Source organism: Vigna umbellata, chromosome 4, assembly GCF_029865625.1.
Source record: "Vigna umbellata cultivar VRB3 chromosome 4, Vumbellata_1.0, whole genome shotgun sequence".
In the NCBI taxonomy this organism is placed as follows: Eukaryota; Viridiplantae; Streptophyta; class Magnoliopsida; order Fabales; family Fabaceae; genus Vigna; species Vigna umbellata.
The window spans coordinates 73,604,229-73,892,586 of NC_142168.1; the positions used below are offsets into that span (position 1 = coordinate 73,604,229).

Consider the following 288,358-nt stretch of genomic DNA (forward strand, 5'->3'; position numbering starts at 1 on the left):
AGTTACTGGGTTATGATTGTGGTATAGTTAGCGTAACATTGTTTGAATTAGTAGTTTATGTGCATGTTTGAATTTCGTTGATCTGGAATGCGAGCATTTAAAATTCGCGAGGCCTTCATCGGTATTCGAAATCTAGTTAATGTTTCGCCACCTTTCGAAAGTCATTGAAGGCTTAAACGGATTTCGAATGCCGATTAAACCTATATCAGATTTTAAAATTCGCTTAAACCTGGAAGGTTTTCGAATTCTAGTTATATATTTTTTTGTTATTTTGTTTTTTTTTTCTATATGTATGTGTTTCAAATTTCTTTTAGGTTTATTAATTTTTTTTGTTATATTTTGTTTTTTTAAAATTCTTTTTTATTATATTTAATTGTTTATATATTTCTTAAAATATTTAAATTTTGTATTACTTTTTGTTGTTTGTATATTTGATTTTTTAATATATATTTTTTGTTTGTATATTTTGGTTGTCACAAACATAGCAGGAACATGAGGTGCATTTACTTATTATGGTGAGAGTTCAACATAGGGTGAAAGATAACATCAACTCGTAGATGACGGACTCAAGAAACTGATGTTGATGTTCACAAAGAGCATGATGTTACTCAAGAATAGGAGCATGCTGTTAAGCAGAAGGATGTTACTTAATAACAAGAGGAAGTAGGTGGATTTCCAGGAGGTGCCATGCCTTATGGCAGGACTGAGTTAGTACAAAACATGAATTTTAATTGGTAATGAGTAGTTTCAATTATTTTCTATATATTTTGTTGTTGTGTAGGATGAAGGGCAAATCAACTTGATCTTTCATGAGAAAAATTAAATAAATTTAGACCATGTCATAAGACAATTTAATCTTTTGTGTTGAATTCTGGTCTAATGCCCTTAGTTGGTATTTTGTACGACTACGCTGACAAAGGATTGATATTGGTGTTTGCTGACAAATAACATTTTGAGACAAATAATTTCCATATCCTGATGGGTGAGACGACTATCACATTAGATGATGTGTCGTCACTACTTCACCTACCTATTATGGGGCAATTTTGTGAGATTGAGTCGTTGGTTTTAGAGAAGCTCGGAATGTTATTATAGACTTTTAAGTTGTAGACTGCGTTAGGGTTGGAGCTAAGATGACATAAGCACATAGTCATAGAGTTAGGTTGAGTTGGTTAAAGGATGTCTATAATGAGTGTTGTGAGCTACAACACTAGGAGTGTGTGACATTAGCATACTTATTGCATCTAATTGGATGCACTATTTTCACAAATAAGAATGACACCCTCATATGTGTATCATACTTGATGATGTTCAAAGACTTGCACGCATGTGACGGATATGCTTGGGTCGTTGTTGCAATTGTCCATATGTGCAAGTAGCTTAGGATGGCAACTTTACAGAGATGAAGCAAAATGGTTGGATACTCAACTCTTTTACAGGTACATATTTCTCTTGCATTTTGATTTCATATATTTTTCCAATTTATACAAAACTTTAAGTAATTTTTCGTAGAGTTGTATTTATGAGCATTTCCCTAGGATGGGAAGGTGGCATGTGCTGCTCACTTACGATGAAAACAATCCTCGTGTAGCACGCTGGATGACAAGGAGGTAGGCTTGGAGTCTACTTGAGAACATATCATATTTGGATGAACTGACGTATGATGGGATCATCTAGTTCCCATACTAATCACATAAGAAGACTCGTCCATTTACAGTGATTTGTATAACTTTTGAGCGAGCCCATTCAAGTATTTGTTTTCTTCAAGTAGCTTATGACTTAATCAATTATTATTTTCACAAATCATATTTAGCTTAATTAGGCTTAGTTAAGTATTATTTGAATAATAATCACTTTGAATTAATAATGATAATGAGTATTCTTTATCAAAGAGCTCCTTTATTAGTGATAAAAAATCACATAGTTGCTTACTTGAGAAAAACATTTTCTATTGACGAATATAATATTTGTATATTGTATTTTAGTTTATTACATGAACATAAACCATGTTCTCTATTAAGCTTTTGAGAATGAAAAAAAAAACTAAATAGAGTTTTGCACTATACAACATAGTCTCTCTCTCCTTGAATTGTTTTATATACTTCTGTTTTGGGTTGTTGAGGACCTTCGACTCTTTTAAATGTCGTTGCATCTATTAAATATATTTTATGCAGCATTAAATGTTATTTTCATTTTTACTTAACATCCAAATAGTTGAATTTAGACAATATGTCTTTCTTAAAATTTGTATATTGTCATACTAAGTAAATAATCTTTCCAAAATTAACAATGAAACAAGTATTACCATAATTAACTATTCTTCTACTAAGGTTCAAATAATAGAATTTGTATTTTTTAGACTTCTTAGGACAGTCAGTGAAGAAAATCTTCTTATCATGTACATTATAGACTTTTACTTCTATACATGGAACAAAAAAGGACTAAGATTGACATTTTTTAATTCAACAACTTTAACATATGAAACTTCTCAATTATGTATGTTAGTGCAGATACATAAGTGTATTAATCAGATTAACTTGTTTAGTTCCCATCAATATCAAATTGAGAATGTTAGGTAGGCCAACATGTGCTTCTGATGAATGTTTCACTATAGAGCTTTTCACACACACATTGACTCTTACACTTCTTAAACATATGTTGAACATGAGGAAGGAAAGTGACCTGACACCTATTCTTGACCAAATACTTTCTATATACTATCATCCTAAAGTAGCATTCTCTTCGGTTCTCAGGCTCAGAGATGACAACTTGGAATCAGAATACAACCAACAACACACATGATTCAAATAATCAAATAAAGTTGTCTCCATCCCCAGTTTCACCAATTAAATGAACCTGAACCTGATAAAGAGTTGAAGATTAGGAAATGAATCAGGAAGCTGGAGTTTGAGTTCCCTCCTGTGGATTGAAGAGACTCCCACCAGCTTGAAGTCTCGTACAAATTAGATTCAAAAGACACCCTTCAAAATACATGCTTTAATATCAGTGTTGCATCCACATGTCCATGGCAACATTTGGCACTGGCAAGTGGCAAACTCAATTCAGTAAACAAAATACACAATGCAATACAAAACAATATTACACCATTCCTCACTACCACAATGCACCCGGGTTTACCAAATCATGCCAACCAATTTGATCCTTGATGGAACTAGCAAGATCGGAGTAGGATCCGTACTTTCAACTCAACATACAAGTAATGGGATAAGTATATTAATCAAACAAAAAAGTAGCAAAACATATTCACTCAACAAATAAATACATCATTAATATCTATTCCTGTGCTATCTGATACTTCACATTTTAGACACATCAAATGTACAAGACTAAAGCTGAAACTAGAAAGGAGCAAATAATATTCACCAGACCGAGAAATAACCATAAAGCAGAACAATAACAAGATAGGCTACACGCATCTTATCTCTTGATACATAGGCTAGAATGAATTTGCGCTTTCTTCCCTCTCTAACCTGCAGAAGTGGTTTAAAACTATCATAAAACATAGATATGCTTGACTGCTGAAAGCTTCTGAATTGTGAAGGATACTGAAATAAAGTTTTCAGGGAAATTGGAACACTACACCACAAAAGCTTAATAAAACTTACATGTTTCACAAAAATTATGCATTGTTTGCTATTTGATCACCTCACTCCTTTAATACTTGTGAACCATGGAAATATAATTTTGTCAATGAACTTAATTAATACTCATTGTCTGAATAGTCTTCATAAAGCAATCAACTATGACAGTATAGTTTTGACATTTGATACTTTTGAACCATGGCAATTTAGAAAGAAATCACCGCAAGAAAAAATAATAATAATGACGAAAAGGTGGAGATGAAAAGAATGTTAAGTGGTCAATTTGTGCCTTCAAAGGCTTAGGAATTGATTGTCAGATGAGTGAAACAGATGCATGGTAAATGAATATAACACCACAGCCAGTATATTGCTACCGATCTGAAGTCAAATTCCATTTTCCAAAACATAAGAAAAGCCAAATCATACATACATTGAAATGGAACATTATATTTTACTCAAAATATAAAATCATCATGAATTTGATTGTATTCTATGTAACAAAATTTTGGTGAAGCTACAAATAAATAAACTCACAATGAAAAATTGTTCCTAACGGTACAGTACATGAAGTATGAGTTACACATATTCCACAACTAGATATTCTCGTAACAGCTAAGGAGACAACTGTAATGAGATGCCTCAGACTTTTCGAGCCAGTGTCCTCTGCTTGGTTCCATGCTGCACAACCTTTTCCTCCACAGGAAGGCCCTTGCGACGCCTGACGGCATCAATTAACTTTCTTGCGGTGTTTGGAAGAACACTAGAACCATCTCCAAACTCTTCAATTTCCTCTTCTGTTTTAGGTACAAAGAAAGGATCCTCAGAAAGTGCTTCCCAGTGGCTAAGGACAAGAAGTGCACTTGCAGCACCAGAAGTCCACCTTCTAAGCTCATCCGCAAAACCAAAGCTCTCAGAAACAGGAACATATGCATGGACAGTGAAGAAAGGGGAACCTTCTTGCATCTCTTCCTTCAAAATTCGGGCCCTTCTCCGGGAAAGTACAGCATACATAGGACCCAAATATTCAGTAGGTGTATTCAATTCACAGAAGTACATTGCTTCTACAAGCCGTGGCTTATTCTGAAGCACAGCTGCTCTACATGCATCTTTGACAGTTGCTATTACCTGCCCTGCAAAGATGCCATACTGCTCAGATTGCTGGGGCGTTTCAGATTCATCACCATGCCCTGAAAATGGAGATATGCGAGCCTCAACAACAAATGCCAAACCCCACATAGGTTCCTCGCACAAGGGTCCGGCTGAAGTGGCCAGCTGGAACCCAGATATCACACTACTCTCAAGATGTTCAGCGTCCATGTATAGAGCTTGGTTTGCAGTTGAAGGCCTCTCGGCAACAGAGTCACTGGTACTAGAATCGGCCACAAAACCCAACCTCTCTGATACATGAGAACAACCACGTATTAAGACAGAGTTATCGGTACTCTCTGCTTTGCTATCAGGAGTGAATAGTAGGTTAGGACCAATCTGCCTTGGTCCAAGTGCCCATATCCTCCTCAAAACCTTTAGCCACTTCAGTTTACATTTCTCTGCATGGTCCTTGTCATCTTCATTCCTGCTCAAAATATCACCCTCCACTGCATCCAATATGCGTTTTCTTAGCACTTCAACTGGGTTTTCATTTTCAAGAATACTTGGTCTCTGGGTTTCCAAACTTTTTAATGTATGCCCAGAGTTTACTCCAATGATATCTGCAAGTAAATCAGAGCTTTCATCGAGCACCTTTGTCAGAGAAGGTAGAAGTTTCATCACCTGCACCCGAACAACACATCTTCCATTGGGTGTTGTTTTTTCAACATAATCTGATCTCCTGCTAAGAACTTTCAAATTTTCCATCACGTTCAATACCTCTCCCTCGATGGTTTCTTTGTAGGACACAAGAGGTGGAGAAACCTCCAAGCTTACCTTGGCAAACCTATCCTTCAAATCCTTTACACACCTCTCAAGATGAACTTCTCCAGCAGCAGCAAGAACATGCTCTCCCCTAGAAGACACTGTGACCTCAACAAACGGATCTGCTCGATTGAGAAGCCTCAAGCCCCTGAGCAACGCACCCACATCAGCAGGGTCGGACGGCTCAATCGCTACTCTCAAAGTCGGGGCAACTTGGAATGCCATACTCGAAAAAGGCCAACAATTCCTAGTGGAAGAAAGAGTAGCACTCTTCAATATATGCTGCCCAAGACCTCCAATGGCAACAATATTTCCTGCCTTGGCAGATGTCACAACTTTCAACCCTTGACCCATCATCAAATACAACGATTTCAACTCAGCCTCCTGTATATGCTTCTGCATCGATTCTCCTTTCAACGGATCATACAATGGAGAAAGCACAAAAACTCTCTGCCCCGCATACAAAACCCCACTAAAAATCCTAGCAAAAGCCAGAAAACACTCATCGGAATCACCCTCCCCTTCGTCACCATAGCCATTGCCAACCTCCCCCCTCTGTCCGGGCACCATCTTAACCGGCAAAGCAAACATCTTCGACACGAAAGCCACACAAGGAACCTCATCCCCACAGTCACACCCTTCCACTGCCTTCCTCACCATCTCCGCCTCCTCCACCACGCGCTCCTCCACCACATCCCCAACAACCTCCCTTTTCGGAATCAACCTCGATATCCGAAACGCCTGTGCCGCAACCGGGTCCGGCAGACACCTAACCACCATCGACAAAACCGCGTCCGACAGCGGAAGCCACCGGCTCATAACAGCCTGCAGCACGACCTTCACATCCTTATTCTGCAGCTCGCGCGGTGGCACCGACAAACTAAACGATCTAATAACCTTCTCCACCAGCCCCTTGTCCCCTTCCAACGCCCCCTGATAAACCTGCCACAAGGGTTCCAACACAAACTGAACAAACATAGGTTTCTTATTAGCACCAGCACCTTTCTTCCCCACAATCATCTTCGTCTTAGGGTTAAAATACCTAGGTCCCCACAACGCTCTCAACAACGCATTCACACTTGCACCAAGCTTGGACGCGTATATCTCCGCAAACTCACGAATCCCAAATCCCCAACCGTCTAAGGCGCAAGCGAATATAACATTCCCCTTCTGCGGCTGAAAAACGTCCTCGTTATCGTCGTAATCCTCTAGAGTCTCACCAGTGCTGCCGGTGGTTCCGGTGCCGGCGAGTAGAGAATCGACGTCCGAGAGGTATTTTTCTGATTTGTAAGCGCTGACTATTCCGTTGACCTCGTGCACGATTCGCAATAGGCGCGTGTAAGCTTCGGAGGGAGTGAGTTTGAGTTCGGTGATCAAGCGATCGAGCTTGTTGAGAACAAGGCATGGGGTGAGGCGCTCGATCCAGCACTGGCGGAGGACGGCGTGTGTCTGGATGTGGACGCCCTCCACGGCGTCGACCAGGAGGAGCGCACCGTCGCTGAGGCGAGCCGCCGTGGAGACCTCGCTGCAGAAGTCGATGTGACCAGGGGAGTCGATGAGGTTCACCGCGTTGCCGCGGTAGCGTAGGAGGATGGAGGAGCTCTTCATGGTGATGGCGCGCCGCTGCTCCTCGTCAAGGTAGTCCATGAAGCGGACGCGCCCGGCGAGCTTCGGGTGAACGACGCCGCCGCCCGCAGCCGCAATTAGGTGGTCGGCGAGGGTGGTCTTGCCATGGTCGACGTGGGCGAGGATGCAGATGTTGCGGATTCGATCGCGGTCGCAATTGCCATCGGAACTTCCCTCCTCCATTTTCGAATCTGAGAAGCACTTCAAGAAAAAAAAAAAAAAACTGGTAAAAGGACGCAGAAGTTAGAAACAGCGGCTTCGGTATAACGCGCGTTTGCCGTAAAACGACGTCAATCCAAACATGCCGCCAATATCTGATAAACCCTAAAAAGCAATTTCAAGACAAAGAAGAAGGACTACATATCTTTATTCAAACATAAACTATTATATCTTCATACAACAGATTATCAAACTGGATTTTGTGCTTATTTTTTCGGTTATATAAATTAGATTTAATTATGGTTTTAATAATTTAAATTCGAAAATATTTTTATCTAATTTTGGGGACTTAAAATAGTTTTAAGTTAGGATAGGGAATCTCTTATATTTATAATTATACAAAATTAATAATTAATAATAATATTTGATTGTTGATTTTAATAGCACATTAAAGACAAGACTATGGCATAAATGTTCTATAATCAAAAAGTTGATTTTGAGAGAAAATATCTCATTTATTATGATTACAAATTATAATAAAAAACACAAAAAGATTTTTATTCTAATTTTTTTACTCTAATATGGCATGCATGTCTTTCCTATATTGTTCAATGCCTTGTCCAAGGATAAAGATAACACTACAGGGACAACCAGAGTCCTTTTTATACTTATTTTTAATTATAAATCAAAACTTATTATAAATTATGAAATAGAATATAATTAAAATTATAATAGTTTTAAGTAAAAGTAAGTAGCATAAAAATATCTGAAGTACTTTTATATAAAAAAACTAATTAAATAAATGATATAAAAATAATATTATATTAATTCAAATACTAAATTATTTTTCAAGAAATTAAATAAAAAATAAATAAAAAAATACTTCTAATTCAAAAAATAGTAATATTTTTTGTCAAATAAATAAAATTAATAAAAAATATATAAGAACAATAATATAGTAATTTAAATGTTTAGCAAATCAACCATAATCTATTCTATAATATTAAAGAAAAAAAATTATCAAATATATACATATAAATATATATATATATATAATTTTTAGTCTTTTTTTTCTTTCTGTATCTATATATAATGTATAATGTATTGATTATGAGCAAAATTAGTAGATAGTTTTTCTGAACATAGTTTTCTCTGTACCAAAAAATTACAATCAATTTTAATATACTTGAGCTTTTAATCAAATATTGAAGTAGACGTAATATGAGATAGCAATATAATTATTATTAATACATTAAAATATATATATATATATATTTTGTAGAGATTATAAAAACTATACAAATACATTATTTAAGATGATTAGGGTGAATTGTCTAAAAACTAACAGTACTGAGAGTTTTAATTTCTTAAAAAAATTTATGAATTTCACAAATTATAATACATTTTAGATGATTGTGAGGTTAAACTTTTCACTTTCCTGCTTTCATTTCATTTTCAACTTTCTTTCTTGTTGGTTTCTTTTAACATTTTCAGTTTTCCTTCTCATCTCTTCCTTTTAATGTTTTCAAATTTCCTTCTTGTTTAATGGCTTCATCAAACCTAAACGTAAGGAGCTTAGTAGATCTCATAACGTAGCTCAGCCCCATTTATCACGAAGGTGGTGAGGTGTTTAGGATCAACGTTGGACTAGATGAGGAAGTTGTAGACCTACAAGGCGACTATGAGATGGTTCTGCTCTATGCTGAAGATGTCGATGTTTCCTCAAGAGGAGAGAAGGTTTTATGGATGATAGAGGTTATGAGGGGCATGTACTAGTACCAAAGGTCAAGGCACTTGGTGAAGATGCATACTCAGGTACAATCAAATTTGAATGTACCTGCTTGACGAAGAGGAAACAACCTTTATAACGAAAGGGGCCAACTTTTACTACAAGGTCATGCCTTTCAGTTTGAAGAATGCTAGGACAACGTACCAACGCTTTATGGGCAAGATGTTTACTGACCTCATGGGAAATATAATGGAGGTCTACATGAGTGATATGGTCGTCAAATTTGCCACCGCAATCAACCATTTGACACACCACAAGCTGTCTTAGACAAGGTATGCCACCATAGCATGAGGCTAAACTCGGAAAAATGTTTCTTTGGTGTAGGAGACGATAAGTTTCTAAGTTTCACGAGGGATTGGGGCTAGCCTAGACAAATGCAAAGTTATTCTTAGCATGAGAAGCCTAGCTAATCTGAAAGAGGTCTAGAGTTTAAAAGACAGACTTGTCTCTCTAGCTTGCTTCTTACCATGCCTAACACAAAAAACGAAACCCTTTTTAGGATCTTAAAAGGAGTTTAGACCTACAGTTGTCCTAATTATGATCTTTTCAACCTGACGACTACGCTACTACTTTTATAACTTCAACATTTGTGTTCGCATAAACTATCACATCAAGCATATTCTACAGAAACCCAAGCTAGCAGTGCGCATGACAACATGGTCATAGAGCTTTCCTAGTTTTGGCTAACCTACCAAAATAGGGACCAATGAAATCATAATTCCTCCAGATTTTCTAACTTAGCTCCAAACTAAAGGGAAACAACTCGTGTGGTGGTCCCTCAACATCGACGGTCTCTTTAACAATAAAGGTAGTGACATAAACATCATCTTGGAGGACCCGATGACCCTATCCTAAAATAGGTCATCTATTCTAACTTTAACGACTTCAACAATCAGGTTAAGTATGAAAACACAAGAAAACACTAGAAAAGGGGGGAAGGGTGGTGAGAGTGTTGAATAATGTTTTAAAAACTTTTCGCAAAATAATGTTTAATGACTTTTGTAAAGGTTAGACAGTCTGCAATAGATGTTAGACTCTTGTATGTTTAAAAGAGCGTTTAGAAAAATGTTTAAGGCAAAGCAATAACACACATATTTTTATACTGATTTGCTCCAACCTGAGCTACGTCTAGTTCTCCCTTAAAACCTCCTAAGGGGTTCCACTAATCTTTAACAAAGATTACACGAGTTTCACTACTCTTGGTTTACAATGAGTATCAACTACTCCTGATTACAACACTATTCAACTCACTACATATAAAAGTAAAATCTCATCTTGGCTCCCCAGATAATCCAATATGCATGCCCTAAGTAGGTCTTTTAATGACTAAGTTGTTATCTTATATTGACCATTTGTCTAAAAAAGATAAGCATAATTGAGTCTTTTGTGTGCTTATTGCAGAGCATTCTTACCTTTTCACTTGTCCACATGTGTCTATTCGGTCCTTATAGGGTTGATTACCTGCAAAAGCACTCTGATGCTCAAGTTATGTGGAATTTAAGAAGATAATAAATGTTGCTCTAATTTAACTCTATAAACTACCTAGGTTGCCTTATTTATAGTGTTTCTTGTGGGCTTTTACCTTATCATGAGCCTGTATTTGGCCTAATTGTTGTTGGCCTAACTTACCCTTTTCCTAACCTTGGATTAATACCTTAATCTTGTTTAATTATCTTAGTAATTGCTTTATCTTTTATGCATGAGAATTTATGATGGTGCTAAGAGTTTGAGGCTTCGAATCCAAATATTGTCATGTGTACCATAATGAAAACATTCCTAATCTCGCACTTTTCTTGACCAAATAATCAAAGACTACTCAACTTAGTCGATCATTTTCAGTGTGCGTAAAGAATTGACCAATTTGAACGTGTACATAAAATTTGTTAGAATTTAGAAGTTAACATAAGATATCTGTACCACATAATAATAAAAAAGTATATCATGCAATCTCATTTTTGATATATAATTAGGTCATACTTTTAAAAAAAATGACACTTTTCATCAACTGATCCACTATAACTAAAACAAAATTATGTTCTTCACAAAATGGAGACCGTAACAAAGTTCATAACCACATTATTATATCATTTTCATTTCCATTATGACACTTCCAACGATAGCAACAAATCACTTTTTCTCCAATATTCCACCTTAGTTTTCTTATAAATGAAATATAGTTCTACATTATATCTCTCTTCAAATTAGCCTACAAAACACGATTCTTTAAATTTTGATACACCTTTTGTGTTTGGATGCAAAAAACAGGTTCAAACAGTTTATTCTAAAAATAAAGAGATTGGAAGAAATTGTAAACACTTCTAGAAAAAAGAGAAACAGTTTTACAAACTAAATTAACTTATATAAACAAATTAAAATAAAAGTTTTAAAAACCATGTGAAAATTTCTTTCAAGTCAAATTGTACGTACAAAAAGTTTAGTTCACGTTAAAAAGTAAGAACATTTTCCTTTATTTTATTCTTTCTCTCCAATATTTGAAGAACATGGTTGACATAAAAAGGAAGTAACACCTTTACTCTTTCTTTTCAACTCATTTGAAAAAGAAAAATGTGAACAGAGAGAGAAAAGGAGCATTTTGAGTACTAATGGGTGATGTATTTTGGATTCTTCTTCAAATGAAACTAAACTCACCTCTCGTCTGCACAAAATGAATAACGTTATATGTCTACATCCAGACCAGCTAGATGACTGTTCAATAATTATTTTATTTATTAAATTAGAGTATATTAAATATCTGAATATTGCTAAAAGTTTAAATTAAGTTAAACATGATCTGTTTTCCTCGATACAATACTAGTTAATTCGAGTTTCTAATTTGAAAGATTTACGATATAATACTTTTCTTGTTTATTACATTGGTTCTAGTTGATATAAGATTTCTAATCTATTTTTTGAGGAATATATATCTCAAATGTGAAACTAGACTATAATAGATGGTTAGACAATAATTTAATAATAGGTGAAATAATATATTCAATAAACAACGTTAGAATACATTTTAACATGGTTCTTATACATGAAATTAAACCAAGAAAAGCGGAGAAGGGTAATTATTGGATAAATATATACAGTTGTGCTGTAATAATAATGCTTTTCTAACATCTAAACAGTTGCATATACATAACAATAATTTGATAAACAAGGCACAACATATATATTAACCATTGAAAGAGTGATGCAGAAAAAAAAACATTTATATATATACAGATATAGATGCACATATTCTGAAAATTATTTTGATTTTCAAAGGTGGTTGGTGTCTTGTGGGCACAGAGTAAGAGGCTCTTAATACTGGCACATGTGGCAATGAAGGTTGTGCACAGAAATTGTGATTCTTTGTCTTTTCTAATTTAGTCTTCAACCATTTATAGAAACCTTAATATTCTCACTTTTTTCCTATTGTGGCAAACTTCAGACTTCACTTTAGACCCAGGAATGATAGTGGTTTAGTTTGCAACAACTCCTTCTGTCCACACTCATGAAATGACACCACAAACCCTAATCTTTTGAGAGTATTACCACAAGACCCTTCAAAAGAACACTCCATTATTCATCTTCTGCTTGGACCTGCTTCATGCAATTTAAGAAATAAATTTAGATGAATGAGGTATGCCTCTAAAATCTCATGTGCACCAGCAAAATTTTCATACACACCACAGAAATTCAAACTTATGTTCTTAGCAAGAAGATTGATGAACACTTGTTAGTAAAAGTTGCATGTGAGTATATGTACGCACATATGTGTGCCTTATAGCTACTACACATTCATTATATCACCAACACAAAATGACAATACTACCCTTGCCTCTCCTCTGCATTATCCTGTCATATGCAAAATTGCATTGTGGCAGTTTGGACATCCATGGTTGGCTCTCAGAAATTTCCTTCACATTTGGTAGTATATATTAATAGCAAGCTAGTGTCATATTTCTCAAGCTCTAATTCCACAAGTAAAGAAAGCTTTCAGAGGTACGAAGTTGTTGATTTCAACACTTCTTCTACTTCATCTCTTTCTCACCTTATCAGCTTTTTCTTTAATGCCCCCTATCTTTTACTTTACAAGTAGCCCTTATAAAGAATTTTCTGCATTTTTCAATCATACAGCTGCTCACAGTATATTTATGCAGTCTAAATTACTAACTTGTTATTATAAGTAATACAGTCATCGCTTTTTTTTCTGTCAAAATCCATGCTTGTTTGCTGTTGAAATTAGAAGGTAGAAGAACTCAAAGGGTTGGTTTACATAGACATATATATAAATTTTCTTTAACTTGTTTCTTTATGTGGTAATGTGTGTAGGGATTCAAGGAGAAACTAAGGGTAGAAGGAAATTGAGGTAGGGTTTCTGAGACATGGGACGTGGAAAGATTGAGATAAAGAGGATCGAGAACACCACCACAAGGCAAGTTACCTTTTCCAAAAGAAGAGGTGGCCTCATCAAGAAGACAAAGGAGCTTTCTGTGCTCTGTGATGCACAGATCGGGATCATCATCTTCTCCAGCACTGGGAAGATGTGGCAATGGTGCACTGAACCCTTCAGGTGCATGCCTACTACACCTTCATTTCCTTTTCTCTCAGATCCCTTGCTTTTGAACTTTGTTCAACTTCTGAAGTAGGACAAGGGTTTGTATAATTTTGTACAAGTATGCATTTTTTATGAATGGCTTCCATTTGTGTTGGTTTTTAGCATTTTTCTGACTAAGTGATTCTTTTTCGCTACTAAACTCTTGATTCCATTTCTGAAGTATAATAAGGGTAAATTTGTGACTTGTTTCTACACACAGCTTTCAGTTGTTATATTCTTCCAAAATGACTTCCATTTCTGCTCTAGTTTTTAGCATTAATTCTGTTGATTTGTTTTCTTCTTAATTGCTTCTAAAACTTTCATTCTGTCCCTAAAGTAAAATAAGGATTTCTAGATATTTGTATCTATATATATGTAACAGTTTTCTTGTGTTAGTTCTTCCAAAATGGCTTCCGTATCTGTGGTAGTTTTCATCATCTTGTTGATTAATTTCTCTCTTCAAATGTATACTAATTCTGTGGTGTGTTAAGTGGCTCCTTGTGTTGTGTCTGTGTGTCATGTGAAAGGAGGTTTTAGGTCGATATCATCTTAATTTCATTCTCGAAAGTAAGGTTGACCCACTTGAGTGCCTTGGACTTGGAGTGCAGTTTCATGTCTGACATAGTGATTATAGATCTGATCAGTTCATGCAATGATGTGTTTTCTCAGTGTGGCATGTGCTGGGTTATAGATTTCGTTTTCAACCACAATATACTTGTGATCTTCTACATTAAACTCTCTCATCAAACCCTAACTTTTCATGTCTGAACTATGCATTCATTTTTCTGGCTAAAAACCTACCATATTAATCAAACTCGTCTCTTTTTCCTGCATCCATGTTCAATGTTACTCATCTTCAACTTACCAGCTAGTAGTTTACATTATTCTAGATATTAATAATTAAAACTGTCATATCAAACTCAGAGTTAACTAAAACTGTTTGATAATTTATAGTTTCTCACCTAAGTAGTCGAAAGTACCATATTGACATTTTGCTGATTTTATTTTCTGTAAAATATGAAGCTTGATTCATCATGGATTTATTTTATGACTGTATTAAACATGAAAACTCCGTGATCAGGATGGAGCAGATCATAGAAAAGTACCAGAGAGCAACAGGAGCTCGCATTGCAGAATGTGACCATCCCCGTGTATGAGGCTCAAGTGTTAAATTTTCGTTCATATTCTGATAAAATCAAAGAAAAAAAAAAGTGATTTTGTTCTTTGTATTATGAATCAAAGAAAAGTTTCTATACATTTGCAAATAGGGTAAATTTTGGTACATAAAGCTAAACTCACATGTGTTTATTTAAAGTTTGAAAAGTAAATTTTTTGAATATACAAGAATAAAGGTGAATAATTGCTTAAAATATTATACTTTGCAGGAAGAATTTATCCATGACATGGCAATGCTGAGGCAAGAAACTCTCCGTCTTGAACTGGGAATTCAAAGGTATCTTGGAGAAGACATTGGTTGTTTGCAATTCGAAGATTTGACTAAACTTGAAGAAGAATTGGAGAATTCTGTGACAAAGGTTCGAAATCGTCAGGTATGTATGACTGTTCTGATACTTATTTAACTTAATTTCTTGTCTATTACATTTTCAACAGGTGTTAAAAATTTGAGGTAATAAGATTTTTGTGACTAAAAAGATGCATTTAATGGAATATGTTTAGTGCTTGTTACTATTTTAATATCAGTTGAGTATATGTTTTCTGCTGTTAAACCGTGTTACTTTTAATTGAGGTCTATAACAGTTCTTCAAAGATGAGATCTTACCCTTAATTCGTTACAGTGAAAATGTTTGATGAAAATTATGAAAAGTATGCGATGTGTGTCAAATTAGACAAAATTACCTGATTCATTAAAAAATCAAACTAGTTGTTTAGTTTTCTTGGTCATCAAAATTATTTCAAATGTCAGAACATGTTATTTCTGCGGAGTGTGTCAATAATTAAAGTGGCTAAGGTGTTCAAGGTCATGTAGATTAATTAGAGTCATGTTTTCTATGTGTAACTTCTTACACATTATTATACTCTCTTTTTTTTTATGTTACTCATTGATTTTAATAAAATTACACAGGTTTTATAAATTCCATGTTTCAAAATGAAGTTTTTTCACATATATATAGACAAATCCGAAAAATATATTACTACAATGGACAAATTTAAAAAAATTTACTGAGAATAGAAAAGTGCTCCATACAATTTCATATAAAAAAAAGTCGTGCAACCCAAAACTTTGAAAAGTGAAAATATGCTACGTACCAACTACTTTTAATCATTGTAGTGTATTATAAAATACTTGTAATTGATTATTAATGCAATTGTAATAGATTAAAATCAATTACAGAGAACTTGTGAATAACACTATTAAAATCTACTGATAAATAGTAATCGATTACATGATTAAAAGTCGTTGGACTTTCACTTTTCAAATTAAGTATAGCAAATATCATATTCAAATACATTACTTTTTAGATTAATTGTGTGAGAATTACATGACTTATTTATTTTTATAATTTTTTTTAAATTTAACAATTCTAGTAATATATGTTTCGAATTTGTCCTCAAAATGCACTTTAAGCAAAAAAGTTAAAACAATTGAAACATGAAGAAGAGTTCTTTGTAATATAGCCATTCACTTTTTCATGGTTCCATCTTTGTCACCAATTGCCTGACATTACTATATATCCATGCAGAATGAACTCTTACAACAACAAATGGAGAATCTGAGAAGGAAGGTAATCAATGGCCCTCTTTCACATCCATCATCTATACATTATACAAACCCTACCCATTAATTTTCTGTAGACACAAAACAACATTATCATTCATATTTATTAACTCTACCTTCTTAATTATAATTCAGGAAAGGATCTTGGAAGAGGAAAACAATAATTTGTCCAATTGGGTAAGAACATATGCTTACAAATCGAATATATATTATAAATGTTTGCAAAGAGAAAAATAAAAAAAATAATACATTTTTTCATAAAATAAATACATAAAGATAAAACTAAAAATTTTAAAAAGTTGCACAAAAAAAGTTTCTATAAATTAACATAAACATAATTAATTTTAACTTTGAGAAATCTCATCCCTATTTTTCTCTTGTTGACATGTTTACTGAAAAAGCTGTCCAAACTTACTTTTATCTGACATGATTAAGAAACTAGTAATATTACTGTAATGTTTGTGTGTTGTTAACAAAAAAGTTGGGAAGATTCAGGAACACAGAGCAGTGTTGGAGTTTGAGAAGGCTACATTGGAAGCAAGCAAACCAATGCATATGATGGATCAGTTTCCATTCTTTGAAGAACAATCTGCTGGTAGCATCCTTCAACTTGCTTCTCCTGTGCTTCCACACTTTCACCCTTATCTTCAGCTTGCACAACCCAATATCAAGCCTCAGTGAAGGTCAAAAAGCGTAGCAATATATGGTATATATATATCTCTCTCTTTATGTTCTTATTTTATCAGTTACAAAGAATAGATATATATATATCAGAAAATATTTGAAGTGTTTCTTGCTAGGATACTCCTTAAGGCTTCTTCCTGATAATCTACATTCTGAAAAGACTTTCTTTTCCTTCTTTTGTGTGTTAAAGAGTCTACTGTTTATGACAACAAATGTCTAATCTCAACCTGCGTAAACATGTTTATGTATTTTGTCTACAGAACACTAAAAAGATATGCTTGCTTGCATATGTATTTTGTTGTTATAACAGCTTCAAAACATGAGAGTTAGGTTTTTCTAGCTGAGTAAGTTTATAGAAAGTATATGAACTTTTGGAGTGTTTGTTTATAGTTTTTACATAACTATTTTGGAAAATGTGAGTTTCAGAGTGTAACATTCTCATGGTTAGTATAAGACATAAGAAAAATATTCTCATGAATACAATTTATTTTTATGAATCTACATCACTCGTGTTTTCTTATCTTTACCGATTGAAAGAGTAAGAATCTTGTAGTTGTATTGTAACTGTGTTAATGGAAGCTTTTTCTTCTCATCTTTACCTTATTCTATCTATTTTTTTTTTATCTTTTAAAGATATTTTAGTTTTGAATTGAAATAAATTGAAGAATATTCTTAAGAAATGATAATGTTATACCAAAATTAATCTGAATCAATTCTCAATCACAGTGTTTTCAGAAATATCATTCCTCCATGCATATATATGGTTTAATCCACACAAATGAAGTTCAATTAATATGAATAATTTTTTTAATTTCTGCTTTTTCTTCTTCTTTTCTTTCTTAGTATAGATTACATTAGTTATAGATGCCGAAGAATATGATATGTGTGGCTTGTGATGAATTGCAGAGTAATGAAAGATGGAGTAATTTCTTGAGGGAAGGAAGAAGCTAATTAATGGTATCCTTGTAATAATAGATAGATTTCAAGCCTCTTTCATCAGGAATTATCATGGCTTGGAAATAACTTGTTACCTTTTTTTTTTTAATTAATTAAGTGTGTAGATCAAATTTAATTTTAGTTGTTCTGAGGGTATGTGTTTATGGTACAACAGAGATACTAGATAGAAATGTATGGAAGAAAGTGCTTTTTTTAGAGCTCCTAATATAATATAAGAAATGTTAAAAAACATAGAAACTATTCAAACAATAAAAAAAAAACTAAAACAAACTTAATGTTATGATTCATATATATTACTTTATTATTTAATATTTCATAAAGAGTAGGAAAATCAGCAAGAAAGAATTTTTAATTAATTAATATTTTTATAGTTTTATTGAATTTATATTTTGAAATACCTTTATGTTGGTTATTGATACTATGATTTAAAATATATTATTTTATCATTTAATACTTAACATATAGAAAATCATTAAAAAAAATTAATGAATGTCAAGTACTTTTTATTGATGTTTTGATACGTTAATTAAAGTGTTTCTTTTCAATGTACATTCAGATATTTAACTTAATATTTGTACACTACATAAGGTATTTAAGTGGTATGATACAAATTTGAAATATGATTATTAATTAATTTTAATTGAAATATATATATATATATATATATATATATAATAATAAAATATATATTAAAATAGTTAATTTATTTATATTAAAAATAATTAATATTAAAATAATTAAGTCTCATATTTATTATATACGTCTTCCTATATATATTATACATATTATACGTCAAATCGATTAGTAAGTTTGTGAATGTCTTCATTTTATTAAATAATAATTATATTAAAAAAATAAAAATAAGATTATTTTTCTAAATTATGTAGATTAATATTATAATTTATATAAATTAATATTTTAAATCATTATATTTAAAAGTAAAATTAATTTCATTAATGTGATTTAAATTTTAAATATACACTTGTATTAATTTAATTTTTTTAAAGAGTAAAAAAAACTTATTATGTTAATTATAACGATCATTATATAAATTTTCAATTATTTTATATTGTTTGAATTACTTTTAACATTTTCTTATAAGATTTACAATAATTAAAAGGTTTTATAAGATTCATATTTTAATTAACGTTTTTGCATTGGCACAAAAATATACTTATAGAAGGAAATATATTATTTTATTTTGGCTTCCTAACCTAACTCATGCATCCTTCTTACCCTATACATGATGTTGTACTAATAACCTATACCTTTTCCAATTAAAAGTAGAACATAATTAATTTGAATATTACAATATGTAAAAGAAAAAAAAAACTTTTTAAGGTAAAAACAAGTTGTTGCAAGTCATTTTCCTTCTTTACTTTCTATGTCTATAAAAGTTAGAAAATTATCATGGTTAAAAGTCATGTCTTGATGCAAAGACAGCATTTACTATAAGTTATTTACTAATCATCCATCAATAAGATTCTCATATCCAAAATAGAATTTTACCTCTTTTGTTATGTAGATATTAATATGACCCTTATCAATTGAGCTATACCTTAGTATATAATACGCATTCATTAAACTGAATTTGAAGAAATCCGAGATAATTTTAAATTTGGTTGGATTATTTGAATCAATAAAATTAAATAATTATGATTAAATGTAATGGATATCTAATTTATCTCAAATTTATGTTTTAATATTGATAATTTATTTTTGGTATTATATTTTTTATTAAAATTTAATAATAAATTATATAAAATCATAACTCATTATAATGATCATTACTAAAATTATACATGTTATTTTTTAGTTTAAGATTCATCATAGTTATTTCATTGCAATTTGAATAACCTGATTGAGTTAACTTATAACTTGAAAAATTTATATTTAATTAACTCGATAAATTAGATGATCCAATATAGATTTTGGAATATTAAATTCATGTTATACTAAATTAGTGAAATTGGATTCGAATTCAATCTAATTTTACCGCGTCTAATTGGACCAACTTTTATTGGATTAGAGCAAGTGAAGGAATCTATTTATTTATTTTTATTTCAATCATACTATAAATTAAACTTTGAATTAAAAATTGGACCAACTTTTATTGGATTAGAGCTAGTGAAGTAATTTATTTATTTATTTTCATTTCAATCATACTATAAATTAAACTTTGAAATAAGAAAAAAATAAGGATTGAATTTTAAGATCTAACTTGAGGGTGTGAAATGTACAAGAAAAAAGAACTAAATGAAGAAAAAGAAAGGACTCGATTTGCACATGATTGCAAGAGCATCTTATGCAACATCATGTAATTTACAACAAAGCTAAACTATTGATTGGCTTCCCAAAATCCATTTGGTTTTTCACAATTGCTTTTGTCTTCATATTGTTTCCAATGATGATGACATCAATCTAAATTTTTCTGCTAAACAAGCCATTGAGTAAATTTGATTGCATGCCTCTTTGACGACATGAAGGAAAATCAAAAGAAATATGCCTCCAAAAGCAGCAACTCTCAACACTACTCTTTCTGGTGGTGAGTTCAGTGTTAGGTAAACACAATCCACAGTGATCAAGATCCAGCAAAACCTTTCCATCAACTCTTTGATGAACAGCAATTTTGCTGCATAATTTTCTGCTGAGATTTTGCATACAATCCTCAAACACAACACCCCCACAACAAAAAAAGTGGTCATTGACCAACCCCTGTACCTCACCAGTTTCCCTCCCACAACCAAGGTCTCTTTCCTGCACACACAAGATGCACACTCACCTGAAAATGTTGAGGACACAAGTGCATCAAAACCTGTGTAATAAGGCAGCACAACAGAATCAAGATACAAGCTTGCATGCAAAATTCCAGACACTGTTGATGCCACAAAGAAAGTGTACTTGAAGTCCTTATCAGCTGCACTGTCAAAGGACAATGCAGAAATGAGAACCATCAGAAGAATTGCAGGACCAAGGCAAGAGAGTGGGAATACTGTGTTGATTTGAGGACCCTTTGCAAAGGCCAGGATTATAATCGGAAGGGACACTGGCCCAGATGGCAAAAGGAATCTTTTTGACTGACTCAAAAAGATTCTCCCTCTTCCAGAACTCATGTCCATTATCACTGTGACAAGAGTCACAATGTAAGAGGCTGCTGTGAAGAGAAGCACCAAGATATCAACAAGAAGAGGGTAGTTTGAAGGGTGTGTTTTGTCACAGAAATAGTGGTAAGGGCAGTTGACAGTGTCCAAGGTTTCCTCCACTTGCCAACTGATGCACTTGAAGAATGTGGCATGAAGTTGTTCTTGGTCCCATCCAGGCTGGAATGTTGGGTATGCTGGGAGCCAGAGCAACATGTTCATTATATGGTTCTGTTGGTAAATTAAAATCTGATCTTATAAATAAGAACCTTGTGGATAATTCTTTTGGTTGGTTGGGATACTCAACTTCAAGGTGAAGTGGATGAAGAAAGACCAACTAATCAAAATTCCATCTTGCAGTGAATAATGAATTTGGTAGAGCATTAAAACAACCCTGTGGCCTCATTTATTCACTTTCATTTTGCAATTTCCTCTGTCAATTGCCTTTCAGAGAGGAATTCAGTTCCTATCTGATGCATACCAAGTGTTTTTGTGAGGGTGTTGTTGAATTTTTAAGTGAAGAAATTGGTGTTAAGATTAAAGCAACGTGACTCCAAAGGGAAAGTGATTTTGTTTGGTGAGTGATGAACATTTTGTTGATTGCATGATGTGCTGCCAAACTGATGGTATCTGCTATGTACAAACAAAAACTGGTATACCAACAGCATTATGCAGAAGTTGTACCTGGTGATTATGTTCATGTTTCTTTGTTAGTTGTGTGAAACGCATTAAAGTTAATGATGAAATTTAGTATTTTTACTTATCTTAGAATAATGCACTTTGGTACCTAATCGGTTCCGAAGATCATTGCCAGAAGAATCCCATGTCAATTAATGCTTTCACCTTCTCTTTAAGACAAGGTTAACTTGTCCTTTTCATTGCAAAAGTTAAATTAGAAAGATCTTCACCAATAGAAGAAAGAGTTTAATAATGCACTTATGCAACTTTTGTACACTCAAGTAAATCATTTTTCATCACCTTAAGGGCTTGTTTGGTTTTGAGAAGGGAATGTAGATTAGTAGACTAGCTCATACTACTTTTATTGTACTCCAATGTGATGTTTTAAAAAGAGTATTTTTACTCTAAATTTGTCTTTATCTCTTTTTTATTGACATACATCTTTAATATACTTTCTTCTCTTATCTAAACATACTAAATATTAATAAGTAATTTAATAATATATAACACGATAAGTGTAACAAACTTTAAATTTTATTATAATAAATTTTAAATAAATATGAAAATATGTTAAAAAATAAAATTAATTTAATTTTACAAAATTAGTTTATGAAATAAAATTATATGTCTAATTATGTTATGTAATTTTTTATTTTATTTTTAGTTAACATGAAATATCTTAAGTAAAGTAGTGTAAAATATGATATTATTTTTGTTCACAGGAAAATTGAGATATTTGAATATTTTTATTTGCATGAATTATACCTCACAGTGATACTTGAGCAATTCTTTAGGTGACGGGCTTAAACTCAATATTATCTTATAATTTATACTGATTGAGCAATAGACTTCAAAGGTTGCACCACAAGTTGAACCTCAAGCTAAACTTGTTGGAACTGGACTTTAAGCCTAACTCAACCCCACAAAATCAGCTTGTAGGGTGAGGTTTGCACCCACTTATAAATTATGAATTGGTCTTATCTTTAGTCGACGGAAGACTTCCAACAAAGCTAGTGGTTGCATTATAAGCTCCACCACAGGCTTCACCATTCGCTCTGCCAAACACTTCAGCATAAGTTGAACCTCAGGTTGGATCAATGGCTACACCACAAACTCCGCCATAGACTCTAACAAACTTTACCATAGGGTGCACTATAGGCTCTATCACACGTTACACCATTTAAATAGATTTTGTCACAAGAACCGAATCTTGAGAAGTAATAGTGTCACTCTTAGATTGATAATGTTGTTTTATTTTTGTACCAAATGTTTTCTTGCACCAAAATTAGCTTTGACATCTTGTTGTAATATTCTACAATTAGATAAATCATTACCAATCATTTTACAATTTGAACAAAATAGAGACAATTTCTCACACTTCACACCAACAACAAACGTAGAGATATTTCCACCAAAATTTTGTTAGGTAATTCAAATAACAAATCAACATCAACTAAAAAAAAATCCACGAGACTTATTCATGGTGTAATCATCCAAAAATAAAAATATGACAATTTCAATGTGTAATACAAAAAATTGCTTTGGATTACAAATATTATAAAAAAGAAATATATTATACGAACTCAACATTAAGTTTGACAAACTCTTCTTTAAAAATATAGATGTTATTACAAGGCATATATTTATTCTTCTTATGACCGTAATTAGGATATCTAGTTTTCCAACATGGAATATTTCTATAAAACTTAGGTCTTTTTCTCAACTAACTTTATGCCTAAGACTTCGTCACATTGTAAATTTAGTCACACTCATCAATATAATTTATTTATTATATCTCCTATAATTTTAACATAAAGTTTATACATACAAATAAATATGCACATTTCTTATTTATATTATAAATTTTACATTTTTCAATCAGTTTTCAGCAAAAGATTCATTTTCGGCTACCTTTTCGTCAACGACGATCAAGAAAAGAACATTTTGTTATTTATTCCTTTCACATATGCAAAGAGAAGAGAAAGAATAGATGTGCTAATATTTTTAGTATATCACTTCAGAATTTTACTTTGTAGAAGCATATATTGTAAGTCATGAATTATATATTTTGTTTGGCTATTTTTTTATATAGTTTTTATGATGTGATGCAAATAAAGAATAAATATTAATAACTTCATTACAATTGTTTATTAGCCTCTTTTCCTTTAAGGGGTCAAAATATTAATATTAATTTTAACTGTACAACTCTACACATTTTCCTAAAGAATAAAATTCACTTATGGTATTTTTTTAACGGATAGAATGGTGCACTTTTAATCTTTTGATAAAATTAAAACTAATGTTATTGAGGAAAGATTCTGATAGCTAATCATTTATGCTACATGTCTAAAGTTATAAATTTTGACATGTAGGGAATAATTTAGTTAATATTATAAATGGAAAATGGAAAAGCGATATCTAATAAAACATTCCATTCGACGATTTTTACAACATTTTATATTTATTTCTCTCTACCATCATCATACCATATAATAATCTTGAGTGACATAATAATTTGTACAAATTATTATATGAATGTTTATTTACAAATAACATTTCTCTACAAAAATAATATTCTCACTTTCACTTAATTTTTGAGAAAAATATGTTTTAAAATCTCTTATCAAGCATAAAAGGACGATTTTTTCCATTCATACTAATTAAATTGACGAGTTGAATTGTATTCATTATGTAAAAACGTATATTTACGTTTACGTTTATTCTTATTTCAATATTTGTAAATACTTTTGTTTCAAAAATTAAAAATAAAAATAAACAACACATGATATTATAAATACTTTTTTTTTCTCTTTTGTAATTCAAGAAATTTTTAAGTGTGTAAGTATTTGATATGTTTAAGTTGATGTATAATGAGCCATAGTACATTATATCTCTTTCTTTTAAATTATGAATAAAGTTGTCTTTGTTGTTAGATTTATGTTTAATTCATTTTCATAAAATTGGTCAACAGAAAATATGAAGTCTATACTCTTATAATTTTATTTTATTTAGAATGGATAATGTTTTAACATAATGAGAATTTATTAGTTTAATATTAAAACATTTTAGTAGAGAAAGTTTTATAAATGATTTTTATTATTTTAAAATATATTATTTTTTAGAATGTTTTTAGTGTTTCCTCTTTTCTTTTTTTTATTTATTTAACTCTTTGTTTATCTTTTTTAAGATTTGAGATTGTATGAGTGATCTTCATGACAAGTTCTTTAGATTCAATCTATCAATCAGGATTCTTATGACTGTGTGAGAGACTAATCTTATATGTGATGGTTCAGTAAAACAATGTATTAGCACCACAAGTGTATGGATTCGCAAATGCACATATTTAGATGAATTCAGTCTAGATGAATTTTTTGATGCATGTTATCTATTGTGATATTCTTTGTGAATAAGTTATATATTTATAAAATTATTGTACATTATGTTTATTTTGTAAATTGGTTATTCTCTTATTTTTGTTGCATTTTGTTGTGTGTTTGGACTTTTCTTTTTCAATGATCACCCATATCGATGTGTGTAAAGAAAAATACAGGTGTTAAGACACCTATAGAGGATGAGGAGGTAGTTGTATAAACTATTAAGATATATAAATCTTCTTCTGTATAGTTTTGAAATTGAACCATAACTGAGTAGTTTGAGATGTATACATGATATAGTATTGTAGTCTTATCATTTGGATGACTATATTAATATACAATACATTATAAATTGTCTATTGTTTTATTAAAATAGATTTTAGATGTTTTTAATACTTTATTAAAAAAATAATATTTTTCTTATTTTTCTTTAATAATTAAACAAAATACTAAAGAAGTAAGTGTATGAAAATAGAAAATTAGATTCTAAAGGGATACAGAGAGAGTCATGTCTATCTCTTTTTTCTAATAATGTTTGGACAATTTGTAAAGTTATTGGGTAACAGGCATTCCAAAAGAGTGGTTTTGTGATTGAGAGTGGAAGAAATAAACGAAAGTGAGTTAAGCATGAGAAGCTAATTCTGATTGATAGTAATAAAAATAATAAAAGTAAAATGAGATGCTGAGCACTTTATTCCAGTGATTCAGAAGCAGCATAAAATCACATCACAGTTATATAAAAGGGAAAAAGAATCAATAGCATTCAAACATTTACCCTAAAAGTATGAATGGCAAAACCTTCTTTTCAATGAATTCTGTGGTTGAAACAATATATGTTGTAGGTTCTTGACCATTTTTTTTCTCTTTTTTTTCAATTTTTCCATTTTCATGAAACAATTGTTCATCTTTCTTTTCAATAGATTCCAGATTTAGAAGGTGAAAAAGTATAAATTATATCTGATTAATCATAAATTTGAATTAATGAGTTTTTTAGAAAAAAATCTCATAAATTTAAATTTTATGAAAAGTAATTTGATTACTTAAAATTAAAGAATTTTAAATTTCACATAGGTATATCTTAATAATATACTCTAAATATATTTTTAAGTTGAAAAAGAAACAACCGGGTGAAATAGAAATGTCCAAGAAACAAGAAATATAGTTAATAAAGTCTGATATATTCTTTAAAAAAATATTAATCCATTGAAATTACACACTAAATGGCATGACAAGAATGAGAAGACATGAGTGGCCATGCTTTTGAAATTTGATTAATGTATTTACAAATCAATGTTTGTTCCCACTAATGAAAAGTTTGAGAAGGTGATGTCATTAAACATGGCTGATTATGACATGAAAATTCCCACCAAACAAATTAAAATGGAAAAGAATATTGGAATGGAATATATGATATCTTTTGATTTGTTCTTCTCTTCTTAGGGTTAATTCATCTCTCTCTATATATGGAATAAGATATCATTGTTCAAAAGCTAAACATACAATTAAGTGTAATTAAGAGAGTAAAAGAAGCAAAAATGATGAAGGCTGTTTTGGTGATGATTATTGTTAACCTAGCTTTGGCTTTTGTGAATATATTTCTTAAGAAAGTGCTTAATGAAGGAATGGATTACTTCACCATCTTAACATACCGACAAGCTATTTCAGCCATTTTCTTAGCACCTATTGCTTGCTTCTATGAAAGGTACCATTTACTTCAATCAATTCTTACTTTTTCTGCTCTTGCTTGGTATATGCTTGTTAAGAATTTTTCAATTTATTTCATCATAAATAATCTAAAAAAAAAAAGAAATGTGAAATTTCTTCTATTATAAGTTCTTAATACGGAGTTGTTTAAAGAATTTTAAATATGGACATTTTCTTCCTATAGTATGTTTTTTTCTATCTCTAAAAATATCTTTTTTACTTAGTTCTTTCAGATTATATAATTTAAAAATTAAAAATAACCTTCAAATTATTATTTTCTTGAAAACTATTTTCAGATTGTCCAATGTGGAAGTCAAAAACGACTTCTTGTTTGAACAATACGAAAACTAAAAAAACTTTAAGAAATTGAAGAGGCTTGAGAAAAAAAATGGTTTCTAGATGGCATAATCCGAAAGTCATTTGATTTTCAGATTAGACATTCTAAAAGTTAATTTTGATTTCTAAATTACATAATCTAATTTTTTTTTTGTTCAATTTAGATTGATTACTAATTTATTGTCATTAATTTTGTTTGTTAATTTAATTTTACAGGGAAAGGAAGCTGGAGGGTCACATAATATGTCTGCTTTTCATAAGTGCTCTTGTGGGGTAAGAATTCTATAAAAATTGCTAGTTTTGGAAAGAAATTTGATAATATTATTTTTTTTAATACATCCTTTTACTAAAAATGTGAGTTTTAAGTTATTTTTAATAAATATACGTGAGCTTTATTCCTTATTTGAGAGAATTTATTTTAAATCAATGAACCCCATTTAAATTTTTATACAAGACAGTGAGTTTGGAAAATACAGATTTGAGATTATATATAGTATATATATTTGAAAACATTTCTCTATAAAAACTTGTAAGAATGAGAAGTTTATTTATTTAATTTTTCCACTAAAAGTGATAATGGAAGAAGCTAAACCATTACAGTGTTTGACTTATTTGCAGGGTTACCTTTACACAATACCTGTTTCTTATGGGACTGGAATATACATCTGCAACTTTCTCATGTGCATTTCTAAATATGGTGCCTGTATTTACCTTTATCATGGCACTGCCACTCGGGTAAGTCAAACAAAATCATGGATACAGATGAATATATATATATATATATATATATATATATATAAGTACATTTTTAGTTTTCAAATTATACAATCTGAAAAACGTTTTTTAAAAAACAATAACTTCTAAAGATTGAAATCACAGGAAATGTCTTGTGAAAGTTTTATGCAGCAAATTTTGTGACATTATAGATCAGTGGATGCTACAGTGATTGTGACCCTTTTATCTTGAAATTGTAAGGATAGAGAAGGTAAACATGAGAAAAGTGAGTGCTAAGGCTAAGGTTTTGGGAACTTTTGTGTGTATTGGTGGAGCTTTGATGTTGATCCTTTACAAAGGAATGCCCTTGATCAAGCAAGAACAAGATCACATTGCAGAAAAAGGCACAACAACAGCATCAGCTTCCAATATAAAGAAATGGATAATAGGTTCACTGCTTCTGACTGCAGGATGTGGCTTGTGGTCTTCATGGTTTCTCATACAAGCAAGGATTAGCAGAAAGTATCCATTTCAATACTCTAGCACAGCCCTTTTGTCCTTTTTTGCTGCCATTCAATCAGCAATTTTAACTTTGCTCATAGACAGAAGTAAGACCAAATGGATTCTCAGAGGAAAGTTAGAGATTCTCACTGTTGTATATTCTGTAAGTATCCATATCCTTTATCCAAAAACTCAACATTTAGAAATGGTTGTGGAAGTTTCTTGTCATGTCACCATGATTTAAATACAATAGTGAGCCATTGTTTCAATCCTTGAAAGTCCCGTTAGTGTCTAAAATTGAAGAATTCATAAAATAAGTTTTTAGAAGTATAACTGTCAATTATATTAGTTTTAGAGTTTAGTTTGATGCATTTTGAGGGAATAAACTAGTAGTTTAGTCCCAAATTTGAATTTCAATTCACTCACTTTAAGCAACAAATTTATAGTATTAAAATGGATACAAACTTTTGCTTACAAATAGACTTTTTTAAGATTAAATTAGACTTAAAGTTAAGTTTAAGACATTTTGTACAAGATCCAAACAAGCCAAGCCAGCATCATTTATACAAAATTTTGCATTAAAAGTTAGCTGTGTGTGGAGACAGGGACTGGTTGGATCAGGGTTGTGCTATGTGGCAATGTCATGGTGTGTGAAACAAAGGGGTCCAGTTTTCACTTCAGCATTCACCCCTCTTCTGCAGATGTTTGTGGCAGTGCTTGATTTCTCTATATTACAAGAGGAGATTTATTTGGGAAGGTTGGATTTGGTTATGATCATTCTGTTTTCTTTTTCTTTTCATTTTTTCACCTTTTTTTACAGTGCATTGCCTCTGATGCATCCCTGCATACAATGAGCAGTGTTGCAGGATCAGTGTTGGTTATTTCTGGCACTTATATTTTACTTTGGGGTAAAAGTAAAGAGGAAGAACAAAATGCCATGAAGGATAGTCAAGAAGATGAACAATGTATGAACAATTTTGAGGACAATCCAAAATATAGCCTCTAAGCTAAGGCTTAAAGGGGAACAAGGATTATCTGAATTACAAGTGAAGCAGTTGTCCATTGAAGTAACTAGAAGCTGATAAAATTCTCAAGACTTTCATGCAGGAGAGAATATTAAGAAATTTAGCTTCAGTACCAATTTTTCAATTACTCGTGTGCATAATGGCAAAGCTTTCATATGCATTCATGTAATGTACTGGTTGATTTGCACATGTAAAACCTAACTTGTAATTTCACAGTGATAGATATTTTATGAATATCCATTGAGTCTTATTTCCATTGTAGTTTTCATTGCAACTTTCATTTTTATGGAGTCATCACGTCCTTAAATGTGCTCTCATCTTTAGTAATGTAATGGTCATTACATTTTCTTGGTGTTAATTTTTGTTGGAACAATTTTCTTTTCACATGACCAAATTTCTTATAATTTTTAACATGGTAGTTTTTCACAATTCTAATTGTCTTTCTTCCAGTAATTTGTTTCCTTGCATACATACACCACATAGATAATGTCTCAGAAAAAATTGTAGAGTTCTCTTTATAAAAAAATTCACCATTTTTCTTTTCTCTACGTTCTTTATTTGTAGTTCGCAATTTGAACTTGAAAGAAATTTTCGATGGAATCTTGATTGTGTATCTTTACTCATGATTAAAGTAAATTCATTCATTTTGACACCAATAAAGTAGAATCATTTTATTTTCTTTATATCTCAGAAAAATAGTCTTTTATGATTGCAAACTCTTACATTTTTATTAACTTAAACTCGCTTATTAAATTTGAATTATAACGACACAAACAAAAGTACTTTCTTGAAATTCCTATGGAAGGATAGTGTTAGCTACTGACTATTTTAAAATAAATAAAACTTTTGTATTTTTTTTTCTTATTTTCCTTCAGTTATTTTTTCTGAGCTGCATAAGAGTTGAAATATAAACAAAAACAAAGTGTTTTTTAATAGGGTCCCGTATACTTCAGAAGAAAAAGAGAAGTCTTCTTTATTATCTTTAAACCTCAATTTTCATGGGTGAAAGTGGAACAGGAATAGATAACGGTACTACTATTAGTCATAAATTAAGAAGAAGAAAAACATAAATGGCACAGTATATAGTAGGGTTTCTTTTTGAAATAATTGGGTAAATATCTACATTTAGCTTATAGTAAGGGTAGTATTTAGTCCATTAGTTGAGATGATATGAGCAAATGTTGATATAGAGAAATAGCTAAAAAACAGCTTCAGTGACAATAATGGAGTAGATAAGGAGAATCATTTCCTAAGAAGTGATTTTGGGCAAGTTCCATTTTATTGATTACAATAGATTCAACAGTACTTTTTTTTTTTCAAGTTATAGGACTCGTAATTGTAGAGACTCCCTGTATATTAGAAATAAATAATCCCTTTATTCTACAAATTTTTAGCATCCATACACTAAGCTTTTTTACTCAGTTCTAGAATATTCAACAAATTTGATGAAGCAGCAGGGATCAGGAAAGCTCATGATCCCAATCTCCCTCTGGAAAGTGTTGTCTTTCTTATTTGCAACTTATGGCATTGGTCGCATCCCAATTTATAGGGATGACCAAGTTATGCACACCATCTTGCAACTTGGGTTAAGAGAAACTCAGAAATAACAAACATTGCCAGATTCTAGTCCTTGTTAACAGAGGAAGAACAATATCTGGTGAAGGGATACAAGAAAACAAAAACGAATAATGTATGAATAATTCTGAGAACACTCCGAAACTTGCCCTTTAAACTGGGGTCTAATGGGGAACAAGGACTCTCTTAAATGCTATGGTAACTACAGTAGACAAACTTTTCAATACTTAGGTGCATAACAAATGATCAACAAATTTGGGTTGAGAAGTAATTCATCAATTACTCAGGCAAGCGGAGCATGCCAATTCTTTAATCACAGTTTTTTATCTACATATATATGTAATGTACTTGCTAATTTTCACATGTAAAGCACAACAATTCCAATTTCTTAGGGAGAGATGATACAGCATACACTAATAAATATCTACACTACCAGAATAAAAGAAGTATTTGATTCCATCCTTTTCAAATCAAGTAAGAAAAGAAAGGAAAGAATATTGCTTGAGCCAACGCTCCTTACTAGGTTTCGACCACAGGTTCGCAGGCATAGGAAGTTAAATCAATCTGGACAAGAAAAACACTTGTATAAACAAAAGATAGCACATTGCTCATTTGGATAAGAAAGCATATAGAAAATAATAATAATAATAATAACAATAATAATAAAACAAGTAGAGAGTGAAACTGAGGATAGTACTTGGATTGCTATGAAATTTGCAAGGCTCTGACCCGAGCAGTCAGTTCCCTGACTTGGCTTCTTAATCGGTCAGGATTGCAGAAGAAATCAACAAAGACTCGTCTTTGAAGTCCAATTTCTTGTGAATGATGTTTTACAATCTGGATGCCAGTACAAAGTTTCAGTCATCACAATAATTTCAGAATCTTTGAAATGCATGTGGAATATATACACATTCATGTAAAACTTAACAATAGAGGCGTGGTACAATATGATGGTGACGAGATGGAAATGAAAGATTGAAAGAAGCTAAGTTTTATCAAGAAAAAACATCAGAATATGTCAAGAGTGACTACATCGATTTGAACTTAAAAACTATTATTACTAATTTATTTTACTTTTTCAGTGTTAAATATATTATTTTTATCTTTTATTTTTAGTTTGTTTGTTTTTATTCTTTATTTGTATTTTGCACTTAGCCCATATTTCTTTTATTATAAATATAATACCCTATATATATATTTAACACAAATAGAAATTAATCTCATACATATTTTTTATTATATTCATCATTCAGTAAGGCCAAGGTCAAGGCTCAATTTTCAGGATTAATGAACTATTGTCCTCACATTTTAAGTTTTCAGATTCAATTGTATGAAAAAAACTATACCAAAGAAGTATTTTCATGAAAGTTATTAGTGAAAGGAAATACTAAGAGAAGTGTTAGGTAAGAACAGTAGAAAACTCAGGTCAAGAGTATCAAAAAGATTATTAGGTCTTTTTCTTGAGGGTAGAAGCGGGTGGAAATTAAAGAATTCCAGCATTTTTATCATGCTTATGCTGTCGTTTGCGTTTCACTGCACTGAGTAAATACTTCAGAAAACATTAACTCTCCTCAACGACAAGCAGGGAATGGAACGACTTAAGTAATCAAATAGCAGTAGACTTAATAATAGGGAGAAAAAACAATCTAGTTAATTGGATTATGTTAATATGAAAAAAATTTAGCATAAACATGCATATTGAAACTCTTAACAATTGAATTTACTTTAATGCAATATTGAAATTCTTAACAATTGAAACTCTTAATAATTGAATTTACTTTAATGCAATACAGTTGGCCTAGATAAAATTCAACAAACTATTCCCCAGATTCCAACCAACCAATTAGAAGATGCCCAATAAAAGGGTTTCTTCAAAGAAATCAATGACTTGGGGAAATTACTAACCAGATGACATGATAAAAGGTTCAGATCCATGTACCTCATTCTTCTTGACATGCTCGTGTGTCACCTCTTCAACCGCAGCAGACAGCTTTGCGTTAATCTTTTCCATTTCATCAAGCTCTTTCATTAATGGCTAAATAATATTGGATGGAACAAGGCAAAATGTCAAAACAAAATATAAACAAAAAGGTAAAAAACTGAAATGCCCATTTGGATAAAACTTAGATTCAGATATGTAATCAAAATTTTTTTCACAAAGGTCCACATCACAACTACATCAGAAACTAATCCATTCCCTTAAAACCCAGACAATGGAACAACGGTTTTGATTTTATTCTTTACAGAGGACATGACAAATACTCTACCTTTTAGGAAAAGGCTTTGGTTGTAATTAATGGACATGAAAAGTATAGTTAATATTTGTTAATAAAAAAATACAAAAAGCACTGCTACAATTATGTCTTACAAATTAAAACCAAGCCACAGTATAGATCTAGAAGTCATACCCGAGGGGTCAGTATTGGTTGTGCTGTGGTTGAAGATGCAAAGAGCAGTTGCTGCAGGCTTTGAATAAGGTTGCACCTATAGATTAAAAAATTGACATGAACAATTGCAGTAAATGAGGAACAAAACAACACTCCAAACTAGAGAATAAGTAAAAGAAAACCCATTGCTATCTGATGCTTTAAGAAAACTAGAAACTATCAGACACGAAACTCACACTCTAACACAAAAGATTAATTGCCTCTTTATTTCTGGTAACACAACAATGTGCGTAAGCATACAAGGAAGCCTGTCTCCGTCCACAGGATGCAATGTTCCTGTCCCAACTACTCAACAAAACAATGTGTCCCTTCAAGACACTTATTCCCCCCTATATAGCTATTTCCTAAAATAAACTCCCAAACATAACTGCCTAACCAACTTCCCCCTCCATCCCACCTTATGTCCTGTTTTTGTCCCCTTTTTTTCCTGACATAAACCCTTAAGACCCTATCACTATCTCACTAAACAATTGCAGAAACTTTATACCGCTGCAAATGTAAAACTGTATGGACATGGACCCTAAATATTGACAATGCAAATAGAATGTCACAAACAAAAATATTTTACAGTCAAGCCTACAGCACAGATGATGTATTTATATATTAAGAAAATGGAATCAATAAAATAAATAGAAGAGATTTGATATTCTCTAATAATAAGGCTATGACACAGAATAAATAAAAACAACCTTATATATATATATATATATATATATTTGTATTCTTGATTATATAGGATCTACTCTTTATTTCTATAATTATAACAGGATGCATAAGCATGTCTGTCTAAAAATTTCATATTCGCTAAATTCACAAAAAATAGCAGCCTCCAATGATTTTATAGATTAAGGGTATTTTTCAACAAATTTTAGCATTTCTAAGAGAAAATAAAAAGTTTAATGTTCTTCTTGAGCTAAAATCACCTTATGCATTCCTAAACTAATTTTAGCTTAAGGAGAAACTTAATTTTGTTTTCCTTAATTTTCTCTCTTGTAAGTGTTTATGGAGAATCCAAACGAACTCTAAATCAAATGACACCAATCCAAAACTTGACACACTCATCAATCAATGCCCCTATATAGAAAATTATTTTGATTAAACCACCATTGATATGTTATTATGCAGAACCATGTCATATTTAGAAAACAAAAATTAATGACAAATGATCTGATGAAGTTCAAGCATTGTACTTTTGTTTTAAGATAATTCAATGTTGTAGAAAACAAAAAACTTAACAAGAAATTTTATGAGCTTGATGTTTATGATGCAAACTATTAGAAATATTAAACGATATTATCTCATAATACTTTACAGTATCTTTAGATGATCTCTGAGGATTTATTTTTCTTTAATATTTTATGATTTCTTTCCTTATTTAATTATGGTCTTTATAATTATGAACACATTTTATCATAATCAAATTTATTAGGATATGATTTATAAGCATATCAGATCATATATATAGGAATAAAATCTCTAATAGCTTTGTATTTTTCGTAATCAGCTCATATAACATGGACTGTGTTGTGTAGTCCATACACACATTTTTCAGCATATATTGCATCTATTTTCCTCTTTCAACACAGACTTTCCATTCAATAGAGAGTTTTGTGAGAAATTCATTAAGTAAAACAGTTAAGGATTGGCGTTAAATTAACTTTGATTTACTCCACGGTATATATCCTAACCTAACCCTATGATTGCCATAGAAGGAATATATTGGTGACATCCAAAAGAGCGTTAATTAAATAAGGTCAGTGAAGCATAAGCGTTCATAATTTTACAGCATTTCATAAATTATAGTACATTGATTTAATCACAATACTTACAGTTCATTAATACACCTATTTCTGTCTTCGGGAAGAGAATTCTCAAGGTCGGACTGAAGGCTCGTCAAATCCGAATGAAGAGCTGATATCTGCTTGACAATGCCAGGAGCTGATACATATGTCGACAGTGAAGCTTGTGTATCTGGGAAGAAAATGTAGAGCACCGTACAGGATAGCATATCAGAAGGATAACAGCAACACTCTAACTTGAATAGATCATAATATTCTGATGAATAAATACTCACTTGAATATATTTTTAGCAGGTCTCTGATAGCATGCAAAAAATGATCACTGTCATGTACTCCTCCTTGTTCTTGAACATCAGAGGCAGCTTGGATCAGGGCCAAGCAATGACCCTGCAAACCATAAAGGGAAGTTCAAAAGATAAAAGTAGAGGTGTGATGCAAAACTGGACTTTGGCCCTAAAGTTTAGAAGGAAAATATAAAGAAGGTATTCAATGGTCTTCTAGAGGGGGATTTGACTCCTCAAAGGTGAGAGGAGAACACTTGATAGGATTGTGATAAAATCAATGATGCTTAATTGAAGGAGCCAAATACATTCAACAATTGTGAATTCACTTTGTTCTCTAAAGTGCACCTACTAACTTTAAAGGAGCGAAATCCCTTAGTGGCAGAGGACAAAAGGGAGAATTTATATAAGAAACTCTACTTAGCGTGACTCTAATAAAAGCACAATTTCATGTTAATCACCAATACTTCTTAAGTGCAACCAACAAGTCATGAATGATAAGACCTAACGTTGTATCGTATGTCTTCACTCTCAGATTGGATTAAACAAATGAAAAATACTTGGGTGTATAATTTCATAAACATTTTAATAGAGTAATTCTATCTGTTTGTATGATTTCATTATACTACTATGAAAGAAGAAACGAGAACAGGAGCAGAAGCTCCTCATGATCAAAGATCACTCAATGACCCCGTTTCCATATGACAACACTTGTTTTCTCTCCACAACTAACTATTCCCCATCCCATCTCACTACTCACCTAAAAGAAAGTTAAGGGGGTCTAAGATAACCAACCACACCATGTGTAAGAAAAGAAAATCAGACACTTTAAATTGGAAGTGGTAAATGGGAATTTTGAAATAAGAAATATACCACTACAAGTCAAAGCAATGAAAATAAATAATCACACAATTAAAGAAGAAGTGCAATGCCAAAATTCTAAGGATACATACCACCCGTCCCTCAGTTGCAGACAAGTATGCTTGAAGCTCAGACTCAATAACCTTAAGCAACGAAAATGCTCCAAGCATGTGCTTCTTTTCCAATTGGCAGGCTATCTTTAAGAACTGATGCCTGGCAAGGAGATTGATGAGATGGTTTATGAACTGCCAAAAGAATGGAGAGGTTTGTTATCAGTAGAAGTACTTGATCAATTTAAGACAAATCCAAACAGCCTGATAGAATATGTAAAATTCATTGACTTTAAAGAAAGAGATAAGTAGTGTGAACTGTTTCATTATTTGGATTGGAGAAGTAATTTATAGAATAAGTAATTTATAGGAATACAGATATAGAGTCCTAGGTCTGACTAACTGAAAGCTGTCACTACTAACTCAACAGCTGTCATCACTGACAGAGGCAGCTCTAAGCTATTCACTGGTCTATATTACTTGCAGTGTAACCTATACAATATCAGAAGAGAAGATAAGAAACTGCAACTCAATTTAAAAGTTAGCTATGACCGAGAACAGAAACTTGGAGAACCAATCTAAAATTCGAGGATGCGCACAAAAATCTAACCAGCATAGCCCAACACATAGGAAATATTTATAAATAACAATCATAGTACAAAAAGATGGCTAAACTTACTGCTTTCTGCCTATTAATGTAGTACTCTTGTCGCATGACCTTCAAATCATAATCACCTATAGGATAAAGAATGCAAAATTAATGAAATAAAATTGAATTTCTTCTCAATAGTTGTGTTAAGAAAATACCTTGTAAAATGTACGTATCTTGGAGTTGAGCTAGCTCCCAGCACAAATCTGAAATAGTCTGAAAAGGGAAGAAAATGATAAGGCATTGGACCACACACAGACCAATTATTTAGAAATTGTATTATAGGACTTAGTTTTAATAATAATAACTGTCCTTTAAAAGCTTCTATAGAGAATAATTAAGTACTTCCGTTCATATTGGAGTAGGAGTTAAGGGAAAATTAAGTCATGTGTTTTCTGGACAGAGATAACATTTCTAGGAGCTTCTGAAGTCTGGGAGAGCAAGACTGATGTAATATCCGCAATCTGGTGATTTAATAATATTATTATCTTTTTGAAATTGGTGATCTATTATTTTGGACCGACCTACCAGATCAAGATGGACTTCCTGTAACAAGCAAAGCATATTATCATGATTCATGACACCTGTCAGAGAAGGCTGGATGATTTGTCATGGAAATTAGAAGGGATGGAAGCCAGAATTGAGACACAGGAGGATGCTGGCATATTCTGATAAGATTTTATTTACTCAATAATGAAGTGTTGTTTTCTCTAATTCCCTCATTGCCAATTTTTTTTTCATTTTTTTCCAAAGTTTATGAAAACTTGGGATCTCAATGTGAAACACCATGATGAAAATGAATTGCATAATTGAACTAAGTCAAAGTTAGAAGAACATTCTTTTATCCTTGTTCCACAGCTGAAGCGTTATGGTCAAATAGCTCAGTGTCCAAGTGAAACAATCATTTCTCTGTATGCAAGGTGTTATTTGGCCCCAGATAAAATGAACATATAAAAGGAGAAATCAGGACCAAGTAGCGGAGGGGGTTTCAGAGGGAAAGAAAGTTGGGGTATCAGTGGGGAAATCAATTTGTTGGGGATTAGTGGGGACAATCAGTTGTTGGGGATGGATTAACTGTTAGAGGAGAAGATAGCAGAGTGGGTTTTGGAGAAACATCAAAATCTAAAGTCTAGACTTATTTTCCTTTTCTTTGCATACAAATCACAATATTCTCGAGCTTATTTCCAATCAGAATTACTGTCTTTCTTAGAAAAGTACTTCTAGGTCCACCTTACAAAACCCCACTTGAAAGTTGAAATTTACAGCTACTTGTAGAATAGCCTGACTCACTTCATATTGGAAATATCAATTGTACCACGCATGTTTTCCTTCTCTTCATTATTTGATGAACTGAATGAAGGTCATTGAATTTTTGAAATACATACAACTGAAAGTCACTAACACTCCATCTACAGGAGTAATAGGCATAAGTAATGCCCCCTTTCTGAAAGTGTAATTACTTTGGATCTGAATAGAAGAGTGGGCAGTAGAATAAGATTTCATAATGGACTAGGCTACAAAACGTACCAACTTACCAAAATATCAGACAAAAGATAGAGTGAACTATGAAAATATTGAAGAATGTAAATTGCAATGCCTTGAAGATTCACATAGCATAAAAATCAAATCCATAAATGCTACATTGGTAATTAGATGATCCTTTAGACAGGGAAGTCCAGGCATTTTCAATGGAAAAATAAATTGATACAACAATTCTAGAATAAAAACAATCTAGTAACAAACCTCTGATAGCAGCTTCTCTTCATGGTTATAAAGATTTGAAAGTTCTCCTTTCAATTCAGAATGCTTTCTCCTGTACTCACAGGCAGCAATATCACGTACGAAAAAGTGTAATTTAATAAAAAGCATTTATGGTCAAAAGAAATTGAAGTTAACATTGCCTTCAGAATGCAACAGATAACCACCCCAGCCCCCAAAAATGCATAACCTTTGTACAACTCTGCAATGGTGTGTTTTCTCACAATTATTCAAAAATAAGGTGTGGCATAAATTTAGAAAAGGTGTTTTGAGTAGGGTAAAATAGAAGGGAGGTTTATAATAAAGCATGCTGGTGTCAATTGATTTTGTGTGCACTGTCTGTACTTTTATAATAAGGGATCGCAAATAGAGCTATCAAGGCTACCGATAATCAATGCAAAAGCCCATGGTTTAGACTTGAGAAAATTGATGTCTGGAGGTCAAAATTTTGAAGTACAACACCAGGAAACATAAAGGCACAATATAGATTGTATCAACATTATTAGTACCTAAGAGAATGAAGATCAAGATGAATATGAGCCTCATCTGATGATACTTGTGATTTAAGCGTCATTAAAATGGCCTGCTGCTTGGCATTCTTGACCTGTGCTTCAACCCATTGTTTTTCACTTACTCCAAATCTGACAAAGTTTACACAGACCATTAACACTAAAAGATTGGTGAAATTCTAGAAACATGACTCTCGCAGCCATTCTAATTAGATCAAGATGAGGAACTACTAAAAAGTATTCTGTATGCTTTCTGTAGGACCACATGAATCACAGATGGTCAGACATAGGATGACACGCAGGATAAACATGATTTTATGTCAGTTAACCTATAAACTACCTCAAATAAAAAAATTACAAACTGATTATGATTAACATTGTACTACTATAGGCATGATTATCAAGCACACTGCCCGGGCTGGGTAGCATTCAAGGTTGAGTTTGCTATGCAAAACAATTGACAATTTATAAGACATGAGCTCATCATAATTGCTAATATAGATAACCACACTATACCATAATAGACTAATAGCAGATAAATATCCATATCTAGAACTCTTTAAGTACAACTTGGTGCACATTAAACCAATCAACAATGTACCAAAATAAGTAATCTGCAATGTTATCAAAAGAAGCACATACATTGAGCGAAGCCGGCGTAACTCAGATACACGTTGATGATGTGATTTTTCCAAATCTGCTGAACCACCAAAAATAAACAAATAGGCTCAACAGGTCCAGTTAACAATATTCAAGGTCATACAGGATATATATTCTGTGTGTAAGAGACAGTATAGTAGTATTTAATATGTAGAGTGAACTCCGTACAGATTTTTTTTTAGCCTTCCTTTTGTCCAGACTTTAGATACTCTAGATGCATCTTAGTTTGTTAAGTACAGGGATTTTATGTGAATTAAGGTGTGTATAATTTTAACAGACTTTTAAAAACAGTTTTAAACTTACAGGGTTGGTACAGGATGCCAGAATTTTTAAGCAGTTCATGCCTATACCACTTCAATAAAGATCCAATATCAGTAGGAAAATAATTATTATATAAAAAACAGAAATATATTTACATAGATAAGAACAAAGTAAAAACTAAAAAAGCTCACATTTACTGCCAATAAGGAAATAATCAAATCCAATTAAAATTTGGGACTCGTGATGGCTAAAGAAAAAAATAAGATAATTGTAAGGACCAGCATGTACACCTCTAACATAGCTATTTGAGATCTCATCAAGATTCACCCAAGAGCATTTAGATTTCCCCTCCTCAGCAACAAGTCGAAATGGACCCTGCCATTGAATTAAAAAAAAAGAAGTCATAAAAGGGTATGAAGAACTTGAGAGAACATAAATCAATAAAAATATTTACATCATTATCAGAAGTAAACAACAGAAAGGTAACTTGAAGACAATAATACATAACTGAGAAAGAGAAGAGAAGAGAATTTGTAAAAACTGAAAAATGGTTTCTTGCATTACTTGTTTGAAGTACATATTTTAATTATTATACAGATCTAGTAGCTTGCTCTGCGAGGTTTGTTCACTAGACTATAGATCGAGCTAGCTGGCAGCTCAGCATAACTGACTTCACTAAGTTACTTACAACAAATGCTGACAAAGAACCTACATTACTAAGCGTTTACAACAGTTAGCTTAGCTAGTATCACACCTGTATAGTGAAGTGCACAGCAACACCCATATCATGCATAGCAGGTGTTAGAAAAACACTATTCAACCTCCCTTCTAGTATTTTCCAAACTCCAATTGGTATCAGAGTCTACCTCGATGAGCTAGTTCCTAACAAAACTAGAGGAAACGGTCCAAAGGCTTCAATAGCTTACCTGATGATCATCAAAGAAGGAAAACCAGCAAGAGACAGACAAGTTGAAACAGTGGTCCAGACTCATCAAGAAGCAAACATCTTATCTCCAGAGGATTTCTCAAGGACATCAAGAAGAAGGCTCGACATCTCTAACAAAACAATACACATCCTTCATCTCAGCACAAAAGAGGGCACTCCAAATGAAGTTCAAGTGATCCTCAAGGAACTCAAGGTCTTGGGAAAACTCTACCACAATACCAAGCCATCCTAGACAATGAAGAACTCGGGGTGTCACTCTCAGAATACCCAGGAATTCTGATGACACTAGACGACAAAACTCTTCACTAAGTATAAGAGCTTGATCACTCAACGAATGAGCTCAAAAGTCATGAAGGGATCGTCTAGAAGAATATTGGCACAAATCTTCAGGACATAAGTTGTAAAATAAAGCAGATGAAAGAAAAGCTCACATAAGAGACAATGCTCATAAGCACAGGAAAGGACTTGGGTAAGTCTATGGAAGGCATAAAAGGATCAACATCAGTCTCACGACAAAAGTGTCTAACACTCCTTAAGGGAGCTAAACGAAAATAGGATTGAAGAGGTTAAAAGAAGTATTTGTCATAAGGATCAACAACAAGACTCTCCCCACGGCACAATCAAATATATAACTAAAGGAATCAGAAGGAGGAAGCTATCTCAACGAAAATGGACAAAGAATAAGATCACAAGCTTTGGAGAAATAGGTATGAACTACATTCTCTCTTACAACATAAATCTGTTTTAGAGTAAGAATTGCCTAGGGATAAATTATCTATGAGGAAATTGACATGTGGGATGTCAATATTTGTATGGACCTCTAAGTACAAGATGTTGTATCTAGGAAAATGTCTTGTTCTCTGATGCATGGAAGAGTATCACTCCAACGTACAATCAGTAACAATAAGGCGTCTAGAAACAAACTACTCAAAGTTATCATCTATCCTAGATGATAGAGAAGAATTGGGTCGTATAGAACCTAGTAGCGTTTAGACAAAAAACCATCCATAACGACACTAGAGTATATCGTTTACTAACTACCAAACACTCTGAATAAAAGAAAGATAGTTGAGTATGATTGTTAGGAAGCATGAGTGTTAAGTCATTCAGTACCTATCAATGTCTAAGGTTATAGTCTAGGATAGATCATCTATAGACACGATGCTTAAAGTAACAAAGCGCGTTTAGAACTAAGCCACATTAGCATCCAAAACCGTCGTCTAGGTAAAAAACTTAGAACGCAGCTTTCCACGTCATCCACAATCATTCGGGGCACATTTAATGCACAATGATGCCTCCACTAAAACCCCAGATGGTTAACTTCCCAAGAAACTATCGAATTCAAATCAAAGGTCTTTTTTGGCTGGTATTAAAACCTAGAAATCCCATCATTCTCTTGAATATCTTAAAAACTTCCAATTTCCTCTCACTCACTCTCTCATCTAGAACACAAATCTATCATTCTAAATCCCTCAAAAACTCATTCCTTTCCCATACCCGAAATTATGACAGCAAATCAAGCACCAATCTCTCTCTCAAGGAAGTTCTGAAAGTGGCAAAACGGACTTGCAGCATTAGCATATCTGGTTAATCAAACAAGACTCTTCATCTGGAAGAGGTAACAACCTTAGAGGAACTTCAAGTACTAGGAAAATGTATCTCATCAATGTTCAGAAGGTGTGGAACTAAGAACTACTTCTCATGGGATGAGCCAATTCTTCCAAAGCTAGTAAGAGAGTTATGGAAAAATGCTCAAGCTGAAGCAGACTGCATAAGATCAGTCATTGGAAAAGAAATTGCTGTCGATGTAGACACCATATCTAAAGCAATTAACTGCTTCCGGTTTAATGACTGCTTCCAGGAAGAGTGGGATGAAATCTACGCCTTTGGTGAAAAGGTGGAAAGGACTCTCTATGGAGAAAATTTTGAAAATAAATATATCTGCAATGATATCATTGTTGAAAAGCTAAGCGAGCCAACAAAGACTTTTCTCTACATCTGTCGAAGAACCTTTCTGCACAACAAGCTGAAAAGCTGAGCGAGCCAACAAAGACTTTTCTCTACATCTGCCGAAGAACCTTTCTGCACAACAACTCCAACAACAAAGTTACTAACCTAGAAAAGTTTGTCATCTATCATCTTATGGATAAAACTCCCTTCAATCTACCCCATCTTATTTTCATCCATCTTTCTCAAACTTTAACCAACCAGAAAATTAATGTGCTAGGGCGCCATTACTCTCTTCTCATCTATAGAATTCTTGTCAAGAAAGGAATCCTTGACATTATGATGACTTCAAGCTTTCCAGCTCCAACCTTAAACAACATCCTCACAAAGGGTACAGTAAGAGGACAAAAGCTCAGTTATAGAGAACTAGGAACCTCCCACTATGAATCTATTGATTACAACACCAGGATGAGTGTTGAAGCCTCCAGAAAACGCTCCAGGGCGCAGTAAGAGGAGAAAAGCTTAGTTTTAGAGAACTTGTTCTTTGTTTGAATTTTTCTGCTTATACCATTTTACAATCTAAGACTATACTCAAGGCTACTTCATTTAATGTTATTTGTTTAAACTTCATTTAGACGAACTTGTCTTGTCTCAACAGCAAGATCAGAAACAATCGCAAGAAAAGTATAAAACAACAACTCACAAGTTATCAACCTTTATTAGTGCACTAAGTTTTACCCTATAAAGGGAATCTACTAATCCTTCTAAGCTACGTATATTATCAATTTGTTATAATTAATAGAAAAATAGTATTTCAAAGTATATTTATCCCAGAAAAAAATATAGACCAAGAAGACAGTAAGGAAAAAACACAGCCCACTTACTGTGTCCAGTTGCTTAGCAAACCACTGATTTAGCTCTTTTAGACATGATGAGTCTCCAAGCAAGAATTGGTTGAAGTCTGAGTATGCCAAATATATGCCATCTTCTGCATGTCAAAATAGCTAAATTCATCAAAAGAAATATCAAAACTCATCATGAGTTTTCAACATACTATACCACAACAACAACCATGCATTATATTAGATGGGGTTAGACACATATCAAACAACACCATCATGCTCTATCGAAAACCTTTCAAGAAGATGAGACTTCAACAAAATTCATATCTCCTTTAAAACTGTCCATTTTGAATCTCTTCCATTTAACAAATTCATGACCCATGGAACATGGAAATTAAAATTTTATCTCAGTGCCTGACATGGTTGAACTAACAAAACTTATAATTATACAGCAATAAATTTCATACTGACACTTAGGGATAACAAAAAATAACTTTATAAAAATGAGTAGAACAAGAAATTATTATCTAAGAGAAACAATGAAAAGAAATATTACCATCTCCTGAATGATAATGTGCCAACTCATGCGCTGTGGAAGCAATTCTTTCGAGAACCGCATTCATCTAAACAATGAAGAAATTTAATGAAAACAAACCACCATGAGATGATAACTGAGGCGAAAAGAAATACAAATTTCTCACAATAACAGTGAACAAAAACTCAAATTATCAATGGGGTTCATATATTTTTCAAGCTTACAAATGTTCATTATTGGACTTACAGTTTCCTAAGAGGTACACCACTTGTACAAGAGAACTTTATCACATTTCAGACAACATTATCAATCATCAAACTTACATGGGGAACAAAATAATCCATAACAGAGAGCATGGAAATAATACATTACACGTGGAAGCAGTGACTTGCCTGTAAGTTTCGGACAGAAAGGCTATCGTCAATATTAGAAAGGTGTCCTTTAACAATAGAAGTTGCAGCAAGGCGTGGTCGTCTTCCTTGTGTCAAGGCTGAGCCCTGCCCCGAAAGCATGTCAAACTGAGATTGTAGATGCCTCAGCTGCCTCTGCAAGGCCAAAGCCTCCTCTCTATACACCAGAGTTGCCTCTCTAAAGCCAAAAACACAAACAATAAGGCAATGCTCCATATTCATTTCATTGAACATACACCCTACCACCACCTACAGGAGAAGAAAACAGAAAGGTATAATGAACTGTACTTCCCCCATAAGTTAAAATCAACTTATGCACGTAACTTTGACATAAAGTTCTCTTCAAGTTCTCTTGTCTAACTTCTCCAATAGTTGAGATGCATATACTTGATTTTAACTCACAAGTGGAGCTCAATTCATTTTACCTTCTTATTTTCTCCTCCTGTCGAATGAATTTTATCCACAGAAGAGCCTAATAGAGATCAATTGAAGTTATCAGTAGAAGTACTTGATATCTTTCAACCCCTCCTCAGCACCGAAAACTGCCTCCTGATTGTCTCTCCTTTCAGAGAAGGCCGAAATGCTGTGGTAAGCAAAGTCCAAATCCTCACCCTGCTCGATTCAACTTATTTCAGATTCACTATGTAATAAAGTACTAACTTGCTAGTTCATTTCCAATTCCAAAACTAAGAACTCAATACAGTGAAATTCATCACCTCTAACAGCTTCCCTTCTTGCTTGAACTGCTCGTACCTGAAACAAGGAGAGAAACCATTCACATTCTATGATTATCAACAATTCATAACCAAATAAGTAATGGATAATTGGGAGAGAGAGAGAGAGAGAGAGAGGTAACTGGGAAAGCTCAGATAGGGAAAGGACATTGGAAGTACGGAGATTGGAGCAGATCCAGTTGAGAAGGGGGCGAGTGTCTTCATACTGAAACGGCCATTCGAAGCTATCAGGGTCCAATGCTTCCCATCCTTCGTACCCCAATTCTCCCAACAATGTGCAAAGTCGACCGCCGCTCATTCTTCCTCAGATTTGATGCAGAACCTTTCCTCCTTTCTATTTGGTTTTGGCCTACTCTGCTTCACACTGAAGCAAAGAAAGGGATCCACCAAAATTTGAAATTTGAACAGGACAAAACATGAAAAGCAAGAAATAAAATTTAAAATTGTTCCTGAGTTCGCTCATTTTTTTACCTTCACTCTCAGTAAATTCCGATGAAATCAATATCAACGCTTTCAAACCGAATCGGTAATTTACCAAAAGACTTACCCAAAAGCGTAAAGAAAATTTCCACGACAACAATAATTAATGTGTATGTTTCCCCGAAAAGCATTACATACTCATGTGCAGTGGACGGATTGAGGTGCTCGACGGCGGACGGAGGTGGTTGGGTGGTTCCACGGCGGGAGCTTTAGAGGCTAGGGATTGACTGCCGTAAATTGCAGCGGTGTAGACTTTTTTTCCACTGTATATACTAAGCCGTTTTAACAAGTCCTACTGGAAGTTACTCATTTATGTTTTGTTTGCTAGAAATTATCTATGAAATTAAATGAGATTTGATTAGGAAAGATATTTGAATATTATGGTATTTTGATTTGGGAGATTTGTTCACTTTATAATGATTTTTAAGAAAAGTTTTGAAAGAGAATTTGAATTATTTGTAGGGATTATTTGTTAAATTACTAATATATTATTGTATTTAATGTTTGATTTTTTAACTTTTCTATAATAATTATTAGAAGTTAATATTCTAAAATAATTAATATTTTTAAGAAATTATTTACTTTTATTTTTTCAACCAAATTTTTTAACTTAAAAATATTTTTACTCAATATAATGATTAATTATTTTGTCTCTAAATTAATTATTATTTAATAATTTTCTTGTATAAATAAAAAATAAAGTATGGTACATCTTATTACATATGCTCACAATATAAAATTGAAGGTTGAACAAGGCATAAATACATTCATATCGAAACCACATAAGTTAAACAAATTGTGGTTCATGCAATGCGATGAATGTTTAGCTTCGATTATCATAGTCACGTTATATATTTAACTTTTTTTTTAGCTAATTGAGATAAGAATACATGCAAATTGATTAGTTATCACATCTTAAAATTACCACTATTTATTAGAATGATAGATTGGCTGATTCACTGGTTTTAATAAGCTTTGTAAGTGCACTCTAACTTATGAAACCAACATAAACCTACAAAGTTTCTACACTAACTATAGTTGTTCTCGAGATCAAGGATTAATAATAACTCTTTTTAATCTTATCTCGAGTTCGGAATAATTTCAATATTTATCTTGAATTTCCACCATAATTAAAACCAACAAATAATAAAAATATATTATATTTAATTTCAAATTATTATAGAAAAATATATTATTAAATACATAAAGTATTTTATTTTTTCAATTGTTTTAATAATTATTTCAGTATATAGGGTTGATTGTCTCTTCTTTTAATTTTCGGTTGTTCACTTCTTATCGTTAAGTTTAATTTCTATTTTCAATGTTGATCGATAAGGATGTTTCAAAGGTCTTTCAATGCTAATGTTAGTTCAATTTCAAGAATAAGGATAATAAATGTATAATTAATGAGTAACCTATAACTTTAACTTGGATTTATATTTATAGTTTTGGACTTTTAATTAAAATCGACCTAATTAAGTAAAAAATGTGATATATTTTCATTTTAACTATTTAATTCATTTGATCTATATGGGTTCAATAAATGAACTCATCCTTATTGGATAGATTACGGTTTTGTTGGGATTCATTTTCTTGAACTCTTCCATAATCGACTGTTGTGAAAATAATGTTTGGTAGATGTTCTATTTAAACCCGTCTTTAATAGGTTATTTAACTTAAATCTTAAAATGTTTTGATATGTGGGGGTAATCGTCTCCTTTTCAACGAGCGATTGTTTACTTCTTATCTTCAATTTTAATTCCTATTCTTCAATGTCGATTAGTAGGTACCTATCAAAGGTCTTTTGTTGCCAAAGTTAGTTTGATTATGAAAGCAAGGGTAATAAATGCATTGTAACCTACCATCTTTAACTTGGATCTATACTTATAGTTTTGTCCATGGACTTTTGATTAGGATTGACCTAACTACAACTCAAACATGACAAATCGCGAAGTATTTAACTGAAATGATTTTTAGAGTAAATCCGCTTCACATTGACCATTAATTGTTATGACATTAATGCATTTTGATTGTCCAATCCAGCCTAAGGAATTTCCACCTTATGTTGATTGAAGAACTTACCGTTTGACTATCAATTGATAGAGATATAGAGTAACTTTATAAAATTCAAAAACTTAAATTACCCCAAATATTATAAATTATATAGGATTAAGGTCTATTAAATTATTATAATATATATGTATAAAACAACTTATAAAAACTTATTATAAGTATAAACTACAATTAAACAACTTAATTTATTAAAAAAATATACGTATAAAAATTATACTTTTACCTTTTATTTATTTATTTTGTGATAAATTCATTCCGTGTAAACACTTAATTAATTCAAAATTTTGAAATAAAATAAACATCAGGTAATAACTAAGATAGGAAAAAGGTGATGTTCTATTTTTAGATTTAATTAAAATAAAGGTAAGATGTAAATATAAATGTATGTTTACCCATATTTACACTTCATATATATATATATATAACAGAAAAAAATATAATATAAAACTTTTGTGGAGTCTCATATAACACTGTGTTTATGAATTAAAATAAATAAATACATTAGGAGAAAAGATCAAAAATAAGAACGAGTCAAATAACAAAGTCCAAATCTTAATTTTAATTAGTAATGTTTTTGAGGTAAATAGTAACTTGATCTCCAACTTTCTAGCAAATATTAATAAATTTAATCAATTTATTCAGATACGTGGTCATTCAAACCTATTTTAGTTATGAAATTTTTTCAACCATAAAAAACATGTTGTTTCTCTACTTATTAATAATTACATACTTTTGAGGGGAATCAAGGAGAGCGAAATTGAGTTAGGATATTTGTGACATCTATCATTTGAAAGATGGCAACTAGCTTAGATGGAGTGCGTCACTATGAGGGCAATATCACAACATTTGTACTGATTACATGTTTTGTGGCTGCAATGGGAGGTCTTCTCTTTGGATATGATCTTGGTATTACAGGAGGAGTGACTTCCATGGAACCATTTTTGATGAAGTTCTTTCCTAGTGTCTACAAAAAGATGAAAGATGAGTCAGAAAGTAAAAATCAATACTGCAAATTTAACAACCAACTTCTTACATTATTCACCTCTTCCTTATACCTTGCAGCACTACTAGCTTCGTTTTTTGCTTCTACCACAACTAGAATGCTAGGGCGTAAAGCCTCTATGCTCAGTGGTAGCTTATTTTTTCTTATTGGTTCACTATTGAATGGGTTTGCCATGAACATTGAAATGTTAATCATTGGTCGTATACTTTTAGGATTTGGAGTGGGATTTTGTAATCAGGTAAGAATTAACATTAGTTATATATCCTAATCATTTAAAGTGGTTTATCTTTTTCATTTTCTAAGAAAAATTATGTTTAACTTTTTCACCTTTATTTTTATTACATCTGTAGTCTGTACCAGTGTATTTGTCTGAAGTGGCTCCACCAAAAATTAGAGGAGCACTCAATATTGGCTTTCAAATGATGATCACACTTGGTATCCTAGTTGCAAACCTAATCAACTATGGTACATCCAATCATACAAATGGATGGAGAATTTCTCTAGGCGTTGCAGCTGTGCCAGCAATTGTATTATGCATAGGATCTCTCTGTGTTGTTGAAACACCTAATTCTTTGATTGAAAGAGGAAAATATGAAAAAGCTAAGAAAATGCTGGAGAAGATTCGTGGAACTGAGAAAATTGATGAGGAATATCAAGATCTTGTTGATGCTAGTGAAATGGCAAAAAAGGTAGAACATCCATGGAAGAACATTGCAAGAGCAAAGTACAGGCCTCAACTAACTTTCTGCACTTTTATTCCAGCCTTTCAACAACTCACTGGCATCAATGTCATCATGTTTTATGCCCCAGTTCTCTTTCAAATTTTAGGCTTCGGTGGTGATGCTTCACTCATGTCTGCAGTTATTTCTGGAGCTGTTAACGTTGTTGCCACACTAGTTTCTATCTTCACAGTAGACAAGTTTGGAAGAAGAGTGTTATTTCTTGAAGGTGGTGTCCAAATGTTTATTTGTCAGGTAAAAGTTGATAAGTCCAATATTTTTATACTTTTGCAACCCATAACTTCAATAAAACTTTAAACCTAGCTAATTTCTCTTAAAAAATGGATTTAAACCTAACTCAACTTTACAACATCAATTTGTAAAGTGAGATTCATATACATCTCAAGCATGAGACTAGATATTTAAGGATAGTTTGATAATAACCAAATAATGTGTGACACAATAAACTTAACAAATAACAAACCTTGTTAGAATAAACATTAAATGACTCTGATGCTAACTCGATTCTACAAAATCAGTTTGTAAGATGAGGTTTACACTCACTTATATACTATAAGTTGACCTTATTTTTAGTTGATTAGGGATTTCCAACAATTTATTGTATGTGAACATGCATGATTAATTTAAAAATATTACTTGAACCACCATCAATGCATTTATATAACAAACAATATTTTTGTGTATCACATCTATAAATCTTGAAACTTAAGCTTAACATAATTTGTTATATATCGTGTTTCTTATTGCTAATACTTTTGGTTGAAGGTTATTGTTGGAATCATCATTGCTTTAAAGTTTGGACTAAATGGTCAAGGAGCATTTAGTAAAGCTGAAGCAAATATTTTGTTGTTCTTTATATGTGCATATGTTGCAGCATTTGCATGGTCATGGGGACCATTGGGATGGTTGGTGCCAAGTGAAATATGTTCTCTAGAAATTCGACCAGCAGGCCAAGCTATTAATGTTGCCACCAACATGTTTTTTACGTTTGTAATTGCTCAAGTCTTTCTTAGCATGCTTTGTCACATGAAGTTTGGTCTCTTCTTCTTATTCGGAGGATTTGTGGTTATCATGACTATTTTCATTGCATTTCTTTTACCCGAAACCAAGAACATTCCAGTTGAAGAAATGAGTATACTTTGGACTTCACATTGGTTTTGGAAGAAAATTGTTTCCAAGGATATTGAGTTCAACACTAGGAACAATAACAGTGCTATGTAAAGACAATTGTAGTTAAGTATTAGTCATGATAGAAATAAATGAGTTATTTTTATTGTTCTTGTTCCATCTTAGTTTAAATTTCTTAATTCATCAAGTAAAAAAAATTATTGTAAGTTGTTTTTTAGATTTTTGAAATCTTACGTTTAATTCAATATGATATCTTTTTTATAAAGGTATGTCATCTCGTGATTTCAATTCAAGTTAGGTAAATGCATCATAATATTTTTTGAATTACAATAAGGTGTACTTTCAATTTTTAAAATTATTTTTTGTCTTTAAATGCTCAATAATAATTTAGCTTACTATAATAAATCCTCAATCATAAATTCAATAATAATAATTCAACTAGTTTAATTTTCTCTTAACCCTTTTACAACATTAACAGTAATTCATTTTTACTTTGTCACCATTTAATTGTTTAATGATTAACCAAAATATAAACTTTATCTTTTACAACTCCATGTTCTTTTTTGAATGCATCCTCGTGCTACTTAATAAAATCCTGATGATCTCAATAACATCCTCCTACTACTCATGAACATTAGAATGAGATACTCGTGAACATTATAATGAGATAATGTTATAACTTCTTCACCACGATTACTTGCACGAATATCTGAGCCTTTTTTTAGTTTCATCTTGTGAAGAACTCTCAGTCTAGTATGTCGATACACCTTGTACTATTTTCATTTTTATAACAAACAAAATCATAAAAAAAATTAAAACCAATATACATACAAAATAACTAATTTAAAAGAAAATAAAATAAGAACCAATTAAAAGTAAATTTTAAAAAATTACAATTAAAAAATATTGAAAAATTACAATAATATATATAAAATTCTTAACCAATAAATCCTACTACATGAACATTAGAATGAGATATTGTTACAACTTCTTCACCACGATTACTTGCACGAATGTCTAGGCCTTTTTTTAGTTTCATCTTGTGAAAAACTCTTAGTCTAGTATGTCGATGCACCTTGTACTATTTTCATTTTTATAACAAACAAAAAAATTAAAACCAATATGCATACAAAATAACTAATTTAAAAGAAAATAAAATAAGAACCAATTAAAAGTAAATTTTAAAAAATTACAATTAAAAATATTGAAAAATTATAATAATATATATATAATTCTTAACCAATAAATCCTAAATTCCCAAAACCCAAACCCAAAACTATAAAGGAAAACACAAAAAATACATAAAATAAAAAAAATAACAAAACCTAAAAATAAATTAAAAAATATAAACAATAATAAAAATAAAAAATTAAATAAATTTAAAAAAAATGAAAATCTTCAAACCTTAAACAATAAATAAAAGAGATCAAAATTAAATTAAATAAAATTAAAAACTAATATATATATATATATATATATATATATATATATATATATATATATATATATATATATATAACACCAAATTTCGGAATACAATAAAGAGATTCATTGAATTTCAAAATCATGTTAAGAAATGTACTAAATTTTAAGTTCGATAAACTTTAATTGGATTTCAAAATTAAACCTATTAATCGAAATTTGAAATCTTTGACATGAATTCAAAATATGATAATAAGTCCAAGTCTAATAATCCTTCAACTGGATTTTGTAATGCAATACAATTTTTAACAGAATTTTAAATCAGTGAATCCCATTTTCCCAAATATAACACTATACACTAAATCTCCAATATCTATATTCATCTACATTATACTAAACATTTATAATCAAGAAGTCAAATGCATAATATGAAAGTCTTTATTTGTTTTTTTAAGATAAAAATACTTTCAAATTATATAATTCAAAAGTCATTTTCAATTTCTGAATCTCAATTATTCTTAACTATTGCACAATCTAAAAAGAACAAAATAAAAATTCTAATGTTCATGGGTACACGAAGAATTTGCCCAAACATGAACCAAACCTGTGTATGCATCTTTTATTGTGCACATGATTCAAGATTTGCACATGTTAGTTATACTGTTTTTCCTCTCTTTATTCACTCTTTTCTTTTACTACCAAAAATGGTGAAAAAACGAATTTTTTTCGTCAAAATCATTTTGCTCAATTGCTTCAAATTTTATTAAATAAAAGAATCTTGAATCTTAAAAAGCATCTATGTAGTTAAAAATCTTGAAGTCATTGACGGCAAAGTCACTACAAACACGCACGTGTTAGGTACTATTAGATAATAAATTTAAAAAAGAAATCGGACCTTTTTGTGTGAAAATCAAAGACGGTATACCTTTATATTATCACCCTTACTTTATGCATTTCCCAATAACTCCCTGAGCTTTTTGGATAGACTTCTCCAGAAATTCTAGTAGAGAGAATTGTAAAACAAATAAAATTAACTTTTTTATTAGTTAAAATTTATTACTGCAGAAGCAAAAATTAAAGAAATTATAGAAAAGAGTTTCTAAATTTAGAGGGATGCAGGTTGAAATATGCCGGTGTAGAAAGAAATGTCCTTAAACAAAACTTTTTAAAACATCAGTGGTCCAAACCAACTAGCCCACGTTTTACGCCCCCACAAGAATAGGACTTTGTACAGGTTGAAGTTCTAGTTCAGGAAAACCACTCATTCCAAAGTAGTAGGTAGAGGTGTGCACACAAAGACTCATTTATGCTTCAATTTTACTATTAATTAAAACAGACGTTTTCAAATGCAGTTTCATCTCATCTGAAATTGAAATATCATTTTAATAACCTGCACAATGAAAAATTCATGATTTATTATTAAGTATTATTTAGTTTATTCATTTGTAAATTATTATCCTAAAACTGGTATGAAGAATTCCAGACAAAATACATTTTTTTTATATAAAATTAAGATATCCGAGATAAACAAGCCCTTCATAATTCAACAAACATTTATTATTAAAAGAAAAAATAAAACAAAAAAATAGAGCCAAATCAAACCCATAATCGAGAAATGAAAAACAAGCTCACTTAAATAATTCAAGATAAAAATAACATTGATAACACTAACTATTATACTTTCTGATGCAAGAAAATTGCCTTTAAATTCCTACCATTAATTATCATTCTAAACGAGCTTGATCTTTGAAATCTAAATATCCCTAAATCATAACACATTTCGTACCTTACTTGTTTCACCTCGTCGTGTAATGTGAGGGACCCATCAATTATTGGAACCTGACCCTTCTGTATTGTGCTTAGCAATAATTTAAAACCAGTCAGCATCGCAAATTTAAATACCCCACCAATAATCCATCTGCATAAAAGTACAAAATTAATAAAAAAAGATGGGCTGGTTTTAGTACACTCTTCATCCTTCCGGTTTCCCCTTCGCACACACCACCATGGGGGTAACAATCAAATATTCACAGCTCAGTTGGGCCCAAAAAAAAAATATGATCTCCAAAAGGGTGTGAGAATCAAATTCTTTCACGGACACAATCAAAACATCATCATGAAAGGAATCATAAACTGAAATGGAATACATCAACTATTTATGTTAGTAAGAAGATCAGTAATTGGGCTATTTTTTTCATCTCTTACAAGGGTTTCCACAAAACTGTAGCTAACCTATCAAACTTTACCCAGTGAGTTTTCTTATATGGTGAAAGTAAACTAGGGTTCTCCCTAAATTGATAAGTGATTCAGTTGATCCTTGTTTCAAGAGATATTCTGCATAGTGCGTGTTTGTGTGTGTTTTCATTGGGAGGATAAGATGGAGAGAGAAAGGGAAAGGAGGGGCCAGGGCATCACATGGTTGTTTCAAAGGGAGAGGCAACAAAAGCCAATGACATAGCGACCAGTTTAACTTAGTCATTAATAAGATACAATAATACATCACATGTCAGCCAATGTTGAGTTTTAAAACCACACCTCGAAGACCCAGATTGACCATGCCATGTTGATTTAAGATGCACCACAAAAGATTTTATTTTAATTTAACCAAGTGTGAAATTAAACGTCGAAAATGGTAACCACACACACGTAGGTTAGATTTCAACACAGGCTGCACCAAACCTTATCTCTCTTAGCATACTGAAAAGCCAGAATGCCTAGGTCATGACGGCAGAACAGAAACGGTTTCAAAACACATTCAGTTCAAGCAAATCTTCAAATTACCAATCAATACAGTTTGAAGAGCAAAAAGCATAACAAGTAAACCATTCAATTTGAAGCTTTAAAATGCGTAGTAATCATAATAATGTATAGAAAGGAAAAAAGAACTTAAAATGGCAATAATAGACGTTATAGAGAAGTAAACAGATTGGTTTTAGTTACTTCACTAACACCCCAAGGAAACCAGTTACATGCTAGAAAACACATTATCATTGTTGGCACAAAGATGAATCTAAGAAATGGCTAAGAATTTGAGATAAAAATCTTGAAACAGAGGTCTTACATTGCAGAACCAGGCTGTTTCGTTACGATATTAGTGATCCCTGAAACAACCAAGACTGCGTGAAAGTGAAGAGCAATGCAGCATAGTTCACCAATGGCCACTACGGAAGGACCACGGTCCCTCAATCATGCCCAATGACATGAATTCTCAATCAATATTGGAAAGAAAGGATGTCACTCCAAGAAAACGGGAGAAGCACTTGATTGCCAAATACACAATCAAACACTCAACCCAAATCTATTATCTACTAATGCTAAACACTTTAGTGGACTCAATTAAGAAATAAGAATGAGAAACATAAGTCAGTCAAGTTCAAAATCCATTGAGAAACATAAGTCAGTCAAGTTCAAAATCCATTGTGAAAGTGGAAAGCAGAAGCAACAAGAATTTAACATTCATGCATTCATTCATTCACCTTATTGGAGCAAGTAAGAACAAGAACTGTGTATGTGACATTTTCCACAATAGTAACATGATTAAATTAATTTTCACTTCATTACACTTGCATCTGCATCAGCATTTGCATCTGCATCTGCATACCGAATTGATCAAGGTTCTGAAAACCACTTCCAGCCTCAATCCCTAGTTATTCATCATCTCATCATAAACATCATAATCTCTTTCTCTCCTTCCAGAGCAATGGTCTAAACAAATTCATCATCTCCTAACGGGTAACCTAAATCAGTTTTCCACACTAGGAAAACCCTAATCCAATTGAATTCCTCAATTCATGGACTTTCTCCCCTCAAAAACTACCAAAAATTAGAAAATCCTAACCCTAAAATTGCACTAAGAAGTAAAATCTCCTCTTCTCCACAACATTCCACACAACAGCAACAGCACCATCAACACGAACAAAGTCACAGAGCCACAGACAAACTCAAACACACGCACGCATGCGTAATACATATATTATTCTATATACGAATTACGAAGAACATAACTGAATCAATCACAAATTTCACAATTCAACGAGGCTCCTCGTCTCGCCGGCCGGAATTTCCATGACCGCCAGACAACGAGGCCAGCAAATTGAGGTGGCCGGGGAGGTAAGTTCCGAGCCTCGCTGCTGAGGCTTCTCCCATGGCTGCCTGTTGTTGCTGGTGATGGTGCTGGTGTTGGTGCTGGTGTTGGTGGTGGTGGAACAAGGAGTTCTGCGACGAGACCGAAACGAGTTCCGGCGGCGCCGCGGCTGCGGCCGCGGCCGCGAAGCTCCAGACCTGGCTGAAGTCAGGACGCGGCGGGAGCGCCCAGAGCGCGGGCGGCGTGGGCGGCGCGACGAGCGAAACGGCCTCGTCCTTAGACACGGCGTCAGTGTCGTCGGGGCGAATGCGCTTGCCGAGGATGAAAGGCGTGGGGGGAGGGAGGAGCGGCTTGTGATCGGAGACGGTGGAGAAAGTGGCCGGTGTGGTGCCGGTGCCGGTGGCAGCGATGATGGAGGGCTCGGCCTGGCGGAGGAGCCACTCGATGGTCTGGCCGTCGGACTTGTGGCCTAACTCACGCGTGAGCTGGAACACGCGAGCCGCGCATATGATCGGCATGCGAATGCGCCGTCCACGGCCGTCGACTTTGCTGTGACGGTCCTTGGACGGAGGTTTCTTAACGGCCAGCGCCGTTCCCTGTGTGGTGGTGGTGGCGGCGGCGGTGGTGGCGCTTCTCTGGTGCGAGTCGACGACTGCGTTTGCGTCGTTAGTGGTGACGCCGTTGGTGGGTCCGTCAGAGTTGGACATGATGGTCGGAATTGGATTAGGGCGTGTTTGGTTGCGGCGCGAGAGAAGAAGAATAAGAATAAGGGGTTTTGGTTTGGGTTTGACGTTGAGAACTGAAGCGAAGTGAATTGAAGGAGAGAGTAATGATTGAGCCAGAAACAGGAGGTGGTGGAGACTGAAGAGAGGCACATGGGTACTGGGCCCCACACCCCAAACTCTTCTTTCTCCTCTCTAACACACTGGGACCCATTCACTTTCCGTACTTCTTCGTTATACACTTCAACTTTCTCTCCGTTTCTTCTTTTGTTATCTCCACGCACCTACGTTTAATCATCCACTCTTCTTTTGCCACCTCTCCTTCTTCCAACATCTAACTAACGCCTCATTATTCTCTTCAAAATTCATGTCACACAATTCCGGACATCTTTTTGCTTTCTTCACCCCCCTTCTTTCTCACTTTACCCTCCCCTCGCTTACTTTCTACAACGCAGTCACTTCAACTTTAATCAAAATCATGTAAGCATCGATTTACACAGCTTCATTGCACCCTCTTAGAGCCATTTACAATACCAAATTCAATCAACAAGAAACAACCTATTTTCCGCCAAAAACATGTAAAAAAAGAATTCAATGAGAAGTGATTGACCGAGTTTTGCTTGAGTGTAGCAGGTGTGAGTGAGTTAGTTAATTAACAAAGCTGCAATGCTTCCTGATCTCGCCACTGGAGCCAGTGAGCACTTCTATGGAACCCATTTGCACCATTGCCTTGGCAAACTTCTCAGACCAGCTTGCACCGTTGTTTGCATTGTTCACGACCGTGTCTCTTGTGGACTGGGTGGTGAACAGCGTCTGATCCGACGTCAACAGGCCACGGTGGTTGATCAATCCCTCGTAGTATTTGATGTCCAAACGAACCGGAGTGGAAGGGTCAAGAGAGAGTGTTGGGTCTGAGGTGGCAGGTGGCGCAGGGCACTTGGTCTTCAACGTTTCGGCGTAGGAAGAGTCCATGGAGGGATCTTGCGTGAACGTGTCATTGAAAGAGTACAAGCGCTTCGAGAAGGCGGAACAGTGCGACACACCGATCGAATGAGCTCCTGAAAGTGTCACCATTTCGTCTGCACTCAAACCCTTCTGTGCAAATCTACTCACGAGTTCAGCGGCACTCGAGGTTGGTGCAGGTAGATTCTGTGCCACTTCGTCGGCGATAGAGACACGACCGTCTCTGCGTCCTGATGGAACGTCGTAGTTTATGCCGCCAACTTTAAGAGCACTGTCTCGTGCTGCGAAAGCCAATATGTCTGCACACGACACCGTTCCAGGACATGCAGCCTCCAACTGTGTCTTGGCCTCCTCGATCACCTCGAACCCACGTAAGCTTGGGTTGTTGGCAAGATGGTCTCTTTCCGCTATTGGGTTACCCGGGGTAGATGCTAGCAACACAGAACCCTCACAGCCCTGAAGAAAAAGTACGTAATGGTGAAATTCAGTCTTTAATATGCAACCAGAAACTGAAACTATTGAATACAGTTAAGTTAAGTGAAGTGAAGTTACCCTAACAAAGCAGTCGTGGAAATGCATCCTAATGAGACCAGCAGCTATGCCAGGATTTTCAGAAATTCCTTTGTTTACGGCATTTCTCACTATTTCCTCCGCAGATGAACATGTGGAGGTGTAGAAACCTACTTTGAGAGACGCTGAAGCCAGCGATGGAACAGAAACTAGAATGAGAACCAAAGCTGAAATCATTTGAAGGAAACGATCCATCGCTGGGAACCTTATTTAGCAGAATATATGATTAAAAGTTTTCAAGTTAAAGAGAAGACAAAAGGAAGAGTTGTATTGTGTATATATTTTGTTGTGTAAGAGGTGGAGAGAATAGAGGTGAAGGAAATGCATATATAGGTTGCTTTGAAAGAGTTGATTGAGATGAAGGCGTGTGTTATTCATCATATTGTTGAATTGAAGTTGTCATGTCTGCGGTTGAATTCTTCTGTATTCTCTTCTTCAGCCTTAAGTTTTTCTAATGTTTTGACCAGTAGAAGACGAAAGCATAGTTGAAGTGTTATGAAAATAGCAGCTTTATTAACTGAGTCAATGGAGAATTTGTCATGGTTTTGGTGGCTTCATGCATCTATAATGTGGAATTTAAATACTAACAATTTGACGAAAAGTGTTCACATTTTGATAGCCACTGGCCACTGCATGGTGCTTTTCAGAACAATGTAACTTTTCTTTTTCCTTTCTTCCAACTTTTTCGTGTCTAAAATCGCGTTGGCCATAGACGGCTTCGAGTGAGTCATGTGTATAAGTAAATACAATTCTACTTAAAAACACGTGTTTCTCACATTTTATGGCTCCAATCAGCATAATAATAAATAAATATGGTTATACATGATACACATATATATTGCATAAAAAATAATAGAGATTTAATTTTATTAAAATTAGAAGTTTTATTACGTTAAACAAAATAAAATAGTTTTAGCAAATCCAAAAGTACTTATTCAGCATATATTAAATTTATTTGACTCTAAAACAATTGAGTATATACGGATAACCTATTTTTATTAATTTTTAGAATACTTTTTTTTTCTTTTATTTTTCAGTATATGTTTTTCAATATTTTACCTTTGTTAATGTATTTAGACCTGTTGAGTTATGAATGTCTTATGGTTACGCAATTCTATGTTTTTATTGTAGAATAGATTAAACTCATATATTATTGATTGTTGAAGATATATACGAAGTCTTATAATAAAAATTATTAAATTAAACATTATAAAACAAAATAATATTGAAAATTTCTAAAACAATAACTATTTAAGCTACAAATCGTTCCTCATTTCTATACAAATGACGACAACTTTTTCATAATTAATGTATATATTTAAGAACACATAAATTTAAACAAAATAAGGTGTAGTTTGTTTTCGTTATCACTTGCTTCTTGTATCAATAGTACCATTTTCCAATTTCAAAAATTCCCTTTTATCGCTATTATGCTTCCCAATAATCTCCTTTACTTAAATTCGTTTACTCAAATTAGTCGAACTCAAAGTAAAATTGAGACATTAGAGTTTCTAACAAATTCTGAATTTATGATGTGTTGTTACTAAATCTTTATTGCATGTTCAGTTTCTTTTAGCAAAAGTTGAATATGTTGCGATGATGTTTTGTTTAATCCTTCAAACTTTGAGATAGTTCAAATTTACATATTCTGTTGTAAGCATAAAAGAATTGCTGGATCCCATTTAAAATAAAAAGTGTTTAATACACAAAGTCAAAATTGAATGGTCCCTTATGGATATTGATTATCAATAAGTTGTTTTTGTCAACGGAAATGATGGCTCCATTTTGTTACAAGTTGAGTTAATTTGTATGATATCTCTCAAATAAAATATCTAACAATTGAGTATATTCATGCACCAAATTTAACAATTGATCGAACTATTACACCAACTTCTTTTTCTTTTTTCATTTACATTTTTTAATCTCCAATTTTCCCTTTACAGCACCTATATATATATATATATACCTCAGATTATCAACCCAAAAACCTTTGTCTAAAACTGCTTAGGCACCATGTTAGTTGTCGTCATGTGGATAATTAAAATGGTATCAAAGGGAAAAAGATGCAATCTTTGATAATTTAACTACAAATTAGTTTTTGATCAAATCTTTCACAATTTAATTTTTAAGATTTATCTGAAATTTAAATAATTCAAAAGCAAGTGTTCTTAGTGGTGGAGGTAAACCCATACTTTTAAAATGTATTGATTTGAACACTAAAATTATTAATTTGCGGTTTAATTGCCAAATGACTGTGTTTAATTTTTGCCCGCAAAATTGGAGTTTCATTATCTATAAAATGGAAGTCGATATACAAAATAATTTAAAAAATCTTAGCATTATTAACTATATATTTAGAAACGTGCAAGATACCGTGAAATGTTCTTCCACATAAAATCTTAAGCTTTAATACTTTTGGATCTTTTCATTTTAAATGATAATTAATTCTTATTTATAATTAATATAAAATTTTGAACTCATACTTTGTTTCCTAATGATATTTTCTCAAAGTATAAATTAAATTTTACTATAGATTTTTACCATAACAATAACATATACTTGTTTCTATTTGAACCCAAAACACAAATTATTAACACTCTTGTATCTTTTTGAAAGATAAATATAATTTTTTAGAAAGATAAACTAGAAAGATTCTCGTTTATAATTAATATGAGATTTTCAAACTCATAACTTTAAATCCTAATAGCATCTTTCAAAGTATGTCTTGGATTTTACCCTTGATTTTTATCACAACAAGAACATAATTGTTTTCCTTTGAGTAGGACACTAAGATACAAATCATCAACTTTAATGAACGATAGATCAGATTTTTTAGAAAAATAGACTTGAAAGGTTCACCTAAAATTATAAAAAAAGAAAGCTTAAGGGAAATCAAGGTATTATTGTTTATCAGCAAAAAGTATTACAAGAAGAGGATATACACACTTGAATTGTACCAATCAAACTAAAAAACAGAAGAAAAATTACTAGCCATTTCAATTTCCCCTTTATGAAAGGAAAATGAACAAATTAACAAAGTTTCTTGCTGCTGTTGACTAATTAACGAAGCTGCACTGCTTCCTGATCTCACCATCGTAGCCGGTAAGCACTTGTATAGAACCCATGCGCACCATTGCTAGGGCAAACTTCTCAGCCCAACTTGCACCGTTGTATGCATTGCTTTCAACCATTGCCTTTGTGGATTGAGAGCCGAACAAGGTCTGATCCGACGTCAACAAGCCACGGTGGTTGATCAAACCCTCATAGTATTTGCTGTCCAAACGAATAGGAGTGGAAGGTTCCAGAAAAACTGTGGTGCCTGTCACGGTGGGTGGTGGAGGACACTGGTTTTTCAACGTTTCAGCATATGAAGGGTCGAGTGAGGGATCTTGTCTCACTGTGTCACTGAAAGTGTATAAGCGATTCGAGAAGGCACCACAATTAGCCACACCGATTGAATGTGCTCCTGAAAGTGTGACCATTTCATCTACAGACAAACCCTTTTGTCCAAAGTTATTGATGAGCTGATCAGCAGTGAAACCTGGTCCAGGAAGATTCTGTGGCACTTCGTCACCAACAGAGACACGACCATCTCTGCGTCCTGATGGAACATCATAGTTTATGCCACCAACTTTGGAAGCACTGTCTCGTGCTGCGAAGGCCAAAATGTCAGCACATGATACTGTGTTAGGGCATGCAGCCTCCAACTGGGTCTTGGCCTCGTCAATCACCTCGAAACCTCGTAAGCTTGGGTTGTTGATGAAGTTGTCTCGCTCAGCTGGTGGGTTTCCCGGTGTAGATGCAAGTAACACAGAACCATCACACCCCTGATCAACACGAGCAGCACAAAGCAATTTCAGAATCAGAAACTGATATTTTTTTTAACGTTTATTCCCTTTGAAGTGATTAAGAAGAAGCTCATATCTATATATGAGGTGAACTTACCCTCACAAAACAATCGTGGAAATGCATTCTGATGATACCAGCGGCTATGCCTGGGTTGGCAGAAATTGCTTTTTCTACAGTGCTTTTCACTATTGCCTCAGCAGATGGGCATGTGGACCTATAGAAACCCACTTCCAGAGATGCTGAGGCCAATGAAATCAGAACCAAAGCAGAAACCATTTGAAGCAACCATGGAGTATTATCCATTGTTCTTGTTGTTGCTTTGTTTGAAAGTTTCAAGACAAGACAGAAAGAGAGTTGTGTTGTACTTTTGTATATGATGCTGTTGACTATTGATTAAGGAAGATGTGGAGAAAAATGAGTTAAAGCAAATGTATTTATAGGTTTATTTCTAGTGAGATTATTCGTGAAGTTTTGCTTAATTAGGAAAACAATCAAATTAAAACCATGTTGTACCCTGCAAATAAAATAAGTGTCAGTTGAATTTGTCTGCCCTTGAACCTTTCTCTTCATGCTCATGACTTAGTCTGTTATTTTTACCTTAACGTTAGAAATTAGAAAATGAAATTAAACCTAATTCAAATCCTACAAGCCATAACATATTAATTGACCTATAGCAAGAGGGTAAAGGGTGATGACAACAATAGCAGCTGAAGTTCAGTTGGAAATTTTCCAGGTTTTGATGGCTGCATGTGGCGTTTAACTAATGCAATTTGATGAGATTTTGGCATTTTACAATTAATAAGGTGCTGAATTGGTAACCACTTGCTTATGTGAACAAGCTAGGAAGCACACCAAAAGAGAAAAAAATAACAGTATTTTGTTTGGACCAGATTGGATTATATTAAATTGATTGGACGTTTCCTGCTATAAAATTAAGGTAGAAACTTTCATGGTAATACAATAATTGATTAATATATATACGATTGAACCTCTTGTACACCAATAATTAGGAAGTGTTCAAAGCAGCAATATAGTTGCAAGACCCTTTCTGTTTTTGGCTTAATGATATTTAGTTCTTTTTTTAAAATATATTCTACAATATGTACTTTATAAGATATTTTAAATTTGAAAATGTATTACAACATATATTTTTTAATTGGAAAATATCTTTCGGATTAATTAAAAAAGAAGTCAGGAACAATTTTTACCTTTTTATTATAATTTTAATAAATTTAATTTGGGAACTATAGATTTTATTGGTGTGGAGGAAGAAAAAACAAAGGGAGATTGAGGAAGAGAAAACCATAAAATGGGTAAATGGAAATCGTAATGCAATATTAAGTTTAAAAAAATTGAATGGATAAAACAGAAAAGAGAATAAAATCTGTTTCTAACTTATTAAAATAAAAAAACTAACAAAATCTGTCTCTATTAATATCCCATTGGGGTGGTGGTCCAACTTAAAAATAAAAATATTGTGATGAAAGAGTTTGGTAAAGTCATTGACAAGCTGATCCAAAGAAGGAAGCCAATGAATTATTTCTTATTAAAGTTTTTCATAAATGATATCACAATCAATCTCAATAATACGATATGTTTATAAAACATTGAATTATGAGCAAAATAATAAATAATAGAATGTAAGTCAAGAAAGAGATAAATTCACTTAAACAAAGTTACAAATAATTAATTATACAAACTATTATTTTGTATTTATAATATAAGTCCAAATACAATTCATTAAATAGACAAGAGAACAATAAATAATAAAAAATTATTTTAATATGTTTTAGTTTGAACGAAACAGGTTAGTTTAAGTAAAAAATTTCTTGATTGAGCGAAATTTCTTTTCTATACTTGTCCAAGCCAAATTTTTTCATTTAAGTAAATATGAGAAAAATCAAACTCGGTAACAAAAACAATATTACTTTGTAAAGATGTCCTAAAAAACAGTTTAATAAAATAATTTTTAATCAATTCAAATAATCACTTCAAAACCATGGTTGTTCAAACATTATCTTTTATTTATTTCAAATTAAAATTTTTTCTCAAGCTCATTATATACTTTTGTTTGTATTAAGGTAAAAAATAACATTAAATATTTTGATTCAAATAATTACAATTGAAACTAATTTTAATTATCTATTTGTTGACAAGACATGTATGCGTATCATGCTATCCAATATATAAATATTCCTTATTGTTTACTAGTAATTTTTATTAAATTTTATTTGAGTTTTTCTTTTTAAAAATTAAATTATCAAAATAAAGTTATTAGTGAGAAAAATATTTGTAACGCACGCTTAACCATGGAGTTCTTATGAGTCAGACTACCGAAAAACAAATGCATTTTGGTGATATGAGTAGTCAAATCAATTCCTTTAAGCTATCATTCAACTGTATAGTCCCATACCTACACAGTCTCCAGATTCCTCTCATTCCGGTGTATGTTCGATTCATCCATGTGTCCCTTCCACTGGAAGCCTTGCCAGGAGCCGCTCCTTGTCTGTGCCCCCTGCACCATGCTCCCTGCACCGACGTCACCCCGCCCTCTTATCAGTGTCCGGGTGTCACATGATAAAAGTCATAAAACAGTTTCACAATAGCACACCAGTTCAACATTCATATGCATATATTTTTATAAAATAAATTCATACAAAAATAATTAGCTCCCCTTACCTTAGTGGTTACAAGCACAACATTCTTTAGAGGAAACCCCAAAACAGTACTCTTGCACAGAAGCAAGTTCAACAAGATCTACAAAACGTCAAATTGGGTACAGAGACATCTCTTAGAGTTAGAATAGATAGAGAATCTAGAGAGGAAAACCATTGACTACATGCAACTAGAAAATTGCATGCCCTAGGTTCAAAGGAAAAAGGGGAAACAGAAAAAGATAACTTACCTCTTTCAGGCTCTTACATGTGATGAGAGTAGGTTGTTCCTCTATCTGTTAAGCGAATTTTCAAGGTCGAAATTTTTTTGATGTGTGGGAGAATGTAAGAGCCTGAAAATGTAAGGCTATTGGGCCCTGCAGCCTGGCCCAAGAAGCTAAAGACACTAGGACCTTAGAAGAGGTCTCATTTTCCAGCTCTGAGTTCTTCATCCAGTTCCTCTTTCTCTCTCTAAGTTCAGCTTCATTTTCTTATTTCTTGCTCTGACTTCTCTCTACTTTTCCACCACTTCCCACCGTTGAAATTTCAAATAGGTAGTGTGCTTTCGTTCACGGAGTTGAGAGCTTTCCCTTCATCCGATTAGATTTTCGTTTTGGACGGGTAAGTTATCTTTTTCTGTTTCCCCTTTTTCCTTTGAACCTAGGGCATGCAATTTTCTAGTTGCATGTAGTCAATGGTTTTCCTCTCTAGATTCTCTATCTATTCTAACTCTAAGAGATGTCTCTGTACCCAATTTAACGTTTTGTAGATCTTGTTGAACTTGCTTCTGTGCAAGAGTACTGTTTTGGGGTTTCCTCTAAAGAGTGTTGTGCTTGTAACCACTAAGGTAAGGCGAGCTAATTATTTTTGTATGAATTTATTTTATAAAAATATATGCATATGAATGTTGAACTGGTGTGCTATTGTGAAACTGTTTTATGACTTTTATTGTATTGGGTGTTATAATTGAAACTGTGAAATTGTGCATGTTGTGATGTGATGAATTTAATCTGTTTTGAATGAGTTTGTTGGCTGAAATTGACCTTGTTGGAAGGTCTGGAGTAAGAGTTTTGTAATAGCATGTATATGGGTATTAAATAGATGTACAAGTACTGTTTGAGGTTGCTGTGAAAGGAAGTGAAAATATTAAAATTAGGCATTTCAGATTTAGAGCATAAGAGAACAGGATAGATAATTTAAATAAATTAATTGTTAATTGTTGAGAGCCTTTCTTTGTTGGTAGGATAGAGGAACCTTAAAAACCTGAGTTGGCACATCCCTCATCATAGAGCAGCCCTGGCCTGGTCCAGTCAGTTGTGACTAGTCATATGTGTTGGCGTCGAAGGTGAGTTTGATGCGTTCAGACATCTGGGTCCTCTCCGTTGACCAAATAAAACAAGTTGATTGTAGATGCATAAAGTTATCATGTGTTAATTTCTAGTCAATTATAATTTTAGAAAATCAGTTACTGTGTGTTTGGAATTTAAAGTAAGGATCCATATATAAATATATATATATATATATATATTAGTTTAATATAATATAAAAATATATATTTGTAAGGTTACGTATTATATATAAATATATATATGTATAATAATATATATATATGTAAGGTTACGTATTATATATAAATATATATATATATATGTATAATAATATAATGTAAATATAAATATATATATATATATATATATATATATATAAAGTAAGGATAATTGTTTCTTATATTGAAACATGAGTGTTAATCAATAATTATATTACTTGTAGGTATGTATAAATTGATGCATTTTATGAGCTGTTATGGGTTAGTTGGAGCTGTTTGGTTCTTGGTATTGATTAACTTAGATTCAATTGTGGAGATGTTATTTTTATAATTTGTGAGTGGTGAGTAATGTATATTGTTGAGATTGTGTATATGTTGGTTGTGGCAGAAAGTATATGATTACAAAGTGATGAAAGTATGATCCAAGTTGTAAATCAAGTTCCATCTGTGTAGGATCTCTTGGTGAGATCCTTAGTGTTTTAGAATGAAAGTAGTAGCTCAGTCTTGGGGGTCATTCTGAAACTCCAATGGCTAATCATACTCAAGTAGAGGGATTAATCCATGTGGTGAGGAATAGCAGGAGGTCTTAGTCTTGGGGGCTTCCAGTATGCCTCAAGGCCCGGAACAGGCTAACCTCGTCGTGAGTGTGGCAGGGTGGGGAACCCAAGTTTCATAAGTCACCACGAGTGCAGGACTCGCCATAGCTCGATTCTAAGTCCGGACGAGTCAAGTCTAGAAGATAACATGCTAGGATGTATGCCTTAAACTGCTTTGATTTAAGTTAACTCTTGTATGTTATGTGCTTGATATGATGCATGCTTTTATATAACTAGCTCACCCTGTGTGTTCGTGCTTTGTTTGGGTATGTTTCCTGTTGCAATGATCATCCTAAATTGGATATGAGCAGATGAAGAGGAGGTGTCTGTGGAGCAAGCGCTGGAAGAAGGTGATGTTGCATCTTAGTATGTCTAGGATCTTGATTAGTAGTATTATTCTGATGATAATTCACAGTGGTCCTTTATGTTTAAGAGACTATTTATTTTGGATGACTGTAACCAATATAGTCTGTTATAACCGAATGACGTCTTTATTATATATGCGTATATTATGGGGATGTCACAATATTAATTATCAATTTATTTTTAAATTTGATCTTTATATCTATAATTTTTTTATCAACAATAAAGAATAAATAAATATGACAGAACGTTTTATATATTTAAATGTTTTAAATTTAAATCTATAAAATTAAATTCATTCATAAAAATATTAAGTTCTAAACCTTATACTTTGGTTCAACTTATTTAAATTTGTCTTTGAAAAAAGACTACATTTTTTGCATTAAGAATTTAATGTATAATTTTCTATGAATTATATTTTAAAATTAATATTTTTAACTAAATTTATACTTTAAAGATTTGATGTTAAATAATTTTATTTAAAAGTTAATATATATATATATATAATTTTATTAAATATTCAATAAATTATAAAAATGTTGAGAGTTATCAAATTTATCAAATGTCAAGATATTTTTCTAGATGAAAATTAATTCCTTCAAATTGCAAATTTTGCAAGAAAGATTAAGTTTACAAAAGTTAAATCCCTAGATAGTTTTCAACTCTAATAGAGTCCACCACACAAAAATAATAAATAAACGACGAAGACTTTTCAAAGATGGAAGTCATAGTCTTGTGAGCGTTAGAAAAAGGGTGTGCTTTCATTCTTATCTCTTGCAACAGTAGCGAGTGTGAGCATTCCATAGCATATTCTCTGGTCAGATTCAAGCAAGGGAACACATTCATCTCTCTGGAGGTATCGATTCTGTTCTGATGATTCAATAGTTTCCTTTTCAATGGAAGTTGCAGATAATGTGTTTGTGTTTATGTCTGTGTTTACAGTAATAAACGTTTCAGAGTTTCTTTGAAAATGGATGACCTTTCTCTCTCGCCAATTCTCAATTCTCTCTCTGCATATTAGTTAAATCAGGTAAAGTAATCTTTTATCATTTTCCACTTCCAAATTACTTAGATCTACTACATCTGCTTCTTCTTATTCATCAAAACACCAACAACTGCATCTTACTCATTCTCCACTTTTTCTTTGCTTCACATACTCTCTTTTATGGAAACGAAACTCCTTAATTTAATCTTTTATTTTATTCTTCATTCTTCATCGTAACTCACTTAAAACACCTATAATCAGACTAAATGCATGTATAAACTTAAAATTGGTTGTGGAAGATTTTCAAAAATCAACTATCATCCCTACCAGCTCAACAACGATATCATTTTATGCATTTTTAATCTTCAAAGTACACTCATGACTGCAAATCCGATATATTATTAAAAATACATAAATAACTAAATAATAACTTGTAAATTTAAATTTAAATAATTAACTAAATTGTATTTTTATGGGAACAAGAGTAATAATAATTAATAAAATAACTTATTATCTAGTGTAAATTATTATACTCATTACATATATCATTACTATGAATAAAGAAAATAACTTTGTAAACATTTTATAATAATAAAATTATGAAAAAAATTTAATTCGTAATTAATTTTCATGAATATATTTTTAAAAATTTAATTATAAATTTTTTTTTATCATCATAAAATAAAAATAAACACAGTACACCTATTCACTGTTGTTTTCAATTGTTTATCTTTAAAATGTTTTAATTAAATGTAAAAGAATATGTCTCTTAAAACATTTTTACTATGGTGTTTAATATATTTTTTTACTAATTTTGAATCGATTTGACTCAATAATTTTTTTTTAGAATTAACATGCTAATCACATGATTTATTATTATCAATGAATGACGAGTTCTATTTTTTAAAAATAACTATCAAACTACAATTTTCTTTTTGCGAGTTGTTTTGAATAGTAATATAATGGAAACATGATCTTTACTTCACATCCTATTATCAATTAGGCATCGTATATGTAGAAGATGAACATTTTTAACATCGGAAGTTTTATTAAAATCACATGCAATTAACATCATCTGAATAATAAATGAATGAGTAAAAATGCAAGATGTTTTCTCAAATTATGCTTACATTCACTAACTTTATATGAAGGTACATGGGTAATGTAAGTAAAAAAGAAGTGATATTTAATATACAAATGAAAAATTTGTGTAAAATTTTAGGTTTAATAATTCGGTAGGTTCTATTTTTGGGTCAAAATCTCAAACATGACCCTTACTTATTTGTTTTTTCAATTGGATACTTATTTTGAAAAATTGAAATAAATATAGTTCTACCATTAAATTGGACATAGACGTTAGAATTATGTTGACGTGATGCTAATGTTAGTTTTTTAAATGATGTATTAAATAGATAATTTTAACTGATTCTGACGTGAATTTTTTGATTTTTTAAAATTAAAAAAATTGAGAAAAGTTAATTGAACTGAATTGTTTTTGAAAATTAGGGATTTCACCAACCACCATCCTCCTCCCTCAATCCTTTTGTGCAGCTACCATTAACATCGTTCGGCCACCATCTTCATCACTCTCGTAACCATTGTTTCTGAAAATTACGGATTTTGTTTGAGAGTTTAGGGTTTACTAAACATCCATCAATGGTGAAAGGGGAAGTTGATGGTCGTCGCGCCTCAACCGTGAGCTGCCGTGAGGACACCATCACCGGACCACCACCGCACCTCAACTTACACGTGCCACCACAACCACCAATCATGGCCACCATGCACAAACCACAAAGACGAGAGAGACTTCTAATTGCAAAACCCAGTTCGAGAATCATCATCTTCTTCATTCATCACCATTGCTCCCATCGTGAATCCAAATCATGAGCCACCTAAAGTCAGCAACCATGGCGAACCTAAGTTTTACACATCATTAACGCAACAACACTAGCACCCTTCGCAAAACCTAAATCGTGTCCTAGTTCAATCGTGCAACCTCAATGGCTATCGTGACATAAACAGCGATCCAACTTGCAAAGAGAAATTAGAATCTCAGAACCACACACAACAACAACTCATTCGAACAATGTCGTTGAATCTCCTTCGTGAGCAAATCCTTCAAATCTCTAACTACTGCGAGAGAGTCATGAGTCAAAGAACCTAGCATCTTCATCCTAAATCTTTTCGAACATCAACGTAGGAACCCTAATTTGAAGAAGCACTCAGTTTTCTCCAATTTTTGTTCACACATCTTAATTTGAGCAAAGGGACTGAGTGTAATTAAAATTTCCCCATTTTTTTAATTATTACCATATAAACTATGACACATCATTAAAAAAAATACAATTAGCATGTCACATATATGCTGATTCAAGCAATGGAGTGCATTCGTTTATGTGGAGGTAACAATCATTGTGGAGCTAAGTTCTGCTTTGATTTGAAATTCTAATAGTTTCCTTTTCAATGGAAACTGTAAATGTGTTTGTCTTTAAATAGTATCTTAACGTTGAAGCGTCTCTGTGTACTATACCACATTTTGAAGTCATGGATGACCTCTTGTTTCTTTCTAGCCAATTCTCCCATTGCTCTCTGCATATTTGTTAAAGGAGGTAACCTAAGCTTACCTATTTTTCCTTAATTTCCACTTCCAAATTAGTTAGATATCAACTACATCTGCTTCTTCTCTTTTTTACTGAACTTCAAAGGCAAAAGAGTATAAACAGAATTATATAAAACTATGTAAAAACAAAAAACTGAAAAGAGAATTAAATCTTCTGACTTAACGTTTTATATACTTAAATGTTTTAAATTTAAATTTATAAAATTAAATTCATTCATAAAAATTAAGTTCTAAATGTTATACTTTAATTCAACTTATTTAAATTTGTCCTTAAAAAAAGACTAAATTTTTTTGCATTAACAATTTAATGTATAATTTTATTTGAATTATATTTTAAAATTAATAGTTTTACCTAAATTTATACTTTAAAGATTTGTTGTTAAATAATTTTATTTAAAAGTTAAAAAATAAAATAAAAAATATATTCCATACGTATGAAGAAAAAAAGTCATGGTACTTTTTTACAAATATCTTTTTAAACAAGATAATTAACAAGTATTCACTATCAATTCTTACCTCAATCCGTGTTATCCTTAATCTGAAAGTGAAACCATTTTGGTGGTACTGTTTACTTTATATATATATATATATATATATATATATATATATATATATATATATATATATATATATATATAAATTTGAATAGTTTGTATTGAATTAAATTAATTATATTTGTTTTTTTAGAGGTTACATTTTTATAAATTCACTCGTATGAAAAATATTTTATAAGAAGTTAACTTAAATATACATTGTGTTAAAAGTAGTTTTCTTTAAACAAGTTTTTTCTTCGAAAGTGTTGTGTTATATGTAAGTTCAATTTGTTTTATTAATGGTTTATTTCACACAATCTAATTTTTTTAAAGGGTCGGTCTAAAAAAAAATCATCCATTTCTATTTTTATTTATTTTTTATAACATTGAATACAAAATTCAATTTTCTCTACTTTACTTTTTATTATGTATTTTAAATAATATCTTTAAAAAAAAGTATAAGAATTTTAAAAGGACATTTTTGTACTTTTAATTTTATACTAGATTTTAGGGTGAAGTTAAATTTGGGTTGAAACACTTATACTAGTTTTTAATTTCAAATATTATGTAAATAAGAGAAAAGTAAATTTCATTTACAAATTATAATATTTTCTTAGTTTAATTAAGTTCTGAATCCTTATAAATCTCTTAACTTTCAATTAAGTCTCTAATAAATTTTTATAGCCTATTAAATATTTAATAAAATTGTACTTTTAAATTAAGTTCTTAATGTTTATCTTTTTTAGTTAATTGTGTAATGTGACTATAAAGTGCATAATAAAACACTTTTTGTTGCACCGCCACGTTGTTGGAGGTTTTTAATATTGGATTGTGAGATATAAAATTATAAAATTATAAAATTATATAAGATTATAAAATCATAAAATTTCAAAATAATAAAATCATGATTTCATAAAATTATAAAATTACATATCACAGTAGCTAAACAAAGACAGCATCATCTATTTAACAACAAAATCCACCTAGCGCACAAATCATATATAATTAATAAAAAGAGTTAAACAGTAAAGACTTACTTGAAATATATAATTTTATCAAATATTCAATAAATTATAAAATTTTTGAAAGTTATCAAATTTATCATAAATTCAAAACTTAATTAAACCTTTTTTTTAACTTTAAATAGACTGATCCAAGAAAAAATAATGTTATTTTTCTAGATGCAAATTAATTCCTTCTAATGGAAAATTTTGCAAGAAAGATTAAGTTTACAAAAGTTAAATCCGTATATAGTTTTGAATTCTAATAGCACCTACCACACAAAAATAATAAATAAACTTCCAAGACTTTTCAAAGGCATAGTCTCTCTCAAATGTAACATCTCTATTATTTTGAGTTATTTATAGTAACAAATATTAAAGAATTTTGCTAAAACCATAAGTAATGAAAAAGCTATTACAATTTTGAATATTAATTATCCAAATCCAACACGAAAATAAATAGTTTAATACAAATCTTTAATTCCTTTCACAAAGTAAATAAAGACTTTAATCAAACTCCTAGAACAAATCCCTCTCTCGTCAATCACGTTACTTCAGCAACATCTGAATATCTATTTGTATAACACACATCATACAATCATCGCCACAACACAAACAAATGTATTGAGTGGGCTAAATGAATCAACCTTAAAACACCAACACAACACTTATATCTCAGATGTTGAGCCTTTATCACAATCATATCACATCAAATAGTATCAACACATAGTAAGACTATAACAATCAATACATTGACAACCCATACATTTCTTTATAAGGAATCATGATCAACCCATTAGTTCCACACAACCCTTCCATTACAGAAAACCTGTGTCAATACCAACCATCTTTATAAACGAATGTCTTCTTCCAAACTTTCCCGCACCCTGTTTACCAAAACAGAATAATTCGAGTGGTCCTTCACCGCAGCTTCGGACTTATCTCCCCTGTTCCTAAACTCAGCATGAGCCGAAATCCTACGAGCGAGACATCAATCATTTTCTACCCCATCGCAAGAGGAAAAGAAAGCACTTGAATTCCAGTCCCTTCTACCGCCCATCATAAACGAAGAGACCCATCTCTTCCACCGCCTTTTAAAGACGAAGAGATCCAACCTTTCTACCCCTCAAAAGAGGAAATATGACTACCATTCTACCCCTTGAAAGAGGAAAAGTACAATCCCGAATTAACGAAGTATGGCAAGACGACATTCTAAAGAATCATAACCACCACTACACCGCATGTTTGATTCAACATTGTGTCTCTCTCACTAAGAAAAACAATATTCACGAAAAACTATTATCCTTAGACCATCACTACTCACACATAACCACCCAACCCGAGGTATTCAAGGACATGAAGTATCTCACATGTTAGAACGAGTATTAAAAATACCCAACCCCACGTAAAACTTCAAAGTATGTAGGAACAACAGGATAACAATTTAAACAGATCAAATCCACAGCAAGACAACAACATAATCTATTCAGGCCAAAGTGACGAAACACACCACTTATTACCAACCAGCACATATAACTTCACGAACAAGTTGATTTTCATAAAATAAAGGACAACACTATCATACACTAACAAGGTACCCTATGACGGCAACGTCGCTTCCCACAACGTCAAAACCATTTATAACTCTCACAACACAGGGGGACAATCCTTAAATCATTACCAACCAGTTTCAAGTACAAACGTCACGAACCAGCTACAACAATTCTACTGTCCAAGCACACAACCTCATAGCAGTTTGAAATCAATTAATTACATGCTGCCAAACATAGTCATGAGAAAAACAATAGTTAGCTACAACATTTCTGCACCAGTCACTCACCCTTCCTTAACTCAATCTCAAACACCCAATTGCACTAAACCCACTCGGGCCGCCACTGCCACACAGAAAGATAGCTAAGCCACTGTCCTACTCCCAAACTTACCTCGAACCCACCCATTCCAGCACCTAAACCATGCATTGTCACGTTCTAAATTGAGATATATATGGACAACTCATATAAGGGTAGTTTTGCAGACTTAGTGAACTTCAACTATAATAAAGCTCAAAACACTTACACCCCAACCAAGGCCATCATCTCAACATGCTTAACCTCATAACAAGATAATGAAAATATCAAATATCCAAAGATTAAAAGCAGTACAGTCCAAATTACAATTTGTTTCCAAAATACAACATAAAGCAGAATCAATCCATTAATCAAACCAAAGCATCAATTCAAAATTCACAGGTTACCCAATATGACAGTGTTTCATTATCAAACACGCATTCAAGAAATTAATCAAATTACAAACAAGCTAGTTCCCCATACCTGGTTTGAAACCTCGTCAACCATTAGGATAGTCACTCCCCGCGTTTGCCCGAAACCCCAAGAAACACAAAGCCCTTCTCATTCATTCTAAAAAAATTGCGCTTGGTTCTTAACACTTCCTCCTACTTCTCGAATCGACCCTCCATCACCGTTGTCTCCACTTTTATAAGCAGTTTGGTCTCAGTTTAATTTCAGAAAACATAATAGTAGTGGGCTTTCATTTTTAATAGTAATACTTGGTGAATAGGAAGAAGACAAATTGTGAGTGTTAGAAAAAGGGTGGGCTTTCATTTTTATCTCTTGCAACAGCAGTGAACGTGAGCATTCTATAGCATATTCTCTAGTCAGATTCAAGCAAGGGAGCACTTTCATCTCTCTGGAGGTATTGATTCTGTTCTCCTCTGATTTAAAATTCTAATAGTTTCCTTTTCACATATGTGTTTGTGTTTATAGTTCCGTAAATCTTTGAAATAATGGATGACCACTTGTTTCTTTCTCTGCCAATTCTCCATTATATTCACTTCCAAATTAGAAACATCATCTTTATTTCACATCCCATTATCAATTATGCATCATATATGTCGAACATGAACATTTTTAACTTTGGAAGCTTTTATTAAATCATGCAACTAACATCATCTGAATAATAAATGGATGAGTAAAATACAATATGCTTTCTCAAATTATGCTTACAGTCACCAATTTTATGAAGGTGCATGTGTAATGCGAAAAACAAAAGTGATATTTAATATACAAATGGAAAATTTGTGTAAAATTTTATAAGCAGTTTGGTCTCAGTTTAATTTCAGAAAACATAATAGTATCATTTTACTTTAAACGGAGCTAATTATGTCCTTTCTAAGAGAGAGTAACTAGTTCAAAAGTTTATTTAAATCTAATTAATTTATAACCACAATGAATTATTTGAAATGAAATGAGTATTTTTAATTGTTAATTTTTAATTTTTTTTCTCTTAGCTTAATGTATTAATAAAGAAAAAATAACACAATCATAATTATCATCATATTAAGTCAAACACAAGTATTTAAGTAATCAAATTTAACTCACTAATTCAATCTCATTAAATTATATATATATATATATATATATATATATATATATATATATATATATATATATATATATATATATATATATCATAAAACTGGATTAATTTTTTAATGATGTGAAAATTTTAATACATTCTCTTGAGGATATTGGGAATGGTAAAGAGGTAGGTTTGATATACCTAACTAATTTCATTTAGATTTTTAACAACTGTATAAAGATATTAAAGTGGTGGTATTTAATCCTAACTTAAATCTTATAAAATCAATTTAGTAAGGTGAGGTTTGCATTCACTTATATATTATAATTTGTACATATATTTAGCTAATGTGGAATTTTCAACACAGCTCACGTTAAGGACATCAAGCATTCACATATCTCATAAATGCAGCTCTAAAGGTGAGCATTGTACCTATTTATACGTTATAACTTGATCATATATCTAGCAGACGTGAGATTTTCAACATACTCTCTCACACTGAAGACATCAAACATGAAAATAAAGGGGGCCTAGATAACTAGTGACATAATATGTGTAACTAATCTTGGTAGAATAAACTATTAGTGACTTTGGTAATGTGAAAAATACATTTTACAAAACTTAACGATTTTCGAATAAATGCATGATATAGAAAGTCAAAATCGGATTTTAAAATTATGTGATTCTCACATATATTACAGAAAGGGCATGTGTATCTTTTTTTCACGAGAGATCACCTTTTAATGCTTTAGAGATTTGATTTGATACTAAGCTTTTTTTAGTCACTTTGACTCTCTATTTTACAATCTTCTTTCTTGATGGATCTAACACAAAGAAACATATGGGAAAGCTTGCTTTCTACCTTAGTGGTTCATATAAATACAAGTTTTTTTGTTCTGCTCGACCCATCAACTAGTAGTCATCATTAGAAAATTGCTCCTCAATAGCCTAATTACTATTTTCCACTTTATTATTAATTTATTTACTCATTGATATCTTTAGTTAACATGAGACATAAAACCTTATATTCTTCCACTTGGTTTATGTGACATTGTATATGTTTATATAAATGAATACACAAATAAATTAAACACACATTATTAACAAGTTGACTTTAACTCTATACAGGAAAGACAACTCACACACAATTAATTACGCAGCTCACACATACGTGTGTGTACATAACAGAGATTTAATTACTAACATTTCTCCTCTAGCTGGAGCATACAAATTATATACCAAGCCTAGAACAAATAAACTAAATCTGAGATCTCCTTAAGGATTTGGTCAACACGTGCTAGTTGGTCATTTGATCCAACAAACTCTGTGAATATGAGTGTATCTCTTTGAAACTAATTGGTTTTTGAGCCAATCAACTTAACCATTAGGTCTTACTTTAATGGCATATACCCATCAACATCAAACTTCCTTTTTTTTCCCGTGGAAGAGGAACTAACACTTAACTATTATTCTGATTAAGAGCCTGCATTTCAACAATCGTAGTATGTCACCATCTAGGATATCAAGTGCTTGATTCACATTTTTAGGAATGGAGGACACTGAAGATAAAAAGGAGCAATAGGAAAATGACAATTTGTGAAAATTAAAAAAATAATTATCAATAGGATGTGAGTTTCGAGTGGAATGAAGACCTTTTCTGATAACAATGAGCCATCTTGAATCATTTTCACCGGGAATCGTGGTATTGAGTGAGGATGGAGAAGAATTTGAAGTAGGAGATTATATGAGTCATGAACAAAATATACACAACCAAATAGATGAAGAGAAATGTGAAAAAGAGGGTCATTTGTAAAAAGAATCAAAAAAGGAACCTTATTATTGAGAGAGGAGGGTGACATCTTGTTAATAAGAAAACGTGCAGTTAGGATGACATCTCCCAATGTTGAACAATAATATTTGCACCAAGCAGTACATTATATGAGTAGTCTCAACTATGTGTTTATTTTTTTCTTTTTGCTATATCATTTTGTTGTGATGTGTGAGGAGAAGTGGAATGATGTAATATACCATGGAAACTTAAGACTATAGAAAAATTGGATGAAAAGTACATATTCTTTGGCATTTTCACTTCTTAAAATTTTAATTACTTGACCGAATTTATTCTTTATTTCATTAAAAAAGGATATGAAGATAGACACTAGTTTATAAGAATCTTTCATTGGATAAAATCCAAGTACATCTTGCATACTCATCAATGAACGTAACAAAATACTTAAAAAAAACTATACTTATTCCTTGTTTAAGGCCTTTTAGGAAAGGTAGATCTAACATATTTTTCGAGTTAACAGGATTCACATTCTAAGGTTTGGAGACTACTAAGCTTAGAGACCATCTCTTTTAATATTGATAAAGGGGATGCCCTAATCAATCATCTAACAGTTTAGGACTCAAAGATGCAACATAAGATACATATGGACTAGATCCAAAATGGTTTAATCGTCTAACTTCATATCCTTCTCTGATTCGTTTCCTTGAACCATGCTCCCATATGACAAATGACTTCAAATCGAAGGTTATTAAACAATTTAATGTTTTGGTTAATTAGCTTAATGAAATCAAAATAGAAGGACACTTACGAACAAAAAGAACATATTTAAGATTTAGGGAAGGAAAAAGCGAAACTTGACCGACTTCCTTTGACAAAATTTTAGAGTCATTTGCCATAGTTTTGAAATGATGTTTTTTTAAAAGAAAGAGATGAGAACAAAGATGTATTGTCAAGCATGTGATCAAAAGCACCTAAGTCAAATATCCATGAATTTTGACCTTCCATTGATTGAGAAATGTAAGTTGTTGATGTATATGGAGTTTCGGATGTTTGTGCCAAGCTATTAGATTTTGACCTTAGATACTCTTGTTATTCTTCATTAATGAATTTGGAGTCGGTAATTTCTGCCTTAGAGACATGGGTGGTCTTGGTAGGAAAACCATGCTAGGAGAAACAATTTTCTTAGGAGCGATCTTTTAACAGTATGTGTATTGAATACATCCTCGTCCTCCACGTCCTCTTCCTCGTGTGACAACACCATAGCAGACGGTTCCACAAGTTCATGAACTTCCTTGCTTTAAGGTGTTGGAACTCTAAGGAGACTTGTGGTCAAATTTTCCATGGAAAGGATCTCATATTGGTTAATAGTTGATCTTTACGATGATCAAAGTCTAGATGTAGAGCACAAATGATCATCACCATATAATATTTATCAAATTTCTTTTTTATTTCATCCAAAGACTCTACTTCCAAAAACATCTTTAGTTCTACAATTGCGGACTAAGCTTCAGTCATGAAGAATACCATATAATGGTTAGTTTGTTTAAGGGATGCAAATTTATTTACAAAGTTAGAAACATTGGATATCATTTGCATAAATATTTTGAACTATCTTCCAAAAGAAGAGACACATTTTAAAAGTTCTAAGGGAAACCAAAAGCTTCGGTTCCACATATTGGCACAACATGACACACAATTGAAAATCAACTTGCTTTCATTATTCAATCTTCTTAAGAGGTATGTTGCTTTCCATCTTGGTCAAGGTGGTCATGATGACCTTGGTTAAGGATTTATATTTCAATAACACCGACTGCGAGAGATAATTTTTTTCATTTAGTTTTTCAATAGTAATGGTAGTGTTTCAATTGAAATTGTCTTAGGGTCGGTTGTCCTTTCTTGCTCTGCTGTCTTTTTATATTCAATTCTCTCCGAGAACGCGATCCACTCCAATGGGTTTTTGACTTGCAGAAGACACTCCGACGCTCAAGTCTAATATGTTTCATAAAGAGGTCTATATTTTATTAGGATAGAAAAAGATCATTGTACCTAGACATCAATTGTCTACTTATAAGGCTTGTGACAGCCACGTCCATTGATTAACCATTAATGCAATATATTTTAGGTAATCAAACCCAATAATTAATAAGTAATGTCGTATATTAGTAGAGCGTAAGACAATCGGACCTATTAGTACCTACTTAATGACAATCAATTATGATAGGTATACTTCATATAGTACATAAGCCCCTCAAGTCCGAGCAAACTCTTTATTAAAAGAGGTGCGTAGGGATTATTATGATCTTTAAAAGAGGTTGCTCACGTTGCATTTAGGGAGTCTATCTTTGATGCTTTAAGTCTTCATTGCTCTATGTACCGAGCGGCGAACTCTAGGAGTTTTCTTTGGATCTAATCCTTAGACTGAACAGAAAATGCTAAGAGTTCTCCTTGAAACTTTTTCCTCTACAAGAGATTTTCACTCCAAAAAATATGTTTTTATATAAAGTAAACGCTTCAATATTTATTTTTATAATGAAAAGGCATTGGAACTTGACATAGCTGAACCTGTTGAGTAGTTGACTGATAAGAGTTCTTTTTCGAACTTCTTGCGTTGAGCGGCGATTTCTGAAGCCATTTTTCTGACTTACCCTCGAGCGATCCTTAGGCAGGAGTCATTTTTCTGACTTCCTACGTTGAGCGGGGATTTCTGAAGCCATTTTTCTCACTTCTCCCGAGCGGTTTGAGGCAGGAGTCATTTTTCTGACTTCCTACATTGAGCGGGGATTTCTGAAGTCATTTTTCTGACTTCCCCCTAGAGGCTTGAGGCGTGAGTCATTTTTCTGACTTCCTTCGTTGAGCGGGGATTTCTGAAGCCATTTTTGTGACTTCCCCGAAGCAATCATGAGGCAGGAGTTATTTTTCTGACTTCCTGCGTTGAGCGGGGATTTCTGAAGCCATTTTTCTGACTTCCCCCGAGCAGCTTGAGGCAGGAGTCATTTGTTCTGACTTCCTATGTTGAGCGGGGATTTCTGAAGCCATTTTTCTAACTTCCCCCGAGCGGTCCTGAGGTAGGAGTCATTTTTCTGACTTCATGCGTTGAGCGGAGATTTCTGAAGTCATTTTTCTGACTTCCCTTGAGCGGTCTTGAGGAAAGAGTCATTTTTTTGACTTCCCCCGAACGACCATTATAACCTGACCAAGTTGAGTTCTGAACCTTCCTGCACATAATATTTTATAATTTAAAATTAAGAGTCGTTAGAACCTGACAAGGTTGAACGCAACTCTGAACCATCCTGTGCATAATATTTTATAATTTAAAATTAAGAGTCGGTAGAACCTGAATAGGTTGAACGCAACTCTGAACCATCTTGTGCATAATATTTCATAATCTTTTGTAGTTTAAAATTAAGAGTGGTTAGAACCTGACAAGGTTGAACGCAGCTCTAAACCATCATGTGCATAATATTTTATAATTTAAAATTAAGAGTTGGTAGAACCTGACAAGGTTAAACACAACTATGAACCATCCTGTGGATATTATTTTATAATTTAAAATTAAGAGTCGTTAGAACATGACAAGGTTGAATGCAGCTCTGAACCGTCTTGTGCATAACATTTTATAATTTAAAATTAAGAGTTAGTAGAACCTGACAAGGTTGAACGCAACTCTGAACCATCTTGTGCATAATATTTTATAATTTAAAATTAAGAGTCGGTAGAACTTGACAAAGTTTAACACAACTTTGTACCTTCCTGTGCAGGATGTAGGGATGAAAGTTCCTGAAAGTTCTTAAAACAAAAGACATGCCTTTAGGAATTATTACGGAATTTTTTACTTTGTTGCAAAATCTGGTGTTGATCCGAAGTAGCTATGTCGAGATCGAGCGCGCGTTTGGTTCTTCGTGGCTTCGTGGGGATGTCGCCCGACCCCACGGTGGGTGCCAAAATGTTTCGATTGAAATTGTCCGAGGGTCGGTCGTCCTTCCTTGCTCTGCTCTCTTTTGATATTCAATTCTCTCCGAGAACGCGATCCAATCCAATGGGTTATTGACCTGCAAAAGACACTCCGACGCTCAAGTCAGATATGTTTCATAAAGAGGTATATATTTTATTAGAATAGAAAAAGATCATTGTACAACCATTAATGCAATATATTTTAGGTAATCAAACCCAATAATTAATCATTAATGTCGTATATTTGTAGAGCGTAAGACAATATGACCTATTAGTACGTGCTTAATGACAATCAATTCCGATAGGTATACTTCGTATAGTATAGGTAGGATTTCCAAAAATGATACGTCTAGTAGACATTTTAAAAACAGATCTGAAAACAAAACAATATTTTAAGGCAAAAACTAGATTCGATAGAAAAGACCTTCAATCCACAAGAAGGAGTGAATCTCTTTGTGACTAAGAGTCCACCAAATGACCTCTAAAAAATACATGTGGAAGGAACATATTGGGGTTACTCCAGCGAGTCAGATGGTAGTCATCTAGAGAAGATCAGATGATTGGGCGATGGTGTGTGGGATTCACATGCCTCGAAGCACTTTATAACTGATGTGCGTGACGTTGCTCATAAATGTTTCTCGCCCTGATTCTAACACGGGTGCTCGTCGCTTAAAGAGGCAATCCGGGTTTGATGGTCACCGATGAAAACTGTGACGATAGAAGACTGCAAAAAATGCACCGAAAATTACATAGACTAACAACTTGTTTTGATACCAACTTAAAATTAAAACAGAAAGAAATTATGTATTTGGAAGTCCTAAAGAAGCTTGATGAAGTCCTCTTTTTAATCTTTCATATATAGGACTTAATACATTTATACCACTTAATCTCACAAGGAAAGACAACTCATACTCAACTAATTAATATTATGTAATCATTGAAGTTTGTATTTTCCTCAATTGATTCAGTACCACGAGTTGATATTTTCATGACTTTCACATAAGATTCTTGATAGTTTTATTAATCCCTTTGTCAATAATTAACTAGTCTTATAATTGGCCTCTTAGATAAGTTACATTTCCTTATAATAGAAGTTCGGATACACATGCCACCTCACTCAAAATTTACAAAATTGATGCAAAAAACTGTTGAAAAAAATTAATTTAGTCTTAAAAAAATAAGGAATTAAAGTGAAGATTTTGTGTTTAAAAGAAAAAATTGAAAATTAAATTATAAATAAGAAAGCAAAGTGTCTTATATTAACGGAATTTTTTTGAAGAGAGGGTATACGATAAACTTGATCTTAACTATTTAAGTGAGGAAAACGGTGAATTAATATATTTCATTATAATGACTTAATACAAGTAACAGAAGTTGAAGACTTGAAAGTATAGTTTTGTTTAACGAATTGTTTATAAAGTGATTTTCGATAACTTTTTACGTACTGAAAGATGAAATAAATTATTTTAAAATCTTTTTATTATCTAATTCATCTAAATATAATTGCAAGACTTACAAATGCATTTATCTTTACTTGTTCAGGTTTAAGAAAGTTGTATATGTTGGAATAAATTGATGGAGTGTCTCTGTGGTTTTGCATCTTCTGTTTCAAGAGATTTAGTGTGTGGAGCATTAAATCAATTACGTTATCCTTGTTGCTTTAAAAATTTCGTCAAAAGGCTTGAAGAAGAAGAGAGCAATTTGATTAAAACGAAAGATAGTGTCCAAAAATTTGTTACGCACAACAAGAAACAAGCGCGAAAGCCCAGTGAAATTGTGGACAAGTGGCTGAAAGATGCTATCAATGATGTACCCAATGTGAATAAGTTGCTGGAAGAGGCAAGAACACAAAAACATTGTTGCTTTGGGCACTGCCCAAATTGGATTTGGCGATATCATGTTGGAAAAAAGTTAGCAAACAAAACTATGCACCTCGAAAAGTTCATTGAAGAGGGCAGAAAATATGTGCCATTAGACCGCATCGCTACGCTTCCTTCAAACACCCTTCATATGCTTTCAGAAAAATGCATGAATTTTGAGAGTAGACAATCTGCTTATGAGCAACTACTTGATGCAGTGAAAAATAATGATGTTTCCATGATTGGGTTGTATGGGATGGGAGGTTGTGGTAAAACCACATTAGCAATGGAGGTTAGGAAATTAGTAGAAGCAGAGCATCTTTTTGAAAAAGTTCTTTTTGTACCTGTTTCTAGTACCGTGGAAGTTCGGAGGATTCAAGAAAAAATAGCAAGTTCACTGCAATTTGAATTTCCAGAAACCGAAGAAATGCAGAGAGCCCAAAGATTGTGCTCAAGATTAACTCAAGAGAAAAATATTTTTATAATTCTCGATGATGTGTGGGAAAACCTTGACTTTGGTCGTATTGGGATTCCTTCTTCTGAACACCATAAAGGATGCAAGATTCTCATTACCAGTAGATTAGAAACAGTTTGTACTTTAATGGACTGTCAAAGAAAGATTTACTTGCCAATTTTAACGGATGAAGAAGCATGGACTCTTTTCCAAAATAAAGCACTTATAACAGAATCCAGCTCTGATACTTTAAAGGAAATGGGAAGATTAATTTCCGATGAATGTAAAGGAGTGCCGGTTGCCATTGTAGCTGCTGCTTGTAGTTTGAAGGGAAAAGCTGAGACGGTATGGAGGGTTGCATTGAATAAATTGAGAAATTCTAAGCCAATAAATATTGAAAGAGGTTTGACTGATCCCTACCAGTGCCTACAGTTGAGCTATGATAATTTAGATACTAAAGAAGCTAAATCACTTTTCCTGTTGTGCTCTGTGTTTCCTGAAGATTTTGAAATTAAAGTTGAAATGTTAACAAGATGTGCAATAGGATTAGGTGTAGTTGGAGAAGTTGACTCATATGAAGAGGCAAGGAGTGAAGTGATTGCAGCTAAAATTAAGCTTGTTAGTTGTTCTTTATTGTTGGATGCAGATGATGAATGTGTCAAAATGCATGACATAGTTCGTGATGTGGCCCACATAATAGCAAAAGATGAGAATAAGATTATCAAGTGTGAAGTGGAAAAAGATGTTAGAGTGGAACAAAATTCAGTTAGATATCTATGGTGTGCGAAATTTCCAAATGATTTGGATTGCTCCAATCTTGAGTTTTTAAGCTTACGGACAAAGATGAAAGAATTTGATGAGATTTTCAAAAGAATGGGAATGCTCAAAGTTTTGATTCTTGAGAACGATGACGATGAGGAAAGAACATTGTCAACAATATCTTTCAAAACATTAACAAATCTTCGTTATCTATTCATTGAGAATTATGAATTGAGCGACTTCTCATTTTTTGACGGTATGAAGAATCTTCAAAGTCTCTCGTTATATTATTGTTCACTGCCTTCATTTCCTGAATTACAAACCGATGTTGCGATTACACTAAAATTGTTAGACTTTTATGGATGTAACATTAAAGTGAAGAATTTTGAAGTGATTAAAAGAATCCCGCTTTTGGAAGAGTTGTACATTATTGATATTGAAGGAGAATGGGATGCTAACAGTGAATACAATATTGAATTCTTTAAGACGTTTAGCAAAACACTGCAAAGGTATGGAATTGTATTAGGATTTAATAATAGTTTTCGGGATTTTGATGTTGGAGATATTTACATTGGCAGAACTTTATTACTTAACCATTTTGACATATCAAATGAGGTAATAAAGGGTTTGGCAAAAAAAGCAAACCATCTATTTGTACGAAATATTCATGGAGGTGCAAAAAATATCATCCCTGATATATTTCAAATTGAAGGAGGAGGTTTGGATGAGTTGAATAAGTTGGAGATACATAATTCTGAAGAGTTAGAATGTTTGATTGACACTCGTAGTCACTCGAGTGAGGTGGTAACTCTCTTCTCCAAGTTGCATACACTGAGAATCAGAGATATGAATAATCTAAGAGTTATATGGAATTGTTTTCTACCTGCCAATGGGCCTTTTGAGAACTTAGAGAAGTTTGATTTAAGTGATTGTCCACGGTTGACATTTCTCTTCACATATGTGCTTGCTCGAAACTTTGTAAAATTGAAAATATTAAAAATATCAGGATGTGATGAACTGAAGTATATATTAGCAGATGATGACAAAACGGAGGTAGGTGAAGATGAATTCACCACAGGGCATCCTGTACAAATTTTCCAAAATCTGCAGGATGTACAGATATATAGCTGTCGAGAATTAGAACATATATTCCCAGCCAACATTGTTGGAGGCTTAACTCAATTGAAAGTTGTTGATATAGAAGAATGTGAGAAGCTATATCAAATAATTGGAGATATTGTTCCATCAACAGACCGTGATAAACTAATAGAGGAAGGTAAGCATCCATATTTCTATAGTTACATTACATGGTATTCCTTAGTTAAAAATGGTGACACATGTAGCTTCGAACTTATATATTGTTTCATTGCGATGTTATTTTCCGTTAGTAAGGTTCAAACTCGAGACACTACTGATCTACGTTTACTTAAATCAATTACTTGTCAATACACTACAAGAAAAATTGGTCTCGTTTAAAATTATAGACAATTATATTTGCATGTGAAGTTGTTTGTCAAATTTAAAATTATTTTAAGGAAACTGTCTTGTACGATTATTTTCATCATTACGAACCGATAACTTGACGCTCTAGATTGTGGTTTTAGTTTCTAGAAACCAATATTTTTTAATTTATAATTGCTTTTCAGGAACTCTATCCAGCCTTACAAGTCTTAAGATAAAACGTTGTGGGAAGTTAGGCTCAATTTTTACAGCATCTATAGCTAAGAACTTGACTTCTTTGGAACAATTGTACATACAAGGGTGCAAAAGTTTGAAGGATATAGTAACTCACGAAAGGGTCAATAAAAATCAGGAGGAAAGCATTGTTGAGGATGAGCCTGATTGTCAGAGTGATATTTCAATCTTCCAAAGTTTGAAAAAGCTATATATCAGTGAATGTGACTTATTGGAGGGTATATTCCCTATTTCTTTTGTTGGAGAATTGAATGATATAACAAATAAAGAGGCTGCTGATTTGAAAGACTTCTCTAGTCGAAATAATACTCAAATTGAGCTTCCTGCTTTACAAGTACTTGATCTTCGTCGTATTACCATTGTTGGTAGTTATGATGTGATATGTCCATCTTTAAGAACACTATCATTGGATATTGGGAGATATGTTGGGTTTTTCAACATAAATTGTTCAAGCGATGCTTCAGAAGCTACAAAAAGGGATTCTATTGCAATCAAGGTATGAAAAACCATCATTTACATTGTTTCTATCTTTGTGAATTTACAAAAATTAATCTAAATATTTGAATTTCAAGATGATGTTGTGTAAAAAGTAATAAATGGTCTTACATGCCCTGCCACTTACTAGTGACCTGAGTTCCTATCAATAGCTGCAACATAAATTTTTAATATGTAAGTATTGGGATGGATTATTTGGAATAGATTAACTTTGGAAAATTATTTTTTTTAATAGACTAAACAGAAAGCAATTATTTTTGCGAAGAAACAAGTGAATCTAAATAATTATAGACATTGCTTAAACTTTTATCTATACGAACAATACGATAGAAATGGAATACGTTAATAATCAGAGTTAAAATAATATTTAGTTTGGTTTAAGAAGTATTTTGGTGTATAAATTGCAGATATGGAACTCAGATTTTGATCCGCCGGTTGAAAGTGTTGAATGTCTTTCAAAACAACCACAGGGTTTGAACTTTATTATGACACACAATTTTAGAGAGATTGAACTGAAAGGCTTTGATAAGGCAAAGTACCTTTTTAAACTCTCCATTGCTTCATCATTGACGATGTTGGAAATTTTGAGAATTGAGGAATGTGATGGACTTGAGTACATTATAGACACTGATGATGAATATGGCAAAGAGAATATGAAAGCTATCTTTCCCAACTTAAAACAGCTCTATGTGTATAAGTGTTTCCAATTGAAATATATGTTTGGGCAATATGACGTAGCTAATAAGGATTATAAGGAGATTCATATTCAATTCTCAGCATTGGAAAAACTATCTCTTCATGATCTACCAAAGTTTGTTAGCATTTGTTCTACCAACAATCTCATTGTGACGTGGCCATCTTTGAAGGACTTTGACTGTTACGAATGTTTGTATCCATTTTATGGTTCAAGAGAGCCTATTATCACAAGTAGGAAGGTAGTCTTGTCTTTTTTTTCTTTTTATGATTATTAATTAATTTTTCTTTTTTCGTTTATGTTTTTACGTTTGCTCTTAATGTCCTACAGGATCCGAAAGGGATTCAGAACCATCTCCCCACTTTGCAAACTCTATACATAATGGTTTCTGATGCAGAACGTATTTTTTGTCTTAATGAACATGAAATGATTGGCCAACAAGTGAGTTTTAAGGTTAGAGAACTTGGTGTTACGATTTCTACCTCAAATGACTTATATTTGGGTGGGTCCCAACAATTCACTTACTCTCCAACATCTTACCACATTACAAATATGGAATTGTGGAAAGTTGGAAGTAATCTTTCCAAAGTCTGTTGTAAGATTCTTACCAGAGTTGAAGAACATATTCATAACAGAGTGCATGGAATTGAAGCAGATCATGGAAGAAGACGAGTCAAATCTTCTTCGTATAGATGGAGGCTGTGAAGTAGAGGACATTATTGGATGTGATAAAGAAGCTTCAAACAATTATTTTGCCTTCCCAAATCTTGAAAAACTAGAAATAGTTGAATGTGCGAAATTGGAAATAGTCTTTCCAAAGTCTGTTTTAAGATGCTTACCAAAGTTGAAGCTTTTGACGATTAAAGAATGCAAAGAATTAAGACAAATCATTGAAGAGGGTGTGGAGGATAAAAATTTGTCTAACCTTGTTTCTCCTCAACCATGCTTCCCAAAACTAGAAGCATTGCATGTTGATGATTGTCACAAGTTGAAAAGATTATTCTCTGGATCTGCTTCTACTGACCTTCCCAATCTTCATCTTCTGGCCATAAATGGAGCCAATGAACTAGAAGAGCTTGTTGGATGTAAACAAGTTAAGATTAAAGTTGAGCTTCCAAGACTCAAACTTTTAATATTTACGCATCTGGAAAACTTCAGTCAAGACATTGAATTGCATAATATAAAGAATTGCATTGTCTACAAATGTCCAAAACTCTCTTTGACTTCAACAACTACATTTGAGAAGCTCCGTGAAGATTTTCCTTTTGAAGGTAATTCTTTTCTACATAAATGTTGGTCTTAACTCGTATACACTCTCAAAAAGGAAGTTTATGAGTTTCAAATTAAATGTAATTTTATCTCACTTTTATTCAACAACGAAAATATATTAATTATTAGACTCAAATTATTTTAAGAAATTAACTCTTTTTTTAGTTATTTTCACATTTTGTTTGCACTATTACAATTTAGTCATCTATGTAATTTAATCTATCTTAGTGTACTATTGCAATTTATTATTTTTTAATTTTTTTATGATGTCAAGAAATATTAAATAATTGTTATGTTAACTAAATGCTTTGAAATAAGTCTTGCATATGTATATATTGGCATGGTTTCCAATTCCCAACCGAGTACCACCAGAATTGTTTAAAATTAGAACATTAACTTAATTTTTGCTGCAAGTCTTTTAATATTAGGTTCTGGTAATTTTAGTTATGAGAACACTGTTGTAAAGGGTAGGATCCCTAAGACGTAGAGTCACCACTTTATTTGATGGGTGATAAAAATATTCCCAACTTTATATTTATATATATATATATATATATATATATATATATATATATATATATATATATATATTAATTGTATTGATATAATGATCCATCGTGGAAAGTTGAGGTTGTATTCCTTTTTGTTATGAATTTCATTTTCACGTGAATTTTCTAATATATATATATATCTTTCTACAGATTTCGTAAACAGTGAACTTGGTCTTTTGGAATTTGGAGCCATAGTAATATCCATATACGAATATTCAACTATTAATGATAGCAGTGAGTTCACTTCATCACAGGTCAGAACCAACCAATCTATGAATATGAATATAAATAAAATAAAATAAAAAAGCCGATAATGTCTCATTATTAGAATAACATATTTCAATTTAACGTCCTAAATTTCATCTCCTTTTTATTAAAACAAATCAATGTGATCCATTAAAATTAATGTACCATCAAAGTTCTTACCAAACCTAGCTTTTGCATTGTAAATATGAAACTGAAAACATTTATTGGAAAAAAGTTATAGCATATCACTGATAGACTAGCAATACCAACTACTGCTTTAGAATTTAGAAGCCCACCTCTAATTTGTAATATTACTAAACATAAAAATGGATTTTGTAATATTAAGACTCCTAAAAGGAAAGTTGGTGTATGAAGAATCAAACAGTGAAGGAGGTTTTCCATACCAATATGCACTTGAAGAAGCAATAGTACTTTAGAGCCACTCACTCAATCGTACTTTTTGAATTTGTAATACACAGAAGATTGAGGACGTAGGAAATGAGAGCATTAAATCTTCATCCACTGGAGTTGAAGACATTGGCATTGGAGGTGCTGTTGCAACTCACATTGCCAAGGTAGTTGAACGAGATTCCCAGGATGCTGAACAAGGTAATGGGCCTAAGATTCGCTTGGAAGAAGGTTCTGACTTGGTTGATAAAGAAGGTGAAATAGCTGTTGTTGCTAATGACCACATTTTGGCTCCGAGAAATGAAGAACCAGAGCAGGAATTTTTTGCAGAAGTTTTCACTTCAGAAATACCAAGAATAGCAACATCATTAACAAACTCGCAAACAGTTGAAACACCCTCAAATGTGAGTCTAATAAATTTTTTTATGAGTATTGGATGAGACTATTTTTATTTTACACCTTTTTATCTGCAACTTATTACACCAAAGCTACATAGCATTTGTTCTTGCGCAGAGTATTGAGCAAGTTGCCGTAGAGGAAACCATAGCAAAGAACACCAATATGGCAGCTTCATCAATTCTTTCTCCACCTGTTAATACTCAGTTGGACCAGAAAATTACTTTCCAAAGCAAATCATATCCACATGTAAGTTTATTTTAAACAATTCACATCTCCAACTTATTTGGTCAATATAAACATGATGTCATTCTAATTTATCATTTTCCGCATAAATGAAATTAAGAAAAACAAAACACACTGAATTTCAAATTGAGATTTAAATTTAATAAATCTGTAACCATCACGTTCATAGTTTAACTTCTACTCCTTGCATTTTTATGATTTTATCAAAATTGGTATTAAGAAACTAAATGTTTTGCAATTATTATTGCTTGATGCTAACGTCTTGTCTGTTATATATTTTCTTCTTATTCCTCTCAGAGTGAAACTACAAGCAGCCAAACTGAGGCAGGCACTGCTAAAGAAATTGACCATCCTAAAATTGTTCAGGACTTTGGGACCAACGATGTCATAAGCTTATTTGCATCAGGAAAAGAGAGTAGAGATAGCCCAGTAGGAAAGACCCTTGGTGAGCTAGAAAATTTTTTGAAGATGTCTCTGAAGGACGTAGTTAGCTCTGAAACTGACACTCTTCGTCTTTGGTCTACTCTTAATTTGCTGTCCAACCTTCCTTTCAAAGATGTGACTCTATCAGATAGACTCAAACGTATTATAGACACTATGCTCCAACACTTCCCAACCATTCTACGCTCCTTTAAGCAAGGCTTTGCTGCCACCGACAAGCTGGGAAAGCTTGAAGCTTGTCAGAATGAGGTGGCCACTACTCTTGTTTCTAAAATTTCTGAGGCAGAGAATTTCTACAATGAAGCTCAACTGAAGGAAGTTGTTTTGAAGGAACAAATAAAAGTTTGTGAGGCTGCCTTATCATCTTTGGAGAAGGAAAAGAATAAATGCATTGCGGAAACTATAGGGTACAAAAAGGAGCTTGAAAATGTGATGAAGGACAGATCTCAAATGTTGGAAGATAAAAGAAAAGTTGAGCAAGAGTTGTTTGACGTGGCTTACAAATGGTCAGATTTGTGTAGTGAATATGAGCTCAATCGCATGGCTGCTACAAATATCCCGTGAGGGTTTTCGTTGTTCATTGTTATTGTTAAGGTTGCTCTCATCAACTAGTTTCAATTTACTTCCTATATTTCAATTGTTTCATTTTGTTGTATGTGTGTTATCTTGTTTGTTGTTGTGTAAGAGGTTGCTCTTGGCTACAAAGACAAAACAAGTGTTACCAAAAATCAAAAGGGCTATTCGTTCCTTTATGTAACTTATTTTTCCTTTAGACCTAAATAATGACAGCTTCACTACTGAGATATCATTTACTAAACTTCATCTGCTAGTTTGGAAGTAAACTTCATCACCAAAAATTAGGAAGTGCTCAAAGCCACTTGCAGTACCTTTTCTGTTTTGAGATTAATGGTATTCACTTCTTCATTTTTTGTATTTTAATATCAACGTCACAATTATAATGATCTTTTTTTTGTGCACAATTCGGACCTCTTGAAATAAGTACAAGACTTTTGGAACAAACCAATCTATTTGAGGACTTTTGGGAAACTCTAGTGAAAATAACATGATTGTAGACTCTTGGAGCAAACTGATTTACATCAACTACGGAGTTCCTAATTTTTCTTCAACAAGTTAAAATTAAAAATTACTTATAATTAAAGCTTTTATCCATTTAGAAACAACTTTATATATATATATATATATATATATATATATATATATATATATATATATATATATATATATATATATATATATATATATATATATATATATATATATATATTATTGCATAATTACCTTAATACTTTCTAGAGTATATATCCAATATAATTATATCGATGTACCATAACAATACATAAAATAGGTTGGGCTAATTTAATTAAAATAATTTATGATATAAATCATTTCGTCACTATGGTTAAAAGTAACAAATTATATCAACTTTAACTCATCCAATCATGTCCAAATATAATTCATAGAAAAATTAAGATAAGCAACAATTCTTATAAATATACCTCAAGTTCTAAAAAAAAAACGTTTATACTTAAAAGTCAAAAAATTGCAACAAATATTGGTAGTGTGATATTTTATTAATAAAATAGTGGTAACTAGAGTTTTAGACCTCTTTTCTAAATTATTCCTAAGCAGTTGTAAATCTAACATCTGAATATACAACTTTCATGAATACTAAAAAGCCTAACTTGAAAAGCATTTAATCACTAAATATGACAATACTTGTTCTTCAAAACTAGAGTGTAGATTTGTGAATAGGTGACAAGATTTTAATGATGGCTTTGAACGTGCTTGTTATTGGGAATGAACTTCCTTGTCCTGAGGGGAAATATCCACTTGCAAAAAAAATTTTGATGTTCAGTTTGAGAGTTAGGATCTTTATGCAAAATCGAGTGTATAAGTGTTTATGAAGTGAGCATTCCTTGAAAAATACTAGTTATATTTATAGGATCACTACGAGTTGTTATCATATTATAATAACACTTATTTGGGAAGAATAATCACAATCTAATAAATAATAACAGAATGATAAATAATAACTAACATGCCAAACTACTGAGATTTAGTTATAATATGTAAATATGGTCCAAATAGGTATAGGTTTGGATTTCTTCATATTGAAGAGCCTTAAAGGGCCTTATTGGGTTGTGTTCATAATATGCCTATTGGGTCGGGTAGGAACATAAGTCCCCCAGTCTTAGGAGTTTGGTTTGGGGAGAGTTGGGTGGCTTGCATATGAATTGGCCATTCGGTTGTTCATGGTTGGACCATTTGGTCATGCTTTGTAGGTGGATTGGCGTTGAGGCCGAGTTCATAATATAATTTGGCCATTCGGTCGTGCTTTGTAGGTGGATTGGCCTTAGGGTCGAGTTCATTTAGGTGGTTAATCTAGCCGAGTAATATGTAATTGGGTTAAATATGTTTTCAGTCTCTCAATTAGCAAGCGATTTTGTTTTTCGTCCCTATTTCAAACTTTGTACGTTTTGATCCCTCTCCTTAAGGAAACCATAATTTTTGGTCCTCTAAAACAAACGGCGTTAATAATCAGGTGAGGTGACTAACGTCTGGCCACGCTGGAAACTTAGAAACTCTCTCTATCTGTGCAACATTTGATATTTTTCAATACAAAGTCAGAACAGTGGTCACACACACACGAACGCCAACACACCTCCACTAACTCAGGTTGTCGCCGACGAAGTTTGTTGCTGCTGGGGAAGCCATCGGAGTTTCCCTTCCTTTTCTTCCAAGCATTAGGGTTTCTTTCTTCTTTTTCAATCTCTACAACGCTGATCAGGAATGTATATTCATAAAGAATTTCTAAACTTTCACCTTGAAGACAATATGAATCTTCATGGAAGATTATTGATAGATTTGATACAATTTACAAACGAAGGTCTATAGTTAGTACAATTGTAATTACATAACTGTAACATACTATTCTAAATAGTCTTATATATCACTCTATTTGATTTAGATTATCGAGATCTACGTTATATCATAAGTGTCAATACTTAATACATAATTCAAATAATTGTTCACACATCATCCTATATGTTTGACCCCAAATTCAATTAATTCAATCAATTTCAATAATCATTTTCTTACAACATAATTTACTTAAAAAACAAACTTAAGAAAAAATGAATTATACAAACTGCTATTTTGCATTTATAATATACATTCAACAATTCATTAAATAGACAAGAAAACAATAAATAAAAAAAAATATTGAATTTTAACTTGAGCCAAAACAGGTTAGCTTAAGTGAAGATTTTCTCATTTGAGAGAAATTTAAGAAAAAGTAAGATTGAATTATATAGTTATTTTCACTTGAGCAAATAGAGTAGAGAACACCATTAATTTTAAGCTCTATTTTTACTAGAGTGAAAATAGAATCGAGGAGAAGGTTTGCATCTCTATTTTATATTTGTCCAAGCCAAAATTCTTCATTCAAGCAAAAGATATTAGAAATATCAACTCGGCAGCAAACATACTTAATTAATTTACAAAGATGTTTTAAAAAGCATTTTAATAATATAACTTTTAACCCATTCAAATAATCATTCCATGATTTGTTCAAACAATATCTTTTATTAATTTCAATTAAACTTGGTTACTCAATCTCACTATATACTTCTATTCGCATCAGGCACAAAAATAACATTGAATATTTTGATTCAAACAATCACAATTTGAATTAATTTTAATTATTTATTTGTTGATGAGACATGTTTATATATCATGTTATCCAATCTATGAATATTCCTTACCCACTAATAATTGTTATTGAATTTTATTAGAGTTTTTCTTTTCGAAAATCAAATGATAAAAATAAAGTTATTAATGAAAAAAATTAATCATAGAATATTTTTTAAAAAAATTGATTTTTATACATATAATTTTTTTTATCAACAATAAAGATTAAATAAATATGATGAGACATTTTATATATTTAAATATTTTAAATTTAAATCTATAAAATTGAAGTCATTCATAAAAATATTAAATTCTAAAACTTATACTTTAAGACTTTTTGATGCTCAGTTTGAGAGTTAGGATCTTTATGCAAAATCGAGTGTATAAGTGTTTATGAAGTGAGCATTCCTTGAAAAATATATTTATAGGATCAATACGAGTTGTTATCATATTATAATAACACTTATATGGGAAGAATAATCACAATCTAATAAATAATAACAAAAGGATAAATAATAACTAACATGCCAAACTACTGAGATTTAGTTATAATATGTAAATATGGCCCAAATAGGTATAGGTTTGGATTTCTTCATATTGAAGAGCCTTAAAGGGCCTTGTTGGATTGTGCTCATAATATACCTATTGGGTCGGGTAGGAACATAAGTCCCCCAGTCTTAGGAGTTTGGTTTGGGGCGAGTTGGGTGGCTTGCATATGAATTAGCCATTCGGTCGAGTTCATGGTTGGACCATTTGGTCATGCTTTGTAGGTGGATTGGCCTTAGGGTCGAGTTCATTTAGGTGGTTAATCTAGCCAAGTAATATGTAATTTGACCTCGGGGACAAAATGACTAATGTTTGCAAAGAGGATTCTGCTTATACAAAGACCCAAACCATCTAACAAGCCAAAACTGACAATTATTTGAGTTCCTTCACTCCATAACAGATACAAAAATTGCTAAAGATGTTAGAAATCATTGACAATTCTTCTCACTCACATAGTGTCAATCCAGGACAACGAAATACATCAGGAGACAGACAAGGTAATTTTTTCTAGATTATAGACACAGGGGTCACTGACCATGTGACCCATAAGAAAAAATATTGTCAGTTTATACAAGATCAAACCTATATTTGTCAAACTGCCAAATGATTCTTTTGTCACAGCTCAACATGTAGGGACCATTCAATTATCCAAAAATTTTATTATTTTCAATGTCTTATACATTCATGTTTTTCCATTAACCTGATATATGTCCAAATCTTAACCAGGGACATGAACTGCACTCTAAATTTTTCCTCTGAGATGTCTTAGATACAGGACAATTCTACCTTGAGGAGTCCAAATCTTAATCAAGGACATGAACTGCATTCTAAATTTTTCCTCTGATGTTGGAAATCTTGAGAATTGAGGAATATCCTGGACTTGAGCACATTATAGACATTGAGGATGAATGTGGCAAAGAGAATTTGAAAGGTATCTTCCCAAACTTAAGAATGCTCTCAGCCAATTGAAATATATGTTTGGCCAATATTCAATAGTTAATCAGGATTATAGGGTATTCATATTCATTTCTGGCATTGGAAAGACTCTATCTTCGTAAACTAACAAATTTTGTTAGCATTTGTGCCAGTGACAATCTCATTGTGAAATGGCCATTTGAAGAAGGTTAGGTGTACAAAATGTTCTTATCCTTTTTATGATTATGTTAGTTGTATGATATCCTACAGATTCAACAGAGACTATTAGCACAAGTAGGAAGGCAGTCTTGTCTTTATTTTTATGATTATGATAGGTTTGGTACAATTTACAAAAGAAAAAAAAGAAGGTAGTTAGTACAGTTGTAGTTACATAACTGTAACAGACTATTATAAATAGTCTTATGAGAGGTGAGCAGGCAATTTTGGAGTATTTTGTAACAGAAAAAGTTAGGAGAGACAAGTCCTTTCGAAATACCTTGAAAATGGTACATGGTTGTTCTTGTTCTTACCACATTGGTAGAACAATACTGTTTGGTTTCTTAATAAACATCAAATAATCTATCTTGGAGTTCTCTTGTAAATTCAGGGTACCTATCAACTGGTATTCAAAGTCTCTTTTCTAGTCCTGTAGTAGCTGTTGAGGCATGGTGAATATAAGAATGGAATCAAGATTGGATGGGCTTGAAAAGATGATGCAAGAACAGGATAACGAGTATCATAAGAGGTTTCAATGTCTAGAAGACATGATTTGGGGACTTACAGTGGTGGTGGAGAAATTGTCTTCAACAACGAAACAGACTGATGAGGATTCAGTCGCAATTGGAGGCAATGAGGGCAACTAAGATAACGAGGAGAAAAGTTCTGTAGTCTCCTGCTCAAAATGGAAAAAATTGGATATCCCTGATTTTTTAGGAGAGGAGGCCTATGGGTGGACTAACATATTAGAAACATATCTTCGATTAAGGGAAGTCCGTGAGGAGGAAAGAATGCCGACTGTCAGGGTTGCTTTAGAAGGGAAAGCCTTGAATTGGTTCCAGTGGTGGAAAACCTGCAATCCAAATCCCTCATTCTTTTATCCAATATTGATATTACTTTTGCTAAATGTTTCGAATCTGCTTGTTGTAACCCAAAACTAAACCTGTTAATTGTTCATTGAAAGTGATCACATTTGCATACGCTATTGGCATGGTTTGAGGCAAATCATTCCCAATTTGCAAACAATTTTACCCAAAGAAAATATATTTACAAATTAACTATTTCACTCAGAAAGTACTGCTTCAAGTTTTCAGCCGAGTACTCACCTGAATGTTTTAAAGTGAACACAAATTAATTTTTTTCTGCCATGATTTTTAATTTTAAGTTAGTAATTTTAGTTATGAAGAACACTACTGTAAATAAAACCATCCTTTTTAGGCATAGAGTCACCGCTTTATTTTCATGGGTGATAAAAAGATTCCTATCATGAAGCTTTTGTCATTTTTTAGTTTTAAATCCATCATGAAAAGTTGTGATTGTATCCCCTTTTGTTTGTGTTTCATTGTGACATGATATTTTTTTTGTTATAGATTTCGAAAACACTGCACTTTATATGTGGGACATAGAGGGTGTCATAAGAAATTTTGATGAAGATTCTACTCTTGGTGGTAGCAGTGAGTTCACTTCATCAGAGGTTAGAGCCAACCAATCTATGAATATAAATACAATAAAAAAAAGTTTAATAGCTCTTTCTGTCTCGTTATTAAAACAATTTCTTCAATTTTAACCTACTAAATTTGATCTTCCTTTTTCTAAAACAAATCAATGTGATCCTTTATGTGAAATCTGCGACACTTTCTGCAAAATTCATGGTGATTGTGTTATAAAAACAATATAGTCCAAATAACGAATTATATTTCATTGAAGTTAACTTGTTGAAAAGAAAATGATATGTCCTACTGTAAGATATAAAGGAGAAGAAGAGTGATTACAAAGAGAGGTATATATAAGAAAGCAGCGAAGAAGAACTAATATAACAGAAGTGAATTTGTTTATTTACTAACATCCCCTTAAACTTAGATTACATTCCACTTTAAGTTTATCTTTAAACTTAGTAAAACAAGTAGTAAATCTAGGTTTGGTAATGATGTCAATAACCTGATATCTACCTTGCAAATGAACGAACAAAGTGTAAGTCAAATTCAAAATGATGTGAGAGTGCGTAATAGGTTTTGCGGCTAATAAAACAATCCATAAGTTGTCGAAGTAAATGGTTGGAACAAAAGAAGGAAGACGAAATTCATGAAGAGAGGAAATCCATGTAATTTCAGACAACAAAACAACAATACTCCAATATTTTGCCTCAATACTACTACCAGAAGCAACCCGTTTCTCTTGGAAATTTCACGAAACAGTGTTGCTGAAATAAAAACTTGTTGATGAAAGCCTTTAGCTACAAGCCTTTAAAAAGATTTCGAAAAAGGAGAAAGACCATTTAAGACTTGAGTTGGTAGAATGCTTATAATATGCACAGCAGTAAGAAAAGCTTCCCCAAAAAACTTTTTGAGTAAGGAATTAAAAAGGCTACACAGTATCTTGCACCATCTGTACTAGAAATAGGAGCTGGTCCCCATTATCTATGTAAAAAGGTTCCAAAGGGTGAGAATATACAGTTGTTGATGGGTGAAAGGGTGATTGATGTAGTTTAGCTTTTAAGAAACCCTTTAAGGATGACCTAATTTCTGTCCTGCTTTTTAAAGAACCAAAATTAGCATGAAATTCAAGATAAACATCATTATCTTTTTCAAATTTTCAAACACTAATCTGATTTTTGAAAATATTAGGAGCATGTAAAAGATTAGATAAGAGTAGTAAGGTTTTATTGGAAGGAAAAGAAAAAGAAGTTGAACCAACATGTAAGATAGACATACCAGTACCATTACCTAATTTCACTTTTCATTGCTAGAGTAAGTTCTCTTTGATGTGAAATTGTGTGGATCATGTGTTATGTGATGAGTAGCACCCTTGTTAGGATAGCACAAGGGATCATTGACCGTAGAAGGAGTGCCCAACAGAGAAGGAGTGTCGGTATTTTTTGGAGATAGGCATATAGTGATTAGCAGAAATAGTAGTTTGATTATCAGGTATAAGCAAGTGAGAGCTGTGTGACCAAACTTGTTTCATATTTGACTTTGAACTTTCGAATTGGACCCAGAAGAAGACGGTAAGCAAGAAGAGAGCTATTTGAATTTTTGGAACCAAAAGATTTGGAGTTTCTATTATGACTTTGATACGTGGAAAAAGTTGTTATTTTTATGTAAAGAACCAAATAACCTGTTTCTAGAATTGTTTGCTGAAGATGAAGGACCAAAAGTGATGAAGCTGTCATATTCATCTGATAACCCATCTAAAATAATTTCAATGTGTTCATCAGTTGAAATAGGAGCTCCTATAGCAGCTAATGTGTCCACAATCTTCTCGATATCACGAAGATATGTTGTGATGTTACAGTCTCTTTTTGGTTGCCTGAATTAATTCTTGAGCACTTTGATCTTGGTTCTTGAATGGAAGGCGTAGTAGATACACAACTTTTCCCAAATTTGACATGAGAATTACCATCGAACTTACCATTTTGGTAAGAATAGGTGTATGCATTGATGCTAGAAGCCATGCTACCAGCAGCTGGTCTTGCATCTCGTAGTTGAGAAATTCTTGATTGAGCTTGTTATTTAATACATCTTCAAGAATTCTAAACTGTGGTGGTATATCACAACCTTCCAAGAACTTCATGAGTTGGAAACCTTTAGCAAGCACTTGTTGTTGCCACATCAAAAAACTATCATCGTCCAATTTGAGAGAGATAGGTATATTGAATGTGTGAGAAAGGTAAGTCCCTTGAATATTCAGGAAGCACACTCATATATGAGCATAAAATAAGCTCTTGGAATTCTAACAGATTTATATTACTCAAAGCTAAGGAACAAATTATTGAAGAGGGTTATGAACAATCAAAATTGTTGCTGTCCCCTGATTCAGAAAACAAAGAAAAGCACCATTGGTTGTTCCCTTTCAAATGGCATGAGGTTGATATGCATATTTTCATTTCAATTTTATAAAAAAGAATGAAAATATTCTACCAAATTAAACATCTTCTAGATTTGTGTGAATTGCAAAATATTGAGTGGTATCAAACAAGGAACTGCATTAAATAATGTCATGATAAGCCAACTAATTATGAATCAACTAGAAATTAGTAAACTAAATATGGAAAAGAAGGAAGTATCGTCGAAATAAAAGTTACCTTACCAAACTTAGCTTTAGCATTGTGAAGTGTATTGATGAAACTGGCAACACTTATTGGAAAAGTTGCATTAGTCAGAGACTAGCAATACCAACTCCTATTTTAGAATTTAGAAGCCCACCTCTAATTTGTATAGCAATTTCTCTGCATAAAACACCTGAGCATATAAGTGCAACGATTACTACACTTAAAAATGGGTTTTGTGGTATTAAGACCAACTCCTACCTTGCTTGTTCGATAATTGAAATGAAAGTCGGTGAATCAGGAATCAAACAGTGAAGGAGGCTTTGGAGACCAACATGCACTCGAAAAAACAACAGTAAGAAACCACTATCATACCACCACATGATGTATATTAAAAATGGTGGTCCTTTAATACTCAATCTTATTGATTCAATTTGTTATATACAGGGGATTGAGGACGTAAGAAATGAGAGCATTAAATCTTCATCCACTGGAGTTGAAGACATTGGCATTGGAGGTGCTGTTGCAACTCACATTGCCAGGGTAGTTGAACAAGATGATAAGATGAATGAAGGCAAGCCAGGAATAGTGGCAAGCCAAGGAATCCAAGTACAAGAAGGGTTGAACCTTTTGCATAACCAAGAGGGAATATATGTTGCTCCTAACAACAACAATGACATTTCTTCAGGTTTCTGATTTCTTATTTTCTCATTTCCATCCTATATTTTCATTTCACCCTCTCAAACTTTTTACAGCTTCTGCAGATATCCGTACAAGATTGGGAGCATATAAACATTTTGTTGATCTGGATGATGCACATATTTCTCTTCTGGTGGAGGCAATAACAACATATCCTCATCTCTGGAATGCTTCCAAGAAGTTTAGTGAGCGCTTTCAAGCTTGGAGGTTGAAAATTTTGGCAGATATGTTGTTGTTCCTCCAGAAGGAAAGTGTGGATAGTATTATTCCTGAAAGTGAAAAAGAGTTCCATAAACTATGTGAAGAAGCTATTGAAGTTGGATTTGAGAGTTCATGGGTAGAGGAAATGCGTCAACGTGTTGTGGCGAGGGATCCTAAGCTGGGAGAGGACGTCGCACGGAGACAAATAGATGAGAATTCTAAGAGGTATGACTATTTTGTTAGATGAGTATACATTTGGTGGCATATGTAATTCTAACAAAATTGATAGCATCAATTTCTGAGTTTTTTGTTCTCTGGCAAGCAATTTAAGTTTGTTAAACAGGTGTAGTAGTGGGGACGTTGTTGAAGAAGGTGATGGGCCTAAGATTAGCTTGGAAGAAGGTTTTGACTTGGTTGATAAAGAAGGTGAAATAGGTGTTGCTTCTAATGACCACATTGTGACTCCGAGAAATGAAGAAGCAGAGGAGGAATTTGTTGCAGAAGTTTCCACTTCAGAAATACCAAGAATAGAAACATCATTAACAAACTCACAACCAATTGAAAGGCCAACTCCAAGTTGTTTGAATATGCCTCTACGTGAAACACCCGCAAATGTGAGTCTAATAAACATTTTTCCGAGTATTTGATGAAATAAAAGTATCGAGAGTATAGTTATTTTATTCATTACTTTGTTTAGGCATTGGTGGACAAACAGCGGATTAGTGAACCGTGTTTGATGAACCAACAAAAGCCGTTTGGAAAAATTGTAAGTGGCCCCGAAATTCCTCTGCTAAATGGAAAACAAAAATACCATCAATTGTTTTAAATTAATATGCATGTCCCCTTCTATCAGTAATAACATATCTAGCACATCACAGAAAGTAGTCAAGTATGCAAAGCTACATATCTTTTTGTTATTGTGCAGAAAATTGAGCAAGTTGCTGTGGAGGAAACCATAACAAAGAATACCATTATGGCACCTTCATCAATTCTTTCTGAACCTGCTAGCTCTCAGTTGGACCAGACAATTACTTTCCAAAGTAAATCACATCCACATGTAAGCATATTTTAAACAATTCAATCTCTAACTTGTTTGGTCAATATAAACATGACGTGGTCATTCTGATTTATCATTTGTCGCACAAGTGAAATTAAGAAAAACAAAACGTGCTGAATTTCAAATTAGAATTTAAATTTAATAAATTTGTTACCATGACGTTGATAGTTTAACTTCTACTTTTTGCTTTTCTATGATTTTATAAAATTTGGTGTTAAGAAACTAAATGCTTTGTAACTATTGTGGCTTGATGCTAACGTCTTTTCTGTTATATATTTTCTTCTTATTCCTCCCAGAGTGAAATTACGAGCAGTCAACCTGAGGCAGGCACTGGTAAAGAAATTGACCATCCTAAAATTATTCAAGGCTTTGGGACCAACAATGTCATAAGCTTATTTGCATCAGGAAAAGAGTGTGAAGATAGCCCAGTAGGAAAGACCCTCGCTGAGCTAGAAAAGTTTTTGAAGATGTCTCTGAAGGACGTAGTTAGCTCTGAAACTGACACTCTTCGCCTTTGGTCTACTCTTAATTTGCTGTCCAACCTTCCTTTCAAAGATGTGACTCTATCAGATGGACTCAAACGTAGTATAGACACTATGCTCCAACACTTCCCAACCATTCTACGTTCCTTTAAGCAAGGCTTTGCTACCACCGATAAGTTGGGAAAGCTTGAAGCTTGTCAGAATGAGGTGGCCACTACTCTTGTTTCCAAAATTTCTGAGGCAGAGAATTTCTACAATGAAGCTCAACTGAAGGAAGTTGTTTTGAAGGAACAAATAAAAGTTTATGAGGCTGCCTTATCATCTTTGGAGAAGGAAAAGAATAAATGCATTGCGGAAACTATAGGGTACAAAAAGGAGCTTGAAAATGTGATGAAGGATAAATCTCAAATGTTGGAAGATAAAAGAAAAGTTGAGCAAGAGTTGTTTGACGTGGCTTACAAATGGTCAGATTTGTGTAGTGAATATGAGCTCAATCGCATGTCTGCTACAAATATCCCGTGAGGGTTTTCGTTGTTCATTGATATTGTTAATGTTGCTCTCATCAACTAGTTTCAATTTATTTCCTATATTTCAATTGTTTCATTTTGTTGTATGTCTATTATCTTGTTTGTTGTTGTGTAAGAGGTTGCTCTTTGCTACAAAGACAAGTGCTACGAAAAATCAAAAAGGCTATTTGTTCTTTTATGTAACTTAATATTATTTTTCCTTTAGACCTAAATAATAACATCTTCACTAAAAGGAGTATTGAGATATCATTTACTAAACTTCATCTCCTAGTTTGGAAGTAAACTTCATCACCGACAATTAGGAAGTTCTCAAAGCCACTTGCAATACCTTTTCTGTTTTGAGATTAATGATATTCACTTCTTCATTTTTTTTTTGTATTCAAATATCAACGCCACAATTGTAATGATATTTGTTTGTGCACAATTTTGGACCTCTTGAAATAAGTACAAGACTTTTGGAACAAACCAATCTGTTTGAGGACTTTTCGGCAACTCTAGTCAAAATAATTTACATCAACTATGGAGTTTCTAATATTTAAGTTGATTAATTGTAAAAATAAGTAAATAAGTTGTTAAAAATGAATTGGCTTATAACCATATGTAACACTTTATAACTTAATATCTTCTACATATAACCATACACCAATATTTCAACCGTTCAACATAATTAAAGATTTTATCCATTTAGAAAAATCTTTATATATATATATATATATTATTGCATAATTACCTTAATGCTTTCTAGAGTATATATCCAATATAATTATAACGATATACCATAACAATACATAAAATAGGGTTGGCTAATTTAATTAAAATAATTTATGATATAAATAATTTCGTCACTGGTTAAAAGTAACAAATTATATCAAGTTTAACTCATCCAATCATGTCCAAATGTAATTGATAGAAAAATTAAGATAAGCAACAATTCTTATAAATACCTCAAGTTCTAAAAAAAACGTTTATACTTAAAAGTCAAAAAATTGCAACAAATATTGATAGTGTGATATATTCCCAATAAAAAAAGTGGTAACTAGAGTTGTAGACCTCTTTTCTAAATTATTCCTAAGCGGTTGTAAATCTAACATCCAAATATACAACTTTATTCGTTCTTGGGACGAGGGAGGCTAGTTCGAAGAGCCAGGCGCATACTCCATTCTCGTGGCACAATGAGTGTTGCCGCAACGGGTTTGATTTCCGACGACATCGCTGATTGACTTAACCAGCAAAAACAGCACCCAACAAGACTTTTCACAAACAGTTTGGTGCTTGGAATTCCAAAAATTTAAACTTATGCAATAAACGATCTATCAAGCAGGGAAGCACTCAAAATGAACCTAAGATAGGTGCTAGAACTGATTAAGAAAGTAAGAAACAGAAACAAGTTAACATGGCTTAAGCAATTCATGGCTTGCACCTGATACTTTCTCATTTAAGCAATATATCACAGAATCAACATGCACTGAAAATGACAACAAAGTCAAAACAGAATGAAATAAGAATGTGTTGATTGTGTTGGATACACGAGCACACAAGTGTAGACTCTAGAGTTGAGTATGATATAAGAACGGCAAAAAAAGTGTAATAAAGGATATCTATAAGGTAAAATCTGTAATAAGTAATAGGTATGATCATTTTAATTACCCGCTTATTGATAGGATGAGTATAGATACATAGTATCAACTTCTGAACACTCATTATCTTGGTGGAAAAGAAAAGAACCAATTGTTAAGAAAAAGGTATATATGGTTGTTAGAGTGTTGAGAAAGTGTGGTTTTATTCTGTTGTGTTGCGTGTTGGAGTGATTCAAGCAATGCATTACTTTCATCTCTCTCTCGAGCTATCAAGAAATTCTAATCCTTTTCTTTGCAATGGAAGAAGCTCTACTTATCATCTCTTTCTCTTAATCTTTCTCTTTCTCTTTCTACACTATCTATCGAGGTATCTCTCTCTGTTAATGTAAACTTATCTATCTTTCCTCATTTTCACTTCCATCATTATAAATTTAATAAATTCTATGTTTTATGAGATGCATATTACTAAAATTACCTATTATCTTACATTTTCAGTTTCAACAAATGATTAAGACAACAAAACTTATATCCCTTTGATTATTTTCATTTTGGGTAATCAATGAAAGATCTATTGATTATTCTTACATCTAGTTTCTGTTCTCGCAGATTTTAAATCCTAATTTTTTCGTATTGCTGATCATTTCGTCATCAATAATAAAGTTCATAAACATTTATAAAACATAACATACAAAAATGTAAAATGTAATTAATAATAATTACATATTTTTTCGTCACTGAAAGAAATTAGTGGACTAGTTATAATGATAGTTACCTTACCAAATTTAGGTTTAGCATTGAAATTGTATTGGTGAAAATGACACATTTATTGGAAAAGTTCTAGCATCAGTGATAGACTATCTTTGTAATATTTTTTCGCAATCATATCTTTGTGATATCTTTAGTAACTTTAGAGCCACTAACTCAATCATATTTTTTCAATTTGTGATACACAGGAGATTGGGGACGTAAGAAATGATAGTATTAAAGAGGGGCCTGCAGCAGAGGGTGCTAAGACAAAATCTTTGTCAACTGGTGTTGAAGACATTGGCATTGGAGGTGGTGTTGCAACTCACATTGTACAAGATTCTCAGGCTGTTGAACGAGCTGATGGGCCTAAGATTAGCTTGGAAGAAGGTGTTGCTTCTAATGACCACATTGGGACCCTGAGAAATGAAGAAGCAGAGGAGGAATTTGTTGCAGAAGTTTCCACTTCAGAAATACCAAGAATAGCAACAACATTAACAAGCTCACAACCAGTTGAAAGGTCAACTCCAAGTTGTTTGAACATGCCTCTACGTGAAACACCCGAAAATGTGAGCTTCATCAATATGGCAGCTTCATCAATTCTTTCTCCACCTGTTAATACTCAGTTGGACCAGAAAATTACTTTCCAAAGTAAATCATATCTACATGTAAGTTTATTTTAAACAATTCACATCTCCTACTTATTTGGTTAATATAAATATGATGTTGTCATTCTGATTTATCATTTTCCGCATAAATAAAATTAAGAAAAACAAAACATACTGAATTTCAAATTGGGATTTAAATTTAATAAATCTGTTTCCGTCACGTTCATAGTTTAACTTCTACTCCTTGTATTTTTATGATTTTATCAAAATTGGTATTAAGAAACTAAATGCTTTGCAATTATTATGGCTTGATGCTAACGTCTTGTCTGTTATATATTTTCTCCTTATTCCTCTCAGAGTGAAATTACGAGCAGCCAAACTGAGGCGGGCACTGCTAAAGAAATTGACCATCCTAAAATTATTCCGGACTTTGGGACCAACGATGTCATAAGCTTATTTGTATCAGGAAAAGAGAGTAAAGATAGCCCAGTGGGAAAGACCCTCGCTGAACTAGAAAAGTTTTTGAAGATGTCTCTGAAGGACGTAGTTAGCTCTGAAACTGACACTCTTCGTCTTTGGTCTACTCTTAATTTGCTGTCCAACCTTCCTTTCAAAGATGTGACTCTATCAGATGGACTCAAACGTATTATAGACACTATGCTCCAACATTTCCCAACCATTCTACGCTCCTTTAAGCAAGGCTTTGCTGCCACCGACAAGCTGGGAAAGCTTGAAGCTTGTCAGAATGAGGTGGCCACTACTCTTGTTTCCAAAATTTCTGAGGCAGAGAATTTCTACAATGAAGCTCAACTGAAGGAAGTTGTTTTGAAGGAACAAATAAAAGTTTGTGAGGCTGCCTTATCATCTTTGGAGAAGGAAAAGAATAAATGCATTGCCGAAACTATAGGGTACAAAAAAGAGCTTGAAAATGTGATGAAGGACAGATCTCAAATGTTGGAAGATAAAAGAAAAGTTGAGCAAGAATTGTTTGACGTGGCTTACAAATGGTCAGATTTGTGTAGTGAATATGAGCTCAATCGCATGGCTGCTACAAATATCCCGTGAGGGTTTTCGTTGTTCATTGTTATTGTTAAGGTTGCTCTCATCAACTAGTTTCAATTTACTTCCTATATTTCATTTGTTTCATTTTGTTGTATGTCTGTTATCTTGTTTGTTGTTGTGTAAGAGGTTGCTCTTGGCTACAACGACAAAACAAGTGTTACCAAAAATCAAAAAGGCTATTCGTTCCTTTATGTAACTTATTTTTCCTTTAGACCTAAATAATGACATCTTCACTAAAAGAGTACTGAGATATCATTTACTAAACTTCATGTGCTAGTTTGGAAGTAAACTTCATCACCAAAAATTAGGAAGTGCTCAAAGCCACTTGCAGTACCTTTTCTGTTTTGAGATTAATGGTATTCACTTCTTCATTTTTTGTATTTTAATATCAACGTCACAATTATAATGATCTTTTTTTTGTGCACAATTCGGACCTCTTGAAATAAGTACAAGACTTTTGGAACAAACCAATCTATTTGAGGACTTTTGGGAAACTCTAGTGAAAATAACATGATTGTAGACTCTTGGAGCAAACTGATTTACATCAACTACGGAGTTCCTAATTTTTCTTCAACAAGTTAAAATTAAAAATTACTTATAATTAAAGCTTTTATCCATTTAGAAACAACTTTATATATATATATATATATATATATATATATATATATATATATATATATATATATATATTATTGCATAATTACCTTAATACTTTCTAGAGTATATATCCAATATAATTATATCGATGTACCATAACAATACATAAAATAGGTTGGGCTAATTTAATTAAAATAATTTATGATATAAATCATTTCGTCACTATGGTTAAAAGTAACAAATTATATCAACTTTAACTCATCCAATCATGTCCAAATATAATTCATAGAAAAATTAAGATAAGCAACAATTCTTATAAATATACCTCAAGTTCTAAAAAAAAAACGTTTATACTTAAAAGTCAAAAAATTGCAACAAATATTGGTAGTGTGATATTTTATTAATAAAATAGTGGTAACTAGAGTTTTAGACCTCTTTTCTAAATTATTCCTAAGCAGTTGTAAATCTAACATCTGAATATACAACTTTCATGAATACTAAAAAGCCTAACTTGAAAAGCATTTAATCACTAAATATGACAATACTTGTTCTTCAAAACTAGAGTGTAGATTTGTGAATAGGTGACAAGATTTTAATGATGGCTTTGAACGTGCTTGTTATTGGGAATGAACTTCCTTGTCCTGAGGGGAAATATCCACTTGCAAAAAAAATTTTGATGTTCAGTTTGAGAGTTAGGATCTTTATGCAAAATCGAGTGTATAAGTGTTTATGAAGTGAGCATTCCTTGAAAAATACTAGTTATATTTATAGGATCACTACGAGTTGTTATCATATTATAATAACACTTATTTGGGAAGAATAATCACAATCTAATAAATAATAACAGAATGATAAATAATAACTAACATGCCAAACTACTGAGATTTAGTTATAATATGTAAATATGGTCCAAATAGGTATAGGTTTGGATTTCTTCATATTGAAGAGCCTTAAAGGGCCTTATTGGGTTGTGTTCATAATATGCCTATTGGGTCGGGTAGGAACATAAGTCCCCCAGTCTTAGGAGTTTGGTTTGGGGAGAGTTGGGTGGCTTGCATATGAATTGGCCATTCGGTTGTTCATGGTTGGACCATTTGGTCATGCTTTGTAGGTGGATTGGCGTTGAGGCCGAGTTCATAATATAATTTGGCCATTCGGTCGTGCTTTGTAGGTGGATTGGCCTTAGGGTCGAGTTCATTTAGGTGGTTAATCTAGCCGAGTAATATGTAATTGGGTTAAATATGTTTTCAGTCTCTCAATTAGCAAGCGATTTTGTTTTTCGTCCCTATTTCAAACTTTGTACGTTTTGATCCCTCTCCTTAAGGAAACCATAATTTTTGGTCCTCTAAAACAAACGGCGTTAATAATCAGGTGAGGTGACTAACGTCTGGCCACGCTGGAAACTTAGAAACTCTCTCTATCTGTGCAACATTTGATATTTTTCAATACAAAGTCAGAACAGTGGTCACACACACACGAACGCCAACACACCTCCACTAACTCAGGTTGTCGCCGACGAAGTTTGTTGCTGCTGGGGAAGCCATCGGAGTTTCCCTTCCTTTTCTTCCAAGCATTAGGGTTTCTTTCTTCTTTTTCAATCTCTACAACGCTGATCAGGAATGTATATTCATAAAGAATTTCTAAACTTTCACCTTGAAGACAATATGAATCTTCATGGAAGATTATTGATAGATTTGATACAATTTACAAACGAAGGTCTATAGTTAGTACAATTGTAATTACATAACTGTAACATACTATTCTAAATAGTCTTATATATCACTCTATTTGATTTAGATTATCGAGATCTACGTTATATCATAAGTGTCAATACTTAATACATAATTCAAATAATTGTTCACACATCATCCTATATGTTTGACCCCAAATTCAATTAATTCAATCAATTTCAATAATCATTTTCTTACAACATAATTTACTTAAAAAACAAACTTAAGAAAAAATGAATTATACAAACTGCTATTTTGCATTTATAATATACATTCAACAATTCATTAAATAGACAAGAAAACAATAAATAAAAAAAAATATTGAATTTTAACTTGAGCCAAAACAGGTTAGCTTAAGTGAAGATTTTCTCATTTGAGAGAAATTTAAGAAAAAGTAAGATTGAATTATATAGTTATTTTCACTTGAGCAAATAGAGTAGAGAACACCATTAATTTTAAGCTCTATTTTTACTAGAGTGAAAATAGAATCGAGGAGAAGGTTTGCATCTCTATTTTATATTTGTCCAAGCCAAAATTCTTCATTCAAGCAAAAGATATTAGAAATATCAACTCGGCAGCAAACATACTTAATTAATTTACAAAGATGTTTTAAAAAGCATTTTAATAATATAACTTTTAACCCATTCAAATAATCATTCCATGATTTGTTCAAACAATATCTTTTATTAATTTCAATTAAACTTGGTTACTCAATCTCACTATATACTTCTATTCGCATCAGGCACAAAAATAACATTGAATATTTTGATTCAAACAATCACAATTTGAATTAATTTTAATTATTTATTTGTTGATGAGACATGTTTATATATCATGTTATCCAATCTATGAATATTCCTTACCCACTAATAATTGTTATTGAATTTTATTAGAGTTTTTCTTTTCGAAAATCAAATGATAAAAATAAAGTTATTAATGAAAAAAATTAATCATAGAATATTTTTTAAAAAAATTGATTTTTATACATATAATTTTTTTTATCAACAATAAAGATTAAATAAATATGATGAGACATTTTATATATTTAAATATTTTAAATTTAAATCTATAAAATTGAAGTCATTCATAAAAATATTAAATTCTAAAACTTATACTTTAAGACTTTTTGATGCTCAGTTTGAGAGTTAGGATCTTTATGCAAAATCGAGTGTATAAGTGTTTATGAAGTGAGCATTCCTTGAAAAATATATTTATAGGATCAATACGAGTTGTTATCATATTATAATAACACTTATATGGGAAGAATAATCACAATCTAATAAATAATAACAAAAGGATAAATAATAACTAACATGCCAAACTACTGAGATTTAGTTATAATATGTAAATATGGCCCAAATAGGTATAGGTTTGGATTTCTTCATATTGAAGAGCCTTAAAGGGCCTTGTTGGATTGTGCTCATAATATACCTATTGGGTCGGGTAGGAACATAAGTCCCCCAGTCTTAGGAGTTTGGTTTGGGGCGAGTTGGGTGGCTTGCATATGAATTAGCCATTCGGTCGAGTTCATGGTTGGACCATTTGGTCATGCTTTGTAGGTGGATTGGCCTTAGGGTCGAGTTCATTTAGGTGGTTAATCTAGCCAAGTAATATGTAATTTGACCTCGGGGACAAAATGACTAATGTTTGCAAAGAGGATTCTGCTTATACAAAGACCCAAACCATCTAACAAGCCAAAACTGACAATTATTTGAGTTCCTTCACTCCATAACAGATACAAAAATTGCTAAAGATGTTAGAAATCATTGACAATTCTTCTCACTCACATAGTGTCAATCCAGGACAACGAAATACATCAGGAGACAGACAAGGTAATTTTTTCTAGATTATAGACACAGGGGTCACTGACCATGTGACCCATAAGAAAAAATATTGTCAGTTTATACAAGATCAAACCTATATTTGTCAAACTGCCAAATGATTCTTTTGTCACAGCTCAACATGTAGGGACCATTCAATTATCCAAAAATTTTATTATTTTCAATGTCTTATACATTCATGTTTTTCCATTAACCTGATATATGTCCAAATCTTAACCAGGGACATGAACTGCACTCTAAATTTTTCCTCTGAGATGTCTTAGATACAGGACAATTCTACCTTGAGGAGTCCAAATCTTAATCAAGGACATGAACTGCATTCTAAATTTTTCCTCTGATGTTGGAAATCTTGAGAATTGAGGAATATCCTGGACTTGAGCACATTATAGACATTGAGGATGAATGTGGCAAAGAGAATTTGAAAGGTATCTTCCCAAACTTAAGAATGCTCTCAGCCAATTGAAATATATGTTTGGCCAATATTCAATAGTTAATCAGGATTATAGGGTATTCATATTCATTTCTGGCATTGGAAAGACTCTATCTTCGTAAACTAACAAATTTTGTTAGCATTTGTGCCAGTGACAATCTCATTGTGAAATGGCCATTTGAAGAAGGTTAGGTGTACAAAATGTTCTTATCCTTTTTATGATTATGTTAGTTGTATGATATCCTACAGATTCAACAGAGACTATTAGCACAAGTAGGAAGGCAGTCTTGTCTTTATTTTTATGATTATGATAGGTTTGGTACAATTTACAAAAGAAAAAAAAGAAGGTAGTTAGTACAGTTGTAGTTACATAACTGTAACAGACTATTATAAATAGTCTTATGAGAGGTGAGCAGGCAATTTTGGAGTATTTTGTAACAGAAAAAGTTAGGAGAGACAAGTCCTTTCGAAATACCTTGAAAATGGTACATGGTTGTTCTTGTTCTTACCACATTGGTAGAACAATACTGTTTGGTTTCTTAATAAACATCAAATAATCTATCTTGGAGTTCTCTTGTAAATTCAGGGTACCTATCAACTGGTATTCAAAGTCTCTTTTCTAGTCCTGTAGTAGCTGTTGAGGCATGGTGAATATAAGAATGGAATCAAGATTGGATGGGCTTGAAAAGATGATGCAAGAACAGGATAACGAGTATCATAAGAGGTTTCAATGTCTAGAAGACATGATTTGGGGACTTACAGTGGTGGTGGAGAAATTGTCTTCAACAACGAAACAGACTGATGAGGATTCAGTCGCAATTGGAGGCAATGAGGGCAACTAAGATAACGAGGAGAAAAGTTCTGTAGTCTCCTGCTCAAAATGGAAAAAATTGGATATCCCTGATTTTTTAGGAGAGGAGGCCTATGGGTGGACTAACATATTAGAAACATATCTTCGATTAAGGGAAGTCCGTGAGGAGGAAAGAATGCCGACTGTCAGGGTTGCTTTAGAAGGGAAAGCCTTGAATTGGTTCCAGTGGTGGAAAACCTGCAATCCAAATCCCTCATTCTTTTATCCAATATTGATATTACTTTTGCTAAATGTTTCGAATCTGCTTGTTGTAACCCAAAACTAAACCTGTTAATTGTTCATTGAAAGTGATCACATTTGCATACGCTATTGGCATGGTTTGAGGCAAATCATTCCCAATTTGCAAACAATTTTACCCAAAGAAAATATATTTACAAATTAACTATTTCACTCAGAAAGTACTGCTTCAAGTTTTCAGCCGAGTACTCACCTGAATGTTTTAAAGTGAACACAAATTAATTTTTTTCTGCCATGATTTTTAATTTTAAGTTAGTAATTTTAGTTATGAAGAACACTACTGTAAATAAAACCATCCTTTTTAGGCATAGAGTCACCGCTTTATTTTCATGGGTGATAAAAAGATTCCTATCATGAAGCTTTTGTCATTTTTTAGTTTTAAATCCATCATGAAAAGTTGTGATTGTATCCCCTTTTGTTTGTGTTTCATTGTGACATGATATTTTTTTTGTTATAGATTTCGAAAACACTGCACTTTATATGTGGGACATAGAGGGTGTCATAAGAAATTTTGATGAAGATTCTACTCTTGGTGGTAGCAGTGAGTTCACTTCATCAGAGGTTAGAGCCAACCAATCTATGAATATAAATACAATAAAAAAAAGTTTAATAGCTCTTTCTGTCTCGTTATTAAAACAATTTCTTCAATTTTAACCTACTAAATTTGATCTTCCTTTTTCTAAAACAAATCAATGTGATCCTTTATGTGAAATCTGCGACACTTTCTGCAAAATTCATGGTGATTGTGTTATAAAAACAATATAGTCCAAATAACGAATTATATTTCATTGAAGTTAACTTGTTGAAAAGAAAATGATATGTCCTACTGTAAGATATAAAGGAGAAGAAGAGTGATTACAAAGAGAGGTATATATAAGAAAGCAGCGAAGAAGAACTAATATAACAGAAGTGAATTTGTTTATTTACTAACATCCCCTTAAACTTAGATTACATTCCACTTTAAGTTTATCTTTAAACTTAGTAAAACAAGTAGTAAATCTAGGTTTGGTAATGATGTCAATAACCTGATATCTACCTTGCAAATGAACGAACAAAGTGTAAGTCAAATTCAAAATGATGTGAGAGTGCGTAATAGGTTTTGCGGCTAATAAAACAATCCATAAGTTGTCGAAGTAAATGGTTGGAACAAAAGAAGGAAGACGAAATTCATGAAGAGAGGAAATCCATGTAATTTCAGACAACAAAACAACAATACTCCAATATTTTGCCTCAATACTACTACCAGAAGCAACCCGTTTCTCTTGGAAATTTCACGAAACAGTGTTGCTGAAATAAAAACTTGTTGATGAAAGCCTTTAGCTACAAGCCTTTAAAAAGATTTCGAAAAAGGAGAAAGACCATTTAAGACTTGAGTTGGTAGAATGCTTATAATATGCACAGCAGTAAGAAAAGCTTCCCCAAAAAACTTTTTGAGTAAGGAATTAAAAAGGCTACACAGTATCTTGCACCATCTGTACTAGAAATAGGAGCTGGTCCCCATTATCTATGTAAAAAGGTTCCAAAGGGTGAGAATATACAGTTGTTGATGGGTGAAAGGGTGATTGATGTAGTTTAGCTTTTAAGAAACCCTTTAAGGATGACCTAATTTCTGTCCTGCTTTTTAAAGAACCAAAATTAGCATGAAATTCAAGATAAACATCATTATCTTTTTCAAATTTTCAAACACTAATCTGATTTTTGAAAATATTAGGAGCATGTAAAAGATTAGATAAGAGTAGTAAGGTTTTATTGGAAGGAAAAGAAAAAGAAGTTGAACCAACATGTAAGATAGACATACCAGTACCATTACCTAATTTCACTTTTCATTGCTAGAGTAAGTTCTCTTTGATGTGAAATTGTGTGGATCATGTGTTATGTGATGAGTAGCACCCTTGTTAGGATAGCACAAGGGATCATTGACCGTAGAAGGAGTGCCCAACAGAGAAGGAGTGTCGGTATTTTTTGGAGATAGGCATATAGTGATTAGCAGAAATAGTAGTTTGATTATCAGGTATAAGCAAGTGAGAGCTGTGTGACCAAACTTGTTTCATATTTGACTTTGAACTTTCGAATTGGACCCAGAAGAAGACGGTAAGCAAGAAGAGAGCTATTTGAATTTTTGGAACCAAAAGATTTGGAGTTTCTATTATGACTTTGATACGTGGAAAAAGTTGTTATTTTTATGTAAAGAACCAAATAACCTGTTTCTAGAATTGTTTGCTGAAGATGAAGGACCAAAAGTGATGAAGCTGTCATATTCATCTGATAACCCATCTAAAATAATTTCAATGTGTTCATCAGTTGAAATAGGAGCTCCTATAGCAGCTAATGTGTCCACAATCTTCTCGATATCACGAAGATATGTTGTGATGTTACAGTCTCTTTTTGGTTGCCTGAATTAATTCTTGAGCACTTTGATCTTGGTTCTTGAATGGAAGGCGTAGTAGATACACAACTTTTCCCAAATTTGACATGAGAATTACCATCGAACTTACCATTTTGGTAAGAATAGGTGTATGCATTGATGCTAGAAGCCATGCTACCAGCAGCTGGTCTTGCATCTCGTAGTTGAGAAATTCTTGATTGAGCTTGTTATTTAATACATCTTCAAGAATTCTAAACTGTGGTGGTATATCACAACCTTCCAAGAACTTCATGAGTTGGAAACCTTTAGCAAGCACTTGTTGTTGCCACATCAAAAAACTATCATCGTCCAATTTGAGAGAGATAGGTATATTGAATGTGTGAGAAAGGTAAGTCCCTTGAATATTCAGGAAGCACACTCATATATGAGCATAAAATAAGCTCTTGGAATTCTAACAGATTTATATTACTCAAAGCTAAGGAACAAATTATTGAAGAGGGTTATGAACAATCAAAATTGTTGCTGTCCCCTGATTCAGAAAACAAAGAAAAGCACCATTGGTTGTTCCCTTTCAAATGGCATGAGGTTGATATGCATATTTTCATTTCAATTTTATAAAAAAGAATGAAAATATTCTACCAAATTAAACATCTTCTAGATTTGTGTGAATTGCAAAATATTGAGTGGTATCAAACAAGGAACTGCATTAAATAATGTCATGATAAGCCAACTAATTATGAATCAACTAGAAATTAGTAAACTAAATATGGAAAAGAAGGAAGTATCGTCGAAATAAAAGTTACCTTACCAAACTTAGCTTTAGCATTGTGAAGTGTATTGATGAAACTGGCAACACTTATTGGAAAAGTTGCATTAGTCAGAGACTAGCAATACCAACTCCTATTTTAGAATTTAGAAGCCCACCTCTAATTTGTATAGCAATTTCTCTGCATAAAACACCTGAGCATATAAGTGCAACGATTACTACACTTAAAAATGGGTTTTGTGGTATTAAGACCAACTCCTACCTTGCTTGTTCGATAATTGAAATGAAAGTCGGTGAATCAGGAATCAAACAGTGAAGGAGGCTTTGGAGACCAACATGCACTCGAAAAAACAACAGTAAGAAACCACTATCATACCACCACATGATGTATATTAAAAATGGTGGTCCTTTAATACTCAATCTTATTGATTCAATTTGTTATATACAGGGGATTGAGGACGTAAGAAATGAGAGCATTAAATCTTCATCCACTGGAGTTGAAGACATTGGCATTGGAGGTGCTGTTGCAACTCACATTGCCAAGGTAGTTGAAGAAGATGATAAGATGAATGAAGGCAAGCCAGGAATAGTGGCAAGCCAAGGAATCCAAGTACAAGAAGGGTTGAACCTTTTGCATAACCAAGAGGGAATATATGTTGCTCCTAACAACAACAATGACATTTCTTCAGGTTTCTGATTTCTTATTTTCTCATTTCCATCCTATATTTTCATTTCACCCTCTCAAACTTTTTACAGCTTCTGCAGATATCCGTACAAGATTGGGAGCATATAAACATTTTGTTGATCTGGATGATGCACAGATTTCTCTTCTGGTGGAGGCAATAACAACATATCCTCATCTCTGGAATGCTTCCAAGAAGTTTAGTGAGCGCTTTCAAGCTTGGAGGTTGAAAATTTTGGCAGATATGTTGTTGTTCCTCCAGAAGGAAAGTGTGGATAGTATTATTCCTGAAAGTGAAAAAGAGTTCCATAAACTATGTGAAGAAGCTATTGAAGTTGGATTTGAGAGTTCATGGGTAGAGCAAATGCGTCAACGTGTTGTGGGGAGGGATCCTAAGCTGGAAGAGGACATTGCACAGAGACAAATAGATGAGAATTCTATGAGGTATGACTATTTTGTTAGATAAGTATACATTTGGTGAATTTTTACAAGATTGATAGCATCAGTTTCTGAGTTTTTTGTTCTCTGGCAAGCAATTTAAGTTTGTTAAACAGGTGTAGTAGTGGGGACGTTGTTGAAGAAGGTGATGGGCCTAAGATTAGCTTGGAAGAAGGTTTTGACTTGGTTGATAAAGAAGGTGAAATAGGTGTTGCTTCTAATGACCACATTGTGACTCCGAGAAATGAAGAAGCAGAGGAGGAATTTGTTGCAGAAGTTTCCACTTCAGAAATACCAAGAATAGAAACATCATTAACAAACTCACAACCAATTGAAAGGCCAACTCCAAGTTGTTTGAATATGCCTCTACGTGAAACACCCGCAAATGTGAGTCTAATAAACATTTTTCCGAGTATTTGATGAAATAAAAGTATCGAGAGTATAGTTATTTTATTCATTACTTTGTTTAGGCATTGGTGGACAAACAGCGGATTAGTGAACCGTGTTTGATGAACCAACAAAAGCCGTTTGGAAAAATTGTAAGTGGCCCCGAAATTCCTCTGCTAAATGGAAAACAAAAATACCATCAATTGTTTTAAATTAATATGCATGTCCCCTTCTATCAGTAATAACATATCTAGCACATCACAGAAAGTAGTCAAGTATGCAAAGCTACATATCTTTTTGTTATTGTGCAGAAAATTGAGCAAGTTGCTGTGGAGGAAACCATAACAAAGAATACCATTATGGCACCTTCATCAATTCTTTCTGAACCTGCTAGCTCTCAGTTGGACCAGACAATTACTTTCCAAAGTAAATCACATCCACATGTAAGCATATTTTAAACAATTCAATCTCTAACTTGTTTGGTCAATATAAACATGACGTGGTCATTCTGATTTATCATTTGTCGCACAAGTGAAATTAAGAAAAACAAAACGTGCTGAATTTCAAATTAGAATTTAAATTTAATAAATTTGTTACCATGACGTTGATAGTTTAACTTCTACTTTTTGCTTTTCTATGATTTTATAAAATTTGGTGTTAAGAAACTAAATGCTTTGTAACTATTGTGGCTTGATGCTAACGTCTTTTCTGTTATATATTTTCTTCTTATTCCTCCCAGAGTGAAATTACGAGCAGTCAACCTGAGGCAGGCACTGGTAAAGAAATTGACCATCCTAAAATTATTCAAGGCTTTGGGACCAACAATGTCATAAGCTTATTTGCATCAGGAAAAGAGTGTGAAGATAGCCCAGTAGGAAAGACCCTCGCTGAGCTAGAAAAGTTTTTGAAGATGTCTCTGAAGGACGTAGTTAGCTCTGAAACTGACACTCTTCGCCTTTGGTCTACTCTTAATTTGCTGTCCAACCTTCCTTTCAAAGATGTGACTCTATCAGATGGACTCAAACGTAGTATAGACACTATGCTCCAACACTTCCCAACCATTCTACGTTCCTTTAAGCAAGGCTTTGCTACCACCGATAAGTTGGGAAAGCTTGAAGCTTGTCAGAATGAGGTGGCCACTACTCTTGTTTCCAAAATTTCTGAGGCAGAGAATTTCTACAATGAAGCTCAACTGAAGGAAGTTGTTTTGAAGGAACAAATAAAAGTTTATGAGGCTGCCTTATCATCTTTGGAGAAGGAAAAGAATAAATGCATTGCGGAAACTATAGGGTACAAAAAGGAGCTTGAAAATGTGATGAAGGATAAATCTCAAATGTTGGAAGATAAAAGAAAAGTTGAGCAAGAGTTGTTTGACGTGGCTTACAAATGGTCAGATTTGTGTAGTGAATATGAGCTCAATCGCATGTCTGCTACAAATATCCCGTGAGGGTTTTCGTTGTTCATTGATATTGTTAATGTTGCTCTCATCAACTAGTTTCAATTTATTTCCTATATTTCAATTGTTTCATTTTGTTGTATGTCTATTATCTTGTTTGTTGTTGTGTAAGAGGTTGCTCTTTGCTACAAAGACAAGTGCTACGAAAAATCAAAAAGGCTATTTGTTCTTTTATGTAACTTAATATTATTTTTCCTTTAGACCTAAATAATAACATCTTCACTAAAAGGAGTATTGAGATATCATTTACTAAACTTCATCTCCTAGTTTGGAAGTAAACTTCATCACCGACAATTAGGAAGTTCTCAAAGCCACTTGCAATACCTTTTCTGTTTTGAGATTAATGATATTCACTTCTTCATTTTTTTTTTGTATTCAAATATCAACGCCACAATTGTAATGATATTTGTTTGTGCACAATTTTGGACCTCTTGAAATAAGTACAAGACTTTTGGAACAAACCAATCTGTTTGAGGACTTTTCGGCAACTCTAGTCAAAATAATTTACATCAACTATGGAGTTTCTAATATTTAAGTTGATTAATTGTAAAAATAAGTAAATAAGTTGTTAAAAATGAATTGGCTTATAACCATATGTAACACTTTATAACTTAATATCTTCTACATATAACCATACACCAATATTTCAACCGTTCAACATAATTAAAGATTTTATCCATTTAGAAAAATCTTTATATATATATATATATATTATTGCATAATTACCTTAATGCTTTCTAGAGTATATATCCAATATAATTATAACGATATACCATAACAATACATAAAATAGGGTTGGCTAATTTAATTAAAATAATTTATGATATAAATAATTTCGTCACTGGTTAAAAGTAACAAATTATATCAAGTTTAACTCATCCAATCATGTCCAAATGTAATTGATAGAAAAATTAAGATAAGCAACAATTCTTATAAATACCTCAAGTTCTAAAAAAAACGTTTATACTTAAAAGTCAAAAAATTGCAACAAATATTGATAGTGTGATATATTCCCAATAAAAAAAGTGGTAACTAGAGTTGTAGACCTCTTTTCTAAATTATTCCTAAGCGGTTGTAAATCTAACATCCAAATATACAACTTTATTCGTTCTTGGGACGAGGGAGGCTAGTTCGAAGAGCCAGGCGCATACTCCATTCTCGTGGCACAATGAGTGTTGCCGCAACGGGTTTGATTTCCGACGACATCGCTGATTGACTTAACCAGCAAAAACAGCACCCAACAAGACTTTTCACAAACAGTTTGGTGCTTGGAATTCCAAAAATTTAAACTTATGCAATAAACGATCTATCAAGCAGGGAAGCACTCAAAATGAACCTAAGATAGGTGCTAGAACTGATTAAGAAAGTAAGAAACAGAAACAAGTTAACATGGCTTAAGCAATTCATGGCTTGCACCTGATACTTTCTCATTTAAGCAATATATCACAGAATCAACATGCACTGAAAATGACAACAAAGTCAAAACAGAATGAAATAAGAATGTGTTGATTGTGTTGGATACACGAGCACACAAGTGTAGACTCTAGAGTTGAGTATGATATAAGAACGGCAAAAAAAGTGTAATAAAGGATATCTATAAGGTAAAATCTGTAATAAGTAATAGGTATGATCATTTTAATTACCCGCTTATTGATAGGATGAGTATAGATACATAGTATCAACTTCTGAACACTCATTATCTTGGTGGAAAAGAAAAGAACCAATTGTTAAGAAAAAGGTATATATGGTTGTTAGAGTGTTGAGAAAGTGTGGTTTTATTCTGTTGTGTTGCGTGTTGGAGTGATTCAAGCAATGCATTACTTTCATCTCTCTCTCGAGCTATCAAGAAATTCTAATCCTTTTCTTTGCAATGGAAGAAGCTCTACTTATCATCTCTTTCTCTTAATCTTTCTCTTTCTCTTTCTACACTATCTATCGAGGTATCTCTCTCTGTTAATGTAAACTTATCTATCTTTCCTCATTTTCACTTCCATCATTATAAATTTAATAAATTCTATGTTTTATGAGATGCATATTACTAAAATTACCTATTATCTTACATTTTCAGTTTCAACAAATGATTAAGACAACAAAACTTATATCCCTTTGATTATTTTCATTTTGGGTAATCAATGAAAGATCTATTGATTATTCTTACATCTAGTTTCTGTTCTCGCAGATTTTAAATCCTAATTTTTTCGTATTGCTGATCATTTCGTCATCAATAATAAAGTTCATAAACATTTATAAAACATAACATACAAAAATGTAAAATGTAATTAATAATAATTACATATTTTTTCGTCACTGAAAGAAATTAGTGGACTAGTTATAATGATAGTTACCTTACCAAATTTAGGTTTAGCATTGAAATTGTATTGGTGAAAATGACACATTTATTGGAAAAGTTCTAGCATCAGTGATAGACTATCTTTGTAATATTTTTTCGCAATCATATCTTTGTGATATCTTTAGTAACTTTAGAGCCACTAACTCAATCATATTTTTTCAATTTGTGATACACAGGAGATTGGGGACGTAAGAAATGATAGTATTAAAGAGGGGCCTGCAGCAGAGGGTGCTAAGACAAAATCTTTGTCAACTGGTGTTGAAGACATTGGCATTGGAGGTGGTGTTGCAACTCACATTGTACAAGATTCTCAGGCTGTTGAACGAGCTGATGGGCCTAAGATTAGCTTGGAAGAAGGTGTTGCTTCTAATGACCACATTGGGACCCTGAGAAATGAAGAAGCAGAGGAGGAATTTGTTGCAGAAGTTTCCACTTCAGAAATACCAAGAATAGCAACAACATTAACAAGCTCACAACCAGTTGAAAGGTCAACTCCAAGTTGTTTGAACATGCCTCTACGTGAAACACCCGAAAATGTGAGCTTCATCAATATGGCAGCTTCATCAATTCTTTCTCCACCTGTTAATACTCAGTTGGACCAGAAAATTACTTTCCAAAGTAAATCATATCTACATGTAAGTTTATTTTAAACAATTCACATCTCCTACTTATTTGGTTAATATAAATATGATGTTGTCATTCTGATTTATCATTTTCCGCATAAATAAAATTAAGAAAAACAAAACATACTGAATTTCAAATTGGGATTTAAATTTAATAAATCTGTTTCCGTCACGTTCATAGTTTAACTTCTACTCCTTGTATTTTTATGATTTTATCAAAATTGGTATTAAGAAACTAAATGCTTTGCAATTATTATGGCTTGATGCTAACGTCTTGTCTGTTATATATTTTCTCCTTATTCCTCTCAGAGTGAAATTACGAGCAGCCAAACTGAGGCGGGCACTGCTAAAGAAATTGACCATCCTAAAATTATTCCGGACTTTGGGACCAACGATGTCATAAGCTTATTTGTATCAGGAAAAGAGAGTAAAGATAGCCCAGTGGGAAAGACCCTCGCTGAACTAGAAAAGTTTTTGAAGATGTCTCTGAAGGACGTAGTTAGCTCTGAAACTGACACTCTTCGTCTTTGGTCTACTCTTAATTTGCTGTCCAACCTTCCTTTCAAAGATGTGACTCTATCAGATGGACTCAAACGTATTATAGACACTATGCTCCAACATTTCCCAACCATTCTACGCTCCTTTAAGCAAGGCTTTGCTGCCACCGACAAGCTGGGAAAGCTTGAAGCTTGTCAGAATGAGGTGGCCACTACTCTTGTTTCCAAAATTTCTGAGGCAGAGAATTTCTACAATGAAGCTCAACTGAAGGAAGTTGTTTTGAAGGAACAAATAAAAGTTTGTGAGGCTGCCTTATCATCTTTGGAGAAGGAAAAGAATAAATGCATTGCCGAAACTATAGGGTACAAAAAAGAGCTTGAAAATGTGATGAAGGACAGATCTCAAATGTTGGAAGATAAAAGAAAAGTTGAGCAAGAATTGTTTGACGTGGCTTACAAATGGTCAGATTTGTGTAGTGAATATGAGCTCAATCGCATGGCTGCTACAAATATCCCGTGAGGGTTTTCGTTGTTCATTGTTATTGTTAAGGTTGCTCTCATCAACTAGTTTCAATTTACTTCCTATATTTCATTTGTTTCATTTTGTTGTATGTCTGTTATCTTGTTTGTTGTTGTGTAAGAGGTTGCTCTTGGCTACAACGACAAAACAAGTGTTACCAAAAATCAAAAAGGCTATTCGTTCCTTTATGTAACTTATTTTTCCTTTAGACCTAAATAATGACATCTTCACTAAAAGAGTACTGAGATATCATTTACTAAACTTCATCTGCTAGTTTGGAAGTAAACTTCATCACCAACAATTAGGAAGTGCTCAAAGCCACTTGCAGTACCTTTTCTGTTTTGAGATTAATGGTATTCACTTCTTCATTTTTTGTATTTTAATATCAACGCCACAATTGTAATGATCTTTTTTTTGTGCACAATTCGGAACTCTTGAAATAAGTACAAGACTTTTGGAACAAACCAATCTATTTGAGGACTTTTGGGAAACTCTAGTGAAAATAACATGAGTGTAGACTCTTGGAGCAAACTGATTTACATCAACTACGGAGTTCCTAATTTTTCTTCAACAAGTTAAAATTAAAAATTACTTATAATTAAAGCTTTTATCCATTTAGAAACAACTTTATATACATATATTATTGCATAATTACCTTAATACTTTCTAGAGTATATATCCAATATAATTATAACGATGTACCATATCAATACATAAAATAGGTTGGGCTAATTTAAATAAAATAATTTATGATATAAATCATTTCGTCACAATGGTTAAAAGTAACAAATTATAAAGTTTTAACTCATCCAATCACGTCTAAAAAAACGTTTATACTTAAAAGTCAAAAAATTACAACAAATATTGATGATGTGATATTTTCCCAATAAAAAAGTGGTAAATAGAGTTTTAGACCTCTTTTCTAAATTATTCCTAAGCGGTTGTAAATCTAACATCCAAATATACAACTTTACTTTTCTCGGTTCTGAATCGTTCTTGGAGCGAGGGAGGCGAGTTCGAAGAGCCAGGCGCATCCTCCATTCTCGTGGCGCAATGAGTGTTGCCGCAACGGGTTTGATTTCCGACGACATCGCTGATTGAATTGACCAGCAAAAACAGCACCCAACAAGACTTTTCACAAACAGTTTGGTGCTTGGAATTCCAAAAATTTAAACTTATTCAATAAACGATCTATCAAGCAGGGAAGCACTCAAAATGAACCTAAGATAGGTGCTAGAACTGATTAAGAAAGTAAGAAACAGAAACAAGTTAACATGGCTTAAGCAATTCATGGCTTGCACCTGATACTTTCTCATTTAAGCAATATATCACAGAATCAACATGCACTGAAAATGACAACAAAGTCAAAACAGAATGAAATAAGAATGCGTTGATTGTGTTGGATACACGAGCACACAAGTGTAGACTCTAGAGTTGAGTATGATATAAGAATGGCAAAAAAAGTATAATAAAGGATATCTATAAGGTAAAATCTGTAATAAGTAATAGGTATGATCATTTTAATTACCCGCTTATTGATAGGATGACTATAGATACATAGTATCAACTTGTGAACACTCATTATCTTGGTGGAAAAGAAAAGAAGGAAATGTTAAGAAAAAGGTATATATGGTTGTTAGAGTGTTTCGAAAGTGTGGTTTTATTCTGTTGTGTTGCGTGTTGGAGTGATTCAAGCAATGCATTACTTTCATCTCTCTCGAGCTATCAAGAAATTCTAATCTTTTTCTTTGCAATGGAAGAAGCTCTACATCATCTCTTTCTCTTTCTCTTTCTACACTAACTCACCAATTCTCCTATCTCTCTCGAGGTATTTCTCTCTCTGTTAATGTAAACTTATCTATATTTCCTCATTTTCACTTCCATCATTATAAATTTAATAAATTCTATGTTTTATGAGATGCATATTACTAAAATTACCTATTATCTTACATTTTTAGTTTCAACAATTCTCCTACTATGATTAAGACAACAAAACTTATATCCCTTTGATTATTTTCATTTTGGGTAATCAATGAAAGATCTATTGATTATTCTTACATCTAGTTTCTGTTCTCGCAGATTTTAAATCCTAATTTCTGTTTGACACCCCAAACGTTCGGCTGTCTTTGGTTGTCCTATATCAATTCACAATTAAAAAGGTATGTTAAGAATCACTTTACTAGAAATCTTGTTTAACAAATACATGGTTATTTTTCAAAGCGTGCATCTATGACTATTTTTCAAACCTTGCATCCATAAAAGCATGGTTATAGAAGAATTGCTTAAAATACTTCAAAATATAAACCATTCAAATTCATCTTACGTAAAGTATCATAAAGAATTCCACTACCAATGAGATGATTGTGCTTAAAGAAGTTAAAATATCCATTAACCAAATTAAAAGAAATTATGCCCATTAAACATTGACACAAATGTTACACGAAAATTCATTAGATTAGAATCGATACTTCATAATGAAATTTCACATAAACATTGACTAATAAAATACATAATTTACTCGTAACAATCAAACCACAGTTAACGTATATTGGCATTCTCCTTTAAGTGATACATAACATACCACACATAACATTATGATGCTAATTATAATATTAATGACAATTAAAATATGTATTAGTTAGAATCACATACTGCATTTGGATATATAAGTAAAAGTAATGAACATATAAAATTGTGTACAATTATATTCATTACTTATAAAATAAAATAATAAACCCTTGAGTGATCTGTAAATGTCTTTTATTAATGAATTTCAATATACATATAAACTAATACACATATAGTGTAGCATCCTTTATTTCATGAGTAATTTACATAAATATCATTAATTTGGAACAACATAAACATAAAACCTTTGTCTCCTTTGGCGACTAACAAATTCATCTTACATTTAATTTCAAACAAATATAATACCCACTAGCACTTTCATATATATATATATATATATATATATATATATATATATATATATATATATATATATATTTTTGTTTAATTTTTTTCTCATGTAAAAAAAGAAACTATTTCATTAAAACACTAAAAAATACATAGGATAAAATTTATTGGCTTTTAAATACAACACTAGAATGGGATCTTAAAATTACATAATTCTCATATATATTAAATGAGGGTATGTATACCTTTCTCCATGAGAAATTAGTCTTTAGTGTTCTAAAGATTCAATGAGAGATGAATAAGTGTGAGCCTTTTTCTCTTTGAGAGATTGTTCTTCAGTGCACTGTTATGGAGATTCAATTTGATGGATGTAGGACAAAGAAACTTTTACATACTTATAAACGTTCTCAAGAGGGTTACTCGCTATACCACCCCACGTTGCTCCCTACATCACCACATTATTTTTAAATTCCAAAACTATCTTTTATATTTTAAAATATCCTACACTCCCACCTCTTTTCTTAAACAGTTGAGGGCATCCGTTAAAGAAAAAATTCTTCAACGAATGTGCCACATCTGTTAACGAATGTACCACATCCGTTGAGGTCATTTTTTTTTTTAGTTTTTAGTTTTTTAATTTATTGTATTTTAAATTAATATATAAATATTATTTAATTTTTTTAAAATTATTACTTAATTATTTAGAAATTAATTTTGTTTTATTTAATAAAATAATTATTATTAATTTAGTTTATGTATTATTATTTAAATAATTATTAAAATATTTTTAAAAAATTTATTAAAATGGATATGTCACGTCCGTTAACCGATGTAGCGACATCCGTTGAAGTCTTTTTTTTAGTTTTTATTTTTTTAATTTATTATATTTTAAACTAATATATAAATATTATTTAACTTTTTTAAAATTATTACTTAATTATTTATAAATTAAATTTATTTTATTTAATAAAATACTAATTATTAATTTAATTTATGTATTATTATTTAAATAATAATTAAAATATTTTTAAAAAATTTATTAAAATGGATGTGCCACATTGTTAACGGATGTGACGAGTTGAAGTTTTTTTTTTTGTTTTTAGTTTTTTAATTTATTGTATTTTAAATTAATATATAAATATTATTTAATTTTTTAAAATTATTACTTAATTATTTATAAATTAAATTTATTTTATTTAATAAAATAATACTTATTAATTTAATTGATGTATTATTATTTAAATAATAATTAAAATATTTTTGAAAGATTTATTAAACGGATGTACCACATCCGTTGAAGATTTCTTTTTTTTAAAATAAAATTAATAAACTAAAATATAAAATATGTAAACGGATGTCAACATCCTTTCACGGATGTCAACATCCGTTGAAAGTGAAACGGATGTCAACATCCGTTGAAGGTGAAACGGATGTTGACATCCGTTTTATAACAAGAACAAAATAGGTATGGAGTGGTGGAGGGAGTTAGAAAATTGCTCCTTATTAGCCGAATTATTGGTTTGCCTTTACTTATTAATTTATTTACTTATTGACTATTTAATTATAATAAGTTATGTACATGAGACATAAAACCTCACTTATACCATATTATAAATGAATATGATACATGTTGTTAAGGTAGTGTCGAATCGAATGCATAAATGTTAGAGGAGATTGATAGTGGAAAATATAATAGGCGCAAGTAATCTTGCAATGATATACTTTTGGTATCATATTATATATGATAGTGAAATATAGATCTAATTCAACTCTATATATTATATTTTGTTAGTGTAACATACTAATTTATTAAATTTATTGATATATAACAAAATACGAAAAATGTCACCTTAGTAAAAGAAAATTAATATTGATGAACGAAATAGAGGAAAAAATTATTTTATAGTCTAATAAAAAAAACTATAAGGAATTAAAGTGAAGTTTTCTATTTGAAAGAAAAAAATTGAAAATTAAATTATAGATAGGAAATAAAGTAACAAGCGTTGAAGACATGAAAGTAAGTGTGGAATTCTTCTTACTCACGAGGTCACCAATCTCTTCATGCATATAATAACTTGATTTATAGAATTCTCTATAACAATTAACATTTTACAGAATTACATATTTTTTGTTCATTTCCTATTTACAATTTTTTTCTAAATTTGATACGATTTAAAAGCGTTTCTATAAATATAAACAAATATCAACAAAATTAAACTTTGTTGTTCAGGTTAAAAAAAGTTGCATTTGGTGGAAGAAATTGATGGACTACCTTGTGGGCTTTGCATCTTCTGTTTCAAGAGATTTAGTGTGTGGCGCATTAAATCAATTGCGTTATCTTCGCTCCTTTAACAATTCTGTCAAAAAGCTTGAGCAAGAAGAGCGCGATTTGATTGTAACAAGAGATGATGTCCAAAAATATGTTGAACATGCCAAGAGAAAAACTAGAGAGACCAGTGGAGTTGTTCACAAGTGGCTGCAAGATGCTATCAGTAACATAGGCAAAGTGAATCAGTTGCTAGAAGAGGCAAGAACAAAAAACATGTGTTGCTTTGGATATTGTCCAAATTGGATTTGGCGATATCGTATGGGAAAAAAGCTAGCAAATAAAGTTTTTGACCTTGAAAAGTTCATTGAAGAGGGTAAAAAATATGTGTCATTTGACCGCATCCCTACGCTACCTTCAGGCACCCTGCACATTCTTTCAGAAAAAAGCATGAATTTTGAGAGTAGACAATCTGCATACGAGCAACTACTGGATGGAGTGAAAAATAATGATGTTTCCATGATTGGGTTGTATGGAATGGGAGGTTGTGGTAAAACCACATTAGCAATGGAAATTAGGAAGTTCGTAGAAGCAGAGCATCTTTTTGAGAAAGTTCTTTTTGTGCCTGTTTCTAGTACAGTGGAAGTTGGGAGGATTCAAGAGAAAATAGCAAGTTCACTGCAAGTTGAATTTCCAGAAACCGAAGAAATGCAGAGAGCCCAAAGATTGTGCTCAAGATTAACTCAAGAGAAAAATGTTTTTATAATTCTAGATGATGTGTGGGAGAAGCTTGACTTTGGCCGTATTGGAATTCCTTCTTCTGAACACCTTAAAGGCTGCAAGATTCTCATTACCACTAGATCAGAAGCAGTTTGTACTTTAATGGATTGTCAAAGAAAGATTTACTTGCCCATTTTAACCGATGAAGAAGCATGGACTCTTTTCCAAAATAAAGCACTTATATCAGATGCCACCTCTGATACCTTAAAGGATCTGGGAAGATTAATTTCCGATGAATGTAAAGGATTGCCGGTTGCCATTGCAGCTGTTGCTTGTAGTTTGAAGGGAAAAGCTGAGACGGTATGGAGGGTTGCATTGAATAAATTGAGACATTCTAAGCCAATAAATATTGAAAGAGGTTTGACTGATCCCTACAAGTGCCTGCAGTTGAGCTATGATAATTTAGATACTAAAGAAGCTAAATCACTTTTCCTGTTGTGCTCTGTGTTTGCTGAAGATTCTGAAATTGAAATTGAAATTTTAACAAGATGTGCAATAGGATTAGGTGTAGTTGGAGAAGTTGACTCATATGAAGAGGCAAGGAGTGAAGTGATTGCAGCTAAAATTAAGCTTGTTAGTTGTTGTTTATTGTTGGATGCAGATCATGAACGTGTCAAAATGCATGATATAGTTCGCGATGTAGCCCACATAATAGCAAAAGATGAGAATAAGATTATCAAGTGTGAAGTGGAAAAAGATGTTAGAGTGGAACAAAATTCAGTTAGATATCTATGGTGTGTGAAATTTCCAAATGATTTGGATTGCTCCAATCTTGAGTTTTTATGCTTACGGACAAAGATGAAAGAATTTGATGAGATTTTCAAAAGAATGGGAATGCTCAAAGTTTTGATTCTTGTCAACGATGAGTATGGAAGAACACCATTGTTAACAATATCTTTCGAAACATTAACAAATCTTCGTTATCTATTCATTGAGAATTATGAATTGAGCGACTTCTCAATTTTAGGCGGTATGAAGAATCTTCAAAGTCTCTCGTTATATTATTGTTTACTACCTTCATTTCCTGAATTACAAACAGATGTTGCGATTACACTAAAATTGCTAGACTTAAATGGATGTAACATTAAGGTGAAGAATTTTGAAGTGATTAAAAGAATCCCGCTTTTGGAAGAGTTGTACATCATTGATATTAAAGGAAAATGGGATGCTAACAGTGAAGACAATATTGAATTCTTTAAGACGTTTAGCATTCCCGAAACACTGCAAAGGTATGGAATTGTATTAGGGTCTCGTTACTTTCATCGTTACTTTGATCATTATAGTGATGGAGATATTTACATTCATGGCAGAACTTTATTACTTAACCATTTTGACATATCAAATGAGGTAATAAAGGGTTTGGCAAAAAGAACAAAGGATCTATTTGTGGCAACTATTCATGGAGGTGCAAAAAATATCATCCCTGATATATTTCAAATTGAAGGAGGAGGTTTGGATGAGTTGAATAAGTTGGTGATACATAATTCTGAAGAGTTAGAATGTTTGATTGACACTTGTAGTCACTCGAGTGAGGTGGTAACTCTCTTCTCCAAGTTGCATACGCTTGGAATCGAGAACATGAGAAATCTAAGAGTTATATGGCATTGTTTTGTTGCTGCCAATGGACCTTTTGAGAACTTAGAGAAGTTTCATTTAAGTGATTGTCCACGGTTGACATTTCTCTTCACATATGTGCTTGCTCGAAACTTTGTAAAATTGAAAATATTAAAAATATCAAGATGTGATGAACTGAAGTATATATTAGCAAATGATGACAAAACAGAGGAAGGTGAAGATGTACAAATTTTCCAGAATCTGCAGTATGTACAGATAAATAGCTGTCGAGAATTAAAACATATATTCCCAGCCAACATTGTTGGAGGCTTAACTCAATTGAAAGTTCTCGAGATAGAAGAATGTGACATGCTAGATCAAATAATTGGAGATATTGTTCCATCAACAGACGGTGATAAAGTAATAGAGGAAGGTAAGCATCCATATTTCTATAGCCCTTCAATTCCAACAACAGTTGTGAAGCATAGCCTAGTTACATTACATGGTATTTGTTAGTATTTTAAGGTTGTGAAAGGAGTAGTTGATGGGATAGAGAAAATGTAGAGATAGTTGAATGTAGAAGTAGTAGTTGGAAGAAGTGTTTAATAGTATTCCTTAGTTAAAAATGGTGACACATGTAGCTTCGAACTTATATATTGTTTCATTGCGATGTTATTTTCTGTTAGTAAGGTTCAAACTCGAGACACTACTAATCTACGTTTACTTAAATCAATTACTTGTTAATACACTAAAATTAAAATTGGTCTCATTTAAAATTAAAGACAATTATATTGCATGTGGAGTTGTTTATTAAATATAAAATTATTTAAAGGAAACTGTGTTGTGCCATTATTTTCATCATTATGAACCGATAACTTGATGCTCTAGATTGTGGTTTTAGTTCCAAGAAATTCTAATCCTTTTCTTTGCAACGGAAGAAGCTCTACATCATCTCTTTCTCTTTATCTTTCTCTTTCTCTTTCTACACTAACTCACCAATTCTCCTATCTCTCACTTCAAGCAGGTAATGTAAATTTAATAAATTCTATGTTTTATGAGATGAATATTACTAAAATAACCTATTATCTACTGTCATCATTGTTATACCCTCTACTGTATTACATATTTCATTTATCTTAAAAGTGTTTTAGTTAAAATATAAAAAAATTATGCTCGCTCAAACTTTTTTTTACGGTATTTTATAATTTCTTTACTAATTTTAAATCGATTTGGCTAAATCTTCTAATTTTTTTACTAAGCTTATTCTCGTACTATGATTAAGACAACCGAACTTATATCCCTTTGATTATTTTCTTTTTGGCTAACCAATGAAACATCTATTAATTATTCTTAGCTCAAGTTTCTGTTTTTGCAGATTTTAAACCCTAATTTCTGTTTGACAACCCCGAACGTCCAGGTGTCTTGTATCAATCTACAATTAAAGAGGTATCTTAGGAATCACTTTATTGGTTCTTACAAGTTTTTGTGGTGATAATATTTTCATTATATAGAATTAACATACTAATGACATGATTTATTTTCAATCAGATACATCAAATGACTATTTTATTTACTTTTAAAAAAGCTATTAAATTGCCATTTCCAAACACGAGTCGAAGTGAGAAAATCATTTTAATTTAACAATATTAATATATAACAGGTCATCCCAAAATCGTAAAATCATAACACATAAATTAGATACGGGCAAAATTCACATAGATAATGTAATAAAATTATAACTAAGATTTGCTTTTTAAAAATGATAATTAGCTTAAATGTATTTTAATTTATACCAGGTCGTTATGTTTTACCCCCTCTTCCCTCCTTTTGTAATTGACCTTTCTCTGTAAGCACATACAAAAGGTTTCCATGAGTGAGTTTTCTCTTTTGTTGTTAATTTGCATCAGGTATTTTCTTAGTGAAATTTATTATTAATATTGTTCTATATTGAGTCAACCGTGTCAATTTTTAAACTTTTCGTGGAATCAAACTCCCATCGATTTTATTATTTTCAATGAACCTTGCATTTTTAGTATCAAAAATTATCCTACTATGATTAAGAACAAAAACTTATACCCCTTTGATTATTTTCTTTTTAGGTAATCAATGAAAGATCTATTTATTATTCTTACATCTAGTTTATGTTCTTTTGCAGATTTTAAATCCTAATTTCTGTTTGACAACCTCAAACGTTCAGGTGTCTTATATTGGTTGTCCTATCAATCCACAATTAAAAAGGTATCTTACGAATCCGAAAATCGTAAAATCATAACACATATAACCTAGATACGGACAAAACTCACATAGATAATGTAATAAAATTACAGTTAAAAAAAATACTAAGATTTGCTTTTTAAAAATAATAATTAGCTTAAGTTTATTTATATTTATACCAGGTGTCATTATATTTTACCCCTCTTCCTTCTTTTTATAATAATTACCCAATGAGGTTTTTTGTTGCTAATTTGCATGAGGTAGTAAGTTTTCTCTTTTGTCTCCTTTCTAAACAACTATTTTATCACTTGTTCATCTTAAACCTCTATTTAATGTTACCATAATCATGACTTCATCATTGTGTTGCTTTTTTTCATTGTCATTTATCACAACAATGATGTGAACACTCACTGTTGCTAAAGATACAAGTAAAAAGAACCTAACTTCTTTAATTTCCACATGTCCTGGAATCAAATTCCATCGACTTCTTCATTTTCAATGAATCTTTCATTTTTAGTTTTAACAATTCTCCTACTATGATTAAGACAACAAAACTTATACCCCTTTGATTATTTTCTTTTTGGGTAATCAATGGAAGATCAATTGATTATTTTTACATCTAGTTTCTATTCTTGCAGAGTTTAAATCCTAATTTCTGTTTGACACCCCAAACGTTCGGGTGTCTTATATTGGTTGTCCTATCAATTCACAATTAAAGAGGTATGTAAAGAATCACTTTACTAGAAATCTTGTTTAACAAATACATGCTTATTTTTCAAAGCATGCATCTATGACTATTTTTCAAAGTTTGCCCATAAAAGCATGGTTAAAGAAGAATTACTTAACATACTTCAAAAAAATATAAACCATTCAAATTCATCTTATGTAAGGTATCATAAAAAATTCCACTACCAATGAGATGATTGTGCTTAAAGAAGTTAAACCATTCAAATTCATCTTATGTAACGCATTCTGATGCAGAACATATTTTTTATCTTAATGAACATGAAATGATTGGCCAACAAGTGAGTTTAAGGTTAGAGAACATGGAGTTGTATAAGGTATCTCAAATGACTTATATTTGGGTGGGTCCCAACAATTCACTTACTCTCCAACATCTTACCACATTAAAAATATGGAATTGTGGAAAGTTGGAAGTAATCTTTCCAAAGTCTGTTGTAAGATGCTTACCAGAGTTGAAGCTTTTGACGATTAAAGAATGCAAAGAATTAAGACAAATCATTGAAGGGGATAGAAATTTGTCTAATATTCTTTCTCCTCAACCATGCTTCCCAAAACTAGAAGCATTGCTTGTTGAAGATTGTCACAAGTTGAAAAGATTATTCTCTGGATCTGCTTCTAATGACCTTCTCAATCTTCATTTTCTGGTCATAAATGGAGCCAATGAACTAGAAGAGCTTGTTGGATGTAAACAAGGAAAGATTAAAGTTGAGCTTCCAAGACTCAAACTTTTAATATTTACGCTTCTGAAAAACTTCAGTCAAGAGATTGAATTGCATAATGTAAAGAATTGCATTGTCTACAAATGTCCAAAACTCTCTTTGACTTCAACAACTACATTTGAGAAGCTCCTTGAAGATTTTCCTTCTGAAGGTAATTCTTTTCTAAATAAATGTTGGTCTTAACTCGTATACACTCCCAAAAAAGAAGTTTATGAGTTTTAAATTAAATGTAATTTTATCTCACTTTTATTCAACAACGAAAATATATTAATTATTAGACTCAAATTATTTTAAGAAATTAACTCTTTTTTTAGTTATTTTCACATTTTGTTTGCACTATTACAATTTAGTTATCTATGTAATTTAATCTATCTTTGTGTACTATTACAATTTATTATTTTTTTAATTTTTTTATGATGTCAAGAAATATTAAATAATTGTTATGTTAACTAAATGCTTTGAAATAAGTGTTGCATATGTATATATTGGCATGGTTTCCAATTCCCAACCGAGTACCACCAGAATTTTTTAAAATTAGAACATTAACTTAATTTTTGCTGCAAGTCTTTTAATATTAGGTTATGGTAATTTTAGTTATGAAGACGTAGAGTCGCCACTTTATTTTGATGGGTGATAAAAAAATTCCCAACTTTTTATATCTGTTTCTTTTTATTTTTAATTGTAATGATATAATGATCCATCATGGAAAGTTGAGGTTGTATAGTTATTAATTGTTATGAATTTCATTTTCACGTGAATTTCCTAATATATATATATATCTTTGTACAGATTTCGTAACCACTGAAGTTGGTAGTTGGGAATTTCGAGACATAGTAACATATATATACCTCTATTCAACTATTGATGGTAGCAGTGAGTTCACTTCATCACAGGTCAGAACCAACCAATCTATGAATATAAATAAAATAAAATAGAAAAGCCGATAATGTCTCATTATTAGAATAACATTTTTCAATTTAACGTACTAAATTTGATCTCCTTTTTATTAAAACAAATCAATGTGATCCATTAAAATTAATGTACAATCAAAGTTCTTACCAAACCTAGCTTTTGCATTGTAAATATGAAGCTGACAACATTTATTGGAAAAAAGTTATAGCATATCACTGATAGACTAGCAATACCAACTACTGCTTTAGAATTGAGAAGCCCACCTCTAAAAGGAAAGTTGGTGTATGAGGAATGAAAGAGTGAAGGAGGTTTTCCATACCAATATGCACTTGAAGAAGCAATAGTAATATATAGGGCTCCTTTCAAACTTTAGAGCCACTCACTCAATCCTACTTTTTCAATTTGTAATACACAGAAGATTCGCTTGGAAGAAGGTTCTGACTTGGTTGATAAAGAAGGTGAAATAGGTGTTGTTGCTAATGACCACATTTTGGCTCCGAGAAATGAAGAACCAGAGCAGGAATTTGTTGCAGAAGCTTTCACTTCAGAAATACCAAGAATAGCAACATCATTAACAAACTCGCAAACAGTTGAAACACCCTCAAATGTGAGTCTAATAAATCTTTTTATGAGTATTAGATGAGACTATTGTGATTTTACACCTTTTTATTACTTTTATTAGCCATTGGTGGACACACAGCACCCTAGTGAACCGTGTTTGATGGAGCAGAAAAAACCACTTGGTGAAATTCCAAAGGTAAATGGCAAACAAAAATACCTTAAATTATTCTAAATTAATATGCATGTGCACTTAACCCTGCTAGTATAGGTCATAGAAAGAAGTCAAGTCTGCAACTTATTACACCAAAGCTACATATCATTCGTTCTTGCGCAGAGTATTGATCAAGTTGCTGTAGAGGAAATCATAGCAAAGAACACCAATATGGCAGCTTCATCAATTCTTTCCGAATCCGGCACCTCTAAGTTGGATCCAACAGTTACTTTACAACGTAAATCACATTCACATGTAAGTTTATTTTATGCAATTCACATTTCCAATATATTTGGTCAAAATAAAAATGATGTTACCATTCTCAAGTCTAAAGTATAAGACTAAAGTCCCACATGGGATGGAAATAATAAACATCATATAAGAAAAAAGATTTATAAATTTATTGTGTTAAGATTTGAGTTGAAAGTAGTGTTAATACTTTATGTAGGTTAGACTAAGTTCACATTTATATAATATCTCCTTAATATTTCCCTCGAAGAAAAAAAAGATCACATTTTAACTTTTACTTGCACTTATATGAGTCGTCCAAAATGGTGTTAAGAAATTCAATGCTTTGCAACTACTGGCTTGACGCTAACGTCTTTTCTGTTATATTTTCTTCTTATTCCTTCCAGAGTGAAGTTAAGAGCAGCCAAACTGAGGCACGCATTGCTAAAGAAAGTGAAGGCCATCCTAAAATCATTCAAAACTTTGGGGCCAATGATATCACGAGTTTATTTGCACAAGTTGTTGTAGGGAAAGAGGGTAAAGATAAGCTAGTTGGAAAGACCCTTGCTGAGTTAGAAAAGTATCTGAAGATGTCTCTGAAGGATATAGTTAGCTCTGAGACTAACAGCCTTCGCCTTTTGTCTGCACTTAATTTCCTTTCCAACCTTCCTTTCAAAGATGTCAACGTATCAGATGCACTCAAACATATTATAGACACTATGCACCGACACTTGCCAAGCATTCTATTCTCCTTTAAGCAAGGCTTTGCCACCACTGACAAGTTGGCAGAACTTGAAGCTCGTGCGAATGAGGTGACCATTAAAAAGAATTTCTATGATGAACTTCAACGGAAGGAAATAGTTTTGAAGGAACAAATCATCATGTTGAAGGAAGAAATAAGAGTTTGTGAGGTTGCCTTATCATCTCTGGAGGAAGAAAAAAATAAATGCATTGCGGAAACTGTAGAATACAAAACGGAGCTTGAAAATGCGAGGAAAGACGAATCTCAAATGTTGGAGGTGGCTCATAAATGGTCAGTTCTGTGTAGTGAATATGAGCTCAATCGCATGGCTGCTACAAATCGTTCGTGAGCCTTTTCGTTGTTCATTATTATTAAGGTTAATGTCTTATGTTTTTTCTAGCGATTTATGCTTCAATAAGGTAGCTTGGTCCTAAATTAACTTAATGTGGACCCTACCCATCAGCCAATACCACTCATATAGTTTCAGTTTACTTTCCAAATTTCGATTGTTCGATTTTGTTGTATGTTTGCTATCTTATTTGTTATGTAAGAGGTTGTTCTTCGTGAAACAGACAAAACAAGTGTTGTGATAAATGAAAAAACTATTTGTTCTCTTATGTCATTCAGTGATCAAATGCATCTCATTTTTTCTTCAAAATTACAGAAACCATTTTTTTCCTTTCTTCAACGAATGTCTTTTGTCTTCTCTGTAGGGACTACCAATTGTATCATTGTCATTTTGTAATACTTTATTTTTGTTTTTATGTGTGGTTTTGGTTCTAATTCCCCTATCAGTTCACCCCTTTCTGTCTGCATGATTCCATAAAGCATAATAATATTCACTCCAAAGCATTTAAGGGATAAAAAATTTCATGTTCGAGAGAAAAGGAGTTACGTTAACAGTTGAATATATTTTGTAGGTTTAATACGTATTTTGGTCCCTCTTTTCGTAGGGTCTGTTCAAATTGGTCCTACTTTTTTTCAAAAGTTCACTAAGATCCCACTTTTCGCAAAAACGATGCACGTTAGTCCTTTTTTAGGTTTAATACGTATTTTGGTCCCTCTTTTCGTAGGGTCTGTTCAAATTGGTCCTACTTTTTTTCAAAAGTTCCCTATTTTGATCCCTCTTAGTGAACTTTTCGTATTTTGGTGAGCTGTACATTTTTCGTTGAGGTGAACTTTTGAGGGATCAAAATGTACAGCTCACCAAAATACGAAAAGTTCACTAAGAGGGATCAAAATAGGGATCAAAATAGGGAACTTTTGAAAAAAAGTAGGACCAATTTGAACAGACCCTACGAAAAGAGGGACCAAAATACGTATTAAACCTAAAAAAGGACTAACGTGCATCGTTTTTGCGAAAAGTGGAATCTTAGTGAACTTTTGAAAAAAAGTAGGACCAATTTGAACAGACCCTACGAAAAGAGGACCAAAAACGTATTAAACCTATTTTGTAACAATGCAATATTAACTGTCAAGATTGGGTGGCATAATATAAGCCGTGTCAGCGTGGGGCCCATCGACCTTATGCATAGATCTCAAAACGACAATAAGAAGGAGACAGTATAAGTGCATTACACCGTACGCTGCTAACACTTGCCGGCGCAATCACCTGTGTTCACCCCACACCAACTTCCTCTGTCTACGCAATCCGACGGTCACAGTTCAAAACGATCGTATAAGTGTCTAATTTCTTTCCATTTTTTCAAATGCACTATCTTATAAAAAATATATTTTGATACAGATTTTTTTATAATATTTTAAGATAGTATATATACTATACTTTTAGTGGTTCATTATTTATTTATTACTGTGTTACTCTAAACCTAATAGCAAAATAGCACATGTATTATATTAAAATGTTATTAAATGTCTCTATAAACATATTTAAAATTACCCAGTCTTTGACTCTTTCTAGCTTTTCAAATTGTCTCCACCTTAAAATAATAACAATATATAAATAAATAATTTTTTTCTTTTGTTAAAGGCCAATTGGCCACATTACCTTGTTTATCCGTCAACTTGGTTCGTTTCTTTTTCCCCACTTGACTCCATGCATTTTTTTTTCTTTATATTTTTCTCCTTTAATGTCGTATGCTTTCTTTTTTATTTTTTTAATAGAAAGGAAATTAAAGAAAATGTAAATGACCTTAATGGATAATTCTATAGATATACGAAGAATGATAGTTTAGAGAGAAAAAAATAAGGAGGGCTAATTTTTGTGTATAATAGATACAACTTACATTTGCACAAAATAGAGAATTTATGCAATTGTTAATATGTTGGTTGTTTAAGAATTTATCACTCTAAAGTGTTGTGACATTTTTTTTTAATTTAGGAAACGTATTTTAGGTTGGTTGACTTAGTTTAATAGTAACATATCTTTTTTTGTAACAATTGATGTATCAACTCATGTAAAACTTGTATTGCTGGGACGATTCTAGTTTAATTGATGTAAAGTATTTTTTTTATTATTACATTTGATTTATCTTCTTTATTTTTACATAGTGAATAGTGCTCTTAAAATTGATTAAAATTTTGGTTTTAAAAGAAATTACAAATTTTCATACAAATCAAAATTGAATCCAGCTCATTAAGAATATAGTTTATTCGGATTGAATTTGTGGTAAGTGATTTACCCACCATCCATAAGTTTTAAATTATATTAAAAAGATTTAAAACCCTAAATTTATACCCTCTTATCTTCTTGATTTACTCTTTTAAAAATATAATATCATAGATAGATAAGTGACAATTCATCCCGTTTTTCTTACGTGGACTCTACACCGTTAACGATTTAGATGTCGTCAGCGAAAATGATCAAATTGAACATTTAAAAAAAAAGACTACTTTAAACGTCAAAAAAATTATGAGGACCACTTTAACCAAAAATAACGAAATATAGAACTAGATATTAAACCTATTAATTTTTTATTTAATATTTTGCACTTTTGATATTGTTATTCGATTATATTAGTATATATATATATATATATATATATATATATATATATATATATATATAATCTTATGTTATTATTAAAATTGAATGTATAGTTACTGTTAATATTTGAAATTTCAACCACAAAACAAATAATACATTAATTACAATTAGATAAAAGAAAAAATTACATGTGTTATAATTTTTAATAAAAACAACATTAAAATACAGCATGCTTGCAATAATATCTTATGTTTTCAAAATAACAGAATAAAAGTGGTTTAAAAACATTTTACTTACTAAATTTAATATTTTTTAAGTAGATAATCAAAATCAAATTCATTCCAAATTTCTCAGTTTAAAAACATCAATTAAACACTTTCTTTCAGTCTCAAGAGAAATAAAAAAAATAAAAATATACAATAAAATAAATAGTATAACAGTGTGAAATAGATAAAAAATGATAATAAATAAAAAAAGTAAAGCATCAAATACCTTGAGTATAAAGGAATCATTTGGTGATTTTTTTTTTTTTCAATATTCATATGAAAAAAAAATAACTTTTTTTACGAAAATGAATTGATACTTTCCGAAGGATAATATATGATATTTAATTAAAATATAAAAGTGGTCGAACTTTAGCCACACAACTCATCTTTTACTTATTGTTAACGTGCGATTGCAAATATTTCGGAAGAAAAATAATATTCTTTTTAGCTCAAAACACTACACATTTCCAATATCAAAATTTCTTTTTATGGTAGGAAAAAATCAACCAATAAATAAACACTTGATTTATTATATGACTTACGTTACAAATCATCGGTGATCTCAAACATTATTGTCATATGATAGTGACATAGTAATGTTTTTTTTCTTTTTGTTCTCTTTTTTTTTCCTTTTTTACATTTTCGAGACAAAGCAACAAAATAAAAGAAGTCAGTCCTACCAAATTATTCATTAGTTTCTTTAGTTTATTCCACGACCAAACAACACATTAAAGATAATTACAAATTTTAAGACTAATATATTAGGTTTAATTGTACTTCTGTTATCCCAAAAATGCAATTATATTATTGAAGTTTTACTTCTGTTTACTGAGCTTCTAACTATAGCACATATGCAACTTTAGTTTCAAATTTCAAGTACATTAATTAAATTTTTAAAATGTTGTAATTGTATATCATTTTAATTAATTTTAATTTTAATATCTTTCCTTATATGATAGTATTTTATATTTAAAATACAAAAATTACACACTTGTAATTGTAATGCTAGATATTATATGGATATAATTGAAATTCGAATTTTTTTTCTTCTATAAACAGAAATTAAGTTTTACACAAATTAAAAAGTAAACAATCAGAAAAAAAAATATGTGAAAAAATTAATTTGATATTTTCTTTCTTCATTTTATGATAGAAGTATTCGTAAAGAAATGTTTAAACATAGTAAAAATGAATGTTGAAAATTTTTGTGAGATAGAGGATAAGAAAGATACGATTATACACTCAAATAACACAATTAATGATTAAAATTACACAATGGCTAGAAATTAAAGTGTAATTAAATGAATAATAATTAGCATGATGGTGTTCTTAGCTCGGTAACAATGATTTATTGTAGGACGGTGACTGTGTGGCACTATTGCTAACTAGCAAAGTTCACAAATTAGAAGTCAAGCCTCTGAGGGTCAATTTCGTCAATTCGTTGAATTTTGTTTCAAATTTCAAAATTGGTTGGCTAAAGAAAAAAAAGGCATCAAATTGTAAACGCCACAAAAATTCCATAAATGAAAGATAAAATCTTTTAAATGCAAATGAATCCATCAAATTGGTATAATTTAAGAGTAATTAATTTTGGAAATATATTTTAATTATTATAAAAGTAACAATTGAGATTAAAAAAATGATGATATATAAAAATAGGTATTAAAGGTTTAATTTAAAAATGAGAGAAAGGAAAGGGAAAAAGTAGGCTGTTCTCCAGAAGGCGTGGATGGGTGGCGAATGAATAATTTTGATTTTCTCTCTCAACTTTCTCGGAAACCAAACAATTACAAACATCCCTTTTGTCAGAGAGATTGTTCTCTAACTTCTCACTCACACCAACACGCCAACAATCTTCTTCAATCACTGCGTCTCCATCATCATCATCATCACTCTTCACCAAGATCTTCTTCTTCTTCAGAAGTTGTGTTCACATTCTCAGCAAGCTTTGTTTCTTTAATTGTCTGTGGTTCTGGATCGGTCAAGAAACTTCACTAGGTGTTGTTTGTTTCCTGCTCCGCTTTCTCTGTTGCTTCTTTCTTTTCTTTTGTGCTTAATTGGTTACTGAGCGTCAGATGGATGGAAAAGTTGTCATGCTCAATTCTTGGGTGAGGTTCGAGTTTTTGTTTTTTCTGGTTTCTCAAGTCAAGAATTCGGAAGCGAGATTGTTAAATTTTCGCGATTTTAGAGGTTGATTTTTTAGTTTTCGTGATTCGGGGAATTGGAGGATCTGTTGGGGCAACTGTTGCAGCGGCATTTTTAGTTTGTGAGTTTTTGAATTAGTTTGAAGCATGGAGGTGGCTTTGAACTTTGAAAAAATGTTTTGAGTGTCAGATCGGGAAAGTTTTAGGTTTGGTTAAAGTGAAGGTTTTGCTTTATTGAATTGATGGTTTTGAGCTTTACAGTTTAGGTGCTAGGATGAGGTTGAGCGAGCTAGCGAGCGAGTGAGTGACAAATTTTAAGGGATGGGCACAAGCAACGCAGCACAAAAATCTGTGTCTTGAGCTATGGTCCCCTCCATTATGTTATGTGTGTTTATCTGAAATAGTCATTCAATGGGGCCTTGTTAAAAAGTTTGAGAGGCACTTTTGGTTGCAAAAGGGATCCCTTTTATTTATTTATTTGGAAGAAAATCTATCTATTCGTTTACTTCAGCATTTTGAAAATCTATCTTATGCTTGGTTGTGTTGTCGGTTTGTAGCAGAGCTATTTAAGGGCAAATGTCTGTGACATCCAAGGTCATGCCTGCACTCCACTCTATCAAATCGTTGCCCCCTGAATTCAAGATTAGTTCTGGTAAAATGGAAAACCATGGAGATGCGAAATTGAGAAGCAGTGATGCCACTGGATCAAGTAGTCCGGAAAACGATGCTTTGGTAGGGGAGGTTTCCGAGCAAGCTCTTAACCATGCGGGTGACGTGGGTCTTTATGATGAGGATGTAGCGTACAGCAGAAAAGGTGTTTCATTAGAGGACAGATCGTCCATTGCTGATGAAGACCTTGAAACCGTTCCTCTGTCCTTCCCATCAATTTCAATGTCCTCCAGAGAACGCAGGTGGAGTGATACCACTCCTTATTCTTCGAAAAAGGTACTTTTGGCTTCGGAATATCAATTTAGTCACAGGTTGAATTTCTAATGTGCTTAAGGATTTCTGTGATATAATTATTCAGTTTTATGAATAACTTGATTTTTCTCAAAGAATGTGCGAGAAATTGATGTATTTATAAAAAATCTTTAATTTGGAAGTTTGCACGTTCAATTTTTGTTAGGGTTTGTTGTAGGTTATTATTTATATTATTATATTGTACATGGTAGTTTTTTACAGAGTACTTGTATTTTGTGAACATATTTCCTTTAGCATAGATGTAGTGATCTACCATAATCGCTACAGAGCGTGCTTCCAAAGCCATGAGAGTTGGCTAACAAGTACCAACATTCGCAGAACCTCCTACTAAAATTTGACTTTAGTTTGTAAAAGATTACTTAACGTTGGCTATCTAAGATGGAGACAATGGTAGGAAAGTTCACATTCCGTCAGTTTTGGTTGGACGTCACATTTGGATCATGGTCAAAATTTATTGCATATTGAAACATACAAAACAAAGGTTGGTCAAAAGGGACGAAAGAGGGGAGTAGATAACTTAGAATCGATGGGTAACACCTTAACAGGAATAAAAAAAATTCCTAAAAACAAACTAATCTACTGCAGGCTACTTACTGTGTAAAACAACTAAAAAATCCACAATGAAATCACCAAAAAAAAAATATAAAATACCATCATAATAGGCTTCCCTTCCTCCTGCATCAACATGTTTCTTAGGTAAGTCAATTATTTTAAAACTGTGACAACTTTTTGTACCTTTTCATTGGGCTTTGAAGGTTTTTAAATATTCAATTGGATTGATTGATGTGGATTGTTGGATATCGAGTATTAGAAAGAGCTGAGGAGAAACTATTGTGTGTATTTTGCTTTGGCACCAGTAATTAGTAAAGAAAACTATAGAAAAAATGTCTCTATTCTTTTGGAAGTTGCATCTATAAGAATATCTATTACATCCATTACTTTTGATTTGAGAGAACTCTCTTTTTTCCTGTGCATATGTGCTAAAAAGCACAATGCCAGGGTAATAGCCTTAAAGATAGTATTTACATAAATGGAATATTTATTTCCCTTCCAATACCTTTACTGCAATAAATCTGGAAGCCACTAAAGGCTAGGGGCTATCCCGTGCTTCTTTTGTCATCTTATATATCTTTAATTTAGTGTTGCTTTTGTCAGAATATCCTTATGTTGGGGTTTGAAAATTGAAGAAGAGACATTATTCAGTCTCTGGAAGTTTTTCATTTTATCGACTCAATTCCTTATATCTCTTGTCAATTGTCTTGGTAATGAGTAATTTATGTATTTAAATATTTGCTATTGTTGGCAGTTAATCACTATTCCAGTTGGAAACAAAACAAAGATGTCTGTTCCTTGTTATTTCTATTTTTGTTTCCTTGATGGATTACTGTGTATTTTGTTTTATGGGGCCATGTAATTTTTCTGTGTTGGCCATTTTCCTCTTAAGATATCAAAACAGTGAATGCCATGTAAGCAAATCAGGACAATTCTCTCTAGTTTATTTGAGCCATTCCTCATTACTAGATAATTTAAATTTTTTCTTATCCTTACTGCTGAAGTTCACTATTACAGAAGCTTCAGTCTTGGTTTCAACTTCCGAATGGGAACTGGGAGCTGGGGAAGATGATATCAACTTCTGGAAATGAATCCATCATTTTACTGTCTGACGGAAAGGTAAGACAAATTACAGTATTTCTGAAGAGTGGTAATCTTCATTTTTTGGCTTTTTTTAACACTTGGGCTTGATTATAGGTTTTGAAAGTGAAAGAAGAAAGTTTAGTGCCAGCAAATCCTGATATCCTTGATGGGGTGGATGACCTCATGCAACTTAGTTATTTAAATGAACCGTCTGTTTTATACAACCTGCAATATAGATACAATCAAAACATGATTTATGTAAGTCATTATGTCTCTTTAATGTTTTCCTCAACAATTTCTTTCATGATCGTAGCTTCTTATGTATTTATGTGTATGACTATATACAATTCAGACAAAAGCAGGGCCTGTTTTGGTTGCAATAAATCCCTTTAAGAAAGTTCCTCTATATGGTAATGATTATATTGAAGCCTACAAGCGTAAAGCAATTGAAAGCCCTCATGTATATGCAATAACAGACACAGCCATCCGAGAAATGATACGGGGTAAATTTTTGTTTCTTTATATCTACGTTCATAGTTGCAACTTTAGTGTGCAAGACCACTTCCATTTATTTTATAAGAAGTTGCTGACTCTTGGTCTTTTTTCCTTCCAGACGAAGTAAATCAATCTATAATTATAAGGTCAGTAATTCTTTTTTAGAATTTTTATTTTTATTAGTGTCTTTGCTAAGACAACTGTATTTATTGTCTTTTTTGTAAGCTTCTTAAATTTAATGTTTTTTTATTATATCTATTGTAATTTATATGAATATGAATACTAGTCTTAAGTTTCACTCTTGTATTTAAATTCTAAACTGAAACTTGTCATGATTATTGCATTTTTATTTACGGACAGTTAATTTCTGAATAATTAACTAATATTTTAATTTTTTGAAAACTACTCTGAATCTCGGATTAGTAATTTCCCCAAGAAGTTAGTCTGACCATGTGAGGTATGGAACGTATAAAAAAGGAGATCTCGGTTAAAATAATTCCAACCTACTCAATCAGTTAGCAATATTTAAAGAGCATTTAGGAAGAAACCGCTTGAGTTATTAATTGTTTTAATTCCATTTTCTTAGTCTTCCAGATTTTTTTCTGGAAAGCTTATCTGTCCATACATATGCATAATATTCCAGTTTCCATATAGAAATCCCCCAATCCACACCAAACGGTGTTATTTGGTGCATTTTGTTCCTTCAATTCTTCTTTCTCATTTCTCTCTATCATTTATATGATGTAACTTTTGTATAATGGAGTTTCAATTTATTGGACAGAGACAACAAAAAAACTTATTTTTCCATCCTGGGTAACATTTTAATGGATGTAAAAATGGCTTCTTCCTGCTGTTTGTAGAGTTTTTTTCGTTAATGACAGGCTCTTTATTGGATTTCAATCTTGCATGCCCCTTGATTGCTTGTGTTTGAGTTGGGACCTGTAGTAATAGTTACATGCAACTTTTCAGTGGTGAGAGTGGAGCAGGGAAGACTGAGACAGCAAAAATAGCAATGCAGTACTTGGCTGCCCTTGGTGGTGGAAGTGGAATAGAGTATGAAATCTTGAAGACTAATCCAATATTAGAAGCCTTTGGTAATGCAAAAACATTGAGAAATGACAACTCAAGTCGTTTTGTAAGATCCCTGACTCATGATGTTAATTCTTTAAGTTGGCATTCCTGTGAACTGCTGATACATTCCCTCACTCAGGTCATAGAAACAGTTGATATACGGGAATGAATGTGTAGTATTGTGATGTATGCTAATGATAACACCGAGAATGGATGACCGTCTGAAGATTACATCAACAAATTTTCCCCTATATTCCTCTCCAGAATTCTCTTTCCTACATATCTAACTGACTAGCAATCTCCCACATCCCTCAATTACTTTTGTCCCGTCTGTTTTGGTCAAATATGTTATAATCTAGCAGGGTTAATATAATTACTGATGAGAAAATGAAAAATTGGGTTAATTCCCGCAAAGTAGTGTTTAATGTTCATTGGTAATTAAATCCTATTAGTGTGGCATTTAATTCCTATTATATGCGTCATTATTTCCTACAATGAAATCAGTTTCTATCTTCCCATGTGATATTTATATTGATCCCTCTTGATTTATTGATAGATACCGAATAATGTTCTTCACATTGTTGAATGGTCAAAACAATATATGTCACTTCTTTTCTCCTTTTCCCCTTTCCTTCTATCTTTTTTCCTCGAATTTCCTTTTCCCTCAATTTCTTATCTTTTATTTCTTTTTCTCTGGATTCTTTCTCTTTTATTTAATTTTCTCTGAACTCCTTATCATTTATTTATTTTTCTTCTGTAATTTTTTTTTCCTACTAGCTCTAGCTCTCTGTTTTTCTTCTTCTCCATCTCTCTTTCTCTCGTCATAATTACAACACGTCTTTCCAATAATTCTCTCTTTATCCCTATATATTTGCTCTCTTTTCAACTTCCTCTCCATTTGTGAAACCAAATATCAATCAATGATTTGTGATATGCATTGAGTTGAGCAGAAACTTCAGCACTTGTACCTACCATACAAATCCAATTTTTTTAGATTGAATGTAAAAGAAATCTCACAACAAATATATCCTTTTACATCATGTGTCATTCTAGACAACCGTAAGAAGGCTCACTAAATTCCACATCAATTCCCCGTGACTAGTCTGTAATGTTCCCACTAGTGTTGCATTTAATTCCTATTATATGCATCATTATTTCCTACACCGAGATCATGAATGGTTCACTGTGTTGTGAGTTTTTATCTTCCCATTTGACAATTTTGCCGCATGCTTAAAATAACATAATAAAAATTATAAAGAAAATCCAAAATTACATTGACCCATCTAGATCATATCAAAATACCCCTAACTTTTTACACTTTCCCAAGATTAGGCCTAGGCCAGTTACCTACTTTGGCTGATGATGTTTAATGCATTTAGTAATATGGGTTGCTGACAGCTTCTAGTTGTGCTTCTCTTTATATATTAAGCTGTGATCCCATTTCCTTTTGATTCTGAAATTTTTTTCATTTGGTTGAATGTCACAGGGAAAGCTCATTGAGATTCACTTCAGTGAAACTGGAAAAATCTCCGGTGCTAATATTCAAACATGTAGGTTTTATTCTGTTTAAAAGTTGAAACCATTTGTCTTTTTTCCCACCCAAAGTTTGCAACTAACCATTGTGGTAAATGTTTGTATCTGTGTTGGAATATGTGCTTATCCTTGGATGACCAAAACAGTCTTGCTGGAAAAGGTAATTCCTCTTCAGAGCTATTTTTTGTTATGCATCAACTCTCTCATAGGCTTAGACTTCTAGGTGGAGACACATTAATGGTTTTATAATACATTTCTAAGTATTTTTGGTTTTACATTGTGCTTGTGTTGCATCAGTTAACACTAGTTTTATTTGGTATGTGAACAGTCTAGAGTAGTCCAGTGCAATGAAGGGGAAAGATCCTATCATATATTTTATCAGTTATGTGCTGGTGCACCTCCATCTCTAAGGGGTAATTACTATTTTATAATACTTCTTCACCCCTGCTAATATATTTGTTGCATATTGTGGACAGTTTTTAAGTCTCTATATTGTCAATGGAGAAACAAATTATTCCTTGGAAATGATGCAAGTAGTTTCCATGAATTGTGAAAATCTACTATTTGAACCCACACACAATGGCGATATACAATTTGGCTAATATGATTCCAAGCTCAAAACTTCAGAAGTTCTCTTTTTCAACTAATTGTTTGATAAGAATAATAATTTTACAATAAACTATTTTACAATAAACTATTTTACTATCAAAACCCAAACATGCACGTAGTTCCCAATTTATTGCTTAATTTTTAATTCAATAACTTTTATTTTATGTTTCCAACTAGCGGTTTTGATCTCTTTTTAATTATGGAAACACGGATAACATTAACCAACAACTTAGTGAAAACAATTGGAAAACTGGAACGCAGCTGACATAAGCTTGGTACTTGTGTTTGTCTTGTCTGTATCATTTAATGTTGTGTTCTTCTCTATAATATTTGACCTTCTATTTAATGGTTTGTTTGATTTATAATTCAGGGAAGCTAAACCTTCAAAATGCAGAAGATTATAAATATCTGAGGCAGAGCAATTGTTATTCAATTACTGGTATTAATGATGCAGAAGAGTTTCGCACAGTCATGGTACACTATCCTTGTAGTTTAAAGATGATCTGCCTCCATAGACTCTCGAATGATTTCTTACTTCTGCTTGACACAAAAACAAATATACTATTGCCAACTTTCAGGAAGCTCTTGATGTTGTTCACATTAGTAAAGAAGACCAGGAGAATGTATTTGCAATGCTTGCTGCTGTATTATGGTTGGGAAACATATCTTTCACTGTAATTGATAATGAAAACCATGTTCAAGCCGTAGAAGATGAGGGTAAGAAATTTTCAGAGCCTCTACTGACAATGTCTACCTAATATTGTATTATTAACATATTATAGAACATGTCAACATATTAAAGATGGGTTAGTGCTCTAGATTTTGTGAAGATATTATTTAACACATCAGCATAACAGCACATTGTCATAAATCTATTACAAATTCAGTTTTTCATTTCTTTTTGTATCACTTCCCTAAAATCTGATAATTTTAGCAATAACAATATGGAGTAGGAACTATATCAATATGATATCATTTACATTATCAGTTTGTATCTTATTTAGTGTTTGATCTCCCCTTTTTTGTTCCTTATCTAAACCATATGATTTTAATATGGTATTAAAGTCTATGACCTGGTGGATAGGATCAGGAATTTGATCCTTGTACCTGTTCTTCTAGGTAAAATTTGAATTTTAGCCCAATACAAGAGGCACTTTGCATTGTCTTACAAAGAAATTCGTCATCCATCCATTACTGGACATCTTAAGGTCGTAGGAGAATTAGTCCTTGACACTGAACCGTCATTTAAATTTTCTGCTGTAACAATGACTTGATTTCATTTTGATCTGATAATTTCTATTTACAATTTCATGTCTAATTTTTGGTACATATGTTTTTAACATGTATTAGATGCCTTAATGTGTTTCAAGTTATTCAATACCTGTTTAGAAGTGACCTTTTCTCTGGTTCTTATAGGTCTGTTCCATGTAGCCAAATTGATAGGCTGTGACATTGAAGATCTCAAGTTGACTCTATCTACTCGCAAGATGAAAGTTGGTAATGATAATATTGTCCAAAAGTTGACACTATCACAGGTAAAATAACTGTCATACTAAACTTTACCTTGGTCTAAAACTATGGATGGAAAAATTGTGACTTCCTAGTTACTGGAAATATTTGGAACTTCAAGTTGTACTGCATTTCTGCGTGTTCATATGCCAATTTATTGGTGACGAACATTAACTTGTTTTAATTTTCTTGGGAGTTCTATTCAGCTTTTAAATGTGAATAATTCATGTATACATGGGGCATTAATCCTGTTATAATGACGCCCATTGGTTACTTAAAATGCATGGATCATGTTTAAGGTCTCGGTATTGCTCCTGCGCCTTTGCAAGACAGTGATTCATTTTGGAGTCTCTATATTTGATGTTAAAACATTTTCTTAATCATTATCCTCAATATACCTTTGATTTGTTAAGTTCATCATGGAATCATATTGGTACTTTTTTTTCTTTCTCAATATCTCAAATAATACATTGTTTGTCTTACAGGCAATTGATGCAAGAGATGCTTTGGCAAAGTCAATATATGCATGCCTGTTTGATTGGTTGGTTGAACAGATAAATAAATCACTTGCTGTTGGCAAAAGACGCACAGGCAGATCAATCAGTATTCTAGATATCTACGGCTTTGAATCTTTCAATGTATGTTTACATTAAACCTTGTGTACTTCATTACTTATTTTACCGTCTTCAACCTGTTGCATATTAAATATTTTGGCTCTATTGATACTATACCTTTTTATGCCTGCAGAGAAACAGTTTTGAGCAATTCTGCATAAATTATGCTAATGAGAGATTACAGCAACATTTCAATCGTCATTTATTCAAGTTAGAACAGGAGGTATATATCCCACGCTTGAACAATTATTGAATGTCCTAGTACCTTAAATGAAATACAACACTGAATACCTCTGGAAATCGAAATATCTGTTTATGCTTGTGAATTGTTGCTTTAAGGAATATATCCAAGATGGCATTGACTGGGCTAAAGTTGAATTTGAAGACAACCAAGACTGCCTTAATCTTTTTGAGAAGGTACAAAATATCTTAGTTCCCCCTGACTTCTTTACTGCATAATCTCCAGTGTGCTTGAAAATTGAATGATTTCTGTGGGAAAATGTTATCTAGTTAGTTCAGCTTGGTAGGATATGTCGGGCTTGTATGCTCAAAGAAATTTATGCCATTTTGTCATGTCTTGTATATATCAACATATGCAGTGTAAAAGAAGAATATGACTTACAAAGGGAAAGATATGTTATTGTTTTTCATGCTTTGGTTTAATAAGTTCTATATATTCTGAAGCTTGGTCGAAACATGTTTATATTAGATGTAACACTTGTATAATTACTCTTTCCTTAATTTTGGGGTTGTAATTAATTACTTTTATCACTGTATTATCGATTTCATTATTTTGTACATACATAGATACATGTACCTGTTTGTACTGTTCTAGACACACAATTAGCAAAACTTAGTATAGTGTCAATAATCTGATCCATTTTTTGAGCCTAGAGAAGCCTCTTCATTTTTTTCCTGCAAAAACAGTACCAACATCTTCCTTTGCCTGATTCTCTTCCAACGCAGCATCCTTTTGCCTGTGTGGGACTCCATGACAAGAGTTAAGAAGTGAACTTTAAACTTAACTCAATCTCACAAATATACTCTAAATTGGCATTATCACTAGTCGATGTAGGACTTCCAACAACAAAGAGTGTCATTGTTGTGTCAACTAAACTCTTATTCCTTGCTGTGGTTATTCTGGCATTCTTGATTAGAAACCGTGCTCTTCTTATGGCAACTACACTTTTATTCCTTGCTGTGGGTATTCTGACATTCATGATTAGAAATCTTGTGTCTTAAACTTGACTTCTGATATATTTGCAGAGGCCACTGGGGTTGTTGTCCCTGTTAGATGAAGAATCCACTTTTCCAAATGGCACAGATTTAACATTTGCCAACAAGCTTAAGCAGCATTTGAATTCTAATTCATGTTTCAAAGGAGAAAGAGACCAAGCATTTACTGTTCACCATTATGCTGGGCAGGTATTATTCTGATCATGTTCTACAGGAATGAGAAATGCTAGCAACATAATCTTTGACGTGCACTTGTCAACACACTTTACTATAGAAGTTGAAATTCATGTGTGACAATTATTTAGTTGTTGTATTGCCAATTTAATGGATCCCACTAGACATTCAAAGTCAACCTATAGTAAGGAATGTGTTAAAGTGGGTGTTACTAGCATTCCTCTCAGTATATTTGTTTAAAATCTGTTGGCATGTTCACATGGAGAATCAATTTAACTTAACCTTGTGATATTTGTAATGTGTGATATGTCTAGGTTTTAAGGAGGATATTAATAGTAAGACTATTCTACCACATTTGAATTGTGATATTAGTTAACTATTGCTTTATTGATATTTCATACTAAATATTTTGAACTCCCAAATACAGTAATTGTCCTTAGAGGGTTACTCATTTCTTATTAATTTTAGTTTAATCATATGACCTGACCGTTTGATAGTTCTACTTGTTGCTCCACTCAGGTAACCTATGATACAACTGGATTTCTGGAGAAGAACAGAGACCTATTGCACTTGGATTCCATCCAACTTCTATCCTCATGCACATGCCCTCTTCCTCAAATATTTGCATCTCATATGCTCACTCAGTCTGATAAACCAGTAGTTGGTCCCTTGCATAAGTCAGGTGGGGCAGATTCCCAAAAGCTAAGTGTTGCAACAAAATTCAAGGTACAGTACCTTAATCATGAAGTGATAAAAAACTTCATTTTTCACAAAAGAATCTAAGTGATGTGTGATCTACAAGTATATAGGATTGCACACTGTATGTTGCCTGAGTACAAAACCCAACTAGATAACCTCTCACACAACAAGCACAGGACAATGAACGAATGATAATGGACGAATAAATCTCTTTTATTGATGGTGATATCTGAATAAACAAAAGTAAACAAGGGTAATTGGGAGCATAACTTCCGTCAATTACTTGGGAGCATAACCTCACTCACAGGAGCATAGCCGCCTATCAACAAACTCAATAATCAAAAGCATGCCCTAAACAATAGTGTCTAGGCTTTATTTATATTAAATATTTCCCTAGAATATGGTTCTATTTACTATAATTAACTTGTATTTAATATTTCCCCTAGGATATAGCTCTATTTACTATAATTAACTTATACTGAATATTTCCCTAGGATATAGCTCTAATTGTAATTAACTTGTACTGAATATTTCCCTAGGATATAGTTCTATTTACTATAAGTATTACTAAATATTTCCCGCTTATCCTAACTGTTGTCCCAGTTAGGATAGTCAATCTTTAACTGATTGGCTCCATCTCTTCACCGCCTTCAACCGTTCGGCTTGCTTCCCCCTGCCTCCTACCGTTCGACTGCAGCTCTTTACCGCCTTCCACCGTTCGGCTTGTTTCCCCTTGCCTCCTACCATTTGACTCTCCTGCCTCCTACCGTTCGACTTCCCTGCCTTCTGTCCTATCACCCAGTATCCTATCACTGTAATCTATCACTCATGGGGATTCTTACTCCAGAACCGAGCTCACAATCAGAAGAGCATGGATGGTATGCACTAAGTGAGACACTAAAATTACTAATGAGAAAATTCACACAAAACCAGAGGATTTTAGAAAATAAGGCAAAAGTCACTATTTAGGGGAAGTTAGGTCAATTCCAATCCCTTGGTATACCTATCTTTTAAATTGAAACTCCCAATTCCTTAGGTGAGTTCATTTGTAACATGAATTAGGTTTAGGAATTCAAAAATATGACATAAGAATCAACTCAAAACCTTTGATAGTCAAGAATTTTGTTGTTCACTTCAGATCCAAACAGGAAAAACCATAGATTGAAATTGCTAGAAATAGATTACATGAGTTCAACTTCAAATTGTTAATCTCTTCCTTTAACTTAAACATTTAGCAAAACTAAAAAATTGTATATGTTTTGAATGTATTGTATGTCTAATGCAGACCACACAGTATGTATTTATACTATTTTATAGAATCAATTATAATAAAAATAACTAATAATTAGGAATCAATTACCTAATTTCCTAGATTATGTAACGCTTAATTTCCTAGAAATTGTTCTAACAAAAAGATAGGAAAACGAGAAGAGTGTTAAAAGTGGACTTTAAGCCTAATTCAATCTCACAAAACTGACTTGTAAGGTGAGGTTTGTATCCACATATATACTTTAAATTGGCCTTATTTCTAGTCGATGTAGGACTTCCAACACACCTCGGCATGAGGTTTGTATCCTCACACTAAAGTATAATATCTAGTCCTACGCACGAGATGTATATACCTTGGCAAGAGGAAGTGTTAGAAGCTCACATATATACTTTAAATTGGCTTTATTTCTAGTTAATAAATAATCATGGTGTAAACATAAGGCTCTATTGTGGCCACATAAGGCTTTTGGAGTGCACATGCTAGTGACTTCAATAACCAGTTAAAGCTTTTGGAGTGCACATGCTAGTGACTTCAATAACCAGTTCCATCACTTTACTAATCCTTTGGGATACTTAAATGTCAACTAGAATTGTCAAAACGAGCCACACAACCTAGTCCAGTCCATCACGGATTGACCACTTAGTGAGTTAATCCAATTTGACTCAAGAAACTTGAACCTGGTCCGACCCACCACGGGTGGTGGATCAAACAAGTTAGCTTAATTAAAAAAAATTACAATTTTCTTTTTATTTTCGATCTAACATTTATTTTAATATGTAATCAAAATCCAAAAAGTCCAAACCTATTTTAATTTTTTTTTCTCATTTTAGACAATAAATAAATCATTTATCCCAAAAATTAAATCATAATTCTAAATAAAATATAAATATTCTCAAAAGTCAATCCAACGTACTCATCTCAAAGCTTAAAATGGGTTAAAACATGTGATTAATGAGAGACAAAGGTAGGAGTGAATGAAGTGTCATGAGTGTGGGTCTCTCCCCCCAAAATTTTAAAAAAATAAAGTTTGCTTGTGTATTTGGGCTGGAGTTTAAGTTAAGAATGAGGTGGAATTTTTTTTTTTATGTTCAGGTTGGCTCACCAATTCGGCTGGCCTCAGGTTCAACCTGGGTGAATTAGGTTCTTAGTGAGGTGAGTCCATTTTTGGTCCGTAGTGAAATTTGCAAAAAGAAATTTAACTCAACCTGGCTTATACTCATGGTGGTCCATGTTGACTCATGGGTTTTAGCCCATTTTGGCAACTGTAATGTCAACCCTAACAAAATACATAATTTGAATGAAACCAAGATGGAAAATCGTTGAAATCTAAACCAATCTATGTAATAAAGTTTATACGAAGGAACTAGTATTTACTGTGAATCTTTAGTGTGGGAGAAATATGACATTAAGCCCTATTTATCCCCCAAATCCACTTATAGAATGGGTTATAATACAACGAAATGGATTTATCACAAATGCTTTAGCAAATTAGTATTTAGTTTATTCTTATTATTTCTTTCATTGTTTTGAATGAATAATAATTAAACCATGTATTATTTGGAAGGTAGATGAATAGTCTTTCCCCACTACTAAAAGCTACTTAAATATTTATTTTCATAGATATTGATATTTATTGCACTTTATTTGATATTAAAATTATTTTATTTGTTGGTGTTCAGGGCCAATTGTTCCTATTGATGCAACGACTAGAAAGCACTACTCCACATTTTATTCGCTGTATTAAACCAAATAATCTCCAATCTCCTGAATCATATGAGCAAGGGCTTGTATTGCAACAGCTGAGATGTTGTGGGGTCCTTGAAGTCGTTCGAATATCAAGATCGGGTTTCCCAACAAGAATGTCTCACCAAAAGTTTGCCAGAAGGTATAATGACAGAAAAACTGGTGATTTAGTTGAATCAGAATTGGTTTTGCACGTGTCTAACCTTTTTCTTGATCGGTGCATGGAATCAGATATGGTTTTCTCCTCCTTGATAATGTTGCATCTCAGGATCCACTTAGTGTGTCAGTTGCAATTCTTCATCAGTTTAATATATTGCCTGAGATGTATCAAGTTGGCTACACGAAATTATTTTTCAGAACAGGACAGGTAATATATGATTAATTTTTTGAATTCTATACAACTTCTTTCTCAGATCCCCCAAAAGATCTTATACTAACTCCATGTGCTTTCTAAACCAGAAAATTTTGAGCTTTAGTGATTTGGTATTAGGTTGAATTATATTTTATAGTTTGTAGTTCTATTTATACCTGCAATTGATTTCCTTTATGAAAGTTGTAGGAGCGTAATTTATTTTAAATATATTCCAACTTATGATGCATGATGGCATTGCAGATCGGTGTGCTTGAAGATACTAGAAATCGTACCCTCCATGGTATTTTACGTGTACAAAGTTGTTTTAGGGGTCACCAAGCTCGTCGTTCTCTCAAGGAGCTTCAGGGGGGAATCAGTACTTTGCAGTCATGTATATTCTTTTCCACTACCTTATTCTTTAAGTCATGTTTAGTGCAGAAAATTTTAAAGAAATGAACACGCCTTGCCTATTCATGTAGTTATTAGGGGGCACAAAACCAGAAAGGAGTATTCAGCTTTACTAAAGAGGCATAGAGCTGCTGTTACTATACAGAAGCACGTGAAAGCAGTATTTGCAAGAAACAGAATGAAAAGTATTAGTGATGCGGCAACAGTCATACAAGCAGGTAAAGATTATAGATGATAAATTCTAAAATATATGATACCAATTTTTGTTGTATGGGATATTTAAATTAAGGCTGTTAAAGATAACACCATTTCTTCTTTTCAAGAATAAATGGGGAATGAAGCCCAAGATAGTTTTACATAAAAATGATGTTTTTTGTTGGAGTCTGAACACCAGTCTTTTCAATGGCGTGCTGTTAATAGTTTTTCACAATTTTATTGGACCTACCTTTTGCAGTTATTCGGGGTTGGTTGGTCAGAAGATGTTCAGGAAATATTGGATTTTTGAAATCTGGAGACATGACGGTATTCTCTTTCCTATAGTTTAGAAACTAAAATATGTGGACTCTTATGTTTTATATTATATTCAACTTTTAAAGACACCATCTTTGTGATTCTGACAATCATGAACTTCGAAACAGATGAAAGAATCAGACGAGGTTCTGGTTAAGTCATCTTTCCTGGCCGAATTACAGCGCCGGGTACTTCAGGCTGAAGCAGCCTTGAGAGACAAAGAAGAAGAAAATGACATCGTTCGTCAACGGCTCCAGCAATATGAGAGCAGATGGTCTGAATATGAATTAAAGATGAAATCCATGGAAGAAGTGTGGCAGAAACAAATGAGGTCCCTACAATCTAGCCTCTCCATTGCAAAGAAAAGCCTTGCAATTGATGACTCTGAAAGAAATTCAGATGCATCTGTTAATGCAAGTGATGAGAGGGATTACAGCTGGGATGTAGGAGGTAATCACAGACGCCAAGAAAGCAACGGGGCAAGATCAACGAGTGCTGGTTTAAGTGTTATAAGTAGGCTGGCTGAAGAATTCGAGCATCGGAGTCAAGTATTTGGTGATGATGCCAAGTTCTTGGTTGAGGTAAAATCTGGTCAGGTAGAAGCAAGTTTAAGCCCAGATCAAGAGCTTAGGAGGTTAAAACAAATGTTTGAAGCTTGGAAAAAGGATTACGGGGCTAGACTGCGTGAAACAAAAGTCATTTTAAATAAACTTGGCAATGAAGATGGCGCACTTGAGAAAATGAAGAAAAAGTGGTGGGGAAGAAGGAACAGTACACGGATAAATTGAGATTTTTTTTCTTTGAAGTTTAAATTTATCTAGAATTCTAATTTTTAAAGGTTCGGCTTTGGTCTATGCACTTTTTTTAGTGCATTGCCAATTATATATCCGAGAGTGAGGAAAATACAATAGGAAAGGATAGGGTAGGAGTGTTAGGATGAATGAATTTACTGTAGTTGGGTTAGTTGTTGCTAGCCACCTTTATTAGTAATGTCTGAGTGAGATGTATATGGATGATGCCATTGCTTGTCAAATTTCTTGAGGCCCCAAATGTAATATACAGTAAGCAGTGTGTTGGCCCTGCAAAATTTGTAAAAATTGATATTCTTGTGTATGAGGAGAATCCATAGCTATTGATGTAGTGTTATTGCAAAGAGAAGAGGTAATGGCACTATCTTGATGAAGAACGTTTTCGGATTACGTCGGGAATCGTTTAGTTTAATATTAATTTTTACTTATCATCTTCTAACTCTTCATATATTCTAGAAAAAAATTTCCACTAAGTTTGTGGTTTAGTTTTCCAGAAATATCTCTCATAATTCATTCCATCAAATCCAATAACTCAGAATATGGACGAATGCGGAACCTCCTTACATAGCTACTCTGTCAAGGAAAATTTTCCATTGTCTGAGTTCCATTGCTTTAGCATTAGATTGGACAATCTCAACTCACAAGGAAACTATTGTCTAATCCAAAATCCTGGGAATTTCTAATTTTTAAATTTCCAATTATCATTTAAAAAATGTTTTAAAATTATTTATACTTTTATTATAGAATGTTCTAAAGTGATCTTCTAAATAAATTGAAAGAAATTTCTTATTATGCATTATTCCGCTCTAATTTAAAATTTTCTTTTCTGGGTAAACTAAATCTAAAACATTTTAATACATTCTAATTATATGTCTTCCACTAAACCACGACACTGCTAATATAATTTTTAAAATATATAATAATAAGCGCCGCCGACCTTTTACAATATTATTCTTAGAAAATAAAAATAAGTATAAGTTAGACCGATGTTTTCAACGTTAGGATTGAGCACACTGATATAAGGCTGTGATGCTCGTTTAATGCTTTTACTTTTATATTTATAATAGCATTTTCTAATTTTATGTTATATAACATCACAGCATGTGAAACAATTAGACCAGATAGCATTTCCTATCTTTTCCTTTCAAATGTCGAAGAAATTTATAAAATCTTTAATAAATGACATTATTAGTAACAAAAGTTTTCCTCTGCAACATCACAAAAATGGATCGAAATAATTAATGTAACCTTTTCATCAAGGACTAAAAACTGAAAAGGAGAAAAAATTGAGTGACTAAACAATTGAGGCATTTATCCCAAAGAGAAGCACTCAAGTCGAAGTTGTAGACAAATCAACGATGTAGCTAATGAAAACACTTCTATCTCTTCATAACGCAACTCAACTCTTAATTTGTAATTACAGTTTAAAAATTGCCAATGAATATTTTGGTAAGGTTTTCTTAATGTAAATAATTTTCTTGTGATTCAATTACTCAAATAACCATATTCAAATATATATCAAAGGATAATATGCAGATTTTTTTGTCATATTCAAAATTAAAATAAATATTTATAGTGGCTGAATTCAAACACTCAACAAATAGATCTCCTAGTCTATCTGTGAATCAGCATATAATTACAAGCTCCAAGTTAGTTCAAATTTGTCAAATAAAGCAAAATTAGTACTGACCAAAGCCTGGCCAGAATTTGGCTTGACTTGCAAGCTGAAAAGAAAAAAAAATTATAACGACTCAGAAAGATAAATCGAAAAGAAAACTATTACTTTATAGATTGAAATTGACAATTTAAAATTCAAAATCACTAGTAAAGGCATACCGAAAGGAAATTCTGGGTAGTAGATTCAAGCTTCCTTCCTAGTTATCCTGCAAGTGTACAAAAGTAAGAGTTAGTATCAGAGGCCATTGTTCTTGAGAAAAATTGCTGTATTGACAAAAGCAAGGATCGATCGATGTAAATAGCATACAAAACAATCTTTTTTCATATGAACAAACAATAAATTAGACTTCATACTGGAAATTATTTAAAGGGAGTAACAGATGCCAAATTCTACATGTATATGGTAATTTTACCTGAAACAATATATTCCCAGGGCATTGGTAATTTCATGAATGACTGATGTGGCAAAATGCAAGTAAAGTGCCACTGTGTTCATAGAAACAGAAGAATCCTTAAGTAAAACAAAGAGAGTCATAGGGATAAAGTATAAAGAAATTTACTCCACCTCAAATGTTAGGCCAAACAAAATTTAACGCAGTACAGCACAGCAATGCTGATGTATCAATTTCTCATGATCGAAATAGTTTGTTAATACTTGATAGTAATTTCTTAGTAAGATGAGCTTCTTTATGTTACAAGCACAACAATACAAACCATAATCATAAATAAACATCTGATACAAAAAGATTGATAGCCAAACATTGGTGTATGCCACATATTTGTGGTGTCAACTCTTTTTTGATAATTTCAAAAAGTATTTTTGCATTGGAATATCTAAGGATTTTGGAGATGGTGAAATTATTTTTACCATTAATATTGTGGAAAATAAATAAATATGTTCAAAGACAACCAAAGTAGTTATGTTATGATAAAGTCTACTCAGCCAATTTATGGTGCTCGTGTAAGTTCAGGTTATGGCGCCTTTCTGTTTCCTTTTTTCTATTGTACTTTTTTCTTTCTCTTTTTAAAGAATATCTTTGCTTTAGAAAGTAATTATTGAACACTCACAAGCTAATCTACACCTAGAAAGAGAAACAGAGAGAAATGCAAAGATAGATATATGACATGACAAAAGATAGAGAGAAATAACGAGTTTCTTGTGAATTGTAGGAACTACTATTTAGGTGTCAATATATGACTAATAATTCACTTTCCTAACTCCTAATAAAAATCAGAAGTATCAATATATAACTACAAATTCACTTTCCTAACTACTAAGAAAAAGGAGAAGGCATTTATACCTGAAAATGCACAGTAACCAAGAAGAACTAGTCTCTCATCTAATAAAGGAACCCTGCAAAGATACACACACATATATAAACGAGTTTTAGGATAAGAAGCAAACGAACATGAAAAGCATCAACTAATGAAATTCAGAATGAAAAATCACAGTACATACCCGTCATTCAGCCTTGATGCAAGGACATTAGCAATGGCCAATGGGAGATACACGAGGGACTGAACAAGATAAATAATGCCTAAATCAATTATCTTAGTGTAATACAAACAATAATAATCAATCACTGAAATGGAATCATCTAAATGTTTTCTGGCATGTTTTTGGTAATTCCACCAATGATGGACAATGATCATCAAGATTAATCTCTACACAATAATATAATGTTATACCACTAAATACATAATCGATAATCTAAAAATTTCTTATATGGAAATTCAATCCAGAAATTTTCCTCCAAAAGTGCGTGACTTAAACTTTTATCTATGAAAGGATTTTTACTGGAATTTTATTCTTAAACGCTTCAAAGAAAATATCACTGACATGTTTGGCGTTGAAGTTTTCCAGTTTTCAACGGATTGGTTTTACAAAAGCCCTACAGCCATCGAGCTTCAGCTCAATTGGTTGTTAATGGATCAATATTGATGACTGAGTAACAAATTTGAAACTTGAAAAATAAAGATTTTCATTGAATAAGAGGGCATTGTTATGAATCAATATTTGATGTGTAGAAACTAAAATTACTCTAGTGCCACAAGAAAAATATCATTACAAATATTAGAAAATGGTTTTGGAGGCAAGCAATGACTAGTTCCCCTCATTTAAGACGCTCAAGATGATCATCAACAAATCCCGCTAATTTGAAAAGTATACCAATTACATACTACCATTGAAGAAAAAGAGTGTATTTGAATAAAAACTCCGAACATCCATCCCTAGCCATCATGCTCTTGTTTACATGACAGATTGAAATACCACGGTTTTTCTTCAAAGAGAAAAAATATAAATTGAATGCTGAAAAAGTGTACAGAGGGGTTGCTGAAATGGTGTTTTGTGTCCATAAAGGAGGCTGCATATATAGGCTAATGTTAATCATTCGATGCAACAGTTTCTCAATAATCCAGACACTATTGGAACAATAATACTCATAACCTAAAGGATATCGAGAATCTTAAGGGATTGAGACTCGTACAATCTGAGTTTTATAGTTATAGTAAAACATATATGAAAGAGAAGTCTACTGAAAGAGTGGGTAACTTTTGGCTCGCGACATCATTGTGTTTCAATAGTTTTATAATGAGGACAACGGATAAATCAAGTGTCTTAATAAAGTAATTCAGTATGTAACATTTACACAAAACATACCATGCACATGCCAGTTTTTAAACCCTTAGGTTCGTCACATAAATGAGCCAAAATCATCCTTCCCTGCAAAATTAAGCTTCCCTCATAAAAATCAATAATACATGGAGTTGTATGTATAAGGAAGCTAGCAGCAATATATATAAAAGGTTCTAGAACAGACTGCAAGAAGATGAATTTGTGCTTACTAGGAATATATCTTTCAAATTCATGATTTGTGATGTAAACAGGGATTGGGATAAAAATATCTTAATATCTCTTTAGTAATTAGGAAACATATCCCTAGAATCTACACATTCATCTTCAGCACATTTTGTTTCCTCTTTTAAGAGAATGTGATTGTTATAGGAGCTAAGAATGTAATTATTATGATTGTAACTAATAAAATATTTCTTTTATCCCTCCCGTTGTTTCCACTGATACCACCTCCAGCTGCTGCCAGCCTTGAAGACTGGTGAGACAAAAAGTGTTTTTTTTCCTCAATGGTTGAGGTGAAATTAACTCCTATGGTGGGTTCCTACCGGTTTGATGGTCGAAACTATTTGCAGTGGAGTCAATACATTCTGAGGATTCTAAAAGGAAGGTCAGGATTAGACCACATCAATGGTGGAGAATCGGGGTCAAATGAACCTAACTTTTAGGTTTGGGATAATGAAAATTCACTAGTGGATGTGGCATTCCATAGTCCCGAGATAAGACAAAATTATATGTTTTATACCTCCGCTTACGAAGTTTAGGATGACCAAAATAACACATGGTCTTTGAAAAAGGATTTTGCTGCTTGTTATATGACAATGAAAGAATAACAGACCGAGTTCTCTCTATTACAATATATACTGGAATATATTATAATGATCTTCCAAATGTGGTAGGTCCCTACCGGTTCGATGCAAATTTATTTGCAGTGGATTCAGTCTATTTGGAAGAATATATTATAATAATCTTCCAAACGGGGCATAAAATAGTCTGAATGCTGCTATAAAAATTGAAAATAACAAGAAAAGCCAAGCATTTTTCAAATTTAAATACAACTGCCATACCACAAGGTATCCAAAAGTAAGTCCTGTCCCAATAACAACTAAATGTGGATATCTCCCCATGATGTCTGATGGTGACAAATAATCCCTGCATCAAAAATCAGCCTAGTGTTCATAAGAAGTAAAGAATAATGGAATAATGTGCATATGTTCAAACAAACTGGGTAAAAATTTGATGCATCTTGAGTTGAGTTTATACCACATAAGAACTCCTCCCACAAGTACAACAAACGGGTAAAGCTGCCCAAGAACAAACACATTAATAAAGCATCCAGATCTTAGAAGAACATCATCATATGGAAAAAATATATTACCATTGCCAGTGCAAGTGGCATGCTTCCATTCCTTGCCTTCACAACCTTATAGACATTAGTAACACTGCATGTAACAAAAAAATAATGTTGACCACCAAATAAGCTAAGTAAAACAGCCTACAGAAATAACAGGATCATTCTGTAATTAAATTGGTGTAAAACTTTAACCTAATATCATATAAGCAGATATTTGTAGGCTAATTATTATCAGATTCTAGATGTGATTTAAGGTACTGAATTCTGTATACTCTAAAATAACACCAAATGATCATAACACTAAAGAAGAATGTCATAGTACTAGAAAGGATTGATTTGAAAGAAAGAAGACTCTTATTCAGGTAATTAATTTGAAACAGTAGAACAACTTCTATATATAGAGAACTCAAACCCTAAAGTAATAATTACAAGAAATTTCTAGAATGTGCTAACAACTTCTAACAGATTCTAGTAATACATTTAATATCCTACCAACAACTTTCAGTATTGCATTTAATATCCTACTAATAACAAGACTAAACATATCTTGAGATTATAGGGTTTAAAGGAAGTAAAAAATGAATAGACTCTAAATACTAGGTTAATAGATTAATATGGGGAAATTAGTGGTACAAAGCACTTGGCCCTATTTCTGTAAAGGTATTTAAGTTGCTTTAAAGCCTCATCTCTATTCACAAGATCTTGTGCAACCACTTCCATTAATGTTTCTCCCATGCTAAATTTAGCACAAATAGGTTTTGATCTTCCAAAAACCACTTCAAATGGGGTGCAGTATGCAGCTACTAGGAAACTATTATGCCAATATTCAGCCCAAGGTATAAACTCTGCCAAATGGCTGTTCAAAACAAAAGCACCTAAGATAAGGTAATCAGTATTCTATAGAGTACCTTGGTTTGCCCATCTGACTATGAGTGGCAAGTTATACTCACATTCAATGTAGTTCCCTGTAATCTAAAATTTATTTCCACAATAGACTCAAAAAAATAGAATCTCTATCGCTTAAATGGAAATTGTCCCCATCTAATGACTCCCTTAAGAAAAATCCCAGCTATAGACCTTCTAACTCTCCATATTTACTTAATTTGTCCAGTACTACCAACAATACATAAAAAGTTTTCGATTCACAAAGACCCACTATAAAATCGACATTGATCTCATATGTTTGTAGAAAAATGTTAGAGATATCACATTGATTAAAGATATTGTCAAATTATAGTCTATATAAATGGATGCAAATCTCACCTTACAAACCAACTTTGTAAAGTTGAATTCACTTTCTAAATTAGCATTAGAGTCTATCCTATCAAGATTCATTGATCCTATCATGCCATTACCGAGCCATTTTGGGACCTTGATTAGAGATATGACCAAATTATAGATACAAGAGGTTGCAAAGTCAATTTTATATTGTTGAGTTACGCTTAAAGTCTATCCTCTAAAAGAAAGAGTAATGGCTACAATAACCATGTTGTCTATGGGAGTGAAGCTTGGTATTTACTTCCCTATTTTACATGATAGGCCACTACATACTCCGTCATTTTTTAACATATGGGGGTATTATTATGGTCTTGCATTAAACAGATTTGTCCCTGATTTGATAATAATTTGATCTACATCTCTTGGTAGAGGGAGTACTTTAATTTCTTGAAATAATATTGCATATTTGTGTAAAACATTTTTTATTTGGGTTGCTGACAACTTCCTCTTCATAAACTAGAGCTTGGACATTACGTCAACTTCCTCTTTGGCCTATTTCTTTAGAGCTTTTTATAAGATATCATTGCTATGGATGGACTTGGATCTCCTTGTATTTTGATACTGTACCATGCATGTTAAAGTTTGCCAATTTGTTCCAATCTTCCCTAAAGTCACCAACCATGCCACACCAGGAATCATATCCCCTCCCCCCAATTCAGACAAACACCAATCTCCTTCCCTACCATAATTTCCAAACTGCACACTCATTCATGCTACAGCCTTGAGTAGGTTCTCTATTTCCTTCTCCTAATCTTACATAATGGGGCTCGGTTGCCTTAGGCAAGATTCCCCAACTTTTCATTACCTTGCTAGATATGAAACTATGACTAGCCCTACTGTCTATCGTGGTCATAATATCTTGACCCTGCAATTTTCCTTTTAGCTTCATAGCTTGTGGTTGTGTTCTGTCATGCCACCTGCTGAACATATTGAAAGATTCATCCATTAACAAGCCATCTTCCCTAAATTCTTGTTTATATTATCTTCCTCTTCCATCATGGTTATTTCCCATCGTTGTTCACCTCTTCCATCATGATTATTTCCCCATCATCACTCACCTCTTCATCCTCAGCCAATATTATCACCCACAAAGGTTTTTTCAGGACATTCAGGTACCTTGTATTGAATGTCATCGTGGCAGTGAATCCAAACGGTGTGTTGTTTAGATGAACAATGGTACAAGTAAACACCATGTGAACCAGAGCTTCCACTCAAGAGGTAGTTTACAATGTTGAAGGAGTTCACACTTGAGAGAGAGATTGTTGAAGTTCAAGTATGCCAGAGCCCTCTGTTGTGTAAAAAATAAGGTGAGCAACATATAAATGAAAATGACCTACAAATCCACTGCCTAATGGTTTTGGTTGAAGGTGGTGTCAAACTCCCTTGTGTTGTTGACTCATGACTGATTGGTGAAGATCATTTGGTGTTTACCCCCCTCAAATTTTCCAACATTACTGCCAGTGTTACCATCATTATTCCTTTTTCTGCTATCTATAGGAAAATCCTAGTACATCTTCATTAATGAATCATAAGTCAATATACAAGAAAACATGACATCACCTTTAACTAAAAACATTAAAGCAATCAGAATAGTTAGTCTTTCTCACATATATGTTGCTCAACTTACCCATTTCTACACAATGTAGGGCTTCAACTCAAACTTCAATTCCAATGGGTAGCAATAACAATGAAGGTGGCAACATAGTGATGGTTGTTGTAATGATAACGGTGATGATGATAGTTTGAGTATATTATAAACACAGCAGTTCTTAACAGCTGTCACTAGAGCAACTCTTATAAATAGATTTCTATAACTGTCATTAAGAAAAAATATAATTCAGTTAATCTCTTTTGTCCTTTTCCTGCTTTTCAGTTTTCTACATAGTATCAGTGCTTAGTGATTCTTATGGCTGACTTGAACCCTAATTCTATCTTATCAAAGATAGCAACAGTAACTAAACCAATTTCACAAATATTTCCCTGTTTTTTGAAAATGAATGCAAAATAGATTCCTAATCAAGATAAAAACCATTCCAGCTGCTTTTTTTTGCTGAACACATTTTTGTTTTGAAAATTGCATTTTAAAACCAGAAACTCAACCACCCAAGACTGCCACCTGACTTAAAGTATCTAGACAGTAGAAAGAAAACTATAGGAAACTATAAAACATTTGAAATGATACAATATAGGAAATTATTTTCTATATTCAAACTACCTTGATCTCAGTTTCACTCCATCATCAATGCTGAGCATAACTAGTTACAAAATAACAACCAAATGATATATAGTTCAACATAAATGAAAATATGAGATATCAGAGTTCGAAATAATTAACAGATTTTGGGCCAAGAAGAAGGGAGTATTGCACATACTAAAAATGTTGAACATTAATAATTTTAGCTGTACATACTTGCATGTAACTGTCGGGGTAACACCAAAAGCTATCATCAAACACAATACAGCTTTGAATGTTGGGATTCCTGAAACGCACATAAGAAAAATAAAAATCAAGTTACTAATCCAAAACAACTATATCTAAACCAACAATTTTTATTACAATATACAGGACAAGCAAATGGAACCCACTTTAATATTTGAACCAAACAACCTTAACTTCATTACACCATATTTATTAGACAAGTACGCAAAAATGAATAGATATGATTGTGATTGGCTGGCTTCTTTTGTCAGTTTCAATTTATATGCTTGTGTTATTAATAAAGAAAGTCCATTTTAATTTCAATTTGTTTCTTGTTTCTAAAATTTTGCAGAGGAGATGGGGAAACAAGATTTTGTTATTTTCACCATTTCCTTGGCAATTTCCTGAAAGTAGAAAACAAGGTGACAAAAAGTAAATAATTTTTTAGTAGTTATAAAAACATATAAACTCAAATGAAAACTAAAAAACAGAGATGCACCCCACGTACTATTAAGTCTTACTAAGCAAAGAATGATCTACTCAGAACTATTGATTTATGATACACGGATAAAAATACAACATGTTTATCTGATAAGAAGGAAGAGCTAAACTGCTCTAAAATACAAAAAATCTATAGTTAAAAGACTGAAAGGTAACATTAATAGTTTTCCCACTTTCCATAGGTAAGAAGAGAAAAAGATTGCATAATTGCATTTATATTACCTAAACATGTAATAAACTAAATTATGACCCTACAAGTGTCATCATCTCATTTTAACAAATTAAAACTATTAACTAAATAAACTAAATATTATTTTTAATATTCTAGGACCATGCTATAAAATCTTTGAACCATTTTATTTTTCTTCTTCAAAGTGTCCCTATACTCATTATAGATGCATATTGTCCGTACTTAAAAAAAAAAAAAAGATGCCCAAAAAAGTTAATGAGAATTCAAGACTTCAACTAAAAAACTGTAACTAAATCTGGCAAATTTAAAGAGTCCAGTTAAGCGAATGCAGATGATTTATGCACACAGGAAAATATGTTCTTTATGGCTATTTACCCAAATACAAGCTCATATAACACAAGCAAGCATCAGAGCTGACCAGGACATCTTGTCATATGGTAATGAGTGAACATGAAGAATTAAATGTTTGATTGAAAATGAGGCCATATTGCAGTAAATATAAAATTGCTTCATGTAAAAGACAAACAACTGTACAAAAAGTTCTCTCCAGATACAAAAAATTGCATTTTAGGTGTTATGTATAAAACTTGGAAAAAGGTATAACAACTACCAAAATACCATAAAATGAAGAATGTCTTACCCTCAAGATAAGGAAGCCAACTTAAAAATGGCAAAGACTTTCCAAATGGCTGAGCCCACCACTCAGCACCTGTATAATAAAATAATAATAAATAATAATAATAAAAACAACATACACAGGATTCTTATGAAAGTTAGTAGTTGTGTGTGTAAACACAGCAAAAGTCCATACCCACGATACCAGTGAAAAAGTGACAAATGTATATTATCATCAAACCCTCTGTGGGCCCATTTATAACGGGCAGTATAAGTGTATTGGTGAAATAGCTGCATCCAAAAAAACATTTAGAAGAAATCAACATACCTAGTCTGTCTAACAGCATATGCAAAATATGGTGTTAAAATATAAGGTTAAATTTTGTCCTTGTCCAAAACTTTGTACCACTTTCAACCCCATACTTTTCAAACGAATGGATAAAGTCCTCATCAGACAACGATGTTTAACATTTGAAGATGTGGCAAATGGCATTGCACAATGGATTAAAGTTGTAGGTCCACATGGCTGTTTTATTGTTGACATAGTGCCCCTCAGAGCTTAGTGATGGTGGACCTAGAGGTGGAGGTTAGGATGGAGGGCAGTGGATAAGGTGGTGAGGCTGGTGGGGCTTACAAGGTGGTGGTTATGGTGGTGACCCTCACGGTGTTAGTGGTTATGGAAGCACCCAAAAGGCCAATGTGAGAAGCATGTCAACACTTAAACAGTGTGGATATACAATTTTAATCCACTGAGCAACGCCATCTGCTACATCATTAAATGTTTAAAGCGTTGATTGACACAGACTTCATTAATTCATTAATAAAATATAGGAATTAAAGTGATACAAAGTTTTGGACAATTACGCAATTTAATTTCAAATGAAAGTTCAAGGACTAAACATATTTAACCTAAACTATATAATCATGCCAAATTTTAAAATTTGTGATTTCACACAAGGGAAGAAGCCAGCTTAAGAATACGAAATATTTCATTACAATACATGAATACAAACAGGGCATTGCAAAACAAAATACTATCATATAACATATCGTATATCATATATTAATTGAACATGATAACTTACTGCTCCCAAGTTGCACCATAAAATGTAATTGCAGATATTAACCACCACCAGAAAGTACCTCTTCCACACATGGCTGTGCTCCCAAAAGCCAATGATTCAAACTGAAAAGAAGTTATCATATATGACAGTCTTTAATCTCTTCCAATCACTTAAGAGTAATAGCCAAAGTTAAAGAGACATACCGTACAAGCAAGTGCATCACACCCTGCAAATAAAGTTGAAAATTTCTTCATTAATAACAATAAGGTAAGCACAATGAAAAACAATCAAGTGAAAAACACAAGCAAGAAAATCACCATGATCAAAGAGCTCTCCTAATGGGCTTGAGGAGTTTGTTCGTCTAGCTTGCTTCCCATCAACAGCATCAAATGTCTGGAGCACCGACACACACAAACATATAAGAAACCAATAAAATAACTATTGCAAATAATGGAAACTTGGTCAAGTAGTAAAGATCTTCCATGGATAAACCATACGAATATTGCTTAGCTATGTGACATAGACTGCTCATGGAACAACTAAAGATAGTAAGATATAAATAATCAGAAAGGCAATGTGGAAAACATTAAAAACAAAGAGTTCGAATATTGATTACTTTTTTTGGAAATTTCACTGCAATATGAAACAGAAAGTCAGATGTAAACATGTTTCATAGTCAAGGGTAAAAGTTTTAAAAATATTACAATCATAATATAAAAGGTTTCAATAGAACCATTGAACCACTAGATTTGTACATCTAAAAGATTCAGTAATTCAAATCATTTACACTCGTGAAACAACACCATTATAATCAAGATTCGAAAAACTAGTAGTAGAGGCCAAATATCATGCGCTACAAATGAGATCACGATTCAAGGCAACTGATTACCACATCAGTAAAATTTATCTCACTTGGTTGCCATCAAGGCAGCAAAACAGGGCTACCCAAAATAAAGATTGAAACCAAAGTCACAGGGACTCAGAACTTCGCAAGTACCGCACCACAAGTATTTTATCCTACCTGGTATAAAAACAGAAGTAGTCCATGGGCAAAATGAACCCATCTTGGAGGAGCTGAGTCCAAATGTGGAGAGTATATCTGAAAAATAAATAAATAAATAAATAAATTTATGTACAATGTATCTAGGAATTCACTGTTTCAATACAGCCACTGTATAAAAATTTATGTACAAAAGAAATTATCAATAATGCATGAAAGTAACCAACAATCTTAAATATGCTTAATATACTGGTTTTAAAAATTGCCAATTTAATTCTATCATTTGACAAAATGACAAATAAAGTGGAGCATTGCGAACCTATAACTGCTATGACTTTAGGAAGTAGGAAGAATTATGGACTCGAGTTCCACTTACATAACCAATCAATGCAGACACTAATAAGAACATAAATCCCATAAGAGTTATCTGCAATCAAGAAATTTATAAATTTATTAGCACCAACTTAAATGCTTAAGATAACAACAGTAAAAACGAACAGGTGACACTACAATAAGAAAGGAGGTAAAGGTGTACCATGTTTGGACTGCAAAGATTTGAAGAATGCCGATATATCATGATAAATTAAACAAAAATGTATGAGTCAGTGTATTCAGAAGTCAAAAGCTAAAATTACAAAAATAAAAATAACTATTTTGTTGCTAAAGAGTAAATGATACTCTTATGAATAAGAGTGCATATATAGTTATAGCCAGAAATTTGTGAACTGACAATGACACTATTTAGCTACAGTAACCCTAAAAAACAATATTACTATTATTATAATAAATATTTATAAGAAAAGTTACATGTCTTTAATAAAAACACTCAATCTGCTCAAATGAAGTTCATAATCTGATTTATCCTTCTTGAAGTAAAGAGATATTTCTATATAAACAGATAAAGAAGTCAACATAAAGAAATAACTTAATTTCATTCAAATGATAAGAGTACTCACGGCATCCATAGGGGGAAAAAATTAACAAAGCGAGTCCAAAAGGGTTGCAGTACATATTTGGCCACGTAGGAATGATCTACTCCACTATATTTATATTTGTGCAAAGCTGCAACACCGTGAGACCCAATATAACCCATTTTCTCTTTGATATAAGTCCAAAATAAGCTTCAAGGATATCCCAAGCCTTAGCACAACCTGCTGAACTTGGAAAAAGAACAATTAGACCAAATAAATATAGGAATCTGCAAGATGCCCATTTGAAAATTGACAAAAGATTGAATTTGAAGATAAAAAAATCAACTTGAACGAATTTGAAAGGAAATCCAAAATGCAAAACGATTAACTGACAAAAGGCCAGAATTATAAAAGTATTTTACACTGAAATAGGGGAAAATAGATTAACTGCAAAATAGTACTTAGCAGCCATATTTAAATCAAAGTGCTTAAACTATAATAAGTAATGAAGTGGAAAACCAAGTTTCGTATTATTTAGTCAGGCTTTAGCACACTTAACATAAACCAGCTTACGATTATGTAAAGTGAACATTGTAATAGTTGTTTTGACAATGAAGGCAAGCTTCATTGGCTAATGTATTTTGAAAAGTGAACACAAATATGGCCAAATATTTTTCTATTAACTTTTGTTGTCTTCATTTGCTAGTCCATTATTTGATACAGCATGTACATTTTAACACTTCTTACAGTGTCACCTTACCTTGCATTTGGACAAGAGATTTCAAAAATTCCAAGAAATTGAAATACATGACATTTGAATTACTTGTAAGTTGTAATTAAATTCTCTTCATTTTCTAAATATTTTGTTTGCATAGAATAACTAAAATATCTTACATTTCAATGTTATTATCTGGATAAAGTAACTGAATTTCTCTTTTAAGATAAAGTTTCAAATCAACCGGTGTTCTACAACAAAGCAGTAAATATCTAAAAGAACATAAAGACACAACTTATAAAATATTAATTACTGAATTGAAGGTTTCTGTCAGGTTTTATTAACACCAAATTTGCATGATCTAAACAAACCACCCACCCAACTTTCTCAAAAACAAAAACACAAAGTAAAATGTTCATAGTTACAGCAACTAGACAACATAAATACATGCCATGAACTACAGAATCCAAGCCTAAACCTCACAAGCTTAGGCTGACACCCAATTGTGTTATAACCTCACATGAAATGGAACTCAATCAATACCTCTGAAAGCTAAAACCCAAAACTCGCATATAAGATTCCATAGTTCTTACAAAAACACCACTCGAAAATGGAAAACAAACATGAACACGTTCAAGAGCAAGATCAAAAGGGGAACTTTGACCTGATCCAAAAAGGAACAAAGCTATACAATGATATCCATTTAAAACCAATATTTCATAAGAAAAAAAAAATCTCAATAACAAATAACTTTTTTTAGCATAGGGGATGCTTCCAAATTGATAGAAGGATGTGCAAATGTTGAAAAGCAAAATGAAAAATGAAATGTGTGGCTGGAAAGAAATGAGAAGGGTTAAACTTCTTCTAAACACATGGAATCATTCAAATATAAACCGTGTTCCTTTGTTTGGTTTTCAAAATATATATTTTTCCAAACATTGTTTTCTAACCGTTCATACTTTTTTATTCCTAACTGTTTAATTTTTAAAAATTTAGGCATGAGAGACTTGTTTCAACTTTCAAGGAATCAAATATAGAAGTGGAAATATTTATTGAAATTATTTTAAAAATACCTTCATGGGAAACTAAGAAAAAAGAACTCAAAAAATAAACAAGATAAAGTGGATTAAGAATTATTTATTTTAAGGTTGAAAAAAAAATACCAAGAATTTCAATAATAGGTAGAGTTAGTATGCAGGTTATGTCTACAATGCAAATAGAGTATTTTGAATATTAAATTAATAATATAAAATCAATCCCTTTTGATACAAGAGATCATCTACATATTGAAATCCACCACTCACTCCATTGTATACCAACATCAAAAAATTGAAGGGGGAAAATACCAAGGCAATTTTCACCAATGGATAGCTACCACAAAAACGTGACACCACATTCAATTCAAAAACCTTAGCAATAGCTTTATGGGTCTTTCTCACTTATACATCAAATGATACCTTGTATTGAATGTCATCATGGCAATGAATCCAAACAGTCTTGTTTAGATGAGCAATGGTACAACCAAGCAACATCATTGAGTACTTGTGGACAAGAGCTTCCACTCAAGAGGTAGTTTACAATATTGAAGGGACTCACTTGAAAGGTAATTTCTTGAAGTTCAAGTGAATTGAGGTCCTACATTGTGTAAAACTGAGTAAGTTGGGCAACATATAAATGAAAATGATCTACAAATCTATTGCTTAATCGTTTCGGTTGAAGATAGTGTCAAGCACTCTTGTGTGTTGACTCATGACCGATTGGTGAAGACCTTTCGGATTTTATCCCCCTCTGATTTTCCAACATTACTACCATTGTTACCACCATTATTGTTTTAGCGAGCATCTATTGGAAAGCCCAAGAACATTCTCATCAAGGAATCATAAGTCAATATACAAGAAAACATGACATCAAATCCAAAACCTTGAGACAATCAAATTTGTTAGACTTTCTGACACATGTTGCTCAACTTACTCATTTCTACACAATGTAGGGCAATAGTAATGGTGAAGGTGGCAGTATTGCGATGGTTATTTTTTTTATGATAAGAGTGATGATGATAGTTTATGAGTATATTGTAAACAGAGCATCATTTCACTGCTTTCTCTAAATTAGATAGTTAGATTGTGCACAGCCTTCATTAGAACAACCCTTATAAATAGAGATTCAATCTCACACTTCTCACGTTGGCATTTTGGGTGCCTCCACAACCACCACCACCACTGTCACGACACCCTAATAACCACCGCCTTTGGGTCCATCATCACCAAGCTCATTACCTCCAAGCCCGCCACTGTAATCCCCACCAACCTAACCACTTTATCCACCAACAAGCCCTTCACCCTAACCCCCACCTCTAGGTCCACACCATCACTAAGCTCAAAGGGGGCTTTGGTCAGTTTTAATTTTTCTCTATCCGGCAAATTTGAACTAACTTAGAGCTTGTAATTATAAATTGATTCATAGATATAATGGGAGATCTATTTGTGATGTGTTTCAACTCAACCACTATAAATATTTGTTTTAATTTTGAATATGACTAAAAAAATCTGCATATTTTCTTTTTTATATATATTTGAATGTGGGTTAGACATGGTTATTTGAGAATACAAAGAATAGAATTGCAAGAAAATCATTTACATTAAAAACATCTTACCAAAATATATCATCCTTCATTTTTACATCCCAAAAGTATATTACAACTACTGTCATGGAAGCTTTTTAGTGCTATTGAATAATTAGGGCAATTATTTATGTATACTGGTCTTTTGTGTAGATTAGTTTCAAATACCGCTAAGATTTGGTTGTTTAACCAGTTCGGTCTATTATCTCTTAGTATTGGGGTATCAATTCCTTGCCTGTATAAGGGTTTTATCACTATCTGAATATAATATTCTTTTATATGCTCTGTAATTAATTGTCTTGATATTTAAGGGTATTGATTCCTAACATTGCTTAATATCTACTTCCTTTTCTACCTTTTTAATTACGTATTCCTCTTTAAATAAATCAGTTACTTCAGCCTTATACATAGTAAATATTTCTAATTTTGGTAGTGTCCATCTATTTAATGGGGATTCTATTTCTGAGATTATATGGTTATTTAGTTCTTCTTCACTTCTGCCTACGTCTTCTACATTTTTTTCCTTTGAAAGGCTTACCAACGGAGTCACTACCTCTCCTTAGGGCTTACTACCGTAAACACCTATCCTGCTGACCAACACTCAGTTTTTTATTTGGATCATTCTTTGTCTATTTTATTAAGTCTTATTCTTAAAGAGCCGAAGCGAAAACAGAGTAAATTCAAACACAGAAGCCTAAAACAACCAAAATCCCCTATATTCCCCTTAAAACAAAAGCAGAGTAAACTCAAGCACAGAAACCTAAAACAACTAAAATCCCCTATATTCCCCAAAATCTGGCTCTGATACCAGTCGGTACCAGATCGACAGCGGAATAGGCATTTAAAAGCATGATAAAGATAATATATAAAAACCACACAGAAAAGAAAAAAAATACCAAAATCATATTATCCAAATACTAAAAATAAAGCACGCAAGTCAATCAAAAAAATCGAGACACACAAGGCAAATAAACAAGAGAAAGAAAACAGCGCGTGGGATCTAGAAACCTCACTATAATGGTTACAAAAACAAAAACTAACAGGAAGAATTAATACCTTTTTGTATTAATTGATTAAATTGCCGCAACGAAATACGCTGTAGAGACCTTAATCATCCAATCGAAAAATCAGAGAATCTGAAATTCCAAGAAACAAAACGAGTGAAGAATTGAGAGAGAGAAAGCGAGAGGCGTTGAGCGAAACCCTAGAAATGAAAACGAGCTAGAATTGAGAGCGAGCTAGCGAGAGCGAAGTGAAAAGACGGTTTTGCCCTTGTCTAGTTTGCGGGACGTATTGTTTTCACTTTTCTTTTTAATTATGTTTTATTTTTGTTTCTCTCCTTTTACTGTCAATACAATTAGTTTTCTTCTTACGGTCACATATTCTCACTACATTAATATCGACAAAATCATATATATTGTTTTCTCACTGTGGAAAAATATCTTAATAATTTGATAAGGCACTAAAATAGCCTGATAAGGTACATGGAGGATTCATAGTTTATTCGGAAGTAAGAGAACTGAGTAAGGTGTTACTCAAGTAATCTAATTTGTATAAGTTTTTCATTCATCTTAATAAGTTATTTAAAGTTTCCACCGAGCTACTTGAGTTCTTTATGAACCTTATCGGACTATCCGAACTTTTCACCATATTATCCATTTACCTTATCAAACTATTTGGACTTTCCACTAAGTTATCTGGATGTTTAGTCGACTTGGAGACACGATATACGTGTCTTGTCAACCTAATAACTATGATGGACACATGGCACACCGTTTGCTATTGAGTTATCTTATCGACCAAGGGAAGCAGTACACATGTCTAACTAATTGTGATACGCTTTACTTCGGTATAATTATCATTTATTACTTTAACTAACGTCATCTATCCAAACCACATTTATAGAATTTTTTTTCCTAGACCTTACATAGTACACATCAATTTGTGGGTTTGTTTTTCTTTTTATTAAATTTGTGTCAATATTTTCCTCCATTAAACTTATGAAAAATCAATATACAAGACAAGATACAACAATAAAAAAATCTAAATTTTCTGAGTATTCTGGGTATCTCAAATAAAGTTGTAAACTACGAAAAAATTGGTGAAAAATAATACAAAAATAAAAAACATACCTTAAACAATGGATTTTTGAAAATTTAAGAAACATAATCCCTTTTGCAAATCAATCATGGCGTTTGTCACCCCATTTCCAACAACTTTAACTTTTGAACGGTTTTCATCTAAGGTTCATAGCAAAAGTTATGATATTTTGAAATTTTTCACTACCAGATATTGACAACTTTGAAGTTGTGAGCAATATCTCATATATGGACACTTTACAAAACCCCAAAACTGGAAACAAGTTATTTCACTGCCTTTATAACAGTAACGTGAGTGAAAATAAACAAAAATCACATTAGACCTCCTCCTTGTCACCGCAGTTGTTGGGTGACCATGGTGGAAGCTCGTGCAAAGAGAAAAGTAAAGAGGAAATGAGGCTCACGTTGTTTCTAATTACTTTTTTTAAAACAACTTAATGTGACCCAACAAATGATAAACATTAAGAAACAATTTCACGTTGGAGTCAAGGTGGGCCGACATCAATTTTGAAATTGATGTAGGTTGACCGATGTCAAATTTGATGAATTATTTACAAAAGTGTCACCACACATTTTTAACATTGGATATTGTTATGCCTGACATTGACATGGTGATGTTAAAAACCATTTTTGCACTAGTGACATTTTTAACAATGAATATTGTCAAACTTGTATTATTAGTGTATGAACAGACTTGTCTAGTTTTTGTTGCTAGACTTGTTTAATTAGTATATAGAAAAACTCATTTAATGGGTTTACCCATATGTCAAATCAATGTGTGGAATGATTCATCTAATATTTTTTGTTGTGTTTATTTAGTGATTGTATAAACAAACTAATATATATTGTTAAACTTGTATAATCAGTTCATTGACAAACTCGTTTAATATTATTTGTTATACTCGTCTAATGAATGTGTGGAAGACCTTATCAAATATTTTTTGTTATACTCACCTAATTCATGTGTGGGAGTAGAAATGTCTTAGTAAAAGAATAGTTATTTGTATTTTGCAACGTTGGGCTGCTTAATGGAAATTGATTGGTTAGTAAAGAATCATAAAATAAGACAAATTTATATAAACATTCTAAACCCAATGTTGTGAAAACTTTTTGGACACCATAACAAAAGTTTATTTTACTTTAGCACATAAGATGTTTGTGATTATGAAAGCTTTAAGAAGATCTCTACTAAACATGAATATAATCCCTTAGGTTATCTAAGTGTTAAGGTTCACTTTACAGGAGCTCAAGAGGAGGAAGAAGATAGTTCAATTAACAAACTGGAAAGATGATAAGAAACACAATATGTGGAGCATAAACAATAAAAAAACAAGAACATAAAAAAATAAAAATAAAAAGATAAAATGAAAAAGAAGAAGAAAAAAAGAAAAGGGAAGAAGACACGTCACTTAGAGAATGGTCTAACCCAAGTAATGGTTATTGCTACTTAAACCAAAGTTCAAGATAAAACAAAGGATAAACACACTCTTAGAGAAGAGAGACATACTCACATAATTGAATATGAGTAACTTTTAATCAAAACATTCAACCATGAGAGATTGAAAGGTTTAGGAACCTATAAGAAAATATAATGCACTTTTTTAAAACCTAGGGCAACTCCTTATCCTCCAAGCCTAAGGATCATGTTGAGGCACTTCTAAAAGCTCAGAGTTGAATATGAATAATTTTTAATCAAAATATTCAACTCAAGAGGAGGAAGAAGATAGTTCAATTAACAAAATGAAGAGATGATAAGAAACACAATATGTGGAGCATGAACAATAAAAACCAAGAACATAAAAAAAAAGATAAAATAGAAAAGAAGAAGAAAGAAAGAAAAGGGAAGAAGACATGTCACTTAGGGAATGGTCTAACCCAAGTAATGGTTATTGCTACTTGAACCAAAGTTCAAGATAAAACAAGGGATAAGCGCACTCTTAGAAAAGAGAGACACATTCACATAGTTGAATATGAGTAACTTTTAATCAAAATATGCCATAAGAGATTGAAAGGTTTAAGGACATACAAGAAAATATAATGCACTATTTTAGAACCTAGGGCAACTCTTTATCCTCCAAGCCTAGGATCATGTTGAGGCACTTCTCAAAACTCACATAGTTGAATATGAGTAACTTTTAATTAAAATAGTCAACCATTTATAAGAGATTGAAAGGATTAAAAACCTATAAAAAAATACAATGCACTTTTTTAGAACCTAGGAGCTCCTTGCCGTCCAAGACTAAAGATCACGTTAAGGAACTTCTAGAAGCTCAAAGATAAACCTTTCTTGGCTTCAAGATCGAGCCTTGGTCTAAGGTCCCTCTCCTCCAAACAAGGTGTAAACATCAAGCTAGGGATGTCCCGAAGTAAGCTCCATTGTTGTGCCATTAAAAAGAATTAGTGCCCATTAAAAAGGTACTACGTGCGACCACACTTATTATTAACAAGTAATAAATATAATTTAAACTAAATTATGAAAATGAGATAAAAACTAAAAAATATTTTAAACCAACCTTGTTCTTTTGAGTGGATTTGAGGGGATTTGAGAGAATTTGAAAATAATTTTTTTTGTCGTTTTTTTAATGAATTTGGAAGTAAATGAGGGTGAATTTGAAAATAATTTTTTTTTTAATTTTTCACGTCAATACAATTCTATACTAATTCTCACAAATTTTATTTTCAAATTCACTTTCATTTACCTCCAAATTCGCTCAAAATAACGACAAAAAAAATTATCTTTAAATTCTCTCAAATTCCCTCAAATTCACTCTCTCATATCTACTCAAAAGAAATGGCGAAACTAAGAAACTAATGTATTTAAACAAAGTGCAGTATAACAAATTCCTGCCAATGGGGCCCACAGCATGCATCCTTTCATATCGAAAATGGAGTCATGAAACCTTGATTATCTTTTAAAAGTTAACCGGTAGTATTTCAAAATTTATGGGACAAGCACAGGAAGTTTGGCCGTTTTTTAAGAATGGTTAAGTGTAAGCTCAGAAATATCAGATTTCCTAGTTGTTTCGGCAACCCGCTCAACTTTTTTATATTACAACTATACAAGGTTTTGAGTCGCTAATGTGTTCTATATTAATTTGCTTGTTGCAACGGAGGAACTGGAGAAGATTTTTATCTCTGAATTAATTAATGGAAAACCATGCAAGCCAATTTGTATGTTAATAGTTAAAAGAGGAAAGGTCTTAACTATGTTACTTAAAGCCGAGGCTTGAACAACCATAGAAGATTGAACAGCTGCCACATTTGTTACAAAAGTTACTCTAGTATATTCCAAAAAAGTTAATTTCTCTGATAAAAAATCATTTAAAATTAATTCAAATCAGCACTAAACATAAGATAGGATAGAAATGATGATGTGTCAATGGGATAGAAACGCCAGAAATAATATTATACACGTTAATTCGGATCTTAGCTATACATTTGATGCTGAGAGTCAAATCTTGTGAAAGCAATATCCAGAGAAGCCAAATCTATGTCAAAACCATAGCTCTGACCTCCATACTGCACATACAGATATTCTTTGGGTGACATGGGAGGAGGGAGAATTTGAGAGATTTGTGGTAACTCCGGCCTAGGTGGAGGCAAATTTTCTTTATATTTAGTGTAATATATGTCAGCTAAGAGAAGCCACACAAGATCAGGATCAATAGATGCAAGTCCATGGAGGGCATTCAGGGAAGCATCCCGAAGTCCAACAACACCGCTACAGGCTATCCCCACAACCAAACCACTAACCTTCTTCAGAACAAGTTCTAATGCAGAGGAGCTGCTCTTGTTACGGCATAAGTCAGCAATCATGTTGAGCACTGCAATCTGAACCTTTAGATGGGATGTCTCAGCCAATGAATCCTCTGAACTCATGGAACTGCTTCTATAAGGTAGTTGCAAAGGAATCCTTTCATCTTTGGAAAATGACTTTTTATGAAATGGGGATGTGATCAGAAGTTTCCAAAAGTGAGCCCCATCAGAGAGGAAACGACGTGTGAAGAAATCTCCTCCACAAACGGGCACTACACTGCTGATCACACTCAAACATCTCCGCACAGCCTGCCAAACATGAGTTGCATCCATAAAATATCTCTCAAGCAAAATCATCCAAACAATTAAGTAAGAAATGACCGCCAACGAGAGACTACTCACCACTGGGTTCCTGTTCTGAATACAAGTAACCAGGAACGGCCATATTTTATTCATTGCTGGGAGTAGCCTGTTCTCGTCAGCCCCTTCTTCATTAGCCTCCAAAGTATCCTTCAGCTGATACAGTGACAATGATTCTAACGCTTCTTCAGTTGCTTCTTTAATTTCCCTTTCATGTTTATAAGCAGCTTCTATGTTTGCTATTGCCAAAGTTCCACTCTAAAACCAGAAATTATCAAAATAGCAATGAGAAAAATACAAAATATAACTTATTGTTCAAAATGATTTTAGATTATTACTCAAACTAGCAGGCAAATAATAACTGACAATCACTTTCCAAAACCCCGTCATTTTGTGCAAATTCAGCAATATAAGAACCCTATGCCATTTGGAATAATTATCAATACAATTTTACTTTTATAAAATCCAGTTAGGTAGGTCATTGACACGGATTTGCTTTCCGTTAAAAAAATAATTCGTTACTGATGGAGGTTGTGTAGAAACTAGGAACTAGGAACAAGATGTCAGAGATGCCTAAAAAGGCTTGAATTCAATGAATGTCAACAGATAAACCTCCTAGGTAACAGAAATACAAAACAAAGCAAAGCATCTATATAAAGAAAAGTGCTTAAGAAAACCTTAATACAAACAACAGTACAATAAAGCACTCAAATATCCCTACATATGTATGACAAATAAAAAAGAGAGATGAGTTGTATAAAACTGGTTTTAAAGCTTAAACCATTTAATCCTATTTCTCATTCAAAACAAAAAATATCGGAACAGTGAAATGAAAGTTACCCTTTAGGCATATCCTCTTCTTTTTCTTACTCATTTTTAGCATTGTCTATAATCTGAAGTTCAGATCTTTCATCTCTATTTTTAAATTTGCAGTTTAATCAAAATGGCTGTTCAGAGTCCAGCAATTCATGAAAAAGCATGGAAAACTGCCTTAAGTACCGAAAAAGAATACATGCTTCTCTTATTTACATCAATGGCTAACTTGTTGAAGTGTAAAGCATTTCAATCAAAAGATACCTCAATTATATCCAAGGCTGCTAAGCATATCTCTTGCTTGATAGATGCTAGAAGTGGGATTGCTGCAGTAACACATGAACCAGCAATAGAACCAACTGTTCGTCTATATCTTCTTGAATCATTTAACTTGAATAAAATTTCCTCCCACTGATCTACAAGCAAAACTCTTCACTTAATAATAATTGACAAACAACCATTACCACAAGAGAACAGGTATCACATAATCTGGTTGATGCAGAAGCACCAATGTAAGTCCTATTACACTGTTCTATAGCAACACAATCAAGGAAATTAACAGTTTAAGTAATAAAATTACGGGTGTGAACCCGATAAAGTCTTAGGAGGTCTAGCACTTGACAGACATGGTAATCGTAACAACATGAAAATATAAATGATTGATATACTAAGTAAAATTAAGGTAATAGTAATTCATATTATGTAATTATTACTTACCACTAATTATTATCACTCCAGCATTATACTATAATGAAGAAGGTTGTTGGTTCAAAGTGGGTAGGGTGAACTTGCAGTCAGCAGCGGTGACAGCATAAGCAGATACGGCAGTGTCAGCCGGCACCGAGAGTGCACTGCACAATAACGAAGGAGGTTGTTGGTAACTGTGGGTAGGTTAGTCTAGGTCAATAATATTATGTTATAATGTTTGGTTTGGGCCAAGTTGTAAGGCCAACTTATATTTTTTAAATAAATAACACTTCGTTGACTCTCACTGAAAAAATAAAAAAACTTAAATAGTAATTTGGCCCCCTATATTTAGACATTTGATTTGTTTTTGTTTGTGTTAGTAATACTATAATTAAATAGTTTAAAGTTAGTATATTGTGGAGCTATCTTTGTATTTGTATAAGTGTTTTCTCTGTAATTGAACAATTGTCAACAGTAGACAGCTGTCCGTAAATGACTCATAAATAAGTCAACGTACTTATGATTGTGCAAGTAATGTGAATAATACACAGATCCTTTCACTATTATTTTTCTCTCGTCTCTCTGTTTCATTTATCTTAGATGGTATCTTAGTTGTTTGGTCTTTATCTTTGTGTTTTAGTCAATTGAATATCTATTTTTGTAAAAAGACTCAATGTGGTTCCTATTCTCATATTTATAGACAGGATTCTGATTCAATATGTATTAGGGTAGATCAAAGATCAATTATAGATACTTAGATAAAAAGATAAGTACCACATATAACATTTTCCCAATACAACTACTTCATAACTATATTTAATGCCTATTCTAACGGTACACATCTCTACGAGTATGTGTGTGTGTGTACTTGTAAGTGAAAGGAGCTCAAAAGGTGAACTACGCAAAAAGAATGCTACAAATTGAAGGATTGTACTCAAGTCAATGATTCCAGGAGAACTAAAAAAGAATTTTAAATGATGGATTGAAATTCAAACCTTGCTTAGTTTCAGCTGAATTGGAGATTATAGACCGGACATCTCTGGCAAACAACTCTGTCTGAGTGGGTAACAGGAAAGCTTCATGTTTTGATGCCTTCACAATTTCTGCTACAGCCTGAGATGAACCAGTTTACAGTGCACTAACTGATATTAGAACTATGCAAACATTTTGAAACCTAAAGCCCTTCAGAGATGCATGCTAACTAAATAAGAAACAAATTGAAAAAAGAATAGCCAAATCTATCGCTAAATAAAAGAATGGTAAATATCTCATGTAGATATTTTGAAAACTGTTCCAAACCTGTTTTCAATGATGGCATTAGGATTTATTACTACCAGGTGAAGATGAATATAAAAAGATGGAGGAAATAGTGTGATTAAAATCCACTCAACAAGGAAATGGAAGCACAATTTTAGAGGTTGTAGCTTGCAACATACCTTTAGGAATGGAATAGTTAGATCAGGATGATGATGTCTACCCAGTATTTCAAGTTCCATTGACACAGAGTGCATCTGTTCATTTACAAATTGTTAGACCACAAGAAATAAGAAATAGTTAGACATGCTGGCAAAAGAAGAATTATCATAGCATAGCCAACAATGAGGAAGGTAGTTTGCTTAAAATGGCAATAAGAGGCCATGGTCATACTGGTTCCTCAAGCAGCGGCAAAATCTTGTGAGCCACTCCAATGTAGGACAGCATGGATGCTAGCACATTTGGAACATGATGATTTAGGTCCAAATGACGTAATTGACGACATATTGAATCAACCACATAGTCTGCATTTTCCAAAACTAACTGCCCAACCTACATAAATATATTTAAGATAAGATAGCAATAAATAATAGTCATTAAAAAATTAGAAAATTAACAAAGATCATGACTGACAGTTGGAAAGCCAGATGTGGTTGAAAGTATATGCAACACAGAATCTGCTGAATTTCTAACTCTGTAGTTTGAAGAACTAAGATTCTCCAGCAATAAATAAAGTGAAGAGTGTAGAAATCCACTAGAAACAAAATCTCTTCCAAGGCACATATTAAAGATGCCTACTCCATCAATAATAACCTGTTTCACAATAAATAAACCATTTTTTATTTTATGTCAAGTTTCTACAGAAGTAAATATGAAAAAGAAACCAAATCATAATAAATAAACAGCCATGTCAGTTTATAAAAATAGCTTCTTTCCTCACGCAGCATTGCAGCATCTTGGAAAAAGTATAGGCTAATATCTTCTTCAACCACAGCATTATGCAGCAAGTCAGCAGTTCCACAATCAATTGGAACATTCCATACCTCAGCGGATAGATACTCATGCAAGATCCCACCAATGCACTCAACTAAATAACTCCTTATACCTTTATCCTTTGGCATCTTCCAGAAAGCAGTATGAAATGCACAATTATGAAATATACTAGCAAAATCATTACTTGCTCGTTCTGATACACCAAATATTATCTCATTTAGCATGCATGCAGCTGTGCTAGCTTGCCTCAATAACTGTCCAGAACCATGCCTGTCATACCAAGACTGCCAGCTTTCTTCATTGTATTCTCTTAAACGAAGCTCAGAAACCAATTTACGGAAGTAACCTAGCAGGGTCTCAATCACATGCAACATAAGCCCTTCACTTATATTATCTAGCAGTCACAAACAAAGGTAATACAAGTAAATCCAGGTTAAAGATAAACACTGTAAGAGCTATGTGAAAAAGAACATTGAATTGAAAATCACCTGCCACTAAAGATAAACCCACAAACCGGAGAATCCCCGCAAGAGGCTCGTATAACTTAAGACTACCAACATAACTAAACCAAGGGGGCATGCGAGGAAGCTCATATTTATTTTGAGCAGTTTTCACAAGTTTTTCTATACTCTTTTCCTCAATAAGCTTGTATTTAGGGAGTTCGGCAGAACTTATAAGAGAGGGGCTATAATTGAAGAAATTAGCTCCAGATTTCAACTCTGCAATGGAGGGAAGATATCCCAGGGCTGACGATCGATCTGTTGAAGTGAGTTTTCTGAGCGAACCAGAAAACACTGAATTATGGCTGAGACATGCAGCAAACAAATCTAGAAATCTAGTGGCTTCAACCTAATAATTTCCAAGTATCAGAATAAAAGTCCATGAAAGAAAAATATGAAAAAGGGTTTAATTGCACTAAAACAATAAAAAAAGAAAAATATAAAATAAAGGAGATATAACCTATGTTCTATCTTAGAAAATGTGAAATTTAAGCTTAACTCAACCTCATAATCAATCTATAACATGACGTTTTCATTTTCTTATATACTATAATTTGGTCATATCTTTAGTCTATGCAAGATCTCAAGCATACCCGCTCATGCTGAGTACTGAACATGTCAAGCAAGAGACTAAATATTTGTAGGTGGTCCAATAACAAGTGACATGATAAGTCCAACAAGCCTCAAAAAAATAAGCTCAAACACCATCTTAGGAAACGTACATTTTAAACTTAACCTTATAAAAAAACTTATAAATTAAGGTTTACACTCACTCATATACTATAATTTTCTGTAGTCAATGAGGGATCTTCAACATTTAACTACAATAAGCAATACTTCATTGCACAAAACCTAGGCATGCAAGATTAAACAATGAACAGGTGACTTTATATGAAATGTCAGGGCATTTTACAGGATGTACTATATTCAATGTAATGTTTTAGAATAAGTGGATAAACAGGGAGCATTACTCCTGGTCCTAATTAATAGAGATAGAAAAAATCTTTAAATATAATGAAATATGGAAAACACTCCTAAAAGATAATCTAAAATATTCCAAGAGACTAATTATGGTATATTTTATAGATATTCATTTGAACCTTCAAGCTAAAGCTTACTAAGCTTTAAAAGCTTGCTGTGTAAATAAACACACTAAAATTAATTAAATAAGGAAGCCAGTAATGGAGTATAATGAGATTAAAAAACCACTCCGAAGATAAAATACAGTTAAATATTCTAAAAGAAAAAAGATTATTTACGAGATATTTTCAACATATTCTAGCAATAAAACCATAGTTCTCAAGATAATATAGATGCCTTGTCAAGTGCAATTGGTGTCATCTTTAAATTAAAGAATATTTTGAACTAACACAATTACACCTAGTTAGTTACCAGGGAAGTTTACTGTACACCCAAAAAAAGGAGGTTAGGGTCTTATAATTTGGTATCTAAAAATATTGCTTTGGCATATAAATGGCTTTTCCTAGACTTTGTCGTCCCTCTTTATTTCACAAAGCTCCTGCTGTTCAGTTCTATTCTTTAACTCACTCAACTATTTCCTAGGATTTTCACTTTGAAGAAAAGTGATAGGGAATTTTCTGAATTTCAGTCTTAGATAAAAGCTTTGGCAGTGTTCTCAGGCTGCAGTTCTTTGTTATATTTGGTTGGAAAGAAATGTGAGAATCCTCTCGGGGATGTTAATCTCCTAGTGAGTTCATTTGCGATAGAGCAGATTTTCTAGCTTCATTATGTTTTTCATACGGTGTTTTGGGAGGGATGTCCGTGTTAGATTGACATGTTACTCTGCATATTCTTTATTTCTGTTTTTTTATCAGTTTACTTTTGGCTGTGCTAGTTTTAGTTCTTGCAGATTCTATCCTCCTTTTGTATTTTTCTTTTTTATCCTGGTAATTTCTTTCATTACCAAAGAAAAAATAAATTACAATTTAGAATATACACCAATTTTTACCCTGTACAACTAATTAGTTTCTTCCACTATTCCAAACCAAGATAACCATATCTAAAGAAACAAAACAAATCATGACTGTAAAACAGGAGAAATTATAATAGACGTATAGAAAGAATGTGTGCAATTATTATAGAAGCACGTACAGGAGACTGAAGATGAGCCAATATTAGACTAGGACCAGAATAAAATATTATTGTTAGCAATTTCTGAGCATGTAACACAGCGTATGACTCCTCATGGCCAAGTACTACCCTGGGAAGCTTTTCAAGGTGCCTGAAGTTGAAAGAGGAAATATTTCTGATCAGGGATAAACCTAAGGGGGAAAACCATCCTCAACGAATAACGAGTCCAAAATAAATGATGAACCTGATAAAAATCTCAGTAGCATTCTGTTTTATAACATGTTTCAAATTTTGTGAGAACAAATACTCAAGGAAATCTTGTGCAGTTGAAGACACATCATTGGATACATCAAAGACCAAGGCACATAAGCACTCCTGAATCATTAGTAAATGAATTAAATTAAAAAATAAAGAAGATTACTTGACAAGATACATATCTTCTGAAATATTCCATAACAAAAGAAAAATAACAAAGTTTCATAGAGTTTAATTTTCAGGCAGTCAGTACAAAAAAAATTATACACTGTCAATAAACCAGTAATCTTCATTTAGCATTGGGGACAATGTGATTGGATGACTAAGTAAGAAACATTTACACCATTAGTGCATTCTAATTAAACTCTTTCATAAATAAGAGCAGCAGGAGGAAAATTTTAAAACACGCACTTCCCCACTTCATTGGACCAGAAAAATGCAAGTAAACACAATAAATTCCTGAGTGTAAGCCAACTTCTTTCACTTGCCCAACACTTGGCCGTGGGTGAATAAACTATTTGTCATTAGAGGACCTTTGTGTTACCCTTGCTATACCCATTACTGAAGACAAAAAGGCTCTACACAGCAGTACTCACTTTGTTGGTGTCTTGACTGGAGCATAATGTCAACGAATTTAAATAATATCTTCACTCATTAAACCATCCAAGAGAAAGAACCGGTTTCCAACCTATTTATGGTAAAGGATAAAATATAAATGCTTTCTTTATCGGTTTTATAAAGGGAATGGGGAACAGAATGCGGTGAGTACTGAAACTCACAAGGTTCCAACCCAGTATTGCTATGAAGTGTTTGCTAAGGATTAGATTGCACTTAGTTACACATCCATCAGCAATTTTTATTATATATCATTGTATCGTCTACCTGCATAAAGCATACCAATGGTTATTCCTAGTTAACCAGTTCAAGGCTCACCAAAAGCATCAGTCTACTCTCCCCCAATGTGTAGAAGCACTCTGACAACAGTCCTTTTATGGCATCAACAAGTCCCTTTCTCACCTTTTGTGAAGGGTGAATACAGATCTGAAATTCAATGATTTTACTGATCAAATAAAAAGTTACATTGTATATCAAAAGATACACATAGCACTCTAGTTTCAAACATCCAACGCTGGCAAAAAAGACAAGGAAACTAACATCATGAAACATACGTCTGGAAATGTTGCATCCAACAGCTTATTGACATGTTCTGATGTCCTCTGCATCCAATCTTTTGTTCGTTTCACATGCAGAGACAAGTTCTCTTTATCAGGATCAGTATTCCCTGTTTCTTGGAGTTGAGTTTGGGAATAAGAGATTTTTTCTGACTCAACACCTGTATCTTCTGTAGCTTTTGTATTAACACAATTTTTAACTTGCAAGTGACGAAGCTCCTCCAAAAGAAAAAGTGTTGAATTACACTCATTTGAATCAAAGTCTGAAGATGATTCGATATCGAGGGCAGATGCATTAGCATCATCCTGGAGGACTATCATCAGAAACTCTGTGAACCCTCTGATTGCTTGGTCAATAGAATCCACATTACCAGCAGGACCACTTATCACTATTTTTGCACTGTGTAAAACTTTAGCTAGCTGACTAGCAATGCCAGGTAAAAAAAATGCTAATGCATCTGCAGAACCAACCTACAAAAGTAAACCAGCACAACCAATTGATTGATTTCATATTTACATTTAGTTAGAAAAGAATTTAAATATATTAAAATCCAGTTTTGGATAGAGAGGAAAATGCCTCTCACTTCATGTATTTTAAGACTTTGACTCTCCCAATTTCCACTCCATAACCAAAATCCGGGTGTGCATTTTGTAACATGTAAGAAAATAGAACAACTTCAGAGGATTCCAGAGGTGCAATAAAAGGTAAACCTATTCGATGTAAGCCTGATAATTCAGTTATTTCATAGCCTTCATTGTAGTAATGGGATAGAAAAAGCTTTTATAACTTTGGTTCTCTTCCTATTATTGCTTCTTTATAGAAAAGTCCAATCAAACAAGCAGGGAGATGACTATTTTATTTCCCTGATAAACTTGGTTGTATTTTTTCCCTTTTATATCTTTTATGAGAAGGATATCTTAACCTCCTTTATTTATACTATTGGTCATTCATCTCTATAGTAATTTATCTTTCCTTGGCAAAAAATGAATAAATAACTCTTACATGTGTTTCAAAAAGTATATTTCATTGCATTACCTTAGCAACAAGCACCCGCAGAGTTTTGAATGCTTCAATTCGAAGTCTTGCAGAACCTTGTTGTCCCCTGGCAGCCTCTGTATCTGCAGTCTTTTCATAAGACCAAATTGGTATAAATTCAATAATATGTGCCAACTAAATTTCAGAAGAAAAAAAGGATGAGAAATTCCACTTAGTTCCAGTTTAAAAAAGAAAGATCTCTGTCTTAATTACTTGAAGAAGTTATCTTATTCTACAATAGAAGTGCTACATGCTTTAAAATTTTGGTTATTTTGTTATAAAATGCTACTATCCATTTAATAACCCACCCAAAAGATAAAATAAAATAAAAACATAACAGAATAGGAATTTAACCAAGAAACTCTAACAAAAACCAACATACTTTAAGAAGAAGTGATAGCCAGTGTCCAATAGCAGCTGATGCAAATTGAGACTGAAGAAATGCAAGTAGACATTCTCCCGATTCCGAACCACTCACGAAAGTTTTATGAAGTCTATCATTATTATCTCCACCCGAAAGTGCCGGCAAACCAGGGATTTGTTTACACACGCAAGACATATCGGAACAAGAATATAAACTCAAAAGCAGTGCCTTGACACACAACAAAATTCCTTCACGAAACTCCTCTGAAGCCTCGGAGGGTGACAACATTGCCCCATATGTTAACTTTTTTAGTAGAACAACCATCTGTGAAAGAATACCAACGTTTAGTATGTGTGTCAGTCTCGAACCAAACACCATTTAGTTAAGAGTTTAGACAGCTGTTCATGCCAAATGAGAAGTATGTACTTGACACTTGTAAATTACTTAAAGCCTACCAAAAACAGAATGTGCAACACTAGCAAAAATATAAACAAAAAACAAACCTCATATAAACACCGTTTATGCCACTGGCTATTCAGAAACAAATGGCGCATAACTATATCAATGTGACCCCAAATTATCGAGGGTAAGTAAGCTTAGATCACTGTCTACTATCAGCATATAACCCCCTTACATCACAGAGCATTTTAAAGGACCTAGGTAAACAATTAAAAAAAATTAATAATATTGCACAATATATCTACACTTATTCCACGTTTTACTCTAAAAAATATTTAGAGGGCGTCCTTCATCTCCTATTTTGACCCTAAAGGCCGGAGTACAACGCAGCGCAGCTTCAGTTTCTGTGCATTCAGACCCCAAATCCACACGTCCCTAGATTCCTTCTGCTCTTTATTTATTTCTTTTGTTCATTACCCTTCCCTAATGAGGAGGGAGAGCAGCATAGCTCTCAATTCACAACACACCCAACACACTCAACAGTGGCAGTTCGATTTTACTCAACAAACAAACAAAAGTAAATAAAATCCCAATGTAAGAAACCATAATTTGCATACAATCTATCCAGACCAAATGTCAACGGCATAAAGCAATAAGCACACGCACCTGATCCACAGAATTCAAACGACACTTCCTCAGAAGCTCTTCCAAACATTTAACCACACCTTCAGCAACGCCATCACTCACTTCAACAGGTGTTTTCAAAACACCAGGCGTATTATAATTTTCCAGAGAATCGATTTTCAGGGTAGACCTACACTGAACCGCTGCATCCAGCAGCAGGAGTAACGGAAATAGAGCGTAGCTGGGAAATAAAAATCACATAAAAAGGTGAGATTGAGTAAAACAAGCATTAAACAAAAACTGAAATTTGAAACAATAAAACTCCACATGACAATACATAAGAAAAAAAAACAGCCGAATTCATGTGCTGTTAATCAAATTAAAATTAGTCTTAAATTAGGGTTTATGGAGGGTGTAGAGTTTGTGAAGAGGTAGCTTACTCGAAGAAGGGCTGTAAAGCAGAGGGTGAAGAAGTTTGAAGGAAACGAAGGAGTTGGGGAATTACGGTGACGGAAGAATGCTTCTGATTATGAATGTGAGGGTTTTGCAAAAGGTCGAGAAGGTGCAACGAGTGTGATTTTAAGCGTTGAAAGGTGCTTCTTTTGAGTTGGTCAGTTTCCACTTCCTCATCGGTGAGTTTGTCCATATCGCTGTTGAGACGCAGAGGCAGTGTACGGTTAAAGAAAACGAGTTCAAAGATGAAAGAGAACGCGATCACTCTTGTTGAGTAGCTTTTTCGTTTTCGTTTGTGATAACGCGAAACAAAGGTCTCATGCAGCAGTAGAAGCAGCGAGGAAGGACTAAACTCGGTAGAATTACCTAGAAAATCCGAAGAGATGTTGTGGGTTTTACTTGACCCGAACAGAGCTTCATATTTCTAGTGCTGTGAAAATGAAACATTCCGTTGGTCACTCAATCAACTAATCTAATGAAGTCACTTATTTGAAAAAAAATAAATATGACTCATTCTATCAAGAGATGAAGTAATTAGTTAAACGGGTTTACTTAATACTTTTTTCAATTATAAAATAAATATAAAAAAAATTTAATTCAAATCTAAATAAATTTAAATTCAAAATAATATTAAACTTAGAAAGAATTCCAAAAAAATACAATACACTCTAAAATCTAAAATCTAAAATCAGTTTAAACTTTTACTATAATCCAAAATCAAACACAAAAAAACAAAACAAATAAGTATTTAACTTTGATAATTTTTATTTCACTTATTTATCTATAATATTAGAGTCTTGAATGGGTAAATTCACAATGTCATGGTGTCTGGTGTTATGCTCGATAAGTTTGATGTCCTTCTTGGTTTACCTTTCTACCGAGATGCCTGGTATATATCAGATTCTACCGACTCTCCATCTCGACAAGAGCTATGATGTCTCTGTTTACCACGATCTGGTCTTGACTGACAATATCATCGACGAGTCTGTTTGGTTATGCACCAGTTTCATTTACTCCGAGCTCTTCGAGATTTATGTTGAGCATATCAACTTGCCAATTTATTAATTTTCCGAGGTATTTTATGGAATCCAAGGACACTACTAGTTTTGTGTCTTGGTGTGGGTTGTGATATTTGCGTCAACCAGGCTCTCGTTCGAAGTGTTTGGCTAACCTGCTTTGTTCGCTCCAATGTTGAGGAGATCGATCTTAGTTGAAGTGGTGGGAGCGTCCACGAGTCTCTCTTGTTCTGTGCCAAGTTGACTTACTCTTGTGTTGAGGAGACCAGTCTCGGCTTGTATTGGAATCTCATTGAGCTTGTGGGTTATGCTTTGTTTGGGAGTTGGAGGTCTTCTCCTAGGAGTGTAGTTGAGATCGAGGAGATGGTTTTCCATCCTTCAGGCCTGTCAGCTTCTAGTAAAGCTCCTACAACTCGTGGAGGTTTGCCTATCGTTGGCTGCAAAGGGCTTCGAGCTCGACATTGTAATGTTATCGTTGTTTGTTGTTTTGTTGGATTAGTATCTGCATTTGATGTTGTATGGTTTTAATTGGTTGGATTCCATTTCGTAGGAAACATGTGCTTGACTCTAAGGGGTAACCATGGGAAAGTGAGACCGAGAAAGAGTTTATCAAGGTCCCACGGTGGGCGCCAAATGATCATACCATAATCTTGAGTTTGGATTTATAGATAAATGACATGATCTTAGCGATAGCTTGAGTGCTCTTAATATTGAATCTCTTGTTGTTTTGAAGGGCGAGATCCACCTATAAAAGATTCTTTAACACTTAAGTTAATAAGAGAATTTATGATCATTATGAAATATTGAGTATGATTATGAAGTAAGTATTCTTTGAAGAATACTAGATACCATATTGAATATATTTAAACTAGGTATAAGATTAATCTCCTCTTGTATCTAAAAACCACGTAGGATAATGATGTATTTATAATAAAAAATTATCACGTATATATAACAACCAAACATAAAAATGAAAAATAAAAGACATTGTTAAAAACAATATTAAGAATATCTATCAATATCAAACTATAACAAAAGTCCATACTTCCTTCGTTAATATAAAACACAATATATCTAACCATCTTTAAAAGACTAAGACGTTGACGGATAAGTTATTAAATAATTTTCTATTTTTAAGTTACTGAAAAAATTCAGTTAACATACTACTTCTTAGGGTGAAAATGTTATAACTAAAACAAGTTACTAGTTTACTATCACAGTTTCAGGTATAATCATTTGGGTCCCCAAAAAAAACTTGTAGTTCAAATTTATGTCATTTGGTCAAACACATGAAATTATTTTGGCTAGATCTTTTGTTAATGCACAATTAAACATTTGTAGATTTTGGTTCATCTTCTTAAATGTTGCCAAAATATATTAAAAAGTTTCTAAACTTCGAAAGCACAAAAGGTTAAGTGATGCAGGCAGGGCTAAAGTGGCAATGTTGAGCAGAATAAAAGTTGATGTTGGATTATGACATACAACAAACATGATTAGAATGCAATGAAATAGGACTTCACCTACAGTTATGAATCAAAATAATCTTAGTTACTACTACATCACACTGAAACATATATATACACAAACAAAACCCAGAACATACATCATGGTCAAACACTGTATGAACCATCATCTCCACTGTTTACCCTCTACAAAAGGAGTCATGCACTTCACTGTCCCTACCAGTATCAACACTCTTCCCAAAGCTAATGTTCTTCAAACCATAAACACCCTAATTCGTATCCTCAAATGTCAGTTATCACTGTCCACGTATATCTCATCAGCTTATTACAAGCAAATACTAGTGTACAATCCATCTCGTATTCACAACGTTTCTGCTGGCTGCTTACAGTTGCCCAAGAAAATCTTTTTTACCCTATTCCTGCACACGCACAATGATGCCATTCATCAAACTATCTTGTCACTGAAAACATGGCCAAGCAAAGAAAAAAGTTAACTTTCTGCTATGGGAGATCACACATTGTCTAAGTTCATAAAAAATATAATAATAGCAAACTGGGGAACCAACCTACCATTTTTTTGTCTTTTTTATCATTTAAACTTGGGGAGGGGAGTCAGGCTCTGAACCACAAAGGGAAGCATACGAAATTGTATCTTCCTTGGATATAGCCACAAAGTTCAGAGGAGCAGTAGACAATCTTCTCATTTCCTTAAAATATCCATTCTGACGGCCAGAGTAGGACCGCGGTGTCAGTAGTTCTGATGTTGTTCCACCACTTAGGGAGTTCCGGCGAGGCGTGGGAGGCATAGATCCATTGCCATTTGCACGGTAACTATTTGTCTTTCTAAAGCTGTTATTTTTTCTTGGACTAGGTTTAGAACCATAAATGGCTTCCTTTTGATTTAGAAGTAGATCTTGCATCTTCTTATGGTCCTGCAAGATTCAACAAAACACTCCCAATTATCTATAAATAGTAGTTCAGCATGTAGCAATATTTCTCAGAACATCAAAATTGAAAAGAAAGAAAAAATCCTGCTGACTTTTAGATTCAAAGATTAATAATTTTACCCTGTGTCGTCTCTTCTCTTCCTCTTTCTGCTGTCTGGCCAGTTTATAATCGTCCAATATGGAAACCAACCGTACCTATAGATCATATTGACAATAAAATTTACCTACTAAAAAAAGGCTTGAAGATAGAAAACACAACCACAATAATTATATATTACTTCAAAGCTCACCCCATCATATAGAAAATGAGTCTTCTTTTCATCTTCCCATGATAGTGTTTTGTTAATGAGATTGTCAACCATAGCTGGAAAGATAGCATGTCATTAGAAGAAGTTCAAATGGCACTGTAAAAAAATAACAGATAAGCATGCATGAAAGCAGTACCTGGAATTTTGGCTACAGTTATTCTAGCACGTTCTGCACGTTTAAGATTAATGTGTGCACCTCGCCCAGCACTGTACCGATTGTCATCCTGAAATTATATGCTACTTCAGAGAAAAGACTAAATGATCTAACACTAACAGTGTTCACGATGAAATCATATTGCAAAAGCACTTATTTGAACTGCAATACTTGAACTGTCTAATGAAAAAGGAATATTGATAGTCTCTGGCGGTATCCTGTAATTAGTGGGCAGCACTATTATTACAGTTTTCTTACAAAAGTATGGCATCACAAATAGCCACACCAGAGTGATAGAGTTTGAACAAGACGCATAACAAAAATAGACCTGTTATATTAAAGATACATAAGAAAAACTCAGGATTACAATAAAATTGTAATCTAAGTATTTTATAAACTTTGGTTTCATCTACTTTCTCTTCAGACCATCTGTCATGGGCCTTTTTAGGATGTACTCCAGACAAGTGATTTTGAATAATCCATACAATAATCTCTCTTTTCTAATAAAAAATACAAGGTATATTCAATAATCCCTCAACCAGAAAAGGTAGCATATGAAACTTCCAATGAAAATAGAAGAGTTTGGGCAGGCGCAAGAAACAAATTGTTAAATATAATTTCCCACTTACTTGATTATATTCATCAAGCCAATTCTCCTCTTCACATGCAGAAAGCCACTTGTCAATCCTATCTGTTACTTCTTTTCTGCTCAAAGCTTCATCTTTTACCTTAATTATCTGAGCTTCAATGTTGGCTAATAGCTCAGAAGGATCCACCAAGCCTATAAAAGAAACAGTAGAATTCAACGTCAGATAATTTCCTTCTAAAACCCAAAAAAAGAATTTTACATAGGTGTGTTTGGTTCAACTTATTTAGAGAAATAACTCCATATTTTTGTTCCCTCCCTAATAGAGCTTCGAAAAAAAATATATATTCTGTAATAACTAAGAGGGAGCTTAAAGGTAAATAATCTATGAATGTATTGGAACAGACCAGAATCTATCAATGCACCAGCTTTCTCGGCAGCAGTACTTGTATCTGGTTCAATATGAGTCAATCTACATATTTCCTCTAACTCTGACCTCTTCTTAAAAACAAGTTCTTTCATTCTGCTAGCTTTTAGTTTCGTAAGCCTGTCCACTTCCGCTGAAGCCTGCAAAAAGACTCTTCAGTTTAGGTGCTGCATCTCCAAAGAATAAATTGAAAGAATGAAAAAATAAATAAACAAAGGGTGAGGAAATAGAAAGAAACTTCGAGACCTTCTCAATCATCTCTGTTGAAAGAACACCTCGATCAATGATTTCTGATTCTGACGTTCCAACAATAGAAGTAATCACCCTAAAACAGTTTCTCTCTTCTTTTGATGAATCCATCAAATTCCAAAGTTCAAACAGTTTAGCTACAACATCCTTCAGCTGCAATTTTGTAAAGAGTATACTATAAGTCAGAGACCAGAGTAAAGGAAGGGAAGAAATTTCAAGAACCAATAAACTGAAAAATAATAAGTACGGAGCTCATAAATCACCTTCTGAATTCTGGTTTTCCTTTCTATTTTTAACTTTAGAATGCTCTGCTCTAGGCCTTCCAATGTGCTATTGCTAATATTAGTTGATTGTTCCACCTGAGTCCCGTGCAAACTTGGATGCACATCACCCACAGTTTGGCCAAAATCCAACCCAAGCACACTACAAAGAGAATGGACCTCATTCACGCATTGCAAGACCTTTTGAAGACGGTCAGACTGAAAAGAACAGACATTAAAAAATGTAAAGAATGAGCTATAAAGAAGTATCGATATAGTAATTGATATGAGAATGCATTTTGAATATCCCAAACCCACTTATAAGTAGACTTTTCTTGTCCTCGAAGATTCTTTCATGAGTGGTATAAAAGAAATTTAAAATAGGGCAAAAAGGGTCAAGAAAAGCATTTAAATTTCCATATGTACTGCGTTTATTAGGAGAAATAAATAAAGGGCAGGGACCAGGCACATATAAGGAAAAATATTAAAAGAATTGATCATTCACAAAATTCAAAAGTCTATGGAAGTTCAAAGATCATATTCTACATGATTGATCAAAGATCAGATTCTACCATAATACAAACCTTTTCCTTTTGAAGAGTTCGGAGATGTGTTTGATATTCGTTAAGTCTTCTATGTGACAAGTCCTGTTCATCCTCAACTGTTGTGATGCTTAAAGAATTACTGACAGAATGGAATCCAAAAATCTCCCCACTTATCTTCTCTATTTGAGTCTTTACATCGTCAAACTGCTTCAACCTTTCATCTTTTTTCTTCTTCAGTTCTTCAACCAAAGGTGTGATGGATGCAAGTTTCTCCTTCAGGGAAGAGGATCTCTTCTCTATCTTAATCTACATATTCACAGAAAAAAGTATCAGAAACACGTATCATGCAATTATATCTTTTATCCTCTCAAAGCCCAAAAGCTAACTCCTAAGCATATCTTTTTAGTAAGTTCATACCAAATATCACCATTATCCTCAAATAGGTAGGTAAAAGAATCACAAACCATGTAAGTAAAACATTCCATACATATTACTCAATACAGGACAATGCTTTGCATATATTTCACATGAACAGTATAAAGGTGCTACTATCCTACATCAATATTCACAAATTCAGACAGTCCTACAGCAGCAGCCACGGCTCTTAAGATTTACTGATTGCAGCAACATCAAATAAATAATATCATTTGCGTCCTTTTTTTCATTGGCATGTTGGAGTGAGGGTGCCGGAACATTGGTGTAGGAGACATAGTGGAGATTGAAGCTCTAATAACAACATCACACATTGACACTCTAAACTGGTGCAAGTTAAGCACCATCGCCTAGGCAATTTTGAATTCATTAATAATTTAACTTTTTCTTTGTATCCAGACAGACACTTATGGAAATCCAGTTAAGAAATTGACTTTTGAATAAGAGCAAATTGCTTTACCGGTGAATGAATGTCATGTTCACCAAGTGAAGCCATTAGTGTCGCAAGCTCTGCTTCCTTGGCAGCAACTGTTTGATGAAAACGTGCTTTTGTGTTTGCGGCCTCATCAACCTTCCTCCTGTATACTTCTAGGCATTCCCTCTCCAGTTCCATCAACATTCGATCTTTGTCCACCTCGCTCTCCCCAATGTCGTTCCATATTTGCTGCACACATAACAGTATCAGTCAATCCAAGAAAAGAAAAGCTATAGAGAAAAAATGTAACAAATAAAGATTAAAGTGAAAGTGAAAACAGCAAACAGTTTGGTAAATCAACAAAATTATAAAACACTACACCAAGGTATAATAATTAAACAGTAGATAACGAAAGTAACAAGGAAAGAATAAAGTACAAGCGAAAACAACAAACAAATTGGTAATAACTTCTTATAGACACATTAATGCAAATCAACAAAACCATAAAACACTAAACCAAGCCTAAACCAAATTGTCACCAAATCACAAACCGGTTCTCTGACCACAAAGCAACGAGATTAAAGAAACAGTGAACTGTTGTAAAAAATTGGATTATTAAAGACCAAGTCAACTCAAAACTTCATACCAACTGCTAAACTGGTAACTTCTAAAATGCATCAAGAATCCCAATTCGATGAAATTTGAAACATACAGTAAAAAAAAAGCTTTCAAAATTTAGGCTAAAAAACAACGAAATTTTAAAAAGCTGAAAAAGGGCCCTTTTCAGCTCAGGTAATCAATCTCATGAAGAAAGACAAAGCCCCTTTCCTCCGCAATAAAATAACCTACAGAGACCCTATCAGTGGTCTCCCTTTTGACACAGTGGAACAGACAAAAAGTTGACCTGAAGAGAAACACCACATCATTGGGTAGAGAATACTCAAGAAGAAGAAGAAGAAAATAAACAAAAAAGAAAAAAAAAGAAAAGGGTAGGCATATCATGAACAAATAATCACGAGCAGACTCTTCATCACGAAAAAAAAATAAAACACCCCGTGTCCTCATTTATTTTGCACCGACAAATTCCTCAAAACCCAGAATTCTGAAACACAAAAGAAGGAGAAAGACCTCAAGTTCTCTGAGCAAAGCAGTGCAAGTAGTACTTGTGCGGATACTGGTGCCATGTACCCCAATGGCCAGCATTGTTGACCCTCTTTCAGTGGCTCACAAGGTAGAGCTAATTTGAAAGTTACTAAGTAAGGCAGTAGTAGAAGAAAGAGTAAGATGATGATGAAAAAGAAGAAGAAGAATAAGGGTCAAAGCACAAAGCAAGAAACTTTCTTCTCAGGTGAAAGACAAGAGACACGGGGTGTCTCCATTGGTCGAAACAACCTTAGCTCCCTCAGATCTAAAGCTGAAACCTTTGGTTGGTTGTTTCTCTCTCTGACTCGAACAGATTGTTTTGGCAGCCACAAAGAAAGAAAGGAAAGCAGTTGTGAAAAGAGATATGACAGGATCTGTAAAGAGGGTGTGTGTTGGAGTAGGAGAAAGTGTTCAGAGGGAGAAAATGAAAATGATTGCCATTATTATTGCAGAAGAGGGAAAGCAAAATAAATGAAGAGGAAAGAGAAAAAGGGTTGTGCAAAGGCAAAGGGGCAAAGAACAAAGGAAGAGGATAATGCTTTTTTTAGGGTTTGGTGTTAGATGCTCAAATGCTCAAACATGTAGCTGAACACACAAGAGCAGGTAAAGAACCATGTATTCAAATGGATCTGTATTCCCTTCTCTGTATGTATCTCTCTATACATACATACGCACTCTCTCTCTCCCTCTCATGTGTTCGCATTCACCAATGATTTGCATAGGTTAAAAACTCCACTCAAAAACACAAACATGGCTTCTTCTTTTATACTATTCTATTTTTATCATTACAGAACCCATGAGAATTTTGTTTTTTCTAATTTAATTTCTGAATTAAAAGGTTCAATAATCTTTTTTCATAAGAAAATTTATGTTAGTAAATGATTAATTTGACATTAAATTACATATTCATTAGTCAATTTTTCAAATTCCATATTTTTAAGACTGGGTAAGTTCAACCACTAAGTTGTCACTGAACCAAAGTGGTTATTTTTTCTTAAAATTCTTTGTCGTTGTTGTTGTGTTTGTGAGGAGGGTCTCACTGAGTCGCATAGTGGGTGAGTGAGAAATTTTTGTGACAGGATAGAATCTCGACATTTGTTGTTTGGCACTCGATGTTGAGCGCGTGACTCACACTCTCTAATAAGACAAGGAAGTTGCCTTTTGAAGTTTGCGGAAGCGCGTGGGAATTGTTTGGGTTGGATTTCGCTGTGCCCCAACTAGCTGTTTTGACATCGAAGTGTTTGCGCCAAATATTTTCTTTTTCTCTTTTAATTAAATTCTTATGGAATTTGTATTTTATTTCTATGTGTTTTGTTAAATAACTATTTTTATTAAAAAATCATAAATGCCACGTGATACTATGAAAATTTAATGTAAAAAAATATTTTTTAATCAGACTCGTATAATAATAAAAAAATGTTATTAAATGAATTAAAAATATTTTAATAATTTAAAATCGAAAAACGGATATAAAGACGAGTGAATTTATAAATACGTATTTCCATTCTGTATTTAATTTTTAAGATTATTTAATATCGAAAACAAGTTCAAATACAATTTGGGTAGACACAGGTTGATTTGTGATGGAAAAAAAAGAAATAAATTAAAATGAAAAAAAAACATTTTAGGATACTATTATATTAATGACAGTTTTAGTTTGAATTAATATTAGGAAAAGAATTTGAAAGGTTTAAACTAAGTTTTAATGTATATTAGATTTTTCATTTACTTTTTATTTCATTATTTTATCTTTTACGGAATAACACTTTATTTTTAATTAATCTTAAATATTTTATCAAGTAAAATTAAATCGAGTGACAAGTTTGACCATGCATTAATTTTTATACGATAAAATAAATATAAATATCTTAGTAAATGTTTGAATTTTTGAGGTTTTCTCTATGATATACTATGTGCTATGATTTATTACACAGAACATAACTTATTTCTGGTTTATGAATGAAGCCTTGAACTAACACTTTAATATTATGCTATTTCTGATTTACTTTGTTGATTTTTTTTATTAATATCAACTAAAACTTTTCTTCAATTGCCACCAATTTAAAAAACAATAATAATTGTTGATTACAAGTTCTTTAAATCAAAAGGCTTAATATTAGTAAAAAAGAAATGAAGTTTCTTATATTAAATAAATATTAAGATTGTTAGAAGATGATGACTTGATTAAATGATATAAACATTTTCCTCTTGCAAAAACAAAAAATGTATTACTGTTATACGTCATTGGTCTTTTAACATGTTAATGTTGATGAATATTTTCCTCTTGTAGACACAACAAATGTATCACTCTCAAATTTATCATTCTCTACTGAAAGAAATGACATTGACTCCTAATAAATATATGGACTACATAGAATAAAGAAATTTGAGAACAAACATTAAACAATTACTACGGCCAAAAATTATTAAACAATATTAAAACAGAAAATGGTATCAAAATATTAATAAAAAATAACATTTTTATTGATTGTAGAATAAAACAATATAAAAAATAAACAAGGCAAATGTCAATTATAAAAATTTAGTTCAAATTTACCAAAACAAATATTCTCAACATTGATCATGAAATCTTTAACTAATACGGAATAAAACATAACAATAATTTTAAACAACAACAATAACAAAAAATAATCATAAGATTTTAAATAAACATAACAATTTTAATCAACATATCAGTAAAAAGTGCTAAATGATAAATAATTATCTTAACAATGTTTCGATGTTTGTTAAGTTGACAACAACTAAAATAAAATCGAGGAAATATAAAAGAGAGAAACATAAACTCCAAATACGAACAATTTCAAATTCTTAGTTTCTTAGATTAAATTTGATTCTTTTTATTTAGTTCAATTCATAAAATTTAAAAATATCAATTTCTTTTAATTTTCTTATCAAATTTTAGAACATTTCAATTTCACCATGAATTTTGTTTTTAAAATAAGCCCACTGTCGAATTAATTAAAAACCTCGAGTTTAAGTCTTTAATTACATAAACTTATTTTCAGATTTAATCAGAACAAGATTGTTGAACACAAGAAAGATTACAAAAGAGAAAATGATGAAATGAGAGAAGTATTGAGTTGTTGTGTGTGTCCACATCATTTATATGATAATTTCAAAAATGAGTTTAGAAATGATTCCTTTGTTTGGTTAAGTGTCTATTATCTCTCTATCAATCTATCTTATGTGAAAGTTGCCAAGCCAACATTCGCGTTATAGTACACTGACACCAAAACACACCTTCCATAATCATTCCTACTTACAATTTATACACTTTTTTATAATAAATTTTCACCTTTGCTATCTAAGTTAAAATAATGCACTATTAATGTCCTTGTTCACTTTTTTTTTTCTTCGGAAGTAACTGTTATATTAGACTCATTTCAACATAATTTATTTATAATCAATGTTTGATTTTCAAGATTTTTGAAATAATATTATTAAAGTAGTTATTGTTTCATTTTGGAGTTCTCAATTTTTGTCACGATTTTATTCTTAAAAAAATACATCAAAAAATGGAAAGAAAAATACATATTTAAATTATATGATTACTCCATTCTTAAAATATAAAATTATTATTTTAAAAATATCAATTTTTACAGGTTTAAATGTTTCTAATTTCTTAATTTTTAGTAAAAATTAGAATTAGTCACTTTTTGAAATTTTTATCCAATTTAGTCCCTTGACTTTAGAAATGTGTATATTTAGTCATTTTAACAATGTTAAGTTTATTTAATATTTCAAACATATTTCAGGATAGTATTTAAATTATTTACACTATTTGATACATTTTTTTTTCTTCATTATTAGTTAAGAAATATATTTAAAACTTCAAATAAACTTAACAAAACTTAATTAAAAATGATTAAATTCACACAATTTAAAAAATGTAAACTAAATTAGTCTAAAGTTTAAAAAAGAAACTAAAATCAACTTTTACTAAAAACCAAGATACCAAAATCATATTAAACCCATTATTATATAATATCATAACATTTTAAAATATAATAAAATTGAATAATAAAGATATTGGTAATTATGTTTCGAATTTCCAAAAGATTGAGACGATGAAGCAAAATAATTGTAATCTAAAAAGTGTTTAATTTTGATTTTGAAAATGTTGAGGAAGCACATGACTAGCTAGTAGAATAGTACTGTTATTATTTTCTCTTGTGTTAGTTACCGTTAAACAGACACATATTTTTATATAGCAATATATGTCTATCCACATGAGGAAACCCTATTATAAGTAGCATACTTTATGAGCAATTTTTTTTTTCATTTGCCTAGTTTTACCCTTTTCTTAAAATTATTTTATTCAGAAATGCCAACTTCTAAATGATCATGAAAAAAAAAGGTAGAAGTGACCAGAAATTTAAAATTACTTCTGCTGTGTTTTCAAACTTTTGAAAACAATTACTTCTTTAAAACATAAAAATATAAACAATACATATAATCAATCTTATTTTTTATTTAATATAACACATCTTTATTTCAAAGTAATTTATTTTTACTACTAGAGTCACCAAAACAAAAAAAATGTTTGTTGAAAAAGTAATTTAAATTATTTCAAGATCTTTTAATTAATATGCTATAGACTATTCTAACTAATTTAGGGTTTGTAATTTATTTATTTTTTTATCATTATTATTTCTTATATTTTAACATTTTTTTTTTGTATTTTTAACTTTTTTATCTATTCTAATCTATAATTTTATATTAAAATCTGTAAAACTAGAAATTCAATAATACAATGGTTTAAATTCAAAAATAAAGAAAAAATCTATGAAAACAAATAAAATTATAATTAATTAATAATCATTATATTTAGTAGTTTAGATAAAATGAATTATTTAAATGAAAATGTATAAATTTTAAAAAATAAATAGAAGTAAAAATAGTTTAATAAAATTTTAATTATTTTTTTAAAAAATATAAAATTATAATTACATGACACTACATTTTGGTCTAAAAACTATAAATTTTATATAATAAAACTTATATAGTTATGCTATTTTATGCCATTTTATATTTAGTAATTAACTTATCTGCTATTAACTAACATCTCAACTAATTACTAATTAAATTATAAGTGGAAACATACTACCAACATTAGTTTATGGTCTTTAAGAATGACAACAGAATGGTAGTTTTAAGCCATAATAATTTGCAGTTTTAGGTTAAAATGGGAATGTGCATTAATGAGTTTATGATTAATACAAAATTGAAGGAAAGTACAAGTCACACAAGTACATATGTTTAATTCATTCATTGCTAAATAATGAGAAATAGAAGTTACCACCTTATCTACCTTAAATCATATGCCATTAAAACAATAATATATTTTTGTTTTCTTTATAAAAACAGTATAAATAATGTAAAATAAAATACTTCTATCATTTAATATTTTATTTTTGGCTTAATATTCCAAACTCTATCTTTCACTTATCACTTTCTCGTTAATCTTGTTATCATGAATTTTGCCTTTCAGTTTTGAAAATATTGTGATTTTGTCCTTATGTTGTAAGAACGGGGGATGTGCAACTTCACCTTCCATATGGTATCCTAAAAAATAGTGACATTTTGTTATTATTATTACTGTAATTATTTTTTTAGTTATTACAATTATTATTTTTCTACCATTACTCATTTATCACGATTAGTATCGTCAAAATGGATTGTAACTCCTCGTGAGTCAATCCGACTCGCCATGGATTTGAGTTGGATTAGATTTGAAAAAAATATAATTTTTTTATGCGGATTAATTTTTAACCCGGCTCATTCGGATTGAACCCGTGGTGAGTCGGATTAACTCACCAACCCACCTAATTTAATTTAATAAATTATTATTTTGTGTAGCATTTTTTTTATTATATTGTAGATGAGGATAAAAAAACAATATTTTAAGAGAGAAAAATATTATAGATTTATCTATTTATGACTCTATTTTATTATAAGAAAACTCAATATAATTTTAAAAGAGAAAAAACAATATAATTTTAGAAGAAAACTCAATATAATGTTTTATATTGAATTTATGTTAATATTATTTAAAAGTGTTACGTATATAAAATATATGTATGTCACGTAATAAAATGTATGTCACTTTCTATATTAAATTCTTTTTAATAATATTTTAATACATGATAAATTCAAATTTTGACATGTGATTACTTCAAACGAACAATTTAATAGAAAATGTCACAAGCAAAAATAGAGATTTAATTATTTTTTTTTAAATAAAGGTTTGACTATGTTAATAAAAATATAAAAATTACAATAAATATAAAATGAAATTACTAATTCTAAAATTGAATAGAATTTTCAATGAGAATTGCCTAAGGGTGCAGGCAGAGGTGTGTGATGCATATAGCAAACAGCATACCTGATGCCAAAGTAAGGGTTGACGTTTATCTACTAACATATATATTTAATTCAAAATTATGATTATTGGGTTTGTTAGATTAGGTCTAACATCATTGGTTGTTGATTGATGATATAATTTTATGTACATTCTGAAGCTAAGGATAAGAATGCAATATGCAAGACAAAACGACCATAGCTGGCTGCCAATGTATCATATGGACCCCTCTCTCAAACTCAACTTCTTCATAAAATCATTCATACTTTTCTATTTGCCCCACCCAATCAATCATCATTTCTCTAATTTATTATGCTGCTTTTATAAAATTCTCAAAATCTAACCTTTTCTCTTTTGCTTTATGTATACAACAAACTCTACAAATTTTAGCCAAACAAACATGTAACACCATCATGTACAAACCTAAAATTAGGTACATACTGTGAAATTTTTTTAAATTCAATTCAATCTTACAAAATCAAATTTATATCTAAATATATAATATAAATATGTTTTGTTTTTAATTGATATAAAATTTTTTATATTAAAATATATACATATTAATTATAAGATTAAATATTATTAATGAATAATTTGATAGTAGATAACATGATAATTTTAATTGAGTAATTCCAATAGAATTTAATATTATAAAACTAATTTGTAAAATGAAATTTATATCAACTTATATATTATAAACCCAATATAATATTAAAAAAATTGATGTAAAATGAAATCTATTATAAATCTGTAACGATAATTTACCTCTCATGTGATTTTTCTAATATTTCCGTAAGAAAAACTATATTAATCTTAAAAATAATACATAAAATGAAGTCCATGCAAATTACATAAAATAAAAGGCAAATATATATCATAATATCAACTAACTTATTATATAAATTTAAAAGTGTTGTTGTAACTAAATGGAAAGGCTAAAATAAGTTGCATTAAAAAAATGCATGCCATTGTATTTTGATTCATCATCTTCTTCCGAATAATTACAAAATGCGTATATAACCAGAAGTGATCGATGAGATGTCGTACCTAAAAAGGATTGCATAATTTAAACAGTGTTAAACATTTCGATTGAGGTTTATGCAATCTTTGACTTTCTATCCCCACTGATTTTTTTATTCTATAAAATTGCTTGCCCTAGGTTTTGGTCAACCGAGGTATTTTTGTGTTTTAAACTTGTAAAATACAAATTTTGTTTGATTAATTAGTCATGAACAGTTTTAATTAAAAATCTAATGAAGGAATATATTAGTTTTTTTATATGTAATACTGAACTTCTCATTTTTAAATTACAATGAGAGCGATGCCATTGCATCAACTTCCGACAATGAAAGTATTTAATGAGTGGATGTTTCAAACTAAATAAGTAATTAAAATCTGTGATTAATTATGGTGGAAAACTGATAACCATGCATGTGTATGGTGCCTGCTTAAGAAGGGAAGCTTAAGTTTATCACCAAAAATTAATTAGTGACAAAGATAAGGGTCACGTCCAAAAATGATATCTAACTAATTTTCATGAAAAAAAAAGTTTAAGTTATAAATATACTATTTTTTATGCTCGATGAATCTAAAATTGAAATCAGAATCAGGTCATGATGAAATTTGTAAATGAATCAGGTCACATTTCTACAATTGGCTCGAATTTCAAGATGAACTCTAGGCGTCGACAAATTTCATTTATGTAACATTGTTCTTCAAGAGTTGATGAATGAGTTGGGAAAGCCTATTGAATTGTTCTTTTAAATTTTTGATCAATTTTGGTCGCACACACAACACAAATGATGTGGAGACATCAAATGGTATATTTACTCATTAATTTTGTTATTTTTAAATTGTTGTCCTAAATAATGGAGTTATTTTCTTTTCTTTTGATACATTATTATAATCCTATTATATTTTTTTTATGATATAAGTCTAATTTAATTTTATAAGTGACTAAAGTAAATATGACATGAATTAATTTTTACCCAAAAAAGATTATAAGAAAATTATTAAATAAATTAAAATCTAAAATTTTGTTAATTAATGTGACATCCCATTTAATAATATAAAATTACTAAATAAGATATTATAAATTTTGATAATATACAAATAGATATATAAAAACATATAAAATATTAATACAATTATCTATTTTAATAACTATAGTAACATAATATATATACACAAACACTGAAAACTACAAAAGTTATTCAAAAGGAAAGAATCTCTATACATAACAACTAGATAAAACTATACAACTATGCCTCTGTCATGTATTAACACTTAACTTATCATCTACTCACACTGAAAATAATTGCAAAAGCAACACAAAACATAAAAGAAGAGAAAGCAGGATAAAACATTCACAAAACTGAGCACTCAGCATTTGAAGAAAAAATGTTTCTAGACTTGCATAACCAAACTTGCGCTCAATGCTATATCAGATTACAACACACTCAAATTTGTGATTTAAGTGAAATGAAACCCGATCAATTGCTCAAATAGGTATCGTTTTTCTAGAGAAATGGTTCAACATAATTTTTATACCTTAAACTTATATCAATTTGTACAATTGTTCAACTATTCAGTTCTCTCAGTCACAATAGTTAAAACCATAAGTAAAACTCAATTAAATTCTCAAGTCATATCATTTAATTCAAGCACTAACGTCAATTAGATTCAATAACGATCAAAATTATCCAACTCACACATATTACAAGAACTAACTTCCCTTACCTAAAAGGTAACTAAACAACTTCATCACCCCTAAAACACTCTTAAAGGCATATATAGCTCAATTTGTCTTTACGAACGCAAACACAATCAAGACACACCATTAGAACTATTGATCAACAAAAGACAAGAAAAAAAAACACAAACACTACATGTGAGTTAAAAAGGGTCACATGCAAAAGAAAAACCAACTGAATTTTACCTCTTTTTCATCTCAAATCTATACCTCCAAATCCATACAAACTAAGAGAATGTCTTATATAAAATGTTATTTTTAATTAAAAAATGTAATTACGCATTTTACACATCAAATTCTTCCGCCGCAAACATTAAATATTGGACATAAATAACTCTTTTTCCACTAACAATGAAATCCAATCTCATTTGTGTGAAACCATGTGTTATACTAACGTGCTTGAAAACAAGTTGAACAAAAATAGTACACATGTTACCAGGCCAAACAATGTGAAACATGTGCATTGTTTCCCAAAATTAAAATACTTCTTTTAACTTAAAATCCTAATTTTTCCTTCTCGATGTGAATTCATTTCAGAAACAAGGTTTCACAGGTCATTAATTAGTATTAAAGAAAAATAAAGCACAAACTAAATACAGAAAATAGTTATATATGTATAATGGGTATATTTATTTTGATACCTAACAAAACTTGTATACACACTATACATTAATTTTCCCTTTCAATCTTTCTCCTTTTACAAATACAAATATTTTTAATGACCAAAATGTTTTTAAAAGTGGGTTGTCAGAATTAAAACAAGTGCTGTCAAAAATAAATTTTCCATGTATAATATATATATATATATATATATATGTATATAATATATATATATATATATATATATATATATATATATATATATATATATATATATATATATTACACGTGTAAGTGTGTCTATAAATACAATTTTGGAAGGCAACAAAAGACAAACTTTCCTGTTTCATCGAGATTCAATTAGAATAAAGAGTTATATTACCCTGAAAAAAAGTACTACACGTAACTAATACAATACCTAATTAATATTAAAAAACGAATTTTATTTTTTTGTCTATTTGGTGTCTTAAAAAACATCTGAAGGAAATAATTATTTTTGTGGTGTCGTGTTGTTGTTGACAAAGAGTATAAGAAAATGAAGAAAACGAAAGCTACTTTTGTGGTACACTGCATGAGAGATCTTCATGATGACAGATGATGGTATGAGGAAGTTCGTGAATGAGAAGGGCATGCATGGGGACAACCAAGGACACTGAACAACACCATGCAAGAAGATTGAGCAGAGATAGAGAGAGAGAAAGAAGTATCCATACACATGCAGAAAGGTGAAGAATGGAGCTTTACGTAGCAGGCAATTATTCTGGCTCAGCTTTGTCCATCCAATTATAAGAAGGAAAGAGAACATGACAAAATACCTGTCTTTCTCTGTTGTCTCCACTTCCTAATTCTAATCAACAGACAGACAAACAACACTTACTTCATATTCCTAACAAAAACCAATCTATTTATATACATTCACCATGTCGAATGCTCTACCCGAATCCAAAGTAAAAAATAAATACAAATTTAAGATTAATTTTATTAAATAAAGTGATGAATTTGTAATAAAAGGGTGTGGTGGGGTTTTGAATTTAGGTGGGAAGAGATATATTGGGTATAAGTTGGAATGATTAGCCGACAAAATCAATGAAAAGCAGAAAATTATGGAATTGGTTATTGTGGAATTGACAAGTTATTGGTATAATTTGAGAAAAGAAACCATCATTGATGTAATATATCAAAGATAGGTAAGAGGGTATGAATAGCTCACTTGCCCACCCTTCCACATCTTATGTCTATATTGAATATATACCATACATAATCATTCTGTGTGATGTCTTTTTTTTTTCTCTAAACCTTATCTACTATATCCATCATTTATTTAAAAATAGCAGTTTCTATAATACTCATAAAAGTTCTTGATGTTGTTAATGATAAGAATAAAACTTTAAATAAACAAATATTATCTAAATTAATTCGTATAATTACTAATTATTTTTTTATCTATAAGATATTTAATGTTTTTTTACTAAGAGTTATTTCCATAGAGGACGACAACGCATTCTTGAAATCACATATCTCACCTCGGAGGCACTCCTCCAAATCCCGTAATTACAACAGAGAAATTAGAAAATGAGAAACCTACGTTGTGTGGTGTAGTGTACTTGAAATGAAGAGGTACAACTCATGACAATATCTTTAATACAAATGTTATTCTTTTATAGTTGGAGAAAAAAAGTCTGAAAATAAGGTGGAATGAGAATATGAATTTTCTAATCTTTAGCTCAATATTTTTCAATTAATCAAAACCAAAATTCAAAGAACTTAAAATTGTTTTCCTCTCATATATGGATGACATGAAGTGAATTTTATTTCTTATTCACTGTAACCCAATTTACATAGACGTACACCGTTGCCATGTTAGGTAGTAATGAAAATAAGTCCAAACTAAATACCTAAAATTTATATATTTAAACATTATTTTTATGTATTAAAAGTTTCATTCGATTATAAAGAATGTCAATTTTATAAATCAGTTTTTTAATTGAGTTAAGTTTAAAGTTTAATTCTTAATATAATATTAAAGTTATTATTAAAATCTATTTAATAATATTTATTTTTTTGTTAAACATACTCATTTATCTGTCAGATTTTATCACATCACTCATTCCAGTTTCACTCATAATATTATATGAAAAAGAATATATAAAAAATCTTACATTAACTAAAGCTAATATTAATTTATAATATATAAACAGAGACAAATATCATCCTACAAACAAATTGATTTTTTAAGGTTAATTTAAACTTAATTTCATTATTAATATCATACAATTATGAAATAGGGTATAGGTTATATTTTCTTCTATATGCAGCCACCAATATGGAACAATGGAAGGAGGTTGCTTGAGGTGTTTCCTACATTAATATTTATATATTGAGTTTTTTATTTATATGTGGGGACAAAATAAAAATATATAAGAATGAAATAGTAACTAATATACGTTGACTAGACCTAGTTAATATAAAAAAAATTCATAGCATAATTGAGGAGTATAATGATTTATGAGAAAGATGTAAAAACATTAAGTTATGAGGTATGTGTGTTCAGGAAAAGTACAACTCATCTTCGTCTTATCCTATAATATATACAATAACTCTGTTAACCACCACCGTGCATGTATCATCTCCTAACTTCAACCATCATTTTTTTTTTTATTTAAGAAAATCTAAAACTTCACTTCAAAATTTCAATATAGATCTTATAAAAAAAAACTAGTTGTAACCACACGAATAAGATAGTTAGATTATATTCACGAAAATGGAAATATAATAAAATACATACAATAAATAAATAATGAAACTTCTAAAATGATTTATAAAATAACAACTAACTGTTATACTAAAATTATTAAAATACTCAATAGTATGTATTCAAATTAATATATTATTAATTTATATCGTATAACTATCACAGATGGAACAACTAGAATGAAAATATCCACTTGTACTTGATATTAAGAACAAAACGATGATGAATAACTTGTTATGGCGCAATGGTAGGTGCACAATAATGTTAACAATGTTGAGAGAAAATCTCAAAAAAAAGCAGAATACGTACACAAAAAAGGAAAAGTAAAAGAACATAAATTCTAAGTAAATTATGACAAAATTGAACTAGAAAGTACTTTTTCATTGATTAATCATCCCACATAAATTAATGTAAAAAAAATTACACAAATTTACAAAGTTATCATCATACTGTAGATAGCTAGATTTTAATTTTATAATTTTATAAAGTTTCACGAAATTTTGGAAGAAGACTTATACGAATCACATATTTTATTTTTATTATTATTAAATTTTATGATATGATTATATATTATAGTTTCTGCTATTATTTAAGTGATGTAAGCTTCATTTATCTTTTTTAACCATAGAAATATGTCAGTTTAAAACGAAATAAAGGATTACTTTTGAAAATAAAATGTTTTCGAAAGTTCTTTGGTTGCAATGAAGGCATCCACTTGGTTTGGTTATAAAGACGAAATAGCTGTATCTGTTTCGTACGATTCAACACGTATTGTGAATGTGTCTCTGTTACAAATTAATTATCTCAGACAACTTTAGTGTAATCCATTAACCATTTGTTTTGTTTAGGAAACAAAATTTAATGAAAAGACAATGAGAAAGAAGATAAAAAAAAGTCACATGATTTTCAATTATATAATAAAACGTAGAAGGACTGAAAAATCAGCATACATAAATGTATTGTTGGTTTTGAAGTTTTGTTTGTTATGATTTTATTTTTAAAAAATGTTTTAAAAAGATAAAAATATATATTTAAATTGTTTCATATTTTAACTTTAAATTGTTTCATGGGATCGAGAAATTATATCTTTTAGTTACGGGTGCGTTATCATAATTAAATCTTAAATATTTAATAAATATAATTACTTATTTTTTTTTATCTTAAGTTTTGTATTTATAAGTTTTGAGGTAGATTTTTTCGATTAAAATGGATTCAAGATCGTCTAGTTTTTATTTTATTAATAAGAAAATGAAATCTTTAATCGAATAGTCACTGACACAAGTATTGGACCATTTAATTTATCTAGTTGTGGTCTTTCTTGAAAGTCAACTTCCTATGTGATAAAAACATAAGATTAAGTGATGATGTTGTGAAAACGTAAGCTTTTTTGTGTGAAAATTTATAGAAAATTGGATGGTGTCCTAGGATGCTGTTGTTGGTGTTGGTAGGTTGAGAAGCAGAGTGTCCCCAGCATGTGTGTGGAAGTGTGGCCTATTCTCATTTAACAGCTGGACTTTCTTCCTTGCTTCTTTCTCACCTTCTAACTATTTCTGGAATGCTTCACATTTTTAACAGCAACAACAACTGTTACAAATGTTTGGGTTTAGATTTTTGTTCAAAAAGGTAACATTGATGAACATGTTCGAGCTTCCAAAGATAGGTCAAATGAAATGACTCAAAGGGATAAAACTGAAATGGTGAAATAGAATAAATCTATTAATTTAATATGGTGCAATATTGATTTGCTAAAGTTTAAAAAAGGAGACTGTGTTTGAATTGCTTACTACTTTTAAAATTAAAAGTAAATCCCATCACACGTGAAAACCATCATAATTAATATTAAATTGGTTTTGTTTTGCTACAGCTTTTAACAATCATTCCTAGCATACTCTTCCCCATTATCTATCATTTTATTATTTAAAAGATTCCCTTTTCTTATTATACATTTTTTCTTTTATATTTAAAGTGGTGGTTTTCATGAACCTTCGATTATTTGTGAGGTTAAAGAAAATAAGTGGGAAGATTATGATAATCTTTTTAGGAGAATTCATAGCGAATACACAATAATAATAATAATAAAATGTAAGCTAAATTCGTATAAGAGACTTTATATCATCTTTAATTTTTGCGAAAATTTTTCTTATATATTTCTCATGTCTATTAATATGATATTTACACTTATATATACATTTTTAACAAATTAAATATTAATAAATCATAAACAACTTATATTAAAGATCAACATACTAACGGTTAAATGTTTTTATTTTTTTAGAAGTAAAATTAAAATTCATTTTTATAAAAAACATTAATATAGTTTAATTTAAACTATGTTTGAATTATTTACATTATTTAGACATATTTAAATCTAAATACTAAACATCATTTAACACGTAAAAAAATGTTATCATAATTGAATTAAATTAGAATAACTATATCCATCTATTTTCTAAATTTAGAAATCAAATATATCAATAAAAAAACAAATTTCAATTTCTTATCTAAACTTAATGACTAAAAAACATATTAATTACCTTGTACATAAAATGTTAAAACAATAAATTTAGAATCAATATAATATTTAATGTTATTTATATTTAATGTGATGTATGTAAATAAAATAATAAGAGTATAGGGGTATAGTTTTGGTGGGGTGGTGTTGAAACAAATAAAGCAATAGAAAGCATATTGGAAAAAAAGATGTGGTGAAATATATATTTGAAAAGGAAGAAGCATTGGGTTGAGGGACCCTTAATTCTTCTGTCCTCACTTTTCATTCACCACCGACACCAACTTTCAGACTATAAAGTTCAATTTTAAAAGGACTTCAATTCCTCTTCTTTCAATTTTGCATTTTCAACAAAAAAATCTCTCATGCAATAAATACACACTTCTTTCAATTCATCCTCTTCACACACTCACTATTTAATCTTATCATTTCATGTAATTTTACTTCCCAATTTAGCCATTCGCTCAACTATAAAAAACACAATCTTTTATTCTCTCAATTAAACCCATACTTTCATTTATTTTAGTAGGATATAATGGGAACATGAGAATAAGTATTTCAATGTGTTATGCTTACTTAAGTAGAGGGATGAAGTACAAAAAAGCATAAAGTATGGAAAGGACTGAAAATGTAGAAAAAAATGTTTTTAACTCTAATTTTTATTTAAGTTGCATTTAAACTCCTTGTTTGTTATATAAATGTTGAATTTCACCTTTTGGTTGTTCTATATAGTTTTTTTTTTAGGAAATGTGATCTGATTTTAGATATTATATTGAGAAAATATTTGTATTGGCTATTTATTTAACACCTTATACCATGCCTCTTCAGAGTAAAAGTCTTTAGAGTTTATATGAACATGTAGATACAATTGTAAAAAAGTCTTAGTATCACTTTTTAACTTTTTTTTTTTCTACACAATCTTTATTAGATTTTTTTAAAACATTACAAAATTGAGAGTGAAAACCAATAAATAAGAAGTGCGACATGTAAAATTGTGATTTTAAATAAATTTAAACAATTAACTGATTTTTCTTTTAAAAAACACAGTAAAGAATGTGTTGTCAACATTTTTTATTTATTATCATTTCTTTATTTAACTTCTCCTTCAAAAGAATTATCTTATTCATGCAATGCTTTCTTTTTTTGGTTTTATATTTTAGAATTTCAGTTTGCTTTAAGAATAATTTTTGCAAATAGAAAAAAATCTTCTAGGAAAATTTTATTCATTTGGATAGCTGGAAAGAAAGTATATGTGACAACAGGTGAAAATATAATATAATTGCCATATTGAGGGTTTCTAAATTTATCACAAAATGAAAAAATAATTAAACCTAAAAACATTGTTTTTCGATGATGTAATTCCTAAGTTATTTTTTAACATATAAAAGTTCTCTGATTAAACAAGTTAAAATTTTGATTTGTACCATATAAAAGCTTAGTTGACTTTCAAGTTATATAACCTAAAAACTTATTTTATTTTTAAATTAATTTTATTCCTGAATTGTAAAATTCAAAAATCAGTTTTCGACTTTAAAAGTTGTTTCTTTTTATTTTTATGTAAAAGTGATTTCAGGTTATTATGAAATCACTTTATTTTTTAAGTTCATCTATACACAAGGCACAGACAAGGGTTGGTGACGGTAAGGGGCGACAACAACAGTGGCAAAGAGTGGTGAAAGGGGCACAGTTTGGTCTTTTAACCATCTCCATGGGTGTGTCCATGGAAACTATGGGGGTGTAAAAAACAATGACCATTAATGGGCTGGAATTCAGTAGGGACATATGGCCCAATACCTCTGCCTCACTAGTCAAACGTAATTAAAAAGTTTTGTTTGTATAGAAATAACATCCTTCTTATTTTAATCACTTAAGTTTTGTTTTAAGTTTTAGTACTTAAACTTTTCTCCACTACCATTATACAATATAGTCTTCACCGTTTACTCGAAAGCTGATGTGAAAAATTGTAGTATGATGAGCATCATTGTGTCATGGGTTTCTCTTTAGGTAACTGATGAATGAATTCTGAAAAAAAGATAAAGACGTAACCCACTTGCAAGTAATTGAAGCATAATAGCTGGTCATATGTAGCACAATGTCTTCCATTACTAACTGGTGAATGGAAGAGTACTATCTCTTCAATTTTTTAATTTTGAATGTTCTTCTTTGATATATGACTACATATTTATCCTCAAACTCTTCTGCGATCAATGACTAGTTTCTTTTGCCGCCACCTACTTCAGTACCATTCACACAACAGAGAATTATACAAGTTATCCAAAACACAATTAAGCTAAGAATATCATCTATCATTTCATTAAAGACTATCATCACACATGTAAATAATTAGGATAAATAAACCAGAAGACAGGAGTTAGAATAAGAATCCACATTTTCGATATACTATACTCAATCAGCTTCATTAAACTATTTTCATTGGATAATAATATGCACACTTTATGCAGACAATTGATTTTAACTATCAAATTCAACAAAATTTAGTAATTGCATAGTGCACTGATGGGGGGACCAGATTCCAGATATTAAGAGTGATTCATTCTTTCGAAGTCCACTTACCTGATCATATCTCAGGAAGGACGGAGAACATGCTTGAGAATCTTGGTCACCAATCTTGTGATATCATCTTCCTTACATGAGGTCACAAAATTTACTGAGAACAAAATCCTTTTGTTACTTGCTCATGATTAGTGCAAAAAGTTTATTCATATGATCGTGTTAGAAAGTGGATAGAAAATTAAACAAGAAAACTATATTAGAGCCCAGATGCTCTTTCTTACCCCATGCAAGAACAGGAAACTCCCATTTCTGTTTAGGGACCGTGATTACGTATGACGTGACCTGCAGAAGTGTGTTAGAACTTTGCATTAGTATATAACTTCATAGTACCTGGAATTTTGAAATAAGTAGTAGGGAATATACCAAGATTGACGCAGCAAGGGACTTAGGGGACCTAAAATGAACCGACATCTCCTCTTTTTCATATAGAAGATCCATAATATCCATGCAAACTTCAATGCTAATCAATTCGCCAACTTTGGCCACTCCCCTGTTCTCAACCATTCAAAAGCGTGAATCAATGAGAAGACGACTGAGTGCAAGCATAGAGATAAAAATGAGTGAGACTCACTTGAACTGAACCCAAAGATCTTCAAGGAAGAAGAAAGCAATATTTGCTGTACCAATCTCAAAATTCAAAACCTGGGGGAGTTCCAAACCGTATCAGGATCAGCTCAACTCCAAAAGTTCATAATACTGATATCAATTGCAACACAAAAGTTTTGGTGGTCTCGGGAACTGCAATCGAGACCTTATATTTGCGTATAATTTTCCACATGATCATGGTATGTGAAAAAAAAAACACAAACCCAAGAGTGAGAGTTGAAGTTACCTGCATGAAGAGGACCTCCTGCAGAAAAAAGTAGGTAAAAGAGTGAGAGGATAGAAAAAGGAGAAAATGGTGATGATTATGAGAAAAGAGAGAATTGGGTGGCTTACTGCTTCAAGGAAATTACGAGTAGTGAAGTGCTGCTCCTGGATGGAAGTGTCAGCCAAGGACTTGAAACATGCAACGGAGAGTGGTCGAGAATTGTGTATCTGCATGCATGAATGCATGAATACATGAATGGATTTTTGAGTGCGATGTGAAAAGAAGGGTAACAGAGTGGCGAATGAAAAGAGAGAAGCAACAAAGGAAGGCACTTTGGTAGAAATCCACAGAGAAATAAGCGCAAACAGCTGCAAGGTACTCTGGGTGACAGGTCGCAATAGCCAACTTGAAGAGGAAGTTCCAGCAGCTTGTATGAAGGTTGGAAGAAATGGAACGAAGCGATCGGCTAAGAAGGAGAATGCAGAGTACTTAACAATGGGGGAAACTTGGAGGCGCTGCCATTGCAATTACAGAAACAGGATTAGATGAGAGAAACATCAGAAGAAAGAGTGAAAGAGCAAAAGAGGTTACTTCAGCAGACTGGATGAAAAACTCAACCAGGGGGACCCGATCCATCTCTATCTTACTCTCTTCCATTAATTCTTCACAAAATTTGTCCTGATATGATTTTCTGGATTGGATCAATGCATGGAAATCAAAGAATTGAGACAAAACTTGATAGAGCTTTTTGTAATTTACCTTTTCTTCATCACTGCTCCAGCTGAAGATATTGAGTTCTTCCTAGAAATTGTTTTGATCAGCATCATCTGTTGGTGACTCTTTCTCATGATGGGGTTTCCTGCATGCCCTCTTCCTTTAGGTTGTTCAAAATGTGGATTAAATGTCCTAATTTCGTAATTCTTGGAAATTTGGATACTTTCAACAAAAGTGGTTCTTAGACTTGAGAAAGTGGAAATGATGAATGAATCTTGAAGAAAAAAACCTCTCCTTCAACTGGTGCTAATTTGATTATCTAGAAAAATCAATGTTCTTTCTGGCCAGTCAAGTTACAACCATTTGAAGACCTTGATCTCGTGATGTCTGTGATATTATGTTTTCTTTAGGAATGAAAATCAAAATTACATTGTGCTGTTTCAATGTCTGAAGATTGAGTGATAAACTCACCCAATACACATGTGTGCTCGAGAGAAACACCATACATGTGAAGGCATAAGTGTTCTTGGTTTTCTTAATGATTGTATGCCATGCTCATTAGTCTGTTTTTGATAATTGGAGAAAGCACCATAGTGTGTGATTATGTTCTACGAAACTTTTGGGTTCAATCTTTTGAAATGAAGAAGCAAATGTTGGGATTGAGATGCTCCAATTCCAATCTTGTGTGATCATGTTCTAGACTTATTTTGCTTGAGTACAAGCAAAACTTTAAGTTTGGGGTGTTTTGATAAATGCTTTTGTATAATTATATTTAGAGTATTTATCTTGCCTAAGTTTTACTTTAATCAAATTTGATGTTAATTTAACTATTAAATAAGAATAAGTTTAATATTTTATCTACTTGAATATATTACTAGAAATCTAAATTGCTTTTATACAAAAAGAGAAAGAATTGAAGAAATTGGTAGAAAGGCTTTTGAAAGATGAAAACAAGCTCATAATGGAAGTAAATTTTGAGTTTAAAAGTCAAACTTAACATTCTTGATTGGAAATTTTGAAGCCGAAGCATGAAAATTATAAGGCTGAGTGTGACCAAACTAAGCATGAAAATGAGATTGAGCGAGTCATTTAAAAAGTGATTTTAGGAAAGGAGTTCGCACATTAGAGATTTCAGACCTAAGTTTGGAGAAAATATTTCTCATATGGTGGGTGGATATCTGGAAGTTTTTCCTTGTGTGCTTACATGACTCTTCAACCTAATTTTTTCATTTTTTGTTTCTGCTTTCTCTTTTATCTATGAGTAGCTATGCCCTTTTTTTATTGGAGTTAGATCTACTTTTACTAATTTCTCTTGTATTTTACTTATATGAATATCAATTATTTTGTGCTTCGACATTAATGTTTTATGTTTTACTTTTATTGTGGATTCTATCCAAAACTTTTTAAACTTCCCATTTTACTACTTAATTTGATAGCTTCCTAAAAATTAAAGAGGTAACAATAACATTCGAATCAGGCTATATGTGAGAGTAAAATTTCAAAATTTCTTAATATGATGAATATAATTAAACTTATTAACTTTGGTATTACTTATGGCTTTTTGTACTTATAAATGATTAGCTAACCTGCTAAAAAATGTTGATGGATAAATTAGGACGAAAACAAAAATCAACCTAAAAAAGCGTTGTGTTTTCAACTTTTATTATAAAAACAATATACTCTATTGGCATGAAAGAATGAATATTTTTTGTGATAATATTAACAATTATTCCTCAATCAATAATATATCTAAACTAATAAAAAATAACTAACAAATGTAAAAAGAGACTAAAATAACTTCTTTTAATAAGTAATAAAAACATATGCTGATAAAAAAAGTAATTAGAACATATAATTAAGTGGCTTTTTATACTTTCATTAATAATTTTCTGATAGTGTAAAATTTTTGCAAAAGATGAAGATATAGGATCTAAAACACGAAAGCATTTCTAAATTAAAGCATAAAATTTTAAAATATAACTTAAAGTTAACTCAAGTATCCAAATTTGCTAGTGCCCATTAATGCAAACTCGGGTTGATATGAAGAACAATAGACAAAGGTTTCTGTATGGTTGTTGTGAGCATGTTCCCTCTAATTATACATCGACACGTACCTAGTTTTATTTTCCTTTTAGCGAAATATTCAAAGAATAGAATGAAGAAGTTGATGATAATAAGGATAAAAAATGAAGCATAAGGGAAAGTCGGTTTTGTAAAGTATTTAAGGAAGAAAGTTGAAAGTAAAAGAAATAGGATTATTATTGGCGGTGTTTTGGATTGCATTGTGTTTAATAATCTCTTTCCCATCGAATGGTATTGAAGCATTATGTTATTATTATAATCACGTAATATAACCTTTTATTTTATTACTTTTTTGTTCAAAGATTACACGCCTCATCAACCAATACTATCTGCCACAAACATACCTATAAACCCTAATTTTTTTTCTCACAACTTGCATTTAATAAAAGAGAGATTTTGTTCATAGATAGGGAGAGAAGAGAGATAAATGTAATAAAATAATAGAAAGGAAGAAAAAGAAACTATGCATTGTGTGTAAATAGTATCCCTTTTATAAATGATATCTCTATGAAGATAAAAACTGTTTTATTTTTATCTCTTTTTTTTTTCTCATGCAATGAGGACAAGAGGATGGTGTTCCCACTCCTATCAAATATAGAAGTTGTCATTAACTTGCTCAATAATTGCTTATACATTATCTTCTTTCAATTTTTAGTGCTTATTTTTCTTTTATATTTGAACATCATACAGCTGGAATCCTCCACCTTATTCAATTTTAAGTTTGCAAATAAATTACATGTGGGGAAAAGATTAATTATTTATTTTATAACAATGTTTGAATTTATGAATTATGACACAATTGGTTTAATTACTGGAAATCCTTAACATAATTTCAGTTTCAGAAAAAAAAAATTCCAATAGTTATATATATATATATATATATATATATATATATATATATATATATATATATATATATATATATATTTTGTTTGCATGTCGTCATTTTTTAAAATAAATATAATAATCAAAGTTATTGATTTAATCTCAAGTGAGAACCTATAATAAAGTTTCTAATACAGATTAGAAACTAAAAACATAATAAACTCTTTAAAAATTATACAATGTAAATTAATCTTATATACATACAAAATAATATATAAGAATAACATCTTAAGTTATAAGGTATTATTTATATAATAATCATAAATTTAACTATTATACTAATTTTAATCACACTTTTTCTATGTATCTTTCTCTTTCTTAACATTATATCTCTTTACTTTTTCTCATCTAATTAAGTCAAGAGAATTATTTCTCTTTTTTATTCTTCTTTTTATCCATCAAAGTACACATAATCCTTTTCATTTTTTTTTTCTCATTCATGTTTATCACTCCTATTTATTTTCTCCTCAATCCAAAGTAAAGCATAAAAAATGCAAATTTTATCTTTATACTCACTGAACGTTTTTCTTATCTTACAACATTTTCCTTTAAAATATGATAGAATAATCAATAAGGTTTCATGAAAATTGCAAAACTTTTTATTACATAAGAAAAAATTGAAAAGTAACTTGATGAGCCATTTTAGTCATGATAAGAAAGAAAATAATACAAAATTGATAGTTTAAAAATAATGAGTTTTAAAAGTTTGAATTAGTAACTATTGACATTGAAAATGGATGACTAAAAAGTTAATTAATTAAAATTTTCTCTCTCCCATTTATTTAGTTAACTAAAAAGATATTTAAGACTTCAAAGTTTGATTTTGAGATTGGTAGTACTTCTATAGGTTTAAATAAATAATATAAATAGGACCACACTACTTGAACATATGAAAGTAGGTTAAATTGTATTGGTGAGATGTATTAAAGAAATGGAACTCTGGTTTGGGTTGAACGGACGAAGCTTCAAGAAAATGTGTGGGATTATAGATTATAGATTTGAATGTTGCATGACATATTTCCACCTTCTGCAGGATAATTTAAAAAACTAGCTACATCATCTTTAACTATATTAATTTCCTTCATCACATCTAATTAATTCCCTTCTCAATTTCTTCTTTAACTACAGTTTCAAACATAAACATGTATGCATGGATGTACATAACAACACTAATTATACTAATCATTATACATTACAACCGAAAACTTGGTTGCTTTTTAGGTACAAACTCATCATCTGTGTGGGAAACTTCATCAAAGTGAGTCTTAATTTGTTCAAATCTCTCTGACAGAAACAAGCTTTCAAAGCTTTTCAGTGCTGCTGAAACCCTCACTTCTGCCGTAAACAATGCCCTCACAGGCCTGTGATCTGATAGTTTTGACTCACTTCGACTGTACTCAATTTGCTTTAAACCTTTTCCTAGCCATATAATTCTGTCACACCTATAACATCAAAATTTCCAAAGTCATTCGCACAATTAGGTTAAGTGAGTGTAAATCTCATTAAGCTTTAATTCTTAATTATTTTAGTTTAACAGTATTCTTTAACAGAATTTATTGTTGGAAAGAATCTTGTTTTTAAAAACAATTAATTAGCTTTAATTAAGATTCAGGCATGAAAATGTCTTACCATGCTGGTGCTCGTTTCTTTGTTGCTTTTTTGCAGTGATAACAACATCCATAGTACATGTCAGAATTTGGGCAATACTTGTAGGTTGGGGCAAATTTGATTGTTCCTTCATGCCATCCTTTCAACATGTTTCCACTCATCACTTCCATCATTAGCTTCAATTTCATTAATTCAATCAAAGTTAGAGAACATACAGTTAATGTTCATTTCCCAAGTAAAACATAAGAAGTGTATGAGAGTATAATTAAGAAGATAACCTTCATCATATAATTAATTAAAATGAGTGATTAAGTTTATACTCTAATGTTTGTGTATTTGTACTTTTTATTCATGGATTTACACACCTGATCATGTTCTAGTAGGGAGTCCCAGTCTTCATTTTCAACAAGTAAGCGTGTTGTTTCTTCTGGTAGAGAAATTCTGTAGTTTAAATCTCCCAGCAGTATTATGTGGCTGCACAACATGCTCATGCCATTAGTTAAATATGCTTAAAATAATACAACTTGTAAGTCAAAGTAAAAATAATTAAAACTAAGTTCTGTTTGAATATTGAGTAATTAACAAAATGGTTAAAAGTCGGCAGAAAGTAAATTCTATTAATATTCAGTAAAGAGGTCAAATGGTTTTATCTTTTTAATCATATTTCTATGTCTGAGGATACTGATAGGTGCAAATGTCTTGTGTTTTATTCTAATTGACACCTCTTTGCCACTTTTTCACTAATTAATTAATTCACAGTCCTTCTTTAGTTACAGACAAAAGAGCCAACAAAGAATAATATTCTAAGTGTTTTGGCGGCCTTCAATGTTCAGTAGGACAAATTCAAAAGCTGGAAACATACAATGATGGTTTCAACTGGCGATTAAGTAGCAAATTCTTTAATTTAACAGCCATAAAAAATAAAAGACAAAAAAAAAGTTATTCAATATTGGAACCTTGTTTTCATGATTTGTTGGGAAAGGAACCCAATCACTATTAAAATAAAATGAAAAAGCAATTATTGAGGTTGATTAGTTGGAGGGTTTACAATTAACAATGTTGGGACCTTGTTTCATTGCTTACTTACTTATGATCAAGAATCTTTCTTGGCAAATCAAGCAAAGGACCTTTAGGAAAGCTTGTCCTTGAAAATATTTCAGAAACATCAGAGTTTCTGTGCCTCTCATCTCCCTCTCTCCCCCCAGAAGCTAGGTGACCACACACAAAGCAAAAGCTTGTTTCATGTAACACAAATCTCACAGACACAGAACCCTGCAAAATCAAATCAGTCACAGTAGAAAAATTAAATAAACTTAATCAGGAGGACTTATAATTATTATTCCTAACCAACTGAAAGGAGAGTATTTGGACACTGAATGAAGTTGATGTTGACAGTGATGATGAGCATATAATTAAAACTGCAAAGTGTAAAACCAATTAAGGTAATTAATTAAGGTACTGAATATGATTATGAATAAGTGGGGTTTGGTTAGGTAACCTTGTTCCCTAAGCAGCCCATGATGCCACATCCGACACATGAGACACTTAGATGTTGAATGAATGGACGAATGTGTCTCTTAGCCCATACAGATATCATTATACCAACCATTTGCTTGCTAATGATACATTGAAAATCTTGTGGACCTGGATTATCATTTTCTTCCTTTTTGCAGCAATTCTTTTTCTTTTCATCTTTTAAATCCCTGTCATGTGTGGTCTTGTTCAGGGCTTCTCTGATCATGGAGTTCCACTTTGTACAGATCTTACTGTTTTCATACCCCAACACATTGGATGCTTTCAGAGGCACGATTTCTTGAAACCTAAGTTGAAAACAAACATTTAAGGATGTTGCACCACATGCATGATACTAAAGAATTATCAAATGAACATCAATTTTCATACCCTAGTACATAGATGTCACAGGACTTGTTGCATGTCTCCAACAAATCCTCCATGTTCACTCCTTCATCTGGGGCAACCCCACCTACGTTCCATGTGCTCACAAAAATCCTTAAATCATTAAAGAAAGATCATGTCAGAAGCATATATATTAAGATACTGCATTTCATCCTTCTTATGTGCTGTGAGGGTGTTGCCAGAAGGATATATAATAAGACACACAGAATTAATATATGATGTTCTAATTCTTACTTGTACTTTTGTGTATCTTTTTGATCAACAAGAATTGTTCTGGGTCTGAGTGATGAGTGAACATGAGCCAACAGGGGTTCTGTGTTACTTGGATAATCTGCTATAAAATTGCTGCTTCCCACACGCTTGTTGAGTATCTTATTAGCGACTAATGCTGGCCACATGAACTAAGGAAATTGTACATGCAAAAACGGATTCATGTAAGTAAAGAATAGGTAAGAAATTAGTAAAGAATATGTATACTTACTTCAGTTAGCTTTCCGGTCATGGTAAGAAACAGTTGTTTGTGCTACTTTTGGCGACAGAAAAATGATCAGAATGACATGACAAGTTAATAGATGAGAAGAGTGAGAAATTGATGAGAATGGGAGGAACAGTTAATCTAATGTGACGTGCAAGAGGATATACCCTTTGGAGATTTTGGATATGTTATAGGGAACATTTTGGTAGCATTGATTGTTCCAGAAAGAGAGAGAGAAGAAAGGAATTGTTGTGTTTTTGATGATGAGTAGAGTTATATATTGAAGGATATGTTGATGTTTGTAAATGGTTGAAAAAGGGTGCAAGTGGGAGTAGTGTGGTCCATGACAAGGTATTGCGCAACAAGTTTGCATGCTAACATTATGAGGACGTTTTCAATGGTGGAAAACGAACACATATATTTTTGTTTACGACAAGGTTGAAATTTGACTGCTTTCGATGACATTATTATAACTTTGTCTTAATAACCTCATCATGAACAAAATGGACCCAAATATATAAATATAACTCACTATATTAATACAACTTACTCATTTTTTATATCATTCAATAGCCTATAAAAAATAATTAGTTCATATCTTCGAATTTTTTAAGATGTACAATAGTTACGTCGACTTTTACTTATATATCAATACAATATAAAACATTTTTTTAATTAATACCAAATTTATTTAAATAATACCTGTGAATAATTTTTTTTAATTCTAAGTTAAATTTTGAAAAAAAAATAATTTAAAAACTATTGGTAAAATGTATATTATATTTTGCGTATATATGTCATTTATAGTGGTGTATAGATTTTACTTGAAATATATCATTTATAACTTGAGTATTGGTGATATAAAGATTTTATTTGAAAATAAGGGATTATGAGCTAGCCTGTAGTGAGTAAAGCTAGCCCTACTATGAGTCGGGCTAGCCCTACTATGACTCGGTCTAGTTTTGTAGCAAGTCAAGCTAGGTTGTAAAGTCTAATCATTTTTCAATTGGCAGGCTAACCTTACTAGACCCAGTTTTGGCTGGCCAATATCGATCTAGGATTAAATGGGTTGGGTTGGTTTGTTTTTACCTAGTGTTTGGTGGTGTGATCGAGAAGTCTTATGTCCTTCGTGGTATACATGCTTGTTGAGACGTTTGGAAGATCTCTGAGACTTTGTTGAATCTCCATCCTGACGAGAGATGTGAGGTATACGGTCTCATCTTAAGTGACAAGATTATCCAAGAGTCTCCTTGGTCATGAGGTTGATTTGCTTTGAGCACTTCGGGAATTGTGCCAAGCAAATCGGCTACCACTCAATTGACTCTTACTGGTTTATTCGCTTTCTGGGATGCTCTATGAAATCCTATGACTCCGCTAATTCTGCATCTCAATGTAGGTTGTGCGTTTGTGTCTATCCTGCTCTAGTTTGGAGTGGCGAAAGCGTCTATGTGTTTCTTCTATTTTATGTCGGGTTGACCTACTCCGGTCTCTTTGAGCCCGACATTGAGGATAGCAGTCTCGACTCCCACGTGAACTTCGTTGAGCTGGTGAGCTGTGTTTCGTCCATGGATTGTAGGAGCCTTTTTCATGGGAGTCCCGCCGAGGTTGGGGAGATGATCTCTTATTCTTCAGGCCAGTCAGCCTCTGTTAAAGTCCCTAGAGTTTGTGAAGGTTCGCCTGTCATTGAGCGTGCAAGGCCTTAAACTTAGTATCATAATGCATGTGTTGTTCTTTGTTCCTTTTTAGGTTCGCCAGTGGATTGTATTCCATCTTGTGGAATCCCTTGGAGTTATAAGAGGTCTGTCTGACCTTTAACACACAGGGCCTTAAGCTTGGTATCACATTGCTTGTACTATTCATTGTTTTGTTGGAGGGTTACTACCAGGTTGTATTGCATCTCACGAGATAGTTGAGCTTGACCTCGAGTGGTGACATCGTTACTGAATTTGATGACGTCGTTATCTTAGTCATCGAAATAAACCCTAAGGAAATCAATCTCCAGGTAATGGTAGTAGCAATAGCATGGGGATGGTTTTTACTAAACCGTTTTTTCACTTTTCGCAAATGATGATGACGATTGCTTTCAGCATCCTCTTAAACCTGGGCAAGAGCTTGTCGATGGGTCAAATAGAATCATCTTCCTGTACTGCGATGATTTCGAGTCTTGGTCCTCCACGCCTACATCATTAGCAAGTATATAAAGAATACAGACACATATTACTTGCGATGGGCAAAGATGGAATGATGGAATCCACGTTCCCAATAACATCGACGTCATTGAGACGAAGGACGATGTTTAGGACCATCAGAAAACTTCTTATGTTAGTAAGTTCCATGCTTGTGAGCCTCGCTTGTTTTCACAAATCAACACCTAGCATGGCTAGCAAGCAAAGAGAGAAAGACGACAAATTTCATACATGGAGGCAAGATAAAGTTTTACTTGGGCCCCATGGTGGACACCAAATGATCTTATTAGGATTTTGAACATGAATTTGCGGACATGTGATCGACAAGATCCTAGCAGTGACTTGAAAGCTCTTGCTGGTCGAAATGGAATTCCTTATTGCTTAAAGGGGAGAGATCCACCTACCAAAAACCTATCCGATAATCAATTCAGTAAGAGAGTTTAGGATCAATGAGTATGAGTATGAGATATTTGGTGAGTATTAAGTAAGTATTTCTTGGGAAATACTAGTTGTATTTATATGATCAACATTAACTGTGGACTTATGTTATCATTAGAATAATATTTACCTCAAGTATAATAAAAGAGTAGTTAATAATAACATAATGATACATCATCATAAATAATAATCATAAAACTTTTCACTATTTTTTATCCTGGGAACACATATTGCATCGATTATTTTAATAACCAAAGTAATAATTGGTCTATGGCATCAGCTCTACTAAGAACCATTGCCTAAAGCCTCCCGAAATAATTAAAAAATAAAAGTTTTGGTGGCATTATTGAAATTTGGTTCACACATTTGACCTCAGGTCTTCGTGAAACCGGAACATAAGGACTCTATGATACCATTTCTAAAAAGAATTGAAGTCATATACTTTATCAAAATCTGAACAGTTTGAAATATCACTTTGTAGGTCGGAATGTCAGGATCCTATCACATCGGTTCTGAAAAAAACCGAAGACATAGACCTTTTTTAAAGTGTTGTCAGATGAAAAAAATCAAATTTATACTTATCTAACACCCCTTTAGACTTCAGTTGTTTTTTAACCGAAGTCAAAAACTACACATGACATCGTCTTTTTTAACTAAGATTTATGTGTTTGCAAAAATTGCATAAATACTACGTACTTTTTTATGTTTTGGTTTCATAAAAAACGAAAATATAATAGGCACGTTAAAAACCCTTTTACCTACTAGTGATTCCAAAATGAATAGACTTGATAAATTTTCTTGTACCATACCTTTTAGTATTTCTATTTATTAAATATTATAACTTGAGAATAAAATAAATGACTTATCTACCCAATTTAATAATAATATTGTAATCATCTACAGTAAAAAGATAAGAAAAGAACGAACTGAATCCAATCAAAATATGGAAACGGATGGATTAAATTAAAAAAAATGATATAGAAGTTCATTGGTTTTACAATTAACAAGAGTTCGAGTCCACTATGTATAAGGTTGGTGACATTGAATCCCCTTTCTAAGAATCTTCTTTTGATTGTCTGGTTTGCACTATTAGTATCTAGAAAGTGTCACAAAAAACCAAAAGTGTCAAACGAAACTACAACATGATTGGTTATATTATGAATTACGTGAAGACAAAGGTTAAGCATTTTTTATCATCATGTCGTAATTTTTACACTTTGTTTTAAAAAATGGGAAGAAAAGGGGTGTTAGGATGCATGTTTTTTCTTCTAATGTTTAAAATTAAGACATAAATTAAGTAATATATAGCCATGCAAGTGATATATGGAGACGTCATTTAAAATTAGTTTGTAATAAGATGAGAAATAGGAAGCGTGATTGGATGGACGGCACCACAGATTCGCAATTCATCATCATCAACTTTATCTTATTTTGAAGTGATTATCCAATTATATTTCTTTTAGAACACCATAAGTGCAAAAATTGCATCTAATTAATCAAATGGAGGTGATTAACATGATCCTCCATGAATAATTAATATTTTTATAATGCACAAAGGGAGAGAGGTTTCCAACAAAAAAGGAGATAAACTATTGTTAAGAAGAGAATGATATTAATGCGAAAATAAAAAAAGGGTAAGACAATGTCCGAAGTCACTGTTTAGCTCCCATATCCAATCAAAACCAACCACCTCTCACTCACAATTATAAAACTAACAGCAAAAGCTATTGGCCTCTGATTAATTATCTTTGCACTTTTTCTTGTGTTAAAGCATTGCCAGAATGAACTTGTATACATACTAACCACTACCACAAATAATATGGTAATATACATTCATAATGTAAGTTAAAGAGAGTTTTTATAAAGTATATTTATTTAAATTGAAGAGTGCTTTAGAGATGATTTTGTATTCTGATCAGTGTGTAAGATTTATATGGTTATTATCTATGAAATTTGTAAATTTGAAGATGAAATATAGGTGAAATAATAAAATTTTCATTGATATATTAGAACTTTTATTAAATGATAATACTTTGCCAAACTATATGTATTATAAGAAAATTAAATATTTTGTTTGAGGGATTTGGAATACAAAAATATACATGTTCTCGTTACTATTGCATACTAACAGAAGAGCTAATGAATTTTTGCACAATGTAATGGTTCAAAAAATTTATTCAAAACACCCTATTTGATAATTAAAAGAAAAAACTTGTAATGGTTCTCAAGAAGATATTATCAAATTTCCTTTTAAGTGAGTAAAGGACTTTGAAAAGGTAAAACAAAATTATCTAATAAAAATATTTGGAAGAGACCAATATTTTATAATTTCCCATATTTGTGTTATCATAATATAAGACATTGAATTGGTATTAAAAGCTAAATCTTTATAAAATGGAAGTATAATTATAAGAACATATTTATCATTAACATGTCACTTTATGAAAACAGAAAACAAGAAATATAATTGTGTGGCCCCCTTTATTTAATATGGATGTGCCGAGTTTAATTATATATAAAAAATTGTAAAGAGTACAAAAATTATCTATATTGACTTTAAACATCAATATTTAAAAAGTATATTACAGAAAAGGTTTTAAATAGTTGACAGTAAGCATGATACACTTTGTACTTACTTTTAAATGGATAGAAATTTATTTTCCTTTTATTTGAGAGCATTTATCTTGGTTTAAAACTCTTTCTATATATTCTTATATTGAACTGTTTTATTTAAATAATGAATTAGTGTGAGACATCCTTTGTTTGAAGTGACATATTCTTCATTTTTTTTTTCTTTTAGGTCTTAAATTGTTTGATTAATAATAGTTTGGCTTGTGAGGTTTACATAATCCCACAATTTATCAATAACAAATTCAAACTAAAGTTTCTCTCCGAATTCATGTTTCTGAAATCACCAATAACTAACTAAATCATTCTTAAACTACTAACAAAAGGTTCATGTCTCTAATTAATTATCTTTGCACTTTTTAGTCCTTTAAAGTATCGCCAGAATTAAGTTCTATTGCACCAACAAGCACCATAAACGTAATTCATTTTTCTTTCTTTTTTTTAAGTTGACTATACTTTAGTGGCCTATAATTATAATTATAAAAAGTAATGTCTTAAAAAATTCAATATTTTACTTACCATTTTTTTTATGTACAAAGATTTTGGAATCTTCATGGTCCCAAAAGTGTCATGGTTCTAACTGAATATAGGATAAGATGATAATCCATCCATAAATAATTTTTATTGAACATTTGGATATTTTGTGACAAATCATTTACTTAGTCATTTTTAGTGTTTTTCTTGGAGGATTTTTGGTGTCTCGTCTGGATGACTTTTGGTGTTTCATTTGGAGGACTTTTGGTTTCTCATTTGGAGGGTTTTTGGTGCCTTAGAGAACTTTTGGTGCTTCTCTTAAAGGGCTTTCGGTCGCTTGGAAGACTTTTGGTGCTTCCCTTATAGGGCTTTTGGTGCCTTACCAAGAGAGCTTTTGGTGTCTCACTTATAATGCTTTTGATGTTTCGCCTGGAGGGATTTGGTGTCACACTTGAAAGGCTTTTAGTATCTCGCTTAAAGGATTTTTGATGCTTCACTTGATGGGCTTTTAGTACAATAAATATGAAAAATAGGGGAATTTTTATTAGAAAATAAGGTGTCTCATTAAAGACTTGTCCGACAAAACCTAACTAAGGAAAAAATCTTGTCGAAGGAAAAAGAGTACACACGTCCTCAAAAATACATATAAAGGAAAGAAAGTATACTAACTATTCAGTTGTATTATGCCTTTAAGTGAGTGTAACTATTCAGTTGTATTATGCCTTTAAGTGAGTGGTGTTCCATGTTTTAGGAATGAGTTTCCCCTAAAGTTCCTATAGTTGGTAAGCGTCGCTCTTGAGGGAATCCGTTACTCAGAAAGGGCCCTCTCAATTGGGGGCGAGCTTGACTCTAGCTCCTCGGGCGTCGCCAAGCATTCTCCATACTAGATCTCCCTTTTGGAAGGATCTTTCTTGAACCCAGATGTCGTGGCATCGAGCTTTTGTTTTCTTTGAGCCATGGGTTTAGCCTAGGAGAGTATGGAAAGGTGGTGGTATAGAAAGGTTGGGTAGATGTTGGGCATGTCATTTAGGCTCTGGCAATTAGATCTTTGTTTGTTGGAGGACCTTTATTATTTCGCTAACCTACATGGTCATGTTAAAATCGACATATGTGACTTGGAAAGGCGAGGTTCCCAAGGAGCAAAGTTGCATTGGCTCATCAAAGGAAGGTCGGGTATCGTCTAAGGGCTCGACTCTAGGGTCCAAATCCAGGGTGTCTAGTTCGGAACAACGTCGACAACCTGGAAACATTGGCTGAGTTGATCACGCTACCGCATAAGCTTCATGTTGTATGCCTCTCTGAACATGATCTCATCACTTGTGTTCAAAGGAGCATAACGTTCGTGTTGGGTTGACTAGTGGTTTTGGATGCGATCGGGGTAACAAGAATGTCCTCACACTCCTTTTGTTTTGTGTTCGGCCGACTCGCTCTGATATCCCTAAGCTTGACGCTAAGGGGAGTTGTCTCGACTTCCTCATGAATCTCGCCGAGCTGGTAGGCTATCTTCCTTTAGGAGTTCCAACAATCCTCCTTTTAGGGATCAAGGGGAGGTTAGGGATGACCCTTCATTCTCGAGGTCGATCAGCCTCTATTGGAGTTCTTGCAAGTCGGTTCATTATGGAGTATGTAAGGCTTCAAGCTCGACTTCTTGTTGTGCTATTTGTCGTGTTGTTGTGTAAGCATTTACAATTGTTGGTGAAGGGTGGCCATCTGGTTGATCTCTGTCTCATGAGAGAGTTGTGCAAATCTTCGGGTGGTGACCATTGGAAGGTGAGGGTGGGGAAACGTTTTACAAAAGCCCCATGATAGGTGTCAATAATCTTATCTGGATCTTGAGTGTAGACTTGTGGACAGGTGACGAGATTCTAAAGGTAATTTGATTTCTCCTTTTGTCTGGAAAGACCTTCTTACTATTCAGAGGGGAGAGATATACCTATAAAAGACTTTTCGATGCTCAAGTCAGTAAGAGAGTTAAAATCTTTTATAATAAGATGAGAATGAGTGTTTATGAAGTGAATATTCCTTACCAAATAATAGTTGTATTTATAGGATCAACATAGGTCATGGGCCTATATTTGGGAAGTATAATAACACTATAATAAATAGTAACAAAATATTAAATAATAATTAACACACCAAACTATCAAGATTTAGTCATAATATGTAAATATGGCCCAAATAGGTGCAGGGTTGAGTTCCTCCATAATAACAAACCTTAAAGGGTTTTATTGGCTCAAATAATGAATCAACTCATTTATTAGTAAGCAAAAAATTTGAATCCAATCCAACCCACCACATATTAATGTACAACTTATCACGAATTAATAAATTAAACAGATTGACCTGCTTCCTCACTTGATTATAAAATTTGTTTTCTCAATTCCAAAAAAATAACAAAATATTTCTAAACAAAAGATTTCATTCACATAAAAATATCACAAAATTTCTCCAACAAAATTTTTAATGATTTCATAGTGATTCAAATTTGTTATTACATAAAAATTGAATTCCTAAATACAAATTTGTGGAATTTTCATGTTATTTAATTATTCCATACAAAAATAATTTCATAGAAGACTCCATTTTAATATTTTGTAAATGACTAACCCAAAAAAAATTACTTTTTTTTAATATTTTGTCTCCATTTTAATATTTTAATATTTAACGAAAAGAACAAAAGTTACATAAACATCATCTTATACTACACTAGTGAATGTTGGTGTTACTGCACAGCATAGTAAGAGATCTGCATATCCTTCTTTCTGGTGGACTAAGATACAGAGACAAATCTTAATCAGGTGAGACATTCAATCTACAGCAAATTCATCGTAGTCTATCAAAATTTAAAGGAAAATATTGCTTTCCTCTAGGCACTGGCATCTCCATATACTGACTACAATTGGTACAAAAGCTCATAAATTCCTCCACACCTTTCATATAAAAAATCTGATTTCCCATTGCCACATACTGATTTATCTAGACATAGAAAATAAATGGCATGACCTACGGTTATGTAACTTAGCATAAACATAAGTGTATTGGATGCTTGCTTACTTAGAAGCACCTTCACCGGTCTCCTCCTTTGCAACACCATCACTGATATCAACCATGGTAACATCTTCCGCGCTGTTTTCGGGTGGGATATTTTCAGCCACGTGGTTATCGACAGTTGTAGCCTCCTTGATTTCGTGTGGCATGTCCTCTGCTTGTTGTGGCATATCACTGTCCTCCGCTTGCTCTGGCATGTCCATGCTGTTTTCGTTATTTTCTGATGCTTCTACTTGACCAGAATAAGGCTCATTTTGATGAAACTCCTGTCTCAACTTTACCTGCAAATATGTAGAAAAAATCATTGAGTCTTTTTGTGAAATAAAACCCAGAAAGAATATAACCTATGACAAATAAAGGAGTACAACGAAACTTCAGCGCTTATTAAAATAAGCTAGCGTAAACAAAATTATCCCACAATAAACATCTCATCGGAATACTTCAGGCACAACGTTTAGAAAAAACGGAAAATAAACTTCACTGTAAACATAAGGTGGATTCCTTGGCCCGATTTTCTAAACTTTTCAGTCTGGATGAATTTATTTTATTAGAAAAAAGCCCGAAAAGAATCAGAATAACTGAAGATAAAATGGAGAACATTTTCTTGTATTATGAGATGTGAGACATACCTGATACAGACTATCTATGATACTCCCCATCTCCTCAATGCCACTGACAAGATGTATATGTTTAGGTCCATGATCTTCAACATCTCGTTCAGTATATGATGTAATTTCATTCAAATTAAGGGCAAGGTGGTCAGGTCTTTTAAGAAGCAGCTGAAATGTCGGTTGCAGCTCATAGCATTGTTCAAAAAGGGAACGACGGCAAAAGACGTACAAACCAAGTCGAGCACGTGACATTGCAACAATCAATCTTCTTACATCACGTAGGTGACCAACAAATCGAGTACGAACAAGAGATAGCAATATAAAATCATTTTGCTGACCTTGAAACTTGTCCACTGTAGTAACCTGAGATCAGTCATTTATAGAAAACTGACATAATTAAGAATCAAAACTTCAAAAATGTACAATAATTTCAAACATCATATAAATAAATGGTATTAGTATGCAAGGTACGACTTGAGTGCCACATTGGAAGTATGGGAATCTAACATGGGGTTTTACAAGGCTTTGAGATCTCCAACTACAATAGCTAGTTTTTGTGGTGTGGTTTTCAAAATATATTTACCAAAAATAAAATAACCTTCCTTGAAAAACACTGACACTACCCTTCCCCTCCCCTCTAATTTTAAAAATTACCCACTCCTCCCATGAAAAATGAATATGGGCTAGGGTAAACAAGCTACTTGCAGGTATTTTTCTTTATACAATTTCAACAGCATCATCTGCAATGTAATCAGCTCTGAACCCTACTATCAAATTGGGAAGTTTAGAAGATGAAATGAAGAATATAGGTAAAAACGTTCCAAAGCTGATAACAGGCGTGTCAAAAACATCATTACATCTTCTTAAATCCAAAACTCAATAAGGCATTAAAATTAGTAGTTGGTGACAGAAAGTGAAAGGGAAAGGAGAAGTGTCAGGGAGAGCCTCATCCATAAGAGTTGCAACTACTGAACGATTCATTTAAGCAAAATGGAAAAAGTGTAGCACATTTCATCTAGGTAAATGTCTATCAAGAGAGGGAAATATAATACACCCTAATATGAAAAATAATTGTAAAGTCATCTTCAGAAACCAAGAACCCAAAATTAACACCACCTTCCATTAAAGAAACCATTTTATTTTGCTCTAAAATATAAACTAAAAGTAAAGAATGAGAAAGATACCTTGCTTGGAGGACCAATGAAATGATATGGAACACATCTCCTATTTATAACATCTCGGATGAGAAGTTTCTGACCATTGTATGTAGTCAAAATGGATATCTTATTTGCAGGATACCCTAAAAGACGCATGTATATATAGACACTGACAACATATTCTGCTTCTCCCTCATTTTGGTAAAACCAAGGGGATGGAGTCGTCTCCCCCTTAGCAAGGTAATCTGGAACATCCACTAACTGATAATCATAAGCAAATCCAGCATTTGCCCTTTTGAATATGACTTCTTCCTTTACAGAAGGAAGGTCTCCCAATTCTCTATATCTCCAATTGTAAAGTTTAGCTATACTTGGCCTGGCTCTTCCTTGAGCATTTAGCTCAATGTAAGGAATGCCCAACCGGACAAACCTGGTAAATAGACTCTGATCCATGTGACTGTACTTCTGAAAAGCCATATTCTTCACAACAGGAGGTAACTGGTGATGATCACCAATCAGAATACAGCGTTTAAGCCGTGCATGACCGTCCTCTTGCCGCTGGAGTAACATTGGAATGAAAGTCTCAATTTCTAAAATTTGGGCACTTTCTTCCATTAACAAGTTGTCATACTTAAAACCCAACTGGAGGAAATCTTTCCTCTTAAGAGCTGCATGGGTGCAAGTCATTGCCACAATCTTAGCCTGCTTTGTCATTAAGTAGTTAGCCCTATCAGCAGTTGACTTAAGTAATTCGAAAGCCCGGCACTCTTCAAGTTCTTGGAACATGGTTTTAAGATGACGAAAGCACCCCATAGCAGCCCGCATATCTTTCTCAAAAGACTCACCTGTAAATACGGGATTGGGTGTATCAGAGAAGAACTCTTTGAAGGGGAAACGATCTCGAACAAATGTTGACTTCTCTTTATTCTCGGCACAAGCAGCAAGAAATTGCTCCCAGCGTGAATAAACATGAAGTAACCAAAAGTATCCTGCAGTTTCACAAGTGTAACCCACGTCCTCTGGTAATTGAAGAGATCTTGCCAACCTCTCCACTTCACTCAGCAATTCTAACCGCCTAACAAGCATTGCATTAACGCGACCTTGCCGACTAAAATCAAGATCAGTTGCTAGCTCTTGTTCTCCTTGACCAAGTCGAAGAAGATACCTTGCAGGAACATCTCTCTAAAACAAAAAGAATTAAATTGAAACATGTGTTAAACTTAGATGAAGAAGACAAAGAATTAATAAAAAAGAGTTACCAAGTTCAAAGTCAGAACCCTCAATAGAAAAGGTTATTCCCAACAAGAAAAACAATAATAAAACCGGGTTCAATTTCAAGAAAACTAAATATTTGGTTAAAAAAAAATACAGTAACAAAATAACAGATTAATGAAAAAAAAACACAAATGATGAAGCCTAAAAATTTCTTAAACTGCAAAGAACGGGAAATATGGAAATATGTTTGGTAGTTATGAGGGATAAAGGGCTGTGTGGAAGATAGAAAAATAACATGATCATAAGTTTTATCAGAAGTTAAAAGAGAAATTCCAGAGATCATTCCAAATGTACTTCAATCTGCAACAAAGTCGTCCCTTTCACTATCTGAGTTTCCCTTGAAGTTCTCTGCCACTTCCACATTGCCGTTGGAGTACAAAATACTTAAGAGAAACATGCCATGCTGGCACCAAAACTGCCCATATATATTACTCCCTACTTTGGAATTGTTTTTCGTATATTTGATTTGTTCCAAAGGATTGTCAGTTGGTGTTAAGTATTGCCTCTAGAGTTCATACGGATGAAGTAGTTCATCTACCTCTTTTTCCAGTGTAGGAATTGTATAACGTTTTTTAACAGGTTAACTTGTTAGAATAGTTTAACTTATTTTTTCAATACGTATTTGTCAGCTAGGTGTAGGAGTTGGAGATCTCACATTGTCTAGAGATGTGACCAAATTGCAACAAATAAATGGTGCAAACTTAACCATACATGTTCAACTTGTGAGGTTGTGTTAGGATACTCTAACTATTGGCATGTCATGCTACCACTATCAAGTCACCCATAAAATTTAATTTCCACACCATAGATATTTGGTCCTCAATGTGAGGGGATATGTTAAAGATCTTATATCAACTACAGATATAACCAAATCATAATACATAAATGAGTGTAAATCTCACCTTAAAGCCAGTTTTGTAAGACTAAGTTCAAAGTCTACTTTCTAAGAGTAGTCCTTTTAGTCTTTTCAACTATGAAAAATACATGAACCAGCTGAGATAAATCCATCTGGTAATATTGTTTCCATATTTTCCACTTTGTTTGTCATTGCCCAATTAGAATATTGTTTGCCTGTCTTTCAATTCATTAGAAGTGTTGGAGATCCCACATTGACTAGAAATAAAGTCAAGATTGTAATATGTAAGTGGAATCCTCATCTTACAAGTTGATTCTATAAGGTTGAGCAGGATGTAGTCCTCAATTAATTACCAAAAATCATACCACATACTAATTACAAAGCTTGTAGTACGTGAGCCAATACAAGGTTATCTCCAATAGCTGTTCGAACCACTGAGCTCTAGACCACAAGACAGTAAACTTACCCTTGCTTCAATGCTTCCCCTCCCTCAAAATACGTGCATAGTAATAATTTCATATACTAGGGCATTAACTGCTAAATTTTAATCAAATTCAAATCACAAAACGTGTAAGGAGGAGGAGAAATAAAATATCACCTGCATTATCTTCTCAAACAGGTCATTCAAAGCCTGATTTGAATGAGTAATTATCAAGGTTCTTTGAGAAGGACAATTATGATAAAGAACATTCAGAATCTGTACAGCCGTATCAGTCTTTCCTGTACCAGGTGGCCCCACAACCATGGTTAAACCAGGCTGAATGCCAGATATAATTGCTTCAACCTGCTTGACAGAAACATTTGACATTATCATTAATAATACTCCTGTACTCAGAGATGGAGAATATGATAAAGTAAATGGTAGGAAATGTATATGGGAATTTTTTATCTTCTGCAGTTGAACTGTAGCCAGAGAGAAAGGAAAAGCAAGAAGCTGACAATTTTTATAAAATGTGTGAACCAGGTTTTCCGTTACTTGCTCTGTCCAGATGCAGCTACTGACAGAAAGTTAATGTAGCAAGAAAAATAAAAACAGTCCAATTTCTTTGCAAAGTAGCAGAATAACCATCGACAGAGCACCACACAAGGAAGGTAAACATAATCTTATTCTGTAACACAGTACTGAGAAAGCCTAGAAAATCTGGGCCATCCTCTACCAAATGCATGAGAAAACTAGATAGATTCCACATTGCTATAGAACCATGGGCTCCTTGTTCTTGTCAAAACTTTTAAAAAGGTAGCACACCTCACTAATTATCCATTTCACATTACCCACAATACTAAAGGGAAACAGAACATGAAATGTGATGCTAACTACATTACATAAGCAATCAAGAAACCGAAGCACTGTTTTTTAAATCAAATGAAAAGAATGTAATACGAATGAAGGAGAAGGAGTGCACAGGCAGAGTAGGAAAACCCACCAGGTTTATGAGAGGAAGAAGTGGAAACCCATTACTTGGGGGCCCACAAGAACACATCCTTGATTCTGAAATAACAGAATGGCTGATGTGGCAGGTGTGAAATCATGGGGATATTCTTTCGTTAGAAGAGAGAGGGAACAAAGGGAGTAAGAGGAGAATTACGTGAGGCAAGGAGGAATGACCTAGGAACTTTTGGAGTGCAGAGGAATTTGCATTCTCTCTGATTTTGGTTCTTTATTCTGATTTGTAAGAACTCATAATTACTGAATATAGAAAACAATACTTTCTTCCCCTTTGTTTCTTGTGTCTTATACGGGGATACCTAACAGAATGCTATGACATCAATGTACAAGTTGCAAACCTAAGTAGGTTAGCTCCAGAACTTGTATCAAAACACAACCACAGTATTTGTACATTCCAGGTGAATCAAATTAGCCACATAAATAAATTGAATTTTGGTCAAATAATCACAATCATCTACAGTTAGGGAAGCAAGAAGCAGAGTAAGATAAAAACAAAAATCAGTATCTGATAGGACGTGGAATGTATATATGAGAAGAAAGCTAACAGTAAGCCTGAAAAGTGAACATATATGCTTGAGATCAAGAGCTGAATGCACCTGAGTAGGAGTAAATCTAACTGAATTTTGTTTAGGCTGGTCTTGAGGATAAGGACCGGGATCTGGAGGAGTATATGCCTCAATGACTAGTGTTTCTTTCTGATTATTAGTATCAGCGGTATTGATACCATTTGTTGCACCAGCAGTTGACATAGCATTCCCAATAAGAGATCCATTGCTTGGTTTGAGTGTTCTCGGAAGCTTGATCTTAAAAGGAGGCCTTGGATTCAAATTTTCTGTGCCATTGGAATTAATGAAAAACACCTGAAGGATAGAGTGAGAGGAAATCCCATAAGCACCAAAATTTCATACAAGAATTCCAAATGAAAAACATCAACCACACCCATGCAACAAAAATTTTTATGAATTTGAAAACAAAATACTCACCTCATAATCCACAAAACTTTCTTTCAAGTGATCAGCATCAACAAAAGTATCTTTGAAATCTACTGTCTCTAATAGATCAGGCATATTAGTCCACTGTGCAGCAGAAGGATCCCCATAACCAAGAAAAATATTTTCCAACCACTTAGGAACAATACAGTATTCATTCATTAAATCCCTTATTGATTCTAAGATGGCTTTAAAATTGTTTTCTTTTGGCTTCCTCCTCATCAACACATTAAATGTACCATAAACATCTTCTGCCCCTTTCTCGGCAATGTTACTTACATCCATGTGATATTGTGCTGTATCCAAAGCCACAGTTACTGTTCTCAGTTCCCCTTTTGGTGGTTTCCACTCATCACGTTTAATCCTTCCAGAAAAATCATTCATAAGGTTTCCTTCCTCATCCCGAATCTCAATAACTTCACATCCACGTACATATTGTAGGCCAAGCTTCTGTGGAACACTAGCCTTGTCTTCTTCTTCAGCACTAAGAGGCTCAAATGAAGGGCGAATAGATAGTAAAAACAATACATCATGTTCTTTGAGTGCATCCCATTCTGATCTAATCTGTGCTCTGTAGCTGGAAATACTATAAGTAACTTCTGCAGTCACAGATGATGGTTTGACTTCTCCAATGTTAGGTTGTTTAACTTCAGAAATTTTGAATTCTTTGATTGGCACTCCCATTCTTGACCAACCACGAAAAGCAGTTTCTCCATCATTATTAATATATGCAAGAAGATGTGGAACAGCTTCCTGAATGTCTTCACGTATCTCATATGTTGATTCAAGTCTAAAAAGATTAAAATTTCGAAGAAGATAATCATGAAGTGTTAAGAACTGTAAGTTCAGCTTTGGCAATGCTAAACAGCCTTCTCCTGAGTAATTTATGCTAGGTACAACACTTTCATCCCACATAATCTGCTCATTTGGGTAAAGGGGAAGAGCATTAATAGCTTCTTTTTGAGATTGTTGCTTCTCAAAATAGGATACCATTACTTCAATAAGAAAATCAACCCTCTCTGACCAGGGGTCTTCCTTGGAGACCAGTTTGAGCTGCATAATAAAACGATATCAAAAAACAAAGTATGTGCTATTGAAAACCAACACATGGTGCATTCTTGCAAACATTAAAATTCCATTTCTAAAATTAATCAACATAACTGATGCATGAAAAAATGGAAACACGTACATTAAAACATAAGTTAACCCCACTACAATACAGTAAATATAACAAACGATCACTTCTCCTTATGATCATAAACAGAGGAAGCCAGTACGCATTTCAAGAAAGAGGGCTAAGCAAGCTTTTACATTCAGGAGGAGCTCATAAATATCTGGACAAGATAAAAATGACAACTATATTGGAAACTATATAAGATAAAAAAATACCGCAAAACTGAAAAAAAAAAAAGAGAAAGTGATATGAAATAAGAAAGGAAGAAAAAGAAGTGAACTCTTTAAGTGAAATAACTATAATCATTAGCAATAGTGATAAAGATTAACAACCAATTCTAACTCTCAACATTCATAAGCGGTACAGGAAAATTGAAGACCCAAAATAAATATTATGAGAAATAGAAGAGCCATGTTATTCTATAAGCACACCTTACAGCAAACAAACTCCCGTAACTCCTCTGGAGAAAGAACAGACAATTTCTTGGACAGATTAGCACGTTTGTGAATAGAACCAATGTTAGTCAAAGCAAGTTCCCGAAGCTACAACCAGAAAAAAAAATTATGAAATCTTGTACAAAAACATGAAATTAAGCGAAGGTAGAATAAAGAATGACATGATATTAAAGTAATACATATAGTAGAGTAGGATTTTAGTATATTGTAATCATTTAGATTAAATTATATCTAAGCTCTCACCTTTTCCATCTTTTTAAATGCAAGAAGCTGGAAAGACTGCAATCGACTGTAATGAGTTTCAAGAACCTCATGATCTGTTAACTGTGTTCCTGTATGATCATTAATCTCAAACCCTTCATAGAATTGCAGCAAATCAACCAACTGGGCAAAAAGTTTCCCTTTTTCATGCCTATAGAGTGCACTTAAATGACATTTGGCAACTACAGCTACATCAGCCACCAGAGGCCTCAAATACCTACGAATCAGAATTAGAGTCAGAAAATATTTGATCTGTAAGACTAGACACCTCCAAGCATTTAAGAAAGAATTGAATCCATTTTAAGTTTAACCACAACTGCCAGGAAGGAATAAAAATTTGCCAATTTAAATCATGGAAGTAACTTAGATATCATTCACAACACTAGCAAAATATATAAGTAAAACTTAAAATATATCATTTGCAGTATTAAACAAAACAACATAGCCCTAAAACAAAAAACACTACAGATAGTCAAAACAAAATACCTCCTTGTTGGTAATTGACTCAAGAGGTCAATTAGAAACTCCATAAACCTCTCACAGTACAGGACACAAGCATCATTAACAAGCCCGGAACCAGTACCATCGAGAATTTCATCGTCCCCACCAGAAAACTGTTTCTGGGGAAATACCTGTGAATCCAGTATCTAAAAAGAAATACAACAAACAGAAATTCAGCATAATACATTTAAATAAAAATATTTTGTTACAGTGGAAAACATTACACATTGTAGTGTACATTCAAACTTTTTAACAAACAAGACCTCAAGAAATTCTTCTATGAGGTTTCTCACGAACATCACTTCAACTGTAGTTGAGGGATCTAAATGTGATCCACCTCCTTTCACAGGCTCCTTCTTTATCATCCTTTTCCATTTCTTGATCAAACCAGGATTAAGACAAAGCTCCATCTACATAGGTGAAGACCAACGTCCCAAAAAAATGGCATTTAGCATGCAAGCAATAATATTTAACATTAATCATAAAATTAAGAATATGACTAACAAGGTAATGTTTCATCAACAAATAACTTGATTTTTATTCAATCTTACCTGAAAACGACCATAAGATAAACTGTGCCAAGATTTCAAACTTGCTAGTCTCAATATTGTCCTGCTAACAACCTCATCTTCCAAACTCTGCAATGCAAAGTAATAGCTTAGCTACATTTAACAATGATCTAACGGCCTATTAGGTTTATTATAACTATTACAGTTATAATGGGAAAGAAGGATGTATGGAACAGAATAATATGACCATTCCTAGAATCACTCTTGTTAGGCATGTTCAATATTGATTAACCATTTTCTTTCATTTCTGTTGGACTGCTTTATCAATTCTCCCAGTAGCACCAACTGACAATCATTAATAAGAAGCCAAATTGCAAACACGCTCATTCAGGATGGGATGATGGATTGCTACAGTACATGTACAGCAACAGAATTTGATGACTTGAGAATTTGGAAATTTTTCGTTATTTTCTTCCATGATTACAACTTTCGCCAAAATTAAAATCGGAAATGACGCACACCTATTATATGTCTCAAGGTTTAGGAGCTCTAGCAAAACAAAAGATATTTGAACAGTGCTGAAAACATAAAGACTGCGTAAAGCAGTAGTAACTCAACAACAATGTAAGCATCTACTACAAGTTATGATATGCTTCCATACACGAAGTCAAATAAAAATACATGATTAAATTAAAGCCAACAAAAATTGTGCGTGATTTAATATAAGAGACAAGGCGCAGGTGCCCAAGTAAGCCTACCTGAAAGGCATTTATCATGAAAACTAGATAATTTGTCTTCTCTGCTATACTCAGTTCCCGTCCCTACAGTCAGATTAAACACAAGGCTTAGCAGCAGTGTCATAACTAACACGGGATTCTAATTGTAGAGTCAAATGTCACGGTTCACACAATGAAAAGGGGGTATGAAAACTGTAAAGCAAAGGATATATATATATATATATATATATATATATATATATATATATATATATATATATATAAAAAAACTTGAAAAGGGTCAAGGTTCAACCGTAACATCAAGGTTGTTGGACCTAAGTGTCAGAATTGCTGCAACAATTGTGGCTGTATTGACTACATTAGTGTGCAAGTTGCCACAATGTCAAGGACTGCATTGCAACGAAACTAGAAAACTCAACTGAACAAGAAGAATTGAAGCGACGGATACCTCCTTTAAGCGAAGAACCCTCTCAAGAAAGCCTTTGAAAGCGTCTTTCCTCTGATGGAAGCAAGTCCAAGCAGCAACATTCTCACGGAACTGGAAGCAAGGCACACAATATAAGTAACACATGAATGAGATTGAAATGAAACAACGCACAATGAGAAGAGAAGAGAGAGGACCTTCTCGTTGACCATGATGATGATGGACATGACGTGCTCGAAGGTGGCAGTGAGAGGATCGAAATGAGGCCACAAATAATTCTCGAGATACTGACTAACCTCCAGAATCATAACGCGTTGCAAGGGCACGGGTTTGGAACCCTCCTTCACCAACAATTCGGTCTCGTAGATTTTGCGAACCAGGTCAGGGTCCAACTCCTTCTTGTCCCTCGCGGCCGCTGCTTCGCCGCTCGTCAACCAGTTCTCCTCCGCAATCTTCGTCAGCCGGTCGCGCTGAATCTCCGACAGAGTGATGCTGCTCGGAACGGCACCGCTGCCACCGGTGGTCACATTACCTACCGCTTTGGGCTCCGCCACCGTCGCAACCGGGTACTCGGCGACGCGGTGGCGGCGGAAATCATACGTCCCCGTGCCGTAAACCTTGGTCATGATGGTTGCAAGGGTAGGGGAAGTTGTGAAACTAGGGTTTTGCGGGTTAAACCCTACACGAACCAAATACGCTTTTCTTTTGTTTTGGCTCTTAAGATTTACGTCTGCATACGGCAGTTAGTGAGCATCCACTCCGCTGGTCAAGATTTGGTGTTGGTTCTAAGCGCGCCCAGCATTCGATCCGTTTATTTAAACGGGATGATGCTTTAAGAGTTTTGTTCAAAAGGTGCAAAATACTACTACTTGCCTTTATCATTTTCTACTACTACTTGCTTGTTAGTCAATATTAATAAATTATAAAATAAAATGTATTTGCTATATTTTATATTTTATTAAGAACAATTTAAAACCTTCGAAATCAAAATTATTTGCTGTGAAATTTGGTCTTCTATGATTTTCGAAGGAAAAAATCATTTTAATTTCAAACATGTATTTAAAATAATATTTTTGAAGTTCCCTGGTAAATTGAAATCATCTTGATTTTCTTTTATAAATGAAATAATTGTGACTATCTTTGAGAAGTATTTTTCCTGTAAATAATATAATAATTATTAATCAATAAATTGTTTTATAAACATGTTATCATAAATAATTCCAAGGATATGTATAGATTGAAGAATTTTGTAATTCTTTCATTTGAACAGTGAGCATGGACAACTTTTTTTCTTCTTTTGTTTGTTACTAAGACTCTAATAAATTAAATAAACACAAATTAAGAATTTTTCATTGAAACTAGGATGGCTTTGAAACAAATGTCTTAAAATTTTCTAATGGTCTGAATCTCAATTTGGTTATTAAATTTAATTTTAAAAATATTATATAATTTCATCCTTTACGTTAATACACACTAACAACATTAACTAAGTGTTATGTGATTTTTTTATTATTTTTTCAATTTTAAATTTTAAAAAAAAAATTCTCCAAAAAATATTTGTCAGGTGACAAAAACAGTGTGACGTGATAGGAGAGTGTTATGTGAAAAATATCAATTTAGTAATTTTATTTGTACTTTGTTTCAACTTAGTCTTGACTTTTTTTAAAAATTAAAACAATTTCATCATTCTTTAAATTAAAAGTAAATTTATATTTTATAGAGTTCATGATTAAAGTAGACAAATTTGAAACATATCTATTATAAGATTCTAAAATTCACTATTTAAGACTTATAATTTTAAATACACAGTAGACTTAAATACTAACTTAATCTCTGTTTTTATTGAGGTTGTTTAATATAGTCTTAATTTCTTTTTCAATCAAGTCTTGATTTTTGTTAAATTTAGTTTTTTTCGCTAATGTCATTTAAATAGTTAATGTTACCGTGTATAGCGTGGCTCAATATTGTAATCGTGTTGTCTCTGTGCCTCTTTTGCTCACCTTTCATGGCACATGACTCACCTATTTCGTTTACTTTTTCTGAGTCACTCATTTATCATCTCCTTCATGTTTTCTTCACTTTTGATAAGTGTAACGAGACTGTTCTAGTAAAGAAGTGAGTGATTTAGAGATTGAATAGAGAAACATGGACATGCCTAAAACCCTAAAGTAGGACACACTTTAAGAGGAACACACCTTCCATTAACATCGGGGACACACTTTCCACTTCCTTTTCAATTCACTTTCTATTAAGGGCACACCTTCCCCTTTCTGTCACTACAATTAAATAAAATGTTGTGATTTAGAGAAACAAAATTTGATGTTAATGTTGTTTATCCTAAAATAAAGTTTTGTATGATAAAATGGTAGCTTAGATTGAGTCCAATTTTTCATCAAGTGATTATGAATTCATATTTTTATGTTACATGTAGAAAAGTTACGAGGAACCTTGATAATATACACATTTCTTGTGCTTTTAGGCATTCCTCCATTTTTTTTCAATTTCTTCTCCTTAGTCCTAAATGCACAATAAAAAAAAGTTGAAATTAGGAAATAAATCAAAAATTAAAATTATATAATTGCTAATATAAATATAAAGATGTTGAATGAGAGATGAAATTTGTGTATGAAATTTGTGGAAATGAATGGAGTTTCAATGATAAAGATGATGACAGAGGTAATAATGGAGGAGAGAAAGATGATGAAAATGATTATGAAGGTGAGGAAGATGATACCTGAAGATCAAAGAATGAAGTAAAAAATTAAATAAAGTGTCACGTTATAGTAATGGACTCTGTTATACATTATACCGTTAATTATTTAAATAACATTAGTAAAAATAACTCAATTCAACAAAATTAACCAAAATTGATACCTTATTGAATAAAGAAAACTAAAACCAAATTGAAAAAAAATCAATATGATTAGAAGTAATTATTCGTAAAACCTTTTCTTGAAACAGAAGTTATGATTTTAAAGATAATGTGGTATGATTAGATAAAAAAAATTAAGAACCCGTGTTTTGCAATGAAAGTTGCCTCCTACAATCCTTTTTTAGTGTAGTAAAAATTACCATGATATCTTAAAATTAAAAATGACGTAATGAAATTCACAAAAAGAAAATTCAGATCTTATACTTCCTCTATAGTTTTATAACGAAGATGATTTTAATAAGACTTTTGTACCACCTACTTAGTGTAAGTTTTCCATTTTCTTAATTATAGATCTCTTATCATCTTTAAATTGGACGATTTTATCTTCTAACAAGTAAAAAATAATATGCGTAGTTTATTTGTTTAATAAAAGGAATAATCAAATAACTTATTTATTTTTAAAAAACTAAATATACAATTTTATTTTTTTAATTGTTTGCTCGTAAAAATATTAAAATTAATGTAATAAAAAAGTAAATGCGTTTTCGCTATAAATAAAAAAATTCTCATGTGTGGTACACTGTACAAGATATGAGATATGGTTAATGACAGTGAAAATTTCTGAATCGCAAACTATATTTCTCCCATTAAATAAGGAACTAAGATTTAAAGTATGAAGGCGTAACAATAGAATAGAAATGACATGAATTCTCTATAACTCAGTGAAGTTCGTCGTCATCGGAGGGCGGAGAAGGATCGAGCCTCGCAGCATCCTTAGCCCACTCGATTAGTTTCTGAACTTGAGTCTCTTCGTCGTCTTCGCTCTCTTCTTCATATTTGCAGTAATTGGAATCGGAATTGAAGTTAAAATTGGAATTGGATGATTTGGCTTTGAGAGCATCAAATCTGACGGAGAGATCTTGGTTTTGTTGCTCTTGTTGTTTGGGGTTAGGTTTGGTTTTCATTTTCAGGGCTTGAAATCGACGCTCCAGATCAAGATCCAGATCTAGACCCGCAGTCGTACCCGGATTCGGATTTAGAGTGGAAGAAGAGGCACCGGCGATGTGGGCTTGGGAGAGATTCAACAGAATCTGATCTTGCGCTGCCTGCAACATTTCTTCAACTTCATCTTCTATCTTCGTCTTCTTCTCCTTCTTATTACTCTTGTTGCTTCCTTTCATCTTTTTGCGTTGCCATTCATTCAAATCCCTTGTTACACCCTAATATATCTCTGATTTTTTTATTTTATTTCGTATGTTAAAAAATTAATATAATATCAAATACAATTTTTGAAATCAAAAGTTAAAAAAGTTGAAATATCAATAATATTTCAAAACATGCAAACATTTTTCATTTTCATGGAATAACATATAGATACATTATAGATAATTTTATAATTTTCTCTCTACTTTATCTATTCTATTTTTTTTAGAAAAATTCTGTTTGTTCAAATATTTTGCATTTCCTTTTTAAATATAATCTTTCTTCTTTTAGTAACATAATTATTTCTTTAATCACAACCTAAATTTAAAGGATTGATAATCTTTTAATCTCATTATTTATTTGACATTCGTAATAATAAAAAGTTTTGATTTTTTTTTTAATTTTAAAACTCAACCATGTGTGATCACTTTTCATCAACCAAAATCCATAAATATAATGGTGGTTTTAACCAATGTATACTAAGTATAATCCCATGGAACTAACCGCGTTTTAAAAAATTAGAGGTTCTTATCAAATCTTACAAATATTAAACTGTAGTGTTTTTTTTAAAATAAATTGGAGAATTTGAATGAACTTTATATTAGTTAAATTGAACAAATAAACAAATTATATATAAAAAAAAAAACAATGGGCTGAAATTAAAAAATAACAAATCACACTACACATGATATTATAAATGAGTATAGTCATTGACTCGCGGGTTTTATTTTTCCCTCATCGAAAATGTAATATTAAATGTAAACGAGCTAAATATTTTTATTTTTTATATGAAAATAGTTTATGTCAAGATTTTGGACTTTTAGGCGGGTTGCTAGGCTTAAGTGAAATATTGCATGTGTTTCAATTTTTTTGAACGAAGTGAAATGTTTATGTCATGGATTATGAGTGCATTTTATTTAGGTTTTTAATGATGATGGACTATTGGGCTGGTTTGTCATACTAGTGGTCTGTCAAGTGGTTTGTCAAGTTGGTAGGTTGACAGGTTGGGTGAGTCAAATTGGAACTAGCAGGTGGTTCGTTGAACTTGATCGTTTTTTTCTCCTTAACTACTATTATATCGATTTAAGGTAAGATTCTTCCACTTTTTAGGAAGGGATATAAGTGTTGTCATCTAAGAAAGGGTGTCAACGACTCCCGTTATTTTTGAAGTCCGTTATTCTTGAAGAGTTGTGTGTCTTGAGAGTAAGGTTGTACTCACTTTCTTCTTCAATTCCATTAATAAGCAAGGTGAGGTTTTCTACACAAATTTCGTGTTACCAAGGTTTTCCATTTTTTTCCCTTTTGGGTCTCTCATTCAGCATCAACACTCCTTTTTAGCTTGAAAATTTTCTTTCTTACGACATCCATCTCTTTAGCACTTCTTTTCTTAAACTCAACAAACTCTCATTGCATCTTTGCATAGGCATCTAGGATAACAATTATGTTCACCAAAGAGAGTTCTGCTTAGCCATTTTGCTTCTTGTAAACACCATAAATACTTTCTTTAGAGAGTACAAGTCTATCCCATGGTGGGTGCCAATCGTTCTTACAAAGCCAAATGTGCACCTTGTACAAACTCCAATGACACTTCAAATCTTCAATTCTCAAGGTATTCGTCCTCCTTGAGCTGGATAAAGATTGTGCTTCTAGAAGACATTTTGATGTCCAAGTTAGTCTAGTGCATCAACAAACATAAATATTATTATTAATGAACGTAATTAACCTATATCATAGAATATATTATTTATATTATTGTTCATGGAGTCTTACTTTGATGAGTTTGGATTTATAAGTTCAAATACTTATTAGTTCTAAATTAGTATAATTAATCATAAATTATTATAAGTGACTCTATAGACTTATAAGTTCAAATACTTGCTAATTTTAAATTAGTATAATTAATCATATATTATTATAAGTGACTGTATTGACAAAATAGAAATAAATTAAATACATATCATCTTAATATAATGATATTATCATAAATGAATCCTATAGTGATATTCACTTGGGATACTTAATCATAACACATTGTACAATTTTAAAATTTTTAAGATGAGGTTTTGTGTTCCTTTTTAACCTTAAATATTTTTAATTATTGGAGTTAATTAAATAGGAGGGAAGGCTTATCTTCACTCCTTTTAAAAACTCAAGATTAAAAGGGGCAGAAAACTATAACCGGCTTGCTTCTACTGCTTTTCTAGGTTTTTGTCTTCTTCCATCTCCTCTGAAGTTTTTCGCTGTTAAATTTCCTTGTTCTTCTTTCATTTCGCATTTGATTTTTAGATTCGTGTTTTGTTTGATTTTTCGTGATGACCTAAAAGGGGTTTGAACCCTCTTGTACTTCGGAGCAGCCCAGTAAGTGTTATTTCGGGTGGTGACATCTATCGGGGCTTGCTCGCTGTGGTTTCATGAATGGCTGATTATTCTGTGTTATTGAATTATTTTTGGTTTGTAAAAGCACGCTTTGTAATCTGATAATCATGCTCACTCACCTCCACAACTTTCGTTCATGCAGCCATTACTGTCTTATTTCTTTTGCACTCTAAGTAGAAGAGATGGTGAGGCTCACTGCTGATTTGATATGGAAAAGCCCTCATTTTTTCAATCCAGTTAAAGAGCGTGAGTTAGATCTTCGAGGTACTCCTATCTTCCTCACACCTTTCCATCTCTCCCTTTTTACTATCCCTCTTTGATGATAACTTTGTCATGTTTTTTACAGGCAACAAGATAGCTGTAATTGAAAACCTGGGTGCTACTGAGGTGTGCAATTTAGTCTTCTTGTCTTCCTTTTAGTTTCCCACTTTCTCCTTGTATTGTTGAGGTCTTTTTCATTTGAAAGGATGTATTAGCTGATTCAGTTTTCACAATTTTGAGTTCCTTTGTATTTAATTTCCTTCAGGACCAATTTGACACCATAGATTTATCTGATAACGAGATTGTCAAACTGGAGAACGTACCTTATCTTAACCGGTTGGGTACACTGATCATTAATAACAACAGGATTACTAGAATTAATCCCAGCATTGGAGGTACGGTTTTTGAACTTTGAACTGCACATTCTTTCTTCTATTTTCCTCATTTTAGTGACCTTGTCTCTTCTGTCATTTTCATTGCAGAGTTCTTGCCAAAATTGCACACACTAGTTCTCACTAACAACAGAATTGTAAACTTGGTAGAAATTGACCCTTTAGCATCCATTCCAAAGCTGCAGTACCTTAGTCTGCTGGACAACAATATCACGAAGAAGCCAAATTATAGGCTTTATGTTATTAACAAACTGAAATCCCTCCGGGTTTTAGATTTCAAGAAAGTGAAAAGTAAGGTAATGTATTTTTTCCACTACCCATACTAATTTTTTATCGGGCTTGCTGTTTGAAATACCAAAGATAGGATGTTCTGTAGGTGTCTGTGTCTGTGCTAGAGTTATAAATCAGCATTTTGAGTGTATTTATGAAAGATAGGATGTTCTGGTAATGTCTGCAAGGTTTTGGATCTACCGATGATAGTTATATTATTAGGTCTATTTCTTATTTCGAATTACACATGCTCTTCTATTATATTTCATTCTTTTTATGGTTACTTTAAATTAATAGGAACGGTTGGAAGCCAAAAGCTTGTTTGCTTTGGAAGATGTTATGGATGAAATTCAAAGGTTGCCACCCAAACCAGTTTCACCTGCTGAAACTCCAAAGGTTTCAGAAGCAGCTGAGGAACAACAAACACCAAAAGTGGTTGCTCCCACACCTGAGCAAATTACTGCTATCAAGGTGCAACGATGATACCTGAACATGTCATTTTATTTGTGGCTTATCACAGTAGGGTTGAACATGGCCCATATCCAACATGCTTTCATGCTTAGTTCAGATATATAATGTGTTCTCTCTTTCATCTGTTGATGCACTTTGATAAATTGTAGATGAGAAGATTTCCTTGTTTCTTACCCATATCTTCTCAGCAAACCATTGGAAGCTATTCCAAAAGTCCTAAACAGATATTTCCTTGGTTACCTGTGGTTTGACGTGTTTTTGGTTTATGCAGGCTGCCATTGTGAATTCTCAGACTCTTGAGGAGGTTGCTAGACTTGAAAAGGTGCTTACTTTTTTCTAAATTAGATAGTCGGTTATTGGATTTTAATTTTTTATTTGTGTCATACTCTTGCTTAAATTATATTGATGTTAATTTTAATGTATATCAATGTAATACTTATTAATTTCAATAATGGTGTGAACTAAAGAATGGTTTTAACTGTTGTAAACTGATTTTTCCTTGTTGAATTATTTAATCTATTATGAAAAGGACTATAATGATGCTATACATCTAATCCTTGTTCATGATTGCAGGCATTGAAGTCTGGCCAGCTTCCTGCAGATATAAAAGGCTTGAATGATAATATACTGTTGGATAATGTTACTGAAAAACCTGAAGATATGATTCATGATGACAGAGGTCAAGCTGATGGTGAATCCAATGGTACACAAGAGCATACAAATACTGATTCTACTTCAATGGAACAGGTACATGTTCATCATTATTCCTCCATGATCCATTCCCTGATTGAGTCCCCTCTTCTTGCTATATTGTTTGCCTGAATTTTCTAGTTTGGTTGTTGTTTTAACTTTACGTGACATGTTTGCACTGTACATGTCCTTATTTGAGGTTATACACAAATTTTGCTACTGTTTTATATGAAGATTAGCTTTTGCTATTGGTTTTTCTTGTAGTTGAGAATTTTGGAAATATGGATAAAGCTCAAGTGTGCCTTAGCTGAATCATATACATACATACCTACGTACGTACATATATATATATATATATATATATATATATATACATACATACATATATATATATATATATATGTATGTACGTAGGTATGTATCTATGTGTATATATCTACACACATAGCTATTTATTGACTACATTGGAAAAGGTAAGTGTAATCAGTATACAACAGAAAAGAAAACAACTTTTCTAGTATCACCCTGAAGCTGGACATATAAATCACCAAGCTTGGAACACGTGAACTGGATCTGGAGTCCCTAAAAAACTTTGTTAGGATGTATGCAATTTGATCATTTGAACCATAGTTATTAAAATGGGTCTGGACTGGATTGTTCAACCAGTCCAACTGGGAACCAGTCTGGAGTACCTAGAAAAGTGAATGATATATATTTGTCTTCCTTTCTGCCGAAAAGTTTTAACAACGTGAGTGATTTCCCAAACAAATATTTTGTTAACTATTCTGGTCTATCAGGAGGCTGAGCAAGTTTACAAACTAGACCTGATCCTCCCAATCTACAAACCTGATTTTGATATCCACATCAAAACCCAAGAGCTTGTTCCATGAAAATCTAATCATCATATCCAATTGATGTAATGGCCAATTGTGAACTGCACCATAGCAAGAAAGAAGCAGATTGTGTGATGTTGGCTACAACGTAAAGAGCATCGTTGTAATCAAGACCATATATCTGACTGCATTTTTGGCAACTGATCTTTAAGATGATCGACAGTCCACCTCACTATTAGAAAAACTTGTAATAGGATAGACCCAGAACAAGAAATTACCTCTTCCAAAGAGGAAGTGAATCCAAACCTCATGTATTACTCACTTAAACAACTTGCATTTCAACTATCATAGTTTGTCGCCATTCAAGATGATAAAGTGCTTCAAAGGTATTTTTTTTAATAGAAATAGAGAACATTGAGGACACAAAGGAGTAATATAGACAAATGATGTTAACTGAATTATAAACGGGATGGGATTTCAAGTACATCAAATACCTATTGTAAGAGTCTTAGACCAACAAACGCTTCCACTTGAGGATTCATTGTGCGAGTGACACACAAAGGACATGAATTAGGTGGTAGGTCATGAATTGTGGATCAATTCTGTCTTGCTTGGTATGTGATTAGAGGTGGATTGTTAGTTAGATAGTGGTTTCGATTCTTTTCCTGGTTGGAAGTCTCCTGTAAGATGGAAGTGGAATCTTGCATTGAGAAAGAAAAGGAGTTTCTTCAAAAAAGGTAAAATTAGCACATATTGTCTAGTATTTTTGGAGAATAACATTGGTACACTTTTTTAAAATGAGCCCAGCTTTGCAAAGAGCTTTCGAAAACTTGGGGACACAATGGAAAAACAGGTACAACCAAAATCACGAGAAGCACGGTACAAGGATTCATTTGGAAAATTGATGCATGTTGGATTTTGTTTATAAGTGGTGAAGGTTGTCTATTTCTTTGAAAGCTGGAACCGATGACTACATTGCCAGTTATGAACATGAACCTTTGCATCAACCAATAAGGTTTGAGCAATCTCAATTAATTGTCTATTTTTCAATTCATCTACCCATTTTGTTGTTGGGTATGAAGACAAGAAGATCCTATTGCTAAGGCCTGAATAGATTCAACAGTATTTTGACTTTCTTTTAGAGTACAAACGTTTGTGATTAAGCTTTCCATTGAAGGAGTCTCATGGCTAGTGAAATTTTAATCCCAAACATAGTTGAAACATGGGTTCATGCCCCTTAGAACAAAGACCGTAATGTAAAGCTTATAAACTTTTGCTTGTTTCCGTTTGGTGAATCAACTTTTAAGGATGTTTTCTACTGTTTGACTGCAGCTTGGGTTGGCATAAGCAACATATGAAATAATGTCATTGTTGGTTTGTTTGAGAGATGTTGGCTGTTGCGTTGCTTCTATGGATGTTGGATATTGTTGTGGATAGAAAATTCTTCCTAGGATTAGAGTGACTTTTCCTTAGAGCATTTAAAATTGTCTGCCTCACATAGGTTATTTCCATTATATATAGACAATGCCCTTCCCATGATATAATTGAGAAAGTAAACAACTTGTGATGCCCTGATTTCCATGTTAGCCTGTGTCTGTCTTAAATAGCGGCAACACTGCATAAATCTTAATAAATTTCCTTGTAATCGATCCAAAATTGATATGGGCTGCATACCAGTAGGGCCATGACTGATCCTAGGCTGAATGGTAAACAAACCTCGAGCCTAGAGCCCAAAAGTTCATAAGGGATCAATTTGAAACTGATCTCAGGCTAGATGGCACAAAACCCTCAAGCCTACAGTCGGAAAGGTTGATAGTAATCAATTTCAAACTGATCTCAGAAAGGACGGTACATATGCCCAAGCCTTGAGACCAAGAGGGTGAAAAGGATCTCTTATTCAGACATTGAATAATACGTGACACAATCACATGTTTGTTTTAATCTGAACTGTTGTGTGTTACGAGGATTTTGTAATTATGGAGGTGGCTGCAATGTTTCACCAGTGAAATGTTGATCCCCTCTTTTGTAATTTTCTCCATCTTTTGCTCAAGGAACTGGAGCTTTCTAGGTATGCCATTGTAGCCTCATTTCATTTCTTTCTCTTTTTAGTTTTTCGTAGTTATGTCACTGTTCTTCCACAAATGGAATCTTATAAAGCTATATGTCCTTGGACTAAGAACAATGACTTAGAGTCACTGTCAGATTTAGCATCTGAAGAGGTTGTAGCTAGAATTCAGCAAGCGTGTGTTGTTGTCTAACAGGAACAGGGATGCTATTGTATGTGAACTCGCCACCGATGGAGAGCCTATTAGAAACAAAATTTACTTAAAACTCCAGTTGACTTAAAAACTAGTAGTGGTTTTAGTTGAATTCAACTCAATTCAATGTCCTGTTTCTTAACGTGAAACGAAACTTTTGAACAGATATTTTGACATGATTTTTCATGTTTCAATGCGAATCCTTGACGAAGAACATGAATTTTTTACATTCTAATTGACTAAACACAAGACGAGAACCAAAAGTAGTTAGTTTACAAACTTGCTTCATGAGTTTATGAGGACTAAACATCTGTATGATGTATACAGAGAAAGGGATATATAATAATCAGCTAAGTGAGTGGCATTTAATGATAAAAATTGTTCATGAGAGCGGATTTAATGCATTTGATGCTTGCAAATTGCAGCTAGCACTATTTTATGTCAAACATAATGAAGCATGGTAAAACTTGCATAACACCATGTATCCATTAAAATATAAATATTTGAACAATATGGACAGGATCGAACGTAAAGTAATACTGTATGGCATAAATACCGTACGTATTATGTCCCGAAAATAGTGTATCTTGTCTCTTTTCAATGTATCTGTTTCATGCTGTATCAATGCTCTAAGCGTGCTTAAGTTTTCATTTTATTTTTGTGCAGGATTAGAGTGAAGATTTTGAAGATGCCTCAGCACTTTAATGTCATGTTTGATCATAGTTTTATTGGTTTGGAATGGATTAAATTTGTTTAAACAGTGCAGTTGTAGTGTTAGTAATTTTACTTTATACAAGATCATTCATGGAAAATTCTTTCAGACGCTGATTTAATTTTTTTTCCTTGAGTTAAAATGGTGTATGAGTGTCACGCGTAAATTGTTTAATCAATACAAGTTTGGAATGTTTTATTTTGTTGCTTTAAAAACCAGAACATGTAAAAATATGAGGAGCTTATTTTAATACTTTAAAAGGAAACATAGTATTATGTTTTTGGGTAAGCAACACAAAATGGTGGCAACTTTAGCCAATTTCAGTGGTCTTTAGAGGAACTAACTGGAAATTTTTTTTCAGCACTAATATTAGGACCAGTTGGGCAGAGTTTATTGGTTTACCTTTAGAATTAATTTCATAGATAATTTGTTTTCAGCGATGCTAATGAGTGCAGATTTGGGGAAGGTTACTAAACTTTTAGGAGTGCAAGTTTGTGTAGCTTTGACAGCTTGCATGTAGCTTGGATGATTATATTTTGATTATAATTTTTTTTAAGAAAGGATTGAATAATATAGACCAAGTATAAGATTAATTTTTCTTGTAGAAAATATAAATAGAATATTATTGTATTTATAATAAAGATAATATGGATTAAGTATGAAATACAATGATAGACAAAAACAATAATAAAAAAATAGAAGATAAAAATTTAAAAGATAATATTTTTAATATTTTCTCTGAAGAAAACGTGTACAAGTTATATATTTTTGTTACAAAATCTAATAAGGATGTGGTGAAATTATATATTAATTGATAATTTGAGTTAATGAACTCAATTTTAATATTTTTAAATATAATATTTTTTTGAATAAAACAATAATTAATCTCAATATTATGGTCTTCTTAAGAAATAAGATTAGAATTTATATGAAGAGTAATCTAATTATCATATATAAGTATTTTTTGAATGATATTTTTAAGTTGTAATTCTTTAAGCAATTTTCTAAACTAAACAAGTTTATAAGTGATCAAGACTATAATGCTGTATCATGCTTTTACACTAAGTCTTGTCATGACGCTTTGTTTTTTGCTCTTCGAAGAGATAAAGTTCCCATTAAAGACATAATATTTGAAAATAGATATTCTACTAGAAGGAAATATTGCCCCATTAACATCTTAATAACAAATAACTTTTGTATTTATTGGAAGAATATCAACGTTTCATCTATTTTTGTCGTTTGCTCTATTTCCACATACACGGCACAGTTTGGAAAGAAATAAACAATCAAGTGATTATACAGTATGGACACATCCACACCCTTATACACCCAAAAAAAGTTGGAGATGAGATACCTTCAAACTAATGACCAATATAAAATTGAGCCAACTTATACAACAGAACTTATAGTGAATGTGTCATATTTTCATAATCCATGTAGCTGACCAATGTCATTATATTATATCTTTTAATGCAGGTGTTCGTTCTAGTAGCTGCAAATTTTCATGAAAGTGAAAACAAAACACTGAATCAATATCCTCTATCATCTTTCTACATTTTCTTTTTTAACAGTAGCAGGGCAGAGGTATATTAGCCCGATAATTATAATAACCACCATTGAAATCATTATCCGATTTTTAATTTATCAAGATGAAAAGGAACCTATTATCTAAAAGAAAATATTGAGTTATGAAATCAATCACTAGAGGCACCCAAACATCTCCAGCTGGAGAATGGGATAAAATGGTGCATTAAACATCGAATGTGGAGTAATTTGAATGTGATAAAGAACCAGTTCAGCAGAAACCGAATCCTGTCTTGGTAGCCTTCATTTAAGGCAATAAATCACAATTTTAGGGCAACATCTAAGTTCACCCGTATTAACCAATGTCTTTCATCTCTCTTCCCTTTTCCTTACAATCTCCAACATTAATCCAGTGAAAATATAGGGAAATAATAATGAACCTCCAGTAAATTGGATATTTGACTTCTGAGTAATTATGCCATCAGTGTGTGTTTCAATAGTGACTATAGTCATGAAACAGTTGAAGTAGTAAAGATAAAGAATCTACGTATCTTGTGAAACTGAAAGAATGGATGATGATGATATTACCAGTAATCACCACATGAACATGAGCCGTCTTTAAAATGGTGGAATCTATTAATATCTCTAACTATAATTTCCCTTGAGACAATTTTACATACAAATTTGAGAAAGGTGTGGCAGTCAACACAAATTCTTATATTCTTTTTCACCCTTATAGGGGCACCGGGTGGCATAGCAATTAATCCAAAGGCCACAGCAAGTTTCTCACTGTGGTGATATAAGAGTTTCTCCTTTTCACTTCTGTTCACATTATGTATATCAATCTCTACAACGGGACTATATCCAGCCTTACTTAGAAGGTCACCCAACTGATCCAATTTAGCATATATTTCATCACTTCTAGAATGACTCCTATCTCCAACGATGAAAGTGTATACCTTGTCTTTGATCTCAATCCAACTCATTCCGGGTTCCTTCTTCACCTTGCTGTCTTTCATTACCTTTCTAACCTTAGCAACATTTTCCCACATCCCTGCAGAGGCATAGATGTTTGCAAGGAGAACGTGGGTACCAGATTTATCTGGCTCTAGATCATAAAGCATCTCTGCAGCTTTCTGACCGAGTTCTATATTTTTATGGATTCTCGCAGCTCCTAGAAGTGCCCCCCAAACTGAGCCATTGGCCTCAAAAGGAATGGAATTTACAAGCTCCACTGCTTCATTTAATTTCCCAGATCGTCCAAGGAGATCAATCATACAAGCATAATGCTCTTGTGTGGGTTTAATACCAAACATTTCCTCCATTTTTTCGAAATATTGCCTGCCCTCGTTTACCAAACCAGCATGATTGCATGCACAAAGAACACTAACTAGAGTAATATGGTTGGGAGGCACACCAACTCTAAGCATTTGATTGAACAAGTGAAGAGCCTCTTTGCCATGGCCATGCTGAGCATATCCTCCAATCATTGCAGACCATGAGACTATTCCTCTGTTTGGTATCTCAAAAAAGGCACGATCAGCATCCTCTATGCTTCCACACTTAGCATACATATTAACCAGAGAGTTGCTGGCAAAAATATCACACATAAATCCAAACTTGATGGCATGGACATGTAATTGTTTCCCTTGCTCATATGCAGACAACTTTGCACATGCATTTAAGAGAGAACTGCAGATAAATGCATCTGGCTTGATATCTGCATCTTGCATTTGTAAATATAGCTTTAAAGCCTCCTCCCCATCGCCATATTGAGAATATGCTGTTATCATGGATGTGTAAGCCACCAAATCTTCCCAAGTACGCTCTTCAAATATTTTTGAAGCTTCATCTATATGGTTACATTTTCCATATGTGTCAAGAAGGCTGTTTATAACATAGAAATCTGAATAAATTCCAGATTTGATGGAAATTGAATGAATCTGCTTACACACCTTAATTGCCAGCAAGCTGGCCACAGATTTGAGAACTGTTGAAATAGTAGTTTGATTGAAATCTATATCTTCATTGTACATTTTAGAAAAAAGTGAGACAGCTTCTAAGTCATCCCCACACTGTGAGTAACCAGAGATCAAAGCATTCCATGCAATAACGTCCTTCTTTGGCATCGAATCGTAAGCTCTTCTCGCATCATCCATCATTTCACACTTGGAATACATATCTATGAGTCCAACAGAAGCATACAAATCTGAATCAGCAACCCTCTTTATCAAACAAGAATGTAACTGTTTACCCAGTTCCCTGAACCTCGTTACAGCACAAGCCTTTAAAGCGCTCGAAAGTGTAAACACATTGGGAGAAGTTCCTGAGCTATTCATCTCATCCAACATCATTAAAGCCAAATCATTACGATCGTGAAGAACACAACCAGCGATAACTGCATTCCAAGAAACAACATCAGGGTGTGCAATTTCCTGAAAAACAGCAACCGCACCTTCAATCTCCCGCGCCTTAGAATACGTGTCAACTAACGCATTTGCGGAAAACTGATCCAAATCAAGCCCCATCTTCAGCATAAGTCCATGAAGCGTCCTTCCTAGACCACCATCCTGCAACCCCGCACAGACATTCAATATGATGGAAATGCTGAACTCATTAGGCCTTATTACACTCCTCATCATTTCCTTAAATAAATCTACAGCCTCACCTCTCAGCTCACTTTGCACATAACAAGAGAACAAGGCATTCCATGAAACAACATTTTGCTCCACAATTCCTCCAAATAACCTCTTAGAATCATCTAGCAACCCACACTTAGCATACATAACAACCAAAGTGTTACCAACAAACCCATCAGACTCGAACCCCGTGACCACAGCCATCCCATGAACCTTCCTCCCCATGTTCAAATCTCTCTTCATCGAGCATGCCTTAAGCACGCTTGGGAAGGTATACTCATTGCACTTAACACCCAACAAGAACATCTCATTAAACAGCAACAGTGCCTCCTCCACAAACCCATTTTGCACATACCCAGATAGCAATGAAGACCAAGAAACCACATCTGGCTCAAAACTTTCATCAACCAGCTTGCGGGCATACCTAAAACGACAACACTTGGAATAGAGAGTTACCAGGTAATTCCTGAGACCTGGATGGCGGGAAAGTCCAAACTTGATCAAGTGGGCATGGAGTTCCATACCTGAAGTTAGCGACTTTGCAGCAACACATTGTGATAAGAGGTTTGAATAGGATACAGGGAGTTTGGTGAGGCTTTGTGAATCTTTTAATATGGCGCAAGGAGACGCGGTTTGCACATTGGAGGTTTTGAATGACATATAGAGACGTTGAAGAGTACTGTGAGGAAGGAAATTGATGCCCCAAAACCTTGGAGATGTTTTATTCATTGACAACATGATATTGTTATTGCAATTGCATTAGTTACAGCCAAGGAAAGAGGCGTCTTCTCTCAAAGTATGAAGAGAAATTTTGAGATTTTGCAGGAATCGTTATATGATGCTGTTTTATTCTGCTTCTGATTCTCACACTGATTATGCGATTGATACTGCTGCTATCATAAGTACGAGGAAAATGATTATGATGTTTTTGCAACTCAACTCCATTGCTGCTTCTGTTTTCTGATTGTGTTTGTCTCAAAACACTTGGGTTTGTTATTTCTTTTTGATGAAAAACGAAAAACTTCGGGAATCTATTTTCACTTAAGTAATTCATGCAATAAACATAATTATTTATTCTAATATTATTAGTTATTTAGATTTATTTGTATTTACATGTAGTTTTATTTTATAATTAAATTAAAACTTTGGTTTATTTTTCTTAAATTGTAAATCTTATTTGAATTTAATTATAATTTTAAAAATTTTAAATTTTCACTCGTGGCATCTCAAAATTGGGATGTGAATGAAATCTCAAATTTTGACATGTTTTAATCACATAACATAGAATATATGTTTATTGAAAAATTAAATCAACAATACTTTATCAATAGACAAATTTGTCAGTAAATTCGTCGATAAATATAAATTATCAACAAAAATGTCTATCAATAAATGCAACACATGTATCCATCAATAATTCCATTGATAATTTGTATTTATCAACGAATATGAGATTATGGGTAAACATTTGTCTATAAAATACGTTTGTTCTTAATGAATGTTATATTCATATTTTGAAATATGAAGGTAATATTAAAGTTTTGTAATTCCTTTTGAATGAATTTGGGAAAGGGTGATTGAGGGGATTTGAGAGAATTTGAAGGTAAATTTTGTTATTGTTTATTTGAGTGAAGTTGGAGGTAAATGAGAATGGATTTGAAAGTAAATTTTTTTAATTTGCCACGTCAATCAAATACTACACTAATTCTTACAAACTTTACTTCAAAATTCACTTTCACTTACCTCTAAATCCACTTAAACAAACAACAAAAAAATTTACTTTCAAATCTTCTCAAATCCCCTCAATCACTCTCCCCAAATTCATTCAAATGAACAATGCCTTAATGATTTTTTTTAATTGTGTTATTAAAATAATTTAAGAGTAATTTTTCCTTTCTCAATTTTTTTCGTTTTCTTTTCAATTTATCTTTTTATCTTTTTTTTTTAATTCTTCAATTTTTTTTCTATCTACTTAAATTTTTTTAATGTTTTTTTCTTAGTCACTTAGACATTCTTGTTAGCTGTTATAATTCAAATTCTCTTTTATGTTTTAGTTAGTTTAGTTAGTTGCTCTGTTTCAGTACCTTCTGCATGCCTTTATATTACATGCAGACGTCCCTGTATAATGCTAGCATTTTGATTTTAGTTTTTTTCTCAGTAAATCTCTCGAGTTTCTTTTCCGTTTGTTCCATTAGTGGTATCCAGAGCCAAGGTTCTCTTACCTTGGGCGTGTGGGTTTTTTCGTGGGTTCTCTCCTGCTCGTTGTTGTGTCTGGTGGTGTCTTTCTTGTTGTTCAAGATTATTGTTCTTGGCTCGTGAGAATGGCTGCTGATCTTTCATCTTCACAACTTCCAATTTTAACAGATAAAAATTGGAACCGCTGGAGCACCCAGATGAGGGTGGTGTTTCGTGTGCAAGGTGTAAGTGGAGTCATTGAGAAGACAGAGGATGATTCTTCCGGCAGAGAAGGACAAGAAAAGGAGTTCAAGCAGAAAGATGATAAAGCGTTGATGCTCATTCATCAATGTGTTGATGACGTCCATTTTGAAAAGATTCAGAACGCGTCTACAGCTAAAGAAGCATGGGGTATTTTGATGCGATGTTATTCGGGAGGAGAAAAAGTGAAGAAGGTGCGACTTCAAGCACTCAGAAGACAGTACGAGCATCTGGAATTGGAGGAAGGTGAACGAATAAATGAGTTTTTTAGTCAAGTCATAACGATCAAAAATCAAATGAAAGCCTGTGGTGAAGAGATTACAGACACGATGGTCATCGAGAAAATCATGAGGTCGTTACCGGAAATGTTTGACCACATAGTTGTTGCCATTGAGGAATCAAGGGATGTTTCTAAACTCAAGATTGAGGAACTTCAAAGTTCTTTAGAAGCCTATGAAATGAGGAAGCTTGAAAGGAAATCTAAACGTGATGATCAAGCTCTGAAAGTCAGATATGTAAAAGGAGAAGAGAAAAGGAAGATCAAGAAATGGGAAGGAAAACCAAGAAAAGGGAAGTGGAAGAAAGAAGGAAATAACGCTGATAATGAAGAACCGGATGAGAAATCCGATACTAGTACATCTGATTCAAAAGACAAGAAAGGTTACAAGAAAAACTGGAAAAAGAAGAAAGATAAAAGGAATATAGAATGCTTCAATTGTCATAAGTATGGTCACTTTGCGTCTGAGTGTTTTCCAGAGAAATCCAAAGAGAAGAAGAGCAAGGAGAAAGAAGCGCATGTTGCTGAAGAAGACTCGGACACAGAGACAACGCTAACTGATGGTGTTAACAGCAACAGAAGGTACAAATTCTTTAAACAAGACCTGGTATCTCGACTCTGGATGTTCAAATCACATGACATGCAACAAGGAGTGGCTCGTCAATCTTAAACAGACCAAGAAGAGCAAAATTAAATTCGCTGATGATAGCACATTAAAGGTTGAAGGTGCAGGAGATGTGGTGATTAATAGAAGGAATGGTTCTCAGGTAGTTATCTCAAATATGTTGTATGTTCCTGATATGAAATGCAACCTCCTTAGCATTGGACAATTGGTTGAGAAAGGTTTTACTGTGTTTATGGGAAATCAAAATAAGGTTGAGCTATACGACAGCAAAAATAGATTAGTCTTGATTAGCAAGATTTCTCAGAATAGAACATTTCAAGTATGTTTCGATGGAACCGAGAATATACAATGTCTATCAGCTGTTAAGAACGAGGAAAGTTGGAAGTGGCACTTACGATATGGACATTTAAATTTCAGAGATTTGAAAAGGCTCGAAGAAAAGGATATGGTAACAGGTATGCCACATATTTCTATACCAGATGATAATTGTAAATCTTGTTTGGCAGGCAAGCAACCCAGAAAAGCTTTTCGATCTGAAATAGAGATGAGATCAAAAGGATGCCTTGATATCATACATGCGGACACTTGCGGTCCTTTAGATACACCATCCCTTGGTGGAAATAGGTATTTTATCGTGTTTGTGGATGAATTCAGCAGAATGTGTTGGGTTTATATGATCAAATTGAAAGGAGAAGCTCTTGATGTGTTCAAGAGGTATATTGCTGGTGTGGAAAGAGAAAGTGGAAAAACGTTGAAGGTTCTTAGAACTGATGGTGGAGGTGAGTTTACCTCTCATGCGTTTGAAGATTTCTGCCAAAAGAAAGGTATAAGTCATGAAGTTACTGCTCCATATACCCCACAACATAATGCTCTTGTAGAAAGAAGAAACCGCACTATCCTGAATACTGCAAGATGTTTGATGAAAGAAAAGAACGTGCCACGTGATTTCTGGGCAGAGGCAGTTGCTACAGCTGTATATCTCTTAAACAGATGTCCTACAAAGCGTATCAAAGGAAAGGTGCCTCTCGAAGTATGGACAGGTAACACACCTTCTGTAAAGCATTTAAAAATCTTTGGTTCCCTTGCGTTTGTTCATGTTGCAGATCAGAAACGTACCAAACTTGAAGACAAGAGTGAACCTATGGTGTTCATGGGATATCATTCCACTGGAGCGTACAAGCTTTACAATCCAAAGAAGCAAAAAATGGTCATCAGTAGGGATGTGCTTGTGTTAGAAAAGGAAACCTGGGACTGGAGCAGCATGCATAAGAATCCTAAAAGAATCGTGATACGAGAAACTCTCGAAAATCTTGAAGAAGAAGAAGGAACAAAGGTTGTACCTGAAACTGAGGATGACCCTGCTGAGAACATCAGTGTTGAAGTTGGTAATCAACGACCAAGAAGGCAGATTGTGAGATCCTCAAGACTCTCCGATTATGAGACGTACTCAGATTCTGCTATTGATGAGGAAGGGAGTCTAATCCACATAGCTCTAATGGCAGAGGCAGAGCCTGTGAGTGTTGATGATGCACTTAAACAATCTGTTTGGAAGAATGCAATGGTGGAAGAACTTAACTCCATTGAAAGGAACAACACGTGGCGCTTAGTTGATCTTCCACCTGGAAAATGTAGCATTGGTGTCAAATGGATATTCAAGAGAAAACTAAATCCAGATGGCTCGGTGTCAAAGTATAAGGCACGTCTCGTTGCCAGGGGATTTTTGCAGAAAAAGGGCATTGATTTTGACGAGGTCTTCGCACCAGTGGCGAGATTGGAAACCATTCGTATGGTGGTGGCAATTGCTTGTGCTCGAAGATGGCAGATCTATCAGCTTGATGTCAAGTCTGCTTTTCTTCATGGAGTGTTGGAAGAAGAGGTTTACGTACAACAACCTCCAGGTTTTAAGATTAAGAATGATGAGAGAAAGGTCTATAGGTTGCAGAAAGCCTTGTATGGTCTACGCCAAGCACCCAGAGCTTGGAATAAGAGGATTGACTCTTCTCTAATAAATCAAGGATTTGAAAAATGCAAGGTTGAACACAGTGTCTACGTGAAAGAAACATCAAAAGGTAATATGTTAATTGTTTGTTTATACGTAGATGACTTACTTGTAACAGGATCAAGGCTGGAGGATGTAGATAAATTCAAGATGAACATGAAAAGAGACTTCGATATGACAGATTTGGGAGAACTTTATTATTTCCTCGGGATGGAGTTCACACGGTCTGAAAGAGGTATTGTTATGCACCAACAGAAGTATGCAAATGAAATACTTGAGAGATTCCAAATGCACCAGTGCAATGCAGCTCAAAGTCCTTTAGAGGCAAATATAAAACTTGGGAATAACGATGCTGAAGAATATGCAGATGCCACAAAATACAAACAGGTTGTTGGGTCATTAAGATTTTTGTGTAACAGTAGACCTGATTTAATGTTTAGTGTAGGCTTGATAAGCAGGTTCATGTGCCAACCAAGGAAAAGTCATATGGACTCTACCAAGCGTATTCTCAGATATGTAAAAGGCACCACTGGCTATGGAATATTGTTTCCTTTTGGAAACCAGGAAAGCTGTTTGAAGGTCACAGGTTTTTGCGATTCTGACTATGGTGGTGACACTGTTGAGAGGAGAAGTACTTCCGGGTTCATATACTTCATTAATGGAGCACCCATCTCGTGGTCATCCAAGAAGCAAACTGTCGTTGCTCTGTCCAGCTGCGAAGCCGAGTATGTTGCAGGTTGCTATGCTGCATGCCAAGGAGTTTGGATTGAAGAATTATTATCTGAGCTGAGAATTGTTCTGGAAGAACCTGTGGAACTGAGAATAGACAATACTTCAGCCATAAACCTTGCCAGGAATCCTGTCAGCCATGGGAGGAGCAAACATATTGAAGTGAAATTTCACTTCTTACGTGATGTTGTTAACAAGGAAAGGATCAAGTTGACATACTGCAGGACTTTGGAACAATTGGCAGATCTATGTACCAAACCTTTAGCCATTGATAAGTTCGTGAATATGCGATCAAAAATTGGAATGGTGTCCTTCGAGAATTTGAATTAAGGGAGAGTGTTAGCTGTTATAATTCAAATTCTCTTTTATGTTTTAGTTAGTTTAGTTAGTTGCTCTGTTTCAGTACCTTCTGCATGCCTTTATATTACATGCAGACGTCCCTGTATAATGCTAGCATTTTGATTTTAGTTTTTTTCTCAGTAAATCTCTCGAGTTTCTTTTCCGTTTGTTCCATTAATTCTCACCACGAAAGAAATTTTTTATTTATGATATTTTTGGTTGTTTACATTTGTTAACAATAAGACATTTATGTGAGAGACATATATTTACATCAGACAAAATCTCTAAGGTAATTTTATGTTAAACCTTTTAATACTTAAGGTAAATTTTTGGTATTTTCTTAAAATGATTCAAGCTTATAAGAAAACCTTAAATATGAAAAAATATCAATTGAACAAATTTGTCCTACCTACATGAATCACAGATGACTATATGTATAATAAAAAAAATCATAATATAATTATTCATGCTATTAAGATTCTCAAAAACAACTATGAATATATGAAGCATATATCACAATTATGCATTTGACCCACAAAATTTTAATGCAATCGGAACAATCACTGCGAAACACTCACAACCACTACAAAAAAACTCATTAACAATAAAGAAAAATATTATTAAGTTTCCCAAAACAATCACAATTTCAATATAAATAAAATAGATGTTTAGAAAACTAATTGAACAAAACCGTTCTCCATGAGAATAAAAGAGAACACAAATACAATCAAACAAAACTATTCTCCATAAAAAACCACCATAAAGACAATAAAGTCTCCTTTGTATCTAGGATAGTTATTAATGAAGAGAAAAGTCATGCACACATGTTTTCAAAAATTAAGTAAGAAAGTAAAGTTTCACACAACTTTTTAAAATATCACTTAGGATGAATCTTATATGATCAAACATGAAAAATGTTCATTTACATTACACTCTCATATCTTAACAAGAATGACATTTTTATATTTGATCATAAAAAATTAAATAAAAAAAATATTTTTATTTAAAAAAATGTCATTGACAATCATAAATATCACTAATTGATCAATGTTACAATAATCTCTCTTAAGTATTTGTAATAATATTGTATATCTTTTTTACCAATTGACATGTTTCTGCTCATGTTCTAGTGAAAAAAATTATAATTTTTGTATTCTTGAAATGAAATGAGGGTGAAATTTATCTCTAAATAACTTATGTAAGCTAATGATATAAAGAAAAAAAACTAAATATAAAACATATTATTGCAATAAAACAACATAACTAAATTATTAACAAAAAAATACTTCATTAATATCTAAGTTACACTATATTATTCGCAAAAATAAACACTTCATTAATACTTAAATTACATGTATATTATTCTTGAAATGTTATTCACTCTTTCTCTCCAATTCACCTTTAATTAAAACGAAAAAGTTTTCAATCAACCTATGAAAAATAATTTACAAAATAAAAAGTAACAAGTTTATGTTTAACTCAAATGGTCAAGAAACGAAAAACTTTAAAAGAACATAATTATTTTTTTAAGAAAAAAAGTAGTTAACAATGCAGTGAATAGTAGGAGTGACTTTTAACAATATTATGCACAGAAATGTTTTCTATGAATGCATTCATGGAAGTGCCAAGTTGCTCTGAGCTAAGTTTGTGACCATCTCATTCGATTCCTCTTTAATGCCACGTGTCAGAATCTACTCAGCCAATTCTAAGTATTAATTTTCCTCTGTATTATTACATTGATCGAGAAAAGGCAGAAAGTGTGAACTAGATGTGTTGGTGCCGCACCATTTGCTCGTAACTTATTTCTTGCATGATCATTTAATACTCATAACTCATCTTTGGATGCTCCATCTCTTCCATGGTCATTGAATGATGCATATGCCTTGATTATTGACTCGTAAATTTCAATCCCTTTCAAGTATTCATCTTTGTGTAGAAACTACGTAAAGGAGAAAAAAAATTCATGTCAAATTTGAACTCCAAACTAAATACAGTTGACAAATTCAGAGATGCTGATAGAAGGACATCAGTGCAGTTCATACCCAAAAAGAAGAAAAAAACAATGTCAATTCCTATCTCAGTGATGTGAGACAATCTTTCCAAACAAAGGTGGTTTTGTTGAGTCCCACATGTCGTACTTAAGATTTGAGGCTCTCCCACTTTACAGAAATAATTTGGTTTACATTCTTATTTTATGTTCAAGTATTGATAATTGATGTTTTCTATATTCATTTGGGTGTTAGGTTACCTTGGGAATCAATAAGAAGTAATTTCTACTAATTGAAGCACGCTCAGACAAATACACAACCAGTTTTAGGTAATTCTACAGTCAGTTTAGGTAATTTTGACACCTCAATTTCCATTCACGAACACTCAAAAAATATTTTATTATTCAACATGCAATTTTTACATGAGAAAATTGCAAACTCTCAAATCAACCTCCCATTTTTATAATAGTTTTTTACTTTTTCCTTCTTCATCTTCAGATATTTAATGTACGATGTTCACTTGAGAACAGAGTAAATTGGATTAAAGTGCAAACCAAATATATGATGATACGAGTATAAGTTTAAAGGAAAAAAGGCAATGTGGGAAGTTTAGTAAGATGTATGGTGTACGAAAGGAAGAAGTGGAAACGTATTTCATGGGGTCCACTAGTACACATCCAATGATTGGGATCTTAACAGAATTGTTGAGTGGCAGGTGGGCTGGAGGTGGGAGGATCTAGTGAGGAATATTTTCTGTTTTGAAGAGAGAGAAGGGAAGAATATAGAGGGGAGGGGAGCATATGTTGGGGGAAGGCAGGGAAGTGGAATTTGGGACTTGGGACTCGGGTCATTGTATCACGTATAGTGAGTGGATCTTCTCCTCTGTAGTGTTTGGACAGAGTGAGCAATAATATAGGAATTTCTTTTATCTTTTCTCCTACTCTGTGCTGATTGCTATCACATGATATATGAGTGAAGTTGTCAAAGAGAAAATTGAAAGCCGTTGTGGATGTCAGCATTTAAAGGAAGTGACATGTTAGAAGATTCACATAAAGCATAATGAATTACTCGACGTAGAACTAGATCTTGAGGTTCTCTCAGGTAATGGACTAGTCTTTTGGATTGGGCTATCTCATTGTCCTTAAATCCTAACAGTTTTGTGTAAACACCAACCTTCTCTTATGATTCCCTCTATTCCAAGACAATAGTACTTTTAGTTTTCAAGTTATCTTTCATAACAATATTCCTACATATAATTAAGAGTAAGCAATAAAGAATACTTACATTGAAAAAAAATAACAAAAACAATAGTTGGAAAGTTAAGGGTACTTTTGACTAAATTCGAATTAATTGAATTGAACCTGAAAAGACTATTGTTTTAGAATCAAGCAGATATATTCACTGACTCTTACATGTTTATTGTTACACTTTCTTTACCAAAACTATGCTCTGATCTGGCAGACAAGGGTTTTCTCAAGAGGCTAAAGTCAACCCCAGGATGCCAGTGTATGAGGTCTATTGCAAGCTTCAGTTCTAAATAACAAATCAGATATATGATTCTAAAGACAATGATAACTCTTATGCAAATAAGCTCACTGACAAAACAAGAAATTATGCATACAATAAATTAAAGGAATCACCTCATTATGGTCATGGAGTAGAATAGGGGTGTTTGCCATAGGTGAGAATCCAATTGCTGGTAAACCAAGGTAACGGAAGTAGCGTGAATCTGTTGCTGCAGGAAAGACCTCCGGCTTACCAAGTTTACCACCAGCCATTTCGACAGCATTTTCAAGAAGGCTCCACCAAGGATTGGAACTATCGGTTTTTGTGAGGAGTGGTTTCCCAGATTTGCTGTGAGTGGATGCCTTTTGTTTGAACTGCCCAAGCTAATTTAAATTAGATGAAAAATCCGTTAAGGGGGCGGGGGGGCTGATCTACTCTAAAAATGAGGAAAGTCTAATGGTCAATCATGTGGTATGCAGAAGAGAATTTGAACAAACGTGATCACCCATACCATCACAAAGACAACAGCATGGCACTTTATAACCATTCTTTTAAAAGTCAGTTTATTCCAAAAACATCTATCCATGTCATAACCATCATCACAACGACCTTCATAAAGGCAGGTCAATCTGGGAAAAATTGAACACCCATTTTAAATAAGTTATACTTCAATTCAAGATTAAACCCCATCCTACAAGCAAACAAATACTTTCATGTCTTCAGCCTTTGTTTGAATACTATAACAATCTAAATTTATTTATCAATTTCAATTCATTTCGTTTCATTTATTTCTAGCATAAGCTTTACATTCCATATACATATTTAAGTATGAGTTGTGGGATCACCGGAAAAAAACTTGAAATGATCAGAAAGTAAGGACCAGAACAAAACTGAAACAACTGATACAAAATAAACTTTTAATGAACCGAGTACACCATACTTCATTAGACACAAACCACACAAAAGAATGATTAGATACCAGAATATCTAGCCATATAAAGAAGTAAGAGGCACATATCTACCTTTCCTGAGTGCTTGTATATACTTGGTAATGAAAATATAGTTTTATCTACTATTTGTTTTCAATGCTTAGGACCCCAGAATTTTCAATGTTTTTCTGTTGTTTAGTTTTCTTTTTTTTTTGGTTTTCTTTGTTCTAGAGCACTAGACAGCAAGCATTACCCTTGACTTTCTCTTATTCTTTTTCTAGTTGAAAAGGTTCTTTAGAAAGGGAACTTTAAGTTTAACTTAAAAGTCACAAAACAATAGTTGATGAAATGAAAGGTTACTAGGATACACATTGATAAAGTGAACTTTAAACATAACTCAATATCACAATACCACAAAATTTTCAAAGAAGTTTGCAACTACTTATATCCTATTACTTGATCATAAATCTAGTCAATATCCTATAATTTGATTATATATCACTAGTCGATATCCTATAATTTGATCATATCTGTATGAGGTGAAAACATGTTGCAGAAGGTCAAGGTCATATCTAATATGTTCTAGTGCATAAGTTCTATAAGAAAGAAGACAAGGTTCCTGAGTGCAAATTTCAAAGGTGAAAAAGTCAAGCAGTGAATCTACTATAAGCTGGGTGCATTAAAAAATACACTAGATGGAGGAAATATATAGAGGAAAGAGTGGATAATTAGCTAATTACAGAGAATGACATATTGCGGGACGAAGGTGCCCATTCTTCAGCAATGCGTCTCTCCAAGGATTCCGGATCAGCAGTAGGTGGCACTCGAATGTCGAATCCAGCTTCTGCTTCAGACGGCTGCAAATTCATCACAAAACCCTGGCAAAGCAAAAGGCAAAATAGAATACAATCATCAGATACTGCCATTCACTCAATCATGATGATGATGGATTGAGACATGTGGAATGTGTCGACTAATCAAATTGTAACCATGTTGAGGAAACACAGTCAAATGTTAGGGAACATTGCTGTTGTGTTGTAGTGTATGTATTGTATGAGAAGAAGAAAAGGGAGTGGTGAACTTACAGTGGGAGATGGAGTTCCAGCCTTGAGAAAGACCATGTTAACAGAAACAACTTCGCCTTCGGCCTTGAAGCCGGCTTTGATGAGGTCGAACTGGGAGGCGCGAAACCTTCTGATAGCTTCAATGCTCTTGAGGAGATTCTCCATGGCAGAGTTATCATAAAGCTTGGATCCATGGCCGGGAGCCCCAACGGCCTTGATGACCAACCACCAGGGGCTTCTCTCAGCGTAGAAGGCCCTATAATGGGCGTCGGGGGAAGCCAACCCTTCGTCAAGCACCACGCCCACATTCATCCGTTGGAAAATCTCCGATTGGGCTAACTTCTCAGCGCCGTCGTGGCCGCCGATCTCCTCGTCGGGTGCGAAGGCGAGGTAGATAGAGCGGAGAGGGTGGAAGTTTCGGGCCTTGAGACGGCGGAGGGCTTCGAGGTACTGCATACCGACGCACTTCATGTCCTGAGAGCCGCGGGCGAAGATGCGGCCTTGGGAATCGAGGTGGGCGCTGAAGGGGTGGTGGGTCCACTTGGAGTGCTCGGAGGGAACGACGTCGGTGTGGGAGTAGAGGAAGATGGAGGGAAGGTGGGGATTTGTGCCCTCCCATTTCAGAAGAACCAGAGGCTTCCCTTCCACAAACTCTATGCTTTGGGATTCCAGAGAGAGCCTTTTCCCTTCCGATATCAGAAATTCCGCTGCTTCCTCGTATCGCGGGCTGGGTTGGGCAGTGTTGATTTTCAGGTACTGCTGGAATCTTGATATGATGCTGCTTTCTCCTGATTCTGATTCTGACGCTTCTGCAGTTAATATCAAAACTGTGAGGAAGATGAACGTGATGTTTCTGCAACTCAACAACTCCATCATCGCTGCTCACTACTTTGCCTTCACCGTCTCCTCTTCTGTTCCGTTGGGTTCTATGTGTGCCCTCGCTTCTGTATATAACTTATCAACAAGATTTTGTTTTAACTGAGACAGTAAATAGTTACATTGCGTCCGAAAATATTAGACATCACTATACTAGACATCACTGCTCATAATTCATATCCGGATAATTTATATCTGGACCCCCTTAGGCACTAGTGTATAGAAATGGTTTTTTTAACACTCTCTTTAGTAACGTGACATTTTTTAAATTTTAGCTTATGGATCTCGGTGGAAAGAATCAAGTTGTTCACTTGAATGAAAGCAAACTTTTTTTTTTTTGTTTATTTGAATGAATTTGGAGGTAAGTGGGATAAATTTGGAAGTAAAGTTTGTGAGAATTAGTGTAAGATTTGATTGACGTGACAGATTAAATAAATTTACTTCCAAATCTTCTCTCATTTATCTCCAAATTCACTCAAATAAACAACGAAAAAAATGTACCTTTCAATCCTCTCAATCACTCTCCTCCAAATCCATTCAAGTGAACAAAGCCTAAAAGTTATATGGCTTGAGTTATAGGAGCAACCGAAGTCATATATTTTACAAAGTATACTTTTTTTTTTAAAAGGGTTTGTGACCTCGATTTTTCCACAGAAGTTATTCACCCTGCAAATTTCACTCATCACTTGAAAATCTAACATTTTAGCTGGCAATTTTCTCAGAATGGTTTTATTGCCTTGATTATGTAGGGAATTGATGTCATAAACCCTAAAAAGTCCCATTTATCCGTGCAACGTATCAACTTACAACTTTTTTGAAAATGGTCTATTGTCTCAATTATGCCGGGAACCGAGGTTATAGAATCTTTCTCCAAAAGGCTATTAGTTGAAACGTCATACTTGCAAAGAAAATTTTTTAAGGTTTATTGTCTCGATTCCCATCCTAACCAAAGCAATATATGACTTTTGGCTTCGGGTCTTCCAGAGTCAAGACCATAGACATACTCTGACCCATTTTTAATATTTAAAGTATAATTCTTTTGCAGACTTTTGACATTGGTTAATTAAGAATAAGAATCGAGACAAAAAAGTTGAACGAAATTTCAAAATTACCATTTTAATTTATTTTTGAATTTTTTTTGTGCAACTTTAGGCTTCGTTAGGTGTAAAACTAAGGCTGTAGACACTATATTGTCTTGGTTTTAAGTTTAACTAAGACAATATCTCCTCTCAGAGTTAAATTTTTGTGAAAACGCGAACAATTCATTTTCTTCATTCTTCCTCTAGTCTTTCAAAAAGAGTCGCGACTGTGAATTACTCACTGCAATCTTGTGCACTGCCGCAGTGACTATTCACTCTGTTATTCTTCTCCACTCGTTACGCTTGTCCTTTTGCATGTTTTTATCCGATCAAATTTGACTTTCGTCGTCGTGGTTAAAGTCATTTTCTTCCATTTTTTTTTTGTATTTTTGGATTGTTTTTATGCATTTTTTTATTGTTGGTTCTTCACACTAACTTTTAGTTGTGTTTGTGTTTAGGTATTGTATTTTTGTAGTAAAATTTGTTTAATTCCAAAACGCGGATAATGGCATCTTCTCCATTGTAGTATGCTTTTTCATTCTCCGAGGTTCCTATTAATTACTTTTGTTCATTTTTTGTATGTTGGATATATAATTGTGTATGATTAAATATATTCTTGTTTTGATTTAGTTTTAGTTTTCCATTTAAGATTCAATGCAAAAATTATTTATTATTTTTATGTTTTTAAAAAAAATATTTTAAAAATAAATATATGTGAAAACTTTAATAATAAATTAAAAGTTTTGAATTTTGAATTGTCTGTCTGAACAAATTAAGAAAAATAATAACTTTTTTTTTGTAATTTATTATATATAAATTTTAATATACATATTTTAAATTTCATAAATATTTGTAATGTGTCTTAATTGTAAATTGACACGAGAGCTTCAACCCTTTCAAATTTATTTAATTAATTATTATAATTTTTTTTAAATGTTATATTTAAATTTATAACATTATTATTTTTAGACATAAAAATGATGAATTTTACATATTTTTAAAATATATCATTATTATTTAAAATAATTAAAAAAAGTTAATAAATTTACTTAATTTTATAAAATATAATTGATAAATAAGTTTAACATTAGTTGAAATTAAATTTGAATCTTTTTTACGATTAACATTATATTTCATTAACAATTTTAAAATAATTTTAAATAAAATTTAATATAAAATATAAATAAACTTTATTTTCTTAAAAATATTTAATAAGAATACTGATTTTAATAAAATAATTATGTAATATTTATGTAAAAATTAATTTCATTCCAATTTCGAAAAAGATAAAATTGTTTAATTCTAAAAAAATTTAAACTGAAATGAAACAAAATAAAAATACAATCAAATAGAGATCAAGACAATGATACCTGAGAGTGATAGTGATGGCATTGATATTATTGTCACATTTATTATATCATTAATACTTTAAGTTGTTAACATTGAATTCACTTTGACATTACTCTCCAAATAATTTGACTAAACGGTTACAAAAATTTCTGAATTTCAAAACAAATTTTAACCCTAAACAATTCACTTGACGTTAAATAATTGACCCTACGTCTCGAAACATTATCATTACACTTTCTCTAGCTTTCGCATTTTTAGTATTCTGGAAAGTACATATTATCCCGCAAAATAATTTGAAGCTTAGACTACTATAGTTTCAGGTTCTTATTTTTGCTGAGTAAACGAAGTTTTATGATTAAAGCTTTGAAATTTAGTTTCCAAGATTTTAGAAACTAGATCGTGGAGCATATACTATTAACCAGAAATATGCTTTGGAATTTAGTTTCTGGAAATGTTTAAAATTCGTTTCGGAAGCTGAATTCTGTGGGATACATAGGAAACCTAAATTTCATTTGTTCCACATATTCACATAAAGTAATGCAGTTGCATCGTACACCACACAATGAAGGGTATTGCAATTCTTTGTCATTTGCTGTCCAAATTTTGTCCACAAATTCGCACTTTGTATATATGTACATGTTTCTTAGTTTGCTCACTTTACCTTTAACACTTCACGCTTCAACTTAGGACCACAGCCTTGTGTCTTTAAGCACCTCCATCAACCCAACCCTTATCTGTTTCAATCATTACGTTCAGCAAACTGATCATGTATATGCAAAGGACGTTTTTGCCATAGCCAATAAGGAGAATTTCTCATAGATTTATTGTTTTGGAATTTAAGATCGAAGAAAGTTTTTCAATTTATAAAATTCGGTACGAACTATTTAAACTCCTCATTACTATTATTAAATCGAAAAAAAAACATATCCCCTAAAAGAGGGGAAAACACTAACACATGATAATTATGTAATAAGAAATAGAGGTAGAATAAAAAGGTGAAAATAAAATTAAAGGAAAACTAAAACTGTATGAATAGAGCATGCGCTTTTATAATTTGAAATTTTCCCAACGGACAAATACTGTTTCCATGTCACGAATTAAAGGAAAAAAAAAATTGCATTCATAACTACAATAAGCACTCCTCACACAATAATCAAACTCCTGAATATCTGATCTAACAAATATACTAAGATATATGATCCAATAAAATTCATTCAATTTTGCTGACTTAAATAATTAAAAAATATTTTAAAATATATTTATTGGTGTATAAACATTATATATGACTAAATCTTGATAGTCTGATTACATCGTAATATTCTTTAATGTCATATATTTATAAAACATTTACTAAATCAAACATAGTATCATATTATCGCTGTTATTTTACTAATTATCATAGATATTATACGTCATTATATTTATCAATATTACTTAATTTCATCTTAATATTATTTAATATTATCTTAATATTATTATTTTTATCGCATAAGTCATAAAAGCTTAGAAACCCTATAAATATATATAATATTTTATACGAAAATATACTATTTCTTACTTAAGATTCAAACTCTTACTAATTTATTTGAATACAAATCAGTCTTTTGGAGGTATATCTCTCCTGTATTCTAGCATTGTAAAAAAATATTATATATCTCAAAATATAATAAAAATAATTGTTTATATATAATTTTAAATATGTATATATATATATATATATATATATATATATATATATATATATATATATATATATAGGGTTAAATATGTTTTTAGTCCCTAAACTATTGGTCTTGGTCGTTTCTGATTTTCGTCCCTCTTTCAAAGTAAGGTACAATTTGGTCTCATTCTTTTCGAAACGTTCGTTTTAGTCCTCGAAAACTAAACACTGTTTAAGAATTTGGTCCTCATTTAGCAACAAATGAGAATTAAAATGTTTTTAGTCTCTAAACTATTGACCGTTTCTGGTTTTCGTCCCTCTTTCAAAGTAAGGTACAATTTGGTTTTCATTCTTTTCGAAACGTTCGTTTTAATCCTCAAAAACTAAACACTTTTTAAAACCAGAAACGACCAATAGTTTAGAGACTAAAAACATATTTAACCCATATATTTGTTATTATACTGAAGCCAGATATGGTTAAATCAATTATCACGCATCTAAAATATCGTTCTTTCCGAAATTTGGGTGTTCTCTCATAATTTTGTTTATAAAAATATATTATATTTAAACTATCTTTAACTCTTAAGCAACATAAATTTATTGATTGTGATAGAAATATAAATTTCTTAGCGAGAGAAATGACAGTTTCATTGTTTATTTTTAATGAAAAACTTAAGAGACACATGGTTGTTTTAAAATTTCGTTATCAATTCCACAATAAATGTTAATATTTTGATTCTAAATTTGTCAATCATAATTAAGATTGATAATTGTGTATTCAAAATATTGTTTGATTTATCACTATTATATTTGTAAAAATTCAAAGAATAAAAAAATAAATATTTAAATTATTTTTTATCTTGACTTTTTAAATTATGTGTAAACTAATAGAAAAATAACATAAATGAAGAAAAGTAAGGGAAAGAAAAAGTGACGATGGTGCACGAGGAGAAGGCATTATCCCCAACAAACAATGCAGAAAATCCGCACGCTGTCGTACTTTTTGAAATCCTAGCACAACGTTAACCTCTGTTCCTATTTCTCTTTATTTTTATATATATATATTCCATTCTAATGAACCATCCCACCGAAAGTACCCAAATCATTTTCCATTCCTCTGCTCTCACTACACATTAATGTGTAATCTACATGGAATTAGAAAGAGGATGGACTTTTCTTCACACTTGTATTGTGTACTACATTTTTGTCGTTTTCACCCCATTGCATATTCATCCTTCACTCTACCAAACCACTCCTTCAAATCGAGTGGTTTAACAAAAAAATAAAAAAGCAGCATGGTTTACGAGGTATTTCTGTGCCTCAATTTGTCTGTGTGTGGCATCTTGCTGGAAATCACAAACACAAAACAAACACGTGTAGCAGAGGATTTTCCTGTCGGCTTATTAATCAATCACACATTTTATTGTTTTATCAACCATCTTTTGAAAACACACATAAACATTTTTCTAACATTAATTAACGTGGGACTTTACATTAGATTTGTGTGTACTTTTGGTTTCAATTATAACAGTACCCTCTCTCTCTCTCTCTCTGAATGGACCATTTTCCCCCAAAACCAAACACCAATATAATGAAGGAAAAACGGAAAGTGAACGTGGAGCTCTGAGTCCTTCCTCACCAACCAACTAACAACCATGACCGTTGTCAAAACTCTGCTCTTCTTCCTGTTTCTAACCATAACCACAACCACCTGCAGCTCCTTGGCTTCCCACTTCGAACAGCTCAACGTGGAGGAAGAAATGACAGCGACTAAACTCAAGAACCTACCAAAAGAAACAGAGGATTTAGAAGAAGAGCAGGGAAATTGGAAAGTTCAGATTCTTCACAGAGACAAAATCAGCACCGCCCCTGCCAAGGATCACACCACCCGTTTCAACCAACGAATGAAACGTGACGTCAAAAGGGTATCCTCCATCGTTAACAGTAACAGCCATGCTTACACGGAAGCAGCGGAAGAAGCGTCCTTTGGATCCGACGTCGTTTCGGGAACGGAGGAAGGTAGCGGAGAGTATTTTGTGAGAATAGGAATTGGAAGCCCTGCAACTTACCAATACATGGTCATAGACTCGGGCAGTGACATCGTCTGGGTCCAGTGCCAGCCATGCGACCACTGCTACAACCAGTCCGATCCCATATTCAATCCCGCCCTCTCCGCCTCCTTCACCGGCGTTTCCTGCTCCTCCTCCGTCTGCGACCAGCTCGACGATGCCGGCTGCCACCAGGGAAGGTGTCGCTACGAGGTGGCCTACGGCGACGGCTCTTACACCCGAGGTACGCTCGCGCTCGAAACAATCACGCTGGGGCGGACTCTCATCCGGAACACGGCCATCGGCTGCGGCACATGGAACCAAGGCATGTTCGTGGGAGCGGCTGGGCTTTTGGGTCTGGGTGCCGGGCCCATGTCCTTCGTGGGTCAGCTCGGTGGCCAAACAGGCGGCGCCTTCGCTTACTGTCTGCTCTCTCGCGGCAGCGCCTCCTCCGGCTCGCTCCAGTTCGGCCGGCAGGCATTGCCCCTGGGAGCGGCGTGGGTCCCACTCATTCCCAACCCCTTCTTTCCCAGCTTCTACTACGTTGGGCTCTCGGGTCTCGGAGTTGGGGGCTCGCGGCTGAACATATCGGAGGATGCTTTCCGGGTAACTGATCTGGGCGACGGAGGGGCCGTGATGGACACTGGCACCGCCGTCACCAGGCTTCCCACAGTGGCTTATCATGCCTTCCGGGACGCTTTTCTTGCTCAGACCACCAACCTGCCCCGGGCACCTGGACTCTCCATTTTCGACACCTGCTACGATTTGAACGGCTTTGTTACGGTTCGGGTGCCCACCGTCTCCTTTTACTTTTCCGGTGGACAGATCTTGACCCTTCCGGCCAGAAACTTTCTAATTCCGGCAGATGATGCCGGAACATTCTGTTTTGCCTTTGCGGCTTCGCCTTCGGGGCTTTCCATTATAGGGAATATTCAGCAAGAGGGGATTCAGATTTCGATTGATGGTGACAATGGTTTTGTGGGGTTTGGACCCAATGTCTGTTGATTCAGGGAAACAAAGATTCTTGAGCACCCAGCATCCGAGTTTTGTTAAGTCTTCCCCTTTCCTTTCTCCTACCCATCTCATCTCCTTTCATTTCATAACTTCATTCATGTATTATACCTCTCAAAATAACTAAACTCCTCAATGTCACTGCCAATTTTTCTCACTTCTTTAATTCTAGTGTAATGCCAGCCAGTGCAATTCAGCAGAGCTGCATCGCCGGGGAATCTAATTACTCTTCCCGCCGCAGTAATAATGTGGTCAAAAGAATCATGGAAAAAGTATAGTAGAAAAAAAGTTTGCTTTTTCGGTCGACGCAGAAAACAGTGTACATAGAAAAAAGGTTGCTTTGATGTTGATGTTGTTGGCTTAGGAGTGAGCTTCTAAGAGAGAGAGAGATAAAGGTGCTGGGTGCAGCAATTGAATAATCAGCGTTCACCATCGTTTGAGACGTTTGAAACCGTCACTTGTATAATTTTTGAATGCATGCAGACTTTTTGGTAGCTTAATTTCTTATTTAATCAATCCCTTTCAAATAGTGGTTCTGGACTTTGGTTTACCTTCTTTGTTTTTAAGTTTATTTTGAAATTTAAGCATGTGTGTGTTTTTTACTAACGAGGTTATTCTTTCATATAAAAGGGGGTGATTTTTTTTCCTCAAAGAGAACATATCTTATCATCCTCCAATTAACAAGCTTTTTAAGTATGCAGAAATCTTAAAAAAAATGTCAACTAAGTGAAGAAGGTAACAAGTTGTTGAATGTACACTTGAAAATGAGAGAGCAAAGTGACTTACTAAAGAGAAGAGAACCTTGCAAAACGACGGGAATAAAGAAGAAGGCAGCTGAGAAAACAAAAACTAATGTGAAATGAACACTGGATGTTTAAACAAATGCAAAGACTGAATAACCTGTTTAAGTATGATTGGAAACCCTTTTTCGCCCCTTAAGTATGGTTAGAAACCCTTTTGTAACCCTTTGTGATGAGTTCCTAATCCCTAAGGGTGGAAAAGCACATACTATATGTATTAAGGATAATAAACATGTTGAGAAGGGAGTTTTTCTCACCTTTTGATTTAGTTTTATATTAAGTTCCTTAAGTTGGCATGAATGAGTTGATTATAATTGATTTGAACTTTTATCATATGTTAACTTGTATTTTTTGTTTGTTTTTGTATAACTTCTTCAAAGGTTTCAGGTCAGTCTGACAGCTTAGCATGAGGACTGTTCGATAGTCAATAACATAGAAGTTTGACAAGCTAAGTTAAGCTCAATCAGAGAAGGAGGGATAATAAGTAGGATGATATATGGTCTTTCTACGGGACACAACAAAGATGAGCTACATATAAGGTGGATGAGAGAGAAAAACATAAATCATAAAATATAAAGTAACTTCTTAAATTAAAACGAACCTTCACATCTAGATAGCTTGTTATCTTAATGTCCAATAGGAATCTTCACTTAGCTTTGTTTCATGTCTGGTTTGGCAATTTTCTTTTGGAAAATAGTTACCATATTCAACCACTTTGTGTTCTTATATGACCACTATGATGACCTTGGTGGTAGATATGAATTACATCCCATTGGCTCATTAGATGAAATTTTGTTAAAACTGTACAAAAAGTTGTTTTTGCTCCCTACTTATATATCAAACTTAATTTATTTATTTTTCAAAGAAGAGACTCAATGAAAGTACTTAATGTTGTTATTTGTGAATTGTGTACCTAGATCATAGAAAAGAACCACATAACATTTGTGGTCCAAATTTCCTTTGCGGGAATGAACTTTTAAGCAATGTTTGATTTATATTTTTATAGGTTAAGAAAGTAATAATTTAAAAACATATGCAAAAATAATTGTAGAAAGTTATTTTTTATTACAAGTGGATAATGGTGGAAAAAAAGCAGGGAGACCTGCTTCGTCGCTTTTACTCGCAAAAGAATTTTAGGTTTTTTCTTTTGTTTCGTTCAATTGCAGCACAACAAAATAATGAAGAAATATGATAATGGTGGATTTCCATGGAACAAGTAAAACAAGAAAAAGTAAGAATAAGAAATACAAGAAGAATGACAAAAGCTACGTCAAGAAGAGCCGTAGAAGAAACGAGAAAAGAACTCGTGCTATCGAAAATTTTAGTTTTGATAATTTTGGTTTTTCAATATTACATTTTCCTACTCAAAACTTGAAAATAAAATTCATGACATATGAATGATGTACATACTCGAAAATTTATATAAATTCGTGACAATCCAATAAACTTGACTCGCAAACACCACTAACAAATTTGTAAAAGTTTATTTATGTAGAAAAATTATATAATTTAAATTTTAATTCAAATGAGTTCACAGAACATTTTCCATCAAAAAATAATTAAACTACAAGAATTATTTTCACTTAGAGAAGAAAAATATTTTTTAACAATTTTTTTTGACAATGTTTGTGATTAGATCTATTTAAATATTTTTTTTAAAATAAATTCAAATATAAACCAATAAAGCAGTGACATCGGATCCCTTAGATAAAGGAGGTGAGTGCGAAACAGGGCCAGCGACCACGACAAACATTACAGGGGCAGGCGCAACCCACTACGAGCAAAGGCGAGCCACGGCGTCCCACAGCGAGCAACAACGACCCGGTGACCCATGGCAAGCGACGACTATTTTCGACAACAGCAACCACGACGGCTGAATGAGATAACGCTGGACAACGCCAAAAATAGTGATGCAATGTGCGGTAAGTTCATACACTTCCACACACGTTTCTAAACTCACTATTTCATACGAGTTTACCATTTTGCACCGAGTTTACGAAATTCACACAAAAAAACAAATTTGTTTTCGAGTTGATTAAAATCATAATTGAGCACCTAAACTCATGAATTAACGAGTAAACTCGTCCGAATTAACGAGTTAACACGTAAGTTTAATACCATGGTGAAAATGTTAAATTTTGTTAAAATATCATTTCCCAATAACGAAAAGAAAAGACATGATTGGTATAGTTTTATAATGGTTTAATACGTATTTTGGTCCCTCTTTTTATAGGGTCTGTTCAAATTGGTCCTACTTTTTTTCAAAAGTTCACTAAGATTCCACTTTTCGCAAAAACGATGCACGTTAGTCCTTTTTTAGGTTTAATACGTATTTTGGTCCCTCTTTTCGTAGGGTCTGTTCAAATTGGTCCTACTTTTTTTTTAAAGTTTCCTATTTTGATCCCTCTTAGTGAACTTTTCGTATTTTGGTGAGCTGTACATTTTTCGTTGAGGTGAACTTTTGAGGGATCAAAATGTACAGCTCACCAAAATACGAAAAGTTCACTAAGAGGGATCAAAATAGGGATCAAAATAGGGAACTTTTGAAAAAAAGTAGGACCAATTTGAACAGACCCTACGAAAAGAGGGACCAAAATACGTATTAAACCTAAAAAAGGACTAACGTGCATCGTTTTTGCGAAAAGTGGGATCTTAGTGAACTTTTGAAAAAAAGTAGGACCAATTTGAACAAACCCTACGAAAAGAGGGACCAAAATACGTATTAAACCTTTTATAACAGTTGTAGATGTTACTGTCTGCTCTTCTTATCCACACTCTTTCGATTACAACCCAATTTCTCATAACAGTAACGATCACAAATCCTTTCTGCTAAAATAAAAAACATAAAACCAGCAATGAGATATCTGAACTGATGAAGGTGAACGAACACTACTTTACAAGACCCAAATTAAGGATTCCCCATGAAGTCTGAGGCCAAGATTTCTCCTTAGCCTTCATCAGCAACACCCTTGTCCACGCAACCCAACCTTCCCAAGAAGTTCTCTTATCCCAGGGACATCCCCATTCCAGCAAAAGTCTTTGTCCTTTCTCTGCATGTTTCTCACCCTCCTCAAACCTTCCCTCTGTCAAACAAACCTGACTCAGCACCACATATGGCTCTCCAACGAAAGGGTTTTTGCTTATACACCCCACAAGCAAATCTTCAACCTTCCCCAGCCCCTTCTCACACACAGCTGCCCAGTACAAATCTCTTGCAACTATTTGATCTTCCGCCTCCAAAACCTTTGTGCAGTCATCAAACACTGGCGGCAACACCAGCTCAATATCTTCATTTCTCTCCACATCCACCACCACCCCACCAACCTTCCTTCTCTTCTCTTCAATCAAAATCTCTTCTTCCCTTGCAATCAAGTTGTACACTGCTCCCATCCTTGAAATTGAATTCAGCCACAGACCCGGCTTTCCATCTCCCGGCCACAGAGCCCCCAAATTGTTCCCAGAAAACTCAAGCCGACCGTTCCGGTTATCAAACAGCACATCCTGAAAACCAAATAACTGGTCACAGAAATCGGCCATGGTCATCATCACGAAAACAGCCACTATCCTCCGAGAAACATGCACCCGTTCACCCGTTCGAATGTGCTTCACCTCAACCCCCTCCGCCGGAACAAGACCCTGCAGTTTCTTCCTCCATCCTTCTTCCCCGTCGAAGACACCCTTCTCTTTGGCGTTCCTGAGTGATATCTCTGACTCGGCAAGGTGTTGCACGAGTTCTTGATCGGAGTACTGGAAGAGAAGGTCGTCGTGGATGAGGGGCTGCCGGGGAACTACACAGAACAGGTGGATGAGAGCCTCGGCTTGGTGACCCACGTGGCGGCAAACGACTTCACGGCCAGTTGAAGGGTCGAAGATGGCGAGGTTGACGTAGGAGTTGGAGTAGGCTGAGTGGAAGAGACCGCAGAGGCAGACGGAGTGAGGGGCTTTCCAGAGGGTGAGAATGCGATATATATCGAGAAGGTGGTGAAGGAAGCTGCCATGTTTGTGCCAGCACTCTCCAGCGCCCACGCTCTGCAGGACGCCGACAAGCGAAGGGAGGTTTTCATCGATGGATTGGAGCTCCCCGCGGAGGAAGGGACGAGCACGTTCTAGGAGAGTTTCGGTTGAAGACGGCATGGTTGTGCTTACGCTGAAGAGTGAAGAGAAGGCGAGAAAGAAACAAAATAAAAGAGAATGACATTCGAAAGATTAAGAGACGTGTCGTGAGCAATCTTATCATCCCATACTCTGCTTCACATCATGCTATTATTGAGATAGAAATATCTTCTTTAACAACTCTTTTTTAATAATTTTTTTAAGAACACAGATATGATGGTTTATGATGGGTTGGTTTCAAATACTTTTCTGAGAACAAATTCAAACGGACCAATAAAACAATGACATGTGATCCATTATAAAAAATTGTTAAAATATCAGATCCTACTGACATATCTTCCAAAAATCAAAAACCTATCATAAGTCTGTCTCTTTATATAGGAAAACGTCTCTTTAACTGGCTACAACTTTTTTACAATGTTACTCCTCGATTGATTTACTTGAAATAAATTTTAAAAAACTGAAATAATAATCTGGAGGACAATTTGGGAAGAGAAGAACGTTTCACAATTTTTTCATCTTCTGTGATATCGACGGTTACCTCCACTATCGACCAGCGTTTTTGTATTCCCTTGCACATTCTCGACCAAGAAGTAAAGGTGATTTCTTTTCTGAATGTGTTTTAAAAACTATTATGAACTTCTAACGTTTTAATTTCAAATGTACGGTTAATACTTCATTTGCATGTTGTGTTGTTTCTATTTATTCCTGCAGATACATAAAGGACAAATGCTTTATTCGGAATGTTTCTTCAATGTCTTTTATCTGTTCAATCCGTACAAGCAACACAATTGCCTTTACAAAAGAAAAATAATATTTGACCTATTACAAAAAGCTATAAAACCTACATCAAAGTCAATGTTTCTTGAAGTTGTCTATATAAAGAATACTACATGAAGAGAAGAATATGAATTACACATACTATTATGTTGTCAATAGTCTTTTTCTCTTGCATTGTCTAACTCTTTGAAAAATAAAACTCTTTGTAATAAGTTTTCAGATAAACTTTGTATTGATTTGAAATCTTCTCTAAAAAAGCTTCTCAATTTGTACTTGTTTTAAAATTACTTTGTTGTTTTTGGATAATCAGAAGTTATTTAAAACACTTAGTTGTTTAACTCACATGGAATTAAACATCATAGTCAGTTAGACTATTTTATACTAGGAGTGATTATACTCGTTGTAAACTAAGAGTAATAAAACTTTTTATATCTATTCAAAGATAGTAAAACCCTTTAAAAGTGT

The 288,358-nt window shown here is 32.6% G+C and overlaps 27 protein-coding genes and 5 pseudogenes across 39 annotated transcripts; 16 read left to right on the top strand and 16 right to left on the bottom strand.

Moving 5' to 3' along the window:
* Positions 1 to 4,029: 4,029 nt before the first annotated feature.
* On the bottom strand, positions 4,030 to 7,511 carry LOC148201236 (uncharacterized; annotated as a pseudogene).
* A 5,897-nt stretch (positions 7,512 to 13,408) lies between these two features.
* Positions 13,409 to 18,246, top strand: LOC148201237 (protein TRANSPARENT TESTA 16-like). The gene is made up of 7 exons (XM_088114659.1): positions 13,409 to 13,645; positions 14,751 to 14,820; positions 15,055 to 15,219; positions 16,372 to 16,413; positions 16,542 to 16,583; positions 16,902 to 17,112; positions 17,997 to 18,246. Exons 1-6 carry the CDS (start codon positions 13,458 to 13,460, stop codon positions 17,085 to 17,087), a joined length of 693 nt encoding a protein of 230 aa, XP_087970785.1. The 5' UTR covers positions 13,409 to 13,457; the 3' UTR covers positions 17,088 to 17,112; positions 17,997 to 18,246.
* A 2,036-nt stretch (positions 18,247 to 20,282) lies between these two features.
* On the bottom strand, positions 20,283 to 21,409 carry LOC148201238 (uncharacterized). The gene has a single exon (XM_088114464.1). The coding sequence runs from the start codon at positions 21,407 to 21,409 to the stop codon at positions 20,438 to 20,440; it is 972 nt and encodes a 323-aa protein (XP_087970590.1). The 3' UTR covers positions 20,283 to 20,437.
* A 5,347-nt stretch (positions 21,410 to 26,756) lies between these two features.
* Positions 26,757 to 29,727, top strand: LOC148201239 (WAT1-related protein At3g30340-like; annotated as a pseudogene).
* A 1,601-nt stretch (positions 29,728 to 31,328) lies between these two features.
* LOC148201240 (AUGMIN subunit 3-like) lies at positions 31,329 to 46,560 on the bottom strand. 5 transcript variants are annotated; one of them, XM_088113221.1, is made up of 20 exons: positions 46,402 to 46,560; positions 45,906 to 46,147; positions 45,766 to 45,802; positions 45,558 to 45,661; positions 45,032 to 45,227; positions 44,661 to 44,727; positions 44,147 to 44,250; positions 40,660 to 40,744; positions 40,091 to 40,145; positions 39,449 to 39,580; positions 38,925 to 38,994; positions 37,340 to 37,397; positions 37,212 to 37,267; positions 36,575 to 36,727; positions 35,616 to 35,727; positions 35,371 to 35,512; positions 33,503 to 33,578; positions 33,034 to 33,129; positions 31,792 to 31,931; positions 31,329 to 31,658 (listed from the first exon to the last, which is right to left on the bottom strand). In XM_088113221.1, the coding sequence occupies exons 2-19, from the start codon at positions 46,079 to 46,081 to the stop codon at positions 31,800 to 31,802; spliced, it is 1,851 nt and encodes a 616-aa protein (XP_087969347.1). In that variant the 5' UTR covers positions 46,082 to 46,147; positions 46,402 to 46,560; the 3' UTR covers positions 31,329 to 31,658; positions 31,792 to 31,799. The 5 variants fall into 5 exon arrangements, with proteins under 5 accessions (XP_087969347.1, XP_087969344.1, XP_087969346.1 ...); XM_088113218.1 differs by having other exon boundaries at positions 40,091 to 40,148; XM_088113220.1 differs by having other exon boundaries at positions 40,091 to 40,148; positions 46,331 to 46,540.
* A 2,533-nt stretch (positions 46,561 to 49,093) lies between these two features.
* On the top strand, positions 49,094 to 51,352 carry LOC148201241 (sugar transport protein 10-like). Its single transcript, XM_088113223.1, has 3 exons — positions 49,094 to 49,577; positions 49,690 to 50,313; positions 50,845 to 51,352. The coding sequence occupies exons 1-3, from the start codon at positions 49,131 to 49,133 to the stop codon at positions 51,298 to 51,300; spliced, it is 1,527 nt and encodes a 508-aa protein (XP_087969349.1). The 5' UTR covers positions 49,094 to 49,130; the 3' UTR covers positions 51,301 to 51,352.
* Positions 51,353 to 56,121: 4,769 nt separating this feature from the next.
* LOC148201242 (transcription factor TCP21 pseudogene) lies at positions 56,122 to 57,562 on the bottom strand (annotated as a pseudogene).
* A 406-nt stretch (positions 57,563 to 57,968) lies between these two features.
* Positions 57,969 to 59,163, bottom strand: LOC148201243 (peroxidase 5-like). The gene is made up of 2 exons (XM_088114513.1): positions 58,951 to 59,163; positions 57,969 to 58,854 (listed from the first exon to the last, which is right to left on the bottom strand). Exons 1-2 carry the CDS (start codon positions 59,161 to 59,163, stop codon positions 58,084 to 58,086), a joined length of 984 nt encoding a protein of 327 aa, XP_087970639.1. The 3' UTR covers positions 57,969 to 58,083.
* A 2,690-nt stretch (positions 59,164 to 61,853) lies between these two features.
* On the bottom strand, positions 61,854 to 63,198 carry LOC148201244 (peroxidase 5-like). The gene is made up of 2 exons (XM_088114063.1): positions 62,914 to 63,198; positions 61,854 to 62,795 (listed from the first exon to the last, which is right to left on the bottom strand). Exons 1-2 carry the CDS (start codon positions 63,118 to 63,120, stop codon positions 62,025 to 62,027), a joined length of 978 nt encoding a protein of 325 aa, XP_087970189.1. The 5' UTR covers positions 63,121 to 63,198; the 3' UTR covers positions 61,854 to 62,024.
* Positions 63,199 to 68,694: 5,496 nt separating this feature from the next.
* On the top strand, positions 68,695 to 138,393 carry LOC148201245 (uncharacterized). The gene is given in 14 exon segments (XM_088111361.1): positions 68,695 to 68,832; positions 68,919 to 69,006; positions 75,693 to 75,827; positions 76,861 to 76,912; positions 83,776 to 86,581; positions 86,952 to 87,496; positions 87,903 to 88,430; positions 88,520 to 88,636; positions 88,638 to 89,460; positions 90,160 to 90,263; positions 136,447 to 136,638; positions 136,714 to 136,788; positions 136,927 to 137,058; positions 137,439 to 138,393. Coding segments are annotated over 10 exon segments (5,973 nt in total). The 5' UTR covers positions 68,695 to 68,832; positions 68,919 to 69,006; positions 75,693 to 75,827; positions 76,861 to 76,912; positions 83,776 to 83,808; the 3' UTR covers positions 138,123 to 138,393.
* Positions 90,927 to 92,549, top strand: LOC148201246 (uncharacterized). Its single transcript, XM_088111362.1, has 3 exons — positions 90,927 to 91,067; positions 91,160 to 91,308; positions 91,603 to 92,549. Exons 2-3 carry the CDS (start codon positions 91,225 to 91,227, stop codon positions 92,308 to 92,310), a joined length of 792 nt encoding a protein of 263 aa, XP_087967488.1. The 5' UTR covers positions 90,927 to 91,067; positions 91,160 to 91,224; the 3' UTR covers positions 92,311 to 92,549.
* LOC148201247 (uncharacterized) lies at positions 101,624 to 102,905 on the top strand. Its single transcript, XM_088111657.1, has 4 exons — positions 101,624 to 101,867; positions 101,935 to 102,304; positions 102,423 to 102,693; positions 102,777 to 102,905. The coding sequence occupies exons 1-4, from the start codon at positions 101,744 to 101,746 to the stop codon at positions 102,903 to 102,905; spliced, it is 894 nt and encodes a 297-aa protein (XP_087967783.1). The 5' UTR covers positions 101,624 to 101,743.
* LOC148201248 (uncharacterized) lies at positions 103,017 to 104,192 on the top strand. The gene is made up of 2 exons (XM_088111363.1): positions 103,017 to 103,136; positions 103,433 to 104,192. Exons 1-2 carry the CDS (start codon positions 103,053 to 103,055, stop codon positions 104,138 to 104,140), a joined length of 792 nt encoding a protein of 263 aa, XP_087967489.1. The 5' UTR covers positions 103,017 to 103,052; the 3' UTR covers positions 104,141 to 104,192.
* LOC148201249 (uncharacterized) lies at positions 114,382 to 118,692 on the top strand. Its single transcript, XM_088111661.1, has 5 exons — positions 114,382 to 114,403; positions 117,422 to 117,662; positions 117,730 to 118,099; positions 118,210 to 118,480; positions 118,564 to 118,692. The coding sequence occupies exons 2-5, from the start codon at positions 117,539 to 117,541 to the stop codon at positions 118,690 to 118,692; spliced, it is 894 nt and encodes a 297-aa protein (XP_087967787.1). The 5' UTR covers positions 114,382 to 114,403; positions 117,422 to 117,538.
* Positions 118,804 to 119,979, top strand: LOC148201250 (uncharacterized). The gene is made up of 2 exons (XM_088111364.1): positions 118,804 to 118,923; positions 119,220 to 119,979. The coding sequence occupies exons 1-2, from the start codon at positions 118,840 to 118,842 to the stop codon at positions 119,925 to 119,927; spliced, it is 792 nt and encodes a 263-aa protein (XP_087967490.1). The 5' UTR covers positions 118,804 to 118,839; the 3' UTR covers positions 119,928 to 119,979.
* LOC124848944 (uncharacterized) lies at positions 122,449 to 124,303 on the top strand. Its single transcript, XM_047326772.2, has 2 exons — positions 122,449 to 122,921; positions 123,219 to 124,303. The coding sequence occupies exons 1-2, from the start codon at positions 122,796 to 122,798 to the stop codon at positions 123,924 to 123,926; spliced, it is 834 nt and encodes a 277-aa protein (XP_047182728.2). The 5' UTR covers positions 122,449 to 122,795; the 3' UTR covers positions 123,927 to 124,303.
* On the top strand, positions 129,106 to 131,958 carry LOC148201251 (disease resistance protein At4g27190-like). Its single transcript, XM_088111663.1, has one exon. The coding sequence runs from the start codon at positions 129,106 to 129,108 to the stop codon at positions 131,956 to 131,958; it is 2,853 nt and encodes a 950-aa protein (XP_087967789.1).
* On the top strand, positions 134,369 to 136,054 carry LOC148201252 (uncharacterized). The gene is made up of 2 exons (XM_088111365.1): positions 134,369 to 135,270; positions 135,909 to 136,054. The coding sequence occupies exons 1-2, from the start codon at positions 134,667 to 134,669 to the stop codon at positions 136,052 to 136,054; spliced, it is 750 nt and encodes a 249-aa protein (XP_087967491.1). The 5' UTR covers positions 134,369 to 134,666.
* A 4,276-nt stretch (positions 138,394 to 142,669) lies between the features above and the next one.
* On the top strand, positions 142,670 to 159,106 carry LOC148201253 (myosin-1-like). Of its 5 annotated transcripts, none has more exons than XM_088114492.1 (24): positions 142,670 to 143,091; positions 143,685 to 144,072; positions 145,678 to 145,779; positions 145,858 to 146,001; positions 146,096 to 146,246; positions 146,357 to 146,384; positions 147,208 to 147,373; positions 148,796 to 148,859; positions 148,989 to 149,002; positions 149,171 to 149,255; positions 149,822 to 149,925; positions 150,030 to 150,168; positions 150,868 to 150,986; positions 151,446 to 151,598; positions 151,708 to 151,797; positions 151,914 to 151,991; positions 152,841 to 152,999; positions 153,504 to 153,710; positions 156,633 to 156,838; positions 156,928 to 157,063; positions 157,310 to 157,439; positions 157,528 to 157,674; positions 157,911 to 157,978; positions 158,095 to 159,106. In XM_088114492.1, the coding sequence occupies exons 2-24, from the start codon at positions 143,704 to 143,706 to the stop codon at positions 158,752 to 158,754; spliced, it is 3,519 nt and encodes a 1,172-aa protein (XP_087970618.1). In that variant the 5' UTR covers positions 142,670 to 143,091; positions 143,685 to 143,703; the 3' UTR covers positions 158,755 to 159,106. The 5 variants fall into 5 exon arrangements, with proteins under 5 accessions (XP_087970618.1, XP_087970617.1, XP_087970616.1 ...); XM_088114491.1 differs by having other exon boundaries at positions 142,670 to 142,981; XM_088114490.1 differs by having other exon boundaries at positions 142,670 to 142,981; positions 143,688 to 144,072.
* A 1,158-nt stretch (positions 159,107 to 160,264) lies between these two features.
* On the bottom strand, positions 160,265 to 177,031 carry AAPT1 (aminoalcoholphosphotransferase 1). Its single transcript, XM_088112233.1, has 20 exons — positions 176,808 to 177,031; positions 172,462 to 172,659; positions 172,041 to 172,050; positions 171,882 to 171,932; positions 171,527 to 171,604; positions 170,823 to 170,898; positions 170,709 to 170,731; positions 170,527 to 170,627; positions 169,638 to 169,732; positions 169,467 to 169,535; positions 168,127 to 168,196; positions 164,463 to 164,526; positions 164,348 to 164,388; positions 164,152 to 164,236; positions 163,115 to 163,177; positions 161,912 to 161,970; positions 161,754 to 161,806; positions 160,866 to 160,938; positions 160,612 to 160,658; positions 160,265 to 160,499 (listed from the first exon to the last, which is right to left on the bottom strand). Exons 2-19 carry the CDS (start codon positions 172,596 to 172,598, stop codon positions 160,637 to 160,639), a joined length of 1,170 nt encoding a protein of 389 aa, XP_087968359.1. The 5' UTR covers positions 172,599 to 172,659; positions 176,808 to 177,031; the 3' UTR covers positions 160,265 to 160,499; positions 160,612 to 160,636.
* A 4,199-nt stretch (positions 177,032 to 181,230) lies between these two features.
* LOC148201254 (ARM repeat superfamily protein) lies at positions 181,231 to 193,017 on the bottom strand. The gene is made up of 17 exons (XM_088113341.1): positions 192,595 to 193,017; positions 192,197 to 192,395; positions 191,150 to 191,455; positions 190,768 to 190,857; positions 189,729 to 190,202; positions 189,493 to 189,600; positions 188,549 to 188,679; positions 188,326 to 188,455; positions 186,202 to 186,562; positions 185,655 to 186,107; positions 185,354 to 185,532; positions 185,114 to 185,272; positions 184,903 to 184,977; positions 184,462 to 184,579; positions 183,044 to 183,195; positions 182,009 to 182,224; positions 181,231 to 181,915 (listed from the first exon to the last, which is right to left on the bottom strand). Exons 1-17 carry the CDS (start codon positions 192,798 to 192,800, stop codon positions 181,277 to 181,279), a joined length of 3,996 nt encoding a protein of 1,331 aa, XP_087969467.1. The 5' UTR covers positions 192,801 to 193,017; the 3' UTR covers positions 181,231 to 181,276.
* A 2,085-nt stretch (positions 193,018 to 195,102) lies between these two features.
* On the bottom strand, positions 195,103 to 201,252 carry LOC148201255 (65-kDa microtubule-associated protein 6-like). Of its 2 annotated transcripts, none has more exons than XM_088113683.1 (12): positions 200,538 to 201,252; positions 199,455 to 199,658; positions 198,602 to 198,868; positions 198,021 to 198,236; positions 197,755 to 197,910; positions 197,489 to 197,648; positions 197,125 to 197,276; positions 196,478 to 196,565; positions 196,324 to 196,397; positions 196,154 to 196,228; positions 195,657 to 196,018; positions 195,103 to 195,505 (listed from the first exon to the last, which is right to left on the bottom strand). In XM_088113683.1, exons 1-11 carry the CDS (start codon positions 200,610 to 200,612, stop codon positions 195,680 to 195,682), a joined length of 1,806 nt encoding a protein of 601 aa, XP_087969809.1. In that variant the 5' UTR covers positions 200,613 to 201,252; the 3' UTR covers positions 195,103 to 195,505; positions 195,657 to 195,679. The 2 variants fall into 2 exon arrangements, with proteins under 2 accessions (XP_087969809.1, XP_087969808.1); XM_088113682.1 differs by having other exon boundaries at positions 195,103 to 195,547.
* Positions 201,253 to 217,442: 16,190 nt separating this feature from the next.
* On the bottom strand, positions 217,443 to 220,108 carry LOC148201256 (cyclin-J18-like). Of its 2 annotated transcripts, XM_088114658.1 has the most exons (9): positions 219,692 to 220,108; positions 219,524 to 219,610; positions 219,265 to 219,447; positions 219,061 to 219,159; positions 218,954 to 218,971; positions 218,693 to 218,763; positions 218,485 to 218,611; positions 218,343 to 218,403; positions 217,443 to 218,215 (listed from the first exon to the last, which is right to left on the bottom strand). In XM_088114658.1, exons 2-9 carry the CDS (start codon positions 219,587 to 219,589, stop codon positions 218,133 to 218,135), a joined length of 708 nt encoding a protein of 235 aa, XP_087970784.1. In that variant the 5' UTR covers positions 219,590 to 219,610; positions 219,692 to 220,108; the 3' UTR covers positions 217,443 to 218,132. The 2 variants fall into 2 exon arrangements, with proteins under 2 accessions (XP_087970784.1, XP_087970783.1); XM_088114657.1 differs by having other exon boundaries at positions 219,061 to 219,447.
* A 3,508-nt stretch (positions 220,109 to 223,616) lies between these two features.
* Positions 223,617 to 226,829, bottom strand: LOC148201257 (type IV inositol polyphosphate 5-phosphatase 9-like). Its single transcript, XM_088114164.1, has 8 exons — positions 226,620 to 226,829; positions 226,373 to 226,539; positions 226,124 to 226,231; positions 225,720 to 226,041; positions 225,309 to 225,493; positions 224,587 to 224,695; positions 224,243 to 224,397; positions 223,617 to 224,055 (listed from the first exon to the last, which is right to left on the bottom strand). Exons 1-8 carry the CDS (start codon positions 226,638 to 226,640, stop codon positions 223,806 to 223,808), a joined length of 1,317 nt encoding a protein of 438 aa, XP_087970290.1. The 5' UTR covers positions 226,641 to 226,829; the 3' UTR covers positions 223,617 to 223,805.
* Positions 226,830 to 235,074: 8,245 nt separating this feature from the next.
* On the bottom strand, positions 235,075 to 246,618 carry LOC124836791 (uncharacterized). Its single transcript, XM_088112408.1, has 14 exons — positions 245,981 to 246,618; positions 245,808 to 245,897; positions 245,381 to 245,443; positions 244,665 to 244,751; positions 244,377 to 244,523; positions 244,099 to 244,259; positions 243,595 to 243,829; positions 243,328 to 243,438; positions 241,717 to 242,775; positions 241,330 to 241,593; positions 239,885 to 240,070; positions 237,183 to 238,337; positions 236,017 to 236,361; positions 235,075 to 235,668 (listed from the first exon to the last, which is right to left on the bottom strand). The coding sequence occupies exons 1-14, from the start codon at positions 246,407 to 246,409 to the stop codon at positions 235,390 to 235,392; spliced, it is 4,611 nt and encodes a 1,536-aa protein (XP_087968534.1). The 5' UTR covers positions 246,410 to 246,618; the 3' UTR covers positions 235,075 to 235,389.
* Positions 246,619 to 249,254: 2,636 nt separating this feature from the next.
* On the bottom strand, positions 249,255 to 249,882 carry LOC124836790 (uncharacterized). Its single transcript, XM_047311993.2, has one exon. It carries the CDS (start codon positions 249,834 to 249,836, stop codon positions 249,375 to 249,377), a length of 462 nt encoding a protein of 153 aa, XP_047167949.2. The 5' UTR covers positions 249,837 to 249,882; the 3' UTR covers positions 249,255 to 249,374.
* Positions 249,883 to 251,982: 2,100 nt separating this feature from the next.
* Positions 251,983 to 258,229, top strand: LOC124836792 (U2 small nuclear ribonucleoprotein A'-like). Of its 2 annotated transcripts, none has more exons than XM_088114536.1 (9): positions 251,983 to 252,062; positions 252,377 to 252,498; positions 252,581 to 252,621; positions 252,761 to 252,890; positions 252,978 to 253,183; positions 253,455 to 253,628; positions 253,900 to 253,950; positions 254,202 to 254,375; positions 258,076 to 258,229. In XM_088114536.1, exons 2-9 carry the CDS (start codon positions 252,417 to 252,419, stop codon positions 258,079 to 258,081), a joined length of 864 nt encoding a protein of 287 aa, XP_087970662.1. In that variant the 5' UTR covers positions 251,983 to 252,062; positions 252,377 to 252,416; the 3' UTR covers positions 258,082 to 258,229. The 2 variants fall into 2 exon arrangements, with proteins under 2 accessions (XP_087970662.1, XP_087970661.1); XM_088114535.1 differs by lacking the exon at positions 251,983 to 252,062 and adding an exon at positions 252,069 to 252,216.
* Positions 258,230 to 260,195: 1,966 nt separating this feature from the next.
* LOC148201258 (pentatricopeptide repeat-containing protein At4g14850 pseudogene) lies at positions 260,196 to 263,247 on the bottom strand (annotated as a pseudogene).
* A 1,358-nt stretch (positions 263,248 to 264,605) lies between these two features.
* On the top strand, positions 264,606 to 265,667 carry LOC148201259 (uncharacterized). The gene has a single exon (XM_088113150.1). It carries the CDS (start codon positions 264,606 to 264,608, stop codon positions 265,665 to 265,667), a length of 1,062 nt encoding a protein of 353 aa, XP_087969276.1.
* A 4,525-nt stretch (positions 265,668 to 270,192) lies between these two features.
* LOC124848349 (uncharacterized) lies at positions 270,193 to 275,127 on the bottom strand. 2 transcript variants are annotated; one of them, XM_088113856.1, is made up of 4 exons: positions 274,198 to 275,127; positions 273,853 to 273,990; positions 272,318 to 272,566; positions 270,193 to 270,628 (listed from the first exon to the last, which is right to left on the bottom strand). In XM_088113856.1, the coding sequence occupies exons 1-4, from the start codon at positions 275,050 to 275,052 to the stop codon at positions 270,515 to 270,517; spliced, it is 1,356 nt and encodes a 451-aa protein (XP_087969982.1). In that variant the 5' UTR covers positions 275,053 to 275,127; the 3' UTR covers positions 270,193 to 270,514. The 2 variants fall into 2 exon arrangements, with proteins under 2 accessions (XP_087969982.1, XP_087969983.1); XM_088113857.1 differs by having other exon boundaries at positions 272,318 to 272,557; positions 274,198 to 275,122.
* A 5,467-nt stretch (positions 275,128 to 280,594) lies between these two features.
* LOC148201260 (protein ASPARTIC PROTEASE IN GUARD CELL 2 pseudogene) lies at positions 280,595 to 282,740 on the top strand (annotated as a pseudogene).
* Positions 282,741 to 285,757: 3,017 nt separating this feature from the next.
* On the bottom strand, positions 285,758 to 287,267 carry LOC148201261 (uncharacterized). Its single transcript, XM_088113977.1, has one exon. The coding sequence runs from the start codon at positions 287,132 to 287,134 to the stop codon at positions 285,890 to 285,892; it is 1,245 nt and encodes a 414-aa protein (XP_087970103.1). The 5' UTR covers positions 287,135 to 287,267; the 3' UTR covers positions 285,758 to 285,889.
* Between the last annotated feature and the right edge of the window lie 1,091 nt (positions 287,268 to 288,358).

What these genes read in the sequence shown, in the direction of transcription:
- LOC148201237 (XM_088114659.1), top strand. Translation starts at nt 13,458, where the DNA reads ATGGGACGTGGAAAGATTGAGATAAAGAGGATCGAGAACACCACCACA. An exon ending in TGGTGCACTGAACCCTTCAG is followed by an intron (nt 13,646 to 14,750) that starts GTGCATGCCTAC and finishes CTCCGTGATCAG; the next exon opens with GATGGAGCAGATCATAGAAA. An exon ending in TGGAGAATCTGAGAAGGAAG is followed by an intron (nt 16,414 to 16,541) that starts GTAATCAATGGC and finishes ATTATAATTCAG; the next exon opens with GAAAGGATCTTGGAAGAGGA.
- LOC148201238 (XM_088114464.1), bottom strand. Translation starts at nt 21,409, where the DNA reads ATGAACATGTTGCTCTGGCTCCCAGCATACCCAACATTCCAGCCTGGA.
- LOC148201240 (XM_088113218.1), bottom strand. Translation starts at nt 46,081, where the DNA reads ATGAGCGGCGGTCGACTTTGCACATTGTTGGGAGAATTGGGGTACGAA. An exon ending in GAGGGGTTGAAAGATATCAA is followed by an intron (nt 45,228 to 45,557) that starts GTACTTCTACTG and finishes TTTTGGCTTTAG; the next exon opens with AGAGGCAACTCTGGTGTATA. An exon ending in AACCAATACTGACCCCTCGG is followed by an intron (nt 33,130 to 33,502) that starts GTATGACTTCTA and finishes AATATTATTTAG; the next exon opens with CCATTAATGAAAGAGCTTGA.
- LOC148201241 (XM_088113223.1), top strand. Translation starts at nt 49,131, where the DNA reads ATGGCAACTAGCTTAGATGGAGTGCGTCACTATGAGGGCAATATCACA. An exon ending in GAGTGGGATTTTGTAATCAG is followed by an intron (nt 49,578 to 49,689) that starts GTAAGAATTAAC and finishes TTACATCTGTAG; the next exon opens with TCTGTACCAGTGTATTTGTC. An exon ending in TCCAAATGTTTATTTGTCAG is followed by an intron (nt 50,314 to 50,844) that starts GTAAAAGTTGAT and finishes TTTTGGTTGAAG; the next exon opens with GTTATTGTTGGAATCATCAT.
- LOC148201243 (XM_088114513.1), bottom strand. Translation starts at nt 59,163, where the DNA reads ATGGATCGTTTCCTTCAAATGATTTCAGCTTTGGTTCTCATTCTAGTT. An exon ending in TCCACGACTGCTTTGTTAGG is followed by an intron (nt 58,855 to 58,950) that starts GTAACTTCACTT and finishes CTTTTTCTTCAG; the next exon opens with GGCTGTGAGGGTTCTGTGTT.
- LOC148201244 (XM_088114063.1), bottom strand. Translation starts at nt 63,120, where the DNA reads ATGGATAATACTCCATGGTTGCTTCAAATGGTTTCTGCTTTGGTTCTG. An exon ending in TCCACGATTGTTTTGTGAGG is followed by an intron (nt 62,796 to 62,913) that starts GTAAGTTCACCT and finishes CGTGTTGATCAG; the next exon opens with GGGTGTGATGGTTCTGTGTT.
- LOC148201246 (XM_088111362.1), top strand. Translation starts at nt 91,225, where the DNA reads ATGGCAGCTTCATCAATTCTTTCTCCACCTGTTAATACTCAGTTGGAC. An exon ending in AAAGCAAATCATATCCACAT is followed by an intron (nt 91,309 to 91,602) that starts GTAAGTTTATTT and finishes TATTCCTCTCAG; the next exon opens with AGTGAAACTACAAGCAGCCA.
- LOC148201247 (XM_088111657.1), top strand. Translation starts at nt 101,744, where the DNA reads ATGAATGAAGGCAAGCCAGGAATAGTGGCAAGCCAAGGAATCCAAGTA. An exon ending in CAACAATGACATTTCTTCAG is followed by an intron (nt 101,868 to 101,934) that starts GTTTCTGATTTC and finishes AACTTTTTACAG; the next exon opens with CTTCTGCAGATATCCGTACA. An exon ending in TACGTGAAACACCCGCAAAT is followed by an intron (nt 102,694 to 102,776) that starts GTGAGTCTAATA and finishes TACTTTGTTTAG; the next exon opens with GCATTGGTGGACAAACAGCG.
- LOC148201248 (XM_088111363.1), top strand. Translation starts at nt 103,053, where the DNA reads ATGGCACCTTCATCAATTCTTTCTGAACCTGCTAGCTCTCAGTTGGAC. An exon ending in AAAGTAAATCACATCCACAT is followed by an intron (nt 103,137 to 103,432) that starts GTAAGCATATTT and finishes TATTCCTCCCAG; the next exon opens with AGTGAAATTACGAGCAGTCA.
- LOC148201249 (XM_088111661.1), top strand. Translation starts at nt 117,539, where the DNA reads ATGAATGAAGGCAAGCCAGGAATAGTGGCAAGCCAAGGAATCCAAGTA. An exon ending in CAACAATGACATTTCTTCAG is followed by an intron (nt 117,663 to 117,729) that starts GTTTCTGATTTC and finishes AACTTTTTACAG; the next exon opens with CTTCTGCAGATATCCGTACA. An exon ending in ATAGATGAGAATTCTATGAG is followed by an intron (nt 118,100 to 118,209) that starts GTATGACTATTT and finishes TTTGTTAAACAG; the next exon opens with GTGTAGTAGTGGGGACGTTG.
- LOC148201250 (XM_088111364.1), top strand. Translation starts at nt 118,840, where the DNA reads ATGGCACCTTCATCAATTCTTTCTGAACCTGCTAGCTCTCAGTTGGAC. An exon ending in AAAGTAAATCACATCCACAT is followed by an intron (nt 118,924 to 119,219) that starts GTAAGCATATTT and finishes TATTCCTCCCAG; the next exon opens with AGTGAAATTACGAGCAGTCA.
- LOC124848944 (XM_047326772.2), top strand. Translation starts at nt 122,796, where the DNA reads ATGCCTCTACGTGAAACACCCGAAAATGTGAGCTTCATCAATATGGCA. An exon ending in AAAGTAAATCATATCTACAT is followed by an intron (nt 122,922 to 123,218) that starts GTAAGTTTATTT and finishes TATTCCTCTCAG; the next exon opens with AGTGAAATTACGAGCAGCCA.
- LOC148201251 (XM_088111663.1), top strand. Translation starts at nt 129,106, where the DNA reads ATGGACTACCTTGTGGGCTTTGCATCTTCTGTTTCAAGAGATTTAGTG.
- LOC148201252 (XM_088111365.1), top strand. Translation starts at nt 134,667, where the DNA reads ATGATTGGCCAACAAGTGAGTTTAAGGTTAGAGAACATGGAGTTGTAT. An exon ending in TGAAGATTTTCCTTCTGAAG is followed by an intron (nt 135,271 to 135,908) that starts GTAATTCTTTTC and finishes ATCTTTGTACAG; the next exon opens with ATTTCGTAACCACTGAAGTT.
- LOC148201253 (XM_088114492.1), top strand. Translation starts at nt 143,704, where the DNA reads ATGTCTGTGACATCCAAGGTCATGCCTGCACTCCACTCTATCAAATCG. An exon ending in ATGACAACTCAAGTCGTTTT is followed by an intron (nt 147,374 to 148,795) that starts GTAAGATCCCTG and finishes TGAATGTCACAG; the next exon opens with GGAAAGCTCATTGAGATTCA. An exon ending in GCCTTAATCTTTTTGAGAAG is followed by an intron (nt 151,992 to 152,840) that starts GTACAAAATATC and finishes ATATATTTGCAG; the next exon opens with AGGCCACTGGGGTTGTTGTC.
- AAPT1 (XM_088112233.1), bottom strand. Translation starts at nt 172,598, where the DNA reads ATGGGTTATATTGGGTCTCACGGTGTTGCAGCTTTGCACAAATATAAA. An exon ending in CTTTTTCACTGGTATCGTGG is followed by an intron (nt 169,536 to 169,637) that starts GTATGGACTTTT and finishes TTTATTATACAG; the next exon opens with GTGCTGAGTGGTGGGCTCAG. An exon ending in GCATCAAGGCTGAATGACGG is followed by an intron (nt 161,807 to 161,911) that starts GTATGTACTGTG and finishes GTATCTTTGCAG; the next exon opens with GGTTCCTTTATTAGATGAGA.
- LOC148201254 (XM_088113341.1), bottom strand. Translation starts at nt 192,800, where the DNA reads ATGGACAAACTCACCGATGAGGAAGTGGAAACTGACCAACTCAAAAGA. An exon ending in TGCTGCAATGCTGCGTGAGG is followed by an intron (nt 185,533 to 185,654) that starts AAAGAAGCTATT and finishes TTGTGAAACAGG; the next exon opens with TTATTATTGATGGAGTAGGC. An exon ending in TTCAGAACAGGAACCCAGTG is followed by an intron (nt 181,916 to 182,008) that starts GTGAGTAGTCTC and finishes CATGTTTGGCAG; the next exon opens with GCTGTGCGGAGATGTTTGAG.
- LOC148201255 (XM_088113683.1), bottom strand. Translation starts at nt 200,612, where the DNA reads ATGCTGGCCATTGGGGTACATGGCACCAGTATCCGCACAAGTACTACT. An exon ending in CTTTGCTCAGAGAACTTGAG is followed by an intron (nt 199,659 to 200,537) that starts GTCTTTCTCCTT and finishes TTATGTGTGCAG; the next exon opens with CAAATATGGAACGACATTGG. An exon ending in CTCATTTTCTATATGATGGG is followed by an intron (nt 196,229 to 196,323) that starts GTGAGCTTTGAA and finishes TATGATCTATAG; the next exon opens with GTACGGTTGGTTTCCATATT.
- LOC148201256 (XM_088114657.1), bottom strand. Translation starts at nt 219,589, where the DNA reads ATGGAAGAGAGTAAGATAGAGATGGATCGGGTCCCCCTGGTTGAGTTT. An exon ending in TTTTCATCCAGTCTGCTGAA is followed by an intron (nt 219,448 to 219,523) that starts GTAACCTCTTTT and finishes TTGCAATGGCAG; the next exon opens with CGCCTCCAAGTTTCCCCCAT. An exon ending in CCCTTGCTGCGTCAATCTTG is followed by an intron (nt 218,404 to 218,484) that starts GTATATTCCCTA and finishes ACACTTCTGCAG; the next exon opens with GTCACGTCATACGTAATCAC.
- LOC148201257 (XM_088114164.1), bottom strand. Translation starts at nt 226,640, where the DNA reads ATGACCGGAAAGCTAACTGAA. An exon ending in TGTGACATCTATGTACTAGG is followed by an intron (nt 226,042 to 226,123) that starts GTATGAAAATTG and finishes TTTTCAACTTAG; the next exon opens with GTTTCAAGAAATCGTGCCTC. An exon ending in CCCTACTAGAACATGATCAG is followed by an intron (nt 224,398 to 224,586) that starts GTGTGTAAATCC and finishes ATGAAATTGAAG; the next exon opens with CTAATGATGGAAGTGATGAG.
- LOC124836791 (XM_088112408.1), bottom strand. Translation starts at nt 246,409, where the DNA reads ATGACCAAGGTTTACGGCACGGGGACGTATGATTTCCGCCGCCACCGC. An exon ending in TCATCATGGTCAACGAGAAG is followed by an intron (nt 245,898 to 245,980) that starts GTCCTCTCTCTT and finishes CCTTGCTTCCAG; the next exon opens with TTCCGTGAGAATGTTGCTGC. An exon ending in AAAGTTTTGTGGATTATGAG is followed by an intron (nt 241,594 to 241,716) that starts GTGAGTATTTTG and finishes TCTATCCTTCAG; the next exon opens with GTGTTTTTCATTAATTCCAA.
- LOC124836790 (XM_047311993.2), bottom strand. Translation starts at nt 249,836, where the DNA reads ATGAAAGGAAGCAACAAGAGTAATAAGAAGGAGAAGAAGACGAAGATA.
- LOC124836792 (XM_088114536.1), top strand. Translation starts at nt 252,417, where the DNA reads ATGGTGAGGCTCACTGCTGATTTGATATGGAAAAGCCCTCATTTTTTC. An exon ending in AATTAATCCCAGCATTGGAG is followed by an intron (nt 252,891 to 252,977) that starts GTACGGTTTTTG and finishes TTTTCATTGCAG; the next exon opens with AGTTCTTGCCAAAATTGCAC. An exon ending in AGCAAATTACTGCTATCAAG is followed by an intron (nt 253,629 to 253,899) that starts GTGCAACGATGA and finishes TGGTTTATGCAG; the next exon opens with GCTGCCATTGTGAATTCTCA.
- LOC148201259 (XM_088113150.1), top strand. Translation starts at nt 264,606, where the DNA reads ATGGCTGCTGATCTTTCATCTTCACAACTTCCAATTTTAACAGATAAA.
- LOC124848349 (XM_088113856.1), bottom strand. Translation starts at nt 275,052, where the DNA reads ATGATGGAGTTGTTGAGTTGCAGAAACATCACGTTCATCTTCCTCACA. An exon ending in CTGGAACTCCATCTCCCACT is followed by an intron (nt 273,991 to 274,197) that starts GTAAGTTCACCA and finishes TTGCTTTGCCAG; the next exon opens with GGTTTTGTGATGAATTTGCA. An exon ending in TACTCCATGACCATAATGAG is followed by an intron (nt 270,629 to 272,317) that starts GTGATTCCTTTA and finishes TCCTTTACGTAG; the next exon opens with TTTCTACACAAAGATGAATA.
- LOC148201261 (XM_088113977.1), bottom strand. Translation starts at nt 287,134, where the DNA reads ATGCCGTCTTCAACCGAAACTCTCCTAGAACGTGCTCGTCCCTTCCTC.